Source organism: Delphinapterus leucas, chromosome 13 (assembly GCF_059928025.1).
Source record: "Delphinapterus leucas isolate spDelLeu-1000000601 "Yukka" chromosome 13, BTC_Dleu_Yukka2, whole genome shotgun sequence".
NCBI lineage: Eukaryota > Metazoa > Chordata > Mammalia > Artiodactyla > Monodontidae > Delphinapterus > Delphinapterus leucas.
The window spans coordinates 10,454,802-10,736,251 of NC_143141.1; the positions used below are offsets into that span (position 1 = coordinate 10,454,802).

Sequence of the window (281,450 nt, forward strand, 5' to 3'; positions counted from 1 at the left end):
TCAGCCCTGCAGCTCAGCAGCTCGAGCTGCTCCTCCCTGTGGCCACAGCAGCCGGAGCGGGGGAAACACCGGAAACCTGGGCCCCTCCCCGAAGTGAGAGCAGGCCAGGCAGGGGGGCAGGGTCTGCGGCAGAACCCGGGTGAGGGCCCCCTCCCCCCTGGCAAGCAGGACGAGAGAAGGACCAGAGTGGGGAGGAAGGCCCTGAGTTGGCATTTTCGGGTTTGTGTGGGGAGCTGAATTATTAAAGATGTGTGAGAGAAGAGGCCGGTTTTAAGAATGCGTGCGTAAGCGGGACTCTCTCACAGCAGGACACAGGATCGAAGGCAATTGCCATAATGGCTGCAAATATTTACTCGGCTTAACTGTGAATTTGTGCGCCAGCCAGTACTTAACACGGGGGTCCTGCCCAACACACCCCCATCAGGCTGCCCAGAGGGACGCACCCCCTGGAGACTGGCCAGTCCTGTGTGAGGGGCCCCCATGCCATAGGCTCCCCGGGGGTACGGGCTGTGAAGTGCCCTCCTAGCTTGGTCACATCTCACGGGCTGCTCAACCTCCCGGGTCTTCTGGACTCATCTGTGAAATGGGTTGATGACGCCCACCTCAGCGCATGTGAGCCCTCCCGATGCAGCGCCCAGGAGGTCAGCACTGGGTAAAGGCAAGTCCTGTCGGCCCGGGCCCCGGGGGTCAGGAGGTGGACGCCCGCCTGGGAGCAGATGCTTGAGGCTCCAGTCTTACCCTGGACCCTTGCTCAGTTAAAATACAGGATCAGCTTAAGTCTCAGAAGTGGGGTGCTCTAAATAGGAGCCCCAGAAATGCGAGATGGTTGGTGTGGGGCTGCCCGGAGGCTTGGCCTTGAGCCGGGAGCCAGAGCATTTACTATGTACTCACTGTACCAGACACTCCTGGGCTAAGTGCTGTGTCTTATTTAATCTTCGCAGCAGCCCAGAAAGGAGAGTTCTTTGTCTTCACTCCCTATTTTACAGATGAGGAAACTGAGGCTCAGAGAGGTGGAGTGACTTGCCCAAGGTCACACAGCTGGTAAATGGCAGAGCTAGGACTGGAGTCCATGTCCCTCCCGCCCTTTCTAGGAACCCCAGGGCTACGCTGGGACCTACCCATTCTCTGCTCTCTCCTCCTCCTCCGTGGTACCCCCTCTTCCTTCCACAGGCCACTAAGAGGTGCCCCAGCCCCAGCCAGCCGCCCACGTGCCTGAGGGCATATCTAAAGGCTGGTCTTCTGTTTACTGCTCTGCCAGGTGTGTTCTACCCAGCAGCCCCTGCACCCAAGATCCATGCTGGAAGGGGGCCTGCACGGACCAGGCTGTCCCAGGGGGCGCTCAACTGATCTCTAAGGACCCTCTCGGGACCTCCCTGGTGGTCCAATGGTTAGGACTCCTCGCTTCCACTGCAGGGGGTGCGGGTTCGATCCCTGGTTGGGGAACTAAGATCCCGCATGCAGTGCGGCGTGGCCAAATATTTTTTTTAATTAAAAAAATAAGGACCCTCTCGTCGTGGACTGAGGATGTCGCTCCAGGAACAGCACCTGGTCTCTTCCTCAATGAAGCCCACATGGATCGCAGCAGACATGTAGATGGTGAGCACGTGTGCACACACACACACACACATTCTCACACACATACACGTGCGTGCACCCACGCGGCGGAGACAGCGCATAGTGGTTTCCAGCCGCCCCACAGACACCTCAGCCACCTTCCAGCCGCCCACTGCACACCCCACCGTCCTGCTCAAAGCGCTGAGGCAGGGCCCTAGCCTCCCTGTCTGGGTCCCTCTTATTTCCCGAACACGGACACTGAGGCTAAGACAGCTGCGTGGAGTAGAGGACAGAGCACAGTCCTGGGAGTTCCCAGACCTAGACCTTGGCCAGTTCACATTGTCTTTCCAGGCCTGTTTCTCCATTTGTACCAGGAAAACTAGGCAGGTCCAAGAGTAAGGAAGGCCACAGGGGCTAGGGGAGGGGCGGAGTCTGCCGCTGTATTGATATCTGATGCATCTTCCCAGGCCCAGGGGAGATGGGGGAGGGGTGATTTTGAGATCCTCGTGGGGGGCGAGGATAAACTGCTCCCAGACCCTTGCCTCTGTCCCCACATCCCCCCTAGAGGGTGCAGGGCGCCCGGAGCTCCAGATCTGTCCAGCACAGGCTGGCAGCAGGTCTTCAAATATCCCCAACTAAGGCCAGGCCCCGACAGCCCAACCACAGCAGGTTCCCAGGTGTGTCTGGGGGGACAGGTCCGACGGGGTCCTGCAGGCATGGGGTGGGCAGAGGGCAAGGCCTCCCCAGCTCCTCTTCCCTCCCAGCTGTCCTCAAGCCCTGCTCTGTGCCAGGTGCAGTAGATGCTTCATAGACGTGCACTGGACGCATGGACAGATACCTCCCTCTGTCGACCTCAGGCACTCCTGGAAGGTGAGGGTGATGGTGATGCCCACCTTGCAGGATCAGCGTGAGGATGAGCTGAGGGCAAAGGCGTGGGCACCAGCACCTGGCCACTCCAGTCCCCTCTGCACCTGGGACGGCCCCTTGCTCAGGCCACAGCAGGTGCTCAAAGCCGCACAGACTGTGGCTGTACATGAAACGATGCCCCCTGCTTCCCGGTGTACCAGGAGGTGTGAGTGTTTATGTGCGGGCCTGCGTGTGCAGGCACGTTTCCTGAGAGAGCCAGCAGGGGGCCTGCCTGTCACCTCAGAGTCATTGAACTGGGATGCCTGAATGCAACGGGGCCGTTAGGATCCTGGGTGGCAGAGATGAAGTGGGCGTGGTTAGCGTAACGCATAGGCAGCAGTGTAGTCTGATTGGCAGGACGTCTGGCCTTGGCTGGTTGACCCAGGGTCCCCAAAACTGAACTGGAGGAGCAGCCTCCTAGATCTGCATCTAGCTCTAGATCCAGTGAACAGAGTCTGACTTGAAACCCAAAAAGACAGAGTGATCTCTGCAAATGCCATTTGATCAGGCACCTGGTATGGGCCGGGCGTGGTGGTGATGTGACAGGGCAAGTCCTTGGAGGAGCTGACATTCGAAGGGGGAGAAAAACCAAGAGTATGACCTGGGCTCACATCCTCCCGGGAAGAGCAGGGCGGGGCCAGAACTTATTCAAGGTTCAAGGGAAACCACCGAGGGGGGGGGGTTTGGCAAGACAGTGACTTATTGCAGTTTGCAAAGCTGCCTCTGACTGCTTACTGGGTGGAGCATGTCTGCAGGGGCCACCTCCAGGGAGAGACCTCTGGCAGGAGAGACGGAACTGAGAAGAGGCAGAGAGGAATGAGCAGCTAACCTCAGGTGCCTTCCCCACTTTTACAGGTGTGGCCAGAGGCTCCCAGAGGTGAACTGATCTGCAGGGGTTACTGGCTGATGGAGCAGAGCTGGCGGGGGACCTGCTCTCCCCAAACCGTCACACTCCAGCCCAATGCTCCCAGCCTCTCCATCCACCCCTGACCTGCCCCCGCGCTGGCTTCTCCCTCGCCTCTGGGGGGCAGCCCCTCTGTTTGGGGGTGGGGAGGGGACGTGGTGGCCTTGCCCTGTAAGCCTCCTCTCCGGCTGGGGGGCCCCCCGCTTGCAATCGCCCCGCTCTCAGCCAGACCCCGGGGCTGCCCATGGCTCGTGAGTTTCTACTAACCCTCTCACTGCTCTCTTTCTCTTTTCCTTTGCAGACTTGGAGATGGTGCGAGGCTTCCGTTAGCTTTTCCCTCCTGCTGGGCTGCGCTGGGTCAATACTCTGGACGACTGCTTCCTTGGTTTCTCCTTTCTTCCTTTCCCTGCCTCACTCCCTCATTCATTCACCCACTCTTGGCTGTGCTCTGTTCCAAGGCCTGTGTGGTGTCTGTCACTCCCCTCCCCAGTCCCAGGATTCCGGTCACTGCTCAGGACCGATCCTAAGCTTGTCCTTCTCTGGGAGGGACAGATCTAGGTCATCAGAGTGGGGGGCCCAGGCCTATGGACCCACCAACATGGCTGTACCCTGCTCTGCAGGGAGGCCCAGCCAGCACACCTGCCCTCCCCACCTCGTCCCTGGCCGCTGCCTGTCACTCCTATCACTGGAGCCCCCTTTCGACCTCCCAGCCCAGCCTCAGCCAGGCAGGGATATAGACCCCTCATATTTCCCTCCAAAGGGGGAAGAGGTCATAACGGTGTTGTCTTTAGTTTTGCAATGCAAGGGCATGAAAAACAAACATATTTTTAAAAACCTTAACTACTCTACCTTCGGCATTATTTCAAGAGAGAATGATGTGAAACATCAGAAGTTCACTGCCCATCTTTCTGAATTTCACCTTGGAGACCCATACCAGCCTACGGACTGGCAGTCAGGAGCCTGGTCTGTCCATCGTGGGAAGCATTCCTATCAGATCCTTATAGGCTCCGCCCACTCCACATCTGGCACAAACCCATGGCTCCTGTCCGAGCCCGGTCCCTTATCCACAGGAGGAGGACAGCTAAAGAAGATCTGCTTTGTGACACCCTATGATTCACCCTGCCCTCCTGAGGCCTCTGGAGGTGACCTGAGAAGGCAGCACTGCCACCCAGGCACACCCCGGCTCAGTGACTTCATGGGCAGCGGCGGGGAGGGGAGGCCTGTTGGGGAGAGGATCCCCAGCCAGCCCTGGGCTTAGCTCAGGGCATCAGGAGACGGGATGTGTCCTGGAAGAGAGGTGACAGCCAGGGAAGCCCAGATCCCTCTGTCCTTAAGCCCCAAAGGTGTGAAGATGCAGGGTGGATAGGGCAGGTTTGTGGCAGGAAATGCAGAGCTGGTGATTTAACATTAAAATAGTCCTGCATGGGGCTTCCCTGGTGGCGCAGTGGTTGAGAGTCCGCCTGCCGATGCAGGGGACACGGGTTCGTGCCCCGCGGAGCGGCTGGGCCCGTGAGCCATGGCCGCTGAGCCTGCGCGTCCGGAGCCTGTGCTCCGCAATGGGAGAGGCCACAACAGTGAGAGGCCCGCATAACGCAAAAAAAAAAAAAAAAAAAAGTCCTGCATGGTGGACATGCTCGTCTCTGCCCCCTGGTGGGCACATGGTGGAATGCCTATCAAGGGAGACTGGCAGGAAAGGAGCGAGGCAGTCAGTGGTGGCCAGGCCGGTGGGCACCAGGCTCGCCAGCCTGTCAGCGTCTGCCCGGGAGCTCCAACCACCTGGTCACCAGGGTTCTGCCTTTTCCCTGAGCCGCCCCAAGTGCAACACAAACGTTTCCTCCCATCCTGGAGCATCTGGAAGCTATTGTTTTCCCTCCCCACCACCCCAAATAACCCCCAATCTTCCTCTGCCCCAGAGGGCAGGGAATTGGCTCCCACAGCTGCAGGGCCAACCCCCCAGTACACACACCATGCGGACACAGGACCAGGACCATTGGGCCCCTGTGTCTGGGCGGGTGGCTCCCAAACTCCTTTCTAGGGTCCCCCTGCCCACCCTTCCAGTCAGTGCCCAGCGACCCCTTCCTCTGCATCCCCATCCACCCCCTCCTGCCTATTTTGATATGGACATTTGGAGGCAGGCAGTGGGGGAGGCCAGGTCGGCAGAGGCCGGTGCAGAGGTGGAGACCACAACAGCCCATTATATCCGTCTGGAGAACGCCAACCTCCCTGCTAACGCTGAGGAAGAGAGTCAAGGTGCTCAAGGTTGACTTTTAATGAACTTAACCTTGTTAGCAAGGCCCTGGGGAGAGGTTTGGGAGGCGTTCTGAATGCTGGAAGGGCACAGGGTCTCTCAGCACCCAGAAGGAGCATCTAAGGAGAAGCCAGGAAGAGGCAGGAATGGGCAGTGGCTGTAAAGGCAGGAGTCACAAATATTTTGGCTGGCCAAAAAGTTCATTCAGGTTTTTCTGCAAGATGTTACAGAAAAGCCCGAACGAACTTTTTGGCCAGCCCAATACATCCCAAGCTCTCAGGCCCCTGTGCCTTGGTAAAGGGGATGGGGAGAAATCACAGATTTTAGAGCTGGTTCTTGGCCTTGAAAATTTCCCTCTCCAGCTCTAATTTCACAGATAGGGAAACTGAGGCTCAGAAAGGGGGGAAACTCCAGCTCAGAGTCACACAGTAAATCCCCATTATCACCAGTGATGCCTCTAAAACCACAAGGGATAGCATTACCCTAGCCCTTTACAGACTCTGGTAGAATCCCCAAAATCACCCTCTATTGTATCTATTCAATGGATGAGGAAATTGAGGCTCAGAGAGACCAAATAACTTGCCCAAAGCCACATACCAACACAAGGTAAGCCAGTATAGGAGATCACCATGGTATCACAGTGGAGAAGGTAAACAGCCATGCCACAGGTGTACAGGTTTTCGTGTGCATATGACAGCAATCTTTTTTTTTTTTAAGATTTCTTTTTTTGATGTGGACCATTTTTAAAGTCTTTACTGAATTTGTTACAATATTGCTTCTGTTTTATGTTTTGGTTTTTTGGCTGTGAGGCATATGGCATCTTAGCTCCCTGACCAGGGATCGAACCAGCACCCCCTGCATTGGAAGGCAAAGTCTTAACCACTGGACTGCCAGGGAAGTCCCGACAACAGTCTTCTTTTTTTTTTAACAGTCTTCTTAATGACCTCATTATTCTTGTAACCATTTTACAGATGAGGGAGGAAACAGGCTCAGAGAGGTGAGAAGCAATTTGCTTCATGCAGAGCTTGGTTAAATATTTAAACAAGGAGGCCATTGGACTGAGGTGCCCCTAATGCCTTGGTAGCCTACGGAAGCAAGCCAAAACCTTAGCCAGAGTCAATGTACTCAAGCTCGAGAAAATAAAATTTAAGAACAACCAGTCACAAACAGCTAATTAGGCTTTCCCAAATAAGACAACCACGTATGCTATAGCCAATCAAATAATTTCCTTGTCTTGCTTCTGCATCTTCTTTATAAAACCACTCCCCTAGCTCCTGTTGGTGGAGTGCTCCCAACCGTCTTTGGTTTGGCACTGCCTGATTCAAATCAATGTATGCTCAGATAAACTACTGAAAATTTTAGTGTGCTTATGTTTACCTTTTTTTTTTTTTGCGGTACGTGGGCCTCTCACTGCTGTGGCCTCTCCCGCTGAGGACCACAGGCTCCAGACGCGCAGGCTCAGCGACCATGGCTCACGGGCCCAGCCGCTCTGTGGCATGTGGGATCTTCCCGGACCAGGGCACGAACCTGTGTCCCCTGCATCGGCAGGCGGACTCTCAACCACTGCGCCACCAGGGAAGCCCATTATGTTTACCTTTTAACAGCTCTGGTGTCAAAAGTGGGATATGAAGGTGACCTCCCTCCAGTGGTTCCCTGGAGCAACATGCAACCAGGCATAGCCACCTGTTGAGCCCTTTGCACTCACTGCTTTCTCAATGCACCTAAAGGTCATGGGTAAGTCCCTCTTGGATAACTGAGCTCCACAGTTTATGCATTATGAGCTCCCTCACTTTGAGCATTTCTCTTACCAGACTGGGTCCAGAGTTGCACTGGGTCCACCTTAAACATTATAAATGTTTCTCTGACTTAAACTGGAATGGGTCAAACTTAAACTGGACTAAGGCCTCAGAAAAGCAAAATTTTGTTTTAAGGAAAGGAGAGGAAGGAGAAAATGGGTCGCTCTGAGTCCAAAGAGTCTGGGACTCCCCTATCTGGGCTAACTATATGTATAAAAATTACAGGCCCAGAACCTGTGTCTGTCTGAACAAGTAGGTTAACCTAACTAAAGATAATCTTGAATCACAGTGGCTGCAGTGGGGAACTTTTAACTAGATAAGCTTATCCATTTACAAGATGCCCTAGAGATTAAAGGAGCCCCAAACTTCCCCCGAAAAATGGGATGCATTTTTGATTGGTACACAGAAGCTTCTGAGACTAAATGAATCAAAATTGTCTCTTTTAAAGAGTTCAGCACTGCCAGGAATATTTACTGTTTGTCCCAGCTAAAACCTGATGGTAAGATATTGGAAAGGATTTTTTTTCTTTAAGAGGAGCTCTATGGTCAGAAGTTGGCTCAATTGGAGACTGATATTCAGAGCCTGATAGGAACTTTTTTGAAGCCTTCTTTCCTAAGCTAAAATAGAACTATGGGACTTCCCTGGTGGCGCAATGGTTAAGAATCCACCTGCCAATGCAGGGGACATGGGTTCGAGCCCTGGTCCGGGAAGATCCCACATGCCGCGGAGCAACTAAGCCCGTGCACCACAACTACTGAGCCCGCGCGCCTAGAGCCTGTGCTCAGCAACAAGAGAAGCCACCGCAATGAGAAGCCCGTGCACCGCAACGAAGAGTAGCCCCCGCTCACTGCAACTAGAGAAAGCCTACGCACAGCAACGAAGACCCAACGCAGCCAAAAATAAAAATAAAATAAAATAATATAGAACTATGTATCCAGAGGGAAAGACAGTATTCTGAAGCCTCTGTGGAACCATGTGTTAAAACGTTCCAAAGATACACAGCTCTAAATCTAGAACATAGAAACCTTTTAATTTCCATCTTAGTTGGAAATCTCCCTGATATAAAGAAGCAAATTGGATGGGTGGGTCCAGCCCTTGATATCATTTAGGCTGCAACCCAGTTCTCTGAGGAACTGAAAACGACTGCTCTTGCCTTTCAAATTGCGTCTTTACAAGAACAGAAAAAGCAGCTATAGAAGCAATTCAAAGCCCACCTATTCTTTTTACCAGTCCCAAGGGAGAAGAGCACAGAATGCTGGTTTCCAATCCCAGGGAAGGATTCTAAACACTTCTGCCCACTGCAGCTTCTTCTACTGGCGTCTCCAAGGAAAACAACACAGTCGAGCACTGGATGGAACGCTTTACTTACATAGAGAAGAGACCAAGCAAGATAGATTCTGGTAATGGAGACCGGTTCCCCATGGCCAGCAGGACTCTCCTGGCAGCTGACACAGGGCGACTGATCTATGAGCACTCCTCTCATGCCACAATGGAAGAACCCTGTCCCCTCCTCTCAGAGGACAGATACAACAGTGGGTCGGCCAGCTACCACAGGATGCACACGCTTTAAGCAGAGACAAAGGAATACTCAGAAAGTTAAACAAGGAGGGATATTCCTATACAAGGTGAAAAGCCCAGCACAAGCTGTGTGAGCTCTTTATCTCCTGGTAAAAAAGTGTTCTGGGTCCAAGGCCCATTCTCATGCGGCTGAGTGAGGGGATCCAAAGACTGCATATATGAGACTGCCTTCCCAAACAATTTTCAAATAAGATAAAATACTGAAACACAAAACATGTTTATTAATAGACCCAAATATCTTTAGTCCCTCTGTAATAAGAAGCCAAAAGTAGATAAACCTATGTTCAGTAATTAATGTTTCAGTATTTTAGCTCACTATGAGGAAGAATATGCTTCTAGAAGTTATGAAATGTATTGATAAGTTTGCCAATGTACAGAATGCTGGTGTAACAGATAGTCCACAATGGCTCATTTCTTGGTTTCAATAGAAATTAAGGTTTCTAAGGGTTAAGAATTCTGATCAATATATGTAATCAAAACTACAAGAAGTAATAAGAAAAATGACTCTGTATACAATAAAAGTAGGATGTGTTTTGGTAAGAAAAGGTGTGGAATGTGGAAAGGCAATTTTAAGGGAAAATAGAGTTATTTTGTTTTAAAGCAGAATAACTGGTTGTTTTAGAATGAGAAATTGTGTAAAATTCCTAGAGATCTGATATGTCCTGGTGTAATGTAATCATAATTCTAGTTATTATCTTAAAATGTTGTATGTCACAGAAACAATAAAAATTCCTTGTTAACTGCATTATAATGAACTCTCATCCAATATTTAGCCATGGCCACTTTTAAGTCTTTTGACATTTATAGACAGTTACGGTTTTACTCTGATGCAATTGCAAAAGTGCTTCCTCTTTAAAGAGATTCATGGAAAGAATTCTTACAAGTACAGATTTCTGATAACTTTAAGATCATACCGCTGAACTGAACCAGAATTTTCAGAACTCTGATGGAGAAACTGATGGATTCACAAAACTACGGGCCCAAGGTCAAGTACTAATCAAGAATTAATTACATGGTGTTGGTGGGAGCATAAAGTGGTGTAGCCACTATGGAAAACAGTATGGAGGTTCCTCGCGTTGCCATACGATCCAGCAATCCCACTCCCGGGCATATATCTGAAGAAAACTCTAATTCAAAAAGATACATGCACCCCGATGTGTTCACAGCAGTACCATTTACAATAGCCAAGACATGGAAACAACCTAAATGTCCATTGACAGATGAATGGATAAAGAAGATTGGTGTGTATATATATATATGAAATAGAATACTACTGAGCCATAAAAAAGAATGAAATAATGCCATTTGCAGCAACGTAGATGGCCCTAGAGATTATCATACTAAGTGAAGTAAGTCAGACAGATAAAGACAAATACCATACGATATTACTTATAGGTGGAATCTAAAATATGACACAAATAAATTTATCTATGAAACAGAAACAGACTCACAGACATAGAGAACAGACTTGTGTTGCCAAGAGGGAGGTGGGGTGGAGGAGGGAGGGATTGGGAGTTTGGGATTAGTAGATGCAAACTATTATATATAGGATGGATGAACAACAAGGTCCTACTGTAGAGCACAGGGAACTGTATTCAGTATGCTGTCGTAAACCATAATGGAAAAGAAAAGGAAAGGAATTAATTACATGAGAATGAATGAACTGATGGGGATAATTATAAATTTTATGACTTTGAAACATTGCTGATTTTTCAATGGTTTGTTTTCAGATTTAAAGAACCCCCTTTCTCTTTTGATTTAAGTAATCTATATCACAGCAATTTGGTAAAGTATACTTTTGTAAACAGAAATGGTATATATTTATCTTCTTCTCTCTACCTGATCTCTGCAGGATTCAGAAACTCTTATTGAATATTCTTATTTTTTATGACAATGTAGGTATTTGCATAAGTTCAATAAGAATCTGTCCTCTTTGTAACAGGACAAAATTGGACAAGTCCTTGACTTGGCTTCTTAGACTAAAGAGGCTTTTAAAAATTTAATAAACTAGGGTTGAGCCAATAAAGCCCGAGGTATCACCAAGCTTTAAATGGAATATCATCTTTAAGACTAGGCATAGGGGCTTCTCTGGTGGCGCACAGGTTAAGAATCCACCTGCCTAGTGCAGGGGACACGGGTTTGAGTCCTGGTCCGGGAAGATCCCACATGCTGCGGAGCAACGAAGCCCGTGAGCCACAACTACTGAGCCTGTGCTCTAGAGCCCGCGAGCCACAACTACTGAGCCCACGTGCCACAACTACTGAGCCTGCAAGCCACAACTACTGAAGCCCGTGCGCCTAGAGCCCGTGCTCCACAACAAGAGGAGCCACCGCAATGAGAAGCCCGCGCACCGCAACGAAGAGTAGCCCCCGCTCACCGCAACTAGAGAAAGCCCACGTGCAGCAATGAAGACCCAACACAGCCAAAAATAAATAAATAAAATTTAAAAAAAAAGAATAGGCATAAAGTCACCTTTCTTGCTGCTCTTATGCAAATAATCAGGCCAAGTTTAATGAGACTAGGCTTATTTTGAAAAGAAATTCATCTTACTGTGATTAGAAGGGTAATTGTAGAGAGAAAAATTATGTTTCTGCAGAAAACTTTAACACCCCCTTGTGGAGGTCAGATTCATTGTCTTGAGGTTTTGTTATCTACTTGGAAACTACACTGGATCCTACATTCTTCTAGTTTCCTCCAATATCTGGCTACAACCCTCCAAACTAATGTTTCCAATTTTCTTCCACCCTTCTGACTTAGAATCTCTGAGAATAAAAACTGTCCTTTTCCCCAAGCCCTGCAAACTACAGCTGAACGACTTGATACGAACTTCAGAGAAATCACCACATCAGCTCACGGATGGATAAACTTTGGGCCTGTTGCTGTGTGGTCCACTGAGAAAGTTCACTAGAACATCCAGTGATATCACCAGAGACATTCAAACTACAAAAGCTGCTTCGAGCCCAACATCTAGGAACCCAACATCCAGAAATCTTCTCGACTGGCTGTCCTCTGGACTCAGAAACTGATCTATAACCTGTTCCAACCATTATCCTTTGTTTTTCCTTTGTTTCCATAGAAACACGTCTTATTAAATACGATTGCTTGTACCATATAGGCTTAATTTTGGAAACCCACTCAGCAACACCTCTTCCTGAAATGAGACTCAACTGTTTAACTGAACTGACCTGCTCTCAGTACTAAGAGACTGGTTCAGTGAGACGGAGACATCTACCCACTTGAACTCTAGACTGTGAGACTTCTTGGAGAAATTTCAAAGGCAAGGAACACAGGGTAACAAACTCTGCCACCCCAAAATATGGCTCTTTGGCTTATGGGTTATTTTGAGCTGATAAAATGGTTTCAGATAACAGAACTGCTTTAGATTATCTGCTGGTTGAACAAGGAGTCTGTGCCATAGCAATGACCTCCTGCTGTACCTGGATCAACAACTCTGGTAGAGTAGAAACTCAAATACAAAAAAGTAGCAAACAAGCCACTTGATTAAAAAAGGTTGATGCCTCTTCAGGTGCATTCTTTGATTTACTTGATACCAACTGGTTTGGTTCATGGGGACCCCGGCTAAGGAGCAAACTCAGTCTCTTGGTATTATCTTCCTGACATTCACCACCGTAGTCTCCCTGGGGGCCTATATTCTCTTAGGGGTCTTAAATACAAGTTTGAAGCCATCAGCAGTACATCAGATGGTCTCTCTATATATAAAAAATAGAATACCACTCAGCCATAAAAAAGAATGAAATAGTGCCTTTTGTGGCAACATAGATGGCCCTAGAGATGATGATACTAAGTGAAGCAAGTCAGAAACAGGAACAAGATGGACGAGATGAAAAGCAAAAACAATTCTCCCATGGCCCGACATCATAACCTATGAATTTCACAATGAGATAAGTCCCCTGAGGGTAATGGACAGTGGCAGTAATACCAAATTGTTGGTCAGTCTCTCATGCATGAGAGGATGACTAAAAGGGAGGAATTGTTAAAGTACTTAAGAGGCTGTTGGACTGAGGTGCCTCTAAGGCCTTGGCAGCTTATGTAAACAAACCAAAACCTAAGCCAGAGTCAACACACTTAAATCTGAGAAAATGCAACTTATGAACAACTAATCAGAGACAGGCTCTCCCAAACAAGACAACTGCTTAAGCTATGACCAGTCAATTTCCTTGCTTTGCTTTGCTTCTGCATCTTCTCTATAAAAACCTCCCCATTAGCTCCTGTCAGTGGAACACTCCTAACCACCTTTGGTTTGGTGCTACCCAATTCAAATAAACTCTTGAATTTTTTTTGCCCACACAGCAGGACTTGTGGGATCTCAGTTCCCTGACCAGGGTTTGAAACCCAGGCCACAGCAGTGAAAGCCCAGAATCCTAACCACTAGGCCACCAGGGAACTCCCTTGAAATGTTTAGTGTGTTTTTTACCTTTTACCCTTTAACAGCTATGAGTGGCAGAGTTAAGATTCTTTGCTGTTTAAAAATTGTTTTTAGGGCTTCCCTGGTGGCGGAGTGGTTGAGAGTCCGCCTGCCGATGCAGGGGGCACGGGTTCGTGCCCCGGTCCGGGAAGATCCCACGTGCCGCAGAGCGGCTGGCCCGTGAGCCATGGCCGCTGAGCCTGCGCGTCCGGAGCCTGTGCTCCGCAACAGGAGACGCCACAACAGTGAGAGGCCCGTGTACCTCAAAAAAAAGAAATTGTTTTTAAAATGTGGAAATAAAGCCCAAGAGCATTGCATGGTCCTCCGGGCCCTGCTGGGGCATTGTCCAGTGCCTGCCCAGGGCATCTGACTGGCCAGGGTAGCAAAACTAAGCAGTGCAATTGATTAGGGCCCAGACATCGTACAAGCTTGTAAAGCTGATAAGATGTGATGATTTCCTCTCCTCTGTGGCAGAGGGTGGTGGTTTCACGGCCCTGGATCTTTCCTAGTTTCATACCTGAGCAGCAGTACCTCTGTGTTCCTTTTATTTCCATCCTCTCTAAAACTCCCTGTGTTTCTTTCTCTTTTGCATCAGCTTTGTCACTCTGCTGGTTGCCTCATTAAGGACTTCAGTAGAACCTGACACATGCTGTCTATTTGTAGGAGAATGATATTTTTAACACATCGAGAATGATGCTTTGACAATTCAAGCCAGCTGTGCCCAACTTTGTCTGTAACCTTGGGTCTCTGCTCTCTCAGTCTGGAGCCCAAGCCCTCTCTCCTGGCCCCTCCCAGCCTCTGCCCCATTCCTGCCTTGTCCCTGGGAGCCCCGGGTCTGGGCACCTGCTGCAGGGTGCGGTGTGAGGCCCAGAAGACAGGGCTCTCCCCGCCTTGGTGTGGACTCCATGTCTCATGTCCAGGTATTAAATGTGATTTTTTTCCTGTTGAGTTTGGGCAGAGGTCCAAAGGCCAAGATCAGCTTTGCAGGTCACACTAGGGGACTGAGAAACTGACTCTGTGACTCACCCCTCCTCACCCAGAGAAGAGAAATGTTGGCGAGGCAAAGGAAGGGAATGTCTCTGGAAAGGCTGGCCGGTGTGCTGGGGTGTCACTCCTCCTCCTCCTACAGGGGGGCTTTGGTCCTCTGTCCAAGTGAGGGGCATCTGAGAAGCCTGTGGGGATCTGGGCACGTGTCCCTGGAGTCTGGGGGATGCAGGGCCAGGTCGGTCTGACGCACACCTGGAAGAGGTCAGGGTGATGGTCATGGCTACACTGGCCAGAAGTACCCAGGGTGATGGGAGAGACGTGGATACCCACATAGCAACAGTCATGGAGGCAGAGGGTGTGTTTCTGCAGGGCTCCCTTGGATGCTGTGGAAGAGAGCTGGGGGCCCATCCTCCTCCAAGAAAGACTGCCTGGAGAGGGGAAATCTCAACAGTTGGGTGTGAGAAACAACAACTGGGCGGTGGCATTGGCCTGGCCCCGGCACCCCGCAGGAGCAGAATGGAGAAAGAGCAGAGATGCTCAGAGATGCCCACTCCCTGCCCTATTGCTCCAGCCTTAAGCCTGAAACGAGCCAGGGGGAGGAGATTCCGGGGTGGATGAAGGTCTGGAGCTCTAAGGCTTCCTGAGTACCCACTAACACCAGAAAGATGACCACAGGATGTGCACAAAATTTCATCTGAATGGCTGGCAAGAGCGATTCCACAGAGCAAACTGAAAGGCTCAGAGGTGACAAAGAGCTGCGCTTCCTCCAGCTTGTTTCATATGTTGATGTCAAGTATTTGCACTTTATCATCAGCTGCCCACGTCCCACCTCCCCGCTTCCTGCCCCCAGGCAGCTCCTCCCACCCTGGCCATCCTGTGAATCCCAGAACTAGCATTCCCCAGAGCTGGAAGGGGCTCAGAGGGAGACCAGCAAGCCCAGGCCTTTGTGATTGTTGTCAGATGAGGGACCTGAGGTCCGGGAGGCAGACTGCACCCTTAGGTGACACAGACCTGCAGTATCCTCCTTCCCTTTCCAGAAAGACTGACACAGAGGGAGCAAGAGAAAGCACCCATGAACCTGCAGCGTTATCAGACGGGTAAGAAGGTTTAGAAAAGGTGCATAAAGCTACCAGCAGTAAAGATGCCCATGGATTGAAACTCCACTAAGCCAGGGCGCTCACTGACCCTTCCAGACGCCCTGCGGAGCTGGTGCCATTCCCTACACCCCTGCCGGGCTGGACAGGTGAGGAGGGGCTCAGTGTGGGCAGGAGAGATGCTCCAAATCACCAGCCAGCAGGAGCACATGGGAGTAGCTAGAAGGATCATGGCCAGAGGCTTTGAGATGCCAGGCACCTCCCTCTGCCCCTGGGCCCAGCCCCCAGGCATCTCTCTTCAAGGACCACCATCTTCAAAGTTCCATCCTCCCCCAAAATGACAGCCTGGAGAGAGGAATTCGCAGCAGCTGGGAGGCAGGGCTTAGAGGCATCGTGAGCAGAGAAGGCATTTCCCTTCTTTTGAAAAGCCCGGGGTGACCCTGGGCTCCCATTCCCAGCAGCAGCAGTGGTCCAAGTGCCCCCCGGAGGTCCCTGAGGTTGCCCCTCTGCCTTAGACTCACATTCCCATCTGAGCTCCCTCTGCAAACCTTCACTGTATCAGAATCCTGTCTTCTGATTCCTAGAGATTTATTATTGCTTTTGAGGGTTTTAAACCGTTATTATTCGACCGATTTTGAGATGAGTGATTATATGTTCAATTTTTAATTTTGATCCTTCTTAAAAGAGCATTCATTAATTTGACAAGTATTTGGGGCCTGTGCTAGGCAAGCACCAAGTTCTGTGCTAGGCACTCGGGACAGGGCAGGGAACAAGATGGGGGACCCGCCCCTGGAGAGGGGACAAAGGTCAGGTGCTCCAGCCCAGCCCCGCTCGCTTGGCCCTTTGTCCCTCAGTGGCCATGAGCTTCTTTGAGCAGCATAAGCAGCTTTCAGCTTTGGCTAAAAAGCCAACATGTCACATGTCTCCACTGCCTCATCTTTATGTTTTAGAGATTTAATTTGATTTCTCTTTAGGGAATCGTGATTTCTTTAGCTTCCTTCGCATCCCTCCAATAACAGGATAGAACAAAAGGACACACAAGACCCAAGCTGTTGAGGGTCTCTCCTTCCAGGGTCTGAAGCTCCTGACACCAGCCCTACCTGGGGCGTCCTGCCAAGGAAACTGCAGGGCCCCAGACGCAGGAGCCCCTCTCCCTGTGCCTGGTCTGCATGGTCCGCATGGCCCAGCCTGGGACGAGGTCCTGCTCAGCCCTTGAGCACCTGGCTCGGGGTGGGGCAGGCAGGGAGGCAGAGGGGCAGTGGGACCCAGCCTGCCTGGAGTCACTCCCACTCAGGGCTCCTCTGCAGGCCTGAGTCTGAGAGCACAGGCTCCAGGGAAGCCCCCCGCTGTGTCCCTGCTAGAAATTCCAGGTTGATGGGTTTTATAGATTTTGAAAGATGGCTATCACTGATTGAGCACTTTCTAGACACAGGCCTTTCTACATGCTTGCTCGTTTTATTTAATCCTTGCTACAGATGTCATATCTGTCTTTGCTGAGGGAGGAGAGGGGTCCCCAGTGAGGGAGGGAAGAGGGGAGAGGACCCCCGGCCCGAGAGCCGCCAGCCCCCTCCCAGCCTATGTTCGCTGTGCCTGAGTCAGTGCGCCCTGGAGAAGGAAGCCCCCTTCCCAACTGCTTTCCCTCCCCAGACCCACGGGTAGGGGAGCCCCGGCTTGGCACTCACTGTCTACCGGCCGCCGGGCAGGACTCTAAGGCTGGGCATCCCTTCCAGTCCTGCTCTCAGGACCGCTGTGCCCCGTCACCCCTGCCCCATTCAAGGTGGGCACAGTTTTAAACCCCAAGCCTGCCCCTTCCTGCCTCCTTGCCCCCAGTCCTGCCAGAGCAGTCCTCATCTCGAGTCAGGTTCCCAGAGACGAAGCGGAAGGAGAAGCTGATGGTGTTGCCCAGGTGTTTCTTGCAGCCGTGCTGGCACACCTGCAGCCTCAGGGTAGCCCCCTGGGCCGCGCCAAGGGCCTCGCCGCGCCCCGCCATCGCCAGGCCTGGCCCAGGGGCCCTTCTCCTGCCCTCGCTCTGCCCAACCAGCCACAGTACCGGCCCCCCAGCCTGCTCTGTGCCCCCTCTGCCTGCGTCTTCCCAGCCTGGCGCTCAGTCTTTCCTCTAGAACTCTCTCTCTCTCCCGCCTCTGGTCAGTCTCTCAGTCTCAGTACCAGTCCTGTGGGTCCCAGCCTGTCCCTCCGTGTCTCGGCCTCTCTGGCCTGTCCTTCTCTCCTCTGATCTCTGTCCCTGCCCTCTGCCCTCTCTCGGCCTTTCCCAGGGCCGCCTGCCCCTCAGCCCAGCCCAGAGCCCCCGGGGGCCGGTCGGTGCCCTGCCGGGGTCAGCCCTGCTCCTGCCCCAGGGCCGGCCCCTCCCCTGGCTCCTCGACCCGGTGCTCAATCTCCCCGGAGGCAGATGGGCTCCTGCAGCTTCCTGGGCTGGGAGGGCATGAGGGCGGGGGTGGGCACTGCTCCTGAGCTCCCAGCAGCAATGGGGGAGGTGCCACTGGTGTGATTTTCGGCTGAGGGTGTGATCTCATTGCAAAGGGGCCTCATCTAGGTCCTGGGGCTTCTGTGCAGCCAGAAAGGGAACAGCCCTGCCCAGGAGGCTCAGGGGCCAGGGACGCTAGACAGAGCTGGGGGATGAGTGGGGGCCTTGGCCTTTGGCTAGCTCTTCACCTCTGCCCTCTGCTCACTGACCCCAGCCCCAGCCCTGCGGGTGCCTCTGTGGAGTGGAGAAAAGGGAGATGGGAAGGGATCCCTGTGTTGAGGGGGATAAGGAAAAACCAAGGATGTGACTGGAGCAGGCATTGCTGAAGACCCACAGCCCACATTCTCGGAGCACCCGGTGCGCGCAGGCAGCTCGCTAAGGCCCTTCTGGGCATCAAAACAACCCCACGAGGTACGTGTGGTGGAGAACAGCACTGCAGCATTCTCCTCTGCTCTTTCACCTACAGAATTCAGATTTCGTTGGGGGTGGAAATGTGCACAGCTTGAAAAAAACCACCATCCCCCGCCTTCCTTGCAGTCAGGGTGGCTCAGCTCTAGCCCGTAAAATGTAAGCGTAAATCTTCCAGAGATTTCTGTGAGAGTGTTGCTTTCCTGATGTAGGCATCACCACTTCCTCCTTTCCCCTGATTTCTCCTTTCTCTTGTCGGGAGCAAAGCCATGATGGCTGGAACCAGAGCAACAACTTTGCAACTGTGAGGGAAGAAGCAAAAAACCCCTTAGACCTTGACTCTGATATCCCCAAGCTGCTAAACCAGTGCCAGCCGCTGCCTAGCCCAGATTTCTCAGATAGGAGATACATACCTCTGTCTAAATTAAGCTACTGTTGTTTGGGGTTTCTGTTGGCAGGCAAGTAAAAACATTCCTTCCAAAGTGAAAGACCAGCTGTTGTACCTTGCACTCCTAGCCAGTGAAAGGACGTACACAAGGGGCTTCTTGTGTACCACAGGTGCTGTGCTGCTCCAGACTGTTTCCAGGCACAAGCAAAGGCTGTGCAGCAGGTCCAGGCTGCGTAACAAGCAGCTCTCCCCTTGGGCCTGATGACCCAGCACATTCAATGGCGCACAGTGTGTCTGTGGAAAGTTAGGGTGCTCTGCAGGGCCCAGGGTGGGCCCCGGTAGGAGCCTCTGCTTTTGAGCAAAGCCATGCTTTCTTTGGCAAAAATCTCTTCTTCTTTTGACACTACTTCTGGCTCACTCCTGGGCCCTCGGGGAGATGGAAGGCCCGACTGTGGGACACCAGGTGACCCTGAGACCTGAGCTGCCCATCAGGAACTAAGTGTCCACCTCTCCCCCAGCTCTAAAGGGGCATGCACAGCACGTCACCATCACACACAGGTGCTATGTATAAGCTCAGGGTCGGGGGTCTAGAAGGCTCAGGTAGGTGTCTGCTCATAAATGGGGCTCAGACCCCCATGGTAACAGCTGCATCGCCACCTTCCCCTCAACCCATACCTGTGGCCTCATGGGGAGTCCCTAAGACCATCTGAGGAGGAAAAGCACGTGTATGTAATTTATAGACAGAGATGCAAGAAATGCTGGCACCAACTATAAGTTGTCTGGAAGGAGGGGTGGCCTGAGGTACAGATTGACATTGACTCAGGGGTGGGTACTAAGCATGCGTTCAGGGGTCAAGGGGGTGGAGGGAAGAAGATTGGAGGAGTGGTGACTAGGAGGTGTGAGGGTGTCACAGTCCTTTGTGGACGCTGTCCAAAGGGCAGCCAGGCCTGTGGAGGCACCGAGAGTCGGGTGGACAAGATGGCCTGTCCGTGCACGTCAGTCAGCCTGTATTCCTGGCCATGAACAAAGAGCCATGGGGGACGAAGATTACTCATGGGTCCACGAAATGAACTTCCCCTCACCGGGCTGATCTGGCTACAGCTGTTGTCGGGTGCCCAGCCTGCCAGCAGGGCGACAAGCCAGCCACCAGGTGGCAGGTCAGCTCCACGCTGGCAGGGACCATCATTTACTCTTTCTGGAATTGACATTCATTCTGAATACAGACCTCGCTTTCTGCCCACCTTGCTTCTGCCAACAACACCGCCCATCGCTGTGTCCCATGCATCATTGTTACTGACTCAAAGACTCATTTTACAGCAAAGAGTTGTGGCCAAAGGCCAGTGCTGACAAGATGCACGGGCCTCCCCCTATTCCCCATGCCCAGAAGCGGCTGGACTTACAGAACAGCGAAAGAGCCCACCGTACACTGGTTCCAGTGCCAGTGGTGAGGTGCAGGTGCTGTCCTGGACGTGCCACCATATATGCTCCTCCTCCAGCCAGAAGAATGGGTCCAGAACCAAGGGAAGCACCAGCCCCAACCACATACTTGCAGCATTTTTGCTTCTCATCTCCGATACTTTGGGCTCTGGATAAGAGGTTTTAGATCCCTAAAGAAGAATGCTGGGACTTCCCTGGCGGCCCAGTGGTTAAGACTCTGCACTCCCAATGCAGGTGGCGGGGGTTCGATCCCTGGTCAGGGAACTAAGATCACGCATGCCGCACAGCGCAGCCAGAAAAAAAAAGAAGGAGAAGAAGAAGAATGCTTCCCAAAAGGGGAGACACCAGTGCATCTGCTGAACTGGAAGCTGAGACTGTCACCTGGCCATCTGGGGCTCCCCACACCACTCAGGCCAACTGACATGAAAGGGCGTTGGCTGGGATGAATAATGCCAATTATCCAGGGGAGAAGGTGTTACCCCTACATGGGGTGGAGGATGGGAACTATGTCTCAGACCTAGTGAATTCACCATGCAACCTATTCATATTGCCAAATACAGGGATGAAAGTATGTGGGGGTGGGGTGGAGTTATAGGTAGGATGACCGAGGGCTCAGATCGCTCAAGAATGAGAGCTTGAATCACTCCACCATGGGTTGGTTCTTAGCTGAGGGCCCTGCGGTGGATTAAAATGGCCACAGATTTCATACTGCAATTCCATGGAAAGGTAGTCTATTTCCCCTCCGCTAGGCTAAGCCTATGATTGTTTCGACCAATAGCAAGCAGCAAAAGTGATGCTGTGTGAGTTCTAGAGCCTCGGCCTCAAGAACTCTCTGCCTAAAAAAAAAAAAAAAGAACTCTCTGCCTTACTTATTGGACCACCTCTTCCTGGAAGTCAGCCATCTTGTACCTGAGTCCACCATGCTGTGAGGATGCTCAGGCAGCCACGTGGAGTAAGACAGGCACTGAGGCACCAGACGTGTGGGTGGAACCTTTCTGAACCTCCCAGCCCAGCCCAGTCACCAGCTAAGCAAAGGCAAGTGAGTAATCACAACTGATGCCATGTGGAGTAGAAGTACCATCGGGAGGAAGGTAGGGGGGCCCGCCCAAATGCCTGACCCACAGAATTGGGTGAAAAAAATGGTGGTTGTTTTAAGCCACTACATTTGGGAGTATTTTGTTAGGTAACAAAAGGTAACTGAAGCATCTCTCCTTCACACTGGGGGGCTGAACTCTCCAGAGAAATCCTCTTCACAAATCATCTTCCCTCCAGGCTCTAACCATTCAACTTTCTACACTTTTGATAAGGGTAAAAGCTTCAAAAGCCATATACAGTTTTCAGATAAATCCTTGAAAATTTGCACCTGATCTGGCATCTCACTTTGAAACATGATGTTGAGTATATCTTGGTGCTTCAAACACATTAAAATTCTGTTAGGGACTTCCCTGCTGCTCCAGTGGTAAAGAATCTGCCTTCCAATGCAGGGGACGTGGGTTCGATCCCTGGTCAGGGAGCTAAGATCCCATGTGCCTCGGGGCAACTAAGCCCACGCGCCACAAGCGCCTCAAGGAGAGAGCTCGCGTGCCGCAAACTACAGAGCCCACGTGCCACAACTAGAGAGAGAAAACGTTCATGCCACACCTAGAGAGAAGCCCGATCGCCAAAACGAAAGATCACACATGCCTCAACGGAGGTCCCGCGTGCCGCAACTAAGACCCAAGACAGCCAGATAAATAAATATATAAATTTTTTTTAATTAAAAAAAATTCTGTTAGTATATAGTTATATATCCTTATGTATTATAGACAAGCTAATTTACCTTTTCATCCCCGTACCTTTCTACTACCACTCTTTTTTTTTTTTTAACATACTTATTGGAGTATAATTGCTTTACAATGGTGTGTTAGTTTCTGCTGTATAACAAAGTGAGTCAGCTATACGTATACATATATCCCCATATCCCCTCCCTCTTGCGTCTCCCTCCCACCCTCCCTATCCCACCCCCCTAGGTGGTCACAAAGCACTGAGCTGATCTCCCTGTGCTATGCAGCTGCTTCCCACTAGCTATCTATTTCACATTTGGTATCTACTACCACTCTTTTATCACGCGTGCTGGTGGTGGTGGCGACTTTATGATTTTACATGGGGGTGACAAACCCCAGGAGAAATGAGTATCTCCCGGAGATGGATGCGGTGGCTGAGAATCTGGGTCTGCACTTTGGGGGAAGGGGCAGGAATGTGTCCCTTGCGTGGGGAATGGTCACTGCCACGCAGGAGCATGTGGCTGCAGCTCCGGCGTCCCTACCGGAATGGGCTGGGACATGGGGTGTTTCCCATAGCGGCAGGCAGGGCCCTGGCCTTGTCACGTCCAGGCCTCCTTCTCTGGCCCTGTAGGGTTTCTGCAGACTTCCCAACAGCCGAGAGCAAATGCCTCTCTGCTTAAGCCAGCCAGCCTGGATTCAGGCGTCTGCCACGAAGACCCCAGGTTACTCTGTGGGTGGTATTATTATTCCAGGCTTACACTTAAAGGCACCCAGTCCCACTGTCCTCGTGCGAGCCAGACTTGAGAAGCGCGTCTGTCCGGTTGGTGGCTCGGCCGTGCCCCTGGAGAGGGGGCCTGACATTCTGATAGGAAGGACTTTCGGTGCCGGGGAGATAAGCAGAGCAGCTCAGAGTGCCAGTCCCTGGGTCACTGAGGATGGTCTCCCAGCGTTGGGGAGGGATGCACTTCTGGGGCCACACCAACGGCTCTGAGCGGCCCGGTCCCGGGACCACCCACCTTAAAGGCCATCGCTGCTGACTGGCTCCCGACCCCATGTTGGGGCTTTTACAGCCCAGGCGTGACCTCCAGGGTGCAGCAGCAGCAGCTGGCCTGGCCCCCTGTCCTCATGCCACCTGGTCCCTGAGTCCCACCCACTCCTTGCCGAGTTGCCGAGGCTCAGGCCACCCTCGTGTTCCACTGGGCCACGCTCCTTGGGTCCTGCTCTAAGATGTCCCAGAAGTCTGTGGTTCAGGCCGCCTCTGCTGAATGGAAACCACCCCTACCGCCAACAAGGGTGCAGTGTCCCAGCCACCTGCCCGCCTTCTGCAGGCGCCAGCCCAGGACACCCAGCTGGGCCAGGCTGAGCGCAGGGACAGAGCTACACTGAATGGCACGATTGTCCTCTGCACCCAGAGCCCCAGGAGGCTCCTGAAGGAGCAGAGGCACCTCGTCTGCACACGGCTGATCATTTCACGAGCACACGGAGCCCTTGGTGTAAGCAAGGTGTCCTCAAGGGATGTGATGGGACTGCAGAGCCGAGGCCCGGGAGCGATGCTCAGTGGAGAGAGGGGTGCACCGGGGTCCTGGCTCCTCTGCCTGGGAGGGTGGCTGCTGCCTCCGCAGACCCCGAGCCCCGCCTTCCCGCAGCTCCCGAGAGAAAAGTCAGGGAAAACACACATCAGAGTGGGCACCCTGCCCGCAGCATATGGAAGACGCTCCAGGTCAGAGACCTCGCTCAGCCCCTGACCCGTGGGACCCGCTAACTCGTGTGACCTTCTTGAGCGTCGGTCTGCTCTTTACTTTTAGTAAAACAGAGTGACCCTCCGTGCCAGCCTCACACAACTAAGGATTGCGTTTTGTGTGTTCCACGTGGCCTGGCAGGGTGCCTGGTAAACATGTCACCAGGGGAATGGGCAGGGCTGGGCAGAGCCCTTGGTGGTGTCCTGGGCCCTGCACCCCTTCCCCACCCCCACTGCTGCATGGCCATGACCAGCCATTCAGCAAAGGCTTCCACACGGCTCTAGAAGGAGCTGACGGGAATAGACGCTGCCATCTAGGAGCCCACTGAGCTAAAGGTGGGACCCGTGGGCGTGGTCCCCTCGGCCCCATTTCCTCTCGTTGCGACCCCAGACACACCCAGCCTGCCCCCCGGGCTTGCTCTTCCCCGTGTCCACGCACGCTCAGGTGTGCAAAAGGCTCAGCAAGGGGGGCACACCACACCCCAGCCCCATTCTGAAGACCACCGTGTGCCAGATGTTTCTGCTGGAAGTTGGAAGCTGGAGCCAGAGCTCAGCAGGAGAGAGGCCTGGGAGTGGGGTGGGTGCTGGATGCCGAGGACCGGAGAGGGAGAGACAGACACCGGGGTCACGGAGGGGCTGCAAGATCCACGGGGGGAAAAGGAGGAGCCTGAGCTGCTGCCAAGAAGACCCTGGAGATGCAGACCAGTAAGAATTTGAGCCTCGAATGAATGGAGAAGGATGTGATGTACATATATATGCAATGGAATACTACTCAGCCGTAAAAAAGAACGAAATAATGCCATTTGCAGCAACATGGATGGACCTGGAGATTATCGTACGAAGTGAAGTAAGTCAGACAAAGAAAAATACCATGTGATATCACTTATATGTGGAATCTAAAATACGACACAAATGAACTTATCTACAAAACAGAAAGAGAATCACAGACATAGAGAACAGACTTGCGGTTGCCGAGGGGCGAGGTGGGGTGGAGGAGGGAGGGATTGGGAGTTTGGGATTAGCAGATGGAAGCTAGTATATATAGAATGGATAAACAAGGTCCTACCGTAGAGCACAGGGAACTCCTGTGATAAAACATAATGGAAAGAATATGAAAAAGAATATATATATGTATAACTGAGTCACTTTGCTGTACAGCAGAAAGTAACACAACATGGTAAGTCAACTATACTTAATAAAATTGGCGGTGGTGGGATGAATTGGGCGATTGGGATTGACATGTATACACTGATGTGTATAAAACTGATGACTAACAAGAACCTGCTGTATAAAAATAAGTAAGTAAATAAATAAAATAAAATTCTTCAGATCGTAAATCTAAAAAAAATAAAAAGAATCTGGGCCTCCAGCGAGGCGAGGCTGGGCCCATCAGGGCAGACCCGAGCCCGTCGGGTGCACAAGGCCGGCCACACGAGGGCGCCACGGCTCACCTCTGCTCCCTGTTCCTACCCTAATGGAAAACAATTGCTTTTACTCTGCTGCAGAAAAACAGCCTTGTGAAGATGTGAGCTTCCCAGTTAAGCTGTTTGTATGAAATTGTAGTAACCTCACGTTTCTGCATCGTCCCAAGAAGCTGGAGAGAGAGAGCGCACATGGACCCCACATGTGTACTCACAGGCCCCAGGGCCTCCATGGAGGCTGCTCTGGGTAACGGAACGGTCAGAAAAGGGTGACGGAGCAGCACAGGTAGCAGGGGCTCAGGGAAGCAGAAGGGAGGGGACTGGAATCATGCTGGGAGCCCCTAGAGTGGGTGTGCAGGTAAAGGACAGGGGCCTGGCCTGCACACACTGCTGGCCCCACCCCATCAAGCCTGGGAGGCTGGGGCCATGAATATACCCATTCTCCAGGCAAGGGGACTGAGGCTCCCTGGAAAACACAGTGTCTGAGACAACGAACAAGACACAGCTGTCAGGATCCAAGTCTTCACCTTTTCCTTAGAGTCAAAGAGGCAGAGTCTCATGCACGCCTATGTGTGTGCACCCACATGTGCTTGGTGGGTGTGCACAGGTGTGAGTGGGTGGTATGTGCACACTTGGTGGGTGTGCACAAGTGTGAGTGTGTGGTAGGTGTGTGAGAGTATAGGGGTTGCATGAGGTCCCCCCTGCATCACAGACACCAAATGTCGCCGACAGCAAGTGCCGGCCATCCATTTCTGCCACAAACTCCCAGAACGCAGCATGAGGTAAAGAGCCAGCCCCAGCCCCTGGGCTGCACTGGGCAGGACCGAGGGGGCGCTGAAGCCCGGGTCTTCTCCTCCCCAGGCCCCTGCACGTGTTTGCACCCTGCAGGTGAGTATCAGCCCCCCTTTACACAGAGGACTTAGAAAGGAAGACTGTGTCACCCAAGGTCACCTGGCCGGCGAGGCTCTGAAGCCCCGCTCCATCCTCCCAGCTGGGAAAATTCCAGCATGGTCCTATCGATCTGTCCCCACCTCCCTGGGTCCCGCCTTGAGGTCAGCACCCTGCGGGAGCAGGCACCGATGAATGGGCACAGGCGTGAATGAATAGAAACATGTCCCCGCAGAGGCAGAGGTGGTGTGGCCCAGGCTGGGGTCCCAGGGTAGGTCTCTGCGCTCAGAACAGACCCCCCACCTTCTTCCCAGCCAGCCCAACCCCTACCTGAGCCCTGCGGGGCTGTGCTGGACAGGATCCACTTCACCAGGCAGCACCGCATCAGGGCCTGGCGGGTGAGCCTCGGCCGCTGCCACTTGACGCCGTCCTTGCTCAGCGGTGTGCGCCCGGGGTCCCCCAGGAGACTGCCGTCTGCCAGCTTCATCACCTCCTGCAGCAGGAACAGGCAGAGCGGCCCTGAGCCCTTGCTCCCCAAGGGGACCCCCCCGATCATCCCCAGGCCGTCCTTCACTCCACCCAGGGGCTTGCCTTTCAGGGATGCATGCCAGGAGTCCGCAGTCCCGCTGCTGCCCCCGCCCCTGGTCATCTCCTGTCCGGTTTCTTAGCAGCCCCACTCTCTCTCCAAGAGCCCTTGGTCACTGCGTGGCGAGGCCACCTTGCAGGCACAGACAGTGTCCGCTAGAAAAAGCTGTGCCAGTGATCCAAGCTGGAGGAGTGGGTTGAGAATGACGTTAAAGGCCACCGTGGGGCTCTGTGCGCGCTGTGCTCCCACACACACTCCCCACCAGCCACACCAGGCTGCTCTGTGAACACATCCCTTCCACACTTCCACACGGAAAAGGTGATCCCGCTAGCAAGTCACCTCCCCCATGAAGCCCCCCTGGCTTCTAAAGCTGAGGGAGTTGGGTCTGTCCCTGCACCGATAGTTCCACAACAGCACGGACTATGCAGTGGGAATTTGCTGGAAGAACTCCCGATTGAAGGCAGGGTCTATGGGCAGGGGTTCCCCCACTGGGCACCCTGGTCTTTTACATGATGGGGCCCCTGGAAGGAGGGAGGTGAGGGTCCAGACTTACTCATCAACACCCCCGACCCTGGCACGGGCCTGGCTGTCAGAGCCAGACAGTCCCTTAGAGATCACAGCCCAAACCCCTCACTGACTAAAGCCCAGAGAGGGGAGCAGATCTGCACAGGGTCACACAGCAAAGTTGGCCTCCTCACTTCACGCCAGAGCCCTCGATCTTTTTTCACCTTGAGGCAAACCGAGGCCGCGTCAAAGGCCCGAGGACCTCCCCAGGAGGGGGCACATGGATGCGACCCACTACCCTACTCTGTGCAACCATCTGAAGAGACGACTCAAACAGCTGATGGGGGAAGGACTTCCCTGGTGGTCCAGTGGTTAAGACTTCGCCTAGTGCAGAGGGTACAGGTGCAATCCCTGGTCCCCTGGTTGGGGAACGAAGATCCCTCATGCCGCACAGCCAAAAAGCCAAAACATAAAACAGAAGCAATATTGTAACAAACTCAAAAGACTTAAAAAAACCCAAAAAACAAAACTGACGGGTAGAATCTTGGAGGAGGGAGCTGTGGGTGGGATGTTAAGATGCTGGGCTGTGAGTGTGGCTGGGGAAAGGACAGCCCGGGGTCACAGTGGAGGCCCGGAGTGCTGAGATTTGTTTTCCTACATCAATATTTTGAGCACCCTCACCTGGCCTGCCAGTGGCAGCGCCGTCCTGAGATGGGGGGTGGGGTCCCTACAGACAGTGCCCAGGCTGGCAGCAGGATGGCCCTCTGGGCATCTGTTGAGTCTGGTTTGCTGCCCTTGTGCCATGCCTCCTGCTTGGGGCGGCAGTGCCATAGGTGTGGCCTGGCCCGTTGGGTCGCTGCCACAGGTAGCCCCAGGTTCATGGTACCCGGGATGCGCGGTCTGAGCTCCAGACGTGGGAGGAAGCAGCGCACCCCCGTGGGTACCAGTTCTGAGTGGGTGGGTTGACTGGCCAGGACAATGGCCAATGGGGTGACGGGTTGGTGATGTCCCTCCAGGGTTGTGGGGTTTCACGTGTGCTACATTTGTACAGTCCTGAAGAGTATATGGGTGTCCGAAATAAATCACAAACAGATGTACATTCGAGCAAGTTCTGCAGATGCAGAGACCCCAGCGCAGCCCCTGCCTCGGTTAGGTTCTCAGGTGCAAGAAGCAGAGAGATGGACCCAGGCTGATGGTAACTGGAAAGGAATCAGCAGTGGGGAGCCCAGGCCAGTCCTCCCCGGGAAGGACAGAGAGCCAGGCTCGGAAGACAGACCAGAGCAAGAAGCAAGCTGCTGGATAGCCAGACCTCAGCCATGGCCACCCATGGGACAGCAAGGGCACCTCTGCTGTCGCTGAATAACACGACCCTGGGGATAGCACTGCCATCCCAGGGGCACTGGGACCCCCCATTGGTGTGATGGCCCTGCTGCCCCTGGAACCTGGAGGCTGCTGGGGGAGTCTCGGTTGAGGCACTAGCTCCAGTTTCAAGGTCAAGAGCAGAGGGGGCAGATTGTCCCAGCCCAGGTCATATGCCTAATCCCTGGCTGCAAGGAGAGCTGGGAAAGCAAGCTTCTGGCCTTTTAGGTTCTTTCATGCCCTCTAGGGAGGCTTTCCTGAACTTGAGGAATAAGAAAAACCCTACAAATATTCCCTAAATTGTGGAGTTTGTGCGAATGCCCAGGTGAGGGGAGGCTGGTGCATTTCCTCCTGCAGGCTCTGGTTAGGAGGGAGAACCCTCCAGGTGCTGAGTTGGCTCACGACCCCATGAGGCCCGTCCACATTTGGGGCTGGGCGGTTGGCCTCCTGGTCAGCTTTCGGTGAAGTGGCCGTCCAGACAGGACAACATCCAAACCCCTTATCCTGACTTTCAGGACCGTCCCAGCCAGGTCCCAGCTGCCGGCTTTCCCTCCTGTAGTCATCACCCCCGCAAGCCACCTCCCCAAGACACACCCTCGGCGGCACCCACCACATTCCTCCTCTTCTCCAAGGCTCAGCCTGCCAATGGGGGTCGGTTAGTGGTGCCCGGAGCCGCAGTTAGGGTGGGCACTCACCATCCCAATGGGGCAGAAACAGGGGGTGAGCGGGGGTGGCCAGGGGCCCCAGGGTGCCAGGGATGCTGAGGGAGGCACCCTATACACACACACGCACGCACGCCCATACACACACACATGCACACACATGCACACACACGCACACGTGCACACAGGCACTGCCCAGGCTGTCAGAGAGAGAGACCTTCTCCATTATTAATGATCTGCTTCAGGAGAGAAACGGCCTCGATGAATAAAGTCTTTCTTTCGGTCCAGGAGGCGGGTAGGGGGAAGTTGGGCAGCTGGTGCTTCATTATTTCCTGAATTCTTTGCTGTAGGCTCTGCATATGGGCTTAGGAGAGAACATCAGAGGGAGAAACTGAGGTGGCCCTCAGCATCTCAGGCAGGAGCTGTCTGTAGGGACCCCACCCCCCATCTCAGGACGGCGCTGGCGCTGCTGGCAGGGGCCGCCCTGACAGAGCCTGCGGCTAGTCCTGGGCACTCTGTCTTACAGCCAGGCCTGAGCTGATGTGGGGAGACCCAGCTGGTGGCCCGGGGTTCTGTCCTCCTGGGACGGCTGGGAGGGCCCACAAGACGGGGCTGAGAGCCCCCCTCATGCATGTCTATCCTGGGCCTTAAGGTCACCTCGTTGTCATGACAACCCCAGGAGGTTGGCAACACCATGCCCATTTTAAAGATGAGGAAACTAAGTCTCAGAGAAGCTTGGGGGCATGCCAGGGCCACACTGCACTCATGGCCTCCTGGTTCCAAAGTTCAGGCAGTCTTGACCAGGCTGTGCTGCTTAGCTTCCCTGGGCCAGGCCCCCGACAGGCCTTGGAAGATGGCGAGGGGCTCCCAAGCCCCCCAACCATGTCAGAGTAATGGTTTACTAATGTCCCAGGCTAAGGAGTACCTCTCCTGGTGGAGAGGGTTGGACGAGGGTGGAGGAGCCCTGGGCCATGTCCTCCAGCTGGCTGAGGGCCAGGACCCCGCTGTGAGGCCCACAGGCAGGGCCTGAGATGGCCTCCCACTTGAAATGGGTGAGGGGGGTCCTGATAGCGAGGAGAGGAAGGGCCCACAGTGTCTGGGCATGAGCAGGGCCACACAATGCCAGGAGAGGCCGAGGCCCGTGTACTTGGCCCATCAGAAGGTGGGGGAGGGAGGAGGCCGGGGGAGTGACCACCGGCTCATCCTCATGACTAGCTGACACTCGTCTGTCTGAGGGAGGGTCTGCCGGGGCTGGCAGGGAATGTTAATGGCCACTCCGGACTCCCTCCTCCTGAATAGGGGGGCTCTCGGGCATCGAAGGAGGGAGCCCCGCAAGGTGACACCACCTCACTCCCTGATGCTTCTGTGCAGGGAGGTGACAGAGTTGACGAGGCCTGGGTTGGTGAGGAGACTGCAGCACAAATTAAATCCCCCGCCAGCCTGCTTTGAGGCCCCAGTGGCTTCTGCTGCATGTCAGTAAAACCCAGGGCCTGTGCGGACCTGCAAACCCCTCAGCCAATCCCACCTGACCCTGTGAGTCCATCTCGCCTTCACTGCCCGCCTCACCTGTTCCGCGCGTGCCCCCACATGCCCGGCTTGAGCACCTCACAGCTTTGCACCTGCTGCTCCTCTGCCACACACTCCCCCCGCCCCCGGCCCCTGCACACGCCTTCCCCCCCCCCCCCGTCCACTCCTCCCCCCTCCCTCTACCCACTCCTCCCCTCTCCCCTGTCCACTCCTCCCCCCTCCCCCTGCACACTCCTCCCCTCCCCCTACCCACTCCTCCCTCCTCCCCTGTCCACTCCTCCCACTCCCTCTATCCACTCCTCCCCCCTCCCCTATCCACTCCTCCCCCCTCCCCCTGCACACTGCTCCCCCCTCCCTCTATCCACTCCTCCCCCTCCCCATCCACTCCTCCCCCCTCCCCCTATCCACTCCTCCCCCCTCCCCCTATCCACTCCTCCCCCCTCCCCTGTCCACTCCTCCCCCCTCCCCCGTCCACTCCTCCCCCTCCCCCATCCACTCCTCCCCCCTCCCCTGTCCACTCCTCCCCCCTCCCCTGTCCACTCCTCCCCCCTCCCCCTGCACACTGCTCCTGTACATTGTCCCTGTCAGGCCTCAGTCAGACCAGGTGATGGGAGACCCCTCTCTCTAGGCTGCCATTTACCATCCATAACAACACCTGCTGTGCTTCCCAGCACACTGCTTTTGAACCTACCCTATTTATTTGTTTCCCGAGGTGCATTTCTTTCTCTTTCTCCTGGAATGTCAGCTCTGAGAGCTGGCCCTGGCCTGCTGTGTGCGCTGCTCTTCCGCATCACAGAGCCCGACACCCAAGAGACCCTCACGTCCAAAACTCAACAGTAAAAGAACAAAGCATCCAGTTAGAAAATGGGCAAAAGACAGCCACAGGCATTTCACCGAGGAAGACGTGCAGGTGGCAAATAAGCCCATGAAAAGTTGTTCCACATCATTAGCCATCAGGGAAATGCAACTAAAACCATAAGGAGATACCACTCGTACCATGGGAACGGCTAAAATCTCAAAAGGTCACATACTATATGATTCTATTTATACAGCACTTCAAAATAACATTTTAGAAGTGGAACCGATTAGCGGGCCAGGGGTTCAGGATGGGGGGAGACGTGGAAGGGGGGAGGTGGGTGTGGCTATAAAAGGGCAACACGAGGGGTCCTCGCGGTGGTGGAACTGTTCTGTGTCGTGACTGTGGTGGTGGAAACACAAACCGACGTGTGATCAAAGTAAACAGCACTAGCGCGCACACGCGGAGTGCATGTATTATAAAGCTGGGTGAAGGGTATTCAGGGGCTGCTCCATTTCTCACAACTGCAAGCGAGTCTACAATGATCTCAATAAAGTTTCCATTAAAAAAATACTCTCGTACATAAAAAAAAAGAATACTTAAAAAATACAAACAATCTTCAATAAATACCCTAAAATGCCCCGTGAAAGCCCCCTAATGCTCTCTCCATAATTTGCCTCAGACCTTCTCCCCGTCTGCTCTTACTTGATGCATTTCAACAGCGGATGGCACCATCCCTCCATCCTCCATGGGCCTCAGGGGATGGTCAGGGCTGGTGGCAGAGGCCAGTGAAGCCAGAAGATCTGGGTCCTGAGGTCGCACAGCGTCCCCAGCAGTACATCTGGCCGTGTAAGCATTGTGGGCCAGGTCCCAGAAATGGCCCTAGGCTGGCCCCGGGGCCCTGCAGTCTCCTCGGAGGCTCACAAGGTCCCCTCAGGGCAGGGGCTGCAGGTGGTCTGAGCCGTTTCCGGCCACTCACCCCAGACTTGCAGCTCCTGCCCGGCCAGTGGGATCCAAGGGCAGGTCTCAGCTTCCTTCCAAGTCCCCGGGTCTGTGGGGAGCACAGGAGGGACAGAAAGGGCACTGCACTGGCGATGCACCTACTTTCCTGCAGGTACTGAGCTGGGTGCTTTATTTAACGCTCACACCAATCTTTCGAGGTTCCGTACGCCCTCCTGCAAATTGCCCAGCTGAAGCCCAGATCCTGTAATAGGACTTTCTCACACCCTCTCACCAAGCTCACCATGTTACCCGTGGTGCGTGTTCTCTCTCAGTCAAGGGCAACAAGGAGTCAACCAACTAGTTCACCTTCAGGTGTGTCCTGCTGGGCTTTGGCTGGAGCGGGTGGAGCATCTGGGAGAATCTTGTGCCTGGTACAGGGGATGACCTAGACTCTGGGTGCCCGCAGCATCCCTCTAGCTCCAGCTCTGAGACTCAGCAGCCCACATAGTGGGGGAGGGGGGGAGGGGCTGGAATTTAATGCTGTTGTTTTGTTTTCATGGCGTTGTTATGGTTACCGCAGCGACTGCTACTAGCTCTCCTTTTATGATAATGATTTACAGATTCCCTTTTTTTTTTTTTTTTTTTTGCGGTACGCGGGCCTCTCACTGTTGTGGCCTCTCCCGTTGCGGAGCACAGGCTCCGGACGCGCAGGCTCAGCGGCCATGGCTCACGGGCCCAGCCGCTCCGCGGCATGTGGGATCTTCCCGGACCGGGGCACGAACCCACGTCCCCTGCATCGGCAGACGGACTCTCAACCACTGCGCCACCAGGGAAGCCCCTACAGATTCCCTTTTAAATGAACTTACTGAAATTTAAAATGTGAGTTAATTTAAAGGAAAAATAAGAAACAATAGCACAGGTTGTGGCAGATAAAACCAAATGGGTGAAGGCAGAGTACAGACAGCTAGGACATTTGGAGTCTGATCACGGACTGAGGTGTCCCGTTCAGTGACCACTCCCTGCATGTGACTACAGAACATTTGAAATGGGGTTAGTCCAAGGTGAGATGTGCCATCAGTGCAAATACACACTGGGTTTCAAATCCTTCTTAGTAGAATGTAAAATAGCTCATTAATAATTTTTATATTGATTACACGTTGAAATAATATTTACATTGGGTTAAATAAAATATATTATTAAAAATAATTTTTTTTTTTTACTTTCTTTAATGTGTCTGCCGGACCATTTAAAATGATACCTGTGCCTTGTAATGCATTTCTATTGGCCAGCACTGTTCTAGATGGTGGTCAGACCTGCCAGTTGGGGGGTTTGGGGCAGCCTCCCGCTGCCAGGGCACACCCTGACCCCAGCTCCCCAGGCTAGCGTCAGTCACCTTCAGAAAGGTGGTCTCGTGGAGTGTGGAGGAGAACTGGGGGACAATGAGGGGGGACTGCCCAAGTTGAGGGGACTACGGTGGGGGGCTTGAGCCAGGTGCAGGCAGTGGGATGGGTGGTAGAAATATCAGTGTGATGAGTATTTAGGATCTGCTGTAGGTGTAGGTAGTGATGGAGGGGTCAAGGTGACTCCTCAGTAACTGTGACATTGTCACCATGGAGATGGGTACCGGAAGCAGAACAAGCCCTCATGCCTTCCAGCTCCCCACACATGTGGTCCAGATTCTCCACGAGGACGCTCCATTCTCAACCATCATCTGAGAGTTTTCACCACCCCATAGAAAGAGACCAGATCATTTTAAACAAACCACTGGCACCTGGACCGGGACATCCCACCTGGTGGCTCCTCACCCCCAACAGGCCCCCAGAAAGGCCAGTAGTCCACAGAGTGGCTGATCCTGCTCACTGCCTCATGCCCAGCGTGCACAGCTCCGTCCTGTGGAAGCCCATCTGGTCAGGCCGTTAGGGGCACTCCAAGGCCAGACCACTGAGCAGCTGGCTCAGTTTCTGTGGTTCTCGTCAGCTGGGCTCCAGAGAACCCCCAAAGAGCATCTCAGAGAAGGCTCGGCAGAGGTGACCTGCGGGCACGTGGCAGCCTTTGGGGCGAGAACATCCAGGCTCCCTTCCTCAGAGGTAATGTTATTGAGTCAAGGCATATGCAAGAGGCACAGCTAACTTCTCCCAAATGTTTACAGGCATTTGTGCATGAGACACAGCATGAACAGTTTCGTAAGAGCCACCAGGACCCACTGGATGCTTGTTCAGAAGACACACTTAGCTGAGGAGGGGGAATTTCAAGCCGGTTGATGTTATTTCAGTCAGTACAGTGGGAAGAGGTCTGTGGTCAGCCAGACAGGGACTTGATTCCTAGACCCTCACCTCCTGGCTGGGCCACCTTGGACAGAGTACTTGACCACCCTGATCCTCAGTTTGCTCATCTGTAAAATGGGGATAATAACAGGGCTTCACGGGACTATGGAGAAGGTTAAACGAGGTGACATATACAATCCCCCCCCAAGCAGGAGTGATTAGCACTATTCTTCACCCTTCTGATGCTCAGCGCAAGGGGCAGGGCCAAGCCCAGGGCCCGGTGACATCAGCGGGGACACCCAACTCGCTCCGCTCAGCGGGCTGCACTTCAGAATCCCCTGGGAGACTTCCCCATCTCTGCCTGCCCGGGGGCTGCATTATTGATTCAGTGGGGCCCGTGCTGCTCTATTTTTATAAGGCTCCTCAGCCAATCTGAAAGTGCAGCTAAGGTTTAGAGGGCTTATCCCACCGGATAGGAAACTCTGGGCCTTGTCTGCGGGAAGAAGGAGTCTGGGGTTCGCAATCTCCCTCCTTCCCGGGGGGGGGCTGGGGCTGCCTCGAGGCCAGAGCCTGGGCCAGCGGGGACCTGCAGCCCTGCTGAGCTGCGGGGCTGCCTGGTGCTCTGACCCCATCCATGGGTGCTCCTTCAGGCAAGCTCACTGAGCGCCCACTCATCTTTGCGTGCTGTATTTCCAGCACTTGGGACAGATGGCAGGAAGTGGCAATGGGCGTTGTGTCGTGCGGGCCCCGAGGATTTGGGATAGGGAGGCTTCGGGGAGCCTCGATTCTCCTCCCACCCCTGAGCACCAACAGGTACGGGCCAGGCGGCCTGCCTCCTGAGCAGGGAGCTGAGATTGTCATGAGTCCCTGAAGAACACAGGCGTGCACACGCACGCACACACACACACACACACACACACACACACACACACACACACGCCTGGGTGCCGCCCCTCCCAGAGCACTGGAGCAGGGGAGGGGAAGACTGGGTTGTCCCTGCCCTGCCTCTAATGCTGCCACCTCGGCCAGGACACTAGCTCTTCACGTGCCTCTTGCTGCCCAGGCAATGAGGGTTTCTCATCAACCCAGGGGTGGACTCCGAGCTACTCACTGACAACATTCTCCCATTGGAGTGCCCTTCCCAGGCTCTACTCAGTAATCCCAAAATGATAACACTGACACTCTCACCATTTACGGAGCTCTTGCGATGCACCAGGGGCTGTGCTAAGCGGGCTGGTGTAGGATCTTATTTATCTAGGAGGTCGCTGATATTTCCTCCAGGAAAACGGGGAGACCACGGAACAGAGGAGCTAAATAACTTGTCTGGGGACACACAGCTAGGGCGCGAGGGGGCTGGGACTGAGCCCAGATCTACTGATGCAGAGCTGGGCTAACAGCTGTCGAGGTGCAGCTGTGTTATCTCCGCAACCACCTTCGCTCCTGGCCGGGCTCCTCATTTACAAATAGCGGAGGTGGGCCTCGTGACAGGCCAGGAGGCATATGTGTGGGGCGGGGCAATCTGCATCACAGCATCCTGGAGCTTTTGGTGGTGGCCCCCCCACCTCTACACCCAGGCCCCACTGCTCAGCACAGGGCCCGACCTCAAGTGGGGGTCTGGCAGAGGCTATGAACGCATCTGAGGCTCAGATGGGGAGACTGAGGCCCAGGGAGGGGATGGACCCTGCCCGAGCTCACGGAGTCACTTGGGCAGAGTTGGGGCTAGAATGTGGCTCTCTGGGCTCACTGCCCAGAGTGCCCATCTTGAGGGAGGATTTCTTTTTGGACTCACCCCACAGCATGCGGGATCTTAGTTCCCCAGCCAGAGATCGAACCCACGCCCCCTGCAATGGAAGCGTGGAGTCTTAACCACTGGACCACCAGGGAAGTCCCAAGAGAGGATCTTAAAACAGGGCCAGGCATAGCACCAGCAGTCGGGACTCAGATTTATCCTTTGCCCGCCCCGGAGGCATGAGCTGGAAGCAGGGGAGGACAGGGGCCGGCCGCAGAGCTGGAGATGAGGCCGGCTAAGGCCAGCAGCTACTCTGCCTAGCTGAGCACGGCACAGGCGCGGGCCAGCCTGATGGAGGGCAGGGCTGGGCAGAGACTTCAGGCAACAGATCAGAGCAGGGAGGCTGGGCCAACCGGGAGACGGGACAGGCCCCTCTCAGCTGTCCTGCCCAGCTCAGCTCAGCAATGCCCCTCCAACTCTGGTGCCTGCAGGTCCCCTTGGTTCTCTCCCTGTCACATGGCCGCTCTGTGGCGCTCTAGGATGTGGGCTGATCACAGCTGACAGATGCACCCGTTCCAGGGAAACATCAAGCTGGGGATGGGGAGATGGGGAGGGCGACACAGTGACTCACTCCACACTGCACCCTCCTTTCTGCTCTGTCTCCTTCTGGCCCGGGGCTGGAGGACCAGCAAAGGAAGACTTGCCAAGTTCTTTCCCTTCTCCTTTCTTTGCCTTGGAAACCAAGGTTGCCCCTCTTCCTCACAGAGGCCACATTCAGGGCTCTGCAGCACTCCTGGCCATCACCAGAGATGCCTTGGGGTGGGGCGGGAGAGTAGGTGGGCCCCAAGCCAGCCCGAGGTGGCAAAGCAGCTCCCTCTCTTGCAGAAGATTTTGATGAGAAAAGGGCTCCTGATTTCGAAACGCTGGGGTCCTTTCCTTTGCAGCTCTGGATCTGCAGCCCAGACAAGGGGCTGTGGCTGGCTCAAGGTCACATGGCTAATCGGGAGACATGGCCAGGGGTGGGATCTGACTTATGTGCACTCTCTAAAGGATTCGGAGGGTGCAACAGGCCACAACTCCATGGAGCCAGCCCCCACAGGGATGGGGCACCTCCTCAGCTGCCTGGTCACAGGCACGCCCCTCTCTCCCTGTAGCCTTCTCCCATGACCTCCCCATCCATCCCCCCAAGCCCTAGGCAACTGAGATTTACAGCAAGACAGAGCAGGGTTCAAATCCCAGCTGTAACACTTTATAGCTTGCAATCATGGGTGGGCCTCAGTTTCCTCATCTGTAAAGGGAGTGCAATACCAAGAGCGACCTCGGGGCTGCCTGGGGGTCCAGGGGAATAATGCAGGTGCAGAGCCTGCTGGAAAGACCATGGAGGGAGGAGTGGCCACCTCAGGGCTCCTGCCCTTCAGCCCTGACCTTGTCCCAGGCTCCACCTAGAGAAGAGTCAGAGCCACCACACTCCCCAGTACAGTTCAGGGCTCTGATTACTTTGGAAATAGGGGAGAAGATTAGGGCCCACCTCCCACAAATGCCCCACAAGAAGGCAGGAACCGGAGCAGGTAGCAGGTCCTGATGGACATGCCGGGTCATGAAGACATCACTCCCTGAAGACCCAGGAGCAGAGCCTGCAGTTCTCTTTGCTCCTTTCTCCTAAGAGTTCACAGAGCTCAAGTCCTGGTGGTGGGCTGGACGAGCCCCCACCCCCACCCCCTGTCCCCACCGCACTGGAGCCTCGTGTCTGTGAAAGGGGAAGTGGCAGTGCCTGCCCTCCCAGGACATTGTGAGGATCCACAAATGACAGTGACAGGCACTGAGGGTGGATGAGTCAGGCAACTCCCAGCCTGTGCTCTGAACTGTAGTCCCTGTTGCCACTAGAGGTGAAGGTGATTTTCATAATCCTTCTGCTGACCTTGGTGAGGGACCCAATGGTGGCTTCCCTCTGACCACTGTCCCTGCCTGGCCCAGCACCAGAAGGTGAGGGGCCCACTCCAGCCTCTGGCCAGCCCAGCTGCAGGAAGGCCCCCGGCAGGCACCGCGAGATCCGCTGGGGCCCGGCTGTGAGGGAAGGCGGAGGCCAGTGTGGGGTCACAATGGCCAAGGGAAGGGGCAGATGCACCTGTGGGACTTGAGCCACTCACTCCACCCATCCGGCAGGGACAGGGAGTGGCCTCCTGGCAGGTAGGGCCAGCAGAGGAAAGACAAGAGGAGGAGGATTGTCCCATGCCTGGTGGACAGGGTGGGCTGCGTGCACACCTGCGTGCAGCCTGACTCTGTGGAAATCCCCACCTCTGTGTGCACGCAGGCAGCACAGGCAGCTGTGGGCACAGTCACAGGGCGTGGCTGTGCATTGCACGCTCATACTGACGACCCTGGATTCGTGTGACCTGTGCCAGCTGTGGCACGTGTGTGCAGTGAGCACATGGCATGTGGGCGTGCGTGCAACAAGGTGCTAAGTTTCTCTACTTCTGCCCTGTCTGCCTGAAGGTTGTGGGAGAGACTTAAGGTGCCTGGAGAGAAAATACCTTCTCAACACGCCCTGTCGCCAGCCTCGAAGGGTTTCCTGTCAGCACTTCTGCCAATCCTCCTGGCACCCCTGAGCAAGGGAGCAGACAGAGCAGGGGTGGCCTGGGGCTCTGGGGTAGTACGGCCTGGAATCAGCAGCCACAAGACCCCATGGGTGACAGAGAGGCAGGAATCCATCTCTGGGGGGATGGGGTGGAGTTGGGGGAGACTGCCAGATGCCAGCCCAGTATCCATTCTTCCTTACCCATAAAACCTTGATTTTAGTCAAGATTTATTTTTGCCTTTCTTTCTACTTCCTGCTGCCTGTATGTGCTGGCTGGAGCTCCAGCAGCCATTTTGGACCTTAACGTAGCCTCAAGAATAGAAGCCAGTGAGACAGATGGAGCCTAGTCCCTGCTGACCGTAGGGCTTCCGTGCCAGCCTTCTATTACCTCCCTCCGGACTTCTGCATGAGAGATAAGTGCAAGCAACCTTGCTCAAACCACTGTTATCTGTTCTGTTACGATCAGCCAGATCTAATCCTGGTCTTTCTTCTTCCCTCCAAAGCAAGACTGTCCCAAACACGTGGGGAACTGGCCAGGCATCAGGACAGATGTTCTGAGTGTTAACTATTCTGGGGGTTAGCGTATTTTCCTTTCCCTCTTTATTCTTCATTTAATTATCCTTCATCCTTCCCAACACCTCGCTACCATCTCTTGAACTTTGTTCCAGGCATTTTCCTTGCACTCTCTGTCTCCAACCTCCCAAGAGCCCCACAGAGTGGGAACTAATCACAGTCGTCCTTGTCAGGGGTCTCCTAGCCCTTTAGGAAGTGGCTACTCATTAATTACTTGGATAATTAGACGATGCACTCACTGACCAGCCTTCGAGCGTAAGACACGGCCTCCCAGCACTCAGCCTTCCCCCAACGCAAAAGGCCATGGGCCCAGGCTCAGGGTCAGCACTCCCAGGGACTTAACTGAACCAGGTGGCTGACCCCAAGCTCCTCCTCCGTCCAGCTTCAGTTCCACAAATACCTAAAGCCCCCGCCGTCCAAACGGGGCCCCAGGAGTCTAGCCTCCCAGCCAGGACACCCCAACACTTACTTTCCCAAAAGCGACCCTACAGGAGACAGCAGGGGCTGGGGTCAAAGGTGGAGGCACAGCAAGGCTCCCTGGTCCGGGGCAACCCCCAGAAGCTCCCGCTCTCCACCCGCGCCGGCGCCTACCTTGGCCCGCTGCATCCTGGGCACCGGAGGAAACTGTTGCCGGCTTCCCCACTGCGCAGCCGAGGAGAACAGGACTGCTGGGCCCGGCGGGCAGCTGCCTCATGTTTGCTGGGACCCAGACGTAATTGTTACCGGCGGCTCCGCTCCCGCCCCCTGTCCACCCGCCCTCCCTGCGCGCTTCTACCCTAAGCTCCGCCCCTTCTGCTCTGTCTCCTCCCCCCCTCAACCTCCCACCGTGTGTGTCTCTCCCTCTCCCTCTCGCATCTTTTCCGTCTCTCTCCCAGCCTCTCCGTCCTATTCTCTGGGTATAAACCACTCCTAACCCTGCCCTCTCAGCCTGTCGCCGGGGGTCTCTCTCTCTCTCTCTGTGTCCCCCTCCCCCGCCCCGTCTGTCTGTAGCATACACTCTGCTCCCCAACCTTGGAGCGGGGAGAGGTGGGGGGTTGCCGAGAGCCCGGGCTGGGGGCAGGGAGCTCCGGCACAAGTTCCTGTCCCAGCACGGGGAGGCGTGGCAGTGGAGCGCGCAGAGGCCAGCCCTCCCCTCCTTGCTGCCCCCTCTCTCATCCTACTGGTTCCTATGGACACCAGGTGGAGTGACACCCCCCCCAATGACCTCGGGCCATTGCAGTCAAGGTGGGCTGTGGAGGGGGATCTCCCTGGTGTCCCTCCAGCCACCCTGCAGATGACCCCTGGGCACCCCTGGCGTCCGGAGCATCCTCCTGATGGGGACATCGCTCTGGGCACTGGGCCCTCAATGGCCCCACTGATGGGGGCTCACCACCCAGAGATGGTGATGGCTACCAGGGCCACGTCACGTGGGTCACAGGCAGGGGTCCTTCAACTAGTTTCATGGGTGCCCCACGCTTACTTATCTCCTTTCACCGCACGCGGGGGCCTTGCCGTAGGGGAGCCCTCTCCAAACCTGAGCTCCTTATACACTCCAGGGAGCCTGGCGTCTGTTCCCATTGTCTGTGTCTCAGGTTGGGACCACATCAGGGCAGCTGAGGGACCTGACCAGACCTCCTGGGGGTTGTGGTGGTGGAGGAAAGGGGTGAGGGCCCCTGAGCATCCTGGGGAGGGGGGACCCTGGCTGCCCCTCAGGAGGGCAGACTCCTGGGCATTTGCTCATCCCCCAGGGAAACCACCCAGGAGCCAGGTGCCTGAAACCTCAGCCAAGTTTCTCTTTTCTGCACCCTGAGGAAGGAGCCAGCCTGTGCCACTGGTTCCCCTGGAAACAGAGCCCTGAGACACCCCCTCTTCTGGGCACACAAGAGCACTTGCACGTCCTTCTCTTTTTTTGTTTTTGGGTGTTTTTTTTTCTTTGAGCCAGCCAATCAGCTCCAACTTTCAGATTGTGGGAGGAAGAAAATAGTCTGGAGCTGTTTGCCCATGGAGGGAGGACGACTATTTCTAGACAGGAGGCAGCCCGTGTGTCTGGCCCCGCTGGACTTCCAGGACCGCCTGGGCCTCGTGCCAGGCAGGAACTCAGCAGACCCTGGTCCCCCTTCCGCCGCCCATGGCTGTGGCCTGGAAGAGGTGAGGGCGGCTGCAGGGTCAGGCTCAGAGGCCGAGCTCCTTGAGAGCCTGGGGGCCTTTTCACCTGGTGACCTTGGCTCTGAACAAGCAGGGGTTCCCTGAACACGTTGAGTCCTCACCGTGGCCTTGGCAGGGAAGTGTCATTATCTCTGCAGATGACGAAAGTGAGACCCAGAAAAGTTAAAGGATTTGCCCAAGGTCATAGGCTAGAAAGTGGCAAAGCTGGTGCAAAAAGCCTGTTCCTTTCACCCCTAAGTGAACACACGGCTAAGACCCGCCAAACCTCCCACGCTCCAAACATCAACTTGGACACTTGCCAGTGTGCTGTCCGGGACAGGCCTGACCTTAGTTATGGCCTGGTGCTCGGAGGTGGAACCAGAGAAGGCCCCTCCCCCCAGGTTTGGCGTCAGGACTGAACTTCCGCTACCCAGAGATGCTTTCTTCTGAATTAACAAGCTAATGAGCTTCCAGCTACAAGAAAACAGGGCAGCCGCCCTCCCCCGCCAGGCCCCCATGCCCTTGGGCCTGGGGTACCTCCCACTTCAGCTGCCACCAAGGGGGTGCACCTCATAAAACACACATGGGGGGGTGCCCCACCGTGATCTGTGACCCCCATCCTCCCTCCTCCCCCAGCGCCCTCGGGGGCTTTTCTAGAGCGCTTCCAGCTGGTCCCACACAGGCCTGTGGGGAATGCAGGGATGAGAAAGGGCAGGAGAGCGTGGAGGTCAAGGACACCCCAGAGCAGGGCTCCCCACGTGGGCCTCAGCAGTCCCGACAGTGGTGTGGGCACGTGGGCAGCGGCTAACTCTCCCTGAGAATGTCTGGGAGTTTCCGGAGATTCTTTGGCAGTGCATCAGACCCGAAAAAGATCAAGGAAGGCTTCAGGATGACCTTGCCTTGTCGGCCACGAACTCCAGCCTGATAGGCTTCAGCTGTGGTTTTCCTCACTGCAGAGTGGCGAGCCCGGGGATGCAGGAGTGTGGAAGGGGGAAGGAGGGGCTCATTTCAAGCCTGGAGGAAGGCTGAGTAGCTTGCATTTGAGAAGAGGCAGTGGCAAGCCATCTGAGCTGGCTCAGGGCCTCACTCTAATCCCATCTTGGTGAGGGGCTCACACCACCCCTACCCACAAGCCTTGGGGGTCTTCCGGACCTTCCTCAATTGTTACACACAATCCTCTCCACTCCAGGCCCAGGTTCAAACCCCTCCTCCTCAGTACCCCAAACCTGGCCCCATGGAGTCCCCAGTCTGTATGTTTCTTCCGGATCCTTTCGGGCCCTGGTTCTGCCTTCCCCTGGCTGAGGGGCACAGAGAGGCAGACACACAGACAGAGACAGACAGAAAGATGTTCAATACAGTTTCAGGGTTTGGGCCCTTGCTCCACCAAGAGCCCCTGCCTGTGAGGAAGGCCCCCTCTGAGTAGAGGTGGGTCTCACCAGGCATGTGGAAACCCCTCCCCACAGGAGCTCAAGAAACGTCTGTTGCCCCAAAACAGTGCTTCCCTGGACACCACAGCACTCCGGTGTCACCATGAGCTGGCACAGCTGTGGAACTGGAAAGCCACCGAATGCAGCCTTATTTGGGTCTTCCACTGGCCCTGGAAACCTCTTCCGCTGCCCGCCGCCCAGCGGCTGGATGGAAACCTAGCAGACCCGGGATGCCGCTTGGTAGGGAGATACGGCGGTTCACTACACCTCACACAACAGTCTCAGCTGGGGTCCGGGCCCTGCTCAAGGCCAGCCCTCCTGCTGCACAGCCCAGGCCTCCGCCCAGCTCAGGTGGGCTGGGGCCTCCCACTGGAGCTGTCCTGAACGTCACTCTGGGTTTGGCAGAGGTTGGAAACTATACCTCTCCCTCCTGCGGGCACCTCCATGTGTCCTCAGAGCCTGGCCACCACTGGGCACCTCTGCAGCTTCCCCCTGACCAGGGTACTTCACGTAGGTCTCAGGGGTGCCAAGGAGCCCCCCCGCCCCAGGCAGCTCCATCTCTGCACAGCTGAGGCTTGTCCACACCTCCAGGCAGCCTCCAGCTGACCCTCCCTCCCACGAGGCTCTTGTCTGGGCCAGCAGCCTTCTTCCTGGCTCTGCCGGCAAAGCAGCCAGCCTGTCTCTTGTGCTTTAGACCTCGCAGGTGGGGCTGGGACTCATCTGCTGGATTTCTCAAACTGCAGGGGACACCTGGAAGGCTCTGAAGGCTTTCTTTAAAGCCCCTTCCTTCTGGCTTGATGCGAAGGGAGGGTCCCCCACCCATCCCCTTGGGCTCATCTCACCTCCCCCAAATCTCTCCCCCAGCCTCAAAGCCTGACTCCTGGGTACCGTCAGTATGGTGAGGGCTCGGGCTGCTGAAATTGTGCATTGCTGCTGGGCAGAAGTGAGGGGCCGGGTGGGCTCATCTCTGTGCACACCCTGCCTTCCCCTCCCCTGGTGCTGCAGTGCTGTTTGTAAGATGGGTAACTGCTAACTGCTCCGGGGGTGGCACAGCCGTGAAGTGCAAGGAAGGATTAGGGGCCATGGAGAAGAGGCTTCATTCCAGCATTCCTGGGGTGTGGCCCAGGCTGGCCACCAGACTCCTGGTTCAGTCCCTGCATTCAGGTCTGGAGAGACAGGGCACTAGGAGCTCAGAGCACAGGCCCTGGGTCCAGGAGGGTAAGAGGGACACTGGCCTTGACCACCCAGAGAATTCAGGTATCCCTTGAATTATAAAGTGCCACCATTACCAGTTGATTCTTCGGGGTAAGTTGTGCCCTTTCTACTCAGCCCGCATCCAGTCCTGTGCCTTAGTTTTCTCAACCATAAATAGGTAAATAACAGTGTCTATCTCGTAGCTAATACATGTGTGTGCTCAGCACACTTCCCGATTTATACTCAGAGCTCAATAAATGAAACTCTGTTTGTCCCCTCAGGGAGCCTAAGCAGGCCCCTAACCGTATGGCCCTTCCTTTGCACACCTGGAGCCAGACAGAACTACACTGGCCAGCCACCTGGGACCTGACACCCTGGCCCATGTAGCATTTCTCTGGCAGAATCTGCCACTCATTGCTTATGGCCTTTGCTCTGGGATGGCCAGGCTGGCAGAACTCCCAGGGCCTCCAATCTGTCATCCCTCCTGCTACAGGGACAGCAAGGACACTTGGATCACATCTCCTGGGAGACGGAGCCTCCCTCCCACACACCCACAGGGAACGCGGCTGACAGCGTGCCCAGGAGGAAACCTCCAGAGCCACCAGGGTCAGGGCATCTGAATCAAGGCCTGGCGGGGCTTCAACTTATGGGACCTTGAATCAGCCACAGAGCTTCTCAGAGCTTCATCTGCTCAACCGTGAAACAAGGATGACGATCCCCACCTGCTTCAGGGAATGTCATAAGAACAGATGAGACTGTGACCTCGAAGGGGCTTTGTTTCACACATAACGTAGGATGGGCATTGTAGGATCCCAGCATTTTAAAACTGGGAAAATATGTAATATATTTCTCTCTGTGGCTATTTCTGTCTGTCACCTGCTGAGTGCCACCCCACCTCCAGGTTACCAGAGCCCACAGTGATGCTCTGAACTGAGGTCCTTTGAAAAGTCCGTGTGCAATGCCCTAGGCCAACGTTTCTGGATACTAAATTCAATGAGTGGCAGCCTTTCCCAATTCACAGGGGGAACCTCAGTTAATTTTTTAGGACTATTAACTTCTGATCATGCTGGACTAGGTAATTTGGACTAAATTCCCAACTGAGGACAACGAAAAGCTGCTCAAAAAATATATTTTTTAAAGTTTGATTCAGGGGTATCAGGGAGCAAACAAGGCAGTAAAAAAATCACAGGGCCAAGTTCTGGGAAAAGAAGGAAACGCAGAGATGTGTGCTGGCAGCTGGGGTTACGTTCTCCCTAGGGGGTCTGCTGAGCCCAGAAGATACTGCAAAGGTGCTGAGCAGAGCTGTTAACAGCCTCTGGGACTAAGGAGGTCAAAACTAGGCCCACCAAGAGCAGGGGGTACCCGGCAAATCTTTCATGCTTTGGGTTGGGACCCCAGAGGGTTTCACCCCCAGAATATGAATGAACTAGAAATAGACAAGTGCTCCAAGGGACTGCAAATCATCTCAGTCCCTGAAAGTAAAGTAAAACAACCTGGTTTGCAGGATCCCAAGGCATCTGCCCGAGGTAAACATAATCCTCATGGAGCAAGATAATTTCATTCTGTACCTCAAATTATTTCTACAGGTTTTCATATAAAATGTGTGGCACTTGGGCTTCCCTGGTGGCGCAGTGGTTGAGAGTCCGCCTGCCGATGCAGGGGACACAGGTTCATGCCCCGGTCTGGGAGGATCCCGCATGCTGTGAAGCGGCTGGACCCGTGAGCCATGGCCGCTGAGCCTGCGCATCCAGAGCCTGTGCCCCGCAACGGGAGAGGCCACAGCAGTGAGAGGCCCACAAACCGCAAAAAAAAAAAAAAGAAAAAAGAAAAAAAAACAAAGTGTGGCACTCAATTTTTGCCGAGTATGTGAGGAGACAAGACAATACTAACAAAAACCAAGAGAAACAACAGACACTGGAAACAGACTCACAGAGGCTCCATATTAGGGAGTTATTGAACTTTAAAATAACCATATTTGTTTGCTCAGATACATAAAAGGTAAGATAGGCAATTTTGATAGAGAACTAGAAATGATTTTTTAATCATTTTCTAGTTCTATTTTTATCCCATCAATCTCATTCTTAAAATGCAGGGTGCTACAGTTCCCCACACAGGGCAACATGAAAAGCAAGCCAAGAATCCTCTGGGAAAAGCCCAGAAGAGGCGATTGTGCTACATTCAAGGATGCTGGTCTGAGAGTGTGCGTGCAATAGTGACAATACATTGTGTAGGCACCATCCCAATTTCTAGTAGCAAATTTGTTGCTGGTTTGTAAGATGCAACTAAACATAGACACCCTCTGAAACTCAGCAGACTCTAATCTTGAAGGGCTTTGCTCCTTTGAACAGGGACCCATCTCCCTCTTCGCTTGTATCTGCCCAGACCCAGCTCTGCCGCCGGCCCAGAGCAGTCATGGCAAAAAAAAAAAAAAAAAAAAAGCAGCATTTGAGTATTTGTTTTGTGCCAGGCCCCTGCCAAGGGATTTCCACACACTGTCACATTAGTCACAACCCTAGGAGGCGGCTATGACTATTTTCCCCATTTTATAGGTGGAAAAACTGAGGTCTAGGGGACCCATGGATCATGTTCAAGGTGCCCTGGTTACCAAACGTTACAGCCAGGTGTGAACTCAAGTCTGCCTGCTCTCAGTGTGGGCCCCACTCCCCACCTGCTGATTACTGGGGTGACCCCTGGATGCCTGTGGTCAGAGGAGGCCTTGGATTCTCCTCTCCACAAACACTCACTAAGCACCAACCACACCCAGGGCCCTAGCCTGGGAGAGCTGAAGGATCCAAGGCCAAGACTTAGTCAAGTGAGAACACTTTAATGGATCCGAGGTCCTGTCCACCTCTTCTCTCCCCTCCTCCTCCCCATTTCTGGAACTCAGGGTCCAGCATGCAGGGAGGGCACAGGGATGGACTAGGGGTGATGCCCAGTCAGGGGCATAGGATAAAAGAGGTAAGGGCCACAGTGCAAAATCCTCTTGTGGCCACCAGATCTCTCCTGGAAAGCTGGGTGGTGACTGTCAAAGAGGCTACCTTCTGGGGAGCTGAGGGGGAGCCCCTGCTCCAGCCCACATCCCAGGTCCCTTCTTAGGGAGTCAGTGCTCCCTAAGCCGAGGGACAGCAGTGTGACTTCCAGCCCAAGATGCAGACGGGGCCTCAGCCTTCACACGGGCCTCCCACACCCCCTGGGGGCCAGACATCCAGGCCGGGGTCTGTGGAGGGTCCCACGCCCTGAGCAGCGGAGGGCTCAGGGGCCACGAGGCAGAGCCTGCAGCCGGCCCAGGCCCAGGCCATGGTGGCCCCTGGCCTGCTTGGTGGCTTTACCTGATTAGTGTGGCTGGGCAGGAGGGGTCCCTGTGGCCGACAGGTAGTAAGGGGACAGGTAAAGAGGGGACAAAGGGGGGGAAGGGGCTTCCCTGGGGGGAGGAAGTGAGGGCTGGGGAGGGGACAGAGTGAAGTGGGGCAAGTGGGGGGTCAGAGGAGAGGAGGAAAAGGGGCAAGGAGCTTGGAGAGGTGTGGGAGGCATGGGCAGGGGGAGGGGCAGATGGGACAGAGTGGGGCTGGGCAGGGCCTCTGTCCTGCCCAAGGGGCTGAAGAGGAGGTTCCACTAGGTGGAGAACAGGCTCTTCCTGGAGCTAACATATTGCAGCAAGGAGGATGAGGGAGACACACCTGGAGGAACCTGTTTGCTCTGAGATTCAACAGAAGGTAAGTGTGTTTTTGAGCATGAATGAAGGGGTCGTGAGCAGAAAGGGGTACAAAGGGAGTAGCAAGATGGGCTCAGGTAACTGGAATTGGGGGACAATCCAGGCCTGGATGCCAGCCTGGGCTCTGGTGGCAAAAGCGACAGAAATCCTCTAGTCCAGGCAAAGTCAGCAGGGAAGGCAGGCAGCCCCATGCATCACCTTGCGTCCATATCCCTGTTGTGGATTAAGAACAGGGGAGGGGGAGGGGAGGGAGAGGGGAGGGAGGGGAGGGGAGGGGAGGGGAGGGGAGGGAGGGGAGGGGAGAGGGAGGGGAGGGGGAGGGGAGGGGAGGGGAGGGGAGGGGGAGGGGGAGGGGAGGGGGAGGGGGAGGGGAGGGGGAGGGGGAGGGGAGGGGGAGGGGAGGGGAGGGGGAGGGGGAGGGGGAGGGGAGGGGAGGGGGAGGGGAGGGGGAGGGGGAGGGGGAGGGGAGAGGAGGGGGAGGGGAGGGGGAGGGGAGGGGAGGGGAGGGGGAGGGGAGGGGAGGGGGAGGGGAGGGGGACGGGGAGGGGAGGGGGAGGGGAGGGGGAGGGGAGGGGGAGGGGGGAGGGGAGGGGAGGGGAGGGGAGGGGGAGGGGAGGGGGAGGGGAGGGGGAGGGGGGAGGGGAGGGGAGGGGAGGGAGGGGAGGGGAGGGAGGGGAGGGGAGGGGAGGGGAGGGAGGGGAGGGGAGGGGAGGGGAGGGGAGGGAGGGGAGGGGAGGGGAGGGGAGGGAGGGGAGGGGAGGGAGGGGAGGGGAGGGGAGGGGGTGGAGGAGCTGAGCTCAGGCCTATCAGTCCCAGCCAAGTCCCAGAACCTTCCTGCCCTCCTGGGCCCTGGAGACCCCAGAACCCAAACCCTTCCCTTCCCTTCTCAGCCCCACCCTTGGCACCAAGGAATAAAGCGGGGGAAACTCACTCACTGCGGTCCTAGAGCTTCAGGGAGGTGACACGGGGGATGTGGAAGGGCTGAGTGTCCTCAGAGCTGCTGGCACTGCAGCATCACAGGGAGTGAGTGAGTGAGGCCCCCAGGCCCAGGCCCTCAGCCCCGACACAGGAACAAGCCCAGAGCCTGGAATTTCCTGCCTCAGAAGCTCTTCAGGGGTAGCAAGGGTGCCCAAAAGTTAGGTCTGGTGGATGTGTTGCAGCAAGAAGGATTCAGGGTAGACACATGGAAGAACTTTCTGGCCCTGGAGCTCCTCAGACTGTGTGACTTCAGGGTTAGGCGTAAGCCTCCCCTGCCTGGAGGTCTCAAGATGGCGTGCAGCAGGGGCCGGGCCCAGCAGCCGGAAGGGCTCCTGCCTGGGCCCCTGCTGCACCCCACAGACCTGGCAGCCTCCTCACCTGAGGCGTTTCCGGATGGGATGGAAGTATCTGGAGGTCTTGACAGCGAAGATGACACTGGGGATCAGGAAGAAGGCGCACCAGCCCAGGCAGAACCAGAAGGCGTTCTGGAACAGAGGAGGTGAGGTCAACGCACTGTGTCTGGGCACCCCCAGTCCCCCCGCTGACTCAGTGTGGGGCACGGGGACGCATTCTCAGAGCTGAGGGAAAGGGCGGGGGTGTAGGCCCAGGGCAGGGCCCCGCTCACGCTGTCCCTCCCGTGGGGGCCTCCACGTCCACGAGCCCTGATGGGCTGGGGGGCACTCACCCAGGGGTCAGCCACCATGTCACACAGGATCACACGGCCATTGTCCAGGGCTGTGGAGAGGGGCTGGCAGGTGGTGATGCGCTGAGTCACCTGTGGTGTCAACGTGAGGCAGGTACATGCAGACACACCCAGACCCACAGGTGCTCAGAGGGAGGTTGACAGGGACACAGACAGGCCCAGGGACACAGTGGGGAGCCACTGCACAGCTGTACACAGACACACGGATGTGGCAACACAGAGAAGGGAGGACACACTGCCATCAGCTCATCGCTCACCTCCTCCCTTTCCCACCCTGTTCACCAGCCTGGGTTAAGCCCTTACTGTGTGCCCAGAGCTGTTCTCTAAGTCACACTCTCACTGGGAGGCAACACGTGTGCACACACACACAATGCACTGCACACACGTACATACCTGCACAGACACATACTCGCACACACATGTACAGACACACTCAGGGTTAAGCGAGACCCCTGCCTGTCCAGTGTGGGTGGTAGATAGCCCGGTCCACGCTCAGGCCTCAGAGAAGGGCTATGGCAGAGTTTGGGGGATGGGCAGAACCCAGCCAGCCAGATGCCAGGTTTGGGAGTTTGGGTTCAATCCTGAAGGCCTAGGGCACCCCCAGGGGCTCTCAGGGGGCAGAGGAAGTCGAACAGCTGGTACGGCTGGAAGCTTGCCTGAGGCCAGGAGGGTCTGAGCCCACACTCACCTCCTCTCTCACCCAGGCCACGTACTGGGAGAAGTAGCCCATCTCCCGGGTCAGGAAACACTCACTTTCCTGCAGGGAAGAGAGGAGCCCTGGGCTGGTCGGAGTCCCAGGGCCAGCACCCCTGCCCCCCATGCCTGGCACCATCAGGACAGGTCAAGCTGGCTTTCCTGGGAGCCACGGTGAGGGGGCAGGGCTGGAGAATCCTGGGGTGGGAACCCTGCGAGCCTTAACCCTTCAACTCACCTCTGACTCTGAAGCCACCCCCCAGCCCTGCCCCATCCTCCCACTCACATTCTTCAGGATACGGGTGGCCCAGGTAGGCAGCTCTCCTTTCAGGTGAGTGACTCTGTCCAGGACATCTGAGGTCTCCGGCTGGGGGAGAGGAGAGGGGCTCGGTCAGGGAACAGCCACTCATTCACTCATCCATTCATTAACTCAACGTACGACACACAACATACTCACCTTGGGGTGGGCCGTGTTAGGCCCTAAGGACAGAGGACACATATGGCGGTCCTCAAGGATCTTCCCACCCCACCCTCAACTTCCAGTGTGCCTGGGTAGAGCAGGTGAGGTCCCAAGCCAGCTGGGCCCACACGTTCTTGCTCCCTCTGCTGCCCACCTGCTCCCCCCCACCCCATCCATCCCCAGCAGCCACCTGGAGAAGTGGGGCAGAGGATGCCAGGGCATGGACACTGAGGTTGAGCTTAGCCTGTGAAAAAGAGATCAGGGCTGGTCAGGGGAAGGAACTGGTAGGAGGGAGGGTTCCCAGCATCCCTCTCCTCCTCCTTGCCCCCTCCCTGCATCTCCTCTCCAGGTCCTGGACTCCCTGAGCCTCCAGACTTACCACAAGCCTCTGCTGGAGGAGGAGCTTCTCCTGATGGAGCTTTCTGAGCCCCTGGGCCTCCTTCTGCAGCTGCTGCCCCAGCACAGTATTGCCCTGAGGGGAGACATATCAGAATGGCACTCTGCCCGGGCCGAGACAGGCTTTGACGACACATCCTTCACCAAACCGTTCGACCAGACATACTGGACGGATGTGGAAAGTGCTGGAATCAGAGGTTGGCCTCAGAGGCAGAAAACTGAGGGCTCCTTAAGTTCCTTGGCCAGATCTTGGTTTGGGGGCCTGAGCCCAAGTTCCAGGTCCGGCCCTAGCTTGCTCTGCGCATCGTGGTGGGTAGGAGAGGGGTGTCTATGAGATGCCTTGAAGAGAACTTTTTAAACTCTCTATATTTATAAATACAAAGTGCTACTTTTCCCAGTACATTTTAAGCTTCTAGAGGCAACTGTCATGATATCTGATCCATCAGGCTGTCCTCACAGCATCTGTCCCAGCAGATTCCACAAGCGGTGTGCGCCTAGCAATGCTTGCCCAGCTGTGCGATGTCAGACCACATCTGACGTCATCTGATCTGAGGTGGGTGATAATCCACTTTAGAGATGAAGACGCCGAGGCCCAGAGATGAGGAATGATTTGCCCAAGGCCACACAGCCAGTTGGTGGTAGAGCTAGAGCCAGAACTGATGCTACAGAACCCTTCATCCCAGCCGGGGGTCCAGAGTCTCAGCCCTCGGTGACAGGGGCCCTCAGTCCCCTCCCCAATCCAGGCACTCCCACCCCGTCCCCCCTCCCAGGCCTCTGGCTCCAGCCTGCCAAGTGGGGTCTCTGTTCCCTTCTCACTTGGGTCTGGGCCAGTCCCTCCAGCTCCTGGGCCAGCTTCTCCACGCTGATGTTCACCACAGGCTTCTGAATCTGGAGACGGACAGGAGAGGCCAAGAGGGGATGAACCCCGGCTCCCCCAGCCCCAGAATTCCCAGTCTTTGCAAAAGCACCCACACCAGCTAAGTCTATTGTGACACATCAGTCACAGTGGGTTTGACCTGAAATTGTGAAACATATGAGATACTTTCCATTAGGAAAGAAAAAAAAATGAGGCACCCTCTGGTGTAACCCAACGGAGAGGTGACTTCCCACCAGCATTCGCCACAGCAGTGGGTTCAGGACCACGGACAGCAACACACGCTGTTGGGTGGAGGCACATTCATTCTCGCCCAGCCCAGGTGCTGGCAGCTGGGACACATGGTCTGGAGACACCCCCAGCAGAAGAGGCCCCATGGACATGTGGAGGGGTCCAGGAACGGTGGAGGGCCAAGACAAGGTGAGACAGCTCCCCGACCCCCAGCTCCTCTGCGGGCCCCTCTGCTCTGCCGTGGTCTGGCCTGAGGTGCCCACTGCTGACCTCAACAAGGAAGCCTGGGTAGTGGATGCTCTCGAGCCCACTGCTCTGCAGGGCCTCCAGGTCCTGGCGGGCGGCTGGGCTCAGCAGGTCCAGATTCTTCACGTCCACTTTGAGTTTCTGCAACTCCTGCTGCAGCTTGGCAGTGTACTGGGAGGGAGGGAGCAGGGTGGAGCCGTGCTCTGTGGGTGAGCCAGGACCCCACAGCTGCTATCCTAGGTGAGGGGTCAGCAGGCCCTCAGGGCCCTCCTTCTGGATATCCAGGGCCCCTACCCTGGACACTCCCAGCCCCAGACAGGCTCCCAGCAGGCCTCTGCTCCCCACCCATCCCCAACTCCACCTTACCCCCACCGAGACCCAGCTCTCCTCCAGCGCCTATCTGGCTACTGGACAGCAGCACAGACCTTCCCAGGCCACGCAGAAGAAAAAGAGCTTCCCCGGCCCATCTTTATCACGTCACCTTGTGTTAAGGTCTTCACAGCACCTGTGTGCTATTTACTTATCTGGGTACTAGTTTACTGCCATCAGCTCCATGAGGATGGCACCTCATCTTCCCACTCTGTACCAAACCCTCAGCGTCTAGAGCAGAGGCTCATACATGGTGGGTGCCGTACAAATTTGTTGAATGTGTAAAAATGAGTGAATGAATGAATGAGTGAATAGACACAATCACATTTCTAAGACAGAGCACAGTTTAAAAAGGGACTCGAGCCTGGAGGGGTGGGATAGGGAGGGTGGGAGGGAGGGAGACGCAAGAGGGAAGAGATATGGGAACATATGTATATGTATAACTGATTCACTTTGTTATAAAGCAGAAACTAACACACCATTGTAAAGTAATTATACCCCAGTAAAGATGTTTAAAAAATAAATAAATAATAAATAAATAAATAAAAATAAAAAGGGACTCGAGGGCTTCCCTGGTGGCGCAGTGGTCGAGAGTCTGCCTGCCGATGCAGGGGACACGGGTTCGTGCCCCGGTCCGGGAAGATCCCACATGGCGCGGAGCAGCTGGCCTGTGAGCCATGGCCGCTGAGCCTGCGCGTCCGGAGTCTGTGCTCCGCAACGGGAGAGGCCACAACAGTGAGAGGCCCGCGTACCGCAAAAAAAAAAAAAAAAAAGGGACTCGACATTTTCCAACCATTGCTGGGAGAGATTTAAAGGGCATGAAATTCAGCCCCAGTGTTTCACAGGTGAGAGGCTAAAGACAGGGCGGAGCCTCAGAGTACGGAGCCCAGCTCAGCTCACCTCTCGCCATCCCTCACACTGCCTCTCAGAGGCAGGGGTCTTGGAGCAGCATTTCAGGCACCAGTAACACACAGGTAAAGGAGATGTCTCGAGGCGGGCAGAGTCCTCGTGGTGCCCGGGAAAGCACACCTTGTCTTAATTATCTCTGCATCATCAGCCCACTATTATCTCCTTCGAGGACAAGTTCTCCTAAGGTCACATTTGGTTTGTTGCCAGATGGCCCCCAAGGACTGCCCAGTCCCTCTGGACCTGAAGCCCTATCTGTCCAGACTCTTCTGTGACCTGGACCCCTCCCTTCCCTGGACCAGGGCTGAGAGCCCTCCCCTTTCAGCCAGCAGAGCACAGGGCCTCCTCTGCTCAGGCCCCCTGCTGCAGCCCTCTGTGGCCAGCCTTCACCCTGTGGCCTTGCACCAGAACAGTGCCGGCTCAGTGGACCTCTCCTCTGATTAGAGACGCTGAAAGAGGAGACGGCTATGGCATTAAGGAAACTGCCCCAGGTTATAGTTTAAGGCGTGAAGTTGGGACTGAAATCTGGACCACTTGGCTATGCTAGCCTGCGGACTAGGTGCAGGTGGTGGGTTCAAGAGGAGGTGGAAGGTTTCTGGAGACAAGGCAGAATCAGGAGTTAGCAGTTTAGGAGGGGTGGGGGGAGAAGCAGGTGGGAGAAATGTGGTTTTCCCAGGATATGCTTGGGAAGGGCTCCTGGGGGACCCTGGGAGCCAAGGCAGCTCTCCTCCCACCTCATTTGGGCGTGAAGAGAGGAAAGGAGGGGGTGTTTTACAGCTTCTGTGCACCCTTAGGAGAACCACGCTCTCAAAGTACGTCTCCTCTCATGAAGGAGCACTTCCTTTTCTTTGTTCTAGAACTGTCTCTTGCCAGTGTGAGTAAATCTCTCCAGTTCTACATAGCAAGTTCTGGCAAAGTCCAATGGTTAGGGAACAGGCTGTGGGGAGCCCCCCTCCAGTGGTACCCAACTTCATCACCATCGTTTTCACTGTCACACTCCCTCGCCAACCTCCCTGCTCCCACTGCAGCATCCAAACCGATGCCTGTCCTCAGTCAGGACACACACCCTAGTCCTCTCACTCACTGTCACCACCCTGTCCGGCCTCAACCTCACCTGTGTTCAGCTTTTCCGGGAGCGCAGTGCTCAGAGCTGGTCAGAGCCTCCAGGCATTCACGCGCTCACCCATACGCTCTGGAAGCTGCCCTGGGCTGTAGCCCTGGGCCAGGTCCTGAGCTTGCACCCGGGTCCTCTGCCCCTGAGGCGCCTCAACTGTTCTTGTAGACTTCTCGGGTTCAAGGAGATGGTCCCTCCAGCAAGGCAAGACCGGAAGAGGGGGGGTCTGCAGGAAGGGTCCCCAGTGTGTTCCAGAAGGTTCTCTCACCTGGCTGATATCCAGGTGCTTCTCCAGGTCATAGGAGTCATTGAGCTGCAGGACCGTCCAGAGTGCAGCCCCTTGCTTGCACTGCCTGCAGAGGAACGACAGGCATCAGAGATGAGAGGAGGGCGGGCAGGTGGGGGCTGACGTCATCCTAATGGGATGCCCGCCTCAGCCCCTCCTCACACCCCGGCCCCCAGCCCAGTCTCCCCGCTCACTTATAGGCCAGGAAGACGCTGAGGTTCTTCTTCAGGCCAAGAAGTTGGGACAAGTTCATGGATGACGGCAAGCTCCCCGGAGTGTCTGCAAACTGGGGATGGGACACAGAGGAACGGGCCTGGAGTGGGGAGTGGGGGGGCAAGGCCACCCAGCTTCCCAGGGCCTAGTCCCACGCTGCCCTGGCACAGCAGAGACCATAACCCTGGGACTCCAGCCCACACCTGCCTCTAACTCAGATCACTCCAGGGCCCTAAATCCTGGCAGGGACCCTCCCCGTGACTCTCCAGGAGGGTGGCTGGCCTGTCTTCAGCAGAGGACCCAGGCCAGCATCTTGGCTCACCTGCTCAGTGCAACAGGGAACAAGGATCCCCAATTCCAAGACTCAGTGTTAGGAGGGCAGAGGGCCTCAGGTCTGGGGGCCATCCTTCGAGGTCCCTGCCTGGGGCCTGGGCAGCCTTCCGGGGACTCACTGGCTCTTTTCTCTCACTGGTGGTTTTCCATCTCTTTCCTTGGCCGTCTCCATCATTCCTCCTGTCTCTCTCTCCCTTCTAACCCCTCGGGCTCCTACTTCCTTCTAAACCTCCTGCTCTGCCCACAGCTCTCTCCTCGTCCCTCTGGGCCCCAGAGCGGGGCAGGCCCACCTCATAGAGCTCCCCGCTCTCCCAGCTCCGGCACACCAGGGTCTGCACGTTGCCGCCCAGCAGGAAGGTGGCGAAGACAAGGAGGATGAGGGGCGCGGCGAAGAGGAAGCTGAAGCCTACACCCCTGGGGAAGGCGGAGGGACAGGCTTGAGACAGGAGGGAGGATGCCCTGGACCGTGCGCTCCATCCCCATCTCCATCCCGGGGCCAGCATGGTCAGTGAGTCAGCCCCGGGGCAGGAGAGAGGACTCAGAACTGCTCACCGGCCCCACCTCATCCTCCCCCATCCCCACTCTACCGCTGCTGCCCTGGCTGGCCCTGGCAGCCTAGAGGAGAGCACAGCTGTTCTGCTCAAAGAGCCAGGGCTGCTGGCCTCTGGGCCGAGGACACATGGAGGTGACCAGCTCCAGAGCTCAGCCTCAACGGGGCCACCTGGCATGGCCAGCCATGACCCACCAGCAGAGGCAGCAACCTACAGCATCTGAGTAGGACCTGTGCCACTGACCAAGGCTTCTTTGTGAGACAGGCGTGGCCCCATGCCAGGATTTGAGGCTTGGAGAGTGAAACATGGGCTGGATTTCACTCACCCCTTTGGCCAGGCACCTTTATACAGTGACCCTCCTGCACAACTGAATGTGGCAGCCCTGGCCTTAGAGACGATCTAGTTCAGGGCTGGCAAACAGATTCTACCTCTGGTGCCATCTCCTAATGGTAGTGCTGCCTGGACACTGGGTTAAGCAGGATTCTGAGGCTGTATCTGGGCTCAGAGAGAAAAGGTGCCCATTAATTATTAAAGTTGCCACTGGTGTGGGAAGGAGAAGTGCTTCTTATTTGCATTCCTGCTCTAGGCCAACCCTTTTATACAAACTGAGGCCCAGGTGGGTTATAATTTGCCCAGGGCCACCCAGCAAGTCAGCCCAGAGCCAGACCACAGCTCAGTCTCTTGATCCCCAGGACTCGCTCCTGCAGCTACACAAAAGCTGTCCATGGGCATGAGAGGAATGTACCAGCCCAGGGGCAGGGGGAGAGACCCTCCCCCTCTCCCCAGCCCTTCTTACACCATGAGGAAGCGGGCTCCAGCCTTGCCCTTGGCTTCCGAGTGGCTGGGGTCTTCCCTGTTACAGAGCCCCCAGATGCCCAGGCTGAGGCCCAGCAGGTTACAGACCACCACAAGCAGGACCACAGAGCACAGCAGGCAGCCCACCATCCACCTGCCACAGAGAAGGTGGGGCGTCACGGAAAGGGCAGTAGTGGGCACAGGAGGGGCTGGTGGAGGACCTAGTGGCTGGGTGGGGCCACTACCCCAAAGCTGAGGCTTTAGAAGTGTGACTTCCTATAGGGTCCCCAGGCTCAGATCCCCAGGGCACACAGCCAAGGTGGGCACACGGAGGCCCAACGAGAGAGGGATCTTGGCTTAAATGGAGGTGGAGACTTAGTATAAGGAGGGTTGATGAGGGCTGGAAATTGGTTCCAGGGTGGCTGAGAAGCTGAGCTGCCCATTCCACCCATGCCCACGGGTTCCCAGGCACCTGTATTTCTCATATCTCTGCACCTCCTTCAGGTAGGGGCGGCTGCACTGTTCCATCTCCTCCAGTGCTCGGCTCCAGCGAGAAGCCGCCTCCCAGCCTGGGAATGCTTCGACCAGTGTCCTTAGCTCTCTAGGCTGCTGGGCCACCACCTTCTTCAGCTCTGCCCAAAGCAGCAGGGGCTTATGGGATGGGGAAGACCCCCAGGGGCCCAGGGAGGAGATGGATGGACAGGAAGAACATCTGGGATGCACAGAGATGGTTCACTCTCTGTCCAGGTCCAGCCAAGTGGACAGCCTTCACCTTCCCCACCCCACTACCCCACTCCTCTCTCAACAAGCCTCGTAGGTAGGGGTGTGTTGAGGGGCATCCTAGGCAGACAGCTTGGCCCCTGGGCGGGGCCTCACCTCTGATCACGTCGGCCGTCTGCAAGGTAGCCAGAGCCGGGAGGGCGTTGAAGGTACTGTTCTCCTGCCGGAAGCAAATGCAGCTGTGCCTCCTGCTGTCCACCCGGGTGTCCTAGCTTGGGGGACCCCTGCATGCCAGGTCCAGTGGGAGAGCAACCCCCCTCGGTGCTCCCAGACCAGGAAATCAGGAAACAGGCTTCCCTTTGCTCTCTTAGTCAGTGCCTTCTTCTCCTCTCCCTCAGCCTGGCCTGACTCAATTCCCCCAAACATTGCTCCTTTCTGTCCCCGCCCCTCTTGCTTAGACTGTTGCAGTAGACTCCTAGCCATCCTCTCATCTCTCCCAGACACTCTGCACAGGACCAACAGGGCGATTTCCCTGAAGTCCAGCTCCAGTCTATTCTTCCAGCCTCAGGCCTTATTTCCCTCCTCCTGGAACACTCTGCTCTAGTTACCCAGCACGACTGACTCACCGTTTCCCCAACCCCAGCATTTTCCAGGCCCTGGGTCATAGGTGCTGACTCATGCTGCACCTTTTCCCACAGCCCGTCTCCACCCAGGAGAGCCTGCCTGTCGTCTGGGGCTCAGCTTGTGTGCTCGCTCCTTGGCCATCCCCAGACCCCACCCCCTGAGGGTCCTAGCTCTTCCTTCTGAGCTCCAGGCCTGCCTCCCCCACCAGACCCCGTGCACACAAGGACCAGCATCGCGAGCCTCTAGCCCAGGGCGCCACGTGGTAGGCGAGGCCCTGATGTGACCCAAGTCTTAGGTTCAACTGGGTTCCCACCCCAAAAGAGAAAAACTGAGGCCCCTCACATTTGAGTCCCCAGCCAGGTTGCGAAGAAGTTGGGTAGACTGGGACAGGCACTCACCTCCTGGACCATGCTGGAGAAGTTGGCCTCTGGGACACCTTTCAGCCGATGCAGGGCATCATCCACAGAGGGCACCTGAAATGGTTTGAGGGGCTTGTTATGACAAAGTCCACAGAGAGGCCCGGGAGGGGTCCTTGGGGAAGGATGAGGGCAGAGGCCTCTGAATACTGTGTCCTCGTGTGCAAGATGGGGACCACCACAGCCTCGAAGGCCCTGGGTGGCAGTGAGAACTCAAGAAGCAAAGTCACACGAGGCTCACGGCACAGCGCGTGGCCCAGGGAAGCTCTCACTCCCCTGCCAGGATGACCATCGTTAACTCTGGGTGTGTGGAGAGGGCAGGGGCAGCCCAGGGAAAGGGATCAGGAGTCCGCTTCAGGAAACAGCCGGAACAGAGGCTGCCCAGGGATTCCTGGGGCAGCGGGCAGAGCAGCCCCTTTCACCCCAAGGGGCCTCAGGCCTGGGCCTGCACCTGGTTGAAGTCAGCTCCCAGCTCCAAGGCGTGGGCTCTGTCCAGGGCCTCTGCACAGCCCTGGCAGCTGGGCTCCTGCAGCAGGGCCAGGAGGCGCTCCCGGTGCCCCTGGACAGCCGGCGCCAGGGCCTGCTGCCCCTCCTGAAGTTCCACGGAGGTGGCGTTCAGGGCTCGGAGGTGGTCCACGGAGACCTGCAGGGCTGCGAGACCCACATTTGGACTGAGTGGTCTCCACTGCTACAGCATCCTTGGAGACCTTGCAGGAGGCAGAACATCTTTCCCTCCCAAACCCAGGGGACTGGTGGTCCTTAATCTCTGTGGTTATAATGGAAACTGCCCTGGGGCACGTTAAGCCAGGAGCGGGCAAAGGTGCCACAAGGGATCCTAGGATAAAGCCGTGAGAAAGTCAGGGGCGGGACCGCGGACAGTGTAAGAAATGCAGGGCTGGGCGAGGGTGGGGCCTGCCCCCCAGCGACACTCACCCTGGCCCAGGCTGAGCACAGAGGCCAGGACCTCATACACGGTGCTCTGGAGCTGTGTGTGGATCGTGTTCCCAATGCTCCCGTGGACACCTGGAGAGCACAGGGCAGTCTGCAGGGCTGGACCCCAGGAGACTAGGGGCCTCCCCACCCAACCATCCTCCTCCCCTGGGTTCCGGAGGGTGGTCTTGCGGCAGAGTGGCCGCCGTGCTCCCCAGCTGGACCCTATCCCCGCCTCTGCGAGGGTGTTCCCAGGTGGAGCCCGGGATGAGGGATGAGAGGCCTCCCCAAGGCAGGCCTGAGCTGGAATCCTCACCATCCAGTTCCTCCAAGACTTGCTCCTGAGGAAGGGAAAACTGCTGTGCCACGGCCTGCAGCTCCTAGGCAGACACAGGGCCATGAGGCTGCTCCTTCCTGTCACTGGACACCCCGGCTCCCGTCCCTTCCCCAGCCCTTATTCCCCCACTACCCGCCACAACTGGGCGTCTGTCCTGAGAATACCATGGGTGCCATCATGGATTACAGGGACTCTCCAGCAGGGGGCAGTCAGGTGCGTGCTGGAAGGGGCACCCTCTCTAATGCGCAGGCTACGCACGAATTTGCAGGACCTACCCTGCTCTGTCCCGCCCATGGCTGGCGCTCATGGGGGCACGTGCGGGGTTACTTGGCGCTCACCTGGGGGACATCGGAGACCAGGCCCCGGAGGCTGAGCAGAGTCTCCGGCAGGGCCTTGGCACTGGGGCCCATCTGCTCATGCGTGCGCTGGTTGGTGACAAAGGCAGTGACCACGCCGATCCTGCAGGGATTGGGGAAGAGCAAGGGGCTGGCTGGATGCCTGTGGACACCTTGGGCCTCAGCCCACGCCTCCCGCCTGACCTGGGCGCCCCTCACAGCAGTACGAGGGTGGTCAGCAGCAGGAAGGCCATGAGGGTGCCTCGCTCGCAGGCCATCGTCTTGTGCTCCATCTTCACTCGGCCACCACAGGGCCGGCGGCAGCGGCAGCAACAAAAGCAGAGCCCAGCGGCGGGTACGACCAGGAGGTAGAGGCCGGTGATCACGGCACACACCACGTAGCCTGCCTCATACCGCACCACCTGGGCAGGGCAGCAAGGCATGAGGGGCTGTCCTGACCCTGCCATCCCAGCCCTCTCCCGCCTGACTCCGGAGGGAAACCCGAGGGGAGGGAGGCACACTCGGGGGCGGGGCGGCAGGGGCACTATGCACACATCTCGCATCTCCTTTAACTCTTGTGAGGGGCACCGTGTTACCATCCTACAAACAAAGGACACTGAAGTCCAGGGAGGCTAGGACTCCCTGCAAACCCCACAGCCGCTGAAGGGCAGAGCCGTGGTTAGAAATCAGGTCCGCGGACTGCAGTGCTCACGGAAAAGGGGAAGGGATGCCAGAAACCCCACCCTGGGGCACACCCAGCAAGTGGGCTGAGCCGACGAGGCCCTTCTCCTTCTCCGGTCCCTCGTGCTCACCGCTGAACGCCCTACCCCGGCAGCGCCCCCCGGCCGCTCACCTCATCCGCCTTCACGGAGGATGGCTCATTCAGCAAGGCCTTTATCAGCTCTAGGAAAAGAGTCAAGCTGGGTCTGGGGGCAGCGACTGCCCTGCCCCTGTGTCCACCCCCGCTGCCAGGCAAAGGTGGGCTCTCCGAAGGGGGTCCTCCCACCACCTCGGCACCCTTGGAGAAGGCAGTGTCACCACAGCCCGGAGCCCTCGTGCCTCAGCCGGGCTACAGGAGGCTGTGTCTGCAGGGAGGCCTGGCTCCCCCCTCCTCCTGCGCCCCCCAGGTAGGCCCTGCAGCGGGAAAGCCGGCAGCCCGGTTAAAAGCAGAGAAGGGGCCTGGCCTAGCAGCAGCCCTTCTCCTAAGAGGCAGGCGACGGGCTGGGAGCTGTCCTGCTGCCCATCCTGGTCCTCACAGCCAGCACGGCGCCACCAGACCCAGAGAAAAAGCTCAACCCGCTCCTGGAGAACTTTGACTGTAACTTCCTCTACCTTAGGACAGAGAAACCGCGGCTCAGAGAGGAAAAGGGGCTTGTCCAAGGTCACACAGGAAGGTGATGCCCTGGGTGCCCGGGCCTTCTGGGGAGGAAGATGGGGCTGGGGAGTGCTGGGGACCCTGCCCTCCAAGTGCCTGCCGACGGTGGGTGCGCCCCTCGGTGGAGAGGAGATTAGGGTGCAGAGTGGGGACCCAATACCCGCCGAGGCCCACCCGGGGGAGGGACGCACTCACCGGTGGGGAAGGGGTTGAGCTGCACCATGGAGAGGAAGCGGCGCACGGTGCCGTAGAGGGGGTCCAGGGGCCCCGGCGCGCGGACGCGAGGGGCCAGCCAGCGGGTCTTGGCCGCCGGGGCGAACGCCAGGCGCTCCGCCGGGCCGAGGGCCCCGCAGTCCGCCGCGCCCGCCCGCCGCAGGGCCAGGGCCAGCCCCAGGCCCAGGCCCAGCAGGGCCGCCAGGAGGCCGGGCGCACGCACCATTGGGTCGGCCGGTGGGCTACGGGCCGGGCGGACGGGGCTCAGGCGGCCGAGAGTGCGGGCCGCGCACGGGGCTGGCCGTGCATCCTTCACCAGCCTCCGTCCCGCTGCTCTCGAAACCGGCCCGACAGGTTTGGGCTACCTGGGCACCCGCCGGAGCGCGGCCGGGGCAGGGGCGGAGGCCTGGGCTGGGGGTGGGGTTTGTGGGGTGGGGGGCAGGGCCTGGTCCGGACCCGCTCCCAGCGGCCTGGGGTGGGAGCCTGGCCGCCCTCTCCCTTCCCCAGATGCTTCTGGAAGGGCTGCCTCCGGAGCTGGGTGGGGAAGGCACCTCAGTACCTCTGGGTTATCTAGGATGGCCCAATTTCAACTATTACATCCTGCGCCCAGACGCAGCCGCCAAATCTGGGGCCTGGGAAAACAACCACCCCGTGAAAGTCTGGCCCAGAGTGCGGCCAGACTCCTCTGGGGCCTGCTCTGTTTCCTAGGGTCATGCCTGCGCCCATGCCAGGTCATTCTGGAGCACAGAGGCCACAGGGCTTCGTCCAGAGCGGCTCTCTGAGGGGCCACTGAGACGGGCACAATCCTTTGGGAGAGTGAATCCCAGCAAAGCTGTGCCCAGCAATGTCCCATCCAGTCATCAGCTGAAAGAACTATCAGGAATATACCCAGAGATGAAGTGAGAGAGTGGCCTGGACATACAGACACTACCAAATATGAAATTGATAGCTAGTGGGAAGCAGCCGCATAGCACAGGGAGATCAGCTCAGTGCTTTGTGACCACCTAGAAGGGTGGGATAGGGAGGGTGGGATAGGGAGGGTGGGAGGGAGACGCAAGAGGGAGGAGAGATGGGGAGATATGTACATGTATAGCTGATGCACTTTGTTATAAAGCAGAAACTAACACACCATTGTAAAGCAATTCTACTCCAATAAAGGTGTTAAAAAAAAACAACAAAAAAGAATATGCCCAGAGATGTGTCTGCACAGGCCTCTGTTCTGTCAGTGGCTGTAAGCCCAGGACCCAGAGGGTGCCTGTAGCTGAGCAGTCGGGGAAAATATTGCTAAATGGATGGACGATGATCCTGGCAGCATTATTCATGATACCGGAAGCAGCCCCGATGGCACTACCGTGAAAAAATTGGTGAAATGACCACCTCACACACTGGGCTGTCATTAAAGAAAATGATGTGGAAATGGCTCTTTTGCCCTGAACGATGCTCGCAGAGCACTAACAAGTGTGAACAGCTGATGACAAATGGCTGAATACACGGAGTGAAGGCATAAAACAATGATCATCTCCGGGTGGAATCACGGGCAATTTTTAATTCTCTTCTGCTCATCTGTGCTTCCTAATGTGTGTGCAACAAGCATGCGTTACTTGTGTTCAAAGAAGTATTAGAAGTTTGTGAGTTTCCACAGCAGCCCCCATGGGAGCCCTGGAGGGAGAGGCTGGGCCTGTCCCTGCGTCCCCCCGGCTCAGCCCTGGTCTGCGGGGTGTGTGAGGGGCACAGGGGTCTTTGGCTGCTCACGGGAGTCTGCAGTAGGGAAGTGATTTAAGTGTAAGTTACGGCTGGGCCTGCGGCACAGTGCCCACACTTCCCACTGCTGCCCCCACAGTTTGCTCAGAGCCGGGGGTAAGAGTACACAGTTGTGGAAGGAAGAGTCCAGTTAATAACGGGGTGCAGACAGGAATCGGAACCTCATCAAAGGGTGACTCAGAGATGAGGGTCACGGCTGCAGTGGGAATGGGCTGGGGGTGCCCTAGTTCCTCAGGTCCAGGGCAGGGGGTGCAGTCCAGGGCCAGCACTGACCCCTGGAGCCCAACCTCAGTCGCGGGGGAAGGCCCCTGACCCCTCCACCCTCTGACTGTGCTGAAAAGCTAAACGCAGGCCGTACCCACCCCTCACCCTTCCCATCTGACTCACCTGAGCTCAGCAGCTGTACTGGGGGGTGTCTTGGCCTCCCGGAAGCTGCCATCAGGAAGGCCTGGTCTCCCCACAGCCTGCCTGCCCCTCTTCGCTCTCCTCCTCCAATGTGAGCTGTCAGAAGGAATGACTCCCCTGGCCATCACTTTCTATCAATAACTTGAGTCCCGCCACCAGCAGCATGGAAATAGCCCTTTCCCAAATTGATATAATCCACCTTTGTGATTTAGTAAATGCCATTTAGGCTTTTTTGTATTTTCTGACTTGGGTGCACCCAAGAGAGTGTAGGAGAGTTGAGGTCCCAGCCTCCTGGGGAGGATTAGAAACCCTTGGAGCTTTGGGAAATAAGCAGCCCAGGCCCCCAGGTCCTGTCTCCCCGCCAGACTCTTCTCAACTGTTGTAATTAAGGCAATCAGCTGCTACTGCTCTTGTTTTCCTGTGTCTCTAATAAAATCACTGCACTTTGAAGATAAGCGTTCACCCAAGAAAAAAACAAAACATACCAAGCCTCTTTTTTAGCATAGGGCCAGGAGGGCTGATAAAGATACTGAATCTGCCTATTTGATAGGTGGACAAAGTGAGGCATCGAAGAAGGGATTTTCCCGAGGCAGTGGCCAAGCCAAGAGTCTCCTTCCTGAGCCAGATCCTGATGGAACAATCTATCGTCAAACTGGTTGGTCAGCCTGAGTCTCCTCCCCTCCCCCAGCCCTAACTGGGAGAGCAGGTGGGGCTCAGGGGTCAGCCCTGGGTGCTGGGCAGAGGAGGAGGTGAAATTGCTGCTAGAATTGAATTCCTTGGAGGAACAGACCGAGCAGACTGTGTGGGGCTGGGCCCCTTGGCAGCAGGGATACCCCTGCAGCAGCCTCTAAGGGCATGGGGCTAGCAGGCAGCAGGGCTGGAGGGCTTCCAGATGTTGGGAAGGGGGTCCAAAGGAGGTTCTATCCTGTGCACTCCTTTTAGTCACGCCTTTCTGGGCACACCTGCACCTCCCTTCCTCCCGCTGCTCCTGGGCCCCCGCTACCATCCATGGAAATTCTTTTTTTTTTTTGCTGTACGTGGGCCTCTCACTGCTGTGGCCTCTCCCGTTGCGGAGCACAGGCTCCGGACGCGCAGGCTCAGCGGCCATGGCTCACGGGCCCAGCTGCTCCGTGGCACGTGGGATCTTCCCGGACCGGGGCACGAACCCGCATCCCCTGCATCGGCAGGCGGACTCTCAACCACTGCGCCACCAGGGAAGCCCCATGGAAATTCTCTGGTTGATCTAGTATAAGCTGGCCCTTGTTACCTTGGGAACACTTCCCAGGGCCACTTTCCCACTCTTGACTTCAAACATCATCAGAAGTTTGATGGTCTCCAAACCCCACAGCCCTGAGGCCAGGGAGGGGGGAGTGGAGGTGGAGACCTGGGGGAACCCAGACCCACGAGAGCATCCCTGGCTTCTCGTCCCTCATACCTGCATCCAGCCACTCAGCAGTGTCCTTCCAGTGCCCCCTCCTGGGCATTTCTTCAGAATGGACCATCGAAAGTGGGTATCAGGCTACGTGACTCCTTGGCGTCAAACCCTCCAATGGCTCTTGCACCAGCCTCGGGATAGAAGTGAATTTCTTAACATGGCTCACCAGGCCCTTGGCCACTGGTCCCACCTCAGTCCCCCTGGCAATTTCCCGAGTGCTCTGCCCTCCCTGTGACATTCCCCTCTGTCCTGTTCCTGCCACAGGATCCCCTCTTCTTCACTCTTGTTCCCATCTTGCACCCCACTTCTGTTAATCCCCTAAGACTTGGCTTGGTGGTCATTTCTAGGAGGCTCCCCGGACCGCTCCCCCAGGCTGAGTTGGGGGCCCCTTCAGGCTGCTTCCCTATCACTTGTTCACCAGTCTGTCTCCCCCACATAAACAAGCTGTATTTATTCATTAGGGTTTAAAAAAAAATTTTCTTTTTGACTGTGCAATGCGGCATGTGGGATCTTAGTTCCCCTACCAGGGATGGAACCTGGGCCCCTGCACTGAAAGTGCAGTCTTAACCACTGGACCACCAGGGAAGTACCAACAGGTTGTATTTTATTCACCTTCACCATCTCCTCAGCCCCATGCACAGTCCCCGGCACACTGACTCTTCTCCATAAATGTTTCCCTAGGCTTGAGGAAAGCAGATTTCAAAACCTTTAAAGATAAGATTTTCTTGCAGCCAGAGAGTCTGAAAGTGAATGTGATTCAAGAATAGATGGGGGGCTTCCCTGGTGGCGCAGTGGTTGAGAGTCCGCCTGCCGATGCAGGGGACACGGGTTCGTGCCCCGGTCCGGGAAGATCCCACATGCCGTGGAGCAGCTGAGCCCGTGAGCCATGGCCGCTGAGCCTGCGTGTCCGGAGCCTGTGCTCCGCAACGGGAGAGGCCACAACAGTGAGAGGCCCGCGTACCGCAAAAACAACAACAACAAAAAGAATAGATGGGAGAGGGGAATTCCCTGGCGGTCCAGTGGTTAGGACTCTGCGCTTCCACTGCAGGGGTCACGGGTTCAATCCCTGGTTGGGGAACTAAGATCCCACATGCTGTGTGGTGTGGCAAAAAAAAAAGAATATGTGGGAGAATTTCCCCAAACCGAAATTCCCTGTGGTGGTAAGTGAAGCTGGCGAGGAAGGGGTGGGGTGGGTGGGGAACAGGAATAGGCTCTTTGGGGAGGGGTGTGTCCATGGGAACGTCTTCATGAGCCTTGCCCAGCAGTGAGGATGGGACGCAGCCCAGAGGGAGGCCACAGGAAGTACGTGGGGCTTTCAGCAAAGTGCTCCAGCATCTCAGTGATCATTGCTGCAGGCCGGGTGCAGGTTCCAACATGGCCAGCTAGCTGTGGCCGGAAGGCGGCAGGTGTGTCGGGACCTCAGGCAGGCAGCTTTGTCAGAAGCAGTCAGAGTCAGGAGGGCAGGGGCCCAGGCAGACAGAGATGGCCACGCTCCGGTTTGCCATGGCAGGATGAGCTTCTAGAAGAGGCAGCCCAGCAGTGAACAGATTCTCCAGGCAGACTTGCTGTAGGAAGGTTCTCAGTCAGCTGAAGACTTCAGTCTTTGCAGCCCAGGGCCCCTGGGTGGGCTCTGCACCCTCAGCATGGCCAGGGGAGTCCCCTTGAGACCTGAGGGTCACCATGTCCTCAAAACTTGATCTCTGTGTCAGTTGGGAGGACAGCATCTTCTGGCCTGAGCCAGACTTCCTGGGCTGCCCTCTCTCTCCAAGGTCAGGGCCCAGGCCTCATCTGACACTGACATCAGCTCCCTCCTCACCCTGTGGCACTTGCGGCCATGGCCTCTTGGGGAGAAGACAGACAGAGGCCTGGTTTGCAGAACCTCGGGGCCATTTTGGGAGTCGTGTGGTCCAGGAGCACCGCAGGAGCCGGCTGCGCCTCCCCTAGAGCCTGACTTAGAAGGGAAAGAGGCACAGGTTGGAGAAGGGCCGCTGGCCCTATTCTCCAGTGCAGCCTCCTCCCATCACCACAGTAGGTGCCAGGGAAGGTTGTTGATGGTCCCTCTTTGGAGGTGCCATGCGTCCATTGCTTCCCATTGGGTGCTTGTGACAGCACCACTGACCAGACCCTCAGGAGCTCTGTCTGACCCCTGAGTCTCCTCTTGGGCACATTCAGGTGCCCAGGAGGTCCAGACCAAAAGTCTTAAAGAGCAAGGTCTTATATTGTAGCTAGGAAAAAATGGCTCCACCCTCTGTCCCCTTAAGACAGCTCTGCGAGGACACAGGCCATAGAAGCAGAGGCTCCCCGGGAGTGGAGACCTGGAAGAGGGGGGTTAAGCCCAAAAGATAAGCCCACCCAACCATGACCAGCAGATGGGTTACATTGTGGAGAGTTGAAAAGTGATATCTAAAGTCCACAGGGTAGTTTCAGGTGGCGTGTTGCCTGCTCTGAATCAGAACCTGTCTCCTGTTCAACATCGACTACGCGAAACCAGGAGGAATGGTGTGTGGTCCTGATAACAGAGTGAGGGTTCGAAAGAATCTCAATCCACTGGACTGGGGGGTTCAAACCCGCAGCATGAAATGCAGCCAGGAGAACTATTCACGGGCAATTCACAGATTCCTAGATTCATAACTGTTTGTGGAAACAAAAAGACCATAATGGGCCAGCTGACCACAAGGTAGCACAAGGTAGCACATTATTGAGGTAGCACCTCAATAATGAGGTCAGACAGCTAAGATGCCTTTGTAATGCTAGCCAGCCTGAGAGGTCAAAGGTCCCCCCCCCTGCGGAGGCCAGGGACATTGTCCTGTGCGGCTCAGCCCTGCTCTGGAAGTTAAACTCCCTCTCGTGACAGCCACGACTAGGTAGGTGAGGCAGGGCCAGAGCACCAAGCCAGGAGCGGCCACCTGTGCCCAGGAGAGGACCGCCCCCAGAGGTCAGGAGGAAGGACAGGAGAGCCAGGGAAAAGACCCCATTGGCTTCCCGTCTTCCATGCTGGAAGCAGCCACGAGACCTGCCCTGCCTGTGCCCCCAGCCCCGCCCCGAACTGTCTCCTTCCTCCTCTGCCCCACTGCAGACCGGGCCACGAACCTGGTCACAGCCACTGGGGACATGGACGGGCACACGCAGCCCTGCTGGGGCTCCACGCCAGCAGCATTTCCCCTTTTCCGTGCTGCTGGTGTGTCCTCCAGGCTGACGATGGTGCTGAACGCGTCAGGGTCCCCCTAGACCGTGGCTGAGGACATAGGAAGCCCCCTGATACCCAAGAGGTCCCAGGCACTCCTGCACCCCTGCACCCCTGCAGCAGGCCCCTGAGAAGTATGTCTGCAGTGACCACCCTCTAGGAGGCAGGACGCTCTCTGCAGGAGGGAACTGGGTAGTTGCTTTTCCGGGCTCAGCACCTTCCACACGCTGGGGAGAGAGGAGGACCACCTCCAGATGCAGATGACGTCCAAAATAGTTGGCAAAGGAGCAGTCCCTTCAAAAGGCAGTGGAGGCCTTCCCTGGTGGCGCAGTGGTTAAGAGTCCACCTGCCAATGCAGGGGACACGGGCTCGTGCCCCGGTCCGGGAAGATCCCACGTGCCGCGGAGCGGCTGGGCCCGTGAGCCATGGCCGCTGAGCCTGCGCGTCCGAAGCCTGTGCTCTGCAACAGGAGAGGCCACAACAGTGAGAGGCCCGCGTACCGCAAAAAAAAAAAAAAAAAAGGCAGTGGAGCAGTGAAGGGTAGCATCGGCTTCCAAACGGAGAGGAGAGGGCAGCAGTGCCTCCAGCTGGGGGCCCCACTTCCTGGCTGGCTGTCAGCCTCGGGCAGATCCTAGCAGCTGCTCTCTGCTCCCATACGTGGGCCCCTACATCCCTTAGCCGGCGATGGTGCCTCCGATCCTTCCCATACTGACTTCCCCATCAATCATATTTCTCTTGCCTCTTCCAGCTCATCTCTCTGGCCAACTCTTCTTCCCAGTCTGTTATTAGGGACTCGCACCTGGATGCTCCAGAACTGGCTTTTTCCATCTCAAAGCCAGAAGATTAGTAACCTTAATCACACCTGCAAAATCCCATCACAGCAGTGCCTAGAATAGTGTTTGTTGAATAACCAAGGGACAGGAATCTTCAGGGGATATCTCTAGACTTCTGCGTATGATAGGTTACTTTATTGCAAAGTTTCTCATTTGTCTCTAATTTGCTAATATGATCTCTGAGTCTCCCAAAAGGAAGTCTTCTATGCCAGCCGTTTCTGTTAAGATTAGATTCAACTGACTACTCAGAAAATCCAAAATAACAATGGGTAAACCAAAACAGGAATGTGGTCTCGCATAAAGCGAGACTGGAGGTTGGTCATCCAGGGCTGGCCCCGCAGTTCCGCGAAGCAACAGCACCCAGGCTCCTCCTCTCTTTTGTTTACTCAGGCACTTTCCAACCTCGTGATTGCCTCCTGGAACAAAATGAGGGTTGGAGGTCCAGTCATCACATTGACATTCCAGCCTGGGGAACAGCTGGGAGGGGCTGATATCCCTCCTGGCTAAGGCAACTTCCTTTAAAGCAGCCTCTACCCCCCCCCACGACCCACCCCCCACCATGTCACTCCCAGACCTCGAATTTACATTTCATTGACCAGCGCTTGATCAGAAGGCCACACAGAGCTACAGGGAGGCTGGGAACTTGCTCTTTGGGCTGGGTGCTCTGTGCCTGGAATAAAGCCAGGGTTCTGTGGCTCAGGAAGAAGTGGGGTGTGGACACTGGGTAGATCCAGCTTTCACGGCTACCCTGGGTGCTCCAAGCATATTTGACTACAGATGCCTTTGTTTTCAGAGCACAGTTCAGAAAGTGTGTTTTCCTTTAACCCGCAGAATAATGTGTTACGTCTAGCTGCCCAATACGTTTGGGTTCTACTCTCCTAGTCCCCGAGCAGTGGAAGTATTTTAAGACCGAATTATACAGTACTGAAGAAAACGTAAACATTCATCCCTAAATTGTATCAGAACAGGACCCTGTGCTTGCAAACCCAAGCCACATCATTCGTGTCTTTCCCTTCCCCTTTCACTCGTGTTTGACTCTGCTGGGACTCAAATGTAGTACAGCATGCATGGCGGGTACAACAGCTCCAGGCAAAGCCTTCAAGGCGCAGGGGAGCTGCAGGTCTTGCATTGGGGCCCATCCTGCCAGCTGCAGCCCAGGGACTGGACCCCTGAGCAGGGACTGCTGCCTGGAGGTCCCCAGCTCCTCCTCTCCTCTCCTGTCCCGGTCATACGGCTCAACTCCTGCCCTGCACCATCCGCCCCCACTCCCTTTCAAGGTCACTTCTCTGTTGGAGGCCTTGGAGCAAAGGAGGACTATATCTCAGGGCCCCTGTTCACCTTGCAGCAGTCATCACCTGGCATCTGGGGAGCCGGCCTTTTTTCTTCATCCCTGACTCACCACTAAAACAATTATGTAAAGATCTCTGACTAAGAGCTAGGGGGTAAAGGAAGGTGACTGCCGCAGACGAAGGAAAAAATCCTCAAACTGAAATGTCAGTCATCGTGTTCCTAGCAACCCGCTCAGCTCTCGCCAGGGGAAGTTTCTCTGGGGCTCTGTCTGTCCTCAGGCCCTTCCTCCACTGTGCTGTCTTAAGTCTTCCTCCTGTCTCAGGTCCTGGTATTGAAAACCCCAACTTGTAATCTGAGGGTACTGTCGTCAAAGGATTCTGTTCGAGCTGGGATATGAGCGCCCTCCGTGTACACAGCAGGTGACACTTCAAGGACACGTCTGTCACACTCAGGGAGGTCGGCTCTGGGTTCCGGCCTCTCACTTCAGACTCATTAACCTCTTAGGACCACAGTTTCCGCAAATGCAAAAGGGAGGTTTGGTCTTGCCTGATTGCTGAGGTTGGCCCCTCATCCCCACACAGTGACGGCTGACTTCCACTGATTGCAGCAGGGCGAGTTCTGGCCCAGACAGCATCGTTCCCACAGATGAGGCAGGCCGGGGACGAGAGGCAAGGGTGCCCGTTTCCAGGATTGAGACAGAGCCGGGGTCTTTCTGGCCCAGAGGGAGGGAGGGTGCAAACCCAAGAGATGGAGAACATCAGGGCATCGATGGAGGGGCAGCTGGGGTGAACGCTGATGCCCCGCGAGGTGACCCGTGGGATGAATGACTGCAAGCTGGGAAGGGGACTGCTCGAGGATGGCCAGGCCAGGAGCACACTTTGGTGATGAGGGCACTGCACCCCAAAGCAGACTGGGCCCTTCGAAAGGAGGCGGGACAAAGCAGGGATGTGGGTGTCAGCAGGATAGCTCAACGAGAGGAAGAGCTAAGGGAATACACTGGGACCAAGGATCTAGACTAAACTGGGGACCCGGCAGGATGTATGGAGTCCAGACACACACATCAGAGTCAGTGTAAGGCAATGAGGTGGCAAACCTTCGGTGGACAGAAGTTTGGCATCGAGAGGTAGCAGCACGGGAATTCCTTGGTGGTCCAGTGTTTAGGACTCCGCGCTTTCACGGCCAAGGGCGTGGATTCAATCTGGTCAGGGAACTAAGATCCTGCAAGTCAGCCTGCGAGGCCAAAAACAAACAAAAAAGAGGTAGCAGCGGGCTAAGGACAGCAGGAACCAGATACGCAGGTGGGACCCAGGTGAGTGCAGATTCCAAGACACCAGCAGGTGAGCGTAAGTATCAGCAAGCAACAGGCAGCCAGGGCAGGAAAGCTGGCCCAGGGTGGTGGGAAGAAGGAGGCCCCAGCTCTGGAGCCTGCTGGGAGCCCTCCAGGGTCAGCTCAAGGACTCAGGTCCCTCCAAACTCAAGTTCTCATAAGGAGACTTGGGCCAAACATGGCTCCTCTTGGGTAGATGTAAGGCACCCAGGAACACCTGGAAACTTTCAGGGAGAAATGGCCTTTGCTTCAGGTCGGGGAAGTGGGCATAGAGGGAATCCCTTCCCCTGATTCTCTGGCAGATGAAAATCCTTGCGATTCAGCAGCACCTGTGGAGCCTCTGCACCTCCCGTCTGCCTGTCCTGGGAATGGCCCACAGGGGACCCCATCTGGTCATGACACCCCCCTACGTGAAATACTTCAGGGCTACTCGTGCCCCTAATAATGTTCCGTCCCCAGCGCTGGTCAGATGCTGCAGCAAAGACAGTGTCCGCCTTCACCAGCCCCAGCCCCGGTTCAGCCTCCTCTCCCGGAGGCCGAGGCAGACTGCGTTTCCCAGCCTCCCTTGTAGTTGGGTTGAGGCCATGTGATTGGTTAACCCTGACGAACGGGCTGTGAGCAGAAGTAGAGGGAGTTATTCTGTGGCCAAAGCACAGCAGGGCAGGTATGAGGTCCCACAACTCTCTCCCTCTGTGTTGGGCCCCTGCAGCCGCACATAAAGATGAGGATGTTACAGGACGGTGGCACCTCATCAGCCTGGATCCCGGGGCCTTGGCAGAGCTGCCAAACCCAACACCCTCTGCCCCTGTCCCAGACTACACTGGCCCCCCAACCCTGGGCCACCAGAGTGAAAAATAAATCCTCGTTGGATTAGGCACTGAGGTCTGGCGTTCATCTGTTACTGAAGCATAACCTAGACGATCCTAACTAAATACATTCCCTCCACCCACACCCCGTGGATCAGGCGCTCTCCATCAACCATTAACTCCAGAGACTTCTGCCATACCCCTCCAACCCCAGACAGCCACGCTGAAGTTGCTCTGCCCCCAGCCTGCTGGTGTTTCATGCTTCTATTTCTCTGCTGTTGAACAGGCTGTGTCCCGACCCAAGTGCCCTCCTGAAGTTCCTGGCGGCTAAGCCTCTGACTGCATCGCCCAATGGGGCTGAGGCCCGAGCACCTGTCTTGCACCTCTGCTCTGAGAGTGTAACTGTTTCTGCTCCTGTCTCCACTTGACTCAAGTTTCTGAGAAATGAGTCTACAGCACTGCAAGAATTCAGAGCAGGCTCACCAGGACGCTGGACTGGGTTTCCATGTGAAGGCCTCGCTTGGACCAGAACCACCCAAGGGCATGTTTCCAGGCAAGGGGCCTTGGGTCTCACCTCAGCACACAGTCAGAAGGAACCCCAACTCAAAGGCACGGGGCCCTCCTTCTTCCTGGCCAAGAAGCCGGGGTCAGAGGTATCTCCCCACAGCAGGTCGTGTTCTGCTCCCCCATCCTTCGGCCTCCAGTCATCTCCATGGCAACGACTTTACAGACCTGACTCTGTGGGAGACACGGGGTGATGAACCATGTGTCAGCTGTTGGTTCTGTGGGGCGGCAGGAGCACAAAGCAGCAGCCCCAGCTGAGCAAACGTGTGTATTGAAAAGGAAAAGAACTATTAAAAACCTGTGTGTGTGTGTGTGTGTGTGTGTGTGTGTGTGTGTGTGTGTAAAAAGCTAAAACAAAGAGCTAGAATTTGGAGTCCTTAAAAGAAACCCTGGGGGCTTCGCTGGTGGCGCAGTGGTTGAGAGTCCGCCTGCCGATGCAGGGGACACGGGTTCGTGCCCCGGTCCGGGAGGATCCCACATGCTGCTGAGCCTGCGCGTCCGGAGCCTGTGCTCCGCAATGGGAGAAGCCACAGCAGTGAGAGGCCCTCGTACCGCAAAAAAAAAAAAAAAAAAAAAAAAAAAAAAAAAGGAACTCTGGGTGAAGGTGTGCTTCTAAAATCTAAAACCATAAGCCTCGAATGTGACTTGAAGTCAGCCCCAGAGAAAGCGCATCTTTCGAAAACAGTGAGTCCAACAGAGAACAGGACATCCCACGTAATGAGGCAAACTATCATTAGAGAGCTAAAAATAATTTCAGGTGTGTTTTGCCAAGAATTCAAAAGGCCTTTCAGTCCACCAACCTCCACTGAGTACCCATTGTGTATCCACCACCGTGCTGGGAGCTGGGAGCACAAGGCGATGGAGGAATATTTCTACAACTCTGTCTCCTGAAGATATAAAAGGAGCGGTCTAAATTAGCAGGACCCATGGCAGGGATCAGGGCACAGAGATGTGCTCAGTAATGACAAGAAAAGAGGATCATTTTCTTGTTGTGGTTTCTCCATAGACAAGGCTTCTAAAGAGACCAATCACCTCATTCCTCTTTGAAGCAGACAGGCTGAAAATCCTGTTGGCAAGTCCACAGGATGTACTAAGAATGACATGCACTGAAGTGGTGAAGCCACCCCAGAGTTTGGAAGGGATGAAAAGCAAAGACCTGTCATGGAAACGTCAAGCAAAACTTGTCTCCTATTGTTTTGCTCAGCAACGAGACCAGGAGAGTCCCAGGTCCACTCGCCTTGACTGTGGCCCTGGAGCCCGCTGCTGGGGCCAGGCCCAGTTCCCCTCTTCCCTGCACTGGGACATCACAGGACTCTTTTCATCTGTTTCTTCACCTGAAAGTTTGGTTTATGAACAGTCCCTCCCTCCGGAAGCAGAAATGATATAATATATATTCAGCACTTACACAGCTCCTGCTGCCTGGCAAACGCTCAATAAATGTTGGTAATTTTCAATATAATGAGCCTGGAGCTCATTAATAAATTGAAAATCTCAGGGGCATGGCTCTGTGAAGGTAAATCATTTTCCAGACTCCTCCTCAGGCTGGAAAAAGATGAGTCATTTTCAGCGGAGGCTGGTAAATTAAATAGGCAATTGAGGTGAGTAATGTCATCTGCCCAAAAGTGGATGACGATGATAATGATGACAAAAAGGAAACCAGTTCTCCTTAGCGGCTCTGGACACCACAGGCGTCTCCAGAGACCTGACTGGTCCCCGCCCCTGACTGGTCCCCGCCCCTGACTGATTGGTACAACACTGCCACCTGGTGAAGCCAAAGGGAACTACAGGGCAGTTCTTAAAAGGACAATAAGCCGCTTAAAAGAAGCTGAGCTCCTGGACAGCAGTGCCAGGGGATCCAGCACACTGCAGAGATCTCAGTTCCCCCTTTCGCCTAATCTTAAATTAATGTGATCTACTCAGTTAATTCTGAGTCTTTGCCAGGCAGTTAATATTTCCTTTCCTTCCTTCAAGGGTAAGCTGGGACGAAGTGAGAGAGTGGCTAGCGGGAAGCAGCCGCATAGCACAGGGAGATCAGCTCAGTGCTTTGTGTCCACCTAGAGGGGTGGGATAGGGAGGGTGGGAGGGAGACGCAAGAGGGAGGGGATATGGGGATATATGTACATGTATAGCCGATTCACTTTGTTATACAGCAGAAACTAACACACCAGTGTAAAGCAATTCTACTCCAATAAAGACGTTAAAAACCTTTTTCCTTCCTTCCCTTTTTATCTCTTTTTAAACGTGGAGATGTGGATCATACACACATACTCACATACGTTTATTTACATTTTAGAAAAATGTCGCGTACCATGCATACATAAACCTTAACTGTACAGTTTTGACAAACAGATACACACTTGTAGAATCCACATCCAATCAAGATAAGAAGGAACATTTTCGTCACCCTAGAAAGTTCCCTGTGCCCCTTCCCACGCAGTGCTCCCGCAGGAAGCAGTGACTCTTCTACCTTCCGTCACTATAGATCAGTTTTGTCTTTTCTAGACTTCCATATAAATGGAATCGTATTGCATGTACTGTATGCTCTGATTTCTTTCACTCACATGATGTTTTTTAAATCCGTCCATACATCAGTAGCTCATTCTTTTTATTGTTGAGCAGTAGTCCATTGTGTGAATATGCTGTCCTTTAGTTTGCTATTACACTGCTGGTGGACATTTGGGCTGTTTCCAGTTTTGGCTACTAAGAACAGCACTACTAGGAACAATCTTGTGTAAGTGCTTTTGTGAACAAATGTTTTCATTTCTCTTGGGTAAATATTGAGGAGTCAGAGTTCTGGGTCAATGGGTAGGTATATGTTTAACTTTCTAAGAAACTGCTAAACCATTTTCCGAAGTGGTGGTAGCATTTTTACCTTCCCACCATCAGTGTATGAGTTTCCTTTTATTTCTAAAGTTTGGAGAAGTCCAATTCTATATGAGCAGGGAAACAAGGAGAATAAACGTTCATATAAACTATTATGTCAGCATACAGTGAGGCAGGTGTTCTTTCTAAAACTCCACACACAGATGGAAATGCTGGATTAAAACATCATAAGTGGGACTTCCCTGGTGGCGCAGAGATTGAGAATCTGCCTGCCAATTCAGGGGTCACGGGTTTGATCCCTGGTCTGGGAAGATCCCACATGTCGCGGAGCAACTAAGCCCATACACCACAGCTACTGAAGTCCACACGCCTAGAGCCCACGCTCCGAAACAAGAGAAGCCACTGCAATAAGCCCGCGCACCGCAATGAAGAGTAGCCCCCGCTCTCCGCAACTAGAGAAAGCCCGCACACAGCAACGAAGACCCAAAGCAGCCAAAAATAAATAAATAAAATAATAAAGCAGTATTTAAAAAAAAATCATAGGTCTGCTCATAGAAATGTAAGAACTACTTTCAGACGTCAAAACCAAAACAAAAAACAAAAAACAAACCCCTCGGGCCTTCCCTGGTGGTGTAGTAGGTAATGCAGGGGGCCTGGGTTCAACCCCTGGTCAGGGAACTAGATCCCACATGCCACAACTAAGGAGCCCATGTGCTGCAACTAAGGAGCCGGCGAGCCTCAACTGAGACCTGGTGCAACCAAAATAAATAAATAAATATTTAAAAAAATCATTTCTCATTAAAAGGAACCAAAGGCAAAGTAATCAAACTTAGCATTAGGAACAATAGACAAATTGGCATCTTGAGTTTCTTGATGTGATTTGAGGATTACACAACAGCTATATAGCTTTCTTGCCAGAAATGCTTAATCTGGATCTAATCATGAGAAAACAATCAGAAAATACAGATTGTGGGACATTCCACAAAACAACTGGCCTGGACTCCTCAAAATGTTAATGCCATGAAAGACAAAAAGAGGTTAAAAGACCATTCTAAACTGAAGCAGACTACAGAGGCAGGACCAAAAAAATGCAATGTGTCATCATTGATTGGAAACAGACGGTGGAGCTGTAAATGACATTTTGGGATAACCGTGGACAAAGTAAAACTGACCAAGGACTTCCCTGGTGGAACAGTGGTTAAGACTCCACACTCCCAATGCAGGGGCCCGGGTTTGATCCCTGGTCGGGAAACCAGATCCTGCATGCTGCAACTAAAGATCCCATGTGCGCAACTAAGACCTGGCACAGCAAAATAAATAAATAAATAAATATTTTAAGAAAAAACCTGACTATATGTTAGATAATATTATTGCATAAATGTTAGATTTGGGGGGTTGAATAATGGTATTGTGGTTACGTCGGAGGATATACTTGCTCACACGCTGATACATATTCTTATAAAATATATGACATCAGGGCTGAAACTGGATGTCAGCAATCTAGTTTCAAATAGGTTGGCAAAGGAAAAACATACACAACCAAAAATAACTAAATAAAAATTTTAAAAAAGATCAGGAAGATTTAAGCTCACAACTCATGACTATGAAAAACGAAACCAGAATAAAAGTAGAACAATATCTTTAAAGTGCTGAGGGAGGGAATTCCCTGGCGGTCCAGTGGTTAGGATTCAGTGCTTTCACTGATGGGACCCAGGTTCAATCCCTGGTCTGGGAACTAAGGTCCCGCAAGCCAAAAAAAAAAAAATGCTGAGAGAAAAATAACAGTCAGCCTTTAACTCTATACCCAGTGAAAATATACATCAAGAACTGGGGCAAAAATAAAGACATCAATCAACAAAAAACTGACAATTTACAACAGATCCTCACGAGAGTAACCTCTAAAAGATATCCTTCAGGAAGAAAGATGATTCCAGAAGGAAGGTCTTCTGGAATGCAAGAAGGAATAGAGATAAATCTGTGGGCAAATCTAAATGAACACTGACTTTATAAAACAGTGACAATGTCAGTACTTATAACACTAATATTTAAGATGGGAGGGTGAGTGTGGTATATCAGTTGCAAAGACTGACCCAATTCTTCACCCCTCCATGTCCACAGCCTTTGTAATGTGACTTTCTTTTTATTTTTTAAAATATCTATTTATTTTATTTTCCTTTTTAAAATTTATTTATTTTTGGCTGTGTCGGGTCTTAGTTGCGGCACACGTGATCTCCGTTGAGGCATGCGGGATCTTTTTTTTCCTTACGGCAAACGGTCTGCTCGGGTTTCTCTCCAGTTGCCGTGCTTGGGCTCCAGGGCGCGTGGGCTCTGTAGTTTGGGGCACGCGGGCTCTCTCGTTGAGGTGCTTGCGGCATGCGGGCTTAGCTGCCCTGAGGCATGTGGGATCTTAGTTCTCCGACCAGGGATCGAACCTTCGTCCCATGCATTGGAAGGTGGATTCTTTACCACTGGACCACCAGGGGAGTCCCTGGCGACTTTAATACAGAGATAGAATCTATTTCCCTACCTCTTGAATCCAGGCTGGCCTTGTGACTTGCTTTGGCCCAGGAATGTGATGAAAGAGATAGTGTGCTAATTTCTAGCCTTGCATGCTTCCACTCTCTTGGACCCCTGTCACCAGGAGAGCATGCCTGAGCTAGCCTGCTGGAATGGCAGAAGGAGGGCAGTGCCATCCCATCCAAGGCCATCCTCGGCCAGCCAGCCTGTCTGTATACACATGACCGAGCCCAGCTGAGATCAGATCTGTAGCACCATCCAGCTGACCCAGAGATTCATGGAGAATAAGACATAGTTATTGCTTTAAACCACTAAATTTTAGAATGGTTTGCTACGCAACAATAGCTAGCTGATATAGGAGTGATTGAAGTTAAAGGATTCTTAGGTCCCTAATTTCTTTGTAGGAATGAAATTGATTAACTTTAGAGTTTCAGTTAAACATGCTTTAAGCTAACTCAGCTTGTTAAAATATTAACAATAACCACTAAAAAGAATAGAAACAGGGTATATATGTTTCAAACTCATAAAGTGAAAAAAAGAAATTTAATAAAATTTATTAATTAATCCAAAAGAAAACAGAAAAGTGGAGGGAGGCAAAAAAAAAAAAAAAAAGCACAAGACTAAATGGTAAAAATATATTAGTGTGATGGCCAATTTTATGGATCAATTTGACTGGGCCTGCGGATGCCCAGATAGCTGGTTAAACATGGTGTCTGTGATGGTGTTTCCAGAAGAGATTAGCATTTGAATTGGTGGACTGAGTAAAGAAGAGTACCCTCCCCAGTGTGGGTGGGCATCATGCAACGTGCTGAGGGCATGAATAGAACAAAAAGCCAGAGGACAGGTGAGCTGGCTCTCCCTGCCTGAGTGCTGAGCTGGGACATAGGTCTTCTCCTGCCCTCAGCACTCCTGGCTCTCAGGTCTTCAGGCTGGGAATGGAATCGACAGCATTGTTCTCTGGCTCTCAGGCCTTCTAACTCTATACCAGCTTTTCTGGGTCCCCAGCTTGCAAACAACAGGTCATGGGACTTCTCAGTCTCCATAAATGCAGGAGCCAATTCCTTATAATAAATATCATTATTTATCCAATTGGAGATATAGATAGATATCTATATCTATATCATCTATACCTATATCTATCTCCTATTGGTTCTGTGTCTCTGGAGAACCCTGACTAATACAGAGTTTAGTACCAAGAGTGGTTCTAGGAAATCAAAACTTTAAGGATGAGTTTTCTGAATTGGTCCTAGGGGTTCTGGAATTGGCTCTCTAATCCGATTAGATTTAAAGACCCTCATGACGCTATTTCCAGTAGTAAAGAGAGCACCGACAGTCTATGATGTGATCTGGCCACAGAGATATGCAAAATATCTGCCTTGGATACTCTTAATCATTTCAACCATTTGTAAAAAGGCAAGAAGCTGGGAGGAACACTTTTAGAAAACTAACTGTTGTGTGTCTGACATTAAGCTTTTGATTGCCAAGACATCCATTTCAAAGACATCCATCTCAAATAAACGCATTGCCAGTTGTATGACACACCTAATAGTAAAGCAACTAGATAAGAAACCGGGCTGCCCCACCCATGATGTATGTTCCCCTTTTAGAAAGCCCTAGGCAACCTAGGTAACTGACTACTCCAGTGACCCTGCTTTTCTCTTCCCCTGCACTAATTCCTGCTCTTATGTTTTAAATTCACAAATAAAGAATAAAACTGTGAAACACTCAGACCCCAATAAAGGCAGAGTCCCAGGTCCACACTCTCTCTCTTTCTACCCCTGACCATGCTGTATAGCCCTTGGGCCTGCCAGGTACCCTCTACGACCTGTGAGTAATAAATCTTTTTTTCAAAGTACTCTGATGGTTGTTGCTGAAGTGCATCTTGCAGTCATAACAAGAAACACAAGGGCTGGTCCAGCCACAACATTGGCTCCGGGCTCATTACAAGTAGTATGGGCCTAGGTGAGTAACTCGGGCGCTTCTAGCCAATAGCATCATTACAGGCTGAGACTGACAACACAAAAACAAACAAATAGAATAAAGTTGGCTGGTTACTCCTGATGTTGTTGGGCCAAGTGGTAAAAGAAAAGGATAAACTCAGAGATTTACATTCCCTTCTCAAGTGCATATGGAACATTCTCCACAATAAATCACATTTTAGGTCACGAAACAAGTCTTAAAATTTTTAAGAAGATTGAAATCACATTAAGTGTCTTTTTTGACCACAGTGGAATGAAACTAGAAATGAATAGCAAAAGGAAAACTGGAAAATTCACACATATGTGGAAATTAAACAACACACTCTTGAACAACAAATGGGTCAAAGAAGAAATCACAAGGAACTTAAAAAATATCTTGATAAAAAAAAAAAATTCTTGGGGCTTCCCTGGTGGCGCAGTGGTTGAGAGTCCACCTGCCGATGCAGGGAACACGGGTTCGTGCCCCGGTCCGGGAGGATCCCACATGCCATGGAGCGGCTGGGCCCGTGAGCCATGGCCGCTGAACCTGTGCGTCCGGAGCCTGTGCTCCGCAACAGGAGAGGCCACAACAGTGAGAGGCCCGCGTACGGCAAAAAATTAAAAAAATAAAAAATATTGAGACAAATGAAAATGAGAACACAACATACTAAAACTTACGGTTTGCAGCAAAAGCAGTACCAAAAGGGAAGTTTATAGTAGTAGATACCTACACTAAAAAAGAACTCAAATCAACAACCTAACTTTATACCTCAAGGAAGCAGTAAAAGAAGAACAAACTAGGGACTTCCCTGGCGGTCCTGTGGTTAAGACTTCACCTTCCAATGCAGGGGGTGTGGGTTCAATCCCTGGTTGGAGAGCTAAGATCCCACATGCCTTGCGGCCAAATAAAAAACCAAAAACGAAATCAGAAAAAACACCAAAACATAAAACAGAAGCAATATTGTAACAAATTCAATAAAGACTTTAAAAATGGTCCACATCAGAAAAATCTTTAAAAAAAAAGAACTGGGGCTTCCCTGGTGGCGCAGTGGTTGAGAGTCCGCCTGCCAATGCAGGGGACATGGGTTCGTGCCCTGGTCTGGGAAGATCCCACATGCTGCGGAGCGGCTAGGCCTGTGAGCCATGGCCGCTGAGCCTGCGCGTCCGGAGCCTGTGCTCCACAACGGGAGAGGCCACAACAGTGAGAGGCCCGCGTACCACAAAAAAAAAAAAAAAAAAAAAAAGAACTAAGACTAAAGTTAGCAGAAGGAAGAAACTAATAAAGATTAGAGCAGAAATAAATAAAATAGAGAATAAACAATAGAAAAAAATCAACGAAACTAATAGTTGGGTTATTTTAGTTGGGTCAATGAGATTAAAGGAGGAAAGAGAAGGAAAAAACCATACTATAAACACACACACACACAAGTTTGGTGGTTAAACAGGTATCATATTTATCAAACTCATTGGACACTTTAAATGGGTGAATTTATTTATCTAAAAGTATACTTTAATAAAGTTGATTTTATAAAATGCCCAAAAGCCAGGGTTTTTTTTGGAGTAGTAAAACTGACAAACCTCTGGAAACACAATCAAGAGAAAAGAAGAGGATACAAATAAGCAATTCCAGGAATGAAAAAGAGAATATAACTACAGATAAAACAGGGATTTTAAATAAAATAAAAATATTTAACAACTTAATGGCAAAAAAGAAAACTTTTAGAAAAGACTAACTTAAAAAAATTCAAGAAGAGATAGAAAATCTGAATATCCCCTAAAACCAGTCAAAACACCCACTATACAACAATAATCCCAGTTTAACAGGTGAATGTAACTAAACATTCAAGGAGCACAAACTCTTCCAAGGGTAGGGAAAATCATTAAGTTGTGTAAATCCCAGGAATGCAAGTGTTCTTTAACATTAGAAAATTTATCAATGTAATTTACCACATTAACAGATTACAGAAAACCACACAATCATCTCAAAAGATGCAGATTTTACTACTGTTCATTATAAAAATCTTTTTTAAATAAAAGATTAAAAGACACATGTTATATTCATTATCATTTTATTGGGCTACACCATCATAAAGCTCACATGATGGCAGGTCATATAAACAGCTATACCAATACCTAATAGTCATACAGCACTTGATAGCTTACAAATCACTCTGCACCCATTATCTACCTAATCTAGCCACTCTCAAGGAGGTATGACATTTTAAAATATATATAAATGAGGATTTAAAAGGATGACGTGATTTGTCCCAAATCCCAATTATTTTCCTTCTTTATTTTGTTGGTTCTCTGTGATATCCACACATAGATAATACATAATAGGAAAAAACCACACAATTCTGAATCTAATTCTCCAGTGGTCCTCACATGTTCTTGGAGCAAAGATACAAATAAAAATGCTTAACCTCATAGTTTATATTCTTAGTCATACCTATTCTTCCTTCTTGAATTTGTAAACTACAATTAAATGCTGGTATTTCCTCAACTTAAAAACTATAGTTCCCTCAAAGCTAGATGATGCTTGCAGCCTGATAGTTTCTACCTTCCAACTAGGGAATGTATCTTTGGGGAACAAGTGAGCATTCCTCTTGGTCCTTACTTGGTTACAAATGCCTGGTGTAAGCTACAAACCTTTGATGCAACTTGACCTGCCATTTCAGTGTCAGATGGAGGATGTCATGGGAAAGATGGAGTGGTGATTTCCCCTATTTCTCTAAGTATAGCTAAAACCCCTGCATGTTCTATAGAAAACAACATAAGATTCTGAAAGGTGGAGAGAATACAGACAGGCTGGGGACCTCTGGACCTGAAGAACAACGCAGGGCTCCTTGGGTTTTCTTTTTGCTTCATTTGTCCCAGACTGGGTTCTGAAGAAGCAGGAAATCCAGAAACAACAACAAGCACAGAGCAAAAAAAAAAGCCCAAGAAAAGTCTGCTCTTTCTAGCCAAAGGACTAGGAAAAAAGAGCAGCTTAGCAAGACAGAAAACTTTTAGACAAGAACCACCCTACTCCGGCCAGAGACCATGGAAAAACACTGTGCTCTTATCCACAACCAACAAAGGCCAAGTGGGGAGCCTACATATCCACCCTCACAGGCTGTAATGAGGCTCCTCAATGCCCCATCCGCACCCTGAGTGGTGTCAGAGAAGGTCAAGTGGGGGACAGGATTGTCAAAGCCAACCCCTCCCCCATCCCACCTCAGCAGTGTCATCGGGGACCCTCTGGGGAGACTAGGCTTCCAACCCTACCCAGAGACAAGACGTCTCTCCCCTTCCTTGCTGGTGTGGTGTCAGTGGAGGCCACGTGGGGAGCTGGAACTCCTCCGCACCCCCAGCCCAGCAGTACTGAGGATCCCTGTCCCACGTATCAACAGAGGCCAATGATGGACCAGGACTTCCAACACCAACTTATAGTCATAAGGCAGTGTCCCCCCAACCCTTTCCACCAGAGCAGTGTCAGAGGAAGGCTGCCCAGACGGAAGCTCCAAAGAGAGTCAGGGCCTCATAATACTCAAAATGTCCAGATTTCAATGGAAAATCACTCACCACACAAAGAACCAGGAAAATCTCAACCTGAGTGAGATGATCCACAGATGCCAACACTGACATGGCACAGATGTGAGAATTACCTGACAAGGATTTTAAAACAGTCATTATAACAATGCCTCGGTGAGCAATTACAAACACACCTGACACAAATTTAAAAAATAGATGTCTCAGCAGAGAAACAGAATAGAGAATCAAATGAAAGTGAAAAACACAATAACTGACATAAAACCCAATAATGGGCTCAAATAGTAGAATGGAAGGGACAGAGGAAACAGTGAACTTGAAGACAGAACAACAGAAAATACCCAATCTGAACAACAAAGAGAAAATTGCTATGGACTGAACTGTGTCCCGTGAATTTATATGTTGAAGCCCTAACCCCCAATATGACTGTATTTAGAGATGGGGCTTTTAGAAGGTAATTAGGTTAAATGAGGTTATAAGTATGGGGTCTTAATGTGATAAGACTGGTAGACTTCTAAGAAGAGGGGGAAAGAATTCTCTCTCTCCATACCCATGCACTGAGGGAAGGCCGTGAAAACACAGCAAGGTGGCCACCTGCAAGCCAGGAAGAGACCTCCTACCAGAAACCAAATCTGCTGGCCCCTTGAAACCAAATCATCTTAGCCTTCCCAGCTCCAGAGCTGTGAGAATTAAATCTCTGTTTGAGCCACCCAGCCTATGGTACAGGCACACCTCAGAGATATTATGCGTTCAGTTCCAGAAAGCCACAATAAAGTGAATATCGCAACAGTGGGTCACATACTGTTTTTTGGTTTCCCAGTGCATATAAAAGTTATCTTTATACTGTAGTCTATCGAGTGTGCAATGGTATTATGTCTAAAAAACAAGTACGTACCTCGATTTTAAAATACTTTATTGCAGGCTTCCCTGGTGGCACAGTGGTTGAGAGTCCGCCTGCCGATGCAGGGGACACGGGTTTGTGCCCCGGTCTGGGAAGATCCCACATGCCGCGGAGCGGCTGGGTCCGTGAGCCATGGCCGCTGAGCCTGCGCGTCTGGAGCCTGTGCTCCGCAATGGGAGAGGCCTCAACAGTGAGAGGCCCGCGTACCGCAAAAAAAAAAAAAAACTTTATTGCTAAAAGATGCTAACTTTCAGCGAATCATACTAGTAACATCAAAGACCACTGTTCACAGATCATCATAACACATATAATAATAATGAAAAAGTTTGAAATATTGAGAGAATTACCAAAATATGACAGAGACACGAACTGAGAAAATGCTGTTGGAAAAATGGCACCAATAGAGTTGCTCAACACCAGGTTGCCACAAACCTTACATTTGGAAAACAAAAAACAAAAAAACAATCCCACAATACCTGCAAAGCGCAAATAAAATGAAACACAATAAAACAAGGTCTGCCTGTATTTTGGTTTGGAACCCAAACAGATTAAGACAGGTTTTGGTACCTAGAAGAGGGATGCTGCTCTAACAAATACCTAAGAATGTGGAAGTAGCTTTGGAACTGGGTTATGGAAAGAGGCTGGAAGAGTTCTGAGGTGCCTCCTAGAAATATGGGTGTTAAAGGCCATTCTGGTGAGGTCTCAGACATCAGAAATGAGGAACACATCATTGGAAACGGGAAGAAAGGCAATCCTTGTTGTAAAGTGGCAAAGAACTTCACTGCATTGTGTTCCAGTGTTCTGTGGAATGTAGAACGTGTGAGCAATGAAACTGGATGTTCAACATAGGAGATTTCCAAGCAAAGTATTGAAGGCACGGCTTGGGTCCTCCTTACTGATTAGAGCAAAATTCGAGAGGAGAGGGACTTCCCTGGTGGCGCAGTGGTTAAGAATCTGCCTGCCAGTGCAGGGGACACTGGTTTGAGCTCTGGTCCAGGAAGATCCCACATACCGCAGAACAACTAAGCCCGTGTGCCACAACTCCTGAGCCCATGTGCCACAACTACTGAAGCCCACGCATCTAGAGCCCACGCTCAGCAACAAGAGAAGCCACCACAATGAGTAGCCCACGCACCGCAACGAAGAATAGCCCCCACTCGCCACAACTAGAGAAAGCCTGTGTGCAACAACGAAGACCCAACCCAGCCAAGAAAAAAAATATTCGAGAGGAGAGAGATGAATGAAAAAGGAATTAACCCAAAAGGAACTAGAACTTGGAGGTTTGGTAAATTCTATCCATGTTGCAAAACACGAGAAAACTTGTTCTGAAGAGAACTCTAAGGGCGAGGCTGAGCAACCATTTGATAAAGAGATCATGGGTGTGACTTGTAGATTTAATCAGCCATCTCAGCAGAAGCCAGGGACAGAAATGGGACTATGCCAGCAGAAACACAGCCAGCTGGGACTAAAGGGGATAGAAAAACCAGACAAATGAAGGAAGGCTGTTGGACTTCTTAGATCCTATAGGGCCAGACAATAGAGCTTATTCAGCTGCAAACGTGCGCCGTGCTTCAAGAAAGGGAAGAATGACTCTGAAGTCGACTCAGAGATCTTGAGGCTGCCTCCTCAGTTTCAAAGGGTGGGGACATCACCTTGGTTTCAACAGGCCAGACAGCCTCCAGCCACAGTTTGGAGGCAGGGCTGCCCAGCAGAGCTTGGCAGCAGGATGGCTGCACGAGCAGGTCTGGAAGGTGGGACACAAAGCCAGAGAGGTTTATCCTCACCTGAAGATCTCATGGAGCTTGCTTTGCTAGGTTTTGGGCTTGCTTGGGATCCATCACCCCTTCCTTCTTTCCTATTTCTCCTTTTTGGAGTGAGAATGTCTATCTTATGCTGCCCCACAATCGAATTTTGGAAGCACATCACCTACCTGGTGTCACAGGTTCACAGCTGGACATGAATTTTGCCTCAGGATGAATGATACTTCAAGTCTCACCCATATCTCATTTATGTGATATTTAGGTGAGACTTTGAACTTGACTTTAGAGTTGATGCTGCAATAAGTTAAGACTTTAGGGGTTGTTGGGAGGGAGTGGATATATTTTTGCATGTGAGAACATGAATTTGGGGGGCCAGGGACTGAAATGCTATGGACTGAATTGTATCCCACCAAAATTCATATGTTGAAGTGCTAACTTCCAATGAGACTGTATTTGGAGATAGGGTTTTTCAGAGTAAATTAAGGCTACATGAGGTCATAAGGCTGGATTCCTAATCGGACAGGACTGGTGGTTTTACAAAAGGAAGAGAGCAAGCGCTTTCTTTCTCTCCTTCCATGCTCAGGCACCAAGAAAAGGCCATATGAGGACACAGCAAGAAGGCAGCCATCTGCAAGCCAGGAAGAGAGCCCTCATCAGAGACCAAGGCCAACACCTTGATCTTGGACTTCCAGCCTCCAAAACTGTGAGAAATTAATTTCCGTTGTTTGAGTCACCCAAGCTATGGCACTTTGCTATGGCAACCCATGCAGACTAAGATAAAAACGTACCCAAAAGTAAGTAAACAGAGTCTCAGGAACCTGTGAGACTACAGATCTAACATTTGTTAGAAGGGGTGGGGGTGGAGGCTGAAGATGTATTCAAAGAAATGGGGCTGAGAATCCCCCAAATCTGGCAAAAGACACACACCTACAGCCTCAAGAAGCACAGAAAGCAGGATAAACTGAAAGAAATGCACACTAAGACATCACAGTCGAACTTGTAACCACTAAAAACACAGTACTCAAAATGTTTGCAAAAATAATCTTCAAAGTTTCAGTGAAAAAAAAAAAAACAAATATAAAGATACCACCTGCCTCTATTTAAGAGTAAAATGATGAAAGGTGTTTCTAGTGTTTTCAAGTTGTTTACCACCTACTTTGCCGCGTCAGTTCAGGTCTACAGGTAAATTAAACGATGGTATGAAAAAGCCTAGGGTACAAACTACATACAACTGAGGCAAATTTTTATAAATATGCACATTCTCAGGTAACTCACCTTAAAACAGACTGAAAGCATCAGAGGTCCCTTCTGTAATCTCCCTTTCTAGGCTGTCAGCCTTGACCCTTGGAGTTGTGATTCTTAGTAGGTAACTTCTCAATGAACATTGTCTAAAAGACCAAGAGTGCAGAAGTGGACTTGCCAGGCCAATATTCCTTGGCTTCAAGATGGAAACTTTGTGACTAACTAACAAGCCTGACTGATATTTTTCCTGGTTCTTGGTACTCATTTGAGTAGTTATCTCAATCAACATTTGAGTTCATCCCCCAGCTCTTTTTGTCTATGCTTTCTATCCACCTCCTAAGTGCTCTGGTATTTAAGACCAAGGACAATGTCCCTTCCACCACCACTCTCAACCCTGTACAGGTTCATTGTGAATTGCCAACCTCTTATTTCCACCCTTGCAATTTGCCTAAAAGGACAATTTATCCCTTCAAAACTTCATCTCCTTAGCATTATGAGACCACCTACCCCAGCCAAGATGGCCTCTTTCCATCATGGCACACCCTATTTCTCTCACAAGGATTTGGTAGCTTACATACACATTAGGGTGTTGGAAATAATTTCCCTCTCTCCCCAGGGAAATACACAACTTCCTCTGTTACTTAAAAAAATGTAAAGCCCTTCTTTCACACTCTAAATAAGCTATGTCCCATATCAACAATGACTTCTCAATTAGATCTTTTTTTTGTAACACAGTCTTAAATTCCTTTGTAGCCCTCATAGCATGTATAGTAAATTGTTCAATAAATATGTTCTGAACATACTACATGTACAGGACCTTTATCCAGTATGAATTCTCTTTTGCTGGCCAAAGGCTGAATGCTCACTAAAGGCTTTTCCATATTCCTTGGTTTTCCCTCCAGAATGAGTTTTCTGATGTTGAGAAAGGGATGAACTCTGGCTGAAAGCTTTTCCACATTCCTTACACTTATAAGGTTTTTCTCCGGTGTGAGTTTTCTGATGCTTTGTAAGAGATGAGCTCTGGCTGAAAGCTTTTCCACAATCCTTACACTTGTAAGGTTTCTCTCCAGTGTGTGTTCTCTGATGACGAATAAGGGCTGAGCGGTCACTGAAGGCTTTGGCACAATCATTGCATTTGTAGGGTTTCTCCCCAGTGTGAGTTCTCTGGTGTTGAGTCAGGGCTGAACAGTAGCCAAAGGCTTTCCCACATTCATTACACTCATAAGGCCTCTCCCCAGTATGAGTTCTCTGGTGCTGAATAAGGCCTGAACGATCACTAAAAGCTTTCCTACATTCATTACACTTATAGGGTTTTTCTCCAGTGTGAATGACCTGATGCTGGGTAAGGAATGTGCTTTGGCTGAAGGCCTTTCCACATTCATTACACTCATAAGGTTTCTCTCCAGTATGAATTCGCTGATGTTGAGTGAGGTATGAACTCTGATTAAAGGCCTTCCCACACGCATTGCATTCATAGGGTTTCTCCCCAGTATGGATTATATGATGCCGAATAAGGGCTGAGCGGTGACTGAAGGCTTTCCCACATTCGTGACATTTGTAAGGTTTCTCTCCCGTATGAATTCTCTGGTGTAGAGTAAGGTGTATGCTCTGACTAAAGGCTTTACCACATTCATTACATTCGTAGGGTTTTTCTCCTGTGTGAATTCTCTGATGTAAGACAAAAGCTGAGTAGTAACTAAAGGCCTTTTCACACTCATTACACTTCCAAGGCTTCTTTTCTGCACAAATTTTCTCATGTTTCGTTAGATTTGAATTTTGTTTCAAGTTCTTTTTAAATGAATCACAATTGTGTCGTCGTTCTCCTTGCTGCTGAACAAGGAATGTCCTCCGACTAAAATTTCTTCCAAATCCATCACACTGGTAACTTCTCTCCCCAGAAGGTTTCTTCTGAGGGACAACCTCTTGTATTAAATGTTTCTCATGGTTTTCCTGCTGACTCTCTAAAGAATCCTCACATTCACTGGAACTTTCCTTTGGAAATCTCTCTATTAACACCCCAGTGTTAACAGGGGCTAATTCTTCTTCAGAAATGTCCTGCTCTGGAGTTAGCTCCTTGCATTCCAGTCCTGTATCCCAGTGTGAAAGAAACAAAAATACAATGTATCATTTCCTACACTGAGAGAAAAATAATTGCTGTGGTAGGAAAATAATGAAACAAACAAAAAATGCTTACAGGGGACAGAGGAACTTGTAAGTTCTCAAAAATAGCCCTGAAACCTTGAGAGAGCATGAGAAAAGAAAGATGACTGGGCAAAGCAGTGCTCAACATTCCTGTATCCAGCAGGGGAGGAAATGAGAAAGAATAACAGAACAAGACTAAACACAGGTGATGGGGGAAATAGCAGATAAGAAACAGGGTCTGGTGGAGACTGGACTGGGATCAGAAAATGATGGTCTCCCATGGATTGCCCACTGTCACCACCTCACCAGAGCATCATGCCCTGAGAATGTCCATCAATAGCTGATCTTACCACCAATCTCTTCTTGTTCCAATATGTCCCAATCACTGCTGGCAGACTAACCTTTTAAAAGCATACCTCTTACACAAAAATCTCTGTTGGTTCCACTGTCTCAAGGTGAGACACAAATCCTAGAAGCTAGCATTCAAGGTAGTTCAGATCTACAAATTCAATTAGTAATTAAAAAGCAACTGATCATCTCTGATCGCACCACACCGAACAAATTGGAAACAGCAAAACAGAACCAACCTTTACAAAAAAATAAGTAGTGTGTGGGGAGGGGAAGGTCAAATCCCCACATGCTCAGATTGGTCCCCAACCTGTCAGGACACCTGTCCCCAAATTCCAGGCTTCTTAGGAAGAGTTTGGGGGGAAAACCTGCACTGCTAGAAATTTTTAAATATTCTAGACTTAAATGGTCATTACTATCCATTCCAACCGTGACTCTACATGAAACAAATCAATACGATATAACCTTCTCAATGACGTATCATAATCAAGGAAGTGGCTAGGATTGTAAGGATAAATAGGTAGAAGCAGCTTAAAGGCAAATGGACTTTTAGCTAAGGGGAGTGGAAGAACTGAAGCCCCAGACGTTTACAGAAAACACATGGTTAGCGGAGGATAGTCAGAGACTTGCCTATCTCGTGTTAAGCGTTCGAGTTGAACAAAGAAGATGAAATGAGTAGGCAGGTAGGTCTTGAAGGCAGGTAGAGGAATAGAGAACTGGCAGAGTAAACAACTCACTGTGGGAAATCTGGCAGTATTATGCTGCCTAATTAGACAAGGATAAGAAAGTATAATTAAAAGCTAAAGAAAGTATAATTAGCTGGTAGTCTATTGCAGTATCCAGTTTGACAAAAGTGATAGGCTCAAATCCATGACATCTTTCAAAAGAAAAGTTAGCAGGACTTAATCATTAGCTATCATTTGCTTAGCACATAGCCATGTACTGTTCTAAGCATTCCCTTGGATTATTTCATTTGATCCTCACAACAACCCTATGAGTTAAGTGCTATCATTACCCGCATTTTACAGTTGGGGAATTTGAGTCACAGAAAGAATAATCAATCTGTTAAAGCTCACAGAGCTAGTAAGTAGTTCAGATTGGCTTTGAACCCAGGAAGAGTGGTTCCAAAGTCTGCACTCTTAACCACTATGCTATGCTACCTCCACTTAGAGAAGAAGGCAAGGGACGACTCAGAGATCAATTTATAGTCATTGTTCTGAGACAAAAAGTCACGTTATCCTGCAGAGATAAAATAACATATATGAAAAAACCTGGGGCTTCCCTGGTGGCGCAGTGGTTGGGAGTCCGCCTGCTGATGCAGGGTACACGGGTTCGTGCCCCGGTCCGGGAGGATCCCACATGTCGCAGAGCGGCTGGGCCTGTGAGCCATGGCCGCTGAGCCTGCACATCCGGAGTCTGTGCTCCACAACGGGAGAGGCTACAACAGTGAGAGGCCCGCGTAACGCAAAAAAATACAAATAAATAAATAAATAAATAAACTAAAAAATCTGGTTTAGAGCCTTGCACCCAAACAAATTATTAACAAACATTAAAATGTTGACTTCAAAAAAAAAAATGTTGACTTCATTTCACCTTATTTGGGAAAAAGAATTGGTTTGAAAGGGTGGAAAGTACTGACTTTCTAAAAAATAAAATTATGACTCTACAACAGGTCAGCATACACAGAGCTGGAGTATGGCCCAGGAGAAAGGCACTTCACTTCAAGCTTTCCATGGGTCTAGCGAAATCTGGAAAGGCTCCTCCACAAGCATTGCAAAGATGCTTTTCCCACTGACCATCTGGGTTTTACGTTCACTGTTTCCAAAAATCACTCACCTGGACTAGTTGCTTTTGAGACTTCTCTCTCCAGCTCCTCCCCACACTCTAACTGAGAGATTACATCAGGCTTGGAAATTGGAAGCCCTGTTTGTGGGGAAAGAAAAAGGAGTCTGGTAAAGAGCTCAGTGTTAGATCCTTGGTCGTTAGAAAAGACAGTCAGTATAAGAGAGAGAAAGGTCGGTTCTGGATTTCTCCCTCAACAGCGCTCAGAAGAAGGTAGGAAGATTGATATGGGGTCTATTTGAGTTCAGAATAATTGAATCACTTGTTTTTACCTCTCCCTATTAAAAGAATAAGCACCCATCTCTTAAGAGGTGTTTTTATTAGAACTTTGTCTCAACATCCTTGGTCAGGGAGTAGGGAAGAAGGACGCTACCGCCTAGGCAATTACGATATAAAGCTGTCCACTTCTGACTCCAGAAGGTTTAAACTTATATCCAGAAACAAAAAGAAGAAATTGCCTGCATCAGACCTTACAAAGGGATTAAGAATCTTTGAATCTAAGAACGTCAGAGCTCCTAGGAACTGAGGAAGCAAAGGTACCACACTGGGTAAATTCCCACACTGGGTGGGGGCCGGGGTGATGCTTACCCAGCAAGACCAGATTCCTATGCTTCTCAGGCACATCTCCTTGAGGAGTGTTCAGCTGCCCCCACTGGGTGAGAGCCTCAGCCATATCCCTGATCATCGACTCCTGAAAAACCGAACACATCAAGTGCTCACCAAGGGACATCCTTCCAGAAGCCTCTGGGAAGGACTCAAGCAGACGGCATAAGAGGAGAAAGACAGGAAGGACAGGAAGGTTAGACAAAACGACCTCTACCATCCCTTCCAATACTAAGATTCTCTGGTGTATCTGGAGTCACAGACTCGCTCCTTACCTCCACGCATCAGAATTGCATGTAACCTGCAAGTGGGAAAGAACACCTGCAGGGTAAAATCTGAAGGTACCAAGTTACTAGTTTACGTGGTGAAAAGTTAAATTATAGAACTACAGAAATCCTTACTATTTAGATATGGGAAAGTGGAGAAAATATAATTATGAATTAAGTATTTTCTTTATGGTATGTTTTTAAAATACAAGAGATTCAAGAAATATGAATTATTTTTCTCTCTCGTTTTCCTTTGAGAATAAAATCAGTCCAATATGTTTTCTAAAAATTAAGGTGTTTGCTACACATGTCACAGTATATAGATCTGTAAAACAGTATTTCAAGGGCTTCCTGGGTGGCGCAGTGGTTGAGAGTCCGCCTGCCAATGCAGGGGACACGGGTTCGTGGCCCGGTCCGGGAAGATCCCACATGTCGCGGAGCGGCTGGGCCCGTGAGCCATGGCCACTGAACCTGCGTGTCCAGAGCCTGTGCTCCTCAGCGGGAGAGGCCACAGCAGTGAGAGGCCCGCGTACCGCAAAAACAAACAAACAAACCAGATTTCAAGCCCAAATTATCAGAGTTCCGAAAGTGTTCTTGCCATTCCTCCCCAGTCAGTCTGACCACTCTCTCCCCACCTCCACCATCTCCTCTCTACCCCATCATACACTGCTTCTCCTGCATTCTCTGTGTTCCAGCTGCCGGCTGCCCTTTGGCTGCCTGAAATGTACGTCATACTCCCTCCCTTCTGCCCCTTTACACACACTGCTTTCTGTCCCTGAATGTTCCCCCCTTTCCCCATCCTTTCAGCTATTTTAATCCTACTCACACTTCGGATCTCAGCTCAGGGGTTACCTCCTCAGGGAAGCCTTCCCTGATTCTCTGGGTGGTAGCACCATGTTCCTTCCCTCCTCTTGGGTTATGCACACAGCAAGGGGACTTTGTGATTAACGTCTGTCTGTCCCATTAGAAGCTGACCTCGAAGAGAGCAGAGGCCAGGTTTAATTTTTCCCAGTGAAGCAGCCCTAGTCTTTGGCACAGAGCAGGAACACGGTGAATATTTGTCAAAGAATTAAAAGAAGGTGAAACACTTGAACAAGAATTAATAGAAACAAGAATTAAGTTTAAATGGGGTGTTCTATAAAAGTGTGCCTGGGAACAGAGGTGGGAGGGGAACAGAAGTGTATCAAACATTGAAAACATTACAGGAGTGTTTACTTTACCTTACCTTGACCTAGATGACAGGCACAAAGTTTAGACCGTCTACTAAAATGTAGGGAGAGTGTGCAGGGTGGGTAATGCTCCTTTGAATCTAGAGCTGAATCTGTTTACTGCTGATAAAACAAATGTCTAATAATTTTTCTAACTCTATTAAAAATTTTTTCTATACAACTTCAACGTAATGGAGTCACATTGAAACAGACCAGTCCCTGGGATGCTAGCAAATGAACGAGTCATGGCTTTCTTTGAAACACCGCTTTTGCCCATGCCCCTGAATATATATGTATATACATATATACATGTTATATGTATACACACACACGTATATATGTGTACATATCCTCCAAAACCAACTGGTAAAATAATTCACATAATGACACAAAGTTAAGAGAACTTACTTTGAAAATCCCTTGCTCAAAATAATTTAAATCTTCTTCTAACACTTGAACTATGAAATAACTTCCCTTTTTATTTAAGTTACGGTCCCTTAAGGCCACATGCCTCAGGAGTGCTCAACACAAGCCATGTAATTTGTACAGTCTCTTTTCTTTACAAACAACGCAGCAGTAACAGACCACCTAGCAGTTCCTTTCAGACTTTAGTTCTGAGAAAACCTCAGCAATCAAACTCATTTAAGGAGCTGCTGCTCAGCGTGAGTATGTGGGGGGCTTGAGGGCACAGGTAGACCACATCTACTGCCCAGCAGATGCTACTGACTCTCTCTCCTCTTCCCTCTGAAAGAGATCTACCAGTTCAGATCAGAATCAGTACTGGTGTTTCTTCCTAGCGTTCTGCATGCACTGTTAGCACCTGGATGCTGTGAGGCAGGTCTGAGCTTGACAGGCAGTCCCGATGCCTTTACCACGGGGTCTGCCATTCTCCCAGTATCCTAGACCAGATCCTACAGAAGTATCTTGACTAATCTTCTCTCTCCAATCATTCACGGCATGTTTCGTCTTGCTGGGCCTCTAAAAACTTTCACGGGGCCTCCTCTGCCTTTGGAATAAGATCCTGTGTGGATTTTTCCTGTGGTCTGGCTACAACACGCCTACACTTCCCTCATCACACTCCAGCTCAGTCCACAGTGACGCACATTCTCCCTGAAGACCTCGGACTCTCTCATCACTTGGAGACTTTTCTCAAAGCTGTTCTCTCTCTTGGAATATTCCTATATTCTATTTTCCAACTACCTACTCTCTCTTGTCTTCCAAAATGCAGCTTTTATCCCAGCATTTTACCCCCAAATACTCTAGGGGATGGAAAACCTCTTCTAAGGCCTTTTATGACTTGTCTGTACTAGTAATTTCTCTATTAAAAAAATATATATATATATTTCTTCTTGCTGTTTAACTATTTTACTTATCTGTATCTTATTTCCTCAGTAAACTTCACAAGGCAGAGGCAACTGGCTTTTATTCCTTTGCATCTCGCCAGGAAGCCAATTACAGCACTGAAGAGCTTGTAAGTGTGCATCTAGCACTAAGTGGATAGAGAAGTGATGCCAGGAGGGAAAGTTCTGTCCATGTGAGGAGCATTTACTATCAGGTTCACTGCTCATTATTTTATTAGGATGAAGCCAGTGGTCTAGGAACCACGGCTGAGCAAGTCCATAACAATGCTAGAAACCATATTCATGTTCTGAGAACAGAAAAAAGAAGAAGAAATTTAAACCCACCTGGTATGCAGGGGTCAGCAGCACAGAGGTCAGGCCATTTTCTTTTGGGTTTCCAGCATGGGGAAGGTCTGAATTCTCAGAAAGTGACCCTAGAAGTGGAAATGGGAGCCCCAGTGATTACTCTTGCTTGCAGTACACTCACAGAAACTGCCACACACAACTACTTGTCACCTGAGAAGAGTCAACACAGGGAACCAAGGGACAATCCCACAACATCTCTTATACAAGACAGCCATGACCATGGCTGCCTCAGGTTCCTCCTATGCTCCTCTACCCTTAAACTCCAGTAGAACTCTGCTACGAGATCCTGGACACTTAAATACATATTTCCATTTCTCATCTGCTGAGTATCGTCAAAATAATCTCAAATAATCTCGGTGTGTCAATCCGTGCCTCAATGAGTCACTCCTGTTCTATTCCAGGCTCACCGGATGAAAGACTAGTTAAATTCTTTTTGAACATTGGCTTTTCAGATACAAAACTGGCTTTCTCAGAAGAGCAATGGGCCTGTGGGGAAAAAAATCCAAGCACTCTAAATAAATCCTGTGACTTCTCGAATCCTCACTTTCCCCATCTGCCAAATGGGTCTATTTGATAGTCTCCTTCCTCCATAACCGCCTTACGAGGTTCCTGTGAGAACAAAAGAAAGTCATTATCAAAAGCCAAATTGTCAGATATGGTGATTTGGGGGGGGTGGCAAAAGAGGTATACATCATCCTAAAGACCAGCAGGGCAATGTAGGTAGCGGGCTCCCCTTAAACCCCAACATGAGACCAGCTGGTAGGAATGGTCTCTCTCCCAGAGAAGATGTGATGCTTGTCCTTCCAGAGCTTGCCCCAGCCAGAGGGCAGCCTTTCTCCTTTTTTCTCTCCAGCAGGCGGCATCCTTCTGAAATTCTCACCTCTGTCCTTAGGCTCCATGGCGACTTCCTCCCCTCCGGCGCCAAGTGACGACCGTGGGAAAATGGCGCGACGAACGCACTAGGGGCCGGGGGTCCACAGCTCTAGTCCACCCCGAGGCCCGGGAACACGCGCACGACCCTACAGCTGGGCAGCCCGGTGTCCTCCACCCGGAGGCCCTCCACCGCTCTCCTTCCGGCCACTCAGACTCCGAAGGACACGCGCTCAGCCCTGTTGGAGCCCAAGCTCGACCTCGCGAACAACGCTGTGGAGGCCCGGCTCGCGACAAAGGTATCTAGGAGCCGGCCGGGCCGAGTCGCGCCAGCCCGAACTCGCTAATGAACTACAACTCCCAGAATCCTCCGCAGGGCGCGGCGGCGCGTCACCGGAGGACGCTTCCCAGAGGACCCCGCGGGACCACCTTTGCCCCCGGCCGTGCATCTCTGCGATGGCGCGCGGCCGTGCCGGGTGTTTAGGAGCGCTCGGCCTCTCGGAGAGCTCTTTCCTGGACGCTCCAGGGGCCGCCCCTTCCTCAGTGTGTACTCTGGGCTCCAGCCCCGGAGGACGTGTTCGGCCGCGCCAAACCCCGCCGCGAGAGGGAAATTCACTCCCAGGCAACTGTAACTGGCAGAGGGCGGCGCCCCGCTACCCACCCAGGATTCCTCCCTGGCTGCTCTGCTCCCTCGGAGGGAAGGCGCCCGCGTTCCAAGGATGTTCACCCCACCACGTCGCTTCCCCTGTACTGCGCCTCCACGACCCACTGTCGGGGGGCAGAGATTACCTCAAGTAACCAGGGATGTTTATTCCATGCAGCACCTCGAAATACTGAAAAGCAGAATCTCGGTCCCGGAAAGCACCTCAGTCCGGTCCCCAAGAAGCTATTAGTTAATAGTTGATACCGCTGACCTTAAGGTGCCTGGAACATGAAAGTCTTTCAAACTCCCAAGGAGCTCTAGGAAACGTCAGCTGGGAGTGGGGTTATCTTCAGGCTGGTGCATGTTCTCACCTTCCTTCCCACAATAAAGTGGCCAATTTTCTATCCAGCTCAAGTTCCCAAGAAAGAAAATCAAAGTACCTAACTGTCCCTGCTTGGGTATAAACCACAACGTCTGTTTGTCCTTTCTCTAATAGAATCCCCAACTTGTAGCTAGGCTTAAGGCTGCCTGGAGTAAAAATGACATTCCTCATCATCCCTGCCTCTTGCGGGGGGGATGAGAGCAAAGTGATTCTTTTTTTTTTTTTTTTTTTTTGCAGTACGCGGGCGTCTCAGTGTTGTGGCCTCTCCTGTTGCGGAGCACAGGCTCCAGACGCACAGGCTCAGCAGCCATGGCTCACGGGCCCAGCCGCTCGGCGGCATGTGGTATCTTCCCGGACCGGGGCACGAACCCGTGTTCCCTGCATCGGCAGGTGGACTCTCAACCACTGCGCCACCAGGGAAGCCCCCTCACTGTTTTATATTTACAGTTTTGGAGTGTCCATTGCCAGCACCCATTCATGCTTTGCCATTCTAATAGAGCTTCCTCCTCCCTCCAGAATCATAATAAATGGATTCTAATATCCTGCTCAGAAAGAGATAAAATACATGATCACATGAAGTATCTTTTAACTTTCCCTAACTAGCAACCTTGGATACTTCCTCCTCCATATCCTCATTGGGTTGTTAGAGGTTCATCAAGTAACATCTTTTCCCCACTTGAGTTCTGATCGAACTCAGAACAAAGGAGGCAGGCACATAGAGATCAGAACAGCTGTTTTGAGAGCTGTTGAAAAATGTGTCTGAGGGACAGTGACAACAGGTTTCCCCAGCCTGGACCCCACCCAGATATGTGTCCTACTGGAAGCGGAAGACTGCTTTCTGCAGGTACACAGTGCTTGCCACGTGGCCAGGAGCAGGCATCCCTCTAACGTCTCCAATGATCAAAGTAATCCCTTACCTTTTACCTCTAACAGCCCCTGATGATTTTGCAAAACTGTGCTATACAATACAATAGCAGTTGCCCAGAGTGGCTACTGAGCACCTGAAATGGGGCTAGTCCGAATTTGAGATGTGCTGTAAGAATAAAGTACTTGAAGACTTAGTTTTTAAAAAATGTAGTATCTATCTCAATGCTTTTTATATTGACTCTATTTTGAAGTTTTTAAAATATTTGAATGAAATTCAAATATTGATTGAAATGAAATATTAAAATTAGCTTTTGCTGTTTCATTTTAATATTTAAAATATGGCATTATATTCCTGTTGGGCAGCACTGATCTAAAATGCCTGGACTCGGGTATAGGGCTTAGAGTCTCTTCAAGTTGATTTCATATTTAATGGTCCTGGAGGGGAAAGGTACTGCAGTTTTCCAGGGCCAGATTTGGGTTCTTGTCTCTCACATTGGTGCCATATGATCTTCACACTTCTACTATCAATATAAGCTGATACATACATTTCCTCTGTACATTCAGGCTCTTGTTAATGCATAGTCAAGGAAGACTTTCACCAGGATCCCCATCACCTCAACATGGGTACTTCAACTCCTTTCTGCCTTTTTACCGCAGAAGTCCCACCTCGATAAGACAGACCACTTAGGAACTTGACATCCACAGCCAGCTTTCTCTTGGACTTACTAAGGAATCATGATTCTGGCTTTATCAGTATGTTATCTAGGGACTTCCCCGGTGGTCCAGTGGCTAAGATTTTGCGCTCCCAATGCAGGGGGCCCGGGTTCAATCTCTGGTCGGGACACTAGATCCCACACGCATGCCGCAACTGAGAGTTCGCATGTCGCAACAAAGATCCCGTGTGCCGCAACGAAGACCCGGTGCAGCCAAAATTTAAAAAAAAAAAAAAAGTTATCTACTGACCGGCACCCAGTAGCCTTGCTCCCCAGCTCCTCCTCACCTCTGTCTTATTTATGTGAGACTTGAGGGTTAATTTATTCTTAGAAGCACAGGCCTGGGGGTGAGATGAATTTCTGGGATTAGTAGTCCCACCAATTCTCTGTCCCAGGCTTCAGTGCACCGGTTTTCTCTATTTACCATATTGTCTTCATCTCAAAGTTCCCTAGCATTGCTTATCCTTTTCTTTAAAGTGTTGATTCATGGTGTGCTTCTATTAATTTGTGTGGTAAGTGTTTAATTCTCTTAAACTTAGATAGGGCTTATTTAAGCATCAGAGAGATTATTTCATTTTTTTGAAACCCCTTTTAAAGTATTTTGCCTTGTATCTTAAAGAATGTTGGCATAGGGACTTCCCTGGTGGTCCAGTGGGTAAGACTCTGTGCTCCCAATGCAGGGGCCCAGGTTCGATCCTTGGTCAGGGAACGAGATCCCAAGTGCTGCGGCCAAAAAACAAAAAAAAAGATAGATAAAAAAAAGAATGCTGGCATACTTCCAGTTTGTCCAATTTCTGATTCGAAGATTTCACCCTACTAATGGCCATTCAGTGAAGCTAAAACCTCAAAATTTAAGAGCTCCACTACTCCATACCTTATTGAGAGGTAAAATGGCCCTTTCCTCAGAATTTTTAGGAGATGGAACAGTACTCCATCTTTTAAAAATGCTCTGCAGATCACCAAATTTTAGAAAGGAACAAAGGGAGAACTGCTGACTTTATGTCCCCACTCTGTTTCGATTACCACTTTACTCAAAAGTCCATTCTAGTCTCATCTTGCTGACAATGGCAGAGTATCTTAGGGGAATACCTGACATTCAATTTACTTTTAACAAGGCAATAAATTAAAGATTCAGAACTCTCAGAGACAGTCATCAGCCAAAAGTCTGTCAGTAGTTTCTTTTATTTTGTACTTGACATTATTAAATAATGATATTATCCACTTCAGTAGATTCTGCACTCTGTTTTTCCTCAAGTTACTTTGAGAGTCCACATGTGAAAAGTCTTCCTGCCGCTTATCTGCTTTAAGAAAGGTGGATCAATAGGGTTGTGGGTAGATTAGGGAAGGGTCTGTTTGGAATTCCAGCTTCTTGAATCAGACTTTTACTCCCAGGGAGAAATGCATGTTGGTCCACTGGGATTCATGCAGGGCGAGGTAAGTTCCAGACAGCCTTTCAGAATCAAGTCCTCTTCTGGGCTTCACCTTAAGCAAATAGAAAGGGAATGCAGAGCCTAGAGTCAAAGCTGCCTGGTGCCTGACTGTCAATAAAATAAAAATATAGGACTGGGTCCAGGGAATAGCAGGGTTTTGGGAGTCGAGATTTCAAGTTTAGCAATGTGGGATCACCTCATGGCAGACCTTAAATATTCAGAGACGTTTTCATTAAACAGGGAGCTATTTTAGGTCTTGAGTAAGGCAATGATGGGCAGGAAGGGATCATTTGGAAAGACCGGCCTAACAGTAATATGAAAAATGTAACTTGTGACAGAGGCTGTTTATATTAACCAAATGTTGAGGTGCCTGTTGACTTTCCTAGTATCTTGGTGCTGGGATCTGGTTTATGAGATATAAACAGAAGGGATGGCCCTGAAAAATATCCCAGCATACCCCCCAGCTTTCTCTTCCATGATGACCTTGGAGGCAACATGTTCTAAATGATGAGGATGAAGGAAGACAGACTCATATCTGAGTTTATGTGAGAAATGAATCTTTATTTGGGGTTCACTTATTGCCCCATAGCTCAACATCTCTCTCCTCAATAATGAAGAGGAAAGAATTCGAATCAAGGAGTGTCTACTGCAGTAATGGGAGCCTGAGATGACAAAGGTACAGGCTAGACTGTGAAATTCAGAGAAAGGATGTGAATCTAAGAGGTGTTTTAAATAGAACTTGGTAAGTCAAAGAGTCATTAATTCAGATAACTATTTATTGAGCACCTATTATTTGCAAGGCACTGTGTGAGATACAAAGACATATAAGTCACAACTCCGAGTGCTTACAACCTGGTTGAGGAAATAATACATGTACATAAATTATAAAACAAACCTTATAGCATTATGGTAAAGAGAACAGACTTTGAAGGGAGACCTGTATTCAAGACCTGGCTTCACCTTTTACTAGCTGTCATATTGGGCAAGTTATTTAACTCCTCTAAACTTCAGTTTGCTCAGCTGTAATATGTGGGTAGTAACAGTACCTACTTCAGAGGGTTAGTGAGAGGAGCAAATAATCTACTCCTTGCAAAACTCTCAGCTGAGTGCTTGCCCCATAATAAGCACTCAATAAGTGCTAGCTACTAGTAGTAGTATTAAGAGATCTAGAAGCTGGGACACAACAGAACAAGGTCAGTGCCCAAAAAGTCTCCAAGAGAGAGGGACTAACGGCTATAAAGAACTGTTCTGGAAACAACAGTATTGCTCTGACATTAGTGTGCCTTCCCCTCCTGCTGTGGCCTCCAGTTATTTAAAGTGTAGTGATACCTGGGGCCTAGGACGAGAGGTGTGTCTGAGGATGGCCTCCTAACGTTTGTCCCTATCGTCTGACGAACCTCTGCAAAATGTTGACTCTAAAGAGTCACATCCTAATTTCTGGCATCCCACATCAGCTCTATAACACAGTGGGTAGAGAATGTTCCTTCAAACACTGTGGTAACAGAGGCAGGTAAGGAGAGTAGTAGCCAGAATAGGTGCAATGACTGGGAGATGGATTTAAGTTGGGGAAGACCTATCTTGAGTTTGCATGGAGGTCCTTTAACTAAAGCTTTTGCTCAACTCAGTCTATTCCCTGTTTGGCATAACGCCTTTGATGTTGAATAACTGATGATTTGGAACTGAAAACCTTCCCACACACGCTGCATTCAAAGGGCTTCTCTCCTGTATGAACCCTCTGGTGTCGCGTAAGCCGGCACCTCTGGCTAAAGGCTTTTCCACATTCGCTGCATTCATATGGCTTGTCTCCGGTGTGAATCTTCTGATGTTGAGTAAGGGAGGAGCGGTCAAAGAAAGCTTTCCCGCACTCGCTGCACTGATAGCGAGGCTCTCCAGCGTGGGCTTTCTGATGTCTATTCAGTGATGAGACACCATAGAAGGCTTTCCCACACTCGTTACATTCATACGGCTTCCTGCCCGTATGGATTAGCTGATGTCGAGTAAGAATACTTTTCTGGCTAAAGGCTTTCCCACACTGATTACATTCATAAGGACTTTCTCCAGTATGAATTCTCTGGTGTCGAGTAAGGGACGAGCGGTCAAAGAAGGCTTTTCCACACTCATTGCATTTAAAGGGCTTCTCTCCAGTATGAATTCGCTGATGTACAGTTAGGGATGAACGGTCGAAAAAGGCTTTCCCACAGGCATTGCACTCGTAGGGGCTCTCCCCAGTGTGCGACATCAGATGTCTACTGAGACTGCTCCTGTGACTGAAGGCTTTCCCGCACTCAGGACAGTCATAGGGCTTCTCACCAGTGTGAGTCCTCTGATGGCGAATAAGGGAGGAGTGGTCAAAAAAGGTCTTCCCACAGTCACTGCATTCCTGGTCTCTCTCTTTAGTGAGAATTTTCTTGGGAGGGGTTGCCCCATGCTGCAACCTTTCCTCCTGAGAAAGGGATTTCTTGCAGGCCTCCAGTGCAGGGCTTTCCTTCTCTGTTCCCAAACCACCATCCACTACATGAACTTCAAATTTAGGAGGTGAAGGACCTTTCATTCCAAGCTTTCCCCTCAATGTTCTTTCTGATTTTTCTTCTTCTGAAGCACCTTGAATCTCAGGCTTAGTCTCCCAGTCTGGAATGGACAGAAAACACAGATGCATGTTTCTTTCTTGGGCTAGGAAATGTTACAGCAGAGAGGAGAGATGCTATGATAAATCTGAAAAGTCATGTACAGTCACCGCATTGCTTGCTCCCAGAAAGTGTTACACTCTAGGGAGAAACCAAGACTTGGGACTGAAACGGGGAATAGAACTGATAGTGGAAATCTCAGAAAAGAGGAGAATTTCCATTGGGAGCATGGCTAGGTTAATTAGGAGAGCTGGCTAAGTGGAGGGGATGGTGAGGAATAGGAATATCAAAGTGTGAATGGGTAATGTGACAGGTCTGAGAAAGTAAACATTTGGTGAATAATAGTGCACAGAACTTTAAGGTGTAGAGAAAAAGAAAAAAAAAAGCACTGGTGGGGGACAGAGAATAAATAATAAAGGACAAGATTTGAATTTGAGAAAAAGGTGATACCCAATACCCCCTCCCACATACACCTAAATAACAACCACAAAACAAAACAAAACAAAACTCTGCCCTGCCCAGTTCGTACTCAATTACCTTGTGAGACATTCTCTGCACATTCTTTCCCCTCAGATCCATGAAGCTCCACTATCCAAGGCTCATCCCCTCTCTTCAACTGAAAAATCACATCAGGTCCAGGAACTGGAAGTCCTGCTCATGGAGAAAGAAACAAGCCAGGTGGTCATGTGTGATTAAATACACAATGATTCCAAAGCTAATCCCAACCTCTACGTCTTTCAAAGAGCAAATGCAAAAGGCAGAAAGTGCACACCAGGAATACAGACTATGAAGTCATATAAGGAATTCAGGAAACTCTGAATGGAGGTCAAGACTGAGGTTCTAAAAAGGAACAAATAGCATTTGGTCAGAGAGTTGATAGACTCCACTTGAATTAATGTGTTTATTCTTCCCCACGAAGTGAATGGGATGATCCTAGCTTTAGCACTGGTAGGATGGGGAGAAAAGTCCTTAACTCAGAGAAGATGAGAATGAAGAAAGGTCACAGTGAATAAGAATGTGTGATGTGGGGGCTTCTCTGGTGGCGCAGTGGTTAAGAATCTGCCTGCCAATGCAGAAGACACAGGTTCGAGCCTTGGTCTGGGAAGATCCCACATGCCGCGGAGCAACTAAGCCCATGCGCCACAACTACTGAGCCTGCGCTCTAGAGCCTTCGAGCCACAGCTGCTGAAGCCCGCACACCTAGAGCCCATGCTCCGCAACAAAGAGAAGCCACCGCAATGAGAAGCCCGCGCACCACAACAAAGAGTAGCCCCCGCTCGCTGCAACTAGAGAAAGCCCATGTGCAGCAATGAAGACCCCACGCAGCCAAAAATAAATACATTTATTTTTTAAAAAAAGAATATGTAATGTGTATTATATAGGTGCCCATTTTTGTTTGTTTATTTACCCTTTACTATTGTGATTTTATTTAAACAAGTGGATCATGTTCATTGTAGGAAATCTAGAGGCATGTACAAGTAATAAGAAAAATCACCTTTCGTACTTTGTATTCATTTCTTTCTTTCTATTCACTTTGACACTGAAAGATACCTATAGATACATTTTGTTAAAAACTGGATAATGACAATTATATCTCAATTTTTGAGAACAATAAAAAACTACTGGAGAGCGATTTTGGAAAATAACTAAGACTACCCCAACTAAAATCATTCCTATTTGATTTATTTTGACATCTACAAGTAGATAATTTCTAAATCCATAACGATTCACTATATATAATATATGTCACTCCAGGCACTTTTACATTGAAAACATCATTTTGGGCAGAAGACTCTCAATTAAAAAAACAAACAAACAAGGAAAAACCCCCAATAACTGGATAATGAAATAATGTTAAATTTTAAACTTGATTTTTTCACATAATAAAAAATTTAAAATATTACTTTAATTAGCACAGCTCTACCTCACCATTTTTTTTTTTTTTTTTCCGGTACGCGGGCCTCTCACTGTTGTGGCCTCTCCCATTGTGGAGCACAGGCTCCGGACACGCAGGCCCAGCGGCCATGGCTCACAGGCCCAGCCGCTCCACGGCATGTGGGATCTTCCCGGACTAGGGCACGAACCCGTGTCCCCTGCATCGGCAGGCAGACTCTCAACCACTGCGCCACCAGGGAAGCCCCTCTACCTCACCATTTTAATGGCTACATGGTATTACATTGTATGGAATAACATCATTTATTTAATTAATCTCTTGCTGACAGACATTCCAGACTGTTTTCAGTGTTTTGCTAAAACAAACAATGGTATGATGAATATCTGTGTACACCACAGGCTGCTAATCTTATTATTTCCTTAGGACAAATTTCTAGAAGTGAATCTGTCCATCTTTGGTTACATTTAAAAAACAAATCCCCTCCTAGAAATAGTCTTGAGGTCTAAACTTCCCCTGCATTGGGACCCCTGACTTGGGCAAGAGAGGTACTTTCTTCTTGGGCCCAAGGATCATCGATCTGGTTGTATGCTGACTCTCTGCTGAGAACGGCCACATCCATCACCTGCCCATGGCTTCCTGTCTCTGTCCTTAGATTTCTATTTTTCCTACCAAAGTGACAAAGGCTCAGCAGTCTCCCTTAATGCTCCCTAAACATTCTCTTCTGTTTCCAGATTTGTCCTGTTTAAGCTACTCCAGGGTGTTGTGCTTGCTTTTTTGACCTGCCTTGAATGAAATCTGCGATGTGACTCCTTTTACTGCCTCCTGCTGCTGTTTTTAAGTCTATTCTAAATCTGTACACACTCAGCCTCTTATCCTGGAAGCTCCTGAGAGGTTCTCCTTACAGGAGCCCAACTTTACTCTCACGAATACCTCACATCAGCAGTAGCTCTTAATTTTCCTTTTGTCACACAAGTCTCTATCATTGCAAAGTGCCTTCTGCAGGCATCTCTCTAAGATGTCCTTAAGACAAATATACAAAATCAAACACATTTCTAGTGACCTACTCTGAGCTACAACCTTCTAATCTCACCCCTACATGCCCTCTTTTATTTTTTGGCATGCGCGTGTGGCATGCAAGATCTTAGGTCCTGACCAGGGATCAAACCCACACCTCCTGCAGTGGAAGCACAGAGTCTTAACCACTGGACTGCTAGGGAAGTCCCCCTCTTTTTTTTTTAATTGAAGGATAGCTGATTTACAATGTTGTGTTAATTTCTGCTGTACAGCCAAGTGACTCAGCTATACATACATATATATATATATATATATATATATATATATATATATACACACACATATATATTCTTTTTCATCAATAGATTCTTTTCCATTATGGTTTATCGCAGGACATTAAATATTGTTCCCTGTGCTAAACAGTAGGACCCTGTTGTCCATCTGCCCTTTTTTTTTTAAATGGAAACACTTCTTTCCCCCTCCTCTGTTTCTCTGAGGAGAAATTTTCCCTCAAAGAGAATGCCCCTTGCACTCCCCCTTAGTACTCTGGATGGAGCTGAGTAAGTTACTGCTGAGCTGAGGGAAGACCTGGGCGTAGGTAACTCGGCCTCTTCTGCTGGCCCCAACCCTCTGGAGAGCAGTTCCCTGCAGCAGGCTCTCACATGCCCTGCTCCTCCTGGCCCTGGCCCTGGCCCTCCGTGTTGCAGGGCCAGGCTTCTCAGCAAGGGCCCCTTGGTTGTCCAGTCTGCTTACAGCTCAGGGAGCAAGCCTGTCCCAGGCTGGGGTTCAGGATTAAGAAACCCACTCTTGCTGTACACCTAAGCCACATCCCTCTGCTCTTCGATCTTGTCTCTCAGGGGTTCTGACTTGGGTGGGAGGAGAAGAGGTGTCAATTTATTAGCCTCTCGAGCCCACATCAACACAGTACAGAGTCTACTCCTGGTGGGAAACTCTCCTTACCCAACGAGACAATGCTCTTATAGTTCTCCAGCATCACCTCCTTGTAGAGGGCTCTCTGAGTAGGGACCAGACACCTCCACTCTTCATCTGTGAAAACCACCGCCACGTCCTCGAATGTCACTGGGTCCTGGAAACACAATTACGTTCTCCTTATTCATAACCCTTCTCTTTACATGGCCAGAAAAAACTATCATCATGATGACAGCCTGGAGGATGCAGAGGGAGTGGAAAGAAAATGGTTCTGACAAAGTAAGGCTTTGAAGCATTTGGGGAAAGTGCTATACTCCCCCGAGGCATGAAGTTCTTGGTCACAACCCCACACTCCCTTCCTAGCCGAGCCTCTGAATATCAGGGGCTCTTTTTTCAGACTTACAGAAAACGTGCAAGAATATAACAAAGAATTCCCATGTACCCTTTACCCAGCTTCCCCAAATTAACATTTTCCACACTGGCTTTATCTTTCTGTCTCTCTCAGTACACGCACATTCACCTATCTTCTTCCTGAACTTCTTTAGAGTAACTTGCAAACATGATGTCTCTTTACTCATAAATGTTTCAATGTGTATTTTGTAAGAACAAGGATATCCTCTTGTATAATCACAGCATGATTGTAAAAATCAGGATAGCAGTGATATTATATAATTATCTAATCTACAACCTTAGTCAAATTTCACCAATTGTCTGTGTGTGTGTGTGTGTGTGTGTGTTTTAAAAAATCCTTCAAATAATGGTGTAGATTAGATCATCTTTAAGCTCTCTCTCATTTCACTCTGCTGTCCTGTGATTCTGTAAGGTTGCATCTTTACCCCCAATCCTGAAACCCAGATGAGTCTCCACAGTGTCTGCAGAAGCTCTAAGCCAGAGCATGGAATTCAAGACTCTGCCCTTGGGCAGGAAGGGGGTAAACCACATGTCTCTACCCACACAAAACTCTCTTCAGGACTCTTTCAACTTCACTGAGGTGCTTTACAGTATGTGTCACGTTCTCCGCCTAACCCAACAACTCCCTGGGATATGGGGACCTACTTTCAGTCCATACATAGTGGATGTACTAAAGGGAAGTCAGAACTAGAAACAGCCTGCTGTTCCCCAAACCTTCCAATCAGACCCGTACCATTGGTTTTTGGGCAAAATTGCTTAGGGTGAAGGCCACAGGGGCTGCGTGCCTGGTGACAGGCTAGTGGGCACATGTTCAAGGCAAGGAAGCATCACTGAAAGATATCACAAATCAAATGGGAAGGACACACTCCCTAAGGAGTCCTTCCTCCACCTGGTTGGGTTTGATCAAAGAAGCTCCAAGATAGAGAAAGAAACGTGGTTACATTCTGGAGCCTGATAGAGTATTTCAGAAACACAAAAGTCCAACTCACCTGGAATCTGGTAGTCGGAGACACAGTAGCCATTCCCTCCCGAGTGCTCTCTTTGCAGAGAAGAGCCGAGTCCTAATGAGGCAGAGGTGTGGGATGAGAAAGAGGGTAGAAGAGCAGTCTTGTTTTGTAGTTTTGTGACCCATGAAGCAAGAAATCTCCACACACCAGTGAGTTATGTACTCACCTTCATTCTCAATACCCTACAAAAAGGGAAGGCAAAGTAAAGCAAGGCCAAGAGCAAGCCCACCCCATCCCAGAACTAGAGCGAAAGGCCATGGATATTGCTATGCAGAACACAATGTGGTGCTTGTTTTACCATAATCTTAGAGGCAAAGTTCTGTTCCTGGCAGTCAAGAACATCTTAAGGCTCATACCGTCTTTACAAATTCACATTCAACATTGCTCAGAATGATTACTGGACAAAAAGCATAAGAGATTTTATGAATGGCTATATGGACAAGTTCTGTCAGGGAAATACCCATAGCCTCTTCAAAGGAAAAATGCCCCATTCACAGCAATACCCGATGCTAAAGGAGCAGCCCTTGGGCAGCCACAGTTTGTCCCGCGTGACCCTGCCTCTCACTCCTGGAGCCACACTGATTAGGCCACAGGTGGGCAATGCACAGGCTGACCAGTGGACGGACGGACGGTCTGGCTTGAAAAGATGACATCCATCCTCAGGATCGTGAACTAAGAAATGCTGGGACAACGAGGGGGTGATGAGCTGAAAGGATACCATGAGGGACAGAAGTAGCCACGAGGGTCAAGGAGCCAAAGGTACCAGGAAGCAGAACCCATGAGCATGTGGGAGGCACGAGGTAGAGAATAGGCTGTAACAGACTAAACACAGGCGGGCACATTGGTGGTGAAGCACTGAAGCAAAGACCCAAGAATTCCTGGCCTTGAAGGCCCTAATTCACCTAGCACCACCCCAGGCAGCAATTTGCATGCAGACCAGCCTTATTTATTCTCAGATTTCCATAAGACTGTAACCCTCTCAGGCTTTGTGTGACTCTTTATGACCAAACTTTACTTGCATTAACTGAGTCCATCTCAGTTTCTCACAATCAAGAGTCTAATTGAGACATAGTCAAATCAAGCATTTTGGGGATTCACGAGTGGGGTGTGGGGAGAGTGTGGTCCTGAGAAGGAGAAGGAAAGGGTGGGTATGTGGCTCAATGACTACTGTCCTGCAGCCAAGGGAATGTATTCATTGATCCTTGTTATTCCTTCATCCATCTATCCAACCAACATTTATTCAGCACCAACTATTTATGCAAAAGAAGTATGACACTGTCCTTGTCTTTCAAAAGCTTATGGACTACTACGCAGGACAAACAAGTAATCAAGTTAACATTTCACTGCAGGATGAATAGATGCTCTAAAGAGATGTGCCCAGCTAACTACGAGACAGCACATCAGAGGCTCGCCTAACCCAGACGCGAGGCAGGGAGGAACACTGCCGGTTTCTTGGCAGAAGTGGGACCTAAGGTAAGTTTTGATTTGGGGGAGGCATTAGAACATTCTAGGCACACACAAAAAATCAAGTTTTCCAAAAATAAGGAGGCAGGTCTTTACAGGGAAAGGATTAAAAACTGTAATGAGTTTAGAATGGCAATGTTTAGGTTGGGGCAGTGCTGGGGGGGAAGATGGGGTTGAAGAAGTAGGCAGAGACCAGCTAGATCAAGGAGAGCTCTGCGTGGTCCTACTCCCACTGGCACGGGGATCACAGGATTTAAGCATGGAAGGGTCACCACCAGATCTGTGTTTTAGAAAGATCTTTGCAATTTGTATCAAGGGCCTTAAAATACATATCTTTGACCCAGCAATTTTCTCCTCGGAGTTTTTCCTAAGGAAATAAGTAAGAACACATGCAAAGTTTTTTATTAATCGTCACTAACACTAACCTTTACTGAGTGCCATGTGAGGCAACCTCCTAAGCACTCTACATGTGTCATCTCATTTAATCCTTACAATACAGCAAAAATTTGAAATAGCCTAAGTTTCTAACATAGGAGATTTGAGGGCTTCCCTGGTGGCACAGTGGTTAAGAATCCCCCTGCTAATGCAGGGGACACGGGTTCGAGCCCTGGTTCGGGAAGATCCCACATGCCGCAGAGCAACTAAGCCCATGTGCCACAACTACTGAGCCTGTGCTCTAGAGCCCATGAGCCACAACTACTGAAGCCCATGTGCCTAGAGCCCATGCTCCGCAACAAGAGAAGCCACCACAATGAGAAGCCCACGCACCGCAACGAAGAGTAGCCCCCGCTCACTGCAGCTAGAAAAAGCCCGCGCACAGCAATGAAGACCCAATGCAGCCAAAAATAAATAAATAAATAAATTTATTAAAAAGATAAAATAAAAAATAAAATAGGAGATTTGATTAAATAATTTATGGTCCAGACCATACATACAATGGAATACCACTGATATTATCATATTAATATGGTAATGTTATCATATTTTAAATGTTACTTTATATGATAATTAATATCATATTAATAATAACTAGCATTTATTGAACTTATGCTACCGACCAGGCACTGTACTAGTACTCTTTATAAGAATAGTTTAATTCCATCCTTATGAATCAATAAGGTACGACTGTTTCACAGATTAGGAAATTTAGGCTTTGTAAGAGGCTGAGGCAGAATTTGAACCCCAGTCTGGCTAGCAGTTTTTAACCTCTATGCTGTAATGATTTATTTTCATGAAAAGATAGCCACACAGATAACAGACCAATAGACTAGAAAATACCAAAACATATCAAAGCAGGTAGGAAAGCTTGACACATGACAGAAGTGGCATCACAAATCACTGGGGGAACGATCACTAGTAATAAACTGCAAACAACTTACATGTTCATCAATAGGATAAACTGTGATTTTATATGTGTATGTGTGTGTGAATATTATACCTTGATTAAGATGAATGAACTAGAACCTCATGTTAGTAATACAAATTCCAGAAATATAATTACTGAGCAAAAATAAAGTTATAGAATGACTTACTATGTAATAGTTATATAAAATTTAAGAACAGGTAAATGGTATCTACAAAAATCTATATGGGACAATAAGCAACAGATTGTGAGTATCTCTGGGAAAGAAGGGAAATAGGATTGGGGAGGGATACCTAGGAGACTTCAACTTTGTAATGTTTTGTTAAAAAAATCTAAAGGGAAAACAAAAACAAAGAAATTCACACAACATTAAGTGAAGAATGCACACTTTTAAAATTACATAATTGAGCATGCACACACGTACAGAAAAAAGACTGGAAGAATATATATTAAAATGTAAATGGAATTTGAGTGGTGGCATTACAAGTGATTTTTATTTCTTACAATTCCTTATATTCTGATTTTTTTTTTTTTACAAGAGTTATGTGTTTACTTTGGTGTACAGGAAAAATAACAGGAAGGAAGGAAAGGAGGTGTGCAGAAAGTTATAGCAGACCTGAGACTGCCATTCTTGGGAACGTCTACTTGCAATGTTGGCCCTTGGCTGGGGTCTGGGTACTTCAATTTTAAGAGGGTTTCCTAAGAGGTAGGGTGGGCCATTATGCCTAAACTATTTGTGCAAACAATATGGTTTCTGCTGAACACCTGCTGTCTTGCTAGAGGGCCTGGAATTTTGGTATATGTTAGGCAGGAGGTGCCTACGTGGCTAGCCCTCACTAAAAAGCTTGGGCTCTGAGTCTAAAGAACTTATTTGGGCTGACACATCACACACATGTTGCCGCATTTTCATTGTCGGAGGAGGAAGTGCTCTGTGTGACCCCTCATGGGGAGGGAGAGAGCATGAGGAAGACTTCCCATGGGTTCCCCCAGACTCTGCCTATCTGTCCCCCTTATGATCTGGCTGTGTATCCTTGCGAGATCACTGTCCTCATCTTAGCCATGAGTATAACTATGGGCTGAGTCCTGAGTCCTGCTAACAAATCCCTGAATGAGGGGTGATCTTGGGCACCCCCGACACAGGCGGCCATACCACTCTGGGTAGCTGTGGCAGAATGGGAGCAGAGGAGGTGAGGAGACCGGTGAGGAGACTATTACAATTAACTAAGCAAGAAATGATGAAGAACTGGACAGCAGATGTAGAGAGAAGGGGAATTACTGTTGAGATATTAAGAATAGACCATAGATTAGAAGTGGAGGCTGAAGGTGATGGGAGAGGCAAGGATGACTCCAGGTCACGGATCTGAGCAATGTGTGAATAATGGCACCATTCATAGAGATGAGTGACAGAAAAGGAGTTTTGGAGGGAAAGCTAAGAAGTACAGTTTTGGGCATTTAGAATTTGAGCTGTTTCCACATCTCTGGATAGGAAAAGAATCAGATGACTCTGGCTCCCACTGACCAAGTTGTAAAAATTATTATTGCCAAATGAAATCACTTGAATTTTGAAAAACTGTGAGTTTCAGTCAAAATAGAAAGGTTAATATAAAGTATTTTTAAAAATGGTTACAATACAAAGAAGGCAATGTTCAAGCCTTTAGTTGTATATAATAGTACTTTGTTTTTTTCTATTATTTGTAAGACTATTCACAAAGTATAGACGTATCCTTGAGATATATAGTTGTATTCATTCACATAAGCATGAAAAAAGAAACCTAGGAAAAGGGGATAAACAAAGTAATCCCAGAAATAGGAATTCCGTACCCCAAACAGGAAGGACTAACCAGCAATGGGACCAGGTAGAAAGAACATGGACTCCTCACAATGAACCAACCTCAGATTCTAAAGAGGCAAAGTAACTGCAGACTTAATCCTTCTTCCCTTAGGAGATGAGCCCTCCAGCTGGTCTTATTAATTATAAGATACTAATAAGGTAAGTTACGTTTTCAAAAATGCCAAAAGACTAGATCAATATATACTTAATAGACAACGGGTTAACACCGGCCAAGCAAACTTTAAAAGAATATTGCCTTGAGTGAACAACAGTTTGCAAAAACTAAAACCTATGTGAAAGGCAAAAACTTAAAACAAAACTTACTGGAAAAAGAAGTTTGGTGTAACTATAAAAAAGAACCTCAACCTGAGGAGAGACTGGGGTTTGAATCTTGCTAGGAGGCCAAGAGGATACCTGTACAAATGGAAACAAATATACGACATCAGTTGGCAACCAGAGCCTCCAACTTGTGTTGTCTGAGGCAATATGTATTCTTATACTTGTCGGTCTGTCAAGATTCCTCCATCCCCAGGAGGGTCTCAAAATATTACCCTTGGGTCCTATGGAGATGTCAAAATTAGCATTTAGAGATACAGGAGAGTATAGGAGTAAAGGCTCTGGCAGACCGCTTGAAATCAAAGTCCAGCTCTGCCTCTTCCTACCTGTGTGACCTCAGGTAAGTTTCTTAAACTCTCAGTTTGCCCAGCTGTAAAATTGGGATAGTGAAAGCACACATCTCATAAAGTTATTGTGATCCTTAAATAGGATAATACGTGTGAGGCATTTAGAATAATATGCTAAGTAAGTGTCAGGAGTCCTAGGAAGGTAGAAATAAAGAAAATATTAATTACACTGTGTCGCTGCTGTTTTAGAGTAGGTTTAAGTGTAAGTGTAGCCACAATATTGGGATCAAAGTATTTGTACATGTTGTCTAAAGCATCAGAACTTTTTGAACAAATCAGCTGAACTACATCTGAAATTGTGGTTGAAACTGCTCAATGTTTAAGTGCTTAAAGACAATTTTCAAAGTTTCATTTATTAGGTTATAACTTTAATACACTGAGCATTAACCAAATTACAAACAAAGGTGAGCATAAACGCTCCCCAGCCATTAAACGACCAGCTAATGTTCCCAAGGTGCTCATCGTCTGTGGGCTCCCTGCCAGGCCAACTTCATTCCCCGTCAGGTCTAGACTCCACCAGCAGTCACTTCGGTAAGCTCTCAGTGGTACTCAGGACTCCTCAAATCCACCACATTCACATGGAATCACTGCCAGCAAAGGGTCACCTCTGTTTTTCCTCTCCCTATTTCTGGATCTCAGAGTATTTCTGGAGAAAATGCTTTTCAAATTCTTATTCTATACCTTCAAAGAGTGCTCGCCTAGAAAGCTTTTACCATTCCCATCTTAGCTACACAGCTATCCCAAACCTCCATGGTTACCCTTCAATTTCAGCAGAACACTGTCTTTCACCACACTGAAGCTTCGCAAGAGTGAGTTCTGAGCAAGGTAGGACTGTGGTAGAAAGCATTCCACAGGCCTGGATTACTGACTGTGAAGGCTTGGGCAAGTTACTTAAGCTAACGGTTGACCCCCCATCCCCTGTTTTTTAATACCTATTTCACAGGGCAGTTATAATAGTAAATGAGACAATTAATGTAAAGCATTTATCTTACAGTCTGTTCAATAAATGAAAGTTTCTTTCCTTTCTACTGCCCAACACCAGCCCATTCACAACCAATATTTCCAAGTACCTGTTATGTGCTAGGCAGCCTGGGTGTGAGGCCAGCAAAATGGAAATGTCTCTTCTCCAGGACTTTACCTTAGCGTCCTACATCTGTGTCCTACTTTCTTTTCCACCATTGTTTCCTCTCAGAATCTGCTTCCTGCATGACCCACTCTTCCTTTCTCCAGCATCTCCCATCGCTTCAGGAGCTTCTTCACATATCTGCAAACAGATATAATCCTCCTCGATGTGAAATTATCTTCACTGAATCCCATGGCCTCCCTCTGGCAAAACAGTTCTCATTTAGATTTTCCTTTCATGATCAAACTTCTTCTACATACCTACTGATGCCACATCATCACCACCTACTCTTCTCAAAGCCATTTTTTTGCTCCTGCCACCCCTCACACACCTGAAACCGCATGCTTGAAAACTGCCAATGCATTTCTGAGCTCTAATTCCGATAGTCCTTTTCTCCTTATTTCTCTGCAGCTTTTTGACTGTTTTGACAAGTTTCTGATGCTGCCCAAGGCTCAGACTGCGTACAGCGTTCTTCCCGCTATCCCGCAGAAAGTCCATGCACACCTGGTGCTCCATTTCCGCCTCTACAGAAATGCTTCCCGAGTCTAGTCCCAACCCCTCTTCCAAACTCATCCTGCATTTCCAAATGACTAAGAATTTTCAATTAGGCATTTTGTTGGCATCTTAAAACCACCTTCCCCTATGCAATTCCCCACATGACCTCCTCTCCCTGTCCTTACATTTCTAGCAGATGTTCTATTATTCTCCCAGGTGCCCCAAATTCAAACTCTTACCTAGCTATCTTTCCTCCCAAATCTAGTTAGTCACCAGATCCTTCTGAGTCTTCTTTTGCAATGTCATTTGTATCCTTACCCACCACCGACACCATCATCATTCAGGTCCACAACAGCTTGCTTCAGGACTACTACCACTACCAAGCGTTCCTAACTGGTTCCCTGCACTAGTCCCTTCCCCTCTCTAGTCCTGGATGGAACCTCTAGAATAACTGTACCAAAATAGTTTTAGTCCTGTCAGTCCCCGATCCGTCCCATACAATCCACCCTGCTGACCGTGTCTCGTCCTGATACTCTATGCTCTGACCCCACTGTGCTTCTCCCCACCCTTGTCTCCCACTGTTCCTCGATACTTCACTCTTATACATAGCATTTCCTTCTCAAATCTGCCTAATGCTTCGCTACTTCTTTCCTATTTTTTTCACATCAAATTCTACCTCCTCCACGAAGGTCCCCTGATCTAGTGCGGAGGCCTATGGTAGGGAGCTAAACGAGACAATCTGATGCGATTTCTGGGAAAGACGGAGGAACTGGAGTGGGCGGCACCCTAGATTTAGTGTCAATTCCACCCACGTTTATTAAGCACCTATTATGGTAAGAAGGTACGGGAGGTGCAGAGGAAGTCTCCAAACTTCCCACGGAACACACGCACACACGGGGGCTGGGGGGACAACTTTCCGTCCGCACCTGTCCGAGCCGGGACGTCGACACACACACGCACACGCACACACTCACGCACACACGCACACACTCAGACGTTCTGCAGGTTGGCTCCGCCCGCGTCACCTGTTCTACTCCCACAGCACCTCCCCCAAGTTCTCAGTGTCCCCTTCTCTCGGCCGCTGCGCTCACTCGGCTCCGCCAAGACACACATCCACAGCCCTCACCTCCGGCACAGACTGCTCGCGACCCAGGAAGACGGCGCCTTTTCAGGTCGGGAAAGCAGTGCGCCGGCGCAGGGGGTTCTGACGTCCGCGCTCCCCACCAATGCTCGGCTTTGGCAGACTCCATTTCCCAGAAGTCTCAGCGGTTGGCGAGCTTTAATTTGATGTCTAAAGATCTGCGCAAGCGTACCCTTCTAATGAAGGGGTGGGCGGTGCCGAACCGGATCCGACGCGGCAGTGCGGCAGCCTGAGCGCAGAGAGGGAACCGTCGTGGATGCTAGGGACGCTTGTGGTCAGCCTGGAAGTGCTGCCTATGTGTGCTGTCACGTCCCTCCAGCCCTCCGATGAGAGGGCCGTCCTAAGGAAATGTGCCTCTTTTAGCTTTGGGGGCCGGTCCCTACTGAGAACGACTTCGAGTCTTCTGGCCCTCGGAAGGGGCTTGTTTCCGCTTCAGCTTGTTCACTTTTAAGGAATTTGGTTGTAAAATTTGGGCAGGAGTGACGCAGAGTTTGGTTCTGAGGATGCGGCTGGGTATGTGCACATTTTTGTGCAGAAAAGAGGAGAGCCCAGGAGTAAGGCAGGTAGCCCGACTCCCGACATTTTGAGTGCACACCAGCCTGTCTTCCTTGGTGCTACTGGAAGGACCCTCGTTGGAGTCTCGCAGGGCTTCTCAACCTTGACTGCACGCCGGAATCACCGAAGAGCTTTGATACATTGATTCCTGGGGCCCACTATGAGGAGTGAGAGTTTGAAAAGATCTGCAGGTGATCCTAATGTGTAGCTGAAGCGAAGAATCACTGCTCTATAGCTTCAGGGAAGACTTGAGATTATACAAAGAATGTGATGGAGTTCTACAGTCAGGAACAAGTCTACACTTGCACTCAAAAAACCTAAATTGCCTGCCGTAGGCAAGGCATTGTTACAAACACAAATAAGACACAGTTACTGCCCCAAAGGAACTCGTGTTCCAGTGGACAAATCAGAATGTGAAATTGTTACAACACAAAGCAGTGTGTTCTACAATTATGTCACTATAGGGAGACACTATTGGGAGTACAACTGAGGAAGCAATTAACTATGGCCGAGAAAGTTGGAAAAAGCTTCCTATAACTGGTATACTTGAAGAAGAGTAATTAGAAAAAATGCAGAGAGAATAGCATCTGCAAAGGTATAGGCTAGAGGATAAAAGTGCAAAGAATTAGCAGCAAGATGAGTGGCTGATGGGTAAGGTTTAGGGGCTGATAACCATGACTTGGAGCCAGATGGAGGACGATTTTGTGCTATAGTAAGGGGTTTGGACCTTCCAAGAGGATTAGGACTTGGAAAAGTTACAATGTCCAAGACATATTTTCTTGCTGTTCCCTTCTGTGGGTGTTTTTTTTGTTTGTTTTTTGTTTTTTGCAGTACGTGGGCGTCTCAGTGTTGTGGCCTCTCCCGTTGCGGAACACAGGCTCTGGACGCGCAGGCCCAGCGGCCACGGCTCACGGGCCCAACCGCTTCGCGGCATGTGGGATCTTCCCGGACTGGGGCACGAACCCGTGTCCCTTGCATCGGCAGGCGGACTCTCAACCACTGCGCCACCAGGGAAGCCCAGGTGGTTTTTATTATTCGTTTAGCCTTCTGCTGAGAGTGGAAATTTGTGGGTCCTGGGTGAGTTTCTTAGAGTTCCCAACCCTTGGGCAGGCCTTAGGGTTTCATCGCTACCTTAACTCCCCGGGTTGCTGTCAGAGTGGGAGCTTAAGTACTCCAGGGTTTAGCAGGGTAAGAGTTGGGTTTACTGCTCACTCACCTCTCAGGGCTGTAGCTCACACTTCCTTATTTTTTTAAATTGAGGTATAGTTGATTTACAATATTATATTAGTCTCAGGTGTACAACATAGTGATTCACAATTTTAAAAGATTATACTCCATTTATAGTTATTATAAAATATTGGCTATATTCCCTGTGCTGTACAATATATCCTTGTTGCTTATTTATTTTTTACATAGTAGTTTGTACCTCTTAATCCCCGATCCCTATCTTGCCCCTCTCCACTTCCCTCTCCCCACTGGTAACCACTAGTTTGTTCTCTATATCTGTGAGTCTGTTTCCGTTTTGTTATATTCACTAGTTTGTTGTATTTTTTAGATTCTGCATATAAGTGATATCGTAAAGTGTTTGTCTTTCTCTGTCTGACTTATTTCACTAAGCATAATACCCTCTAAGTCCATCCATGTTGTTGCAGGTGGCAAAGTCTCATTCTTTTTTATGGCTGAGTAGTATTCCAGTGTGTGTGTGTGTGTGTGTGTGTGTGTGTGTGTGTGTACACACACACAAGTCCACTGTCCTCCTTGGCAGCAGATGCCCATTGAAGGAGACCCAGCCCAACCTACCCCCATTCTTTGCTGGAATATTTTATACCACATCTTATTCATCTGTTGCTGGACAAAGGTTGCTTCCATATCTTGGCTATTGTAAAGCTGCTGTGAACATTGGGATGAGTGTATCTTTTTGTTTTCGTTCTTTCTTTTTTTTAACTTTGCAAATTCCTTACTTTCATGCCTGTGTGTTTAGAGAGATGATTTATAAGTTTTCAGCATTTTTAGTTAGTTTTTTTTCAATTAGGGTTGTTCAGGGAACCCAATCTGCCATGCTGCTGGAAAGATTAAGGGAATTTTAGCCAGTTTTCTTAGAAGAGTTAGGAAGGGCATATGGATGCTGAACAGCCAAGAAACAACGTTGTTTAGAATAAAACAAGGCCTGCCAGCTGGAGGCTCTGCCAAATTGCAAGATGTTACGGCTATCTGCTGCTGTGTAACAAATCACTTCAAACTCAGTGGCTTAAAACAACGTTTATTATGCCAATAACTTCTGTGGGTCAGGGACTTGGACAGGGCACAGCAAGGGTGGCTTGTCACTGCTTCACACTGACTCCATTGGGAGGACTCAAGTGTCTTCATCACTTGTGTGTCTGGTACATGGACTGGCATCCATGGCTGGGCTCACCAGGACTGTGGACCAAAGTCCCTACACGTAGCCTCTCTTTGTACTCGGACCTCCGCACAGCGTGGTGGTCTCAGGGTGGTCAGACTTCTTACATGGCAACTCAGGGCTCCAAGAGAGAGAGTCCCAGTGAACAAGACAGAAGCTGCATGGCCTTTTATGACCTAGCCTCGAAGATCAATTGTCACTTCTGCTTTACACTGTTGGCTGAAGCAGTCACAAGCTTGCCGAGATTCAAGGGTAGGGCGTTACAGCCCACCTCTCAAAGGGAGGCATGTCAAAGAAACGATGGTCGTTTAAAAAAAATCTGCAACATAGGATTTTAGCCTTCCCCTTTCATGGGTGTTTCTCTATGAGACAGGTGGGGCGGGGGTGGAGTGTGGCCTTGCAGTGCCCCTATTTTCAGCGGACAGTTGTGCTGTGTCTCGTTGTTTTGCTCAGCTGTGTTGCTGTCTCCTGAACTGCTGCAGTTTGCTTCTAACAGCTCCTCCCAGGCCCCCTCTTGCAATTCTAAGACCCCTCTTCTTGGACACCCTTTGACCTTATTTCTCTGAGCGTCTCTTCTCTTTGCTGCTACTACCTGGTACTCTGTATCCAGATCTACATCTCTCCAAACTCTCTGTCAAAAGAAAACATCATTCTTTTATATCATGTGGCCTTTTAAGAGGCGTTATCTTAGCAGAAGAGCATGGGCCCTTAGTGATAAGTGTTTTCAGTTTTACCACTCAGTCTATGGGGTAGAGGATGGTTTGTCCCCTAGCAAAGGGATTTGGCTAGTTAGCAGTAATATTCTTTATTTTCTACTACCACCTCTCTTTTCCTGGGGTGCATGTGTATCATCAGAAGCTGGGTAGATGAGGTGGAAGAGAAATATTCAGGCACGATTTTACACTATACCTGAAAAGCATTGTTTCTTCTGATGCCTAGGTCTGATTCCAGGTCAGATTGGTAATCTACTTCTATACCTTTGTTTGTTTAATATATTTTTTTCAAAATAGATACCATTGGATTTTTTGTCCACCCTAAATGACTGTATATGCCTGAGCCCTAATTGTGAACAGGTTCCTGTTTTTACCGTGGGACTCCTTACCCAGGTAAGTCACATGGCGGTGCTCTAACATCCCACATTAGTTAAGGAGGCTCTGTCTGCTAGAGCACACGTTGGACCTGCAGAAATCTCTGTGCTTCAATTCTGCCTTTCAAAAGCACCAGCCAGTCTTTCACATTTTTGTTTCTTTTAATTAGTTCTTAAAATTCCTTTGGCTTTTTAAACTAGAGTAAGCCATCTCCTTCAGGCTTAAGTGAGTTAGGGAGATGCTCTTGCTATCTGATTTTCCTCTGGATAAAATATTATGAGTATTGTTCTTAAAATCTGATATTTCCCATTATTTTTCTGTGGTAATAGAATTTTAGCCAGGCACAAGAATAAAGACTACATTTCCTGGTAGCTAGGTGTGGTCATGTGTTCTGGTAAATAGGATGTAAGTGGATGTGTTGTACAGCATCTTCTGACAACCTTCCATAAAGGAGAGCTGGACTCAGAACAAAAAGGAATGAACTACTGATACACATGACAACATGGCTGGATCTCAAGGACTTTATTCTGAGTGAAAGAAGCCACTCTCAGAAGGTTACATACTGTATAATCTTGTTTATAAGGTATTCTGGAAAACTACAGCACAGAATAGAGCAGTGGTCACAAAGGGTTGGGATGGGAGAAGGGTTTGAGTACAAAGGAGCAGCAAAAGGGAATGTCAGGGGTAATGGGGAAACCTATCAGGCTGCTGGGGACCAGGGCTCCCCTGACTGCACTTGGCATCAAATGGCACACCAGAGCACTCGGAGTCGGGGAAGAGACATCACTGTTAAGCTATTGATTAACTCTCCAGGGTAACAAATGAGCATTGTAACAAGGGCCTCTAGCTCAAGTCTGTCCCAAAGGACGGAATTTAAGAGTGGGAAATGTCAGGCACTGTAGCAGGCCAATGCCTAAAGGAAAAGGTATCAGGGGCGGGCAGAGCCCCTCAAGTTCATCTGAAGCAGTTCCATTTCTAGTTATGTCAGCCACCAATGAGATGACGCTCTTTTCTCATGTGTCCATACCCTCCCCTTTTTGGGTCCAGAGCACAGAAGAGAACAGAAACTCCTGTGCCAGCCATGGTTCCCAGGCAGCACCCCCTTTCCACACCTCCTCGGCTTGGGAGAAAGAGGGCTTACTTGCTGGGCAGTTGCTGTTCCACCCTGGCCATCTGTGCCACCAGAAGTGCTGGCAGAAAAGTGAAACAGATTGAAAGAACAAGAAAGGAGAATGGGGACTTCCCTGGTGGTGCAGTGCTTAAGAATCCGCCTGCCAATGCAGGGGACGTGGGTTCTAGCCCTGGTCCGGGAAGATCCCACATACCGCGGAGCAACTAAGCCCATGTGCCAAAACTACTGAGCCTGTGCTCTAGAACCCGTGAGCCACAACCACTGAGCCCACGTGCCACAACTACTGAAGCCTGCGCACTCTAGGGCCCGTGCTCTGCAACAAAGAGAAGCCACTGCAATGAGAAGCCCATGCACCACAACAAAGAGTAGCCCCCCTCGCCACAACTAGAGAAAGCCCATGCGCACAGCAATGAAGACCCAACGCAGCCAAAAATAAATTTATTAAAAAAAAAAAAGGAGAGTGGACTTTTTACCCTGATTTAATAGGTTATTCTTCCTTGAACCCCTAATTAGGGTCTATAAATCAACCTCTCAGTCCTCACAAATCCCCTCTCTGATTGAGGAGTGCCCCCAGAGAACCACTGTTTTAATATCCAGACCGTTTCTCCATTTCATTTAGGTCCTAGATGATACGCGTTTCTAGAAGAGGAGGGAGTCCAAAGCCCCCCCTTCTTTGAGTTCACCCTTCGCTGAATCCAAAACCGGGGGGCAGTGGGAGAAAGACAGGCACGTTAACAGCCTGTAGAATGCAGTTAGTAGCCTGCAATTGATCTCAGGTGGCCTCGGCCTGCAGCGGCTTGAAGCAGGGTTTCGGTTTGTAGCCAGAGATTGAAGTCAGGCCGTGGCAGTGAGAGTGCTGAATCCTAGCCTCAGACCACCAGGGACCAGTGGCCAGTGACAAGGCCCTGGCCCATCAGCTGTGTAGAAATGAATTTCCACATAGAGTAAGAAAGTAGTGAAACAAAGTATTTATTAGGAGGAAAAAGGGTACGTGTGGATAGGCACACAGGTGGGCTCAGAGAGGGTCCTGCCCCTGTGATAGTTTGAATCACTTTTATGGGGCATTTCTTCCACGTTTCCTTTGGCCGATCATCTTGCTTTGCCTGGTTCTGAGTTCGTATTTGGTATATCTCAGGGTCCTCTCATATGTGCGCATGCACCTCTTAGCCAAGATGGATTCTAGCGAAGAGGCCTATGGGTAGGTTGACATCACCTACTATGTGGTGGCGGCCCCTCCCTTTTTGACCTTCAAGGAGCCTTTCTGCGCATGTGTAGTCAGGAAGGTCTCCTCGACCTCGAGATGAGAAATAAGCGGTCTCTTACCTGGGCAGCGCTTAGCTTCTCCTCCTTCCTGCTATTTTGGCCCCTTCCAGCCTGGGACCCATCTATCTCCTGCCTCACCATGGGCCATCAGATCTCCTGGGCACTTTATAAGAAATACACATGTCTGGAGAGCCTCCTAGAAATTCTTATTTGGCAGATTAAGGGTAGGGCCCAGGCTTTTTAACAAATCTCCAGTGACTTCTGTTCAGCAGCCCCAAGCCAGGCTCTCCGGCCCAGGTACTAAAGGCACTCCCAATATGGGGGTTGCTTCCGGTTCCCTGCCCGTGGCTGGGAGCAGGGTGAAACCTCCATCCACGTAGCTGATGCCCACTTCCCCCGTCCGCAGCTGCGGGAGCACAGCACCCAAGATTCCCCAGTTGCCAGGGCGCAGGCGCTGCTGGGTCCCGCCCTGCAGCCGCGCCCCCTCGCGTGGCGGCCGGTCTGCGCAGGCTCAGGACGGCTCCCGGGAGGCGGGGCTGGGGCTGGAACCCGGGCGTCCCTTGGGTCTTTGTGGGTTTAGCTACTCCTGGCGCGCAGGACTGACCTGGGCACCGGGCCCCGAGCCCGTGACACAGTGGGGAGTGTCCCTTCTTCTGCCCGCCTGCGAGGGGCTGAGGAGGCCTGGAGCTGGGCGCAGAGTTGCGGGGCCGGTCGTTTCCCTGTGAGGCTCTCCCCAGAATCCCTGCTGCCTCCGGGCAGTGGAGGAGCGGGCACCGAGGTCACAGGTGTGGCTGGGGCCGTTTTTCCTGGTGCTCTGCGTGAGAGCTGGGTTCCAGAGCCTGGTCCCTAGGAGGAGAGTGGCGGAGCGGAGCCCGTGGGCGGAGGCCGGGCGCGTGAGGGGTCTGGGAGTGGGAGCGGGAGAAGAGCATCGCCCCCGCAGCCATGCTGCGCGCCGCTGGGAAGTGGACCCGGGTTTGATAGCCCTGCTCTGGGCGCTGCGGGTTGGCTGGGCGTCGCTGCCGGAGTAGGAATGCCTGGTGTCACCCAGCTTGCTCCCCGCTCCCTGAACCCCGGGAGGACCGCAGGGACCCGGCCGGAGGACAGAGATTTGGACCTAGTGAAAGGACATCGTCCCTTAGCACCAGCTATGGACTCCACAGCATCAGGTTTGGCTCTCGAGGGTGCCGCGGGCCAGACCCCTCCTGGGGGGGTTAGTGCTGGGTCGAGGAGGAGGGCCCTAGGAAAGGGGCCGGGGAATCCCACTGGAGAGGCAGAGCCTGCAACCGCCTTCCCTGTGGCGGTGCCTTCCAGGCTAATGAGCGTGAAGTCCCAGCATCCAGAGACCATGGAGGGCATGGCCATGGGAGACTTATCCCAAAGGCCAGAGGACAGAGGGGAGAGCAGGAGGGGATCTCTTCCTGCTGTGGCAGGGAGACGGCAATAAACCTGTGAGGGAGTGGCCCTTGGCCAGGGATCAGAGGACAGTGGGGCCATTTGGAGCCTTGCCACCCACTTCCTTTATTACTTCCTTAAGTAATAATGTTCTTCCGGAGCAGCTGGGTACAAGGTCAGCAGTGTACACGGTGGGCACCTCCTGTGACCACCGTCTGCCCCAGTGTTGGGGAGAGCGCAATCCAGGTGACCCAGGAGATTTTAAGCCATTCCTTTCTTAGTTTAGAATCTCCCGCCCTTCACCAAGTGGGCATTTTATTTTTGCTGCGTTGGGTCTTCGTTGCTGCACGCGGGCTTTCTCTAGTTGCGGCGAGCAGGGGCTACTCTTTGTTGTGGTGCACGGGCTTCTCACTGCGGTGGCTTTTCGTTGCGGAGCACGGGCTCTAGGTGCGTGGTCTCAGTAGTTGTGGCTCACAGGCTCAGTAGTTGTGGCGCACAGGCTTAGTTGCTCTGCGGCATGTGGGATCTTCCCAGACCAGGGCTCAAACCCGTGTCCCCTGCATTGCCAGGTGGGTTCTTAACCACTGCGCCACCAGGGAAGTCCCGGGTGGGCATTTTAGTTCTTCAGTGCACATGCTCAGGGTCATAAAACTGGCCAATGACAGAACTGGGCTAAATCTCTGGGACTCTCACCCCCTCTTTTTTCCTATATGCTTTGTGGTCTGTAGACCAGCAGCACAGGCTTCCCCTGCAAGCTCTCTAGAAATGCAGACTCTCACGCCCTACCCCACATCCCCTGACCCAGTCTGTTTAGCAAGATCCTCAGGAATGCATATGCACATTAAAGTTTGAAAAGTGCTGACCTGTGCTATACCACGCTGCCTGCCTACCTCCCTGCGTTTGTTGGTGGTGGCCGTAGCCACTTCTCTGGCATGGTTGGGGTTAGTTTTTTGTTTGAAGACTTTAAAAAGAGTATGATACAAAGGCCTATAATAGAGGGGCTCTCAAAATACACTCTAGAGACCTAACGGTGCTTAAGAACATAGAGGACAGCTTCTCAGGAAGAGCTGGCCTCTGCATTGCTTCCCAGGGATAAGGGGAGAGGTGTAACTTCTTCCCCAAAGTCCTATATCCCTATGTGGCCTCATCCTAGGCCTTGTTTTGTATTGTTAACCTGTCTTATATCCTCAGGTTACATTAAAATTCCTTGAAGTTCTTATTCACGTTTATATTTTCAAAAGGCCTAGTAAATGACCTGCATTATTGGAGGCCCAGTAAATAACTCTCCGATAGAGTGGCCAGACTGTGGTCACACTTCAGCTACCTACAGCTTGCTGTGGCCTATGGACAGGTGGGGACCTCACGCAGCTGTGTACAAGGGCAGCCTCTAGCCCGTCCGTCAGCTCCCTTTGGCCCAGCCTTGTCCCCAGAACCATGGAAGCGACACACTGACTTGGGGAGTCTGGGAGCTGTAAATCTCATGAGGGTTAGCCTTCCTTATGGCTCCTTTTACCTTCCTAGTTCTCCCTTCTCAGGACCCTGCTCTTCCTCCAGAGAGATGCCCAGGAGAAAAGGGAACAGCCAGCTTATTCCTGAAAGCCAGGCCCCAGGTGAGTTGGGCTTCTCTTGATTTTTCCTCAATTGCCTGAACTATGGCTAGTTTTGCCTCCTTTTCTCTGGAGCTTCCTGGTTTGCCAAAGGGAACTGACCCCAATTCCTGCTCTGCAGGAGGCCGAGCCCATCAAGGCTTTTGCTGGCCTCCTTGCCCCTTGTCCAGGGCCCTCTCCTCTCTGCTCAGTGTGCACTCACTCAGATCCTTTGGTTTATTTCTGTAACGGGCACTGTGGTGAGTACCAAGTAATGTGAGAGCACCCTGGCCCTGAAGGAGATGTCACAGCCACGGAGGGGAGGACTCTCGCACCCGGGATGCAGCCCCAATCACAGTAAGGATGTGTGTGGTTTGATGGCAGATGGAATGGCATAGACAGGCCTTTCCATCAGAGTTTGGGAAAAGGAGAACCAGCCTGTGCTGGAGAGGTTGGGGAAGGTGCATGGAGAAGTGGGGACAAGGAGGTTCTGAGGGTTCGGACAGGTGAGGAGGTCATTTGAGGCTGGGCCCCCGTGCACATGTTATCTTCCCGGGTTAGTGTGGAAACACACTTAACTTCCCTGCTTCTGGCTGCGTGACCTTGGATGAATCACCTAAACTCTCAATGCCCTGGTTTTGCCAACTGTAAAATGAGGATGATAATCATGTGGATGATAACGATGAAAATAATAAAAGCTATTATTTGCTGAAAACCAAATAGGTATCAGGAACTATTCTACACAATTTATTTATAGTAATTAATTTCATCTTTAAAACAGTCCCATTTTGAAGAATGGCAACTGAGGCACAGAGAGGTAACCTGAGGAAACCAAGGCACAGAGAGAGAAAGTAACGTGGTCCTGGTTATCTAGCTAATGAAGGGGGGGGAGCCAGTTTCAGATCTGGGTTGTCTGGCTTCAGACTCAACCACTCAGTAACACATCCACCTCATGTAGCTCTTGGAGTCTTCTGGCACATGGAGTTGCCTAGTCCTTGTCAGCTTCAGTTGCGATGGGGATGCCGGGGTTAATGGTGACTGACTGTAGAGGTGGATTCAGGTTTGGCTGTAGGAGGCTGGATGTGGAGGGAGAACCAAGTGGAGGGCCGTGAACGCCAGCCTGCATCGTTTCCTAGCATCCAAGATGGTGGTTTAGTGGGATTCTGGCTTGATAATAGACATTCATAATTAGTTTTCTAGTCAGTAGGGGAAACCCTCACCAATAAGGAATCGTCTCAAGTAATTAGTAGAGTAATAAAGAGCTTAAACCTCTTTGGCCTTGATGTACAGCATTCAGAGGTATATCAGAGAGCTTCATCTAGTTATGCTGTGGTAGCCACAGCCCCCAGCTCTCACTGGCTCACGGTAACGAAGTGTGTTTCTTCTATACGTTACCTGTCATTAGGGGGCTCGCCGTGACTCTGCTCCATCCATACCCTCTTTACTCTGGGATTCAGGCTGAAGGATCTGCCCTCCTCTGGGGTGTGCCGTTCTCGTGGCTGGGGGAAGGTGCAGTGTGAGGCTCAGGAGACGGCTCTCCAGGCTTCTGCTGAGAACTGGCATGTGCTGCTTCTGCTCACAACCCATTGGCCAGAGCAGGTCACGTGGCCATGCCTAATGTCCGTGAGGTGGGAAGTATAAGCCTCTCATAGTAAGGGGCCCAGAGGGAGGGGCAGTAAACATTCTGAACAAACAATTACACTGTCTGTTCTCTTGCTCACAGATGTTCACTTCCCTCCCTCCTGCACACAAAATCTCTCCCCAGGGGAGATATAATCCAAAAGCCCCATCCAGTCAGAGCATCAGGACTGAAGTCCTGGATGGTGTGATATTTTGGACATCAGGTCTGGATATTTCTCCTCTGGATATGGAGATCTATGAAAAAAGAATCCATATATCCCACATACAGTGGAACAATGGGGCGGGATAACCACAGTAAACACCCCTGTTCAGAAAGGGGAACCATGGGAGGAGCCCAGCAGTCCCTGGTCTGTAACAGTTAGGAAATTCCACCGGGCAGAGTATGCATATGGCTGATTTGCTTTGTTGTGCAACAGCAACTAACCCAGAACTGTGAAGCCGTTATACTCCAATAAAGATCTCTTAAAAGAAAAAATTCCACTGGGCAGACTTGGTGAGGACCTTGGCCTCGGGAGTGGGGAAGTCTTTTGGTTATATGCAGTGGCTCTGCTCCCTGGGTACAGCTCCCCAGTCCAGTGTTCTCCCTGGCTCTTAGCTCTGCCCTCCAGAAGTTCCTTCCTTTTGCAGTATCCCCCTTGGTCACATATGAAGATGATGTTGGAGAATAAACTCTTTTGAGGGCTAAGCAGCTTTTTCATTCTGCCTGGGTAGGTTGATGGCCCAAGGATTGTTTCAAATCATGAACATTCAGTGTAACTCTCAAAAACTCGACCAGCTTTTTGTGTTACTTCCTTCCATTAGCTCCCTGTGTCAATAGCTTTTTCCCACAGTTCTTGTTGAAATATGCCCCTCTCTTTAGACTTAATTGTGGAGCTTTTGGGGTTTCCTTGGGAAAACCATACTTTTAGTCACTCTGAACAGATTGGTCCCACTGAAAGGATTTACTGGGAGCCATCTGAAATTAATAAGAGGTTTAAACAAAAGGTTTGACAATCACACCCATGATTTGGTCCTTGCCATTAGGCTGAGTTTTAATCAGCCTTTGTCATGCAAAAGTCATATTTATTTTGTCTTTGACCAGCTGGAAATGAGAATTGGTTAAATCTCCAACCCTGCAAGTCCTGGAGTTTCTGGACACTTTCTTTGGCCTTCCATTTTTATTTTGCAAATCAGCAAACTCTTGAGCTCATTTTTTTTTGTTTTCCTGTAATACTGTCAAATGACAGTGCCAATGACAACCAACTCATACTACTGATATTATGTTTCCCTCCTCTTTTCATAACATCACAAGCTCATGCTTGCATTGTTCGTCTTTCAAGTTACAGCAGCAACAGCTTTACCCCACAGCTCACCACCAAATTACATGGGTTGCCATCTTGCCAATAAGTTTCCTCACTGCCTGGCCCTGAAGACAGTGTCACGTATTTTCGGCTTTTTGTCATGGCAGAACCCTACTTGGAGTACCAGCTTTTTTAATGAGTCAATTTAGGCTAGTTATGCTGTGATAACAACAGCAAACCCTGAGAGACTTACACCAGCAATGGTTTATTTCTTGTCCACATTACACACAAGCTGTGGTTTTGCCCCACATCTTCACTCTGGGATCGTTTGCTGTTCTCAAAGCAGAGGAAAAAGAAGCAATTGCAGAACCTCCACTGACCCTGAAGGCTTTTGCTCATTAAGAAGCTCCTGTCACTTCCTTCACATTCCATCTGTGAAAGCAGAGTATTTGGCCACACGTGAGACAGTGGGTTAGGACCATCAATTTTGTAGGGAGGGCCAATGAATATTTTGAACAAATAATATAATAATATAATTATAATAAATAATATAATAATCGATCACAAGAGGTTACTAAAGTAGTGAGTTTTCCACATTTGATTATTCTGGACTGCCTTTAACTTAATATAAAATTGTTACTTTGCCTTATTCTATGGAAACCTTAGTATCTAAATGGGATTTGACTTTTAAACGTTTTTGGGGGAAAGTAACAGTACTACCTTCACTTATCTGCTTTATAGTTCATAGTTTATGGATTATTGTACAATGTAAGTCAAATGAGAGTGTTGCTGTTATAGAGAGTGACAGGATAGTTCTGGTTGGGACCCACAGAATGGTTGTACCTTGTGGGGACCTGAGATCCAGGGTCTCACTCTCAACTTTGCACATTCGGGAACTGAAAAATGATTAGGCTTTGGGGGAGAGGATTTATGTTAATCAAACTCGCAGAAGTCTTAACTGATTCACTATAAGGCCACTTGATATACTTTCAGTGAACTGCGTGCTGGCAGGCTGTTTTGGGGATAAGTTATTCTAAGCCCCAAATGATTTTATTTGGCCTTAGCAACAGTTGTCATTGAAATCCTAGGTCACAAGTTTCAAAAATACTTAATTAGAAAACTACTGAAACCATTGCATTTCAGAATGCAGAGTATATGAGTTTGTTACTTCTAATTGATTCTATTTAAATGTCACTAAATTGAGAGTGAAACCTTTGGAAAACTGAGGAAATGGATTGTATTTCTCTCTCCCATATAAGCAGAGTGTCTCTGTAGGCCTGATTCTCCTGAGACCCCGATTACATTTCTAAGCAGCTTGATGTTGACATATGTGGGCACTGGGTGGGATGCCAAGTAGTAAGGATGACACAATCCCTGGAGCAGCTTAAAATATTTTTGAGATGATAAAACCCAGAACAGGGGCATTGCGATCGCTAGGAACTCTCGGAATCCCTTCCCGTACATCCTGAGGTTCTACTCAGACACCAGTCTACTCTCCTCCCCAGGGTCATGAGTGTGCTCCCGAGGGTGCAAGAGTGTCTTCTGTGTTTCAGGACCTGATGACATTTGAGGATGTGGCTGTGGAATTCACCCGGTGGGAGTGGGGGCAGCTGGACCCTACTCAGAAGGACGTGTACCGGGAAGTGATGCTAGAGAATTTCAAGAACCTGGCCTCCCTGGGTGAGCTCAGCTCCTCCAAAGCCCAAAGCCTGCCCATCATGCCATCTTTATTTCCTTGGTGTTTAAAAGCTAGGGGTGTCTGGGCCTGTTGGCTGATTTTTGCCCTGGGATTCTGGAATTAGACATTTACATTCTCTTTGGCGCCCAGAGATACAGTATTTCTATTCCTTGTTCCTAGGAAAAGTCCCACTCCATATGAACTCAGAATAAGAAGTTTCATGACTCTGCTCCTGATACTTCACAATGCTTATTCTTTGGAGGCTGTCTACAAGCCTTGACCTCTGACATACACAGTCATGATCCTTTTCCTTTTCACCAGGGTTTCCAATGTCCAAACCGTATGTGATCTGCCAGTTGGAGGAAGGGGAAGAGCCCTGTATTTTGGAGAGAGAAATCTCAACAGGTGCCCCCGCAGGTGAGTGAGTTGGACCAAAGCAGATAATAAGGCCCAAGCGAGAGTGGGAAGTTCCCCTGAGCCCTTGGTCAGGGGGCTTTTCTTTGAAAAGGTGAGGTCACTTGCCAGGAACCCTCAACACCAGTATTTTGAATACTTGTAGGCTTTTGTAATGTTTTTCTGGTGGGAAAAGAAGAGATGTTCATTTTCTTCTCTAGTGTTTATATTTCCCTTGTTACCTATCTCTGCCCACCCTTCAGGGTTCTTGGGGCTGTGCATCGTCACTAGATGTCACACGGTCAGTATTAGATGGAATCTAAGGATCAACAGATGTAAGTGCCCAGCAATCCTGTATCAGCAGGGCTAAGAGAGTTAGCAAGGGACCAGAATGAACAGTTAAGTAGCCCAGAAATTAAAGGCGTTACTGGCAAGGACATCCTGATCAGGAAGATCAAAGTGAGGACACTTCAAGCTTGGTTAAGCTAAGCTGCAACAGAGGTGATTCCAGGAACAAAGACTACTCCTTACTAGCTGTTGATGGAACCTCTTTGAAACTGTTTATTCCTAGGTGATTTGAGAGTACCCCGTAGGCTCCACCCCTTGGGGTAGAATTCTGGACACAAAGCTCTCCTGACTCCCGTGTGTAGCCCAAGCATACTGGAGATGACAGTCTGTGTCAGTGTCCATCTCTGAGGCAGAATCAGCCTCAGGCCAGAGCTAACGCTCCTGAAAGCAGGGCTCAAATCCTGACAGCACAGGCTGGGCCTCGTCATGGGAACCTAGAAGAGAGGAGAGAGAGGGAAAATGCTGATCTCCTCTGTATTTTGTACTCTCTTGATCTTGTTTCCTTCCAGAATGCGGGCAAGGGTCTGACGTCTGGATCTAGTCTCATCATCAATATGTCTGTTTACAATGTTCTGCAAACATGGCTGTGTTTCAGAATCTCTCGGGGAGCTTGATAAACATTCCTATCCCCAGGAGCCACACAAGACCTACTGGCTCAGAATCTGGCCTCTGGGAGCCCTGGTTAGGCATTGCCAGTCATTTTACTCTTCAGAAGGGTCACTGTTATTGTATTAGCTTTCTGTTGTTGCTGAAACAAACTGTCACAAACTTAGCGGCTTTAAGCAACATGTTTATTATCTCACAGTTCATAGGTCAGAATCAAGCATGGGTCTCACAGTGTTACAACCAAGGTATCAGCAGGGCCGAGTTCCTTTCTGGAGTGTCTAGGGAAGAATCTGTTTCCTGTCCCTTTGGGTTGTTGGCAGTACCAATTCCTTGTAGTTGTAAAACTGAGCTCCTCGTTGTCTTACTGGCTGTAAGCTGAGGGGCGTTCCTAGCTTCTAGAGACTGCTACATTCCTTGGCCCCTGGGGCCCTTCCTCCACCTTCAAAGCCAGAAATGGTGGATTGAGTCCTTCTCACACCACATCTCTCTGACTCAGCCAGGAAATGTTCTCTGATTTTGGGAACTCTTGTGATTAGATTGGGCCCACCTGAATGATTCAGGATAATCTCCCCATCTCAAGGTCTGTGCCCTTAATCACATGTGCAAAGTCCCTTTTGCCATGTAAAGTAACATATGTTCCTGGGATTAGAGCATGGAAATCTTTGGGGGATAATTATTCTGCCCACCACAATTACATACAGTAATATAATACATGGTATATGTATATTATATAATACATAATAACGTGTGGTGTGGACTGAGGGAAGATTTTGTGGAGGGCATCTTCCTAACCCTCCTCTCATCTTTACAATCTTTGGACTTATCTTATGTCCTGGAGTCCAAACACTGTTCTCTCAGGTTTTCCTAATCTCCAGTCACCTGTGTATCTTATTCTTGACACCTCCAAAACTTTGTTCAGACATATACCATTCTTGGAAGAAACTGTACACCTCTTTTAGATATTATTTTATTTATTAAAATTTTTTTAAAAATTTTATTTTCGGCTGCATTGGGTCTTTGTTGCTGTGTGCGGGCTTTCTCTACTTGTGGTGAGCGGGGGCTACTCTTTGTTGTGGTGTACAGGCTTCTCATTGCGGTGGCCTCTCTTGTTGTGGAGCATGGGCTCTAGGCATGTGGGCTTCAGTGGTTGTAGCACGTGGGCTCAGTAGTTGTGGCTCGTGGGCTCTAGGACACAGGCTCAGTAGTTGTGGCGCACAGGCTTATTTGCTCCATGGCATGTGGGATCTTCCCGGACCAGGGATCTAACCCGTGTCTGCTGCATTGGCAGGCGGATTCTTAACCACTGTGCCACCAGAGAAGTCCCTAGATATTATTTTAAAGGTTAATTATCTTACATCTATTATAGGACTTTACTTCCTCTTGGCACATAGAACAGGTAATAACAGACTGTCTTTTTTTTTTTCCCCAGACTGGGAGAGAAGGCATCAAGCCAAGGAATCAATGCTAAGTCAGGGAATTTCCAAAGAAGAATTATTCCAGATAGCATCAGTGGAAAAAGACATTAGAGATGAACTCTGGTCCTCCAAACTGAAAGCAACTTGTGGTTGTGATGACCAGTTAGAGATGCATCCAAAAAAGCAGGAGAGACATCTGACAGAAATGTCACTCACTCACAAATATACTACCACCCTTAGGACAGATCATGAGTGGAGTGAATTTGGGACAAGTTTGGGTTTAAGATCAGTCCCTGTTAACCAACACAGTGTGCTCATGGGAGAAGGATACTATAAATGTGATACAGATTTCAGAGAGACTTCAGGGAGAAATAACTCTCAGAGAACCCATCCAGGGAAGAGATCTTGTAAATGCAATGAATGTGGGAAGTTTTTCCATTTCCAGTCAGAACTTAGGCGCCATCAGAGATGTCACACTGGAGAAAAGCCCTATGAGTGCAGTGAATGTGGAAGAGCCTTTGGTCATATTTCATCCCTTATTAAACATCAGAGAACTCATACTGGAGAAAAGCCCTATGAATGCAGCGCATGTGGGAGAGCCTTTAGCCAGAGTTCATCTCTTGTTCTACATTATAGATTTCATACTGGAGAGAAACCCTACAAATGTAATGAATGTGGAAGGGCCTTTGGTCATACTTCATCCCTTATTAAACACCAGAGAACTCACACTGGAGAAAAGCCCTATGAATGCAGAGAATGTGGGAGAACCTTCAGCCAGAGTTCCTCTCTCATTGTACATTACAGATTTCATACAGGAGAGAAACCCTACAAATGTAATAGATGTGGGAGAGCCTTCAGCCAGAGTTCCTCTCTCACTCAACATTATAGATTTCACACCGGAGAGAAACCCTACAAATGTAACGAATGTGGAAGAGCCTTTGCTCACACTGCATCCCTTATTAAACATCAGAAAAGTCATGCTGGGGAAAAAACCCTATGAATTCAGACAATGTGGGAAGGCTTTCAGCTGGAGTACACACACCACTAAACCTCAGAGAATATACATATATGTGTGTGTGTGTGTATGTATATATATATATATATATATATATATATTTTATATGAGTGTAATGTATGTGGGAAGGCTTCTGGTCGGAGGACCTGTCTTGTTAAACATCAGACAGGACATACTAAACTGAAGCTCTGCTAATATCAAGAGAGGGAGTGGGCTTTTGTCACAACTCCTCCCTTATCAAACACCAGAGAATTCAAACTAGTAAACTATGTGAACATAATGGATTTGGAAAGGCTTTAGTTAGTGGACACACATTATTCAACATCAGACAATTTATACTGGGGAGAAGCCTTATCTGTGTAATGAGTATAGCACAGCCTTCAGTCACATATTATTCCAAAAAAAACACAAACAAACCAGATAACCATACTGGAGAGAAACTCCTCAAGTACAGTAAAAGCTGTCAGTAATACTTCTCTTCTTGCCTTACTAAGCAGCAGGAATACATACTAAAGAGAATCGCTGAGAAAGCAGTAAATGTGGGAAGGCCTTCAATCACAGCACATCCCTTATTAAGCATCAGAGAATTCGTTCTTGAGAAAAACCCTGTGGACATGGTGAACGTGGGAGAGCCTTCAGCCAAACCTCTTCCCCTTATAAACATCAGCAAGCTCACCCCACTGGTTAGAAACCCTGGGGATGTAAAGCATGTGGGAAAGGCTTTGGTGGATGTTCTGCCCTTTTTGCCCATCAGAGAATTCGTACTAGAGTGACTCTCTGAATTTAGTGAAACTGGGAAAGCCCACTAGCCAGAAGCCAGAACTACACATATTGTATAGTTCCCTTTATATGAACTCCACTAGTAATAATGTGTGTTCTCTAACTAAAGCCTTTCCAAATCCAAAACCCTCAGCATACATTAAGGCTTTACCCAAAAGGGAAACCCTGGGAGCTTAATGAATGTGAGGAAAGTTGATTCATAAATCTAGAGCTGAAAGGAAGCTAAGAGACCACCTAGTCTGGTGATTTCCTACCTGCTGGGGGTTGTTTTTATAACCACTTGTGTTGTCTCCCCATCCTGTTACTGATGGGAGAGGGGGTGCTGTGTGGGTGAAGAGAGTGAAGGCTGAGGAAGGTGGAGGCAACAGTGACCTAGCCCAGCCATATTTTACAGCTAAGGAATCTGAGGTTCAGAGAGTGCCATGCCCTGGTCTATACACCTAACTGCTGGACTTCTTTCCTTCTGGTTTACAGCTATAGTTTGGGGATTGAGAGAGTGAAGGCCTTCTCTACACAAAAGCTCCATGCACTTGTTTCTCTGTAATGTTACTTTTATGAGGCAGTAGAGTACTCTTATTATAGTTTTTGCGAGCAAAAAGCAATTTTAATAGATCTTTATGCTACTAGATTTGGGATTTTTGAAATAAAAAAATTTTAAACATCAATTAAAATATGGGTATTTTAAAAATCAAAACCTCAAAAACATTATCCTAAGTGAGAGTAGCCAGATGCCAGGGACCACATATTGTATGGTTCCCTTTATATGAAATGGCCAGAAAAGGCAAATCTTCAGAGACAAAGTAGATCAGTGATTGCCTGGGGCTGGGAGTGGCAACTGGGAGTGACTGCAAATATTTCAAGGAATCTCACTGGGGTGGTGGGGCTGTCCTAAAACTGGATTATGGCGATGGCTGAACAACTTGGTAAATTACTAAAATTCACTGAAATGTGCAAATAAAATTAAATTTTATGGTATGTAAATTATACCTCAACTGTTTTTCAAAAATCAAATATACAGACATACCAACTATTGCTAAACCAATTTTCCTATCTCGTCTGTTACTTCAAGCCATCTGTGTGTCTTTGCTATCACTTTCTATTTTCTGTAATGGTTTTTCCTAAGCTTACTGGGTCTCAAGTTCATATCATGTTGTCTCTGCAACCTATGTGGAGAAGCCAAGACCAAGAGCTGTCATAGGCCAGAGGAGTCTTGGCTAAAGGAATTAGCTTGCACTAAGGACAGTCGTTCAAACATTTAAAGTCCAGATGAGTTAGCTGAGCCCAGAATTCAGGGAACCAGCTCAAAGTGGGGCCATGCAGACAAGCAGGATCTAGGGGTACAAGAGGTTGGCAGAGGGGAGTAGGCAGGTAGAAGGCACAGGAGGCATCTGGACAGCTAAGATCATGATGCCAGCCTAGGAGCCTGAAAATCATGGGAAATTCTTCCCAGAGATTCAAAGTTCACAAGCAGAAATAGCAAATATTTTATATTAGTAACAGCTTAGTTTGCTCTATCACACATTCTTTCCCTCCAGTGCCCTTCTCTAACCCCGCCCAGGTCACTTTATATACCTGGATACCTGCAACAATTTTGTAGCTGGTCTTTGCCTAACATCTGTCCCTTCCTCTTTTGTATCTTGGCCACGTTAAACATTCTCATCAGTGTGCACCCATTCGCACCCCTGAAAGCCTTTGTACTGCCTACAGGATAAATGCTCACCTCTCAGTTTAGCATTTATTGCCCTCTTCAGTCTGCCCTAATCTCCTGCTGCTCCTGACAAGAACCTCTATTTCAGAAAAACTAGCTTGCCTGCCATATATATTTAAGACATGCCTCTGCACCTCCCAGCCTGCCATATATATTTAAGACATGCCTCTGCACTTCCCAGCCTGCCATATATATTTAAGACATGCCTCTGCACTTCCCAGCCTGGGCCGTTCCACCAGCCTGGAATGCCCCCTCCACTGTCTAAAGCCTAATAATCAGTCAGAACCCTGTTCAAAGGTCCACTCCTTGGGGAATAATTCTCTTGAACACTGATGAGAAGTCAGGTCTTATTCATTTGCAATTGTAAAAGCATTTGTTGTATCCATAAGTATTTACAAATGAACATATAGATAGGGATAGTTCTTATCACTGTCTTGATCTAGTTAAGTCACGGGTTGTTTATCATCTTGCCACTTTCTTGTCTCCTGAACCAGATTATCAGCTGCTCCAGGTCATTTCTCATACTTCCTCTCAGAAGTGAGCACCCAGTAAGTCCTCACTAACCACGTATTAATTTGAAAAACAACTTGTATTGCCCAAGTTTTCTCAGTGCTCTGACTGCACAGTTTCTACTAGATGAAAATCTTTCCTTCTAGAACACTACCAATCAAATATTTTCTTAGAAAAATACTACATTGTTCCTGTAAGTATTTTTCAATTTCAAATATAGATTAGCATTGTGCCATCTTTTGGGGTTGTTGTATGCGTATATGAAAATTCACTGCTATTTTATTTTGTAGCACTACAATGACTTCTCATTCCAGCTACCCAGAGGTGGGCCAAACTTCACAGGTTAAGGAAACAGTCACCCACAAGACTGCTCTCACTTCAGACACCAGCCATGAATTGGGGGTCCCTAGGTCACCCTTCTGACCATCTGGCTACAAATTTGGGAGTTCCCACTACTCTTTCAGACTTGGTAATTCTATATAACTACTCTCAGAACTCAAAAAAGTGCTGTATTTATTACGATAATTTTATTATAGCAAAAGGATACAAATCAAAACCAGCCTAAGGAAGAGACACATAGGGTAAGGTTTGGGAACAGCACAAATGTGAGGCTTCCGCAGGAACACATTACCCATTTGGCATATTGATGTGTAACAACAATACATAGAGTGCTTCCAGGCCAGGAAACTCACCTGAGCTTCGCTGCCCAGAATTTTATTGGGGTTTCATTACGTTGGTGTGATCAATTGACCACACAGTTGAATTCCATCTCCAGTGCCCTCCACCCCCAGGTTGGGCTGATACCATGTGGCTCAAAACCCCAACCCTCTAATCACTTGGTTGATCTGTCAGGCATGGCCAGTCCCCATCTTGAGTCATCTCATTTGAGTAAACTAGCGGCCAACCACGAGTCACTTCATTAGCATAAAGTATCAGATATGGTCCTTGGGGGGGGTCACTATGAATAACAGAGATATCCTATCACTCAGGAAGTTCCAAGGATTTAGAGGTTACCTCCTAACACACATTCAAATCAATGTAAAAATGCTTCTTCAATTATTATTCAAATAAGTCATAAACATAAAGACTGTACTTTAAACATTCCTTATCAAATAATTGCAATATACCACTTCTGCTTGCAGACCACTGGCAAGAACTTAGACATAGGACTATGGCTGACGGCAAGGGAGGCTGGAAATGGAAGTCTTTGTCCTGGGCAGCAATGGGGCCAATGAAAATTGGGGGATTCTATTACGAAGGAAGAAGAGGAGGATGGATATTGACAAATGACCAGGAATCTGTGCCTGAAGACCCCAATACTTCAAAGCCATTTGGGAATGAGATCATATCCATGATCCTCTCTGGGTCTCAGTCTTCTCCTCTGTAAGATGAAGGGCTTTGCACTTGTGGAAATAAATGAGAAGAAACAGGCTGTTTATTCAGAGCTTGCCATAGCAAAGGATCAGCCACTATCACCTGCACCTGGCAGAGACCCAAAGGCATGAAGGGATTAAGAAAGCTTTACGATGAGAAGAAAAAAAGTGAAAGCTTCAGGTATGCCCTGACTGGAATTTGTCAGCATGGGAAAACTGGAGGGGGGCTAAGTCGGAGCAGGATATCTTATGTGATTGGTTTGGGCAGTATATTTGGTTTTCTATGGTTGGTTCTAAGTTGGAAGTGAGGGCAAAGAATAGGGGGGAAGTAGCAGTCATTTGGCTGTTCTGAGCTGATTGCTGCAGAGGCTGTGGTCTGGCTTCCAGGCTGGTTGCTGCAAAGGTGTGGGGCAGAGTTCTATTGTCATATAAGGTGTATCCATTGTCCACTGGTGTATTTAGTCCCTCAGTTCTCCCTTTTGGCCACTTTCTTGCTTGAGAGAGGCTGACCAATTCAGAGATGCTAGAGAGCCAGATCTTTACGGAGGACTGTTTGGTTGTCTCCATAGTAAACTTATCATGAGATCTTTTTGATCTTTTTGTTGTTGTATCATCATGGCAATCAGATCTGATGAGAGAGAAGCTGTGCAGAAGCATTGAGCCAAGTAGGGTTTTCTTTAAGGTGATGTACTGCCTGTTCTACCATGCCTGTTTCATTGAGCCAACTATAGCAATGGCATAGATGCCCCCATGATCAGTCAGTAAGAAGTTTAGTGCAAAGCAATCGCCCATAACTACTTGAGCCAATGAGCTGAGACAAATCTACAGATCTTCAATCTAGGGAAGAGGTGATGTCATAACTTGTGGCAGTTAGTGAGTGATAGGTCTCTTACAGTCTTTTTGTCTCCCACCATTGGAAATACTGCTCTGATTGTTCACATAAACAATGAGTCAGCAATTCCCCAAGGCAAAGTGCATGAATAATTAAGGGTGGCTGCATTTTGGAGCTCTTGCCTGGGTTGGAATTTCCAGCACTGGTGATGTATAAAGTTAGGATTTCTATATACAGACAGTTTGGGAATGCTATTCCTAAAGTGCATGAATTTTTAGTCTGAGGAAAACGAGACCTGTTGACCTTGTTACAAAGTTAGTACAATCCAGTAAGGGCACGCAGAGATCCAGGAAAAAAGTTGTTCGTGACATGAGATTGGAGCCAAAGCCTCACATTAGCTCTGCTATATATTTGGATCCCTTTACTGTCTTCCAGCTGATAAGTAACTGGCCTACTACCCTAATGAAGGTTGTTGAATTCGAATTCAGAATTACCTGGATTCTGATCAACAGATTGTGATAACTGGCTCTTTCTCTGGGACACTAGCAAAGTCACAGGTTGCTTTGTTTAAGGTCATTTGTCCCTGTAGGTGCTAATGGAAAAACCACTGGCTTTAATTCTCTATAGTCTCATTTGGTGAGACCAGAACCGTTCATATATATTTATCATGATGGTCTGCCAATGGATGGCATATCCGGCAGTTGGTGAGATTTAGAGTAGTGGCTGCTATTTAGGATAATCTAAGAATGGCATTAGAATGAGTACGCTCTGGGGACTTCCCTGGCGGTCCAGTGGTTAAGACTTTGCCTTCCAGCGCAGGGGGTGTGGGTTCAATCCCTGGTTGGGAAGCTAAGATCCCACATGCCAAAAGACCAAAACAGAAGCAATATTGTAACAAATTCAATAAAAAACTTTAAAAAAAAAAGAATGAGTACGCTCTGACCTAACAATTATAATGAAGAGGGAAGAAAAGAGAAAACGGGTCGTTATGGGTGGATGACAACCAGGAATCAATAGAAATGAGAAGAGTAACTATAAGCGAGCAGATGAAAAACAAAACAAGACTATTTTTGAAGTATAGTTGATACAGTATTGTGTTAGGCAAAACAGGGCTTTGACACAGGTCTTGGTCTGACATCTTGGGCAGAAGCTATCTGTCATCTGAAGTCATCTGTTTATTCCAAAGGTCTTTGGTCAGCTGTATACTTCTGAAGACCAGCTGCTTCTAGAGCATCTGGGAGAATCCTCAGTTTGAAGTCCTCTACTGGAATAGGCTTCCAGTTGTGTCAATTCGGAAATTCTTCTTTAGTTGTAAAATATGTATTGAAGAATGGACCCCCTGGAGTTTCACTGCTGTATTTGTTAACAGTACCCGATAAGGTTCTATACAATAAGGTTCAAGAACAATTTTTCTCTGATGTCTCAGACAAAAATCTCATGGTTGAAGATCACCAAGAGGCTATTTAGGAAGATGCTGTGGGAAGATGTCCTTAACCTGCTGATGTTAGGACTGGGTAGAGTACATGAATCCCTTGTAATATTTTGCCATGTCTGCATGCAGCAGGGTAGAGTCTACTATTGGAAGTGGAATCTCTAAATAAATGGGTTCAGTTCTTAGATAACTGATGTATCCCCAAGGGAGTGAACCATACGGCCATAAGGGCTTCTGGGAGTACCCTTGGCCAGGGAGCTAAAAGGTTTCTGACATTTTTGCTAATTTTAAGTTAAGGATGTCATTGATTCCTGTAAAGTGTGTGCTTTGATCACCTGATATAAAAAATGGGATGTGATAGGTTGGATACACAAAATCAAGCAGCTTTTAGTAAGGACTATAGCTTTTCATAGCAGCTAAATGCTTCAGTCCATCATAAAAATAGACATATTAAAAACTAAAACACATTCCCATTTCATGAAGGGTAAGAGCTGGATAAAATCCATCTGAAGGTGTCCAAGGATCTTGGAGGCTTTGGTTCCAGGCCATGTCCCACCTTTAGTTTTGTCAAGATTATGATTATAGGTGACACGTGACCTAAAAATAACCTGTTAAAAAGTTTTCTTTTTAAAGTTTATTTACCAGTGTTAATTTAAGATTGTAACCAATTTGTATCATGATGTGCAGTTTCATGGAAAAATTTAGCTATCATCTGAGATCATCCGGCACCACCAAGTGGCCATCTTGGGAGCACCAGTGATGATCTGAGTGAAGGTTACATTTTTTAACATTCTTCTTTTTCAGAGTCAGGGGCTAAACACTGATAGTCTATAGTGGCCTCTTTGAACTCCTCCAGAGATTTATCCTTTGAGGGTTTAGTTAGGAACCTCACCTGGGTTAAGGCTGCTTGTTTGGCCTAATGATCTGCTAGTGCATTTCCTTTCACTTCCATATTATCTCTTTTATATGAGCCTCAGCCCTTATAATAGCCACCTCTCTAGGAAACAGGAGTGAATCCATAAGTTCTTGTTGTCTGTTTTTGATGGGGATTCTGGGAGAGGTTAGGAAACCTTCTTTGTTTCAAAGCATCTCAAAGTCGTGTTCTGATCTCAAGCATATCTCCTATCTGTGCGTGTGCTTACCCTCTGGTCTTTGGCCAGTCGACTAATTGTATAGAGTAAGTGCAATAAGTTCTGCCATCTGGGCTGACTGTAACTCAGGTAGAGGGCTACATTCTAAAGAGAACTTAAATTAGTGACACCATATCCTTCTTGATAACCTCTGGTTTCATATTTGAGATATGCTTCATCAACAAAAAAATATTAGCTCAGAATTCTTAATTGGAGTCTCTAGTAAATCTGAGCAAGGTACAGAAAGTTTCCTAACTAAGGTAAGACAATCATGAGGTTCTCCTCCTGTTAGCGGCAGGAGTGTGGCAGGGTTCAGGGTGCTGCAGTAGTGAACAGAAATGTGAGAAGGAGAGAGTAACAGAATATAACATAATAAGATGTTAATTAGCAGGCTGACAGTGTAAACTCCCTCTTTTCACAGATGACATGATCTGATATGTAGAAAATCCTAAGAAATACACTAAAAACCTATTGGAATAAATGAATTCAGCAAAGTTTCTGGATACAATCAGATCAATATACAAAAATCAATAATATTTCCATACATGATCCATAAAAGAAACAAACCGATAAACTGGACTTCATCAAAACTGAAACCTTTTGCTTGGTGAAAGAGCCTATTAAGAGGATGAAAAGACAGGCTACAGGCTGGGAGAAAATATTTGCAGACAACTTATTTCGAAATGTACTCCCATCTAGAATATACAAAGAACTCTCAAAACTCAATAGTAAAAGAAACCAAGCAATCCAACTAGAGAGTGAGCAAACACTTCACCAAAGAGGACATACAGATGGCAAACAAGCACGTGAAAAGACATTCAAACATCATTACCTATTAGGGAAATGTAAATTAAAACCATGATGATTTATCACTACTCAGCTATTAGAACAGCTTAAAAAAGTGTTTTTTAAGTGACAATTCTAAATGCTAGTGAGGATCAGAGGAAGTAGACTTCACACATTGCTGGTGGAAATATAAAATGGTACGGCCACTATGAAAGAGTTTGGCCGTTCTTAGAAAACAAAACATACCTTTACCATGCAATCTCACTTCTTGGCATTCATTCCAGAGAAATGAAAGCTTATGCCCACACAAAAACATGTACATGATGGGTATATACCTCTAAGTATTGAAAGCAGGGACCTGAAAATCTATTTGTACCCCATGTTCATAGCAGTATTATTCACAATAGCAAAAAGGTAGAAGCAACCCAACTGTCCATTGGCAGATGGATAGATAAACAAAATACAGTATATACATACAATGGAATATTATTCAGCCTTTAAAAAGGAAGGAAATTCTGACACATGCTACACAAGGATGAACCTTGAAGACATTATGTTAAGTGAAATAAGCCAATCACAAAAGGACAAACACTGTATGATTCTACTTATAGGAGATAGTTAATCAAATTCATAGAGACAGAAAATAGAACGGTGGTTGCCAGAGACTGGCGAGAGAAAGGAATAGGGAGTTTCTGTTTTGCAAGATGAAAAGAGTTCTGGAGATGGATGGTAGTGATGGTTGCCAACAATATGAATGGACTCAATGCTCTGAACTGTACACTTAAAAATAGTTAAGATGGTAAATTTTATGTTACGTGTATTTTAGCACAATTTGAAATTTTTTAAATGTCAAAAAATGCACATGAATATTCACAGCAGCTTTGTTTGGAACAGCCAAAAATTGGAGAAAAACTGCCTATCCTACAATGATGAATGGTGGAACAAAAGGAAGAAACTATTGATGCATTCAACAACTTGGATGTACATCAATGGTATTATGCTAAGTGAAAAAAGCCAATCTCTCTATTCCATTTTTATAACATTCTCAAAATGACAGCATTTTAGATATAGAGAACATACTAGTGGTTGCCAAGGGTTAGGGATGGTTGGGGAAGACAGAAGAGGGAGAATGTGACTCTAAAGAGAAAGCACAAGGGATCTTTGTGATGATAGTTCTGTATCGTGATTGTGGTGGTTATAGAAATCTACACGTGATAAAAATTGTATAGAACTACACACCACCCCCAAGAATGCATGTAAACTGATAAAATCCAAATGAACTCTGTGAATTGTATCAATGTGTACAATGGTTTTGATACTGTATTATAGTTATACAGTTGACCCTTGAACAACATGGGTTTGGACTGCATGAGTCTGCTTATATGCAAATTTTTTTTCCATAAATACTGCTGTACTACATGATATGTGATTGGTTAAATCCATGGATGCAACACTACGAATTCAGAGGGCCAACTATGGGACCTGATCACCCATGGATTTTGGTATCTGTGGAAGGTCCTGGAGCCAATCCTCTGTGGATACTGAGAGATGACTGTATAAGATGTCACGATTGGAAAAACTGGGTGAGGGGTGCATGGGACCTTTCTGTCCTATTTTTGCAGCTCCCTATAAGTCTGTAATTATTTCAAAATGAAAAGTTAGAAAAAACAAACAGACCAGAACTTGACTGCTTGGCCATGGGCCAGCAAGTTCCCTTGTGACCTGAGCTGTCCATCATGAAGTGGGTGCCATCTGACCCACCAAGCCATAAAGCTGGGCACACAGCAGCACGCCATCATCAAATGGAAGTGGTATATATGAAGCTGGGCTCAAGCAGATCCTGGAGGCACAAGAAATTGTATGATTTCCTCATGACCATGGCCTCTACTCTTGCGACATTATCTTCTCTCTCCAACCCCTACCTACAGCTTCACGGTAACCTCCCTCTGACCAGTTGCCTGAAGAGGAAAACTCTTGGGTTCTGCATGGTATGCAAGCATCACCTAAAAGGACACAGCTGCACAACATCTCACTTTGGGAAGGCTCTGCGGGACAGTGATGAAGGGAAATCCTCTCAGTGGGCAGAACTTTGAGCAGTGCACCTCGTTCATTTTGCCTGATCAGAAGCACAGAGCTATACTTTTTCATGCGCTGTGGCTAATGGCTTGGCTGCATGGTCAGGTACTTGAAAGGAGTATGATTAGAAAATTCAAGGAAGTATGACAAGGAGTCTGGGGAGAGGTGTGTCGACAGACTTCTCTAATTTGGCACAGAATGTTAAGATAATTATGTTCCATATGAATGCTTACCAAAGGGTGCCCTCCACAGAGGAGGATTTTAATGAGGTGGACAGAATAACCAACCTGTGAATGTCAGTCAGCCTCCTTCCACAGAAATGGACTCAAGAACAAAGCACTAGGGATGGAGGTTACGTTTGCGCTCAGCAACATGGACTTCCACTCACCAGGGCCAGTCGGGCTCCAGCCACTGCTTAGTGCCCAATATTCCAACAGCAGAGACCAACACTGAGCCCCCAATATGACACTACTTCCCGAGGATTAGCCAGCTATCTGGTTGCAGATTGATTACATCGGGCCAGTTCTATCATGGAAGGAACAGCACCTTGTTCTGACTGGAACAGACACTCTGGATATGGATTTGTCTTCACTGCCCGCAATGCTTCTCCCAAAACAACTATCCAGAGCTTTGCTGGAGTTGGGTATGAATAGCTTTTTCATTCTCCTATTTATTTCCCCCCCTCGGACCTTCACTGAGACCCTCTCCGTGCTCCTCTGTACCTCTTACTTCTGGTTGCGAAGAGTCCGCAGCATCAGCTCCGTTCCGAGGGAGGAGGATATCACCGGCTCGCGGTCCCGCCGCCCTGTAGATCCCGACGGTGCCGCCGGGTCCCTGGAGAGAACACCGTGAGCCAGCCCCGGCCACACCGGCAGCCAGCCCAAGCCCCGCCCCTGGGTCCTAACGCGAGGTCCCCCGCGGGGGCTGTCCGAGGCTGCGCCGTACTCATCCTACTTTGCTTCCCGTCCAGACAACCCCTCACTCGGGCCTGCGTTGCGGGGCGGCCCCCTGGCCTCGGAAATTCAGTCTCGGGCCGAGGTCCGCGGCCGTTGGACGAGGAGCGGTCGCGGCAGGCGGTGGGAAGGCTGCCCGGACGGAGGCGCTCGTGGGTCTCCACCATGGCGGCGACGGTGCGCGCTGCGGGAATTCTCCCTGTGCTGTGTGGCGCGCCGGCGGGTGAGAGCCAGGACGCTGGGAGCAGGGGCTCTGAGCGGGGCGGGAGTGGGGGTTCGCCCAGGGCCTGCAGACACTCGGGTGGAAAGAAGCCGCAGCCCCGGCCTCGCACGCCCGGCTCTTGTCCCGCTGGGACCTGCTGTGTGACCTTGCGCGCGTCCGCATCCTCTCTGGGTCGCAGGGCCCGGGTCTGTAAATTGAGGGTGGACTGGACGCGGTACAGAGTCTCTTCCAGTTCACCAGGCCGCTCGTGCATGCTCGGTTAAAAGGGGCAGGGTAGTGGCAGGCGAGCATCGCCTTCCCCGCGGGCGTGATTCACAGGTTCATTTGGTGATGCTGATGTGGGGTTCGAGGTGGATGGCGGCCAGCGAAGCTCGAAAGGGAAATCGGCTGTCCTCCAGCTTGAGTCGGATAGGATTAGTGTCAGTTATTTTAGATTCCGGGCTGATCAGTGCCCTTTATTAAAAAGAAGGATGTTTGGAATGTTAGTAGCTTTGCTCTTATTGTCCTCCCCAACCCCTAGTTGGTTGTTTGCAGCCCGAGGAAAGGCAATATGCTACTCTCCAGCTTGATGTTTATCTCTAGGAACAACTTCGTAATTAATTTGACCTCTATTCGCTCTATTTTATTGTAAACCCACAATCCAGCATTCGTAATTCCGAAATCCAAAGATCTGTAAAAATCGAAAAGTTCTTTTTAGTAACTCATTTTGTTGGGAAACTTGACCTGCAATCGTTTGTAGGAAAATCTGACCTGAGCATTTTTTTACTTTTGTTTATGTTGTGACCACCTCCTCCTTTTCCAAAGCCCCGATCAAATAGCACTTAACATGTGTAGTTTTCTTTCATGAGCTCTTATGTGTAGCAGGGACTGTCTTAAACTCTTTATGCTTTTTTCCTTGCTTCATCTTCACAATGCCTTTATGAGATAGATGCCTTTATTATTCCCATTTTACAGATGAAGGAGTTAAGGCACACAGAGGTTGAGAAACTTGTTCAGAGTTAGACTGGGAGGATGTCAGGTTTTTGCACCCACACCACCTGGCTCCAGAGCCTCTTTCTTTCCTTCTTTGTGTTTTTTTTTTTTCTTTTTCTAGTGTATAAACTTTTTTTGGTAGTGGCTTTATTGGGATGTAATTTACATACCACAGGATTCATCTTCTTAAAATATACAGTTCAGTGGTTTTTAGTGTATTTACAGAGCTCTGCAACCATCACCACAGTCAATTTTAGAACATTTTCATCACCCCAAAAAGAAACCCTGTACTCTTTTAGCTAGCATCCCCCCAGACCTCCATTGCCCCCAGCCCTGGGCAACCACTAATCTACTTTTTTCTCTATAGTTTGCATGTTCTAGATATTTCATATAAATGGAATCAAGTAATATGTGATCTCTTGTGACTGGCTTCTTTCACTTAGCATAATGTTTTCCAGATTTGTCCATGTTGTAGCATAAATCAGTACTTAATTCCTTTTTATGGCTGAATAATCTGTTGTGTGTATATACCACATTTTGTTTATCTGTTGAGCATTTGGGTAGTTTGTACCTTTTGGCTATTATGCCTAATGTGGCTGTAAATGTTTGTGTGCAGTGTTTTTGTATGTACATATATTTTCATTTCTCATGTGTATACACCTTGGAGTGGAATTGCTGGATCAAATGGCGACTCCATGTTTCACTTTTTGAGGAACTGCTAGACTGTTGTCTACAGTAGCAGCACCTTTTTACATTCCCACCAGCATGAGGATTTTAATTTCTCCACATCCTTGTCAACACTTGTTCTTTTCTGTCTTTTTGACTGTAGTCATCCTAGTGGGTGTGAAGTGGTATCAATTTGTGGTTTTGATTTGCATTTCCCTGATGGCTAATGAACGTCTTTTTTTGTGCTTCTTGGCCATTTCTATATGTTCTTTGGAGAAATGTCTGTTCTAATCTATATCCATTTTTAAACTGGGCTGTCTTTTTATTAGTGAATTGTAAGAGTTCTTTATATTTTCTAGATACAAGTCCCTTGTCAGATAAGTGATTTGTAAAATTTTCTCCCCATCTGTGTGTTGTCTTTTCATTTTCTTGATAGTGTCCTTTGAAACACAAAAGTTTTAAATTTGGATAATGTCTGATTTACCTGTTTTTGGTTTTTGTTGCTTATGCTTTTAGTGTCATATCTAAGAAACCATTGCAAAATCCAAGGTCATAATTATTTACCCTTATGTTTTATTCTAAATGTTTTATAGTTTTTGCTCTTACCTTTAGGTCTTTGATCCATTTTGAGTTAAGTTTTATGTATGGTATAAGTAGGGCTCCAACTTCATTCTTTTTGCATGTGGATACTCAGTTGTCCCAGCATCATTTGTTGGAAAGATTATTCTTTCTCCACTGGTTTTTCTTGGCGCCCTTTTCAATACTTAGTGTCCAGTGAATGCTGTCAGAGCCTGTTCTGAAGTACTGTACTGTGTGAAGTGGTACACCGTATGGTTACAGCCTGGCGCTGCAGGGGCTCCTGGTGAAAGAGGGGAGCAGAGTGCTGTGGGCATTGGGGAGCCTTCACCGAGAGGTGGTGTTTCAGGCAAACCAGGAGAACCTGTCAGAGACACAGTAAAGGATTCAAGAGCTGAGTGTGTTCCATACTGACTGCGAGTCTGGTGTGGCCAGAGGGGGATGGAGAGGAGAGTGGTGGAGATGAGGCTGACGTGGAAGGTTGGGGCCAAGTCGCAGCCCTGTAGGTGATGCTGAGGAGTTTTGACTTTGTTCTGCAGACAGTAGGGAGCCAAAGAATGATATATCAGGGCTGTGTGGCGACTAGACTTGTAGTTTTAGAAAGGCCTGCCTGTTACCAAAGGGAAAAGGGGAGGGGGGTAAATTAGGAGTTTGAAATAAGCAAAAAAAAAAGAGAGAGAGAGAAGAGCCTGCTTGACGGCAGATGGTGAATTAGAGGGAGACTGGAGACCTGTTAGGAGACTGTCAACAGGAGACTGTCCTTACCACGTGGCTGAGGGATGGAGCTTGAACAAAGAGGGGCAGTGAGACTGTAGGAGGGTGTGTAGCTGAGAGGTGGATTGATTTTTGAGGAGAATCTCTAGGGCTTGGTAACAGGTCAGATGTGAGAGTGAAGGAGCCGATGTGATGTGATTTCATTTACTTGGGCAAGTGGTCATGGAGCCCAGAAATTACTCATTTACTTGTCTTGGTTCTTTTATTCTATAGATAATACTATTCTTTAGGTGTTAAAAAATGTTCCTTTTCATGTAGAAATGGATCTTAATTTTTTTTTTTAATTTATAGGTCATCTATGGTCCAGGCAGCTTTACCTAAACAGCTTTCCAACAGCTTCCATTTTGGCATTGAAGACTGTTCCCAGCAATGGTGAGATTTATTTATCTAACTACCTTTTCTTATAAGAGCTAGTGTTAAGAGTACTTTATGTAGTTTTTTTAAAATGTAGAGGAATGAAGTACATTCTTTGTAATAGAAATGGATAAGGTCTAAAGAGTATTTTTCAAATTTTTAATGATTACAGCTGTTATAATTCAAGGCTTTAAAAAATAATAGCCATGATTTATTGAGTAATGACTGTGTCAGGTTAATAGTATGTTATCTTGGTTAATCCTCACCCCAGTTTTTATGAGGAGTTGTTATTCCCATTTTACAGATGCTGAAGTGAGTCTCTGAGAGGCTAAGTGACTTGCTTTAAGGTCACACAGCCAGTAATGGCAGGACTGGGTCCTGAGCTGTCTTGGATACTGTGATGTGTTCTGGAAACACAGTGTTTGTAGAAGGGGTGGGGAGAGTGCTGACTGGTGGAATGACCGCACAGTTCTCGGCTCCTCCACTTTCTGCCTGTGCGACGATGAACTAATGACACCCCTTGGACCCTCAGTTTCCTCTTCTATAAAATGAGGATGGTAGTTCCTACTTTAAAGATTGTTATCTTGAAACATTGTACTTCGGAAGAGTACTAAAAGGTTTATATCTTAAAACCACTTCCCTTTTCTAGGCCTTCTCATCTTCCAGTGACACTTTAACTTCCATCTGGTTATATTTCTAAACAGATGTGTATATACTTGTTCTTTTCTCTGTTAATGTCGTTATGCTAATTGAAGATTTCATTAGGCACCGTCCCTGCTTTTCCTGAGCATAGCTGTAAGCGCAGTTTTGGTCGAATCTGTAGGCAGTTACGTATATGTTCTTCACAGCCGAGCTAGGTAGTACGGTTGACCCTGTACAACCAGAACGGGTTTGAACTGCACGGGTCCAATTATATGTGGCTTTTTTTCAAGAAATAAGTACTACAGTACCATGCAGTTTGAGGTTGGTTGAATCCAAGGATGTGGAATCGCAGATAGGGAAGGACAACTATATGTTATACGTGGATTTTTAACTGGCGGGGGGGTCAGTGCCCATCACCCTTACGCTGTTTAAGGGTCAGCTGTATTCTCTTATTATGTTTCCTTTCTCCTACAACATTTTCTTTTCCCTAGAGTTAGTAATTGCCTTGTTTTTAAAAAATTGCTTTGTATTCTTTGTACCTATTGCAGTATTTTCCTAAAGGCTGCAACAGTTTGGTCAGAAATAGCAATAAGGGCTTCCCTGGTGGCGCAGTGGTTGAGAGTCCGCCTGCCGATGCAGGGGACACGGGTTTGTGCCCCGGTCCGGGAAGATCCTACATGCCGCGGAGTGGCTGGGCCCGTGAGCCATGGCCGCTGAGCCTGCACGTCCGGAGCCTGTGCTCCGCAAGGGGAGAGGGGCCACAACAGTGAGAGGCCCGCATACCGCAAAAAAAAAAAAAGAAAAAAGAAAAAAAAAAAAAGAAATAGCAATAATTTTTCTAAAATCCCTGAAACACATCACTAATTAACCAGTTTGATTTAATAGAAGAGATTTAAATTAGAAGGAAGAAATTCTTCATGGTGAAAACAGTTAAACACTGAAGTGCAACCTTCAAGGGCAGACTCTGTCTTTGAAGAAGTCCACCCAGGGGAGCTTCCTGGGCTTAGCCCTCTGTGGACTCCATGCTATTCCTGAGATGAAGACTTCATGGTCTGAAATTAATAAGCATTCAGGGGATCAGAGCAGAATTGTTAATTGATCGTTGGTGGATGATAATCTGTAATTGGACTTCAAATGTGATTTAGCATGAGCTGCTGCCACCTCCTGTTTTAAAAAGCACAATGCAATTTGAGCAAACTCAGTTGCAGCAACAGTACATTGAAAGAGATTATTTCTGAATTCTGAAGTTGATTTCTTTTTACTTTTGACAGTTGGACCTTTGTAAGCTAACTACATTATTATTTGTGAATAGTATTTTGGTCTTTAGAAAAAGATTAAAGAATTCTAAATTTGATGGTAGTGATTTTTACACTCTTAAAGTATGTCAAGGATTGTAGTTCTAAACTACAAGAATAAATTCATGTGCACTTGATATTTTGTTGAAGCTTGAGAAGGTTACAAGAAAAACTAAAATGTGTCCAACATAATGGGATTTAGAATGATTATTGAAGATCTGAATTTATTTAAAATGAAAAGCCAGTATTTTCTATTTACTTTTAATTGAGTAATTTACAAAGTAAGCTAATAGGTCCAGAGAGACCTCACTATGTCATCTGAGCCAGCCTCCAGAAGTTTTATTTTTTAAAGAAAGACTGTCCTCAAAATATGATTCTTAGGGCTTCCCTGGTGGCACAGTGGTTGAGAGTCCGCCTGCCGATGCAGGGGACACGGGTTCGTGCCCTGGTCCGGGAAGATCCCACATGCCGCGGAGCGGCTAGGCCCGTGAGCCATGGCCGCTGGGCCTGTGCGTCCGGAGCCTGTGCTCCACAACGGGAGAGGACACAACAGTGAGAGGCCATGTACCCCAAAAAAAAAAAAAAGATTCTTAAAAGTTCAGGATTTTAGTGACTTATTTTTATTAGTAACAGTTAATTTTTTGGTGCTGGCAGTGTTTCTCCATAGGTGTGGAGCATCTAACAAAGTTTTATTCCATCTACCTGCAGGCTCTTTGTCATCTCCAGGAACCAGAGACAACCGTCATTTTATCAGCTTGACCCGTGCGCTACAGACACAGTGCTGTATTTCTTCTCCCAGTAACTTGATGGGCCAACAGTATAGATTCTATAGTTTCTTCACTAAATGTACGTAGACTGGCCACAAACTTCCCATTTCATGAAACAGGAAAATAAAAGGTGGATTTTTATCTTAATTTTTCCTCTTTTTCTTTTTCCTCCTTAAATGAATTAACACTTCAGAGATTAATGTATGATGTGCAGGCACGCCTCACTTTATTGCACTTCACTGTATTGTGCTTGGTGGATATTGCGTTTTTGACATATTTAAGGTCTGTGGCAACCTGTGTTGAACAAGTCTATCTGCACCATTTTTTCCAACAGCATTTGTGTGTCGTCTCTGTGTCCTATTTTGGTAATTCTTGCAATATCTCAGACTTTTTAGTTATTATTATATTTGATATGGTGATATGTGATCAGCGGTCTTTGATGTTGCTACTAAGACTGGCTGAAGATTAACATTTTTTAGCAGTAGAGTATTTTTTATTTTATTTTTTTTGAATATTTTTTAAATTAAAGTATATATATTGTTGTTTTAGACGTAATGCTATTGCATGCTTAAGACTTCAGTACAGTATAAACATAACTTTTATAGGCACTGGGAAACCAAAAAATTTGTGTGACTCACTTTATTGTGACATTTGCTTCGTCACAGTGGTCTGGAACCAAACCCACAATATCTCCAAGGTACGCCTGTGCTATTCAAATAAAAATGTTCTTCCATGTACCTCCTAGAATTATCTTACATGCTACCAGTTGTACTATACACACTTTTGGGAGTACTAGTTTACTTTAATCCCCTCATTTGGGGCACCTGAGGTCTAAAGGACCTGTGGAATCCCTGGAATTCCAGGATGGAATTGTGGCCCAAATCCCTGCTGATTTAGATTCACACCAAGAATATACTCAAAATCTGTTTTCAGTTGCACTTTAGTTGAGGACATAGGACTAATCAGGAAAAGTCAATTTTAAGTAGATGTTGTTTTACTGTTACTCCTATCTGAGATAGTATTTGAGAGTCCAGTCTGAACTGAAATTAGCTTGTAAGAAATGGAGATTGAATCCACAATTCAGCATTAGGCACATTAAAAGAAATTAGGATTATAAAGCCAATTCATTTTAGACTACTTGGTAAATACAGAATCAAAAAGCAAAAAATCACTTGTAATCCTACTACCCTGAAATCCTGGATTTGCCGCTTTTTTCATACAGCAGCACACTATACATTTTCCCATGACAGTACATGGGCTTCTCCAGTGCAGTGTCATAACTGTAGAATATTTCATTGTGTGCGTACAGATCACTTTAATTTGGATTAAATTAAATAATGACCTACTAGGTCATTTGTGTAGCTATGCAGAAAAGAGGACCAGATGATGGGGAATTGCAAGTAACACAGTCTTCCTTGTATCAGAGGATTTTGTTGTAAAGAGAAAAGAGAGGTGGGTAGAGTTGGAGCCATGAGGCTCTTGGTGCCCCCAGCCCCAGCGTTTTCTGAGAGCTGACTTTGTGCTTTGATGGTGGTGGTTGTGGGGTGTTGGGCGGGTATATATCAGACTTACAGCCCCAGTGTTTTCTAAGAGCTGACTTTGTGCTTTGATGGTGGTGGTTGGGGGGTGTTGGGCGGGTGTATATCAGACTTACAGGCCTTTTTAAAAATAGTCTTTTCCCTGCCCTGAAAGGCCTTTTCTCTAACTCTTCTTGTTCTAGAGGTGCCCCTTGCCCTCTGAGACCACTCACACCTGCCTCTGACTCTCCATTAGCCTCCCTTCTTCCTCAGTCATAGGACTCTGTACCCTTATGAGTTTATTGCTCCCAAGTCAGGGCGGGGTGGGGGTGAACTCAGTTGAAACCAGCATGGGGCTAGTTTTTGCTGTTTTAATAGGAAATAGTCTTTGACTTTCTAAATCTCTTCCAAGAAATAAAAAAAAACATAACTTTTTCAAAACTCATTAAGATTTCCTAAAAATGTTTAACATTGTATTTGTAAATCTATCCCTCTGCCATAGAGGGTCCACCATTAAATGGTGGAGTCTTTTAAATCTTCGTCTTAATATTGTTTCTTTTAAAATTGAATCCCTTTTAGTCTTAATGAGTGATTTGCTTATTCTGATTCTAAGAGAAACTGTAATTGATTGACCTCCTTATGCCTCCATTAAAAGTGCTCTGACTGTGAACTTTCAAGTTTTTGATGGCATTTATAGATACCATCATTTTTAAGCAATTAGGAAAGAAAATCAGTCTGTAGTGAGAGTTTAGTTTGAGGTTGGTAATTTTATTTCAAACCTGTGGTTCTTTTAAAAGAATCAGTGTCAGCCTAAAGTTTGAAGTTAACCCTTTGCTTTGATCAGGGATACACAAAGCAGCATGTGATGTGGCAGCTTACTTACTTTTGTGAGCTTCAGTTATGCAGATCATCTGTAATAATACATCTGTATTTTTAAAAACAGGGTACTGTATAGCTATAAAGCATTAAAAAATATTATAAATCCAAAGCATCTTTCCCTTTTCATGTTACCTACCCAAAGGATCAAGGTGTAAGGCCTTTCAGGAGGCTAGCAGGTAGAACTTTCATTTTTATTATTTTTAAAAATTTTTATTGGAGTATAGTTGCTTTACAATGTTGTGTTAGTTTCTACTGTACAGCAGAATGAATCGCCTCTATGTATAATATATATCCCCTCTTTTTGGGATTTCCTTCCTATATAGGTCCCCACAGAGCATTGATAGAGTTCCCTGAGCTGTACAGTAGGTTCTCATTAGTTATCTGTTTTATGCATAGTATCAATAGTGTGTATATAGTGTATATATGTCAATCCCAATCTCCCAATTCATCCCACCCACCCCCTCTTACCCCCTTGGTATGGTAGAACTTTTAAAGCTTAAGGACTCAGAAGAGGAGAATGAAGATACTCATTTGAGTTCTAGAATATGTTTAGTATTTCAGGCATGTAGATAGATGTATCTTAGATTTTTGACTAGTACAACATTTGTATGGCTCTGATTCTTTATTAAATTGGTAATGGAACAATCTGTGGTCATAAAATCAATTGGTGATACTGTGAAAGGTAGAAGTCCTTGTGAAGACAATTCAAATCTAATAAACAACATAGCTAGCTAAACAACATAGACCAATAAAATTCAGAAGCGGTCAAAAGTAAAGAATCTGAATATTCCACAAGTACAAAGGGGAAAATACTGCTTGCAATTTATGATAGAGAAAGATCTGGGGACCCTGGAAATTCACAAATGGAAATAAATCAGCAGTGTCAGGGTCTATATATTAAAGAAAAAGACAACAACAGTGATTTAAGAAATACACACATACACATGCAGGTATTAACCATCAGACCTCTACATACTCATTCTTTTGCAAGTATTGGTTAGGCTATAGTCAGAGTTGAAGGTGAATTTGGGCATCTCATTTTGAAGGATATACAGAGATGTTTAGGGCATTTACAGAATAGAGCAAACAATCCAAATTATTAAGATTTTTGGGTTCAAATTGCAGTGTTGGTACTTTGGGCTAAGAGATCTGTATTTTGGAAGTCTAGTTACTGATTATCTCAATAGTTATAATGGAGGCAAGAGGGCAGGGAAGAGACCGGTCACACAGTTGTTAAAATGTCTGGGAGACAAATCTACTGGAAAGTAACAGGGATTGAAATATGGTTGTCTTTTGTGGGGGAAGGCCATATTCTGTAAAAGGAGTAGAATCGCTTCCTCTTGGGCTTTCCAAATGTAACCATGTGATGTGTACAAAGAATGTTTCAATTTTGCTTTCATTGCCGTAATGATATGTGACCCGACTTCTTCCAGCTCTTTGTATTCAACAGGAATAAATCAATAGACCGTAGATCATTTCTTGAAGAAATTTTTTAAAACCTATTTCTTTATAGTGACAGCAGATGAGCTGTGGAAAGGTGCCTTAGCAGAGTCTGGTGCCGGAACAAGAAAAGGAAGAGGCAAAAGAACTAAGAAAAAGAAAAGAAAAGATTTGAACAGGGGTCAGATCATCGGTGAAGGTAAACTTATTTATAAAAACAGCTAATGTGCTTTCTAAGATTTTTTCTCCAAAATTTTATAGATATTTTACAAACTAGAAGCATAAAACATTTCTCATGAAGGGTATTAGGTTCTGTGATTTTAGGGTCCAGCCAAATGACTTATTGCCCCATGATTCAGGGAAAGGAAAATCCCATAGAAAGGGATTCATTCATTTAGTTATTCATTCAACAAGCCTTAAATGCCCTTGTGTGGCATCTGCTGCAAAAGTCCCTATCCTCAACGAACTTACGATTCAGAGGTAGAAGGTGGAATAACTGGAGAACTGGCTTAACTTTCTCTCTGAAGGGCCAGGTAGTAAATACTTTTTTAGCCTTATGGGCCACATGGTCTCTGTTCCAACTATTCAACTCTGCTGTTGTAGCACAAGAACAGTCACAGACAATACATAACCAAATGGGCATACCTGTGTTCCAATAAAACTTTATTTACAAAAATAAGTGGTGGGCTAGGGCTTCCCTGGTGGGGCAGTGGTTAAGAATCCGCCTGCCAATGCAGGGAACACAGGTTTGAGCCCTGGTCTGGGAAGATCCCACATGCTGCGGAGCAGCTAAGCCCGTGCGCCACAACTACTGAGCCTGCGCTCTAGAGCCTGCGAGCCATAACTACTGCAGCCTGCGCGCCTAGAGCCCGTGCTCCGCGACAAGAGTAGGCACTGGAATAAGGAGCCCACGCACCGCAACGAAGAGTAGCCCCTGCTCGCCACAACTAGAGGAAGCCCGCACGCAGCAACAAAGACCTAACACAGCCAAAAATAAATAAATAAATAAATAAATTTATTAAAAATAAAAAAAAGTGGTGGAGTAGATTTGGATTGTGGGCCTTACTTTGCCAACTTCTGGAACACATGATTGTTTATACTTGTGTTTTTTAAAGAATAAAAATAGTATACTTGAATCAACATTCTTTACTGTGGTTGCTGACAAATTATCTTTGATAGTAATAGCCTTTTGGATGTAAAGAAAACACCTTTCACTGCACTTGTAGCTGTTGCATGTCTACTTGGATGTTTTTCTCCATGACTTACCTTATATCTTATTTATTTATTTATTTTTTTAACATTTTAAACAATCATATATGTATACTTTCTCAATAAAAAAAATTTCTCAATAAAAAAAAATAGAGAAACCTAAAGTCCCCCTTGATGCCTTTTTTATCTCCCCCAATCCCAGTTGCCTCCCCTAAGGGAACCACTGATTTCATTTTGATGTGTTTCCTTCTGACATTTTCTAATGCTTTTATATATATAAATACCCTAAAAAGAGTATATATTTTCTTTTAAAAATAATTAGATTATGTCATATGGTACATATTGTCTTATTTGCTTTTTTTGACTCAATAATAGGTCTTGGAAATGGTTCTATATCAGAACCTATAGTGCTAACTTATTCTTTGAATTTAGTATAGAGTATTTCATAGGTTGGATATGCCGTAGTTCATTTTACTGTTCCAATATTGCTGGACATTTAGATTGTTTCTGTTTTTTGCCTTTACAAATAACACTTCAGTGGACATCCTTGTCCAAGCCCACATATGCCTCATACCTGCATGGGAGTGTTTTTCTAGGCAATACCAGTAAGTAGAATTACTAGCTGTTAACGGTAGGTATGTTTAAAATTTTAATGAACAATTCCAAGTGGCCTGTAGAGTGATTATGTTAGCTTAAGCTCCCACCAGCGGTATCTTTATCTGTATACACATTGCCTGGCATTTTAATACTCAAGAAATGAATGCTTTTAAAAAATCCTTATTTATGTATGTTTTTAAACCTTCAGGGCGTTATGGCTTCCTATGGCCTGGTCTGAATGTCCCTCTTATGAGAAATGGAGCTGTGCAGACCATTGCCCAAAGAAGCAAGGAAGAGCAGGAGAAGGTAGAGGCGGATATGGTCCGGCAGAGAGAAGAGTGGGACTGGAAGAGGAAGATGAAGGTTAAACGGGAGCGAGGATGGAGCGGAAACACATGGGGAGGCGTCAGTCTTGGCCCCCCTGACCCTGGTCCCAATGGAGGTAGCAGAGTCCTGGTTTTGCTTACATTGTGACAGAGAAAGCACTCCTATTTCTGGAATTCTTTGATACGATTTTATTTACTCGTCTCTTTAGATTGCCTTCTTCCTAAAATGGATCTGAGCATCATTGAAATAACTTCACATTATTACCCAAATGTATTTTATGGAGCACTAGAGGCCTATAAGCCAAGAAGTATTCCACAAATAGGGGGCAAAGCACTGGGTTCTGGTGTGTTTATTGTGTGGCTTCTCAGAGCATTTGAACTTCGTGGTGTGCATATGGCTCTATATAAGTCATCTGTGAGATGCAGTTTCCCAAATGCTATTGGTCATTGGGTGTGGAGCAGCATGGCTTGGGAGTGCTATTTTGATAACAGAAGAAACCAAATAGTTGTCATTAAGCCGCATTAAAGTACACATGAAATAAAAGTTGATAATATTTATCAGAGTAAATTAGAAAACAAAGTCATCTCCCCGCTGCTTCCTGAGTACGTAAAGAAGTAAAAATCATCTGAAATATTCATTCTTGTCAATGAATAGGAGATGAAGAAATAGACAAGGGTTGCGCTGCTTTCTGTAGTTTGGCTCAAAGAGGAGACGGGAAGTTGAGGTGGAGAGCCTCAGGCCAGCATGCTTAGGACTGAGCAGAATGCTTCCACTGGGAGAATGAAGATATATATGGGAGGGAGAGAAAAAACCCATGAACTTAAGTCCCTAGGGAGGGCCCAGATTTAGAGTGTAGATAAATGGACGAACTTGTGATGGAAGAAAGGGCAGGGGACAGAGCCAGGTAAGCTGTGTTGTTGGTAGTGGAAGGAGGGGGTGGGGCCTGTGTGAATGCTGTTTCTCTGGAGCCTTCAGTTAGTCTGTGAGGAGGAGATGGGCATGGATGAGCATGGCCACCAGAATATTTTGATGAAAAGGTAGGGTATCTGGGACGGGCCTCAGAATTATCCAGTGGAGTGGGACTTGGACAGAGTTTAGAGGAAAGAAGATTGGCTGTGAGTTGATAACCGTTGAAGCTAGCTAATGGTACATAAGCTCACGTTTTACTGTTTTGGGGGGTGTTTTTTTGCCTATGAATGTAAATTTTCTATAGTAAAAAGTCATTAAAAATAAAAGAACACAGAGAGTGTTTGAAATGGCTGCTGTGGTGAGAGGAGAGAGACCTAACTAAAAGGATGTAAAAGGCCAGCAGGCAGCAGGGAGGACTTGACTGAGTTGGAGACCATGAGTCTTTAGTGGCCCAAGTGTGTCCCATGCTTTGACTTCTCTACAGCAGCACCTGGCAGGTCAGGTGTGCCCAGACAGCTGCATTGATTCCATCCTGGATAGTGTGGTGGAGAGGGGAAGAGGTGAGGGAGTTGAGGATATTCACAAGACCTGGTGGAAGTGTTGGACTGTGGTGTCTTGACTGAGTGGGAGAGACTGGAAGACCAGAGGGGTGATGGGGAAGGGGAACAGTGGTCAAGAGTCTGGAGGTGCTGGGAAGCCCCAAGGACCATCACCTTTCAGTCACTGAGTGAGAGCTGGAGAGGTGGGAGGATGCAGTCAGGGAGATAGTGGTTGAGTTTATGAATTTAGTGGTAGAACAGTTTCTGGTGATGATGGAGGACCAGGGTGTTGCTTTGATAGTGGCACCAAAATATCTGAGATTCTTTCTTAGTTAAAAGTCAGTGATGGGGCTTCCCTGGTGGCGCAGTGGTTGAGAGTCCGCCTGCCGATGCAGGGGACACGGGTTCGTGCCCCGCTCCGGGAAGATCCCACATGCCGCGAAGCGGCTGGGCCCGTGAGCCATGGCCGCTGAGCCTGCGCATCCGGAGCCTGTGCTCTGCAACGGGAGAGGCCACAGCAGTGAGAGGCCCGCATACCACAAAACAAAGAAAAAAACAAAAAAAACTTTCATACACTAATTATATAGACACACTTATCTGTATACCTGTTTCTTTTCTCCCTACAGAAACATATGATGATTTCGATACCAGAGTACTTGAGGTGGGCATGCTGAATTAAATACCCAGTTAAGCCTTCGGAGAAGTTGGGATGGATGGAGTGGGGTGGGTGGAGAGGGTAAGAGGAACAGTGAGGAAAAGCCTTTGATGCATGACTTTTTCTGAGCTACAGAGCTGCTTTGGGTAAGGAAATAATGAAACTTTAATTTCAGTTACTTGATCATATTGGCTTTTCTGACTGCTGCCCTTTTGGGGGGCCACCCATTAAGGTCTCAAGACAAAGCAACTTCAGTGGTATTGTTGGTAACAGAATTTGGAGATTGCATTTAAATTTCCTCCTTCTTAAAGCAAAGGTTGCAGTAGCAATTTCTCCTTGAATTTGGTGTATCTGACGCTCAGTTCAGTGGGCAGAGATTGAGGGGAGCCATGGGGAAGGGTAGAAAGCTTGGAGTTACTGTGTATGTCCAGCTCTTGGTGGGGAAATGATCTGCTGGGCTGCTTGTAGGCCCTTGAAACTGAAGCCTGTATCAGGTAAATTGCAATCACTCTTTCCAGGGTGTTTCCTAAAATAGTCAGCTTCCCTTTGAGCTAGTGCTGCACCCTTAGTGTTAAATGCCATATGCAATAATCATGTATTGAGTTTGTGATTGAATGTGTATATCGTTTCTTCAGTATCAGTTGCATTACAGAGTTTAAGATATATTTACAAGTATTTTAAGTCTTTGGGTCCTAGCTTACACCCTTTTGAAATTAATTCCTTTGAAGAACTCTTGTCTGTCTGGGTGATTTCCTGTAGAATTATCCACAGGAGTGGGCTTGAGCCCCCTTTTCTTACCTTATGGGAAAGGGGCTGCCATGTAAGCAGTTTAGTTAACGTTCCATAGTTCTTGGTAAATTTATAAATATGCCCCAAAAATGCAGATTTTCTTGTAGTTCATAATAAGCAGGTATTTCCAAATTTTCTATTTTCAGTTGAGCCTAACCCATAGAGATCCAGTCCTGTGCTAATTATTTCTATACACTGCATTTTATCATTTCTAAGATGCACATTTTTTCATATTTTAACATCTGTGATATTGGGATGTGACTGATTGATTGATTGATTTTTGGCTGCTCCCCACAGCTGGTTATATCTTAGTCCCCCGACCGGGGATGGAACCCAGGCCCCAGCAGTGAGAGCGCCAAGTCCTAACCACTGGACCTCCAGGGAATTCGAAGGATGTGCTTTTATAATCAGTTAGTTACAAACTATGTCAGAGTTTAATCGGCAACTTTTTATCTTTCTTGTGGTGCGTTCATTAAAATAGGGTGCATTGAGTTTTACAGTTTCAAATCCTTTAAAAGGTTTCTCAGTCAGACTTTCTAACAAGCCTGTGAAATAAGAAGAGAAAGCCTTACTTCCGTTTTACTCCTGAAGAAACAGTCCAGATGGAGGTTTCCCATTGGAGAAAGTGTGCTGTTGGTGCTCGTGGGATTGAGGGATGATGTGTGTATTCACCACGTGTGCCTGTGTGTGTGTGAGGAGGTCACTCCAGTTCCCTACTTCAGAATTTTCTTAAGGTGTAACATTTGTGAAACATTTTCTTTTAGGTGAGGAGTGTTTTCAACATGACAGCAAAAGAGGGAAGAAAGAGATCAGTCCGTGTCCTGGTCGCTGTGGGGAATGGCAGAGGAGCTGCAGGTGAATGGGGCTGTGATCATATACGGAGAGCTGGTGGTGGAGGGACAGCTGTGGCCTGGGCTCAGCCGTGGAGTCAGTGGGTTCAGGCTTTTTTGACTAATTAAATCTTTCAGCGGCTTGGGCTCACAAACCTTGTGGTAAACCCATATAATCCCTTAGAGTCAAAAGAAGGATCTTCCTACATCTGCCTTTTTCCATGAAGACAATTAATATTTTAAAAGGCTTAAGACACTATTGTTTATGTATAATAGTGAAAAACAAGGGGGGTGGACACTAAATGTTCCACAGTAGGGACACAGTTACAAGAAGAGTATAGCTATACATTGTAATAGTCTATAGCCATTAAAGAATTATGGAAAATTACTTACAGAATAATGGTAAGTCAAATGAACAGACAAACAAAAACCCACTTCATATAGAACTGTATAATATAATCCCAGTTTTTTAAAAGTATGTTTATATGCAAAGAAAAGACTGGAAGGATGTACACTGAAAAGATTAAAAATGTTTAATTAGTATGTTTGCCAATCATTTAAATTTCTTCTTGATACTTTTCTCTAAAGTTTCCATAGTGAACATCTGTTTTTGAAATGTATACATGAATACATTTCAAAAGGGAAAGAAAAGTGGAAAGAAAAATGGAAAACTGCCTATTTAAATCCATACTGACACTTTCAAAACAATTAATACCTGTAGATAGTATGTTGCCAAAGGAAACCACTCTTAACAGTTACTTTTATATCTTTTCAGAAATTCTTTGTTCATATATCACCATATATCTTTTTTAAAAAAATTATACAAAGGGTCATATTATATCCATAATTTTATAGCTTGTTTTTCTTGCTTAGTATTATACCCAGAGATTTATATATTAGCATAAATGGATTCCCCCTCATTTTTTTGTATTGATTGCATCGTGTTCCAGTGTATGGATAGCGTAATTTTTGTAACCTTTTTCCTATTGCTGAATATTTATGTTGTTTATACTTTTTTTTTTTTTTTTTTTTTTTACTATTTTTAAAAACAGTGAGCTTCTTGTACATGTCATATGTTGTACTTTTGCAAGCATATCGATGGGGGAAATTTCTTGCAGTGAAATTGCCTCTAAGTTACATGCATTTGAAATGTTGATGAGTGTTGCCGGATTGCCCTCCCAAAAGGCTGCATCCGTTTATGTTTATCTGCACCGTCACACCCTTGCCAGGCCTGGATAGAGTCAGACTTTACCGGCTGTAAGTAAGTGACGATATGAAACATAACGCTTAGTTTTGATCTGTATTTCTTTAGTTATGAGAGTTAGGACAGCATTTGGCATGTCTGTTGGCCACTATAATTTCCTTTTTGAGATCTGTTAGTTCATGTGTCTCACCCGCTTTCTGTCGGGTGATTATTCTCCTCAATGATTTTCCTCTTTGTATGTTAAGGACATTAGCCCTTTATCTATCATATATTTTGACTTAGTTTTAAATTTTTTCCACATGAAAGTTTTTAAATCACAGAAGCTTTATACCTTTCTATAGCAAGTAAGTTCACCCATATATTCCTCAAGGACTCATATGGTTTAATTTTTTTTAAACTAGTAATTGTAATCCACAGCCCCTTTTGCCCCAGCTTCTCAGATGTCTTGCATATCTCGTGGAACAGTACTGTCTTATGTTACTTTTCTGTGTATAATTTAAAAACAAAATACATTCTTCAAAATAAATAATGGTGATAGCAAATAATGCAAACATTTTCTTAACTTGCGGTAAACCTCATTTCACAGGATTAAGCATTTACAAACTCAGGAATCATTGATTTTTATTCCTGTGTATGTCTAGCAGTGTATGTTTTTTTCCCAGCTGTTCTGGTTATTTTAATCTGTTTTCAGAATTTGTGAAAACCATTTACCTTATTAATTTAGCATGGTTAGGGGTTTTTTGGGTTTTTCATTTGTTTTTTTATTCAGTGTAGTTTTATCTAGAAATTTATAAAAGGTAATGTTATGCATCTAACCTTGAATTTCACAGGTACGTTCAAATGTAATGTTTCCAAAATGCCCCAAAACAAAGAAGCAAATCTCTGTAGCCTCGTGCTCTGTCATTTGTTTTGGATAGCGGGTTTTCTGTGGGCAGAAGAAAGATGAACTACTGTGAAATGTTGTAGGAACTGAAACCTGAAATGTGGTAAAAGGCATTATGTGCCAAATTTATGCCCCTTTTCATATTTATGCTTTTTCTTTTAAAGGTTTTGCCATTGGGAAAGCCACTGAACGGGCAGATGCTTTCAGAAAAGTATGTACATTTTCCCTTTGTTAACAGTAAAAGACCAATAAGCTGTGTGCTAGACATTGTGGGAACCACAAAAAAATACTTACTGTCAAAGGTTACTTACCTCAGAAAAAGCAATTTCAGAAGTGCCTGTATTCTTGCATCATTTCTATCAGACTTGTAATTGCTTACCAAAATTACGAGACAACAGGGAATGTTTGAACACTGTCAGAGATATTAAGGAATTGTTTTGGGTTTGTTTTCTGGTGTGATAGTGATGTTATACTTACGTTTTTTTTTTTTTTTAATTAAATCCTTAGCTTTTAGAAGTATATACTGAAATTTTTGTGTAAATTTGACATTTTCCATAATAAAATATTTTATAAAAGGTATTTTTTGAAATCCCTGAAGAAATGTAAATTCTAACAGTAGATTTAAGAAAAACATTTTCCTTCTTTCTTTCAGGCAAAGAACAAGGCAGTTCACAATTTGCATTATATAGAACGATATGAAGACCATACAAGTGAGTTTTAATCTTTTCTTTTAAACTTTGCAGGATTATATTTGTTTTATTTATGTGTGGCTGTATATCTCTGTGGGTGTTTCTGTGTTTCCCTGCTTGTTACTGCATTCTTACACATAAATATATAAAATGTAGAAACAAACTTTCTCTCCTGAGAAGATTAGTAATGAGTGAAATCGGAGTTTGTTACTCATCCTTGGCCAACATGTGGTGGCTGCTCAGGGTAGTATTGGTTGCTTTGTGATATTTGCAAGGGCATTAAATCTATATCCCTAACCCTTCTTATATTTATGTTTTTACCCTCCAGTATACCATGATATTTCTTTAAGATTTAAAAGGACGCATATCAAGATGAAGAAACAAACCAGAGGTAACTAAAAAAACTCATAATTTGTTGAAGATAAAGCAGAGAAACTGTACCAATTTCATCCTGCCCTCTATTTTTGCTCACCTTTACCTGAACTCATTTTGAAAACACCAAAATGTAAAGGCCCAAGTTAGATTTAAGAAGATTGAGGCTTTTGGGGAAATAAAAAGCAGTCATTCTACCCAGGCTTTCATGATTAAAACACTTCCAGGGGTGACTGTAGGTGGGAAGAGCACTTAATGAATAAGAAACAATAACTGGGGCTTCTCTGGTGACACAGTGGTTGAGACTCCACCTGCCGATGCAGGGGACACGGGTTCGTGCCCCGGTCCAGGAAGATCCCACATGCCGCGGAGCGGCTGGGCCCGTGAGCCATGGCCGCTGAGCCTGCGCGTCCAGAGCCTGTGCTCCGCAACGGGAGAGGCCACAACACTGAGAGGCCCGTGTCTGAAAAAAAAAAAAAAAAGTAACTGAGTGAGTGAATAGTTGGGTTTGTAGTGGGAACATTGGCTACTCCTAGACAATTCATTGATGCTACTAGCTGGTTCTTTTTTTTTTTTAATTTTTTAAACTTATTTATTTATGGCTGTGTTGGGTCTTTGTTGCTGTGCGTGGGCTTTCTCTAGTTGCAGCGAGCTGGGGGCTACTCTTGGTTGTGGTGGCTTCTCTTGTTGCGGAGCACGGGCTCTAGGCGCGTGGGCTTCAGTAGTTGTGGCGCACGGGCTTAGTTGCTCTGTGGCATGTGGGATCTTCCCAGACCGGGGATTGAACCCATTTCCCCTGCATTGGCAGGTGGATTCTTTTTTTTTAAAATAAATTTGTTTATTTTGGCTGCGTTTGGTCTTAGTTGCTGCACACAGGCTTTCTTTAGTTGCGGGGAGCAGGGGCTACTCTTCGTTGCGGTGTGCGGGCTTCTCATTGCAGTGGCTTCTGTTGTTGCAGAGCACGGGCTCTAGGCGCACGGGCTTCAGTAGTAGTGGCACGCAGGCTCAGTAGTTGTGGCTCACAGGCTTAGTTGCTCCACAGCATGTGGGATCTTCCCGGACCAGGGATCGAACCCGCGTACCCTGCATTGGCAGGCGGATTCTCAACAACTGTGCCACCAGGGAAGTCCCAGATGGTTCTTTTCTTACAGCTTGTTCAGTTCCACTCATTTATTCTCATCACCAAGTATTGACTGAACATCTTCTGTGAACCAGGTGCTACACTGAGCTCTGAGGTTTCAGAGATGGACCTTCTTCCTGTCTTGGAAAGAGCAAGCAGGCAGAGCTCAGGGTCGTGGAGCTATGCCAGTCATGCCCAATGGTCTCGAGGTGTAGAATTCTTGAACATTCTGATTTGTGTTTCACCTGTGGTTCTACAGTAAAAATGATCTCGTATAACTAGGTATACTTACAAGGTCTGGATCAGAAGATAAAATATTAAACAGTATTTAAATTTTTCATGTCAAAGCTTCTCATACAACTTTGCTAGAGCTATGGCATGGAAATAAACCAAGAGAAATAAAAATCAAATACAGTACCTATTTATTAGTGTACCAGAACTTGCCTTCTGCTTTAAAGTCATAATTAATCATTCATATGCCAGATAAAAACCATTTATCTTATTATTAGAAAAAGTATTGAGTTGAACACTTAGACATTAAGGTTTAGACCTGTGCTAAGGTGTGTCCCATGTGGTAGTTGCGGCCTGTGTGGCTATGGAGCATGTGAAATGTGGCTTCTGAGAGACCCTGGAAGTGTCAAATACCACCAGATTTCAAAGACTTAGTATAAAAGAATAAGAAATATCTCAAAAATATTGCTATATTGATTACATGTTCAGATGATAATGTTTTAGACATATTGGGTTAATAAAATACATTACTAAAATCAGTTTTACCTGTTTTTAAAAAAACTTTAAAAAACATATCTGTGAGAGAATTTAAAATCATATATATGGCTTACATTTGTGGCTTGTGTCGTGTTTTTGTTAGACGTGTTACTTTGGATACATCTTTATCTGAATGATTTTGGAAAGACTGCTACCATTTTAATTGCAGAAGTTACCTTTTTTATCTTCCCTGTCTTCTAATCAAAGCTGTAGTTTTCAGTCCTGCCTTTAAGGCATGTGCTGAGGTCCATGCCTGGTTAATCAGAATGTTAAGAGTCTAAATTTGGGCTTTTTCTCTGCATCATTCCCACCTGCATTTGCCAGGGGCTGATCTAGGCTCTGGGGATACAGCAGGAAGCAAACAATATCCTGGCTCTCATGGAACTCGCATTCTGCTGAGGGGAAACATCGGATAACAAGTTCGGCTGAGTGCTTGAAAGCAGCCATCAGGGTCTGGTTTGCAGGGGAGGGCATGGGGAGGGAGGAAGGAGGCCACCTTCACTAGTGTGGTCAGGGAAGGTCTCTTTGAGGAGGACGTATCTGAGTGAGACATTGAAGGTAAGAAGGGGTCGAGCAGGGAGAGCAGGCTGAGGGAAACACTGAGTGCAAAGTCCTTGCGGCGGGAAGGCCAGCACACGGAGAGTGGTGTCTCTAGATGAAGTCGGTGAGGTGTCAGTCACAGAGGGCTTTGAAGGCCATGGAGTTTTTTGTTACAGTCGACCCCTGAACAGCGTGGGTTTGAACTGCTCGGGTCCGCTTATACTTGGCTTTTTTTCTAAATACTAGAGTGCGTCACAGTCCGTGGCTGGTTGAATCCATGGATGTGGAACCTTGGATATGGAGAAACTGAGGACATGGAGGGCCGACTATACGTTAGACTCAGATTTTCCAGTATGTGGAGGGTCGGCTCCCCTGACCTCCACACTGTTCAAGGGTCAGCTGTACTTATTTTAATTCAAGGGACAGTGGGAAGTGAAGGGCTTTAAATAGGGAGTGATGTGTTTGCTTTGTGTATTTAAAGCTCTCCCTAGGGAAGGGATTACAGGTAGACAAGAGTAGGCGAATGGCTGGAGGGGAAACTACCCAAGATTTAGAGGCCAGCAAGGAGGTGAGAAGGATGGGCCAGTAGCTAGGAGGAAGTCTGGGAGAGGGTGTGTTACCTGAAGCTAAAAGGGTTTTTCCAGGAGGAAGTGGATGTCTCTGCTCAGTGCAGCTGAGCATTCAAGGAGGTTGAGAACAGATGTGTCCCTCGAGTCTTAGTTAACATGGACATGGGGCACCAAGAACCTTCAGGCATCTCTGTTAATCTTAACAGCCCTGGTTTTTTTTGCCCATATGTTTAAGAAACTTATACATTATTTCTTTAATCCTTATAACATCTCATTTAAATAAGTGTCATTGTGGAAGTTAAGTAAGTTGTGAAGTGTCACCCAGCTGGGAAGTGGTGAAGCCGGAATGTGAACCAGCATCCCCTAAACCCAGACTGGAAGCTGTGCGAAGCCAGCAGGTGATGCCGCCTGCACCGTGGGCAGTGGGCAGGTGTTTGACTTGTTCTTCCTCTTTCTAGGTTACGGCCTCCGCTGCCACCGGGCCATCATCACCATCTGCCGGCTCATTGGCATCAAGGACATGTATGCCAAGGTCTCTGGCTCCGTCAACATGCTTAACCTCACCCGGGGCCTCTTCCACGGGCTCTCCCGCCAGGTAACTTCCCTGGGCTCTGAAACAGCAGGGCTAGTTTGTATGCCATTTGTGTGCTCTGAGACCACCATCTCGTGGGCTGTCCTGGAGTTGCTCTCGGGCCACCTGAGGACTAGGCATTCTTTGTTGTCTGTGGCTGCATCAGGTTAGTTAATCCAGCTGACGAGTTAGTTCATGAGAATTATCCTGTAAAAAAATACTCTATGGGTGTTTTGAAGTTTTAAAATTAAGTATTTTTAAAAGTCAGTAATTACACTGCTTTATTATGGAAAGAATACCCGCTTGTTCTAAAGCTTCAACAACATAAAGATGTAAAGTAAAAAGAGAAAGTCTCTTTCCTAATTTCGTCCGTTCCTTTGGAACTGGGGTGAAGCCCCTCGGGCACCTCTACTCGAGAGTGGTCTTCAACTGAAGCACAGTCAGTTTTCATGTCACCTGTATCGGTAGTTCAGAGGGACATCTGAGTCAGTAGGAATATGAACATTAGTAGTTCAGGTTATTTCTCCACATAGATGGGAGCTCTGGGCCCCTGCCCAGCTCACCCCCTCAGCCTCGGTAGGCTCACAATCACTCCAGTGGTAGGGAGGAAGGGCTGTCGCTGCACGGGGCCCCCCCTTCTGGGCTGCCTGCTGCCTCTCTGCCAGCTCGGTGGGGATGGCTTGTGCCTTGAAAGGATGGGTGGACCTTAGCAGAGCTGGGTGAGCAGAAAGACAGCCAGGTTCAAGAGACATTTGCTGACCTCCACTTGCTGAGGACTTTGACAGGCTTCCTGACAGAGTGTGATGGCTGTTTCTGAATAAAGCCATCCATGGAATAATTGTAGCTGTCTCTGTTTAAAATAGGAAAATTAATTGAAAGAAAAAGCTTTGCTTAAAAAACCTTTTCTGAACAGCTGTGTTCGTGTGTGTGTGTGTGTGTGTGTGTGTGTTACTACTGTCTAAAACGTGTGTGTGTGTGTGTGTGTTACTACTATGTAAAACATCCTTCAAAAGCACTTCTAAATTTACACTTACTGTTAAGAGGTTTAATTGTTTGATGTAGCTAAGATATTTGTTTTAGATAGGTCGTATTTGTGGTCAAGTAGACCTGTTCTAAAATGCCATCAGCTGTAAAAAGTTGCATTGTGCTACTCAAAGAAAAAAAATGACACCAGTGTAAGCAACATGCCACTGATTATAAGACACTCCAATTTAAATTATTTTATGTTGGTTTTTTTTTATGAATCAGCTCTTCTCTTTTCTAATTTCAAACGTATATAGAATTAGAATAGTACAAGGTGTGCATAAAGTCTGGAAACATGAGATTGTACATTTCTCATGGTATTTTAGGTATTTTAATTACTATCAATAAACCATCTATTGAGTTTATTCGCCTTTTTCCGACTTTTATGGCTACCTTCTGTTATGAATCCCGATGGCTCTCTTATACAGCATCAACAGTTAGCAGCTCATGGCCAGTTTTGTTTCTGTAAACCACCCCCAACCAGCCCTAGTCATTTTGACCCAAATCTCAGATATCAATTTATTTCACTCATAAATATTTTATCATGTATCTCTAAAAGATAAGGATTAAAAAGGACACAACAATAGTAATATCATACGTAAAAAATTAACAGTAACGAGATATCAGACATCTAGTCAGTGTTCATAGAAATGTATCCATTTGTCAGATTAAAAAATTTTTTTTAATTAATTAATTTATTTTTGGCTGCTTTGGGCCTTCGTTGCTGTGCACGGGTTTTCTCTAGTTGCAGCGAGCGGGGGCGACTCTTTCACTGCAGTGCGCAGGCTTCTCATTGCGGTGGCTTCTCTTGTTGCGGAGCACGGGCTCTAGGCGCGCGGCTTTCAGTAGTTGTGGCACGTGGGCAGGCTCAGTAGTTGTGGTGCACAGGCTTAGTTGCTCCACGGCATGTGGGATCGTTCGGGACCAGGGTTCGAACCCGTGACCCCTGCATTGGCAGGCGGATTCTTTTTTTTTTCTTTGCGGTATGCGGGCCTCTCACTGTTGTGGCCTCTCCCGCTGCGGAGCACAGGCTCCGGACGCGCAGGCTCAGCGGCCATGGCTCACGGGCCCAGCCGCTCCGCGGCATGTGGAATCTTCCTGGACCGGGGCACGAACCCGTGTCCCCTGCATCGGCAGGCGGACTCTCAACCACTGCACCACCAGGGAAGCCCTAAAAAAATTTTTTTAATACAATTTGTTAGAATTGGATTGCAGAAAAGGTCCATACATTTTAAATCTTTGCTGTCTTTTAAATCACTTTTAATCTGTAAGTTTCCCTCTTTTTTTTCCTTGCGTTTTTTTATTGTTGAAGAAATCAGGTTGTGTGTCCCAGTCTGGTGCTAAATATCTGAGGATCCTTAACATCTCTCCCTGCATGTCCTATAAATTGGTAGCTAGAGCTGGGACACAATGAGGTTCAGGTTCAGTTTTGGGCACAGTATGGCACATGATCAGGAGGGTTAGTAAGGCAAGAGACCAGAGGGCAAGGCCCTTCCTTTATCCCACTTGGGGGTGGGGAGATGAGGCTGACATGATTCCGCCCACAGCAGGTCACCATAGTTTAGCCACAGCAAGTCCCTGCTTTTTAAGTTACAGACTTAAGTTTATTGTGTTTTTTTTTTTAAAGTAAAATCTCGTTTTTTGTTTTTTTGCGGTATGCGGTCCTCTCACTGTTGTGGCCTCTCCCGTTGTGGAGCACAGGCTCCAGACGTGCAGGCCCAGCAGCCATGGCTCACGGGCCCAGCTGCTCTGCGGCATGTGGGATCTTCCCGGACTGGGGCATGAACCCGTGTCCCCTGCATCGGCAGGCAGACTCTCAACCACTGCGCCACCAGGGAAGCCCTAAGATCTTGTTTTTAATCACTTTTAAATAATTCAGTAAACAGCTAAACTTGATATTATATTACCTGGGCCATGTTTCCTGCTGTAATAATCACCCTCAGTTAATGAATTTTAAAGAGTTGCTACATTTTAATCAACCAAACAGTTTTGGCCATGCAAGATAAGTATCAGGGCTGGACCATGTTAGACCAACCTCATAGACCTAACCTCGTGTTCTCAATTTGGTCGTGTCCAGGAAACCCATCAACAGCTGGCTGATAAGAAGAGTCTCCATGTTGTGGAATTCCGGGAGGAATGTGGCCCTCTGCCTATCGTTGTTGCCTCCCCCAAGGGGGCCTTGAGAAAGGATCCGGAGCCGGAAGATGATGTTCCAAACATCAAACTGGACTGGGAAGAAGTGAAGGCTGCCCAGGGTATGAAGCGCTCTGTGTGGTCAAGTTTAAAGAGAGGCGCCACCTAGGCCTCCCTCTGGCCTGGCTCAGCCTGGCATCTCTTGCTTCTGGCACCTGGGAGAGACTCAACCCCTCACACTTTGTTGATTTTTTTTTTTTTTGCGGCACGCGGGCCTCTCACTGCTGTGGCCTTTCCCGTTGAGGAGCACAGGCTCCGGATGCGCAGGCTCAGTGGCCATGGCTCACGGGCCCAGCCTCTCAGTGGCATGTGGGATCTTCCCGGACCAGGGCACGAACCCGTGTCCTGTGCATTGGCAGGCAGACTCTTAACCACTGTGCCACCAGGGAAGCCCTCAACCCCTCACACTTTGGATTGTCACTTTTTTTTTTTTTTAAAGGAAAGGCCAACCTTACATTTCTTTATTTACAAATAACAAATAATTATAGATTTAATTTATTGAGCACGTCATATATACCAATTACTGTGATAGGAACTTTACATACATATCTTAGTTAAAAACTACTTTAAATATTCATTTAAACTAGCAAATTAGGGAGGCAGGGCTTCTAGTCTGACCTAATAAAAAATAATATGCAGGGCTTCCCTGGTGGCGCAGTGGTTGAGAGTCTGCCTGCTGATGCAGGGGACATGGGTTCGTGCCCCGGTCCGGGAAGATCCCACATGCCGCGGAGCGGCTGGGCCCGTGAGCCATGGCCGCTGAGCCTGCGCGTCCGGAGCCTGTGCTCCGCAACGGGAGAGGCCACAGCGGTGAGAGGCCTGCGTACCGCAAAAAAAAACCAAAAAAAAACTAAAGAAGAAAAAAAAAATAGCCTATTTTATTTACCCATGTTTTTGCTCTTTCAGTCGTTCTTCTTTCCTGATATTCCGAGAGTCCTTTTGTCATTTTGAGTGGGGAAAAGCCAAGGTCCCCTCCTGTGTGTCTCCTTAACTCTCACAGTACTACCACACTCCCAGCACTTCTGACAGCAGATGTGGGGGGTTTCCCCTCACCAAGCAGTCCTCTGCAATACCAGCTACTTGTCCTACAATTTAACTCAATTCTGACACTGTCTACCTGGAGGTAACATCAAATTCCACTGGTTAAAGGCTCAGTCCCTCAAGACTGCCCCCACCCCACTTCACACCAGTTGCAAGTCTGGTTGTCACCTGTGCTTCTGACTCATCAGCTGTAAATCAGAGGTTCCCATGACTCCCTCATTGTGTTTGATAATTTGCTAGAGTGGCTTACAGAATTTAGGAATACAGTTTATTTATCGCCTACCAGTTTATTATAAAAGGATATGATAAAGGATACAGATGAACTTCCAGATGGAAGAGAGACAGAATTTTAAAATTTTCATGAAGTCTAATTTGTCTGTTTTTCTTTTGTTGCCTGTATCTTTGGTGTTCTGTACAAGTAATTGCTAAATCCAGTGTCGTGAAGCTTTTGTCCTATGTTTTCTTCTAAGAGTTTTATAGTTTTGGGTCTTACATTTAGGCCTTTGATTTCTTTTGAGTTTGTTTTTGTGTATGGTGTTAGAGATCAACTTCATTCTTTTGCATGTGGATATCCAGTTTTCCCAGCAACATTTGTTGAAAACACGGTCCTTTCCCCATTGAATGGTCTTGGCACCTTTGTCAAAAATCATTCAACCATATATACAGAGGTTTATTTCTGGGCTCTCTATTCTATCCCATTGGTTAACATGTCTGTCTTTATGCCGGTACCACACTGTTTTGGTGACTATACCTTTGTTGGATATTTTGAAATCAGGAAGTATGAGTCTTTCTGTTTTGTTCTTCTTTTTCAAGATTGTTTTGGCTGGTCAGGTGTCCCTTGAAATTCCATATGAATTTTAGGATGGGTATTTCTGTTTCTGCAAAAAATATCTTTGGGATATTGATAGGGATTGCATTGACTGTAGATCACTTTGGGTAGTATTGACATCTTAACAATATTAAGTCTTCCATTCCATGAACGTGGGTATGTGTTCACTTATTTACATCTTCTTTAATTTCTTTTAGCAATGTTTTATAGTTTTCATTGTACTTTCACTTCCTTGGTTAAATTAATTCCTAAGTATTTTATTCTTTTTGATGCCATTTTAAATGAAATTGCTTTTGCAATTTCCATTTGATAAGGGATATTGGTCTGTAGTTTTCTTGTAGTGTCTTTGGCTTTTCTATCAGGGTAATGGTAGTCTCATAGAATGAGTTAGGAAGTAGTCCCCCCTCTTCAATTTTTGGGGGAAAGTTTGAGAAAGATTAATATTAATTCATCTTTAAATGTTTGATAGAATTCAACAGTGAAGCCACCAGGTCTAGGGGTTTTCTTTGTCACAAGATTTTTGATTACCTACTTAATCTCCTCAGTAGTTATAGGTCTATTCATATTTTCTATTTCTTCGTGATTTAGTTTTGGTAGGTTTTGTGTTTTTATGAATTTGTTCATTTCATCTAGCTGACCCAATTTATGGGTGTACAATTGTCCAGTATACTCTCTTATAATCCTTTTTATTTCTATAGAATCAGTATTAACAACCTTAGTTTTATTTCTAATTTTTTAATAATTTGAGTCTTCTCTCTTTTTGTTCTTAGTCCATCGAGCTAAAGGTTTGTCAATTCTGTTGATCTGTTCAAAGAACCAACTCTTGCTTTCATTGATGTTTTTCAATTATTTTTCTATTCTCTATTTTGTTATCTCTGCTCTAATCTTTATTATTTCCTTCTTTCTGCAAGTTTTGGGTTTCGCTTATTCTAGTTCCTTAATTTATAAATTAGGTTGTCAATTTGAAATCTTTCTTGGTTTTCAGTGTAAGCATTTATAGCTGTGAAATTCACCCTTTGCACTGCTTTGTTGTGTCCCATAAGTTTTGGTATGTTGTATTTTCTTTTTTATTTATCTCTAAGTATTTCTAATTCACTTTGTGATTACTTTTTTGATTTATTGATTGTTTAAAGTGTGTTGTTTGATATCTACAAATTTGTGAATTTCCAAGTTTTCCTTTTGTTATTGATTTCTGACTTCTTGTGGTTGGATAAGTTACTTTTTATAATAGTTATCTTTTAAAATCTGTATGACAGTTTCTGGCCTAACATATGATGTAGTCAAATTTTCTGATGAGATCTGCTGGTAGTTTTAATGAGGATCCCTTGTATGTGATGATTTACTTCTTGCCTCTTTGAAGATTGTCTCTTTGTGCTTGTCCTTTGAAAATTTGATTATAATGTGTCTTGGTGTGGATCCCTTTGAGTTTATCTTACTTGGAATTTATATTTTAGATGTTTATATTCATGTCTTTCATCAAATTTGAGAAGTTTTCAGCCATTACTTCTTCAAGTGTTTTATTCTCCCCTTTTCTCTTTTTTCTGAGACTCCCACAATTTGCGTGTTGATCTGTTTGATGCTGTCCCACAGGTCCCTTAGCACTGTTCATTTTTCTTCAATCTTTTTCTTTCTGTTCCTCAGATTGATAATTTCTTTAAGTTAATTGACTCTTTCTTTTGCCTGCTCAAACCTGCCTTTTAATCCGTTTAATAGAAATTTCCATTTCAGTTATTAAAATATAGCTACAGAACTTTTTTGTTTGCTTCGTTCTAGGTGTTCGATATCTTTATTGGTGTTTCCATTTTGTTCGTACATTGTGTTTTTTGGTTTTGTCCCCATCTTCCTTTAGTTCTTTGAGTGTCTTTAAGACAGTTGTTTTAATGTCTTTGTCTGTTAGATCTGCCATTAGGTCTTTCTCAGGGACAGATTCAAAAGTAGACATTTTAATCTAATAATGTGGTAACTCCAGAAATCAGATTCTCCTCCTTCCCCAGGGTTTGATGTTTTTAAATGTTTTAAATTTATGTATGTATGTATTTATATTGTTGTAGGTTGCCTCTATGTCAAGAATATGCCAAGATGTAAACTTAAGGTCTTCTCAGGTCTTTTCTGAGTCTGTGCCTTTCCCTGGGTATGAATGGTCACTTTATAATGTTCCTTGTATATGCAGCTCCTTTTGAACCTCCTACTCTTTAATGTGTGACCCCCAAAAGGTGAAAAAGAGAAAAATAAAGAGAAGGGGAAAAGGGCATCATCCCTTTAAATCCCCTTAAAGTCACTTCAGCTGGAGGTGGAGGGACTTCGAACAGTTGTGGGAGGTGCAACAAAATTAGCCACCAGCCTTTTTGTCTACACCTCTCTGATCAGAGGCAACAATCAGTGATCAGAGCAGAGATCCCTGGTATTTGGGGGACAGGGTCCTTTTTGCTCACCCTGGCTTCAGCAAGCTGTGTGCAGGCTGCTCCAAGGACACTTGCACAGCTGCCTGCCAGGTGGCTTAAAGCAGGGGTGGGGAGCTGCTACTGTGCTGAGTGATGAAGCTGACCAAAATTAGCCACAATTTACCATCCATGCATTTCCCTGAAAGTCAGAAACCTTCAATAGACTCCACAATTCCAAAACAGTTACATCAGATTCTGCCAGCACAGTTGTTATTTAGATGGGGAGACAGATTCCTGGTGCCTGCTACAACCAAAGGGTTCTGAGAACCCTTTCTTGTTGCCCTTGTTCTCTGTTCCTATTGTTGTCTTCCACCCCTATCTGCTTTGTGTGTGTATTGTTATAATTGAGCATTTTATATGATTTCATTTTCTCTCTCAGCATGTCATTATACTTTTTTTTTTTAGTGGCTGCCCTAGAGTTTCCGACATAAACTTACAACTAATCCAAGTCCACTTTCAAATAACACTGTACCACTTCATGGGTAGTGCAAGTACCTTATAATAATAAAGTATTTCTAATTCCTCCCTCTCGTCCCTTAATGTCATTCTTTTCACTTATATATAATTTATAACCAATGATACACTGTGACTATTTTTATTTTGAACTGTTATATGTTAGATAACTAAGAAAAAATTTTTATTTTTCCTTCACTTCTTCCTTCTTTAATGCTCTTCCTTTCTTTATGCAGACCCGAGTTTCTGGCCTATATCATTTTCCATCTTTCTGAACAGCTTCTTTTAACATTTCTTGCAAGGCAAGTCTACTTGACAAGTTCCCTAATTGTTGTTTGTCTGAGAAAGTCTTTATTTCTCCCTTGCTTTTGAAAGATAATTTTACAGGATACAAAATTCAAGTTTGGTGAGATTTTTTTCCCCTCAATACTTTAAACATTTCATTCCACTCGCTTCTTACTTGCATGGTTTCTGAGGAGAAGATGGATGTAATTCTTATCTTTGCTTTTCTATGGGTGAGATATTTTTTCCCTTGGCTTCTCTCAAGGCTTTTCTTTACCTTTGATTTTCTGAGATTTCAGAGGGTACTTTTTTTTTTGGCCATGTGGCTTGTGGGATGTTAGTTCTGTAACTAGGGGTTGAACCCGGGCCATAGCAGTGAAAGCCCGGAATCCTAATCACTAGGCCATCATGGAACTCTCTGATTTTCTGCAATTTCAGACTTACACATATATTGTCAAATGATTTTTGAAAGACTCCAAGGTAATTCAAGGAGGAAAAGAATAGTCTTTTCAACATTTAGTGCCTGGAACCCTTGGATATTCATATGGAAAAAAAAAAGCTTGACCTTACTTTAGGCTACACACAAAAGTTAGCTCGAAATGGACCATAGACCTAAATATAAAAGTTAAATCAATAAAATTTCTAGAAGATAATCTTGAAGACCTCAGGGTAGGCAATAACTGATGTCTTAGAAACACAAAAACATAAATCATAAAAATGATACATTGGTAGACCAGTCTTCATAAAAATAAATGTTCTGCTTCTCAAAAGACAGAAAAAGAAAACAAAAAGACAAGCCACAGATTGGGAGCAAATATTCACAACACATATAACTGACAAAGGACTTGTATCCAACTTGGGTCATGTATCCCTCTGACAATACGTACACTTGCTTCTCATTATTTGTTCTGTACTGTGAATTTGCCAACTTGCTAATATTCATTTTACCCCTGAAGTGGATCCTTATGGTACTTCTGGGTCATTTGTGGACATGTGCAGAGTACTTGGGAATTTGAGTTGCCTGATGTGCACATTCTGGCTGAGGTTGAACAAGGCGGTGCTCTGCTTTCATGTTTCAGCCCTTGTCCTGTAGCCAAGTATCCTTTTCACGGTCTATTTAGCGCCATGTGTTTTGCATTTTTGTGCTCTTTGTTGGTGATTTTACTTTTTAAAATGGTGCACAGTTAGTGCAGCACACTTAGTGCTGACTAGTGTCCCTAAGCTCAAAAAGGCTGTAATGTGCCTTATGGAGAAAATACCTGTGTTAGGTAAGCTTCATTCAGGAATGAATTACAGTGCTGTTAGTCATGAGTTCAGTGTTCATGAATCAACCAAATACATTAAATAAGGTGTCTTTAAACAGAAACACAGATAAAACAAGGTGATGTATTTGCCAACTGGTGAAAATGTAGTGACCATAGGCTTATAGAACCTAATGCTCTATTTATCCTAGGAGCAGTAGTTCAGTATTTACCAAGCCAGTGTTTGTGGTGACTTTATAGAACCTAGTTATTGTGAATAATGATAATCAAATGTATATCTGCTATGTATATGTGAAGCATTGCTCTGTTGCATTCAAGATTTCAGAGCTGTTATTTATTTGATGATTGGAGGGAAATTATTTTTAACCCAAATTGTATACCCTGCTAAAAACTATTAATCAAGTGCAAAGGTAGAATAAAATATTTTCAAACACAAGCAGTCTAAAAGCAATCACCTCAGTCCCCATTGAACTATTTCCTAGGAAGTAACTAAAGCATGTGCTCCCCCAAATGAAGGAGTGAGCCAAACAAGGAGCAAGGGTTGTATGGACCACAGGAAACCAGAGAGCAACGTGGCAGGGAGATGAGGGAACATGCAGAGTGATGATGAGGGGACAGCTGGGCACAAGGTCCCAACAGGGCAACCAATTCAGATTGCAAAGCTCTGGGAGAGACTTATTAACGTCAAAAAAACACTGAGGGAATATCCAACACATCTCACAACTTGAGAGATTTAGAAAACTGCTACAGTATTTTGGTTGAATTAATGATAATAGAAAAAAATAAATCCCTCCCCTTTAAAAACAAACAAAACAAAAAACCACAGATATTAACCCTATGAGAAATAAAATTATTTTAAGGAAAAGAAAAGTAGTCATGTTACCGACACTTCGGATTCAGGCCCCAACAAAGGTCCTTCTCTCCGGCATCACTTGTGCCAATAGAACGAGAGGGAGTTCGATTCAGAAGCGAAGGGAAGTTTTATTCACTGATAAAAGAATGGAGAGGTGTGAGCGGCCTCAGAGTACACGCTTTTCCCGAAAGGCTACGGGCCGGGCTGCTCAATCAGATTCTCTTCCATGGAAGGCCGGGTGGGCGCCTGCAGGTCCAGCGCAGGCGCATTGCTCGCTGCACTTAACACTGAAGGGTGGGGCAACGTCTCTGCACACCGCCCGCCGCCGCCATCTTGGGTTGAGTGTCTTGGGCACCGTCTGCACACGGCCCACCGAGCTGAGGTGTCAGGCGCAGCCCCTGGCTGTGGGAACTCTGTCTGAAGTGCCGGGTGCGAAGCCACTGCTCGAGGCACCCTTTGACCAAGTGACACCAGACTGAGCACAAAGGAAAAGAGATTAGACTTTATTATTCAGATTCTGTTTTTATATACTAGGAATTGTTAATGAGCTTTGCCAGTGACGCTAGTGCCCACCCTCTGGGCAAGTGACAGGAGAGCCGTCTTGTATGTCGCTTTGCTGCCCTTGTCCCGGGCACCTCTCCCTGCCTCCTGCCAACTCCGGACCCCGGCGTCTTCTGCAGCCGCGTCTGTTCCTGTTCACAGCTGTTCTGGGAAATGACTTCTCTGGGCCCAGGAGACCGGAGCTCGCGGAGTCCAGCTGGGGCTCCTTACTGCTCCTCAGGGTTGAGAGAAAGGTTTCGGGGCCGGGAAGGATGGGATCCTGGTGGCCAAACACCGTTAAATCCTTCCTTGCAGATTTTCAGGGTCTCCTGCTAAAATGCAACATCCTCGGGAGCCGTAGTCCCTTTAAGCCCCGAAGGTGAACGGGGGCAGCTGAGAACCTGTACGGAGCTGGGGGAGCGGGGGAAGCAGGTGCTCGAGGGGACCGGGGAAGGTGGGGAATGCGATGCTTCTTCGGGGATGGCTCCTTCCCTGCCTGGGCGCCCGCTCAGCCTCCCTGCTTCAGGGCTCTGAAGCCCTCAGCGGGGCGTCATCCAGAGGCTGCGCCGTGGAAACGGTGATCACACCTGCCTGGTAGGATCGCCGTGAGGTGACGGCACAGAACACGTGGGGAGCTCTTAGCTTCCGTCCCACTGGGGGTGCACGCCAGCCACTGGGGGCCCTCGTGTGGATCCCAGGAGGGAGCAGAGCTGAGCGGGTGGGGGGGGCAGGATGGGGCCCTATGGTGACCACGTGGCAGCTTCCTCTCCCCCTAACCCTCCCCCACCTCCCTGCCTGGTGAGGCCAGAGTCCCCTGCGCCTTCCATTTCCGCTGAGGGCTGTGCCGGGCCACGGAGGACACCCTGTCGGGAGACCCCCGAAAGGGTCCAGGATCTTTCCCCTGCTAGAATCAGAGGCCAGAAATACACCTGACTTAGGAGAGTGGGACGAAGGGCGGGCAGCCCTATCAGAGCATCTGGTGGAAGAGGCCAGCTCTCCAGGCACGCTGTCTCGGCGTGCATTCCAGGCATTGTTTGCCCAAGGCAGGGCACAGGCCGAGACTGGAGGCCCCTGCCCCACTTTTAGAAGTGAGGGCTTGGCAAAAATATGCTGTCTGTCCACCTGCACTTGCCCTGCCTGACACCCCTTCCCGACCTGGGCGATAGGAATGAGTCCCAGGAGGGGCCCTTGGGACCAAAGAACTCCTTCCTCCTGGGAGCTGTTGAGAGCCCCTCGGTCCTTCTAGCCTCACTGTTGTCATGTTGGGGGGTGGGTAGGGCGAGCATCTGCAGAGAAGCAACCAGTCAGGCCATCTGCCTGGGAGGTGGGGGTGGGCGAGGTGCTCGTAGGGTTAAAGAGCAGAGGCTGGTGGTGTGGAGAGCAGGACACCGGGAGCAGGCTGGGTGTGGGGACGCGTCGGCATCGTCACAGACGTTCGTGGTACAGTGTTCGAAGAGTGGGCTGGGTGATGTGTGCATGACTCTCAGGGACGGCCGTGCCCCTCCCGAGCCGCTGGTGGATGCTATCCTGTGATTCGCAAGGTCGTCATCCGTTCTTACCCCAGAAACTGCAGTCTGCAGGGCAGCTGGTGGGCCCCAGAGCCCGGGCACTGGACCTCCACACTCACAGGGATGGCTCTTTTTGACCTCCTGCCCTGTGGTCAGTGCAGGTTGCTAATTTAGCCCCTCTCTCTGTTCTGCCTCAGTGCAAGTGGCAGAAAGCGGTGGGATATGTTAAAAGAGGAAGACACAACGCCCTCAAGTTCCTGTCAGTGGACACTTCGGTTGATTCTGTGTCTTGGCGACTGTAAATAATGCTGCAGTGAACATGAGGGTACAGGTGTCTCTCTGGAATAGTGATTACCTTATGCTAAGTGAAGTAAGTCAGAGAAAGACAGTGTATGATCTCACATATGGAATCTAAAACAAACAAACAAACAAAAACTACCTCATAGAAACAGATCAGTTTTGTGGTTGCCAAAGTGGGGCTAGGGCGTTGGAGAATTGGGTGAAAATGGTCAAAGGTACAAACTTCCAGTTAGAGATAAATAAGTCCCGGGCATGTTTGTATAGCATGATGACAATAGGTGACAACACTCTTCTGTATATTTGAAAGTAGCTAAGAGAGTAAATCTTGAAAGTTCTCATCCCAAGGAGAAAAGATTGTGTCAGCTATGTGAGGTGATGGATGTTAATTAAACCAGTTGTAGCATTTCACAGTATATATATACATAGATCAAATCATCATGTTGTACACCTTAAACTTCTACAATGTTACATGACAATTGTATCTTAATAAAACTGGAGGGAAAAAGAGGAGGGTGGCAGGGGCAGGAAGACAAGGGGGGCAGCATTCAGAGGAGGGTGCCCAGGAGCCCTGAGGCTGCGTGCCTGCTCCAGCGCTAACTTACTGGGTGCTCAGGTGAGTCTCTTGGCCTCTCCAGCCTCCTGTTCTTCATCTGGAATGTCCCCGACCCCTCCCAGCACTGCCCCCAGGAGGGAGGAGTGAAGCTTGTTAGGTCTGGCTGCTCATGCCTGGGCAACTAAGGGACTGAAGGGTCTGGTCAGATGACCATGACCATGACAGTGACCTGCACTTGGCGGTCAGAGGGCTCTGGCAGAAATGGCTTCCTTCCCAAGGGACTGAAAGTTGGTTTACTCTGTTAATCAAAATTTGGGGAATGAAGACTTAATGGAAATAAAGAGGCATTTATTTGGGGTTTTTAGGACTGCAGCCCAGGAGAGCCAGATTCAAGAAGCACTTGAATTGTGTTCTGCTGGACTACAAAATGGAGAGCGCTTATAAAGGCAAAACCCACAAGGCCGCAGTTAGTTACGAGTTGTTGATCAAGAATTATAATTGGAGCCTGCAGGAGGTAAGGATCAGCTGGAGTCTGAAGTGATTGTATAGTTAGAAGGGGGAACAACCTTGAGACCACAGATGTTGTTTTAAAAACAACTGGTGTCCTTGGTTTGATATAGTTAAGAAAATGTTGAAGTTCTCAGTGGTGCAGGGACGTGTCTGAGACAAGATTCTCAATGGCCACCTGCCCTGTTTTGTATTCCTGAGCTGTGATTACTTCCGTATGATTTCAGTCTGTCATCAACTAGGTGGGGCTTTTTTTTTTTTTTAACATCTTTATTGGGGTATAATTGCTTTACAATGGTGTGTTAGTTTCTGCTTTATAACAAAGTGAATCAGTTATACACATGTTCCCATATCTCTTCCCTCTTGCGTCTCCCTCCCTCCCACCCTCCCTATCCCACCCCTCCAGGCGGTCACAAAGCACCGAGCTGATCTCCCTGTGCCATGTGGCTGCATGCCACCAGCTATCCACTTCACGTTTGGCAGTGTATATGTGTCTATGCCACTCTCTCTAGGTGGGGCTATTTTAAAGTATGTCATGGCTGATTAAATGTTCAGTTCTGTGGGGAAAAGCAGAAGTGTCAGTCCGAGTTTCTGACAATGTCAGGAACATGGTTAATTAATAAACACAAGGCCAATAACCGTCATCTGCCCAGGTTAGAGACTTAGGATCATTCTAGACCTTTCCCTGCTTCATTCCCATGATGGTGAGCCCAGCTGACACTTCCTCAGCCTTCTTTGGTCCTAGGTGCTTACCTGAACCAAGTTCTTGAATCCTCCCAACAACCTGTGAGGCGGGATGAATATTCCCCTTCTGCAGGCAAGGGCCCTGAGGCTGAGAGGTCACACACGTGTGCAGGCTCAGGGTCCGTGTCCTCAGCCGCTGCCTTCCATGGGATCTCTGTTCACCAAAACCTGGTCAGGTCTATCCCACCTCCCCAGCGCAGCCTGTCCGCCGCTCTTCCCCCACCACCCCTGCTACTGCCCACACCCATAGCATCTCTCACCTGGAGAGCTGCCCCTGCCAACAGGTACTCGCCTTCAGGGCCACGTCAGACTCTCCCAACCTCTGGAGGCCTCCCCTCCCCCACCGCACCTGGCTGGATCATTGTCCCGGCTCTGCCTAGGGAAGACTCCCTGCCTGCAGGTGTTCTCATCTCAGACACACTTCCTTGGCGGCTTGGGCTTCGGCCTGCGTTTCCCTGAAAATCCCTGTGTGTAGTCTGGAACCTTCTGTATCGTCTGTCAGCGTTGTGGGTTTGAAGGACTTGCTTGGCAGGTCTGTGCCCCCCGGTCCTATGAGATGTGGCACATGACAGGTAACACTGGGGGCCGTGGAGCCAGACCCTTGGAGCTCGAGTCACACCTACTTGCTCTGTGACCTTGGGTAAATCATTTAAGCTCCCTTCGCCTCAGAGTCCTCATCTAAACAGTGTCCGCCACATAGGGCTGTCATGAGGATTGAGTGAGTGAGTAAAGTGCTTTAAGCAGCACTGAGCAGCCAGTGGTGTTGGCAAGGCTTCTCCCATCATGCCCCTGGGCGCCTGCCTCCCACCAGGCTCTCCTTGACTACAAATTAGCTGAAGGACGTCTTGGGAGCTGAACTCCCTGCGTGTATCAAACCTCTCTGGGTACCGTCTCTAGAGCCTGGCACTGTGATTGTCCCAGATTACCTGTGAGAGAAGAGAGAGGGCACAGCTAGGAGCCCCAGCATCTGCCTCCAGCACCCCAGTTCTTGGAGGCTACCAAACAAAGCCCATGAGAACAAAGCCCATGAGTCATGCAGAGAGCGGGGAAAATCACTTTCAATCTTTTTCTCAAGTCGTGTTATTCTAAATGCCCTGGGCGGATGCCCATGTGTGTAGGAACACTCGGCCAGGCCAGAGGCACTTTGCCCCTCAGAGGCCCCATTGTGACCCCGGGAACAATCATCCCTTGTGTGGGCTTGAAGGCTGCACTGGCCCACGGCCCACGGGCCACGGCTGGCAGTGCAAAGCCTGTGTCTCTTTAAGGTCAGCATGGAGAGGCCTTAAATCCCGCACGTGGGCTGCTGCAGGGGCTCTGATGAGAGGTGCTTTTTAGAGTTCGGTTTGGGCATGTCGGTGAAGCCCAGCTCCTCTACGCTTTGTCCTCTCCAGGAGAAGGGCAGATCCGGTGGGACCCACTGGGAGCGCAGCAAGGGGTAGGGGCTCGGTTCCTGGAGGGGGACTACGTGTGATGAAGCCCCTCCCAGGCCGCCTGCCCTGCCCAGGGAAGGCCCTTAGGATGTGTCCCCAGAGCCCCCATAGAGCAAGGGGGCCACAGGCACTGAAGTCACAGGTAGAAGCATCCCGAATATCCTGGTGGGATTTGATCCACGGCTGCCTCTCCTTCTTTCCGTCCAGAGATGCACACCCTCACCCAAGTTTGTAGTCACCATGGTTGGTTCTGTGCTGCAAGCTTTGCCTCTTGGTCACGTACAGACATTGACTTCTTACTCCTTTCTCAGGCCCGTGGAGGGACATAGCTCTTTGTTCTGTGAACTTAGAGACACCCAGTTATTCACCTTCTTCACAAAGCGTCAGCTGGCCTGGGGGCCCTTTGGCTTTGTCGGGGCTGCAGCGTGGAGCTCGGCAGCTGCCTGGACGGGCCTGGCCATGACTTTGCAGCTCAGGGCAGCCCACCCCTTTCAGGAAGACAACGGTGTCCAGGACCTGGACTCGGCCGTGTGGCCGCCTGCAAGCCCTGCTAGCGGTCCGGATCTGTCCCACATGCCCGGCTTCATCCCCCTCTGACGTCCTCTGCCCACTGGTATCAGGTCTACTACAAGGTCTTGTCTCACTGTCACTTCCTGGGAAGCAGCCAGAGAGCAGACCCTCATGGGGACAGGTCTGGACACCTGAGGACAGTGAGTGAACGCAGGGCTTCAGGGACGGAAGAAGTTGGCCCCAGGCCCAGCTCCAGTTCTCCCCCGCTGAGTGAGTCTGTCTCCTTACCTGTACAAGGACAGTCATAGCTGTCTACTGTGCCCACTGGGAGGATGACAGGAGGCTCTCTGTATGGAAGGTGCTTCCACAGTGTCTGACCCAAGGCAGGAGCTCCAAACATGGCAGCCAAGATGGTCACACGGTGCAAATTTGGGTGTTGGTGTGACCTGCCCTTTGGTCCAAGTCAGGGCCACCAAGCAGGCAACCTCTAAGGCATGTCCCACCTGCCCTTGGGGTGGCAGCCAGATGTGCCCCATAGGAGGTTCCCTCTTGCCCAAGGCCCAGAGGCAGAGCTGAGGCATGCCAGCCACGAGAAGCTTTGGGGGGCAGACACCATCCCACACCTGGAGGGACCAATGGTCCCAGCACACAGTAGGTGCTCAGTTGATGCCCAGTCTCTGTGATCTGAGGACCTTTCTGCTGTTGCCCAGCAGGCTTCTTAAATGCCCCCTTCTCCAGGCCACATGGGTTCCTGGGAGCACTGCCCTTAGCAAGGAGGCCTGCCCACTGGCCAGAAGTTGTACCTGCAAACACTTCCTAAATAGCTGGATGCAGATGGAGCTGAGCAGTGAGATGCACCAGCCGGGAGACTGGACCAGGGTCTGCTGGGGGTGGGGAGAGGCGGGGTGGTCTGGGTGAAGGAAAACAGGACCAGGAGAGGGCATTTTTTGAGGCTGCCCACCCTTATTACACCCAATGCAAGAGGAGGCAAATCGAATGCCCAGTGAAACTGCAAATTATAAAAATGACTCAGGATAGAAGGAATGAGAAGGTCATGTCAGAGAATCTTCTGCAAAGCTTGGGATTAATGAGGATTAATGTCTAATTCGAATTAGACAATTCCCAACTGAAAAAGGGAAAATAGAGAAAGAGCACATCAAATTTCCTTTAAAGAGGATAATTGGAAAAACATTGAGAAACCCTTGGGAAATTCGACTAAGCCTCTGGTTTCTTTTTTTTTTGATGGGGTCAAATATGAGCTTCTGTTAGCATCTTGGTGCATGATGAAAAAATTGTAGACTTCCCTCAGTCAACACCTGGTAGCAAATTTTGTTAAACACGTGACCAACTTCCTATCATTTCTTAACCTGAATTTTTCAGGATATAGCCCCAATCACCTTTTGCTCCTAATAATGTAAAATTTTACCTTAAATTTAAGTGGACTCAGTGAAAGTGGCCTTTTCTGGTACAATTACCCTGGGATAACAGCTCCTGAAGATACCACTGAGATCCAGTTTAGTCACAGGGTCCCCATGTTGGAAGGGGAGTAACACGTCAACTAGTCAGACCTCGGCTTGAGGCTTCAGTCTTTGCTCTGCGTGCCCGCTAGCCAGCAGTCGTCCAGCCTCTGCATCTACACCTCCATGCTGGAACGTGACCAGCTTTTGAGACACCTGTTCTGGTGTCCCAACCATTACCTTCCTTTAATGAAGGGTTAAAGGAGCATTTCGTAACGGGAGCGGAGTTTTCAGGATTCCTTACTGAGTGCCCTCCTTCCTAATCATACTTTCTCCTCCCGACCCAGACATCTCATACCTGAAAGGTAGCACTGCCACTTGTCATACTACTTCCTTTCACACTGTGGCCCGGTCCCCTTTCTCTACAACAGTGTGGTCCAAGGAAATTCTAAAAACAGTTTCTTATCCACGTTCCTAATGGGAATAGAACATGGAAGATACTGCCCAGAAAATTTCTGATCAGCTTCATATAGAGTGAGAAGAAACTTCTGCCCCTGTTTTCTTTTGGCTTAAGGATTTTCTAATTTAGCACGGACCCACCCCTCTGTTTTGTAGGAAAAAGAAGGGGTCACCCAGGCTGGTACTTGGTTAGTTTCCAGAGATGGTGAAGCCCTCTGACCTCCCTGGTTCCTGGGGAGGATGGGATACCCACGGTGGGCTCTCTGAGATGCAGTGGCTGGGCACACTGTCACCTGAACTGCCCTTTGATGCTGCCTCTAGAGATTTGGTCTAAACCAAGGATTCCTCGGAAAGCTGACGTGATTGTGTTCTCTATACTGGAGAATTAAAAAAAAAAAAAAACAGAAAAAAAACGAAAAACACCCCCATGAAAGTATTGAACATAAAGGTACTTTATAAAGTATTTCAAAGGTTTATCACATCCCGCTGTGGACACCTGCAAATATTTGTTGGGTGAATTTTATTCCCCATGACAGGTAGAATATTCTTGAAGACAGAGAAACTTGCTGCAAGATGGACACTCAAAAGAGCTGGAGGAAAATTCCAGTAGACGGTTCTCACGATCCAGTCCAGGAGTCAGCAGTCCAGTTTTGTGGTCTCTCAGATCACATTCCTCACTTCCCACTCCCACTGCCCCCTTTCAAATAGTAAACGATCTTGGAAAGACAGCTCAGTAGTTGGAGGATAAATGTAGCAAGCCTCCTACTCTGACATGAAGGTATATGGGAGAGTAAACCTCTTTCTTTATCCACTATCAAGAACATTTCTGCATTCTAAAGTGTTATGCTGGAAGGCAGGCCGATCAGTTAATACCCTCTTGGTTTTCAGCTAAAGTTCTGCTGCTGCTTTAGGAAGACTTCCATCTGATTAAAGAAAACACTGCATGGACCACGTACAGCAGAGTGACTACGAATGAAAACACCTGAAAGCAAGATAAGTGACAGTTACTGGCCGTGCATGGGGAGAGGGAAAGGCATGGGCTGTGCACACTGGGGTCGCCACGTGCATGGCTTGCGGTCGACAGCCCTTACGTCTGTGGACTGCCACTGCTTCCCATCACACACGCAGATATGCTTTCCTGCAGAGCCTAGGTGCGACCCAGAACGCTCTCAGCACAGACTCCAGGTGACCTAATGATATACTGAACTTGGTGTGCAAGGTCAACTATTTGCCGTCACACATCATCATATTGGTGCCATCCAACTGGAAACGAGGGCCCTCAGAGACCCTTCAAGTGATGATTGAAGGGCTCTTCATGGACAACTTCCTTCCTGCACACCGATAAGACCAGAGTCCACCAGCTGTGATCCCAGCGGCCTTGGCTAAGAGAGTCTGAACACATGGGTTTGCCGCCTGGACATCTTCAGACCCCGACCAGAATTTTATTCTAAGATTCTGAATTGCACAAGCATGGGCCAGGGAGCCAGGCCACAGGAAGCGAGGGACTGGGATGGAGAGGAGGGATTTTGAGCTTTTGGCAAAAGGAGGGAGCTTACTGAGAAAGCTACTACTGGGAACAGAGGCTGGGGAATGTGGCCAAAGGTCCCTTTGTGCCCTGTCAAGCCTCTGACCTGCCGTTGTGCACCTGGGCACCATCTGTCCTATCGCCCTGCTCTGGGTGGCCGGCCTGAGGGCTGCCTGCTCCCAAGCAAACATCTGCGCCTGGCTTGTGACCTTGGGTGCAGGGCCAGGAGTTTCTAACCCAGGCATAACCTGGCTTGTGACCTTGGGTGCAGGGCCAGGAGTTTCTAACCCAGGCATAACATCAGGGCGGCTACACTCCCGTGACTGTTGAAAATTCCCCTAAAACCAGCCGTAACTGTGCCTGCTCTTCCGCTGCCTCCACACCTGGGCGAACCCTCACCCTCACTGCCGGAGGCGGTAAGTAACCTGAGTTATTTAATAACCAAGGTAAGAAAATGTATCTGGGAATCAAATACCCTGTCTGAAGGGAGCAGTCACACACGAGTGAGAAGCCCCTCGAAGACCCCCCTGCGCATCAGGAGGGAGCAGTGTATTGTGTTGGGGACTCCGAGCCCAATGGAGACCCTTGGCAGGAGCACCTCAGAAGTCCCCACAGGAACAGGAAACACTTTCAAGGGGGGTCAAGAAATGGCACACGGGACATGGAGAGCCAGGGCCACGAATGGACATGAACTTAGGCCCTTAAAAACCCCTGTCCCTGAACAGCTGCCATTATTGCCCACCACAGTTAAGATCCAGAAACCTCTAGATTTCTCCAGAAATTTCCAGCTACTCTCAGGCAACTCTCACCAATCCCAGGGATCCCTCTGGTGCAGATTCTCTGCTGCCAGCCGAGGAGAGAGGGAGAAGCTCAGCTTTTGAGGCAGGTGAGGAGTCCCAGAGGGGTGAGAGGAGGCCAGATGCTCCCAAAGGCCAGGGGTGTGCGGGAGGTCACATGCCCGGACTGCCGCAGCCCCGCCCCACCCTGAGACCATGGGAGGGGCATGTGGGTGTTGGGCAGGGTCTGGGGTTAAATCCTGAGCGTGTCAGCATGATTCCGTCTCCCATGTGCACGGACACAACCCGGGGGGCTCCAGCCCAGCGTTTCCGCCTGCTGGCAACATGTAGATTCCTGATTGCAGCCCTGCTGACTTTGCCTGGGCCTCCTCATGGTTCTCCAGCTCAGCTCCCAGAGACGTGGGGACATGATCCGTCGTGGCAGGGATAAATAGATGTTGGTACAGTCCTCAGTGGAGCACTAAACAGCAAAGAGAACGAACCTCTGCATCCCCACCCAGCAGTGTGGAGGAGCCTCACAAACCGGAGGCGAAGAGAGAGAAGCCAGACGCGGGAGAAGGCACGTCACGCTCATGAGAATGCAAAGCAGGGGAAGTGGAACCTGAGCTGGAAACCAGGCCAGCGCTTATCCTCAGTTCAGGGGCCCAGTGACCGCAGCAGGACAAGAAGGGGCTGCTTATCATGTTGTTTCTTAACCTGGATGCTTTGTTACACGGAGGACTTGTGAACTGTGAGTCATGGGTGCATTATGGAAATTCATCAGGTTGTACACGTGCTTCCAGGTCACCTCCCTGGATGCCTGTTTATGCTGCATTTTGATGGAAAGTAAAAGGGAGAAGTCAGAATAGGGTAGAGCCTGGTAGAGCCCAGTGGTTCCCAACTAGATATCTGCCCAGTGGGCAGGTCATTAACTCCCCGCTCCTGCGTTGTTCCAGTCAAGGGCTGGCCCACTACCCACATTCCATCTACATTTCACTGCCCTCTTCTGCAGTAATTTTACAGAAACGGTCGTCAAATGCCCGGTTGATGTCTGTTCAGAGACAAGGCTTCTGGGCTTGGGATGGGGGAGGTATGTATGGGTTCTCTTGTGAGGGGGTGATGAAATAGTCATTTGAAGGTGACGGAGGAGGCAGATGACCAGTCTCCCAAGAGAGGGAAGAACACCCAAGGTGCTGCCTGGCTGTGCTCCTGGTTAGGAGCCAGCCACCTTGGGAGATGAGCCCACATGGGGGAGGGTCCCACATGGTGGGACATTTGAGGGGATGCCAGGAACCAGGAGGTGGCCATGCTTATGGAACTGGAGAGCGGCTGGGAGCTGAGGGGAGTGTGTGGCTTCCCCAGGGAAGGGGGTGGGCCCCTGGGGACCAGCAGACAGGCTTTGAGGAGCTTTCCCCCAGACCCCTCCCTCTGGGGACAGGAAGGGCACCCTCACTAACCCCCTTCCCGGAGCCCAACTGCGCCCACCCTGTGGGTTTTCTCTCAGCCTCTGCTCTACCCTTCCCAAAGAGAGGCGGGGGTGGAACAGATTTGGCACCTGGGGCGGACACCTTGTGGTGTGTCATCACATTTGACCTTGGGATTTGCTCAATTCATAGGTCGATCGCTAGAAACCTGAGTGCTATTTCTGAAACTTTTTCTTAGTTTTTAAACAATATCCATGGTTAGAAATACATCTGATATCATGCGTTAGCACACTGGTGCAAGGACACACGCGCACAACTCTGGGAAAGAGTTTCATGAAGCAGTACCTTCTCGTATTCCCTGTCACTCTGATCCATTCCATCAACAAGAAAATCAGGTCATGACCTCACAGACCGCCATGGATCTGGTCCCCCAGTTGGAGGTTGTTCCTTTTAAAGCTCAGACCTACATGCAGTGTGCTCCCCAGACACACAGTTTCAACCCCATCTCACCTCCTAATGGGGTGAAGGAGATTACAGCCCTGTTCCACCCATTGCTCATCATGAGGCCTTGGATGGAAGCGGTTTAAGAGCTGTCTCATTCTCCAGGGAAACAACAGGAATTACTGTCCCATTTTATAGATGAGCAAACCGAGGCTCAGAGGGCACAAAGGGACTTGCACAAGGAATGGGCGAGTGTGAACTCCAGGCTTCCTCCTGCACAGGTTCTCAGAGCTGTCAGGCAGGAGACACCGTCGTCAAGAGACGAAGGCCTAATCCCAGCAGCAACCATCCATGGCTGGGGGTCTGGACATGCTGCGCGCGGCAGGGCCTCCCCACAGCCGCAGAGCCAGGGCCTGGGAGACACTGGCCACTCGACTTCCCATCTGTGGTCTTAGCACTGCCCCTGCCCTGACGGTGTGCTTCCCTGGAAGACACTCGTGGAGAGCCAGGAACCCAAGTGGCCAGGTGTTCTGCTCACACTGGTGCTAAGAGTGTGGGTGAAAGAGCACCTGGCCTGGACACCAGGCCTTTCCAATTCCTGGTGACCCTGGGGCAGGTTGTGCATGCTCTCAAGGCCCTAGTTCTCCATCTGTGAAATGGGTGTAACGGCACCTCCCTCCTAGCGGTGCCGTGAGGGGTAAACAAGATTGTTCACAAGGGCTCAAGACAGTGCCAGGCCCCACGGTCATGTCTCCTCCCACAACTGCCTCAAAGCCCAACCAGGCTTGGACCCCTGGGCAGTGCAGGCCTGACTGATGGCTGAGGGAGTCTGGGGCACATCATTTCCCTTTTCTGACGCTTTGTTTCTTCAGAAATGAGGAGAAGGTTTATTTTATTCAAAATTTAGTGAACTAAAAAAAATGCGGGAGGGCCCGGGCAGCCTTCCACTCAGAACCTTTTCAGTGGGAGCTGTAAACAGGGCAAATTGACTGGGGACTCACCACAGCAGCGATGTTTTCATGGTAATATTTGTAGGTGAAGCCCACTTGCAGCTGGATGGCGGCCAAAGCTTCCAGGACAGAGGCACCAAAGTAAAACAGGGAGGCGATACAGTGGTAGGCTGCATCCTGCAGGGTGAGAAAAGGCCACTAGACAGGTGGGGCACCCGGATATGGAGAAGTGGGGCAGCTGTGGTCCCAGCAGGGCCCGTCCACCCCTCAGATGACGGGGGACCCACCCCAGGACCAGGTCCCCCTTTGACACCCCCAACCCTGCCCCCTCCTCAGAGACATTGATTAACCAGAGCTGCCGAGCTGAGTTATCTCACTGGTTTGGGGCCAGAGTAAGGACTTTGATGGAGGAAGGATACTGCTTTCCCTTGAGGTGGGATCTAGTAAGGGGTGGGGAGGTGGCCCTTTGGGATTGGTAGAAATTGGTTCTGGACCTGAGAAGTGTCAGCTGCAGTCAGCCCCCAGTTCGGGTGTGGCCTTGGTGGCCAATACAGAGTGAGAGGTTCAGGCCATTTTCACTGTTGTGTTGTTGTTAGCTTTTTCTTGGGGGGAGCCGGGGATTGGGGCTCCAGGTATGTTTTAAAAGCAAAAAGGCACTAGAACAGGTTTTTGAGTAGTTATGATTTGGAGGTGGTTTCTAAGGTCTAGGTTGGAGGCCCTTTGAGACTAAGAGGCCTGGCTAACAGCCCCACCCCCTTCCAGGGGAGGTAAGGGCAGGTGGCCCACGTGTAAGTTTACCCCCTTCAGGGGCCTCAAAGCAGAATTCATGTGCAAGAGCGATCACAGGCCTTCCCTCTTCCTGGGCCAAGTCCCTCTCTGGTGACCCTGCTCTAGAAGGTGGTGACTGAGAGCTGGGCAGTGAGTGTGGCCTCACGCTGGGCAGCCAGGACCAGCCCCCAGCACCCTGTCGCCCCCCGCCCCCGGAATGGAAGTCAGCCCTTCTGGGTGGGAGATGCCAGCTGGCCCCTGGCAGGTGCAGGAGGTACAGGGAGGGTTGTTGGGCTGCCGGTTTGCATGAAAAGGGCGTTCACCCGGGAGAAAGCAGAGCAGACCCACAGAGGATCAGGCAGTGACAGTGACAGTCCGCTTCTGCCTTTCGCCTCTGCCCGGCCTCCTGCGGCGGGGAGCCCTGGGCTGCTATGGGCAGCTCGGATCTGAGGGCCTGCCCGGCTCAGCCTTGGTGCATGGGTGGGAGACGTGTACAGGGCACCTCACCCAGCACTGGCAAAGCCAACCTGCCAGGGGCGACGCTCCAATGCCGCACCCCACCCCCACCCCCACCTCAAACATCGCAGGACTGGGACTCACCAGGGTGATCCAGGAAGTCCTGCTGCCGTGGGCACCAATTAGATACAGGAAGAGCAGTAGAGTGGTGGCTATGAAGCAAGACACAGACGTGAACATGACCCAGCCCTGGATCAGTGGGATGGGCACGTGGGACGAGGCAATCAGGATCCACACCAGCCCCCCAAAGACCTGCAGAGGGAGGGAGAGAAGGGGTGAGGGTCAGACCAGGAGAGCCCACACCCAGGTAGGACCAGACCCAGAGGTCACGCTGGGGAACCGGGGGCGCTCTATAAATGGTAACTCAGTTAATCCTCACAACATCCCTGTGAGTGTGGTACTGACCCATTTGTGAGATGGGGAAACAGAGGCATCTTTGAATTAAAAATTTGTTATCCCCCCAAAAAAAAAAAAAATTTGTTATCCCTAGAAAGGACTTAGGCCATCCAGTGTTTTTTAGTAGAAGGGCAAACTCTGAGATTATATCCTTCCTAGTATTTTTTATAGACAAATATCCTTTTTGTTTTATTTTGGCCACGCTGCACAGCTTGTGGCCCAAGGCTTGAACCCGGGGCCATGGCAGGGAGAGCACTGAGTCCTAACCACTGCACCACCAGGAAACTCCCCCAAATATTCTTTCTTTTATAAAATGGTAGTGGCCAGCTGATTCTTTTGGTCTTTACTTGGCAAAACAAATTAGCCATACTATATCATTAGCATTTAAGAAAAAAACTTGACCTTTAAATCCCCAAGTCCCAGAAGTTCTCTGACTTTTGGAGATGGGGTTGGAGTGGGGAGGGCCCAGGTCAGCCTGGTCTCCTCAGAGGTGGGAGAAGCATTCCTCCCCCTGTCATTATCCAGAAGACATCCCACTTGGTGTCCTCAGGGCCAGGGAGCCCCATGTTTTCAAGAGAAACATAAGGACAGACTTGGGGTTCATAATCTCAATGGTATAGTCCGGCTCCCCCTGTGGACAAGGTACAACCCAAGCTGGAATTTCCTGTACTTGTCTTCCATTCTCCTTGTCCCTCTCCATCCCAGTGAAGTCACCTCAGCCTCCTCCACCGACCCCACCCAGAGAAGGACTGGGCTGGGACACGGGTGGAGATAGTCACAGGGTCCAAGGTACTGCAGAGCTTAGCGCCATCCTCCTGAGGGTCTGGGGGCTGAGGACGGGCTGCCCTCCTAGCCCTGCATTCCCTGGGGTGTAAATGCATGTGGTACCCTGACCTTGTCTCCCTGCACCTGCTGCCCACTTGCTGGGTAAGAGATAGCACTTCCCTAGGTGTTCTCTGAGCCTCTTAGCTGAGAAGCTTCAGGAGACCATCACATTTGGGTAGAAAAATCAGTGCAGTGAAGAATCTGGAGTTATCGAAACCAAGTTGGGTCTGATGAATCATATGTGGGCATCTCTGATCAGAAAATTCCTCTACTGATGACTGAGAGGCAGTGGGACACACTTTCCAACTTAGAATAAGTGGAGCAAAATCGATTAAATAAAAATCCTCAGACTGCTGTAGAGTAAGATGTGTGTATAGATTCATCCATAGTTGCCTTTAAGATCAAACAGATTGCTGGGACATTTTCATAAGGGACGCTTAACAGAAGGATGTGATCGTGCCGATGGCTGAGACAGACTTGGATTTAGAAGGCACGAGAGTGTGGCATGGAGAAGAGGGTGGAACTGGCTTGCCCATCTTGGGAGCAGAGGGCTGCTGGCACACGGCGTGAGGGGGCCTCTCCACGGAATCCGCTGGAGGATGCTGTAGCATGTGGTTCCACCTCTCGGGCCCTGGCTTCCTCCACTGTAAATGGCACTTGGCAGCTCACTCCGCACGTTGCCGGCTGGTGCGAACCGCCTGAAACTGTGGGCGTGAGTGTGAAGCTTCTGGCCCTGTGCCCCCTCGCCACCCAACAGCAGAGGGAAGTCTGCTCACCCAGGATGCCGGCAGCCCAGTGCAGACAGACGTAGAGTCAGCCAGTGACAGCGCAGGACGATTGGGCAAGGCAGTCCCGACTGGGACACGGCCCCAACTGAGTCTTGAAGGGAGAAGTGGACTTAGGCCAGAAGGTCAGGACGAGGCTTTCCAGGGGAGGAAAGGGTACATGCCAAGCCCAAAGGATGCTGCAGCAGCAGTGAGGGCTCGGGAAGGCCGTGAGTTGGCACGAGGTTGGGGAACAAGGAGTGGCAGGGAGTGCGGCTTGAGGAAGGGTGACCTTCACACAGGACTGATCGTTGGGCCACCTCAAAGGCGTGCCAGGCCCTGCTCAGTGGAAAGCCGAGATTCAACATGAATCACGGGGCAAAGCCAGTGCCTGCCTCACTCCACCTACAAAGTTTGCAGAGAGCAAACAGAGCAAGTACAGCACCCACACCTAGGAGATAAGGCATCCCAGGCAGGGAGCAGTCCACTGCGCCCTGGCCTCAGAACCCTACTGGCCAAATATTTGTCAAGAGCAAAGGGGTAGGTGAGGGTTCAAGCACTTCCCTTCCTAAAGAGAACCCGAAGGGGCTCCCAGCTCTCAGGAAGCACGCTGAGAGGCAATCGTTTTGACACATCAGTTACACAGGTGGAGGCATGGCCCCAGTTTCCGTTCATCTCTGTCAACAGGCCAGATTCCCACCACCCTCACCTGCGCCCAGGTCACCGTCTTGCATAACATCTCTTAGCTGAGTGGCCCGAGAGTCACCAGACTTGAGCTCGCTCTCTGGGTCCCAGATCCCCACGCTAGAAAACGGGGGTGGGGCCTGGACTAGGGCTCAGTGGTCCTCAGCCCTCACTCTGCACCGGAATCGCCTGGGTCACCTCGAAAACCCCAGTGCCCAGGTCTCATGCCAAGGAGAGAAGCAGAGTGATAGGACAAGAAGCAAACATCCCAGGCTCTTTGCCAAAGACTTTGGAGTATGTTTCCATAACACAAGCGGTCCATGGATGGAGTTTTGGTAACTCCTGTCAAACAAGGAGAAATGGTTCCTGTCTCCAGCGTCCAGCAATGCCGGCCAAGATGCCTCTCCAGTTCCTCACTGGCTCTGATACAAAGTTTCCTTTCCTCTCCTTAAGCCTCCATCCCTGTCTTGCTCTGAACGTGAGAGTCGCTCGTCCTTGGGTGTCCTCTAGACATGGGGACACAGCCTCAGTATCCATGAATGGGGTGGAGCTGGGGATCTGAGGCCTCTACCCACCCTGGTGTTCCAGGCCTGAAAACCGCCCATCTTTCATTCAGTGTGCTTGTGGAGGCTGAGCAGAGGTGAAGTTCTGTAAGAACCAAGGATATTGTACAAATCCAGACAAAAAATTTCCAAAGACTTAAAAAAGTTTTAATCTGTGGTCTACCCCATCAAATGATTTTTGTGAAAACAATTTCCTCAGGAGATGGTCTTGGGGAAGGTCTCACGTGAACTCAAGAGTAGGTTCTTTCTTTTCTTTTCTGAATTAATCCAGAGGAGGCAGGCAAGGGTGGTTAAGGGTGTAGACTTCAGAATTACTGAATCTGAATCAGCTCTGCCACATTTTGCTGGGTCACTGGTTGTCTCTGGGCAAGTTACTTCCTCTCTGGTCCCTATCTGAAAAATAGTGATAGCAGGAGTGCCCACCCAATGGGACCGGGGTGAAATGAGTTTATATCTACAGGTGCCTGGCACACGGCGAGTGCTCTAAGTACTTGCTGTTATAACTGACGTACGATGGGCGAAGCCTCTCCTGTAACCACGTGAAAACCCCAGTAGGTCAAGATCTCAACTTGCACAATTATCCCCCCCAGACCTTGTGGGGACACAGAATTTTAAAATAACTTCAGAAGCATCAAAAAGAGAAAAACCTACAATCTCCCAGAAATCAAAAGCTGAGGAAAATGTGTCTGCCTCTGCCAAAGGGAACACAAAGGACATAAAAATATGCGAAAGCCTTCCTTCCAACAATGAGCTCTGGTTACAAAAGTGGGAAAAGGACTCCTCCGGCACATTCTTGAGATTGGTAGGGTGTCTCCATTGCTTGTGCAGGGCTGAGAGCTCTGGGTCCACAATTGTCCAGTGTTTTTGCAGCAGGACTTGGATCATTGAGTTCAAGGCAGAAGGATCGCTCAAATTCTCTGAATATTTTTCTGGGGCTCATTTTACTCTGTCAGGGTTGCCACAAGCAGGCAGTCTTCCCATAACAAGGCAAGACGTGACCCAAGGAGGACGTCCACGTGGGGCTGTTCACACACACACCCGGTAGTAAGTCCCTCGGGGCCCAGTGTCAGAATTCCCAAGCTCCGAGGGCACAGTGTGGTCTTGAAGGGCACATGTATGTGAATAGGAGCTTGTGCCCTGAACTCTTGAGAAGGAAACTGGCCACAGAACACAGGTGGCGCACCCAACCCTGAGCAGTCCTGCTACTTTGGTCAGGTGGGCAAAAATCACCTCCCCAGGAGGGAGAAGAGAGATGGACACACCAATGAGACTTGTCCCGGCTGCCGAGAGCTCCGAGCCCTTAGGTCCTCTCCCAGGGCCACCAGGAAGAGCAACTCCAGTTTGTGTTTCTGGAAGTGTCTCTATCCACTGAACTCTTTTGGCAGTCAGGGGTCATTGCAATGCTGGGAGGGCCTATGCAGGTGACTTGGCCAGTAGAGTAACGGTGTTCCAGGAGAAGCAGCAGTCCCAGCTCTGAGCCTTGTTTGACTAAAACAATCAGTCATTCCGTGAGGTAGAGCAGAGGGCGTTTTCTTGTGCGTGTGTGTCTGGAGGCTGAGCTACTGCAGGGAAGGGAATAGGCACCAAGTCAAGAGGACTTAAGCACCAGGCAGCAGGAGAGTATAGAGAGAGGGAGATCAGAGCACTGAAACCTTCCCCAAGACCCACGAAAAGGGGTCTGAGGGGGAGGCTGGGGGCTCTTCCTGTTCTGAAAAGCAGAGACAGCAGGAAGCAAACACTAGTTGTCATGTGAGCCCCACCACCCTTGTATGGAGGAACTGGGCTCCCAGCAAGTCAAAGGAAAGCCTTCCTTCACCTGCTCACTTACTCAGCCACCCATTCATTCATTCATTCACTTATGCATTTAACAGATGCTGAGAGGAAATGGCAGCACTGGGGGCAGGTACGTCCAGGGAGACAGACTTTATTCAAAGACACACTAGTAAATGGAGCCCATCTCTCCCATCCTGGCCTCTCTCCTCCAGTCTTGCTGCCAAGCCCCACTCAAGCAACTCTGGGGCCACCAAGGGCAAAGGCAGGTCCTGGTGAGTGTCGGGGCCCCAGTGAGGGTGACCAGCTAATCACCTCTGCCCAGGAGAGGGAAAGAGCCCAGATATTTGCACAGCGTCCTCTCCTTGGACCTCATGGAGGTATCTGGGGCAGGTCAGAGATTCTCTCTGTGGGGACCCTCTCCCCCTCTGCCAACTGAGGAGTCTGACCTCTGAGTCTACTCCCATGGTGAACACCAGGGGTGCTTCTGAGGCTTCGTGACTCAGTTTACCTATGCCAGGTGCTCTGCCCTCCTGGTCCCATTGTCAGCAGGCTCCTTCCTTCTGGGGAACCATCATTACATGACCCTCCCAATATAGACTTAGATAATGTCCCTTTAATCTGAGGGTGAGACCAGGACTCAGGGGACCTTGAGTCTGTTTGTGAAGAGGAGGATAGAGGTCTGGGATTCAAAAAGACAGGGTGTGGGTTCACGTCTGTAGTTGATATTAACAGGGTGAGTGTGGACTGGGAAGTGGCCTCCTGTCCAGGCCTGAGTCCCTCTTCCCTCAGGGGAGTACCCACCCCCACCCCCCATAGCACTGGTCATTAGCATGCGGGGGTACTTCTCCCCCTTCCCCCCGTCCCTCTCTTTCTGGCCCCTCCCCTCCCAGCCTGACTGTATTCTAATAGGAACCAAGGCTCCAGTGTGGAATTTCAGGTCAGCTGAGACTGGCTGTGTGGCCCTTTTTCTCACTGCACATGCACGTCAATGTGTGACGGCTGGTGACAAGGCTTTTCTTTTAGTTCCTACATGTATGTTCTAGGTCCTAGGACCTTGGTGTATTAAAATGATTCAGCACAAGGGTTGTTTTGCCCCAGCGTGAACCGAATGTTTTTCACATGGTGGGAGGGACAGAGAGCCTTGGCTAAGTGTGGCAGAGAATCAAGGCCACTACATTACCCTAGGAAGTAGTTATGCCACTAGAAGCTACCCATCCAGAAGCTACCAGGAACCACAGCTTCCCACCACAATGCAGAAGACAGGTCAGAGCCCCACGATGCAGAGAGTACCAGGGCCCTGCTTCATGCTCTGAGGAATAATCTGGAACCCGTGAGGAGTTGGCCCACACCTCCCCAAGGCATCAGTGCTTCAGGGACCAGGGCTGTCATTCACCTGCTGTCCTCACATTCATGAGCATCCGGAGAGAACACCTGCTGGGGCATCTCATCAGTGCCTGACCCTGGTGGCCTCTGGTCCAAAGCACCAAGTCCAGGGACCTATACTTGAGAGCCAAGAAGAAGCGCAGCTGGGCTTGTATCAGGGGTGGAAGCCAGGGCTCAGCACGGAATCCAGGGGGAGTCAGTCCCCAGCCCCCATCCAGGTCCAGACTGGCTGGCCCCATCCTGCCTGGAGGCAGGCCCCAGGTGGCCCAGTTCCCATGCCCAGCCCTTCCCTCAGATAAAGTGTCCTGAGTCCAGAGCACAGCCAAGCTCTTCCTTGGGTAAAGAAGATGTGGTACATATATACAATAGAATACTACACAGCCATTAAAAAGAACGAAATAATGCCATTTGCAGCAACATGGATGCAACTAGAGATTGTCATACTAAGTGAAGTAAGTCAGAAAGAGAAAGACAAATACCATGTGATGTCACTTACATGTGGAATCTAAAATAGGGCACAAATAAACCTATCTACAAAGCAGAAAAAGACTTACAGACTTAAAGAATAGACCTGTGGCTGCCAAGGGGGAGGAAGGGAGAGGGATGGACTGGGAACTTGGGGTTGGTAGATGCAAACCATTACATTTAGAATGGATAAACCACGAGGTCCTACCGTATAGCACAGGGAACTATATCCAATCTCCTGGGATGAACCGTAATGGAAAAGAATATTTTAAGAAAGAATGTCTGTATGTGTATAACTGAGTCACTTTGCTGTACAGCAGAGATTGGCCCAACGTAAATCAACTATCCTTCAATTAAAAACAAACAAAACAAAACACAAGCCATTCCTAAGGCTCTGCAGAACCAGCCTTGGCTGGCAGCACAGCACATGTCCCCAACGCGCCCTGGCAGCCAGCATGGAAGGAGTGGGTGCAACAGCCATCCTTTGTCCTGGCCTGACTTGAGTGTGAGCTGTGCCTTGCAGGGGCATCTGGAACCTGCCCACTCTCTTCTGAAAGCACTCGGACAGAGAGGGGGGCCCATCTGCGTCGAGTTGGGGGTGACCTATGGAAAGCGTAGAAGCAATCTTTTTCAAGGCAGCTTGGTTGTGACGACATATGCATGAGGATCCTGGAGCTGAGCTGCGTCATCACGCTTAGTGGTTTCCAGAGAACAGTTCAGTCACTGACTTCGGATCAAAGCAGGCCTCCCATTCTTGAAAACCTGGAAAGTCACTTCTCAGCTCCAAGGACAAAACCCTGAGAGACCTCTACCTATAATTCTTCCCCTCCCTTCAGAGAAGAGGAAAGGAGAAAACCCAGCAGCACCCTTACCTCCTTTTAAACAGCTCCAGGGAGGGGCCTGCAACACGAGGAGAGACACAGGGCCAGGAGTCAGTGGGCACAGCCAGGGAAGTGAGGCTCAGCCACCGTCCTGCACTGGCGGCAGGGCCGGCTCGTACTCTCTGGTGACTGTAGGAGAGGTCCCTGGCTGGGGCAGAATGAAAGTTTCCCCAGGAGCAGAGAGGGTGCTTCCGCCGAGCCCAGGAGAACCTCAGGGCACCTGGCTTCTTGCCCAAGCCTTTCACTGAGAGCTGTCTCCAGTATCCTGTCTCCCATTTAACGTTGAGGGGTAGACTGGCCTCCCGTCGACCACTCCAAACCTAGCTGGATGATGCGGGCCGTGCAGTGCTTATCAAATGCAGATTCTTGGGCCGGCCCAGGACCTAGTGACTCAGGAGCTCCAGGGTGTTTTTGACAATAAGGCCTAGGCAGCTGTGAGCTCCCCAGTGGCTCCGAGCTGTCCCTTCACTCCCTTGGGGGGAGAAGAGGGAACCAGGCCTTGCCCAGGGCTGCCAGGTGGGCAATGTGGTCCCTTCTGCTGTAGACGGAAGTTCATCGTGGATGTTTGGGTGAATGCAGGAACCTGCGAGAGCTCTGCTGTCACTGCAAGAAGTGCCACTGGAGATGGAGGTACCAGGCGAGCTGCCTCCCCTCTCTGAGCCTCAGTTTCCCCCCACCTCTTGAAAACTATGTTTCTGTGATTCTACATCTCTCATCTCCTAGGGGTCCTCATGCTGCCTTCCCAGTGTAGCCAGAATGTGGACCACCCGTCAGAAAAGTGCTTTGTCATCCTACCCTCCCCTGCCCTCCCAGTCCCAGGACTTTTCTGGTCACTCTCAAATAATAAAAAGTCCCCAGTCACTTTGGGTCCTAGAAGCAGTCTCATTTCAGTAACTACTATGTCCAGTTCACTGTAAGAATCGACACTGCCGGCTGATTCCAGGTGGCTTCCAACTCCCACCCCCGCCCCCCAAAGGGCACACCCTGAGGTGCGCACACTCTTTCCAAAGAAATGTTCTCTCAAGATCCAGCCATTCTATCAGCGGCTCCATCTCTAGCAGGCTGGGGAAGAGGCAGTTGGGTTAAAGATTATTACATAACCTGTTTTCAGGTATCCCCTTCACAAGTTTCGAAAGGGAGGCGTCTCTCCCGGCACTTGGGGAGACCAGAGCTGGCCAGAGCTGAGACAAAAAACATCCTATGTTAACATCCCATTTTCTGAACATGTCCCAAGTGTCCCGAAGCCCCTGGCTTAGAGGGAAGACGACGATGGGGAGACAGAGCCTTGGCTCCAAAAGGAAAAATGTCCTTGGGTGGCAGTGGGGGAACAGGCCAGAAGCAAAGCCCTAGGGGGAGTTGTTGTGGGAGGGGGGACACTGGGCGTTCCACCTGCACCTGAATGGGGGTACACCTGTGACCCCACCGCCTGCAACAGCGGCATGGCCTCTGCGGCTCTGGGGTGCTCACGGAGGCAGGGTCACACCACCTGGCTGGGCCTGCCTTCCCCTTCCTGTGAAGACCCTGCAGCTCTCGGAAGTCAGGAGCTCAGGGGTAGGGGTGCAGGGCCAGAGTTGAGCTGCCCTGCGCCAGCCCGAGCTACCAGCCTTCCCTGCTCTGTGGGCATGTCTTGGGAGCTGGGCAGAGCTCCACCCTCAGTCCTGGAGGCTGAAAGTTTGGCATCTGCACCTTCCAGGCTATTGGGAGGTCAGGCATGAGAATACAGACTGGGAGTAATCAACGACTCGCTGGACCACAGAGTTAAAAAATAATCAAGCATTTCACACCCTCTGGACTAGCAGAAAATTACAAAATCTGACTCTACCAAGTGTGGCAGGATGAGGAACAATGGAGACTTTCATAAGCCGCTGGTGGGGTCAGGAAGTTATACAATATGGGGACCCTCTTTACGAAAGCATGCAGAGTGAGTCAGAGTCTTGGAAGGGTCCTGAGCAAGTGGGAGCCCTGAGCTTAATTAGCTTCATCAGCTTCCTGGAAACTTCTCTTCTGGCTGTGTACGTTGTAACCCTTTTGGATATCAGTGTGCTAACGTCTGGGAAAACAAGGGTGTGCATTCCCTATGACCCAGCAAGTCAAATCTCTGTGTGTTCCCACAAGAAATTCCCAAAAGGAAAGAGGCAAATAAAAGGATGTTCTTTGGCGGTTCCATCTGCGCTATCAAAATGCCACACATTGGAAATTGCCCAAGTGTCCATCAATAGAAGACTGAATAAACAGTGTCAACATGTATAAAGCTCAGAACAAGGTTGCATGAAAAGCATGTTGCAGAAGGATGTGTACGGGGTGACAGTACTTTCAGAAAGTGAGAAAATATATAAAACCACACCGTGTGTAGTCATAGATAGTTAGGGGTGCAGTAAAGGTCTAACCTTGAACACACATTCAGCCCAGGGGTCGTCCTGAGGCTGGAGGGAGGAGAGGTAAGGTAAGATAATAGCAAAATACCCAGGGGGCTTAGATGTCATCTGAAAGCCCTATTTCCTTAATACTGAGAGTAAATAAGGCAAAATATTAAGATTTGACAAAGTTGAGTGTTAATTACGTGGATGCCTATTGAAGTATATATACTTTTCTGTCATTTTTGAAATAGTTCTTAATTTAAAAAGTTTGATTTGAAGTTGGTACAACAGAAAACTAACCATTTAAAATGGACCAGTTCGATGGCATTTAATACACTCACGATGTTGTACAACCATCACCGCTAACTCCAAAACCTTTTCATCACCCTGAAAGAAAAGCCCATACCCATTAAGCTGCTCCCAATTTCCCTCTCCTCTCAGCCCCTGGCAAACCACCAATTTGTGTTCTGTCTCTATAGACTTACCCATTCTGGACATTTCAGATAAATGCAGTCATACACTATGTAACCTTTTGTGCCTGGCTTCTTTTACTTAGAGCAGTGTTTCAGTGTTTATCAACCTGTATCAGTACTTCATTCCTTTCTACAGCTGAATAATATTCCGTTGCATGGAATATTACAGTTTGCTTATCCATTCACCCGTTGATGGGACATTTGGGCTGTTTCCACCTGTTGATTATTGTGACACACATATTCATGTACCTGTTCAGGTCAGGGCAAGAGGAGGAGGGTGTGCTAGAGTCTTTTGCATGAAGCCCGATTAACACACTTTAAAAAAAATTTATTTATTTATTTGACCATGCCGTGTGGCTTGCGGGATCTTAGTTCCCCGACCAGGGATTGAACCCGGGCCCCTGGCAGTGGAAGCACAGAGTCCTAACCACCGGACTGCCAGGGAATTCTCAACACACTTTCTTATGATTCTTGTTATAATGCTCCCCAAACAGCTACAAAGGCAGAGTAAAAAACTCATTAGGGCAACTCAAGAGATACGAGCAAGTCATTTTGTTGCTTAAAAATCTCTCTGCCCCATCTCACCTCTAGCCATCATCACTTACAGTCACCAAATTCTGCCTTTGTAAATACAGTAGCCTCTGAAGAAACCACCTATTACTCATTTTCAGGCTAAGTGCGACTGGAAGCGCAGAGATGAGCCATTTGGGGAAGGAATGTTCCAGTGACTGCAAGCCCCTTCCACTCTGGGCCTGGGTGTCCCTACCTATAAATGGTGTGGCTCAGCTTAGAGGTGTCCAGGGTTTCTCCTAGATGTCACTTCCTTGATATGGTGCCATCAAGCAAACTTAACCCCCGCTTCCCTTTCCCCCAACCCTCCATGGATGACAGAACCTGATCCCTTTGTTGTTCACACCCTCCCTGATCGTCAGGAGATAAGAAGCTGGGGTCCCGTTTTTAAACAGGCTTGGACGTTTTCTTTTCCAGCTGACTCTCCAGGCAGCCACTTCTGCGGTGGGGATGCAGGGAAAGGAGTCTCGGAGCCCGTGGAACGGCACCCACAGAAGAAATACCGCACCCGCTCCCCCCACCCCCTTAGGTGAGGCCCTGGGGCCCTGGGGAGTTTAGGCTGAAGGCGGGTCTGAAGCCTCCCGGCAGTGAGCACTTCACAGGAGCCCAGAGTAGGAAGCGCTTTCCTGCAGCCGTGCGAGGCTGTGCGGCTCCAGTGTAAGGAGGGACCAGCCGCGGTGCAGAGGTCTACAGACTGCTCAAAGTCAGCCAAGGCCGGGGACGCCTCTCACAGGTCCCTCTCCCCTCGCACACCCCACACTGGGCACCATGGCTGTGGCGGAGCAAACAACAGCGTGTTTTATTAGTTCCAGATCAAAGTTGTCGCAAATACCTTCACCAGAGACGTTCAAGAGAAAATAATCCGGATTCGGCTCCTCCTATGACACCAACCCAATCTCCACACTTCGCTTGGTAATCCTCAGGTTTCTTTTGATGATTTTTAAATTTTGAAGCAAAATCCTAACCCTGGAAAGAGCTGGGCCCCTCTACAGGGACGTCGCTCTCCAATAAGGGCTTCCTCTGCTCGGCCCATGGGAGACAGGTCGGGAGCGCAGCATCGAAACCGGCGCGCAAAGAGTGGACCGGGGCCGGCTTCGGGTATCTGACCCGTGTTGCGAGTTCGTTTTTTCCACCTAAGTCTTGGAGACGGTTTCCCCATGGCCGTTAGCTAGAAGGGGCCAAAGTATTACTGCGGGGTGGGCGTGCGGGAGAGTCTTTCCTCCCCGGGCCCGGCTACCGAGGCTCAGGGACCCTCGCTGCTTGCGGATCAGTCGGCGCGCTGTACGGATCCCCCAGGAGAGCGCGCGGCACGACCCATCCCATCCCGCCCTCCCAGGCGCGGGCGCGGGGCGCGCCAGCCACTCACAAACTCGAAGATGAAGAGCAGGTCCGGGAAGGTGGTGAAGACCGCGAAGCCGCTAGGCAGGCTGCTGCCGCCCGACGCCGCTGAGGGGGCCATGCTGGTGGGCTGGCGACGGCCTCGGAACAGGACGCGCGCAGCTCTGGCTGGCTCTGCGCTGAGCGCTCGCTTGCCCGGCGGAGCTCAGTGGCCAGGGCGCCCCCGCGCGCGGGTTAAGAGTAGGGGCGCCCCTGACGAAGAGGGAGGAGCCCCGGCCGCCGCCCGGCCCCCGCCCTAGACTGAGGGGCACCCCAAGGGACCTGCCCAGCGCCAAGGGCGCAGCCCTGAACCACCCCGAGGTTGGGGCGGGGGTTTGACTCCTGATGCCCAGGTCTGGGCGCCACCTCCGGGCGCCACCTCCCACCCGGAGCCAAAGCTACCACGATGAGGCGCTTCGCACACTTCGCACACTTTGCACTCTTTGCAGGTGATCGCCATTTCTTAAGAATGATCACCATCAACCACTATGCCCCCCAAACTCTCCACCGTGGCACCCCTCGGGTCACCACTGCTCGAACTGTTCTTAAGTTGGAGCTCTTTCATCTTTCTGCTGGGGTAGTTAATATGCATGACCTCTGGGTCCAGGCTCATCGTGAGACCAGTTCCCTGCCCTGCAGAGGCGGTGCTGAGACCAGCTCCGGCCACCCATTCCTTCTCCCTGCACCCTCAGAGCCCGGAGCCCGGAACGCTGCACCCCGGTCCGCATCACTCCGTGGTGGAGCTGCTGGGCGATGGATTAAGGACAGTCACCGCTGCCTTGGACCTTGGAGGGTGGAGGGGAGCCAGCATTGCTGAGGGACTACTAAGTGTCCAGCACTGCCATAGGCTCTTTGCACACATGACCTCATTTAATCCCACAGAGCCTTTCCAGTAGGTGTCACCCCACCTACAGGCTCAGAGTGGGGAAGGAACATGCCCAGGCCACATGGAGGGCAACTGGGCCTCTTGACTCTAGAAGGCAGACTGTCCCACTGCCTCCGTGCCCCCTGCATAAAATCCACACACTTGAAAACTATATCTGTGAGTCTGCTTCTTTTATGTTATATTCAATAGTTTGTTGTATTTTTTAAATTTCACATATAAGTGATATCAACAGTATTTGTCTTTCTCTGTCTGACTTACTTCATTTAGCACGTCTTCCAAGTCCATCCATGTTGCTGCAAATGGCAAAATTTTATTCTTTTATATGGCTGAGTAGTATTCCATTGTGTGTGTGTGTGTGTGTGTGTGTGTGTGTGTGTGTGTGTCTGTATCTCACATCTTCTTTATCCATTCTCTGTTGATGGACATTCATGTTGCTTCTATATCTTGGCAATTGTAAATAATGCTGCTATGAACATTGGGGTGCATGTATCTTTTCCAATGAGTGGTTTAGTTATACCCAAGAGTAGTGTCAGATGGTAGTTCTATTTTTAGTATTTTGAGAAACCTCCATACTGTTTTCCAAAGTGGCTGCACCAATTTACCTTCCCACCAACTGTGTATGGGCTTTCCCTTTTCTCCACATCCTCACCAACATGGATTGGAAGAATTAATATTGTTAAAATGGCCATACTACCCAAGGCAATCTAAAGATTCAGTGCAACCCCTATTAAAATACCAATGGCATTTTTTGCAGAACTAGAACAAATAATTTTAAATTTTGTATGGAAACACAATAGACCCTGAATAGCCAAAACAATCTTGAGAAAGAACAGAGCTGGAGCAATCATACTCCCTGACTTCAGACTATACTACAAAGCTACAGTCATCAAAACAGTATGGTACTGGCACAAAAACAGACACATAAATCAATGGAACAGAATAGAGAGCCCAGAAAGAAACTCACACACTTATGTTCAATTAATCTATGACAAAGGAAGAAAGAATATACAATGGAGAAAAGACAGTCTTTTCAATAAGTGGTGCAGGGAAAACTAGACAGCCACACATAAAAGAATGAAATTAGAACATTCTCTAACACCATATACAAAACTAAACTCAAAATGGATTAAAGACCTAAATGTAAGATAGGAAACCATAAAACTCCTAGAGGAAAACATAGCCAAAATATTCTTTGAAATAAATTGTAGCAATATTTTTTGGATCTGTCTCCTAAAGCAAAGGAAATAAAAGCAAAAATAAACAAATAGGACCTTAGTAATAAAACTTAAATCTTTTGCACAACAAAGACAACCATTGACAAATGAAAAGACAACCTACTGAATGAGAAAAATATTTGCAAATTATATGACCGATAGGAGTTAATATCCAACATATATAAACAGCTAATATAGCTAAAATAAATAAATAAATAAACCGATTTAAAAATGAGTAGAAGAACTGAATATACATTTTTCCAAAGAGGAAATGCCTACGGCCAAGAGACGTGAAAAGATGCTGATCACTAATCCAGGAAATGCAAATCAAAACCATGGTGATATGTCACCTCATACCTTTCAGAATGGCTGTCATCAAAAAGAACACATATAACAAATGTTGGCAAGGATGTGGATCCCTGCCTTTTTGAAGCTTACCCTAGGGAAAGGAGAGAGAGAGTTCAATCAAACACTGCATGATAAATGTGTAAAGGGTTTGGTGCTGGGAGGAGACTGCAGGGATCCTCAGGGGCACCCAGCAGCCCAGCCTGGCTTGGCCTAGGGCTGGAGGGAGCTTGTGGGAGGAAGTGACCCTTGAGTGAGTGTGCAGTGGTTAACTAGAGGGAGAAGGAGGCCTTCCCTACAGAGGAACAGCAGGCACAGGCCCTGGAGGATGGTCAGGCCCTGCTCCACATGCTGCAAGGGCTGCAGGATAAATAAGGGAATCCCTGATAGGGGTCAGAGCCACTGTGCTGGGGGAGAAGGGAGAAGAGCCATGGACGTCTAGGGCAGAAGGAAATAGGCACAGACGGTGGGTTCTGGGAGAAGAAGACAGGACAGATGCTGATAGGGGAGTCTGTGCAGGAAGAGGGAGGCAGGGTGCACCTGGAAGGGTCCTGGAGGCTGGAAAGTCTTTGATCTCTGTGGGGAGCAGGGTGTCTCCTGGGGCAGAGCTGGAAAGGCCAAGGGCAGGCTGGGCTCAGAGGAAAGGGGCAAAATCTAAAGAGTATTAAGCATACCTCAAGCTTAGTCATTTCCCCCTGTTCAGCCCTGAGAATAATCAGGTTCATGCTCTCTGCCCCAGAGAGGGGTGGGGACCCTGCCACTCTGCAGGAGAGCTCACTGCCTGCCCAGGGAGTTACACCTAGAGTTTGGCCCAAGTTGCCCAGGACATCAGGAGGCATCAGATGCACAGAGAGGGCTGGGCCAGTGGGTCCCCTGGATGCAGACTCACAACTCAAGCTGTGCAGGTTGGGGCTTGCAGGCTGCTCCCTGTTAAGCATGTCCTTTCCAGGTTTCACTTACAGCGCCTCTCAAATAGCCTTTGCCATGCAGCATGCTACTAAGACTCCGAAGAATTGCTGAGAAAACACTAGAATTTAGCAGGTGCATCCTGGAACAGCCTTGATCCTGGGCCTTTCACTCTCAAACTCAGGCTTCCTCCGAAGGCCTCCCCATGGGAACTGACCCCCTCTTGGATGACCAGGAACCCACCTTTTAGAGAAGCCACTTGCCTCCAGGTATTGAGAAACCTTTACCCTCCCACCTCCTGTGCCAGAGGGACCTTCCTTGTTATCTTTTCTCTGCATTTGTTTTCTTTTGGAAAAAATACACTTAAACTTAGAAAACATAGAAAGGAAAATTGTACTAATACTCCATGATTCTCCCAAATCAAGGCAACTATTCTCAGCTCTGCATGTTACCTTTTAGAAGTCATGAAGGGGCAGACTTGCTACCTCTCTGAGCTTCTGTTTCCACCTGGTGACTTGTCCGTTCATTCAACCTAAAATGTACCCTCAAAGTGCCACGCCCAAGCTGTCTGAGCACAAGTGACCAGGCTGGAGAGGGAGGTATATGTGGGAGCCTGGGTAGCGGAGGTGAGGCCATTGTACCTGGGAGCATTCCAGGTGGCAGCCATGACGGCCTTTGACAAGGCCATTGTGAGTTCTCCTCCAGGGAAGAGAGGGGATTCCAGCAGGTGCCCATGTTTCTTCAGTTCTTGGAAGGCTTGGTCAGTGCAAAGCACTTGGGACAGAGCCTAAAGAAACAGGGGTCCAGGGACCAGCCCATAGTTCTCTGAATCAGCGTAGGGACCCTCAATATCTGGGACAGCATGAATTCAGAAAATACAACAAAACTATAGAAAACCTCAACCAAGGGGAATTTGAAACTTGGTGCAGAAGAACGGCATGTCCTTATGAAGAGTAGTAGGAACTTGCTAATTCACCTTTCGGTGCTCAGTACTTACCACAGTGCCTGGTACATGTGAAGGGTGATGAGTGCTTGTTGAAGGACAGGGAGAGAGGGTGGGGGGAAGGAGGGACAGAAAGAGGGGGGGAAATTTTAAGCGTGCAGGCAGGTTTCTGGAAAGCCCAGGAACATTCAGCTTCCACAGGGGCTGTGTCCTACTGGCTTCCTGAACTTGCCAGGATGTGTGTCCTTTGGATGAATTGATTGCTATCACTGTAAACAGACCGGCTTTTCCAGATGTGGGGAACAGAAAGGAGGAAGAGCTCTTGGCTGCTCTAGGTCTTGGTCTATGACTCGGAGCAGCTAAGCCCTTGCAAGGAAGGGAGGGCGCCTGTCGCTGCTTCACCTGGATGACAGAGAAGGCTCCAGAGAGCTGCACCCAGAAGTGTGCAGGACACAGCCTGGCTGAACAGGGTGGACGGTGCCACAGCCCCTGGGGACGAGGCCTGGCCCTCATCTGACCAGCCCAGCTGTTTTGGGCAGCAGTCGTGACTGTGCAGAGCAGCCATTGCATCATGGGAGGTGCTTCAGACCCCAACTTAAACATCAGAAGGACCCGAATCCTGGCCTTACCAGGTTCTCTGAGACACGACATCCCCTCCCCACCTCTGGTCAGTCAATGGGAGGGAGCAACTCTGTGGGAAAGGACAGCCCATTCTCAGGAAGCCCTGTGACCACGTCCACTCCGAATAGGACAAGTCATCCAGACGCACGAGGGCTGTGTCCATTCTGTGGGAGGCCCTCTCAGAGCTGGAAAAGGCACAGTAGACATCCATGTGCTGACACAGGAACATGACCAGGAGAGCATAATTTGGAGGTGAAAAGAAGAAGCTGCAGACCAGTACGTAGAGACGTGAGGCTGAGGGTAGGAGAGAAATGACACTGTTTCTTGAATGGTGGACATGGAACATAGAACTTGTCGTTGGAGACCCCGTTCAGGAGGGCACATCTTGGCTCTGCTCGCTTGGGCTGCCTCAGGTCCTCTGGTTGTCAGTCCTCCTGCCTGGGTTTCCTTCCTGCAAGAAGGACCTGAGCGCTCAGGCATCTGGCTGTTCTGAACTGTGGCCTCTGGCTTTCTCTTCTGCATCTTGTGTTCCACGAAGACAGCCACGTACAGCCACAGCTGCACCCCTAATTTTATCACAGTCATGGCCCTCCCTCTGGTCCCATGTTGAATATACAATAGATACTTAGTGAGAGACCTTGGCGAGCCCTCAGCTTATAGAGTGTGAATGTGGAACTTGGGTTAAAAATCTCTCCTGAGAAGAAGAAGTAAATAGAAGTAGATAGAAATATACTCGCTGCAGCTTCAGATGAAGTGCTTGATTTCTTTGCCTTGGTTTGCTTGTCTACAAAATGGCAAGAGTAATCCCTCTCTCACAGGGATATTTGTGAATTAAATGAGGTAATATGTGTCAGGTGCCCTTTGCAGTGCCTGCCATGAGAATATGCTGCCGAATTCTGTTTGCTAGTATTTCGTTGAGGATTTTTCCATCGGTGCTCATAGGGGATATCAGTCTATGGTTTTCTTGTAGTGGCTTTGTCTGGCTTTGATGTCAGGGTACTACCGGCCTCATACAATGGGGCTTGAAGTGTTCCCTCCTCTTCAATGTTTTGTAAAATTTGAGAGGGATTCGTATTAGTCCTTCTTTAAATGTTTGGTGGAATTTACCAGTGAAGCCATCAGGTCCAGGGCTTTTCTTTGTTGGGATATTCTTCATTACTCATTCAAATTCCTTACTAGAAATAGATCTACTCAGATGTTCTGTTTCTTTGTTATTTAGTCTTGGTAGGTTTTGTGTTTCTAGGAATGTGTCCATTTCATGCAGATTATCTGATTTGTTGGTGTACAATTGTTCACGGTAGTCTCATGATCCTTTTTATATCTGTAGAGTTGGTAGTTATCTCCCCACTCCAGTTTCTGATTTTAGTAATCTGAGTCTTCTCTCTGTTTTTCTTAGCCTATCTGTCTAAATGTTCATCAATTTTGTTGATCTTTTTGAAGAAGCAACTTCTGGTTTCATTGATTTTGTCTATTGTTTTTCTATTCTCTATTTCATTTATCTCTGCTGTAATCTTTATCATTTCTTTCCTTCTTCTAACTTCGAGTTTAGTTTGTTCATTTTTTTTCTAGTTTCTTAAGTTGTGAAGTAAGGTTGTTTATTTGAGATATTTCTTATTTTGCAGTAGAAGAGTTATAGCTATAAATTTCCCCCTTAGTACTGCTTTCACTGCACTCATAATTTTTGGTATGTCGTGTTCTAGTCTTCTTTTATCTCTGAGTATTTTCTAATTTTCTTTCTGACTTCTTCTTGATTTATTGATTGTTTAAAAGTGTGCTGCTTAATGGAGAAAAGACAGCCTCTTCAATAAGAGGTGCTGGGGATACCGGACAGCTACACGTAAAAGAATGAAACTAGAACACTACCTAACGCTATACACAAAAATAAACTCCAAATGGATTAGAGACCTAAATGTAAGATCAAACACTATAAAACTCTTAGAGGAAAACATAGGAAAAACACTCTCTGACATAAACCACAGCAAGATCTTTTTGACCCACCTCCTAGACTAATGAAAATAAAAACAAAAATAAACAAATGGGACCTAAGGAAACTTAAAAGCTTTTGCACAGCAAAGGAAACCATAAACAAGATGAAAAGACAACCCACAGAATGGGAGAAAATATTTGCAAATGAAGCAACGGACAAAGGATTAATCTCCAAAATGTACAAACAGCTCATGGAGCTCAATATCAAAAAAACAAACAAACCAATTAAAAAATGGGCAGAAGATCTAAGTAGACATTTCACCAAAGAAGACATACAGATGGCCAAGAGGCACATGAAAAGATGCTCAACATCACTAACTATTCAAGAAATGCAAATCAAAACTACAATGAGGTATCACCTCACACCAGCCAGAATGGCCATCATCAAAACATCTACAAACAGTAAATGCTGGAGGGGGTGTAGAGAAAAGGGAACCCTTTTGCACTGTTGTTGAGAATGTAAATTGATACAGCCACTATGGAGAATAGTATGGAGGTTCCTTAAAAAACTAAAAATAGAACTACCATATGACCCAGCAATCCCACTACTGGGCATATACCCTGAGAAAACCATAATTCAACAAGAGTCACGTACCACAGTGTTCATTGCAGCTCTGTTTACAATAGCCAGGACACGGAAGCAACCTAAGTGTCCAACGATAGATGAATGGATAAAGAAGATGTGGCACATACGTACAATGGAATACTACTCAGCCATAAAAAGGAATGAAACTGGGTCATTTGTAGAGATGTGGATGGACCTGGAGTCTGTCATACAGCATGAAGTAAGCCAGAAAGAGAAAAACAAATATCGTATATAACGCATATATGTGGAATCTAGAAAAATGGTACAGATGAACCTATTTGCAGGGCAGGAATAGAGACATAGACATGGAGAATGGACATGTTGACATGGGGGGGAAGGGGAGGGTGGACGAACTGGGAGATTAGGTTTGACGTAAATACACTGCCATGTGTAAAATAGCTAGCTAGTGGGAACCTGCTGTATAGCACAGGGAGCTCACCTCAGTGCTCTGTGACGACCTAGATGGGTGAGATGGGGGGTGGATATAGGTATACACAGAGCTGATTCACTTCATTGTACCGCAGAAACTAACACAACATTGTAAAGCAATTTTACTCCAATAAAAAAAAAAAAGAAAAAAAGCGTGTTTTTTAATTTCCATGATTTTGTGGATTTTCCAGTTTTTCTCTTGTTGCTGATTTCTAACTTCATCCCATTGTGGTCAGAGAAGATGTTTTCTATAATATCTATCTCTTTAAATCCATTGACACTAAATTTATGGCCTAACATATGGTCTATCCTGGAAAATGTCCCATGTGCACTAGAGAAGAATGTATATTCTATTGTTCTTTGGTGGAGTGTTCTGTAGAGTAAGTCCCCTACATACGAACCTTCAAGTTGTGAGTTTTCAAAGATGTGAACATGCCCCTGTGTGCCAGCTGTTGTACGGTACTACTGTACTTTTCATGGTACTGTACTCTAAGATTAAAAATGTTTTCTTTAATTTTTGTGTTTGTTTTTTATGTATTATTTGTGTGAAAGGTATTATAAACCTACTACAGTACAGTACTATATAGCCAATTGTGTTAGTTGGGTACCTAGGCTAACTTTGTTGGACTTAAAAACAAATTGGAGGGCTTCCCTAGTGGCGCAGTGGTTGAGAGTCCGCCTGCCAATGCAGGGGACACGGGTTCGTGCCCCAGTCCGGGAAGATCCCACATGCCGCGGAGTGGCTGGGCCCGTGAGCCACAACTACTGAGCCTGCGCATCCGGAGCCTGTGCTCCGCAAATGGAGAGGCCACAACAGTGAGAGGCCCGCGTACCGCAGAAAACAAAACAAAACAAAACAACAACAAAAAAACCAAATTGGACTTATGAAAGTGTTCTCGAAACAGAACTCATTTGTATGTAGGGGATTTACCGTACATGTCTGTTAGATCTAGTTTGTTTATTGTGTCATTTAAGTTTTCTATTTCTTTTCTTTTCTTTTTTTAAAACATGTTTTGGCTGTGTTGGGTCTTCGTTGCTGAGCGCGGGCTTTCTCTAGTTGGGGCGAGCGGGGACTACTCTTCATTGCCGTGCGTGGGCTTCTCATCGCGGTGGCTTCTTTTGTTGCAGATCACGGGCTCTAGGAGCACAGGCTTCAGTAATTGTGGTGTGCAGGCTCAGTAGTTGTGGCGCACAGGCTTAGTTGCTCCTCAGCATGTGGGATCTTCCTGGACCAAGGCTCGAACCCGTGCCCCCTGCATTGGCAAGGGGATTCTTAACCACTGCACCTCCAGGGAAGTCCAACTTTTCTACTTCTTTATCTTCTCTTTGTTCTATCCACTATTGCGAGTGAGGTATTGAAATCTTCCCCGAGTCTTCCCCTGGAAGTGGCAGGCTTTCAACAGACCCCAGAGATGCAGAATAGTTACATCAGGCAGATTCTGCCAGTATAATTGTTGCCCAGGTGGAGAAACAGATTTCTGGTGTTTCCTACTCCAATATCTTCCAAGAATTCTCTGACAAATGTACTTTTTAAGTGGAAACTTGGTCATCACTGTAAATGGAAAAACAGTATCATTTGCCATATATAGAAAGGAACTCTGAAAATAGGTACCATGAACACCAAAAAGCAGGATTACATTCTAGAAGATTCTGTGGCCCACAAGGATCTCCACCAGTACCTGAGAAAGTGTGGAGCTATGATCCCAAAACAGCATGAGTGGATGAGACCCGCTGGTCCTCAGGGTGCAGCCTCATCTGTGGAGTGGGCTGAATTAACTCTCTATGCCACAGGGTAGCGACCCTGTCACTCCATGTCTTCAAAAACCTAGCATTGTCAAGCTCTTTAAATTTCACAAAACCAGTGGGTCTGAGATGGTATATAGGTGTTCTTTATATTTTCAAGTACTAGTCCTGTGTCAGCTTTATCCTTTGCAAATGTCTTTTCCCAGTCTATGACTTGTTTTCTGACTAACAGAAATTTTGTTTTTTGTTTTTGTCTTTTACTTATTTGCTGCGCCATGCGACACTCGGGATCTTAGTTCCCCAACCAGGAATCGAAGCCGCACCCCCTGCATTGGAAGCACGGAGTCTTAACCACTGGACCGCCAGGGAAGTCTCAAAGGTTGTTTGTTTTTAATGAAGTAGATACATTTTTTCAGCCTTCTCCCTTATGGTTTGTGTTTTCTGTGTCTTAAGAAATTCTTCCCTATCCCAAGATTATGGTTTTTCTTTTCTCATTTAGGACTTTAATCCACAAAGAAGTGACATCTGTGTATGGTGAAGGTAGAGAGCCAATTTCATCTTTTCATATGATGGACCACCGTCCCAGCAACATCCACTGAATTGTCTGGACCTCCCCCACTGTTCTTGCACCTGCTTTTAGATGCCTGTGATATTTTGGACACACACACAAGGACCTGGTAGCTGCGGCTGCCTCCTGGGAGGTAAGCTGGGTGCCTGGGGGAGACAGATGGAAAGAAACTTACTTTTCCCCATTCACCCTTTTGTACCTTTTGAGTTCTATTTGAACTAATCAATAAAATAAAAAAGAATGATTTATTTAAACAACTTAAAAGGCTGTGCTTTTCTCACCATAATTTGATGCTACTTGCAACCTGAAATCAGCTGGCTCAGAGACCCGATTCTCTCTGAGGGAGGGAGAGAGTGGCAAGGAGCACGTTTACACTCTGAATGGATGTAAGTATGGGGGCCCCTGGGGAACTGACAGGCCAAGAACTGACTTAACAAATCCCCTGAATCTTTCTTAGTTGTTGCTCTTCCTTCATCCCTTCCTTCCTTCCTTCTTGCGTTGGGTCTTCGTTGCTGTGCGCGGGCTTTCTCTAGCTGCGGCGAGCGGGGGCTACTCTTCGTTGCGGTGCGCAGGCTTCTCACTGCGGTGGCTTCTCTTGTTGCAGAGCACCGGCTCTAGGCACGCGGGCTTCAGTAGTTGTGGCGCACGGGCTCTAGGGCGCAGGCTCAGTAGTTGTGGTGCATGGGCTTAGTTGCTCAGCGGCATGTGGGATCCTCCCGGATCAGGGATCAAACCCATGTCCCCTGTATTGGCAGGTGGATTCTTAACCACTGCGCCACCAGGGAAGTCCTGGTTGTTGCTCTTCTTAACAGGCAAAGGACAGCTAGCTCCCTGGAATTTCCGAATAACTTGTGGATACGCCGCAGGGACTTCGTAAGCACTGCTAAAGTCAGTATTCATAAGTGATAAGTTTGGTACTAGAGTTTTCTGAGGCCTTGTTCAGTATTTCCCTAAGAAATCTGTCCGGCGAGGAGTGTTTAGCTAAGGTGCCCATTGCTAGGTCTGCACATACCCACACGGTGGTTATAATTTTTCTAATTTTGAGAAAGGTCACCATATCACAAATGTTACCCTGAGTTTCTCATGGGTTTCAGATGCTACTACACTTGTCTTCATTAATACAGCCTTAGAGTAATTTACTGCTTTCTCTTGTTGATTGCTTTGTTCCTGTGTCGACGCATCATTTCCACTTTGTTGTGGTCTTTGCGGGCACCAAGTTCTCTCTGCACCAGAAAGCAGGAACCACTCCGGTGGCTGGCCACCGAAAACCTTCCAACTCTTGGTTCAAAAGCCCACAAGCTGGGGCCACGAGGAAAGCTGTAGTCTTAGCTCCCGGTCTGGGTTCTGTCTGCCCAATGCATCCAGTAGGGAAAAATAACAACTGGGGTTTGTTTTTATCAGCTGTGGCCTGATGGACAGAGTTGATGGCGTGGAGAAGAGAGCCCAGCCCTTGAACGAGCAGTAGGAACTGCAGCTCTGGGCGGGGCAAGGGGGCAGGATGGGACCAGTGCATAAGCGGATGGTGGGAAGGAGGGCGTGTGGAGCCCTAGAAGGCAGCAGTGAGACTCAGGCCAGAAGGCGCCGCTCTCCTGCCAGAACCCCAGATTTGCGGACACTGTCGGGCAGCTTGACTTCCCTCTCATCATCCTTACACCAAAGCCCATGGAGGCTCCAAACGACTTCACCCTCTGTCCATTCTCTCCCTCTCCCCCACCGCCCTGGTCCAAGCCCGAGACCTTCCTCGCCACTGCCACTGTGCGGCCTCTGTGCTGGTCTGGAGGTGCTTTCTGCAGCCGTGCTCAGGGCACTTCAAGCCTGTACTTACAGGCTTCTAGTGGCCTCTCCTCCCCAGCGCTGCCCGGCTGCCCTGCCACCCACCCCGTCCCTCCTCTCCACTCCTCGAGCAGAGGAAACAGGTTCCCACGTCCAGACCTTTGTGCTCTCCCCACCTGATCACCTCTTCCTGGAGGACTCAGGCACCTGATCTCTTAGAGACCTTCCCTGAGAAACCCTCCTCCCTAGATCATTTATTCTGTCCCCTGATCATTTCTCATGGTACTTTCTTCAATTGAAAATCATCCACTGTTTCCTTGTTTAATGAACGCTTGCCCTCTGGGACACCTGCCTTGTTCTCCAAGCCTGGAATACCTCTGGCACCGAGAGGGTCCTCAATCACAGTTGTCGAGTGAGTAGATGAATCTCATCAGGTAACACGGTGAGATCCTTTGAGAAATGGGAACGAGGCCTAATTCAGGAAGCATTGCTGGTCCTTCACGTTTCTACACGTGAGAATTAGTCTGCAGTTGACAGGATGCTGGAGCTGCCGGAGCTGCCTCAGAGCAAGCGTCGGCAGCTGCACCCTGGGATGGGGACTGCGGGCTTGTGAGCGGGTCGGGAAGCAGCACGTTCTGAAGCGCCTAGAGTCTGGTTCATGATCTGCGCTGCCTACGTGAGGCTGCCCTACTTTCTAAGATCTCCGATCAGCATCTCGTTTTCTCTGTTGATGCACATGTCCTCTCCCTTGGAGATCAGCCCGAATTCCGTCCACGTGCACTCATTTTGCCCTTGAACTCACGTCTGATGTGAGGCTCACAGGTGATCAGAACCTTCCTTGCCTTGTCGGCATCTGTGCATTCACCTTCCGCCTCTCCTCCACTTGTTGCATCTCAACTCCAGGTACCCACTACCTGTGTAGTCCCACTATCTCTCCTTCCCCCGCTCCCAGGGCGGCTCCTTCCCAGGCCTCTCCCGACACTTTATTCACTCAGCATTTCTCCTATAGTAATTATTTTGTACCCATGGAACAGGTCTGGCAGTTTGCAAGGAAAGAACAGTCTTAGTAATCTTTCTATGCTTAGGGCCTAGAGCATACACGTTTGAAGAACAAGTAAGTGAGTGAATGACTAAGTGTGTGAATAAGTGAGGGAGTGAATGAATGATCTATCCTTCCTGGCTGTCATGGTGTCTGTCTGGTGGTTCTGACACAGGACGAGCAGGGGACAGACGTGGGCAGACAGCAAAGTTTGTCCTTTGAGGCTGACCCTAGAGGCAGCAGACCCCCCACCCCCGACCTCACCTTCTTCCTTGCTCGAGACCCAGATTTTGGTCAGGTGCTGGGTCCCTGGAAGCTCCGTGGCACCTTCCCAGGTCCAGTGTTTCCTAACTTTTCCTGAGCCAGAAAGGGTTTGGTCTGCTGGTGTTTTATAAGATTTAAAGACTCTTTTGATAGTGGACACAGCATATTGACATCGGGATAGATAAAAGCAGAATTTTTTGTTCCTTATGGCTCCAAATGGGAGAAGGCCTCCAGGCAGGGCCACACCAGGGGACACGCACCTGGGAGCAGTATAACAGGCAGCGGGAGCCGTGTGGATCGGCTTGGCTGTGGCCAGTGAGGTGAGCTAACTAGGGTTCACAGCCTCCCCGGGGGACTGGCTAATTTGAATGACTTGGAATTATAAGCCCTAAGCCTAGGGCCTGTGCCTGGTTGGCAGGTACCTGTGGCACCTGGTCCCGGGGCCTGATGTGTAGCGGTCCACAGTGGAGAGCCTGATAAGGGAAGTGGTTGGAGTGTGGACTTAATCGTCTTCTCAAGAAAAGGAACTGACAAGCCTCTAGCCACGGCCTCAAAAGCGGGTCTAGATGGTGTTCAAAACACAGCTCTATTACAATTGACCCCTTAATGTCTTGGCATCCGTTTTGAGCTTGATTATTTGGGGTATTACTAGTGGCCTGACTAGTAGAGGAGACTTTTAGAGCGCAGGGCATACATTGCTGTTAATGGTAGGAAAACAAGAAGAAATATTCATACAGGGAGCCCGTATAGGCTGGCCCATAACCAAGTTTCCTGGTTACGTGGCATTAGCTAAGAAAACAGATCTGAAGTGTTTTGGGGTCTTTAATAATATCTTGGTGGAACTGTAAAGTACGTCAAAAGTACGAGTGACATTTTTATGACGATAATGTCTTGGTATATTTCTTGGGCCGAGGGGGCAGGTCCAGCAGCTATGTTGTTGGAGGGTCTGAACTGATAGTTCAGTGAGACACATGGACAAGGAACAGTGGTACTTGCTGGTGACCAAGGGGGAGGAGGTGCTTGTGGTGAACATGGCTGCAAATGCGTGGACAGTAGTAACATCTACAAGATTTCACTCCAGGCGTGGGAATATAGAGGTGTACGTTTTGGCAGAGAGCGAGGAATATACAGGATCGTGGGCTAGGCAAACAGCAAGCTCAGGAAACAGAATAGAATCCCTAATATCAAGGGAAGAAAAGCCATAAATACCCTGAGTCCGGTTTGTCAGCCCCTTAGGAGCGGCCCCTGGCCTTCACTGTGGCAATGGTCTCATTGTCTGGAGCAAAGCCGTCTCTAACAATCAGGTCTTGGATGTGGATTGTGGGACTGGGATAGTCTTTCCAAGTGGAGATCCACTTGGGTTGGTGTGGGTTGTGTTTTTGTGGCTCTGTGGCTGAGCTCCTTGTAATTTGAAGCCTGGGAGCTTGATTTGTGAATATCTTTTTTGGGGGGCTGTGTTGGGTCTTTGTTGCTGTGCGCGGGCTTTCTCTAGTTGTGGTGAGCTGGGGCTACTCTTTGTTGCGGTGCGCAGGCTTCTCATTGTGGTGGCTTCTCTTGTTGCGGAGCACGGGCTCTAGGCACGCAGGCTTCAGTAGTTGTGGCATGCGGGCTCAGTAGTTGTGGCTTGCGGGCTCTAGAGCACAGGCTCAGTAGTTGTGGCGCAAGGACTTAGCTGCTCTGTGGCATCTTCCCGGACCAGGGATCGAACCCGTGTCCCCTGCATTGACGCAGGCGGATTCTTATCCACTGTGCCACCAGCAAAGTCCCTGTGAATATCTTTTAAATCAAGCGGTTTTGTGGGTGCACAGCCAGCAAAAGTGAGCCCAGCATCTCTGATATTGTTGTAACTGAACCAAAGCTCTGGAACCCAACTGGCACAATTCAAGCCCTGTTTAAGCGTGACCGAATCTAATGGTTTCCAAGGTTCCAAGCCTTTGCCCAGATGGGTGATGAGAGGGGTTTTGCCGCAGATAGGCTGGAAACATATGGCCTGATTTGGGCCCTTAAGAGAGTGTCAGGTTGCTTGTCAATGGAGATCCCCGTGGCTGAGGTAGGAGTTTAGCACAGCCCGGGGGCAGGCCCTCCAATCTGGCAATTGCCATGGGGCTCCTGGCTCAGGTGCTGGTTTGGTTGGTGACGGCCACGCCAGCCGGGTCTTTGGGCTTCAGAGAGAGTATCAGCCTAATAGGATAGAATGCGTGCGGGCCTTGGCATTTGCCATGGTTGGTTGAAACAGTGGCTCATTTGGAGGGTTCTGGCCTCTGAATTGCAAAGTGGTGAAAGCACCCAGATCAGTATTAACAAGACCAAGAGTTAAAAGCAGGGCGTGTAGTTGTAGCCGACAGGCTTTTCTGGTCTGCTGTCCATCTTCCCCTAGCATGTGTTATTACACATGAGGGATCGGCTGGTTTCATCATTGAGGGATACAGTGATTTTTATTTACTGAGTGGACCTTTTGTCTTTTTATCTCTCTTTCTGACAGACCACATTATCTGTGGGAACGGCTCTGAGGAAATAATTGTACTTTCCTGGAGAGGATCCTTGGGGAAGCCCGGATGAATTATGCACCCTTAGAACCCAGTCGTTAAGGAAGGAGTTTTGGATGGTGGAAATCTAGTTTCAAATGGGCCCCATACCAGATGGGCAGGTGCCTGGCCCATGAGACAATCTGTGGTCAATGCGTCCCGAGGGAATATATGCCCTCGATCTGGCCTCCAGCCCTAATGGGATGGGGGCAGGATTGAAAATCCATACAGATAAGGAGAGATGTGAGTAAAGGGCCTCATGTGTAATGAGTCTTCATATCTATGAAGCTGAGACATATCTCCCTTTAAATATAGGAAAGGGGAAGGGGAAGGTATTTTTAAGGTTGGTGTATAATTTATATATATAATATACATACATATGAACCTCCTTCTGTATCCAGGTTTCTTTCTTTTGGGGGGCTTCTAGCAGCCCAAGCTGTGGTTTTTAGTTTTTGTCTGTGATAACTGATAGTGTAGGCTTTCTAGGAGGTTAAGGAAAAGGAGTGGGGAAAGGGCCTCCCCCTCCCAGAGATGGGGGTTTGCATTTAGAAGAGCGGTAGCAGCCTCTCCTTGGGACAGCACAGTTGCGCCCTCAGTCTGAGGGATCGGTCCCTTTGCATGTTAATATTTGGGGGTGCTTAGTCAGGCCCAAGCACACGTGGCTCGGGCAGGGGCTGGGGGTGGGTGGGAGAACATGTAACTCACAATACCCCTGAGGGTCTGGGGAGCAGGGAGTGTGCAGGTGAGAGCAGTGAGCTATGCAGCCACACAGACACGGAGGCCGCCAGCGCCACCTGAGCAACACGGACAGTGAGACGGGGCCCATTTCTCTACCTCGGGCAGGGGGGTCCAACCAACGCATCTTTCCACGGGGATCACCCAAAACACACAGACAATCCAGAGTCCCGCCCCAAAGGACAATTAAATAAACGACTCCAGCCTTCCCTGGTGGCGCAGTGGTTGAGAGTCCGCCTGCCAAAGCAGGGGACACGGGTTCGTGCCCCAGTCCGGGAAGATCCCACATGCCACGGAGCGGCTAGGCCCGTGAGCCATGGCCGCTGAGCCTGCACATCCGGAGCCTGTGCTCCACAATGGGAGAGGCCACAACAGTGAGAGGCCCGCGTACCGCAAAAAGGAAAAAAAAAAAAGAAAAAGAAAAAAACGACACCGAAGACAGGATGAGGTCCTGGATAAATGCTGGAGACACATTGGAACAACCAACCCAGAAAAGTGCTGCTCTGGTGACCCACATCACTCCTGTGGCCCTAAAGTGGGCCACCTGAGGGGGTAGGCAGTCCCCAGAGCTTGGCCAGTTAGCACCCTTCATTTGAATGTTCCCATGCTGAGGACGCTTGGGTGAGGGGAGAGTAGCAAGCACACAGCAGCAGCAACAAGCCCGACATGCAAGCCCCAGTTCTGTCCCAAGCCCTCTCACCGTGGTCTAGAACCAATAAATAAACCAAGAGCCGTCTCCCGACAAAGCTCTCCAGAAGCCAACGGTCAGGGCCCCGCCATTCTGCTCACAGCACCAATTGTTTCCTAACACTTAAAGGTCCCTTTGATGGTGGCCCTGACACAAAGATCCTCAGATATATGAAAGGCAGACTCTGTTACTTACAGCTCCAAGCCAGAGCAAGCCTCCAGGCAAGGCCACACAGGGGCTCGTACCCGGGGACCAGGCAGCTGGAGCTGTAGAGGGCAGCTTGTGTGTAGCAAGCGGTTAGCTAGGCTTCTCGGGCTCCCTGTGGATTGGCTAGCTTGAGGAATTTCTCATCTCCTAGAGTGAAGCCCTGGGCTTTCACTCTCAGTCACGGTGACCCCACCATCTCATCTCCCCCACTGCAGAGACCCCCGCCCCAGCCTCTGATGTGCGGGGAGCTGGAGATGCACAGCGGCCGTGTACACACAGGGGTGGGGTTGCCAACCGGCTCCAGGGTGTACAGCCTGGCGAGAGACCCTGGAGTGTAATCTGGGTTTCCGTCACTCCACAGCTGGAACAGGACTGGCCATCGCCGGCCCGTGCTGGGCTGGGCCACTGGTCACTGGGTGCCTTTAAGTCTCTGTCCGTGGTGGAGGACTGGAGCCCACTGAGCCCACGGTGGGACCGACTGGAGCAGAGCTGGGCCCCCGCCCCTGCAGCTCTGCCGCCTCCAAGAGTGTTGTACCAAGTGCTCATGGGAAGGCCTGTTCCAACTCCTGGCCCCTGGTGTGGATAGTATGGTAGTTGTAGGGCAGGGACAACGGGGATCTCAGGAAGGGGCCCTCAGCGGGCGCTGTGAAGTCTGCTGGGTGTGGGTCACATAGCATGAGTTCAAGTCCACTTCTGTCACCTGGAGGCTGCATCAAGTCATCTCACGCCCCGAAGAAGCCTCAGTCTCCTCACTTGTGAAATAGACACACTTGTGGTACCTCCCCTTGGGGATGCTGAGGGATTAAACCAGCCTTTCCTACCTGGAGCCCATCCCACCGGCGGACTAATCAAAGACAGCGTCAGGCACTAGTGATGATGTAGACGCCTTCCCGTCTCTCCTCCTCTCTGTAAAACCCAGCCAGCCTGCATGCCCCCCACCCCGCCGGCCTTCCCTGTGTCCTGGCCCGGAGGGTCCCTTCCTCTTCACCCCCAATTCCTGCTCCTCCAGCAAGCTCTTCCATGAGCCTTCCAGACGGCAGGGACCTCGGGGCACAGGTTGGAGACATTGTCTGAGACACTGCTTTGACCGCAGTGCAGCCAAATGAGCAGTGTGGTGTTGAAGAGGATGTTTCCGGGTTGAAAGAAGACCTCATGCACCCCAACCTGCCAGGGAGGGGAGGCTGCTTCCCCCTCAAGGTGCCACACTGCTTTCTAGACAGGCAGCTGCCACAGAGACGGGGGGCCACAAGCCAAGCTAGAGGCGGTTTCATCACCCCTGCCTTGCAGAGATTCTGGGATCTGCCATGTGGAAACTCTAATGTGAACCTACAGTGACCTGGAGAGATGTTCAAATCTGCGACGTGGAAGGGAGCGTGTGCAGTAAGAGCCCATTTAGCTGCACACGTGTGCCGCAGATGTTAGCACAGAAATGTGAGCTTAGGCAACCGTGGACAGTAGATGCTGCGTTTCACAGGAGAGGCTGGACCCCACTGGGTAGAAGGAGGAGGGGGCCAAGTGCAACCTACTAGAAGCCAAGAGGCCTGGCTCTGAACTTGACTGAGGACATGGGGAATGTTAGGGGCCCGGTGCGCAGCTGCGTGAGAAGGAAAATGTTCTAGAACAGAGACCAGAGCGACTGCTCAGGGTGGGGCCATCTTCATGGGAGTGAGCACAGCACTGTGAGGTCACGTGTGCTAACGTCCATGCATTTACTCGACGGGGAAACTCGGACAGGGCCCAGGGAGGTCATCCCTGCAGCAAGGCCGCCACTTTAGGTCACACTTCGGGAAGCTTTGGCCTGGCAGCGAGGGAAATTCTCATGGGAACCCCCAGGCACGCTGTACCCTGGAGCTTTGGAAACAAAGCGATGAAAATCAGTTACAAGACTCCTAACAGCGGGCTCACGTCGCGGGGTAGAAGGCTGAGAGTTGGAAACGAGAAGGAGTTTGGCGGGCCTCAGGAGCTGATCCCCAAGGGGACGGAGGGGGTACCATCTGCTTCAAGTGCAGGGCTTTAAGGAGCCTGCTTGAAGAGGCTAACATGTGACCCCACGGTTTGGGGAACACAGGGACTGGTCTGGGATTCCAGCCTGAAAAATCCAGAGAGTGAGTGACCAGCTGGTGGTCTGCTCTCCTGCTGGAGCCCCCAAGGGTTGTGGCAAAGGATGCTGGGAAGGTTTACTGTGGACCAGAGAGCGAGGGAGGGGCCTTGCATGGGCTCGCATGGGAAAAGGGCCACATTGAGGGGCTGGAGGCAAGGCTGGCTGCCCAGGGCTCCTTAGTAAGCAGCCAGGGTGCACAGAGACAACCTCCCTCACTGCGGGTCTGTGGGTCACAGGTGCGCAGCAAAGCACTTGAAGGGGGTTGGGGATCTCCCTAGAAGTCATGAAAACACCTGTCTAAGAAAGAGGCAGCTCCCACCTCTGCCAGTGCCGGATCACACCACAGGATCCGTCTGGTAAATCTGGTACCAGGGAGCTTACTGCCTATGATTTCTGCCAGGAGTTTTATGGTTTCTGGTCTTACATTCAGGTCTTTGATCCATTTTGAGTTAGTTCTGTGTGTGTGGTGTTAGAGTGTGTTCTAATTTCATTCTTTTACATGTAGCTGTCCAGTTTCCCCAACACCAGTTATTGAAGAGACTGTCCTTTCCCCAGTGTGTATTCTTGCCTCCTTTGTTGTAAATTAATTGACCATAAATTTATGTTTATTTCTGGGCTCCATTCTGTTCCATTGATCTATGTGTCTGTTGCTAAAGGAAACAGAACAAATGAACAAAGAAAACAAAACAAAACCAAAAACCTCATAGATACAGAGAACAGATTGGTGGTTATATCAGAGGGCCAGGGGCTGTGGCTTGGACAAAAGGGTGAAGGGGTCCAGTTGTGTGGTGACGGATGGGAGCTACACTTTTGTGGTGGTCACTCTGTAGTGTATACAAATATCGAATGATTAGGTTGTACACCTGAAACCAACATACTGTTAATACTGCTTTTACATCAATTACAAAAATGAACAGCAGTGTGTACTTTACAATTCCAGCACATCTCTGTTCAGACCAGCCTCGCTTCAAGTGCTCAGTATATCGAGGAATGGTTTTGTTTTCAGGTCTTAAAAAATCTGGTCCAGTCTGGAACCAAAGCTGCCATCTTTTTTTTTTTTTTTTTTGCGTTACGCGGGCCTCTCACTGTTGTGGCCTCTCCCGTTGCGGAGCACAGGCTCTGGACACGCAGGCTCAGCGGCCATGGCTCACGGGCCCAGCCGCTCTGCGGCATGTGGGATCCTCCCGGACCGGGGCATGAACCCGTGTCCCTTGCATCGGCAGGCGGACTCTCAACCACTGCGCCACCAGGGAAGCCCCAAAGCTGCCATCTTTTATCCAGTTCGGAAGTCCAAACAGACTTGGGCTTGGAAACCAGCAGTAGAAGGGGCAGAAGGTGGCGGGGTGGAGGCCTGCTTTTCTCTCTTCTTCACTTCACCTGTTCTCCCACTGATAGGTAGTCTTTCTGCCCCTCCGCCCCACCCCTTTTCCTCTGCCCAGGACCGGGGGCAGGGGCCATTAGAGGACAAGGACAGAATCCTGGGTCGCTGTGTGTCCCTGAAGTTGTTCCTGTCGGGGTAGCACCCTGGGCTGCCTTCTGCCACCGTGGGCTCCTGTGCTGGGGAATAGCCACCCCTGGTTCCTTGACAGGGGCTCCTCCCTTGCGGGCTGCTTGCACTCAGCTCTGGGCTGCCTGCTGCCCTCCACTCCTGGATTCCCGGGGGGAGGTCACCTTGCCTCTCCAGGCCTCCCGGGCCCTTTGGCGATGCCTGTTCCTGAGACTGGCCCTGCGGCCCACCCACGGAGGGCAGTGCACTCTCTGTGTTCCTCTCCCCGCTCTGCTCTAGGGACAGCCCCAGCCCAGCTCTTTGCCCTTAGATCCTCCAGGCACAAATCTGCTGCCGCACCCTGGCACCTGCCTCCCCACCCCCCCCCCGGCGACCCAGCCAAGTCATCTGGCAGCTCCTTTGATGCCCCTTTGTTTGCTTTGCGGGTACTGTCCTCCCTTACCCCCTACCATCAAAGTGGGTAACGGACAATAATAGTGGTAGAAGATCCCTTTGATAAAACCTACGTGGCTGGACTTCCCATCTCTCCACGGAGACGCCAAGACCCCATTATCACCCTGTCACAATTACAAAGACCGTCAGGAAGGGCACGCCCGCACCAAATTATTAACTTTGGCAGTCCCCAAGGTGGAAGCGTTCCAAGTGAGTTTTATTTTCACTTTTTGCACCTTGAAACTTCCTAAAATATTGTAAAAATGTCTGCAATTTACTATTTCTATCATGAGGTTTTTTTTGAGAAAACCAATGAGACTAGGAATCAAATAAGAATATGAATATTCGGGCTTCCCTGGTGGCGCAGTGGTTGAGAGTCTGCCTGCCGATGCAGGGGCCACGGGTTCGTGCCCTGGTTCGGGAGGATCCCACATGCCGCGGAGCGGCTGGGCCCGTGAGCCATGGCCGCTGAGCCTGCGCGTCCGGAGCCTGTGCTCCGCAACGGGAGAGACCACAACAGTGAGAGACCCGCGTACCGCAAAAAAAAAAAAAAAAAAAAAGCAAAAAACTTTAAATTTTAGATCATTGCAGATTCCTATGCAGTTGTCAGAATAATACAGAGAGAGACCTTGGTACCCTCTGCCCAGTCTCCCTCAATAAGAACATGTTGCAAAACCATCGTACAGCATCACAACCAGGATGTGACGCTGGCACAGGCCACTGGTCCTGCTCAGAGATCCCCAGTGTTATTGTACTTACTTGTGTGTGTGTGTGTGTGTGTGTGTGTGTGTGTGTATTTAGTTCTATGCAGTTTTATCATGTGTAGATTTATGTATCCACCACCACAGTCAAGATATAGAACATGTCCACCATCACAAGGAACCCTCATGTGTCCTTTATAATCACATTCAATATTCACCTGCCCCACCCGCTCCTTAGCCCCAGGCCCACTGATCTGTTCTTTATTTCTATAACGTTGTCATTTTAAAAAAATTTATTTATTTTATTTATTTATTTTTGGCTGCATTGGGTCTTCTTTTCTGCGTGCAGTCTTTCTCTAGTTGCGGCGAGCGGGGCTACTCATTGTTGTGGTGCGCAGGCTTCTCATTGTGGTGGCTTCTCCCGTTGTGGAGCACGGGCTGTAGGTGTGAGGGCCTCAGTAGTTGTGGCATGTGGGTTCAGCAGTTGTGGCTCGTGGGCTCCAGAGCACAGGCTCAGTAGTCATGGTGCACGGGCCTAGTTGCTCTGCGGCACGTGGGATCTTCCCAGACCAGGGCTCAGGCCCATGTCCCCTGCATTGGCAGGTGGATTCCTAACCACTGCGCCACCAGGGAAGCCCTTAGCTCTTACATTTAAGTCTTTGATTCATTTTGAGTTAATTTTTGTATCTGGTGCAAAGTAGGAACTCAAGTTCATTCTTTTACACGTGGATATCCAGTTGTCAGCACTGTTTGTTGAAAAGACAATTCTTTCCCCATTGAATTGTCTTGGCACTCATGTCAAAAAACAATTGACCATAAATGTGAGGGTTTAATTCCGGATTTTCAACCCTATTCCTTTGATCTACATGTCTAACCTTTTGCCAGTACCACACTGTCCTGACTACTGTACTTTGTATCTTTTTAAAATTGGGAAATGTGAATCTTCCAACTTATTCTTTTTCAGAGTCGTTTTGACTATTCTGGGTCCTTTGCAGTTTTGCATGAATTTTGGGGTCAGCTTGTCAATTTCTACAAAAACTGCCACTGGGATTTTGATAGGGATTGCACTGAGTCTGTTGGTAAAATGGGGGAATATTGCTATCTTAAAAATATTAAGTCTTCCGATCCATAAACATGGGATAGCTTGCTATTTATTTAGGTCTTTTAAAATTTCTTTCAACAATGTTTTGTAGTTTTCAGTGTGTACAAGTCTTGCAGTTTATAAATTAAATTCATTCCTATTTTTTCTTTTTGATGTTATTTTACATGGAATTGTTTTCTCAATTTTATTTTTGGATTATTCATTGTTAGTGTACAGCCAGCAATCACTTTTAATGGGCCTTTGACTAACATTTGTTTTCAGCTGCAAACTTACTTAAGGAAAACTCTTCTAACATTTAAAACTTTATAAGTTTAATATACGTTTTCCTTTTTAAGTATTTCAATGGTCTGATGACAAAGTCATTTTGAGCCTTTTAATTTCAAATTCTGAATTTGAATATGATGAACCTTACATTCTCTTAAATGTTCCAGCACTGTTTACAAACTTAGATTTCAGCCTAAACCGCAAATCTAAAGCAATTACACACCAGAGTCTGAGAGTCCCCAGTCTCTAATACATTACTTGCAAAAAATTCCAGATATGAGACTCCTTCCTGACACCCAGACCCGAATACCCAAACATTTCTGAATTCATGCGGAGTCCTTCTGATCTGGGCATCCAGGTGCCTGCTGGCAAGGACAGTTCTTGTGCCAGTTACCTGAAGACCTTGGGGGCAAATGCACTCACTCAACTGAGAAATGATCTAAAAGTCTTGATCAGGAGCTGATTGTAGCCAGTCCAAACAAACAAGCTTACCCCCAAAGGTATGTACATAAATGCAAGCGCAAGTTTTTTTTTTTTGAAAATGTATTTTGATGTTTCATACGAATTCTACATTTAATATCTCCCCCAAACTTTTTTTTTTTGCGGTACGCGGGCCTCTCATTGTTGTGGCCTCTCTCGTTGCGGAGCACAGGCTCCAGACGCGCAGGCTCAGTAGCCATGGCTCACGGGCCCAGCCGCTCCGCGGCATGTGGGATCTTCGCAGACCGGGGCACAAACCCATGTCCCCTGCATTGGCAGGCGACTCAACCATTGCGCCACCAGGGAAGCCCGTCCCCCAAACTTTTAAATTTACCTTTATCATAATTGTTTATATACTTAAAGATAATGTAATGAATTTTTTCATTAAGCCCTATATAGTTATCTCAGTTTATTCCAATGTGCAGAAAGAGTTGTATTATTTTCTATGTGTTCCACGATGTGTAAAGGATTGGGAAGTAAAATGTAAGGAGGTTCTACTACGTGCCTGGTTGTCAATCTGCATTACCTTACTTAATTCTCACCTCTGACTGCTGACCTGTTGGCTGTCAATAAACATTTGTGAAGGAAGGAATGGCCTGTGCCCGCCACTTACATTTTGGTGTGAAATTATTTCTAGAGCATTACTTCACCTCTACGTGTGACATGAAAGGCAAAGGTTTCATTTAAAGTGCATGAGTAAGAGATGCCCGTGGGGCTGGCTGGTTTCAGTCACACAAGTGTTTCGACCCAGGGCTGCAGACTACCCTGGCCTGATTGGACACTGAAAACCCAGAAGGTCTGTTCATCTTGGGCAGATGCATCCACCTGCCTTGGGAACTGTGACTCCAGGCAGGGGGAACCAGCAGCTTCCTGTGGTAAGCCCACTGCTTTGCTCACTGCTTCGGCCCCAGAGCTGGGGTCATTCATGCCCTGCTTTTTTCCCCCTATCTTTCTTTTTTGTTTAAATTGAAGTATAGCTGATTTACAATATTATATTAGTTTCAGGTGTACAGCACAGTGATTCAACGTTTTCACAGATTATACTCCATTAAAAGTTTTTACAAGACAGTGGCTCTAATACCCTGTGCTGTACAATGTATCTTTGTCACTTATCTATTTCATACACAGCAGTTTGTACCTCTTAATCCCATACCCCTAATTTGTCCCTCCCGGCTTCCCTCTCCCACTAGCAACCACTGCTTTGTTTTCTATATCTGTGAGTCTGTTTTGCTATATTCATTCATTTGTTTTATTTTTTAGGTTCCACAACAACCCTTGGGGACTAAAATGTATGCTACTAAAAAAAAACCCAAGAGGTTAAAGAAGAAACCAAAGAGGAAATCAGGAAACACCTCAAGACAAATGAAAATGGAAACACAACTTTCCAAAATCTATGGGACGCTGCAAAACTAGTTCAAAGAGGGAAGTTTCTAGTGATACAGGTCTAACTCAAGAAAGAGGGAAAATCTCAAATAAATAACCTAACCTACCACACCCTGCTTTATCTTGCCCTTTCTGGAATGCATGGGAGATATTACTAGCCAGTTTCTCACAGAAGCCACTTGAGGTCAAGGGCAGAGCCCTTGTTTCCCTCAGCTTCCCCTCAGCTGGACAGGCCCTGGGGGCCTTCGCCGGTCAGGCCCAGGCCCGAACGCGGCAGTCCCGCTGGTCCTCTGCTTCGTGAACTGTGGCCCGGCTGGGTCCCCCACTTCCACCACCCATAAGCTCTCAGCCCAAACCGAGCGAGGACCCAAACCTCCATCCCAGGGAAATGGGCACCAGGCCACTGACTCAGCTGGGCCACCGCAGTCGTCCTGGAAACAAGGTCACGTGAAGCAGGGCTGTGCTGGGGGCAGGACTGGCCCTTCTGACATCGTTCCAGGTTGCCCGTTGGCCTGCCCCTTCCCCTCCCTCCTGAACAGAGGAAGACAGAGGCAGACGGGCTTTCCCACAACCCCTGCAGGTGTTCCCTGCAGCTTCCAGCCAATCCCTACAATACAGTCCTGGGCGACAGCTGCTCTGGCCTTTGCTTGTGGGCTGAGCCGAAGAGGAAAGGCTGTAGTGTCCACAGGTGTGAGTTCAGGCTCAGAGATCCCACTGTGGGCAGCACCCTACGCTGAGGGCATGTGTGTGCAGGTATGTGTGCAGGTGTGCACACACGTGTGAGCTATGCAGGCTGTAATTTCCAAAACCAAAATGGACTTTTTCCTACTTTGCACATTCTTTTACATGAAAGAATTTTACAGAAGCATAAAAATGAAATCATAGTCAGCTATAGTTCTAGTGGATCACCTCTGAATAAAAGAAAAAAATTACTTTCTACGAAATTGGGGCTCTTCTAAGAAACTCCAAGATTCCCAGCACTAGAGATAGCGGCTAAAGACAAACTCAGGCCAATGGTCCAAGACAGGATCCGTGGCCTGGTTTGGCCCTGAAGACGGCTGTCACTGGTGGTGGCCTCCATGACGCCTACCTCAGAGCCCCCAGCACCTTGCTTGGCCTCTTTCCCCTGGTTTCTCTTTTAAAGGGTCTGTGAGCCCCTCAAGGGCAGAGGCCATTTCTTACTCATCACAGCATCCAGTGCCCAGTGCCCAGCCTGGGATGCAGTAGGTGCCCCGAAATTGTCACGGAGTACCTGAGACGGGGTCCTAGGTTGGGGGGAACAGATGGTCCTGATTCTGTGCTTTGTCCCCTCCTCAGATCCCAACTCTTCTTACTCTGCTCCTTCACATTTCAAGTGACCTCCAGCCAGGACCAAGGCCTCCCGGCCTCCTTGGAGACGTGGGCTCTGAGTGGACTTGGGAGAGGCCCGTATTTGGAGCACCCCCCAACCCTGCTTCCGAGCTGGAGCCTCCTAGGAGCTCCAGCGTGGGTAGCATCTGGGGCCCTTGGAGATGTGGCCCTGGCGCCAGCCCCACCCCTCCGCCTGGAAGCCCCACCAGAAGACAGCGCTTCCCACTCACTTGCTGGGAGACAGCGAGGCTGTCACTTAAGATCTGTCACGTCTCCTCACAAGTAGACACCCCGATGGCCAAGGGAGAAGAGTCCATGTGAGGGCTTGGGTCTACAAGGCTCTATGAGAGTGTTGGCTATTATTCTAAATTACTGATCTAAATTACCAATTTATGACTAATATGAAAAGTGTAATCCTCCTTATATATGTATCATGATGTGGAATCCAAAGTAGTAGTGTTTTCTTCTTGGGGAATTCAAGGTTACAGATTTTTTTTGGCCACACCCTGTGGCTTGTGGGATCTTAGCTCGCCAACGAGGGATCGAACCTGGGCCCTCGACAGTGAAAGCACAGAGTCCTAACCACTGGACCACCAGGGAGTTCCCGAGAGTAGAGATTCTTAACGAGGACACAAGTCTCCAAAGATGCTCTGGTCAGCAGGGTGGCCAGTGCAGGCACAAGGGTCAGAACTCCCTGCTTAACCCGCACCTCCACCCCGAGGTCCTCATCCCTGTGGGAGAATCGTGGTAACTGCTAAGACCTGTGAGCCCAGGCGCTGTCGCAGTCACCCTCCCCCCTGGCTGCTGCTGGCTCCAGAAACACAGCTGCTTTGGACTCGACGCCCTTCCTTACACTGTTCCCCATCCCGATGGCCCTCTCCCACCTAAAGGCTGCATCCCACCTTTAGAACCCCAGCCTGCGACTCCAGGTGGGGGAAGGACTCCAGGTGTTTGATCGTGCTGGTAAACTTTCAGGAGGTCCCATTTTCTAGGAGGCCCTTTGTAAATCCTTCCCCGCTATTTCTGAGGCAGGAGATAGATGGGCCCCAGGCCGAACAGCTGGAGTTGGTCCCCTGTGGACAGAAACTCCAAAATAGCAGGAGGGAGGAAAAGCTGAGCCCCGCCCAGATACGAGATAGGAGACCACACATTTCTCATTCTCGAAGTCAAGGAGACCTTCCCGACTATAAAGCTACTTGGAGGTCAAAAGGGGAGCGATGTCGAGCTACCCATAGGCCTCTTCACTGGGATCCATCTTAGCTGAGAGATGTACGCACACACAGGGAGGACCCTGAGATAAACCGAATACAGACTCAGAACCAGGCAAGTCAAAATGATTGGCCGAAGGAAACCCGGAAGAGATGCCCCATATAAGTGATTTAAACTACCACGAGGGCGCAACTGTCTTTGAGTCAGCCTGTGTGTCTATCCACACGTACTGTACTCTTTTCTTCCTAATAAACACTTTACTTGTTTCACTACTTTCTGTCTCTCTGTGGAAATTCATTTCTACACAGCGGACGGGCCAGGGCCTTGTCACTGGCCACTGGTCCCTGGTGGTCTAGAGGCTAAGATTCAGTGCTCTCACTGCTGCGGCCTGACCTCAGTCTCTGGCGGGGAACAGAAACCCTGCTTCAAGCCGCTGCAGGCCGAGGCCACCTGAGATCACTTCCAGTTTGTGTCAGTGCCCCATCGCCCTAAGACGTGAGCCCTGTGGCCCCTGCCACACCCCACTCCTGAGTCCTTGAGAGCAGAGCCCTGCCCAGGGCCAGGCATACAGCAGACACTCAGCAAACATGGCAGGCGACAGAACAAAACCTGTGAGTTTTTGCTAACAGCAAACATCGAGGCTGCCCCTAGAAGGCATGCGCCCTGCCCCAAAGCTCTCAGCTGCTCCCACCCGTGTCTCCTGAGTCCACACCAAAGGAGCCTGGCTCGGAGGGGACCCCCCGGGTTTGACTTGGGCCTCATGACCTGCCCTCCCACTGCACAAAAGTGGCCTGGGGTCTCCCTCCTCGATTTTCTCCTCCACCCTCCCTGCCCCCCTCTCTAGGAGGAAGCAGTGGCCCCAGAGGGCCTTCCAGGGCATCTTTGCATCCACAGAGAAGCAGACCAAGGCACAGAGTGAAGGTACATGTCCAGGGTTGCAGGTGTCAGTACACACTGGGGGCCCCTCCTCGGACCCAGCTGCAGAATTTCAGCAATGGGTAGGGCCACATAACAGGGCTGGGGCCCAAAACACCTGCATAAAGGTATCTGTTCAGGAGCGCTGGAGGGAGCTGGGGAGCTGGGTGGGCGGGGTCAGGGATGCCCCTGGAAGCGTCTGGAAACCTGGGCATATACCTGATAGAAGTTGATTAAAGGAAAGGGTGGCTTTTAATGTCGTGCTGTAACCCTGGGATCCTCCATGCTCTGCCCTCCCTCCCTCAGTGGCCCCTGGGAGCAGCCTTAGCTCAGCTCCCACCCAGCATGTGTCCATCCCCGGCACAGACTCATCACCCCAGGTCCCAGGAGTTTGTGGGCGCTGGGTGAACATAGCCCAGCGAAAAGAGTGGAGTGGGTGGTGATGGCTGGGAGGGCATCAGACAGAAGTCCCTCCGCCCCCATTCCAGGCAGAGCAGACCTCTCCCCAGGCTTGGGCACAGCTATCCCCCCGCCACAGCAACGGTGGATGAACAGAGGGGACCTCCGTGTGACACCCGCCCCCTCTCCTTCAGCCCTGACCCAACATGCAAACTGTGCCAGAGCAGGTCCCTGGGCCTCCTTCCCCATGTGTGAGGCAGTGGGTAAAGCTCCGAGGGCAGAGAGCATCTCTGCTGTCTCCTGCGGCAGGGGCCGCCTTCCCTGGCAAAATCCCCAAAGACGCCCGCCTGCGTCGGATGCCCACTCCCCGCCACCTGGAAAGTCCGCTCTTTCCCGCATCGGAGCAGAGCCCGCGCGCCACCCAGTGGAGCACTCGGGTAACTGCACCGAGCTCCTTCAACCAGTTTCCCACGTCAATCTGGCTCCTGAATTATTTTCGCTTAAAAGGAGTCAACTGTGAAAGGAGAAATAGTTTCATGATCTTAATGGAGGTGGAGTCATTTCCTATTGTTGCTGAAGGAAGGGACCTAACCTCGCGGGCGCCCTCGTGGGTTCCTGCCAAGTCCGATTACACAAGTCAGTAATGATCCCACTTCACAGGTTCCCATCCTACAGCTGCCATGGCGTTGACAGGTGCCCCATAGCTGACCTGCACCTTGAGATAACTTGGCATGAGCACACCATAGCATAAGCACATCCTGGTATAGCTCCACAGAACCTTGACATAATACTCCCTGACACATCTAAATCCTGCATAGCTGCATCTTGACATAAATGCACCTTAATATTACCCCACCTCTGCGTAATTACAGCTTAACATTATCTGTTCCTGGACCTAACTTCACCTCGGCATAAGCCTACCTTGACACAGCTCATCTTGATGCAACTGCATCTAGATATTATAGCGTAGGGATCCCTTGCATCCCATTTTACAGATAGGAAATGTGAGGCCTGAAGCAGTGACACGCCTTGCCTCAGTTCACAAGGCTGGAAAGAGGCAGAAGCAGCCTCCTCTGCACAGCCTTCCCTGCGCCCTAAAAAGAGCAGCCGCAGCCCGAAGCCAGGGTCCTCCTAGTGCAGAGAGGAGGATCTCGCTCCCAGTAACACCCGAAGCTCACAGTTGCCCCTCCCAGCTCCCAAATCCCCGTGCTTCTCACGTCTGGCTCTGATGTTTTTGGAGGCATTGTCTTAACAGTTCCCTCGGAGGAGCTGCCTCTATACCCGGGCCCTCGGAGCTCTAGGGCGCACTTAATGCCTTTTTATCCACCCTACTGTGCGCTGGGTCCGGAACCAGTGTGGACTGGGAAGCAAGTCTGCCAGACGGGTAGCTCCAGCCGACTGCAGCAGGGCCACCTGTGCTGGACTGGGCCCTGGCGGCGGCACACTGGGCTCTTCCTCATTGTGGATGGGATTCTAGGGTGAAAGGAGCTGAACTGTCATGTGAAAGTCCAGGAAGAAAAGGGACAGGGCAGAGAACACCCGTTTGCCCCCGGGATGTCAGACCGTGGGCTGGAGGTGAGACCTGGAAGGGAGGGCTTGGGAGCCAGCTCTGCCATCAGTCCCTGCAGGCTGGCAATGGCCTTTGCAAGGCCGCATCTCTGTCATCAGTGCCGGCCAAGCAGTCAGAGCTGAGGTTAGGGGGCCCTGGCAGGGGACAGTAGGGAAGAGCAAAGACAATAAAAACATCCAAGACCCAAACCCCTGCCCTTGAAACGTCCTGGTTTGGTGGGGGGACACCACAGCATTTAGAGCAACGCAGTGGGACGGCAGCACACGCCCCAGGTACAGAGGCAGCCTGAGAAGGCAAAGATTAACTCCAGGGGACAAGAAATCCATCTTGCAAGATAAACAAGAGTTTTTTACGCACACAGGAAGCTCAGGGCCTTCAAGTTCCCAGGAAGAGGGAGTGGAATGTCCACCACATGCACAGACACAGCGGCAGTGCTGAGCTGGACCATCAGAGCTGGGTGAGCCTGGGGTGAGGGCCAGACAGCGATGCAGCTGGACTTGGGACAGGGGTCAGACCTGCATTTAGAGTCTGGGCGGTCACATTCCAAGGGGTTTGGACTTTCTTCTGAGGGCAGTGAAGGATTTGGAGCCAGGGAGGGACAGAATCTTATCCATGACTGGCTGCCTGGCTCTGGGGACCTAGGTCCTGGGATTCCCAGTGATGAGGACCTGGGAGGTAGTACGGAGAAGACAAATTTCAGATTCATTCAGGACGTAGAGTGTCTGGGGATAGCGCTGAGGGGAGGCCAGGCTTTGGGGGTGGAGGGGAAGGCAGGAAAGAATACAAGTCTCAGGCAGCTGTGCGTTCAGCCGCTGTATCGGCCAGCAGACCACGGTGGATTAAACAAACGGAGAGTCGGGCTTCCCTGGTGGCGCAGTGGTGGAGAGTCCGCCTGCCGATGCAGGGGACACGGGTTCGTGCCCCAGTCTGGGAAGATCCCACATGCCGCGGAGCGGCTGGGCCTGTGAGCCATGGCCGCTGAGCCTGCGTGTCCGGAGCCTGTGCTCCACAACGGGAGAGGCCACAACAGTGAGAGGCCCGTGTACCAAAAAAAAAACCAAAAAAAACAAACAGGGAGTCATCTTTCTCACATAATGAGAAAAAAGTTTGAGGAAAGAGGTGGCTATGTTTGTCCAACAGTCTTCAGTGTCTGGGCCGATGTCTTTGCCCTCTCCTTGTCAGTAGCCCGGCCATGGTCTTCTCGTTCACGGCGGAAAGGGGACATGGCTGAGCAGTGGGCATGGTGGTGACTGCCCAGCCCACCTCTTCACACTGATGGACACGCCCCCCTCCCTTCTGCAAACGACCTGATACCAATGATTGCCAATAATGGCTGATGTGGGAGACAAAGGCTCTGCCCTCTGGACTCAGGCAGGGCATCCCTGCAGGATGGCCAGCTCATCCACCAAGGCCTCGGCTGCAACCTCATTGCAGGCCACCTCCTCCCTCTGCCTGGTCCTGCGTCCCCCACCTGTCCCAGGTGCATGTCCCAAGAGCCCTCCCTGGTGAAGCTGCATGCACGCAGCTTCGGTCTCAGAGTCTGTCCCCGGGGAAACTCAATCTAAGACAACCAGTGATGTCTGACCCTTTTATCCAGAGGGAAAAATGTTTCCCCAGTCTTGTACCCCACCCTCCACTGGAGCAGACCTCTGCTTCTCTCTCAGTAGCAAGAATCGAGCCCCAGCTGCAAGGCAGCTTGGGTACATTGCTGCTGTTAGCAATAGCTGGATCCTGCCGGCAAAGGGGGAGCCTGACATGGGTGAGGGAACCCTGACTGTCACACGCGCTTAACTTAACAACTCGGCGCTAACATGAAAGTGAGAAGAAAGTGTGATTCAGGGATGCACAACCTTCCTGGGATGACGTTCTGCATGTTTTGATAAACTGGGCCATATTTTTCTGTTTCCTGTGCTTTGAGAACGTCTCCTTACAGGTAAGGGTCAAGACAAGGAAGAAAACTTGGAGAAACCCTGGGGCTTTGAGCTATGATTTGATACTGCGGCGCTCTGGGTGTGAGATCCAGATGTCTTCCTCTCTGTAAGGCAAGGATGCACTGCCTCTGAGGGGGCTGATACAGGGAGGGGGGCTGGTGCAGAGGCCTGGGGGGCGGGGCTGGGAGGGGAAGGATGGGCCAGAGATGACCCTCCTCGCTTGAACCCTGCAGGAGATGCAGCCAAAGGCGCTGGAGCAAGGGTGTAAGTGGGGGACTGGGGCCAATGGGACACTTTAAAGTGGGCAGAAACCAGTGTGCTTCCTGGACGCCCTGGTGGATAAGTTAGAATAAAAGAGGTGTCTAGGTGAGGTCTTTTTTTTTTTTAAAGTAGACAACGTATATTTGGGTCTTGCTTTCTGTTCTACTCCCACAATCCCTGCCTTTTATTTGGTGCATTTAAACCATGAACATTCACAATGATTATTGATATAGTTCCATCAATATACTGTATTTTTTTTTACATCTTTATTGGAGTATAATTGCTTTACAATGGTGTGTTAGTTTCTGCTTTATAACAAAGTGAATCAGTTATACATATACATATGTTCCCATATCTCTTCCCTCTTGCGTCTCCCTCCCTCCCACCCTCCCTATCCCACCCCTCTAGGTGGTCACAAAGCACCGAGCTGATCTCCCTGTGCTATGCGGCGGCTTCCCACTAGCTATCTATTTTATGTTTGGTAGTGTATATATGTCCATGCCACTCTCTCACTTTGTCACGGCTTACCCTTCCCCCTCCCCATATCCTCAAGTCCGTTCTCTAGTAGGTCTGTGTCTTTATTCCTGTCTTACCCCTAGGTTCTTCATGACATTTTTTTTCCTTAAATTCCATATATATGTGTTAGCATATGGTATTTGTCTTTCTCTTTCTGACTTACTTCACTCTGTATGACAGACTCTAGGTCCATCCACCTCATTACAAATAGCTCAATTTCGTTTCTTTTTATGGCTGAGTAATATTCCATTGTATATATGTGCCACATCTTCTTTATCCATTCATCCGATGATGGACACTTAGGTTGTTTCCATCTCCTGGCTATTGTAAGTAGAGCTGCAATGAACATTTTGGTTACATGACTCTTTTTGAATTATGGTTTTCTCAGGGTATATGCCCAGTAGTGGGATTGCTGGGTCATATGGTAGTTCTATTTTTAGTTTTTTAAGGAACCTCCATAGGTGGGGTCTTGACTCACCCCAGGTGCTTAATCACTACCTCTAACGTTTCTTCTCTGATAAGACACACACACAGAGGAGATAGAGGGTCTTACACGCCCGTTCCAGATTTGTGTGCAGAGATCAATCCCAACACAGTCAGGCTGAGTAGGTCGGTACAAGCTCCTGGGAGTAAAACCTCTGTGCAGGGGAGGTCCAGCGTCACCATGGAAATGTCACCCACAGCCTCCACCCCCCGGCCCACGAGTCACTGAGAGGTGATGGGCCAGCTGCTGTGTAATGACCAGGCTAGGACAGAGGCAGGGACATGCGGCCTTGGAGATGGTTGACCGAGGGACAGGAGTGCTGGGAATAAGATTCGTCATCTTCTGGTGTCCCAGGATGCACCGGGTCCCACCCGGGAGAATCTAGCAGCAGAACGTGGGGTGTGAGCTCTGCAGATGTCGGGGGACGTCGGCACTGCTCCCCCACTGCCCATCACGTTGATCAAGGGCTGCCTGAGGTCCTCCATGGTCAACGTCCAGCTATCACTGAGATGTGCTCCCTGGCAAATCCCTAACGGGAAGGTCAGTGACAGATTTGGGGGCAGGAGGGGGCAGGAGGGTGAGGGTAACACCCTGTCAACTAGGGATTTTCCATTCCTGCTGAGGTAGACCCCAGAGCTAAGTATGTTGTTTATTTTTCAAATTTTAATGTTGTTTAATATTGTTTAATGTTGTTTAATTTTTTCTTATCTCATTTAAAGATCACAGCCTAGTTATTGGTCAAAGCGGAACTTCGGCTGTCTGGACAAAGCTGCCAATCAAACCTGCTACCAACTTGTTCAGCCAGGGCCATAGAGTGCAGCTGGCAGGACCCTGCATCCCAATGCCCGTGGCCCCAGTGCCCAGCATGGGCTTGAGGCTCAGGACAAGGTTGTGGGATTGAGGGAGGAGATAGATGGGCCCCAGGCTGAGCTCCAAAATGGCAGGAGTGAGAGAGGAGCTGAGCCCCGCCCAGATAAGAGATAGAGACCACATATTCCTTGTTCTTGAGGTCAAGGAGACCTTCCCGACTATACGTGCTCAGGAGGTCCCAAAGGGAGTGATGTCAACCTAGCTATACTCCTCTTTGCTAGAATCCATCTTGGCTAAGAGATGCATGCGCACACATGGGAGGACCCTGAGATAAACCAAATATGGACACAGAACCAGGCAAAGCAAGATAATTGGCCAAAGGAAACCTGGAAGAAATGCCCCATGTAAGTGATTCAAACTACCCTGAGGGTGCAGCTCTCTCTCCCTGAGTCCACCCCTGTGTCTATCCACACGTACTCTTTTTCTTCCTAATAAACACTTTACTTGTTTTGCTACTTTCTCTCTTTGTGGGAATTCATTTCTGCAAAGCCAAAGGGCCAGGGGCCTTGTCACTGGCCATCGTGGTCTCGAGGCTAGGATTCAGTGTTCTCGCTGCCTCGGCCTGACTTCAATCTCTGGCTGGGGAACCAAAACCCTGCTTTAAGCTGCTGCAGGCTGAGGCCACCTGAGATCAGGGTGTCTTAGTCTGAGCTCCCCTGAAGCCCACCCCGAGGCAAGGATGTCGGTGCAGGATCCAGGGAGCCCCATGGGAAAGCAGGGGCTCCCTGGATCCTGCTGGGTGAGGGCTACCCAGCAAAACCCAGCCTGGCTCGGCCCAGGGGGTGCATCCTTCTGCTGGGGGCTCTGAGGAGTCTGGTAGGCTGCCTCGGGTCTTCCCCACAGAAGATGAGAGCTGGGGAGAGTCCTAGCGGGAGAGGACAGCCGTCCTGAAGGAAGGAAGATGGCCGGGAGCTGCAGCAGCCGCAGGTGAACCAGGGGGTGCCAGGGCTCGGGGCTGGGTCCACAGCATGTGCCCAGTGGGTGGGGGGCCTTGCAATGTGATGGGAGGACAGGACAGCACCCCATGAAGGAGAGCAGGGACATGAGGGAGAGGGCTGGGCAAGGGGTCTTCTCCTGCCCCCCCAGGCCTCTGCACCCCCCAGCCCTGGCCAGGGCATCCCTGACTTTGCTTAAGCTGCATGAGTTTGGTTTCTGGAACTTGCACCCAAACTTCTTACTGAAGTGGAAAGGACACTACAAACCGGAGCCCTGGAGACAGTCTCAGTGTCCCTGTGTAGCTGCCCTAGAAGCAAGGCCGGGTGGGCTGGGCCCACCCCTCCACGGGGTGTTTTCTGTGTAATTGCTGTTGGGACCTGTCACATGGTGGCCCGTTCCAGTGCGGACACCACGAAACCGACCAACTCCAGGCTTTTGACTGTACAAATGACTTCTATTTGGATGTGGTTACTCAGTAAATACTTAACAATGACCATCTCAGATAGCCACCAGACAAGAAAGTGAGAGATGAACGGTGGCTTTTCAAGCTATGGGGGCGATTAGGAAGTGAGCAGGGAATGAAGCCAGAGTTTTCTCTCCGGTGACTTCTCCTCCTGCCTCCCCCTCCCCTTCAGGAGCAGAAAAGAGTCAATACAAAATTGTAAGCCCTAGAATAGGCTAAGACAAGTCCCTTCCACATAATAATTTATTTCATTTCAAAATGGCATCAGGTCCACGCAGTTAAGGGGCTGAGTCCTGACTCAATGTTAGAGATTGAGGCCAAGCAGCTGGAACCCCAGCACAGGGACAGAAACGCCAGATGGCACAGCCTACTTTTGAAAAACATTTACTTGGGAATCCAGCACCTCGATTGTACACTTCTCTGTGCCTTTTCTTTGAGAATGGCCCTGAAGTGCAAATGCATTTGCATGTCCTGGCCCCTGGGAGCCCTTCACTGCAGGAGGCTGGCTGGGTGGTTCCAGGCCCCTCCCAGCTGGACCACTCAGGGATGCATGGGAAACAGTAGGAACCCTGGGATGGGTCCTTTCCGGCCTCATCGATGTCCCACGTGTGACAGGAGCCCAGAGGAGAATCCTGGCATGTAACGTCCTGCCGGCTTCCTTGATGGTCTTTTCTGAGGGACAGGGTGACTCCCAGTCCTTAGGGGGTGGGGTCTGGAGGCCTGACCCAGGCGTCCTGCAGCCCTGCAGTTCTCTGAGCAGAGCGGCCTGACTTACAGTTACAGAGAAGCGGGTTACACCCTTCCCTCCCTGACCCCTCCTCCCCTCCCCCAGGTCTTGCTGTGTAAAAATTTTCTAGAACCAATCGCTTATTTCCCCCACAAATCTACCCTCAAAGCTGATTTTACACAGATTTCCCTTGGCTCCCAAAGCTGGGGAGGAAAGGGGAGGGCATGTGAATGGGGGTCGGGCAGCGTGGGAGGGGGCAGTGGGTTTGGACCACTGCTGAGAAGCAGAGACAGGACCACGGGACAGGAACAAGGTCTGTGGGTCTTCAGATCTGAAAGCGTTGACAGCACCATTTCGATTTTAAGAAAATTATGAAGGTTCCCATAGACCTGCTGTGGGGAATCTCGTTGCTGAGGCAGAATCCCCAAACAGGCCTGATGATGGTAGACCTGGAATTTTCAGTAGTGAGGGCTTTCAGATGTTAGTTTTCTAGAAGAGCGAGGTTCATTGTCAGATAATTCCAAGAGACAGTTACTTTCCCAGGCAAAACAAAACAAAACAAAACAAAACAACAAAGCCCTCCTCCCAGCTTTTTCATATTCATCACAATGAATTAAAATGTCCGAACAGATCTGCCCAGCATGCGATTTCATCACTCGTTCTGAAAAGATGGTCTGTTGATCCAGTGATGTCATCGTTGAGCTTCTGTTTATCATGTGGATGGCCCATGTTGAAAACCTCTTTGGGGAGCTGATACTCCAGGCTTTAAAAGAGCATTTCCCATGTCGGCCCAGCTCCCTGCTTCTTCAGTAGTAATAGATGCTGAAGGCGTGGAGGATGTAGAGCAGGGAGGTGATAAAGGCAAATAACTGGAAGAGTCCGGGGAGTTACTTCCTTAGGGATGCCTGCTCCCAACCCACAGAGGCCCTTAGCTGCTGGGAGGCCCTTGTTCTGACCCTGCCTCATCCCCTCCCTGCCCCAGCCCTGCCTGGCTTAAGGGCGGCAACCACTGGCCAGCCTCTCCATCCTCCTTGAAACGCTCCATCCCCATGTTCCACTGTGACTGTGCAGCGTCCCTCTCATCTGCAGACGTGTGCTCCTCTACCTGGCCATAAAGTGGGTCCATCTCCATCCCTGCCCTGGACACTTTCCCCCTCTTCTCTCTCTCTCTGTGTCTCTCTCTCTTGCTGTCTGGTTCTGGGCACTCTCCCCCCACCCACCTTCAGCCACTGTCTGTGCTCTGATGACAAGTTTCACTCACTGGTCCAGAAATCAACTCTGTGCACCCACCTCTCAGCCCCTCAGAGCCTCAGAGGCCCCACGACCTCTCTGTGGTCCAAACTGAACTCCTGGGATTTCCTCACAAGCTCAGTCGGCCCCAGGACCCTCATCTCATCCAGCTACCCAAGCCACAAACCTGTGATCCCTCCCACCCCTCCCTCCCCAGGGGTCCCTCCCCAACCCGCCACGTCCAAAGCCATCCCCAGAGTCGCCCAACTGCACTGCCTGAAGATGTCCTGGCCCAGCAGACGACTCCAGCCTCACTTCAACCCCTGTCCAATCACACTCTGTTCCATTCATTCATTCATCCAACAAATGTCTTGTAAGCACCTGTTGTGCTTCAAGAGCAACTGTGGCAATAATGCTGCACAAAATCCAGAAATTCCTGTCCTCCTAGAGCTTACATTTCAGTGGCAGAAGCGGAAAATAAGCAAGATAAACCAGTAGAGTGGTACGGAAGGTGGGGCTAAGCGCGCAGGAGAAAACAAAGCAGGAAGGGGACAGGGAGGGGAACGGCCTCACCCAGAAGGAGATGGAGCTGCAGTGCTTGCCCTGGGGCCAAGGCCAAGGCGAGAGCAGGTCCAGGGGCAGCAAGGAGACTGATGTGGCTGGAACAGCAGAGCAAGGGCGAGCAGCCGGGCTGCGGGGTGCAGAGTGGTGCTGGGCCAGGAACGGGAGGAAGCAGACAGGCCGGAAAGGCAGCCAAAGTCCCCTGAGGCCGCCCTCGTGGGTCACCTCATCCTTCTTACAGTGGGGTCAGCACCCTGCGCCACACCCCTTCCTCCTGCTGCCTGATCCCTGTGGGAGTCCCCGACTGACACAGGACCTTTCCGGTCACAGCGACAGGTGGGGGTGGACTGGGACCCAGCCTGGGTATTAGACCTTCCTGGGAAGGTGTAAGGAAGGTTAGGCGGCTCCAGAGGTGAAATTCCCCAGCTGTGAGCCAGCTGCCACGTGAGGGCGCCATCCCACCGAGAGAGGAAGGAAGCTGCCTCGCGGGGACTGGAAAGGCCGGGCCCTGCTGGCCTAGAGTCTCCGGTCCCAGTGGACCTAAAGTCCAGGGGTCCTGCTCGTCCCATGACTCGCCTGGACCACCTTGCCTCGGATTCCATCAGCCAATATGTTACCCTGTGCATGTCTGTCATTGAAATAAAAGGACACGGGAACTTGAGCCATGCTGAGGAATTCCGGCTCCGTTCCAGCAGCCATGGGAGTCACTGAGGAATTTTCAATAAGAGATGTGTGTTTTGGAAAAGCATATTCTGAGGGTAGCGTAGTGGATGTAAGGGGGCAAGAAAACCAGAGACGAGAGATGACACCTGAACTTGGCCTTGGTACCCTGCGAGCTTGGGCACACCTGATTGCGTGCGCATGCGTGTGCGTGCACACACAGACACACACACACAGACACACAGACACACACACACACACACCCCTCCTCCTATCCTGCAAGGCTTCTTCTGCCTGAGGGCTCAGGAACATCTGTTCTGCGGGAGACAGAATTAAGCCTCATGCATTTCCCTCCATGGTGGCAGCTGTCATGTCCTTGTCCAGCACTCACCGAGGCTGCAGTGTTTATGTAGTAGTTTTTCAGGTCCCAGATCTCAGACACGATCGTGGCGTGTACTTGTAAGACGGCGGCACTCATGTACAGGATGCCAGTGGTCCCGTGGTACAGGCTGTCCTGGAAAGATGGAGCAGAGGCCATGGCCACAGTCACGCGGACACGCGAGCAGGTAACTCTTTCCTCTTTGACTACGTAGCTAGGAAGAGGGGGCAAAAGAGACTAGCTTGCTCACGAAACTCCTGCTTTTTTCTTTTGCAGTGTTTCTAATGAAATTTCTATGTGGTGAACAATAGTGGATTAATATACTGCAATAATAATACCAGTATGAACATCCATTTATTGAGTGCTTCCTCCCAGCCAAGCTCTAGGCTAAGCTTTTTCCCCATTTATCTCATTTAACCTCGTCAACTATGAGGTCGGTACTATTTATCGTTAGTGCCATTCTGAGGAAAGAGAAGTTCAAGGTTAAAGTCAGTGAATAAAAGCTGAGCCAGGATTTGAGCCCAGGCCACGTTAACACAAAGCCTGTGCTCCTAACCATTAGTGTTATGAAGACCTGCTGTGTGCTGGGCGCTGTCCTAACAATATACACATGCGTCATTTCATCCTCACAGCTAATTTCATAAGGCTGCTACTATTAACATCTCCACTTTACAGATGAGAAAACTGAGGCTTAGCTGACACATGGCAGAGTCAGGCTAATCTGACTCTAGATTTCAGTTTTTGAACCTCTATGCGAAACTCTCAGCAGAGTTTTCAGTACCACTAGGATGTCATAGTTATCAATTCTGGGAGAAATGTCATAACAGGTAAATCGGCATTTTGCAGCCCCTAAAGAATATTCATCAGTAGATGAAAGAAAGCATTAAGAGAAAAAGTTGTTGGGGTAAAGTTGTCACAGAGGGACCACCAGTCACTGTGTGTGATGTGACCTGAAGCCACGTATGAAGCGTTCTTGCCAGAAAGGTTTAACCCATCTTCAGTTTAGCCTATAGATGCTAACTTCCAGCTTACAGAAAATTCAGGGACTAGACGAGCAAATCAAATCACACCAGGAAGAAGCAAACAAACCCAAAATGTGGGACCTTCTACAGGACACCTGACCACCCAGTTTCTTCAGCAAGTCCCCGTCAGGGAGAATCATTCTAGATTAAAGGTACCCAAGAACCATCACTACCAAGTGCAAGTGGGCGTGGTGAGGACCCCGACTCAAACAGGCTAACTGCAAAAAGACGTTTCAGTTACAATGGGGGAAACCTGAATGTGACCTGCGTCTTTGATGATACCGAGGAATTATTGTTAACTTTATGTAAGTGTGATAATATAAGAAAATTTGTGTATTTTTTGGAGGTATACTGACGTGTCTGGAATGGAATGACATGATGTTTGGGGTTTGCTTTAAAATTCTTCAGGGGGAAAAATAAAGGCTAGGTGAAGCAAGTGTGATAAAATCTTGAAAATTCTGGAATCTGGGTTATGGTTACATGAGGGTCCATAAAATAATCCTCCCTACTTTTTGTATATGTTTTGACTTGTTCAATATAGAAAAAATTTCAGTGGTTATCGAGATGATGGGATGAAAAAAATTTAACAACATAATATTAAACGAAAGACTCTACATCCAAGATTATTGGTTCAGTGCGATTTATACATTTTGCATAAAATTTGCCGGGAATATGGAAGAATGAATTGTGATAGGTGATTGTGGTAGGGTCTTGAGATTGGGGTGAGTCTTTTTCTATAGCCTTTCCTCCAATGCTGCTCCAATGATTTTACCATAAATTAAATCTAGAGGGAAAACGCTTCCAGATGCGCTTGCTGCAGGAGCAGACAGGCCATGGATATTCCCTAATGAGGGAGGCAATAGGGGGAATACAGTGAAGGATGGACTCTGGCAGAGGAAAGCTTTCATTCCGACCTAATAGTAAACACATTCAAACAAAAAGTCGGGGTTCCCTAGGGCAGGGGTCCCCAGCCCCTGTTAGGAACCGGGCCTCACAGCAGGAGGTGAGGGGCGGGGGGAGTGAGCAAAGATTCATCCGCCGCTCCCCATTGCTCCCCACAGCTCCCCATCTCTCCCATTACCGCCTGAACCATTGCTCGAATCACCGCCTGAAGCACCTGCCCACCCCCACCCCGGTCCGTGGAAAAATTGACTTCCATAAAACCGGTCCCTGGTGCCAAAAAGGTTGGGGACCGCTGCCCTAGGGGCCCAGGCCAGGAAAGGTCTCTGGTTCTCCTTCCCGCCCAGAGGGCCTGTTGTCCTCACCACACCCAGGACATTGGCCTGGGAGGAGCCTGAGGGCCTGGGTCGCTCTCACTTGTTCTTACCAGGATTTTCCAGGACTCGAATCTTTTGTAAAATCCCAACACATAAGACAAGAGGAACATCAGGGAGATGAGGAATGAGGTGAGCGAGACGTACATCACCCATCCTTGTAGCATTGGGTTTGCTACCTGGGTGGCGGCCACCAGGATCCAGACCCAGCCCCCAAATATCTGTAAGAGAAAACCACAGAAGAAGGGGCTTTATTGGCTGGTGCGGGGCACGTTTCCCTTTGCAGGTCACCTCCCTCCTCCTCTGGCTCTGGTTAAACGCTCTTCAGGTGAAGTTAGGTGGGATTCAAGAGGGAAAAGGGGAAGGAAGGCTGGCCCCTGAGTCAGAGTAAATTTTGTTAGGAAATACACCTGGTTAACACAGGAGTTTCCAATGGAAGGACTTGGCTAAATTTGGGCTGTGGATGTGTCTTCTTGGCCCAAACAGTGTTGGCATATAGAGTTTTTGAAACATTTCTTCATAAGTTGCCAACATTTAAAACGGGATATTTCACACGAAAAATTCAGATTTCAGACATTTTCTTGAGAAATCCATAGTTCTGGCCACAGTGAACCCATTTCCCAGGCCAGAGTAGCCTGAAACCAGTTGTGACTGGCTCTTTAAAAAGGACCTGGAGTTCTCAGTGGATCACATCCCCAACCTTCCCAATCCCTATGCCATTGTGTGGCACATTCCCGGTTGCTCACTTGCACTGTGGAATAGTATTCTCCTTCTGGCTCCCTTCATCCACTGACAGTGTCTGTCTGGCCCTGTGGATATTTGGTTTGGAGCCTCCTGTGTATAGTATCTGACGCCCTGGAGTCAGTTAGCAGTTGGGCAATACAGTTCCATTTAAATCACCTCTCAACTCTGTCTAGCCACTTATTATCCCTTTGGCGGAAAAGCCAAAACTTTTTCCTGTTGCCTTGGGTTCTGCATTTGTTTGCTTTGGGGCTGGGCTTGCAGCCATGTTGGTGAGCCCAGGGAGGAACTAAATGTCCACCAGACAGCACATTCAGTTAGAAACCTGGAGGACAAGGGTTTACATGCACATGAGCACCAAGGAGTTTTGTTCTTGGTTTGTCTCCTCTCCTTCCTGGCCCTCCTTAGAATGTCCTGGCAAGTCTCCTGGGCTCCCCCTTGTTACATCTGTGCTTTTAAGCACCACATGGGCTGGCGATCCCAGGAACCCAGTGCAGGGCATCTGTCTCTCTGCAGCCTTCAGCCCTGCATGCCCGCTTGATGTCTCTACTTGGACATCTCTCTGCACTTGTATGACCCCTCAGAGCAAGTGCCTCATTACAATTTGCACCCTAGGCACCCCACTTGCCTCCCCCCACTCCTGGCCCTCCCCCTCAAGCTTTTCAAGTCTAACAGGTACAAAATCTGAACTCATTGCCATTCCCCAATTCCTTCAAAACCCTCATCAGCACCTCCTGAGAATGATCCTTCTGAGGAAGAGAGTTATGGGATTGGGAACGAGTGTACAGTGGCCTCCAAAGATAATGATAATGTTCTATTTCTTTCACTTCATAGAAGGCACATGGGAGTATATCTTTTATTAAGTAATACAATAATTCTGAAAAAGAAGAATTTGTTGGACTCTGAGATCACTGGGGATTCGGAGTGATGGGAAACAGGGAGCCAAGGATGTCTCTTGGGTTTGTGGTTTGGAGGATTCACACTACTAGATTTAAAAAAATTTTTCTCTAAAGTTACAGCACTCAAAATAGTTGTCAGTGCAGGTGACTCACATTTCTGTCCATCTCAGGAGAAAGCTCATCCCCTTCCCTAGTTCTATTGCCTTTTCACACAAATTTTATTTAAAATTTTTTTTACTTAAAACAATTTTTTTATTTTACTTTTTGGCTGTGTTGGGTCTTCTTTGCTGCTCACGGGCTTTTCTCTAGTTGTGGCGAGTGGGGGCTACTCTTCGTTGCGGTGCGCGGGCTTCTCTTTGCCGTGGCTTCTCTTGTGGCGGAACATGAGCTCTAGGTATGCGGGCTTCATTAGTTGTGGCACGTGGGCTCAGTAGTTGTGGCTTGCGCGCTTAGTTGCTCCACGGCAAGTGGGATCTTCCTGGACCAGGGTTAGAAGCTGTGTCCCCTGCATTGGCAGGTGGATTCTTAACCACTGCACCACCAGGGAAGTCGCTCACATAAATTTTAGAATCAGGTTGTCAATATCTACAATATGTATCTGATGATTTCGATTGTGTTAAATCTATAGATCAATTTGGGGAGACTTGAAATCTTTACTATGATGAGTCTTCCAGTCCATGAACATGGTATGCCTCTCCAATGATTAAGATGTTCTTTGACTTCTTTTATCAACGTTTTGTAGTTTTTAGCATACAGATACTGTACACATTTTCTTATAGTTACACGTAAGTATTTTATTTTGGGCGAGCTATTGTAAATAGTGTTGTTTTTTAAAATTTCCATTTCCCAGTTTTTCCTTGCTAGCAGATAGAAATATGATTGACTTTTTGTTTGTCAATATTGTATCCTGCAACTTGCTAAACTCACGTATTACTTTAAGGAGGGTTTTGGTTTTTGAGGGGGAGGATGTTATTTGGTAGGTTCCTTGGGATTTTCTATGTGTCTCAGTAGATTTTAATCTTTATGATTACTAATAATATTGATTCTATTTTCATATGTTTCATGTATTTCTTCTTCTGTGCAATTTTTTATTGTTGTTTTTTAATTGGTTACATATTTCTTACAGGTGTGTCTTTTTTTAATTGATTCATAGGAATTCTTCCTAATAGTGTGGATCTCATTAACTGTTATAAATATGGCAGATATATTCTGCCAGCATATGTCTCTCACATTTTTTTCTGTTTTGTTATACTTGTTCATTTGTTTTATTTTTTAGATTCCACATATAAATGAAATCATACAGTATTTGTCTTTCTCTGCCTTATTTCACTAAGGATAATACCCTCCAGGCCCACCCATGTTGTCACAAATGACAATATTTTATGGCTGAGTAATATTCCATTGTGTGTATATACCACATCTTCTTTATCCATTCATCCGTTGATGGACACTCAGGTTGCTTCCATATCTTGGCTGCTATAAATAGCACTGCTACAAACACTGAGGTGCATATATCTTCTTGATTAGTGTTTTTGCTTTCTTTGGATAAACACCCAGGGGTGGAATTGCTGGATCATATAGTAGTTCTATTTTTAATTATTTGAAGAACCTCCATATTGTTTTCCATAGTGGCTGCACCAAGTTATGTCTCACATTTTATGATGTCTTTTGGTGAACTGAGTTCTTGATTTTAAAGTAATTGAATATGTTAATCTTTTCTTTTATAGACTGTGCTTTTTCGGTCAAGTTTAAGATTGCCTTAAGAAATGAAGATATTCTTGCATCTCTGATATTCTTCTGGGATCACTTTCTTTCTTCCTGCAATACAATTGTTAGTAGCTTCTTTAGGAAAGGTCAGATGGCAGCAGTCAGTTTGTCAGAAAACTGTCCTTATTTCCCCCCGACAATTATTTCCTTAGAAGGTATTTTCTCACGGTGTTCTACATCTTTCCATAGTATTCCATTTTGCTCCAGCTTCATTGCTGCTGTGGAATCTGTCTTAGGTATATGGATGCTTTTAGAGTCTTCCTGCTGTCTCTGGTGTTCTGCAGTTTGTGCAATAATGGTACAGGGCGTTGAGGTGTTGCGTATCTTTTCATTAATTTTGCTTGGTATTTATTTTATATTCAATATCTGATGATTCCATTGTCTTTGTCTTGGTAGCCTGATTCTCTAGTTTGTGGCTTCTGTTAACTTTCATTCCTGTTCACTTTTTCCCTCCCATGTTTATTGAAGTTTGATTGTGATCACGACTGTGGGTGTAGCTCAGTTCTGAATGATGCTCTTGGAGAATTTCTGGATAAACAACTCCACTTACTTTTGTCCAGCTCGGCTGAAAGATATGCAGCTTTCAGGTCCTGCTTTTCTGGGACTAGAGTTCTCATCTTACAAATAAACAATAAGGTTCCCACTGCCATTGTCCTGGAGAGGAAAAGTACGTTTGAATTTATGGAGAATTCTCAGGTTCTTCTGAAGAGAAAGGCACCAGGAGGAGAAGCCAGAATAGACCAGAGAGTTGACAACAAGTCACAGCTTCCTAGGCTCTTGTAGGGCTGGGCAACACCCCCGGAAGCCTGGCCGCCTCTGAAAGCACCAGCTCTGGGAGCACATCTCCCCAGACCTCAACAAACAATCTCCGAGTGAATTTTGGAAGTCCTAGGCTGGGCCTGGGACTGCCAGTGAGTGAGCCAGGGCTGCCCTGTCCTGAGGAGGATGAGAGCCGCTGTCCCCAGGCTCTTGCCTGTTGATCCCAGTGACCGGGGAGCTGATGCTTCAGGGAGGTGCCAGGGCTTGGCTTGTGGGTACCTGCCAAGCACCTTCCCCACCAAGCCATGGGAAGTGCATAAAGATGCTGGCCCACCGCCAGTACCCGAACAATGCCGGCTATTAGCGGGAATAGCATTCGGGAGTCAGTGACTGCACAAGAACCTGTAAAATTTTAGTCTCACTTGAGACCTCCGAGGACAGAGAACGGTCTGTGCCATTCACCGCTGTATTCCTAGTTCCCAGCACAGGGCCTGGAACAAAGAAGGTGGGAAGGGTATCAAAGAGCATTCTTTCAACTGACTCAGTGATAAGCCCACCACCGCCTCACATTCACTAGGGGCTTTACAGTTTATAAAATGCACTCACTCAGACGGCCTCGTTTCTGTACAGCAATTCTCACTCCCTTGGGCTTTTCTAAGACCAGACAGCTGCCACTTGACACCTGCCGCCACTTACTGGCAGCTCACCTGTGCCAGGCCCCGGGGAACGGGCTAATGTGCCTCAGCCCCAGCCAGCCTGTCAGTGCTGGCAAAGGGGTCCCCGCCCAGCTCCTGCCATCAGAGGCCACCCTGGGCAGACACTGCTGCATGCACGCAGTCTACATGTCCCCACTTCATTCTCACCACAGTCTGTGAGGTGCTGCTGCCCTGGAGGGGACTGAAGTCTGAGGCCACGCAGGGCACAGGGTAGGGCACCTGTGCTGTCTTGCCTCACAATCAGATTTCACACCCTAAAGGTAGGGCCTCTGAGCATTTGGGAATCTACTCAAATTGCACGGCAATCTTCTTGGCGTAAAGGTTGCATAATCCATAACCAACATTACAAAGAGGAATGTTATTTACTTTTTATTTCCACACCCTCTACCTTCTGAACAGTTGAAGGGACCAGGGCCAAGGACAAACTCCAGGTGAACTGAAACCCAGTGGAGTTTGTTATCCTGTTTCTGTCTCAAGCAGCCTAGGTTGGATTCGTTACAAGGAAGGCAATTTCGAGTATGTGTCTTGACTTTTTTTTTTTAACTTATATTTAGCTTTCCAAATTTTCTTTGGCAACCTAAACTGCTGTCTCCTTTTAATCCTCATTTTATATTTCTCAAGAGCAGGAGATATTTTTAGATGTTTGGGGCTGGCCTTCAACTCGGAAGAATATTTTATTAGAGGCAGACATTTTGAGCAAGTGTATTTCAAATACAATTCTGGCAAATTCTTAAGCCTGTTCCTTAAGAACAAACACAGATTACTCATCTACGCATTTTCTTTTTTTTTTTTTTTTTTTTTTGCGGTACGCGGGCCTCTCACTGTTGTGGCCTCTCCCGTTGCGAAGCACAGGCTCCGGACACGCAGGCTCAGCGGCCATGGCTCACGGGCCCAGCCGCTCCACGGCACGTGGGATCTTCCCGGACCGGGGCACGAACCCGCGTCCCCTGCATCGGCAGGCGGACTCTCAACCACTGCGCCACCAGGGAAGCCCCATCTATGCATTTTCTAAAGGCTGAACCTAAACTGGAAAGGATCACTTAAGGGAGGATAGAGCTTAACAAGAAGTTTATTAATTACTCATTCTTCTCTAGAACATGGAGAATAGCTCCCTCACGTTTAGAGAGCTAGTTAAAGAACTAGAGGATGAGAACTGGGGTAACAGCACCCAGATGGGAGCGATAGCTGATTCCATGTCTAGGGTGAGAAGCTGGGCATGATACCTCATCACAGCAGATAGCAAAGGCTTCTGGGGTTAGGTCAGAAGGATTCAGAAGGCTCCTGCTGACCAAAGATGGGACAATTTGACCCCTAAATAAATATAATAACTACTATGGGATTGGACTATATCAACCAAGTCGCAAGTCATGAGTTGAAAATGATACTCTTTAAAAAGCCCTACTTTGGTCACTTTTGGAGGATGCTTATTATTTTGGAAGGCAGCTATGTTCACCACTATACCGCCAATAATTATTATTTTGAAAAATGCTTAACAAAGGAAAAGAATTAAGCCAAAAATATGGCATAAGGGTAAGGAGCTTTTAAAATACCTAGATTCCTGAGTCTTAACCCTCAGAGCAGCACCCTGAGTCTTGCTACTCCTGGAACCATCCGGGGACTTTGAGGAAGCCCCAAGGTCTGGATCCTGCCCCAGAGATTCTGATGGAACTGGTGAGGGAGGCTGCGCTGTTAAAAGATCCCCAGGTGATGCAGCCAGGACTGAGAACCCCCAAAGCCCCTCTCTGCTTCCAGGCTCATCCACTTCAGTTCATGAGACAGGAAGCATCAATGTTCCTGGATTCGAATCCTACCTCTGCCTATTGGGCAGGTTATTTAACTCATCCATGCGTCCATGTCCTGGTCCATCAAACAGAGGAGGTGGGGATGGCTTCTCTCTCCTGGTTTCTGTGAAAATTAGATGAATTTCTCTGGGACAGGGTGAGTGTTGAGTAACCATTTGTGGCCATGTTATTAGCTATAGTGAGATTGGAGGGAATCTTCCCTGAGAAAGACCCAGAAGTGGAAAACTCCAAGGCCAGCCTTCCTGAGGGATGGGAAGTTCACTTCTGTCAGAGCTGGAAGACTAACCAGTGGGGTGAGTGAGAGCATTTAGTGGGCACAGACCCTTTTACGGAGTTGATGAGAGCTTTGGTCACCTAGAAAAATGTACCGATGTATGTGCACGATTTTTGTCTACAAATCTTGGGACTCACAGACCCTCAAAGCCCACCTGCAGCCCCCAGGTTGAAGTCAATTGCCATTGCCATCGCCAGGTTAAATAACGGTGCTGTCAGCCAATCCACTATTTTGACAATATTGATCAAGACATTAAATGCAGATATGGTTTGACCCAGTAATTTCACTTTTTGGAATTTGGCCTCTAAATAATGCACATGCACAAAATGATGAATGTATAAGGTTGTTTATTAAAGCCTTGCTGCAGAAATAGAGACACAGATGTAGAGAACAAACGTATGGACACCAAGGGGGGAAAGTGATGTCAGGGGTGGTGGTGGTGGGATGAATTGGGAGATTGGGATTGGCATATGTATACACTAATATGTGTAAAACAGATAACTAATAAGAACCTGCTGTATAAAAAATAAATAAATAAGATAAAATTTAAAAATTCAACCCCCCTCCCCCCAAAAAAGCCTCGCTGGCTACAGAAAGGTAAAGAAACATCCCAAATGTTCATTCAGACGGGGCTAGTGAAAACAATTATGTCTGCACAATGGAATGTTCAGCAGCCTTCATAAAGAATGAAAACTCTGTATCCCGAAATGCAACAAGCTCTAAGAACTGCACAAGGCAGAGAGCAGCGTGCCCAGTATGCTATGATTTATATAGAAAAAGAAGAAAATGTATGTGTGTGCGCTTGTGTATTATGTGCATTTGTTTGTAGATGCACAGAATGTTTCTGGAATGAGACTCCATAAACCAATCAGTGCCCTGGCCTCCTGGGAGGAAAATTTCTTGGCTCAGGGACAGGGTTGGGAAGGTTTAAACTAATCCAAATCACCAACATATACACTGAAAAAGAAAGAAGAAAGACGCTGTGCTGGATGATGGATGCTCGTTTCAAAAGTCAAAAGATTTTGTAGCAACATGGATGGACCTAGAGATTGTCATACTGAGTGAAGTAGGTCAGAGAAAGACAAATACCATATGATACCGCTTATATGTGGAATCTAAAAAATTGGTACAAATGAAGTTATTTACAAAACAGAAATAGAGTCACAGATGTAGAAAACAAACTTATGGTTAGCAGGGGTGAAAGGGAGGAGAGGGATAAACTGGGAGATTGGGAGTGACATATACACACTATTATATATAAAATAGATAACTAATAAGGACAGCACAGGGAACTCTACTCAATACTCAGTAATGACCTATATGGGAAAAGAATCTAAAAAAATTTTAAAGAAGAGTGTATATAGGTATATGTATAACTGATTCACTTTGCTGTACACCTGAAACTAACACAATATTGTAAATCAACTATACTCCAATAAAAATTTTTAAAAGAAGATTTTGAATGGGAGAGACAAAAAGAGAATTGCCTTTCCTTTGGGGAGAATTGCCTTTTCTTTGATCTGTACACCTGGACAGAGCAGCAGAGAGCTGAGGGGCCTCCGAAGGGCCCATGCAGGGGCTGGGCTGCCACAGGGCAGTGAACTTCACACCCTGAGAGCTTCTGAAGACAGAGCTGCCCTAGGGATGACCCCATGTGAGGGGGGAAGGAGGAGCCAGAAGACACCTGGCTCAGGTCTGTACCTGGGCTCCTGGCTGCACCTGGCAGGTGTGGTCCAGGTGGGGCAGACCAGGTGCTGAGACCCGGGAAGAGATGCTGGCGATACTACAGGTGATACTACAGGTGGCAGGTTTTTCTGCATAGCTGGGCGGTATTTCAGCCTGGCTGGTCCATTCACCACCAGCACTGCATTCCTTTTCTTACCACTTGCCTTAATATCTTCATGAAGCGTTCACGGCCCCTCCTTCCCTTTCCTGGTACTCGGGTGAACGCAGACTGTACCACGAAGCCTCAGAAACTGCAGGCTGGGAGGAAAAGGCCTGACTCAAGACGGGGAGGCCCAGGAGGTCAGCAGTGCCAAGTGCACTGGGGGCTCTCACCCATTCTGATGACCTGGGAGGAACGGGCTCCGTGAAGGACAAGTTCTGGCCTTGTCCACGGTGGGAACCAGAACTCCCTGAGGGCTCCCTCTGATGCTGAGGTGTCTCGAGATGACGAAAATGATTGTCCCTCACATTCAGGTGTCCATGGCCCATGTTGTGTGAGTCCAGGGTCTTTTGGCCATTGCTTACCCCCCTCCCCTTTAAAAAAAACTGTGGTAAAATACACTGAACAAAATTTACCATTTAAACCATTTTTAAGTGTACAGTTCAGTGGTATTAAGTGCATTCATGTCGTTGTGTAACCATCTCCACCGTCCATCCATCTCCAGAATACTTTTCATCTGGCAAAGCTGACACCCTGCACCCATTCAACAATAACTTACTACTTCCCCCCTCCCCCAGCCCCTGGCAACCATCCTTCTTTCGTCCCTATAAATGTGACTCCTCTAAGTACCTCATATGTGTGGAATCACAGAGTATTTGTTCTTTTGTGTCTGACTTATTTCACTCAGCGTATCGTCCTCAAGTTTCATCCCTGTTGTCAGAATTTCCTTCCTTTTTAAGGCTGAATAATATTCCATTATACCATGTACCTATTTTGTTATCCATTCATCCATCGATGGACACGTGGGCTGCTTCCACCTTTTGGTTCTTGTGAGTAGTGCTACTGTGAACATGAACGTACAACTACCCGTTTGATGCACCTCCTTTAAACGGGAAAAATAAGAGGAGATGCATCCAGGGGCTGCACTTTGGACCCCATCGGGCAGTTCTGGTGCAAATGCCCGAGAGACACAGCTCCTTTGAACACAGCACCCTCTATTTGTGCCACTGTGGCCAGAGCACGCGTCCCTCGGGAGTTTGGTACCGTCCACTCAAAATGCCTTAACTCCAGGGCGATTTTAATGGCTTAAACGGCATGCCAGGAATTAGATCTGTTATTATTTTTCAACCCTAATATTTTAAATTGATTGTAAAAATAATGTTAACAGCAAAGGAATTTTTTAGTTTGTTTCTTCCCAGGCCTAGTGCCGGTGTATACATATTCTTTATAAAGTTGTAAATCACAGTGAATATACATTTTGTATTCAACTTTTCATATTTTTCTATTTTGCTAGGTGGCTCAAGGTAGTTCTGTAAAGTTGCCCTCAGCACTGGCAAATTTCGTTGTGAATCGTGAAGCATTGCTCCTGGGAAAATACAGAGCTAGGTTCCTGTGAGATTGTGGTCACAATATTTTCATCAACTGATCAACACATAACTTTGTTTTATGTGTGTTTCTGTTTAAAGACACCTTATTTTAATATATACTGTTGATCCATTAACATTGAGCTCTCAGCCAACAGCTCTATAAGTATAAGCTTATCTAACACGTATTTTCTACACAAGGCAAATCACTGCCTTGTCAAACTCAGGAACACTAGAAATAAGCTCAGCAGAGGACTTGGGGCTATTTTAAACAGCAAAATCACCAACCAAAAGCACAAAAATATGCATGACATGGCACTAAACAGACCTGGGAAAGGACCTTGTTTACAGTATGAGCTGTAAGAAGGCAGCTATCAACCTCAGGTTTGCCGTGTGTGTCTCAAATTTGCGACTTAAATGTTTTTCCACTCTGCAGGTGTCCTCAACTGACAGTGACAACGCTACAAGTATTGATTTGGGGGTTACACATACATTTTAGTAAGTGAATTTGCAAATGCAGGATCCGTGAGTAATGAGGCCTGACTATACTTTCAATGCCACCATTACATTCCATCAAGTTGATAAAACTTCATCTACTCAATGAGGCCCCAGGGCAAGGAGGTTGGATGTTTCTAGCTTTTCCCTGTTATAGATGATGCCACAGTAAATAACACTGCAGAGATAGCTGTCTTTTTAAAATTCTTTCTGTGGAGTAAATTGCCCAACTGGGCGTACTGGTGGGTGGCGTGGGGAGAGAGAGGATGTAGTGGGTGACTTTCCAACATGCGTTAGGTTCAATGCATCCCTTGGCTGGGACACATATGTGACCACCCTGGCCAGTGAGATGCAAGCCTTCTGGGGACTCCTGGGAAGGGCTACTTCCTGCCTCAGTGATGAGACAGTTCCACTCTTACTCTGGCCATGGCTGTGTCTGGTATTAGGCCTGGAGCGATGATGAAAAAGAGGAGAGAGAGAAGGAAAGATGGATCCACAGCTGCACTGTCAAAGAACCAGCCCAGGCAGAGCCTGCCTAACTTCGGGCTTCCCAGGACATGAGATTGTCTACTTCCCTTCTGCTGGAGCCGGTCTGAGCCAGCGACAGCTCTTGTCATAGCCCTGCTGAGGACGTGGGATGCGAGTCTGCACACATCACCCACACCTCTCACCCCCTCACTGGCTCCCCGTGACCCCCAGGCCACACTCGGCCACCACCCAGCAGGCTCTGCCTGTGCCAGTCTCCCTGAGGCCGCTGCAGTGACTCCAGCATGGGGCCTTCCAAATGCGGGCTGAGATCTGTTAGTGGGTGTTGAAGTCCATCTAGTCACCACCAGCATTAAGAGGTTAAGTAGACTAGCAGCAACGTGGATGGACCTAGAGATTATCATACTAAGTGAAGGAAGTCAGACAGAGAAAGACAAACACCATATGATGTCACTTATATGTGGAATCTCAAAAATGATACAAATGAACTTACTACAAAACAGAAGCAGACTCACAGACATAGAAAGCAAACCTATGGTTACTAAGGGGGAAAAGGGGGGAGGGATAAATTAGTAGGAGTTTGGGATTAACAGATACAACCTACTATATGTAAAATAGATAAAAAACAAGGACCTATTGTCTAGCACAGGAAACTATATTCAATACTTGTAATGACCTACAATGGAAAAGAATCTGAAAAAAAATATATACGTATAACTGAATCACTTCGCTGTATACCCGAGGCTAACACAACGTTGTAAATCAACTATACTTCAATAAAAAGTAGCTTGTTTTGAAAAAAAAGTTAAGTAGACTAGAAGAAAAAATACAGTGCATTGTCCATAGACAGGGAAATACTGTTTCCTGAATCTTTTGTTTCCGTTACACACACACACACACACACACACACGAAGTTGCCATGAAAATACATTTCTTCAGTGCATCACGGTCAGCTGTGGAAACCCCAGCTCTAGCTGCCTCTGTCCCTCTCCACAGTCCCTCCCTGCACTGTGCCAGCGGGCGGACACTCAAAGCCCTGGCAGCCGCTGGCTGCGGCCGGAGCCCCATCCTGCGTCCTGGGGGGCCACGCTGAGGCCTGTGTGGGAAGCGTGAGCCATTGACAGGGACGGAGAGGGGACGGCGGGTTGTCAGACACGCGGGGGAGTCCTGGAACGTCCCCTATCTGCGGTGATGGCACTTAGCATAAAGGCACAGGCGGCCTCCACAGCTCGGGGGGTGGGGCCCAGCCTCTTCCAGGCCGCACCCCGCCCCTCCGTGGGGTCAGGCACCCCTCAGCAGTCCTCCCCCGGCTGCAGGCCTCCCTGTGGGCAGCGCAGGGCCCCCAGTGCCCACGTGGGTCCTCTTTAGCACCCACGAGGCCACTCCCATCTCCACATCTGGGGCCCCCAGGCTGTGAGGATCTCTGGGCTGGCAGGTCACCTCCTCTGACCCGGGAGGAAACCGGTTCTGAGAGGCGGAGCGACTTCCCCGTGGGGGCGTGGCCGGCCCGGCCTGCCATCCCGGACCCCCAGGCCACCCAGGCCACTGCCAATGCGTGGAAGCGCTACGCTCCATAATTCAACCCAGGACCCTTCCATACACCAGCCGCTCCGTCCTGACTCCCCGAGTGAGAATTTTCTCTCTGTGGCTTTAAGGTGAGCAGGAAGTTGCTGGCCCAGGCCCCTTGGCCTCCGCGCGAGGACCCCTGTTTTATTCGGTCCACCCCAGGAACAATGGTGCGGGCCAGCGCTCCGCCCCCGGCAGAAGAAGTCATATCCGCACCCCTGGTACCCACAAGGGCTCGCAAGACTGGGCTGGCCGCGCGCCAGGAAATCAGCCCCTGCCCTGGGGTGTGAGCCTGGGAGGGGCAGGATGCCGCTGGGAGGGGCTGGTGAGTCAGCGGCCAGGCCACCTCTGCCTTCCTCCCCCCGCCCCCCCATCGGCTTCCTCCCCCCGACATCGGCTTCCTCCCCCAGGACCGCGCCCGCCCATTCAGACACCCACCCCCACTGGACCCGCTTCTCATGGAGTCAGCAGTCCAGGTTTACGATGTAACATAAACTAAGATGATAAAAACCTTCTTATTACTCTAAAGTCTAAAGGGCTTAAAAAAACAAACAAAAACCTAAGCATTTTAGGGGCAAATTTGTTTCCTTTTTAAAAAAAATTTGAGCACCTTAAAAAAGTTAGAAAGTACAGAAAAGATATAAAGAAGCAGGATAAATACATCCCGCTCCCCCCAGTGGTCCCCATTTCCCAGGCCTCCCCCCTGGTCTCTCCCTCCTTGGCTCCCACTATGTTTATTAACCTTGGCTCCCTTCACACGTCCCCAGGAAGTCCCCAGATGAGCCCTGGAATTGGGCTCAGGGGAGGGCCCCACCTTCTCCTTCCCTCAGGAACCGCAGACATCCTGTGACTCGTGGCCATGTTCCTGCCCTTCACCAGGCACCGAGGACCCACTCACTCTAGTTCCAGTTGACTTGCTCAGCTTGCCCTTCCCCTGCTTGTCTAAGACCAGACCCTCGAGGGCAGGGACCAGACCAATTGTCACCTCCTCCAGGAAGCCTCTCCTGACTACTCCTCCCCAGTCCCTGAGCTCCTGGATGCAGGACTCTGACCTGCGGTCTTTGCGTCGCCGATGTGGGGCACGGAGCCTGGCATGAAGCAGGTGTGCAGCACGTGCTATTGATCCACTCAAGAGGCAGGTGGCAGCTTGCTGGACTCTCCCCTCTTGGCAGCGCAGTCTCATCTTCCTGGGCCTGATTCCCACACAGGTGGCAGTACCTGACGCCTTCTGGGCCAGCCACTGGCCCAGCCACGGACTGGCATTTATGCCAGGAGCCGGGACCACACGGGGACAAACACCCATCTGTTTCATCCTCACGCATTTCCTACTCCATCACCTCCTGGGCCCTAGAAATTCTCTAGGTCGGGAGCATCTCCCCTGGGAGAGCAGCTGGGCTTCCCTGGAAAGATTTTCCAACCCCCTTCCTCCTCCCTCGGCATGTAGGAAGGACTGGGCAAGAACGTGCTGTCGGAGAGGACGGTGTTCAAATAAACACACACACTCCCACTCCCACCCACCATCACGTGGGCAGAGAGAGGGGCCAGGTGTCAGGGGGTGGAAACTGAAGCAGTAAGCAGTGAGCAGTGCAGGCGCGGAGAAGCAAAGCTCAGAGAATCCCCCCGAGGGAAGGGGCCGGGGGGCGACGTATTTGAAATAGGTCAAAGGACTCTGGAGCCCCAAACCCGTGATGTCTGGCCCCCGCTGGGTGGGGAGTCCATGGAGGCCAGGCTCTGGGGCCTACCTGGTACCTTCTGGGTTCAACCTGAGGCTGGAGGTTGGGGGCAACTGTGGGACATGGGCACCGGCCGACTCTGCTACAACAGGGCTGGGCTGAGATGGGGAAGGTCTGACCAGGTGGCGACAGCTGAGGGGCAGGCTGGCTGGCAGGTAGGGAAGGAAGCTGGCTGGGGAGAGGGGAGAGGGGTCAAGTCCAGGGAACCGGCCGTGGGGCTCCTCCACCCCGCCCTACTCTGGCCTGCTTCCCTACTCCGTCACTTGCCTGCCTGGACGAGACTCTAGCAGCCTCTCCTGCCTCCCACGGGGAAAGTTCCCCAGGTGGAGAGCCCTTGGAAGGGCGCTGGCAGAGGTGGAGCCTTCTTATCAGTGAGACTTCTTATCTGGGGCTCCCTCGGCCCAGCGGGACTCAGCCTGCTGGGCCCCTCCCTGGTTCCCTCTGCCCGGGGGCCCTGGTTACTCCCTTCAGGGCACCTGCCGGTTAAGAAAAGTCCTCCTGGCTGCTGACCTTCCAGCAGCAGCCTTGGTGGCCTGTCTTGTCTGAACTGAGAAAGGCCACCAGCTCAGGGAAGGTTGCTTATGGTTTGGCTGAATGGTCGGGGGAAGCACAGGACCAGACGTCCAGACACAGGCAGAGGGGAGTGTGCAGACGTGGGGATGTGGGCTGTTAGTTAGTTCTGAGGGTCTCAGCTCAAGCCCATCCTGCCGTGGTCTGCTCCGCCACGCGGCTGGGGCCCTGCAAGCCACGTTTCCCGGTTCCCTTTGAAGCTGGATTCTTGCTAAGTTCTGGCACTGGGAGAACTTGGAGGGGACAGGAAAAGGAGACTTTCCCAGGTCCTGTCACCGTCACGCCAGCAACAGTTGGCTCCAACCCCAAGGTCCCTGTGCCCCTCCTCTGGGGCAACCACTGCCTCACTGCAGCCCCACCGCACCCCCGCCAAAGCTGGGCTTCCTCTAGAGGCTGGAGGATGCACGGTGTCTGCTTTATGTACTCATCACCCTTTGGTGCTTCAGCACCTCCTTGCTGCTCCTTCAGCCTTGCAACAACCGCAGGAACAATTGCCTATGTCGAATGCCCTCTGTGGGCACAACGCCCCGCGTGTTCCGCTCCCTCCTGCGTTGAAAGACACCACTTACTGGTCTCCTTGGCTAGTCTCCATCTGCCCCCATTAAGCATCAAACTCCCTGAGATGGGGCCATGTCTGTCTTCTTCCTCGTTATATTCCTGTGGTAGGCACAGGGTAGGGGCTCAATAAATATTTGTTGAGTGAATACATGGGATTTAAGTGGGGCCGACTTCTTTCCTTACAGCTTGATTTTATATATTTGTTAACTTCTCAGACCTAGGAAGTCTTAGTCTGAACAAGCAAATATCTAATCCCTAATCCAAACTCTTTAAGAATGCCAAGCCCTCACCCCGAGGGAGCATGTCCTGACAACTTCTCTAGCTGCAGGAGCCTTTGACAAGTGAGGCTGTGCACCCCTGCTTTTTACCGTTTCCTATCTTGCGATGCTCTTCAATGTTCATGCATCACTCCTTTAAGACAGGGTCCAGGATTTACCATATCCCTCTTATTATTACCTTTTTATTCTTGTATCCCCCTGAAAGCAAAGCATGGGGCTAGAGCAATAGTAGAATCTCAGTAAATATTTCTTGGTTTACAACTGGGATTTGCTCACAAGAGACCCACGCTTTCTAGTAAGAGGTCCAGACGACCACCAACAATAACATAGCATGGGCTCACATTTCTAGAACAGTTGTTACTGAAACCCCAGAGCGGTCTTAGGAGATCTTTGCTGCTGCTGCCCCATTGTTGAGGCTCAGAGTGGTCAAGTAACCTGCCCAGGGTCTCACAGCCATTAGGCGGCAGAGCCAGGCTTACCCCTCCCAACTGACTCTATTTTACTGAACCTGAACAGCACAGGGGGAGGGGCGGGGGGCCTCCGAGGGTAAGGGCTGGGCCTGGGGCCAGGAAGCCAAAACGGGTCCAGGCAACTGGGGAGGTTGACATCCGACTCCTGTCCACACGGCGCCTCCCGTTCTTCTCAGGATACTTGCTCTTCCCAGCTGCCCACTTTAATTTACCTTCCCTTTGCCCCGTCCTCCCGCCCTGTCGCAGCTTTCCTGGGGCCTCCTTGGGCATCACTGCGTTGGGTTGGGTCTCAGTGGTGCCCTGGCCATGAAGGCTGTTGGCCCCTGGTCCTGCAGGGGCTGGGCAAGGTCAGGGGCGTGGCTGGGGACCAGGTGTGGAATGAAGGGAAAGACAGACGCCACAAAGATGAAGTAAAGCTGGGGCAAATTGAGTTTACTTTTACTGCTTCTCAGAAGTATGGAGAATTGAAAAGGGAGCAGAGGGAAACAAGAGAAAGGATTTTTCCTTTTGGAAAACTCAACTTCTAAAGAAGTGTTATAACAAAGGGGTGGTACCTGCCCTAAACGAGGCCCAAGATGAGCCCTAATTCCCTCTCTCAGCCCCGCACAGTTGACTGACGGTTCTGGGACTCAGTAAGCTCTCAAACAGGCTTTTACATATAAACAGAGTAGAAAAAGAAACAGGCTGAAATGAAGGGGAAGCTGGGGATCTGGATAAGATGTAAAGGTGAGCTTCCCCAGCGGGAAGGTTCTGGAATGAGCTTCTAGGGTGGTCAGAGTATTTCCTTCTGACCACTGTGTGGGGGCAAATTAAAAAGCTGAAAGCATCAAACACCAGAGTGTCCACATTGACTCTCCTTTCAACTGGCTGACTCTCTAGAAACCTTCTTAGCTGTTTCTTTGTCATTAGTCAAGTATCTAATTAATAAGTTAACTAGTGAAAAGGTTGAAAGTTAAAAGACTTCCTTGGACTCTTATTTACAGAGCTGCCCCTCAGCTGTCGTCACCAGGGCCAGCTGTGTGTCCACCTTTCATCTTGTAAAAACTCACAGCGGGCAGGTAATGGTCACGTGATCCCTGCCCCAGGCCGGCCACCCACACGCTGTTTGCTCTGAAGAGCCCGGCAGTGGGGCTGTGAGTCACCTGGTCCCCAGCCCGCGGGGCACTGGTACCAGCAGGCTCCCACACTCACTGAGGAAAGGAGGGAATAAACAATGTCTGCTCACTGAATGAAGGAGAAAATAAACGACATCTGTTCTCACCTTAAAATGCACTGATTCAAAGGCTCCTCACGCTTGGAGCTTACGTTTTGAAATTAACATTGTTTTCAGATGAGAAATCTGAATTCAACTGTAAACCAAACAAAATACAAACTTTAATGTTAAAATCTCCAAAGTCTTATCCGTTGCCGGTGGGAATGTAAAATGGCCCAGCCGCTCTGGAAAACAGTTTGTCTGTTTCTTAATAAGAGTGGAGCAGACACTTTATTATACATACAACCCAGCAATCACACTCACTCTGGCATTTCCCCAGAGACGTGAAAATTACATCCACCCAATAACCTATATGAGAAAAGAATCTAAAAAAGAATGAATAAATGTATATGCCATAACTACTGAAGCCGGCGCGCCTAGAGCCCATGCTCCACAACAAGAGAAGCCACCACAATGAGAAGCCCATGCGCCTCAACGAAGAGTAGCCCCCGCTCACCGCAACCAGAGAAAGCCCGCGTGCAGCAGCAAAGACCCAACGCAGCCAAAAATAAAAATAAATTTATAGAAAAAAGAATTATAGGGATGGAATTAATAGTCTCCAGGGGTGAGAGAGAGAGTGAAGGAAGACAAGATGGGGTGACTATAAAACAGAAGGAGGAGGGGAGATCTTCATGATGATGGAACGGTTCTGTGTCTTGGTGGTAGGGGTTACGTAAATCTACACGTGTGAGAAAATGGCATGGCAGTAGAGACATAGCTTAAGAATGTCGGCTCCCTGGTGTCATATTGTAAGAGAGAGTTATTACAAAAGGTGTGACTAACAGGAAGAGGCTGGGGGAAGGGTGTGGGAGGCCTCTCGGAACTATCTTTGCAACTCCCTATCAATCTATAACTATGACAAAGGTTTGAAAATGTGCATTTTAATGGTAAAAACTCTAAAATAAAGCCACTTAGGCAAAGATCGTTAACAGCAGGCTGTGGGGAGCAGAGCTGGTAGGGAACACGCAGAGCCCCTGGTGTCTGGGCCATCCTAGTCTGTCATCATCGTTGATACAAAAGAGCTGGAGGCTGTTGGCAGCGGGGGGCTGGCGTGAGGCCTCAGGGGAGCCCTCTGCTCTCCCTGTGTTTTGGGGCCCTCGTTTTATAAGAAGACCCTCTCTGTCTTAGGAAACAGTGGCTGGAGGAAGCTGTGCCTGCAGTCACCCCTGATGTACACCCTGGCCGCCCCCATCATGGACCACGTCTGAATCCAGGTTATAGATTTTGCTTTCTCTGCCCCTTTTTGCTGGCCTGAGCTCCCAGTTTGAGAATCTACTCTCTGGACTCATGGCCTTAGAAAAGCATACGCCTGTCCCTGATGCCTTAGGCCCCCCAGACTGAGAATCTGGGACCCCCCAAGACCTGGGGCTCTGTGGTCAGCCCCATGGGTGGCAGCAGGCAGCATACCCAGGCGGCCGGGGACAGAGGGGCTTCTGCTAGGCTTATCCTGCACTCTTCTCTCCAGCCCAGCACATGTCCTGCTCATGGGGATCAGAATCAACCAGCAGGGAGTTCCCCGGTGGTCCAGTGGTCAGGACTCTGCGCTTCCACTTAAGGGGGCACAGGTTCGATCCCTGGTTGGGGAACTAAGATCCCGCAGGCCGCGCAACGCGGTTAAAAAAAAAAAAAAAGAATTACCCACCAACTGGACATTCTCCCGTCCTCTCCCATTTACCTTCCCATCCGCACCCCAGATATGATGCACACTTGGTCCTATATTCCATGCTAGGAACGCTCATTTAAGGAGAAAGCAGGTGCAGAAGAGCATGTACCGAATAAACCCATTAAATATATACTCATATGTGTATAAATACGAATATATGCATATACATGGATTATAATTCTTTCTGTATTTTCTAAGTGTTCAGCAATGAACAAGGGTTACTTACGAATTAAAACTGAAGTTGTAATGAGGAAACATCCGACAAGGCCAAATGGAAGGACATTGTACAAAATAACTGATCGGTATTTTCAAAAGTCTCAAGACAAAGACGGAGGGAATCGGCCCAGATCAAAGTAGATGAAGGAGTTACGGCCACCAAATGACATGCAGAATTCTGAACTGGATCCTGGACCAGGAAAAGGACATTTGTGGGGAATTCGGCACAGTCTGAACGAGGTTCTTTAGAACAGTGGATAGCAGGGATCAGTGTTAATTCCCTGATTTTGACAGTTGTACTATGTAAGATGTGGCCCTTAAGGGATCAGTGTTAATTCCCTGATTTTGACAGTTGTGCTATGTAAGATGTGGCCCTTAAGGGATCAGTGTTAATTCCCTGATTTTGACAGTTGTGCTATGTAAGATGTGGCCCTTAAGGGATCAGTGTTAATTCCCTGATTTTGACAGTTGTGCTATGTAAGATGTGGCCCTTAAGGGATCAGTGTTAATTCCCTGATTTTGACAGTTGTGCCATGTAAGATGTGGCCCTTAAGGGATCAGTGTTAATTCCCTGATTTTGACAGTTGTGCCATGTAAGATGTGGCCCTTAAGGGATCAGTGTTAATTCCCTGATTTTGACAGTTGTGCTATGTAAGATGTGGCCCTTAAGGGAAGCTGAGTAGAGAGTATATGGGAACACTGTTCTGCTGTTACTAGCGTTGCTATAAATCTAAAACGATTTCAAAAGAAAAAGAAATGAACGATATGGAACCAGTGACATCATCCCACCCCCTGAGATCCTCAAGGCCCCAGAGCCCAGCATAACAAAGCACTTTTCTTCCCCGCCGGGGAATTCCAGTGCAGGAGCCCAGCGTCCTGGGGCTGCGGGCACCAGATGGCCCTTCTCACGACCACCGGTACCTTCCTGACTCCTGAAGCCCCATCCCTCCAGCCTACTGCCTGCCAGCCTCTCCTGGGGTCCAGGCCTTTCCCTCTCCTGCCCCCCAGCCTGGAAATCCAGCCTGTCCTTTGAGGTCCAACTGCAAAGTCGCCTCCTCAGTGACAGGCCCGGACCCCTCTCCGAGGTGACAAGGTCGGATGGCCTCTCCTTGCTGGTGTCACAGCGCAGGACCTTCGCCCCCTCAAGCACCGTCTGACTGTAGCGAGGAAGTGCTTGCGGGCCTCTGTCCAGCAGACAGGGAACCTGGGAGGGCATGGGTCCTGTCGCCGGTGGCTGGTGTGACCGACATAGAGCATGTGCTCCATAAAAAGGGGAGGAGTCGACCCCAACCCTGGCCATTCTTGTGGCTGTTCCGAGGCGAGGGGCACACCTGGTCCAGAGAACTCACAGGAGCGCTGAGATGCCATCAGTCTGGCGGGATGCCCTGACTTGTATCCCACTAGGGGCCAGGCCTGGCAGAAACCTGCTTCTTGGGTGGGGATTCAGCTGGAGCCACCCAAACGTCGGGCCCACCCTGGCTGGCTTCCCTTTCTTTCTTTCTTTTTTTTAAGGCAGTGCCACAGGGCATGCAGGATCTTAGTTCCCCAACCAGGGATCGAACCCGAGCCCCCTGCAGTGGAAGCGCGGAGTCCTAACCACTGGACCACCAGGGAACTCCCAGGCTTAGCTTTCTTGTTGCCATCAATGGGCTCCCTTTAGCGAGTTTGCCAAAAGATCACTCAATCAGGCCAGCCTTCCAGGCAGATGACAGGGTGACAGGGCCGTCAGTTCCAACTGGAAGTTGGAACCACTTTCTGTCTTTTTCTCCCTGCCCAGGGCCAGCACTGCCAAACTCAGAGTCGGTAAGAAAATATCACCCACAAACTAGATATTTCAGAAGGTGCTCGAAAACCAAAAGAAACTCCTCTGCCCTAAATTGTTCACCAGACTTGTGATCCCCGTCAGTGAAATGTACATGGTGACAGCCGGCTCGGAGTGGACTCAAATTCTGTTGAACACTCTGGACCCAGCAAGGATTGGGGCTCCACTTTAGCTGCAGGGACCCGGAGAGGAAAGCAGTGACAGGTCGTTGAGAGCACCCAGGGCATCTCACACAACTGTTCTATGGCAGATGTTATCATAAGCAACTTCCCACACAACTCCAAGTTCAAGGTTAGCTGACGTGACAATTAAGAAAATCTTGGAAGAGCTGCTCTCAGAAGGAAAGACAGAGTGCCCCCGTTGTGAACTTTAGAAAAGCACAAACAACAAGTAGTTGGAGAAAAGAAACCACATAACAAAAGTCCGTTCCCAACATCTTCCCGAGGACCCAGGATACTTTAGCAGTTCGCCCACACCTCCGATCACCAGGTCGCCTGCCCAGTTACCCTGGTGGGTTTCATTTGGGGAGCAGGTGACCCACCCATACTGCAGAAGCCCAGAGGTGCTCAGGGAAGGATTAGGGGACACCCACCCTGGAGCCCCATGGGGGAGACTGGAGGCCACGGAAGCTCTGGCCTTGGAGCCCCTTCCCCAGGGAGCTGCTTCCAGCTCCAGGCCGGCATCTCCCAGCCCCCACTTTATGCAGGTGGCCCCCACGGCCCCACTCACCAGCTCGGGCAAGAAGAAGGCGTAGGGGATGGTGAGGAACAGCGCAATCCCCGAGGGCACTTCGGGCTGGGTGTAGCTGGTGGGAGGTGGGTCGCGGGAGGCCATGCTCTCACCCACTGCCTGGCGCCCTGGCTCCACAGCCCGTGCCCGCAGCCCTTCAAATATCACCTCCTGCCCGACACACCCATCAGAGGACGTTGCCTGGAAGGAAAAAAAAAAAAAAACCATTCCTGCCCAGCAGGTCCTTCCACTGGCTCCAGCCAAGAGAATCCTCAGTGAAATGCGGTTCGTGCATCAGACAGGCTTTCGCCCGGGCTGGGGCAGAGTCGCTAAGGAAGGAGAGCCGGAGCCTCTTCCTAGACTTTTCCTCCTAAGGAAGTTTTGAATCCCAGGCATGCTACTCCAGGGGAGGCCAGCTATAGCCACCACCCCAACCGGGTGCCCAGAATACAGGCTGAGCCACTTGAATAACAAGGACCGTTTATTGAAGAGCTACTAGGAGCCAAGAAATCCGCAGTCAGCTCTGGTGCTCCCCACAGCCCGGCACGTGACCGGGTTGCCCCTTTTCCAAGTGAGGAGACCAAGAATTTGCCAGGTCAAGTCAAGGTCACAGCATGCCCTGCTCCCGCCTTCTCCACCTTGGGGGCCTCAAGCCAGAGGGTGAGGAGCCACCCTCACTTCCAGCTCCTGCCCCGTCCTGGGGACGTGGCACTTCCTTCTCTCTCTGCACCCTTGTCACCATCCTCCTCTCCTACTTTTCTCTCCCAGCGGAGAAGGCCTCCCTCTCTGGGAAGAATCCGCCCCAGTGGGCACCCCCTCCCTGCCCCAGCACCCCAGCCGGTGCTTCCAGGAGCCAGGCTTGGGGCCAAGCGGTTCCTTCCTGCCTTCCGCCTGCCTACTGGCCGAGCTCCAGGGCTGTGACCCAGCGACCAAGTGGCTCCTTTCCCTCTAAAGAAAGGGCCTGGAGATGTGGGCCCTTTGCCTGTCAATCTGAGAATCTGCCACCCTGCAGGAAGGCCTGGTGCCCCAAAGTCTGCTGGGGATGCTCGGGGTTTGGAGGTCCATTCTCCCTGCCCTCCGTGGCCTCAGCCCTGGAGTGGAGGGGATGTGGGAGGACTGCTCTGTGTGCTGGGGTCAGGAGATGTCCACCACAAGAGGCCAGTTCCTGAACAATCAGGGCCGGCCCTCCTGGGCACAGGTCAGGGTAGCAATCTGCTGGGCCTTTGCCTGGTTGGGAGAGAGCTGGGTGAGAGCCAGGGGACAGGGGAGTTTGGACAAATGAGCCCAAAGCAAAGTCACTGCAAAGAGAGGCAAAGGGCACATGGAGTAAACGTCAAGCCAGCCCGGTCATGCCCTTCTTCAGGCCTGGGGGGATCTAGCGGGGAAGTGAGGCCCTGATCCCACCTGCTTTCCAGCCCCACCTCATTTGCAGGATGAACCCAGCACAGCAGGCACTGCCCCAGGAATCCCACCTCTTGCCCCCTCTCCGGACTGTTGTAAATCAGCCATGGCCACTCTCTTGGGCTGTAGGATACCCTGGACTCAGCCACCGACAACATGGCACATAGTCTATGGGAACAGCTCAGGGAAAACAAGAAGGAAAATAACCTTTCTCGGACTACGAAGTAGAGTTAATACCAGAACCTGGACAGGGCCTGAGCCACTTCTACCTTCTGAGACAATTCATATGTTTAGAAGGGAAGATGTGACAAAACAAGGCTGTAAAAAATTTGGCATATTTTAAACATTTTACATTTAGCCAAGTCATGTTTTATTATATGCAATGAAGTATAGCACAATCTACTGAGGCTCTTCATAAGAAAGCTGTAGGATTCATAATGCATCACAGGCAATGGGATGCCGGGACGGACAGAAGTTTAGAGCTGTGAGAACATCTTCGCCTTCCAGTCCAGCTGATGCCTCGCTGGGGCTGTAGGTGTGAATGCACTGTGAGACAAGGTCAGAGCCTGGTGTGAGGCTGCGGGTCACATTTTCTCCTTTGTGTGTTGGGGCGAGTTAAATGAGATATAGTCTATTTGAAAACTTCCAGGACAGTTCTGGCTAACGGCAGACGCTTAACAAGTAGTTGTTCATCTAATTCTAATCCTGAAATCACTTCTCTTTGCTTCTCCTTTCCATAGTAAGACCAGCACCTCCTCTGTTAATATTTCCACCCTGATATTTTTAAAATTTTTATTTATTTTTGGCTGAGTTGGGTCTTCATTGCTGCACGCGGGCTTTCTCTAGTTGTGGCCAGCGGGGGCTACTCTTCATTGCAGTGTGCGGGCTTCTCACTGCAGTGGCTTCTCTTGTTGCAGAGCACGGGCTCTAGGCATGTGGGCTTCAGTAGTTGCAGCACTTGGGCTCAGTAGTTGTGGCTCGCAGGCTCTAGAGTGCAGGCTCAGTCATTGTGGCGCACGGGCTTAGCTGCTCCGTGGCATGTAGGATCTCCCCAGACCAGGGATCGAACCTGAGTCCCCTGCATTCGCAGGTGGATTCTTAACCACTGTGCCACCAGGGAAGTCCCTCCGTTTTGATTTTAAAAAATCATTTCAAAATTGTTTTTGTTGATGTATAATATGCTTACAGAAAAAAATGCACAAAACATACAGACCATGAAACCACCACCCAGAGCAAGAAATAGAACGTTGCCAGACGCCACCCAGTCATTTCGCCCTCCCTTCTCCCCAGATGTCTGCTCCCATGATGTCTAACCCTATCAGTCAGTTCTGCTTGATTCTGAATGAATTTCTGTGCGTCTGGCTTCTTTCGCCCAACATTATGCCTGGGAAACTCATCCACGTTGTTGTGTGCTGCTGTAGTTCCCTCACTGCTGCAGTTCCCTCACTGTTGCACAGTATCCCATTGTATAAATATTCTACACTTTACTCATTCTAGTGTTTATGAACATTTGGGTTATTTCAATTTGGGGTCTTAATTAGTAACACTGCTATGAAAATTCTAGAACATATCTTTCAGGGCATCTAGGTATGCATTTTTGTTGGGAATATCTCAGGAATGGAATTGTGGGTCATGTGGTGTGCGTTTTTAGATAATGTCAAGCTATTTTTCAAAGTGGTTAAACCATTTATACTCCCACCAACAATGTATGCAAATACTGTTGCTTATAATTGATGTTTGCATGCTTATTATAATACACTTGGTGTTTGCGTGATATATATGTTCCTACTCTTTTACTTCTAACTTACCTATATCACTATATTTATAATGGGGTGTGTGTGTGTGTGTGTGTGTGTGTGGTTATGACAGAGTTGGGCCTTTGTTTTTAATCCATTTTGCAATTTGCTGCTTTTTTTTTTTTTTTTTGTCTGTGCCACACAGCTTGTGGGATCTTAGTTCCCAGACCAGGGATTGAACCCTCGGCCATGGCAGTGAAAGTGCTGTGTCCTGACCACTGGACCACTAGAGAACTCCCAACAATTTGCTGCCTTTAATTGGTATTTTTAGACTATTTACATTTAATGTAATTATTGATATATTTGGATTTTGGTCTACCATCTCATTTTTTGTTTTTTATTTGTTTGCTCTTTGTTTCATTTCTTCGTTTCTTCTTTTGGATTTTAAAAACATTTTTAGTATTCCGTCTTACTTCATCTATTGAGTTTTTTTACCATGTCTCTTTGTATTACTTGTTTAGAAGTTGCTCTAGGATTTACAGTATACATATTTAACTTTCCAGTCAACTCAAGAGTACTTTGCCACTTCGGATGGAGTGAAGAACATGTAGGTCCCTTTACCCTCTTCTTTTCAGTTGTAGTTGTCATTCATGTTATAAATGCATACGTTGAAAACCCCATCAGACAATGTTATGTTTTTTGCTTTCAACCATCATACATATTTTAAAGAACTTACTTAAGAGAAAAAATTAATCTGTTTACCCAGATATTTACCATTTCTGTTGCTGTTCCTTCATTCTTGATGTTCCAAGCTTTCCTTTGGTATCATTTCCCTTCTGCCTGAAGAACTTCATTTAGCATTTCTTTCAGAGCAAGTCTGTTGACAATAGATTCCCTTAGTTTTCCTTCATCTGAGAATGTCTTAATTCCACCTTCGTTCCTATAAGGTATTGTTGCAGAATATAGAATTCTGGGTTGCCAGTTTTGTTTTTTCTTTCAGCACTTAAGAAATGTTTTGGCCTCTGGTTTTGATGAGAAATTCTCAGTAATTCAATCTGTTGTTTCCTCTGTTGAATGCATTGTTTTTCTTTGGTTGCTTTCAAGACTTTTTTTTCTTCGTGTTTAGTTTTATAGTTTGATTCTGATATGGCTGTGCATGGCTTTCCCTGAGTTTTTTTTTTGTTGTTGTTCACTAAGCTTCTTGAATCTGTAACTTTTGAGTCTTTCATCGAATTTTTAAAGTTTTCAGCCATTATTTCTTCAAAAAAACTTTTTTTTTCCTGTACTACACTATTTCTCCCCTCCTACTGAGACTCTGGTTACAAGAATGTTAGACCTTTTGGCATTGTCCCATGGGTTCTTAAGGATTTGTTTATTTTTTAAATCTATTTCCTTTCTATTGTTCAACTGGACAATTTGTATTGATCTATCTATACTGATTTATGTTGACCTATTGAAGTATCTTTAAATTTACTGACTTTTCTATCGTCTGCATACTGTTATTGAGTTCATCCAATTAATCTTTTTCATTTTGGTTATTGTATTTTTTGTTTCTAAAACTTCAATCTGGTTCTTTCTATATCATCTGTTTCTCTGATGAGACTATTCATTTCGAGGGGATTTGCCCTTACTTCTTAGAGCATGATTATAACAGCTGCTTTAATGTCTCAATTCCAACAACCATGTCATCTCAGACTTGTTGTCTCTTATTGTCCTTTCATCTTTCCCCTTTGAGACATTTTCCTGGGTCTTCAAACATCAGGTAATTGTGGATTTTACCTTGGACATTTTGAATATTATGTTATAGGATTATGGGTCTTCTTCAAATCCTATAGAAAATGTTGAATTTTTGTTTGCTTTAGCAGGTGACCAACCTGGTTAGATGCAGGCTGCAAGTAAGTTCCTGTCTACCTTCTCTGGTCTGAAACCACCTGAACAATGTCAGTTCAGTTTTTAAGGCTTTGCAGTGCTATTGAGATCTGTTTGGTGTGTGTGCTAGTCTTGGACCTAGGATCAGTCTGGGACCGTGCTGCTCAGTTCTAAAATCCTTTGGCATGCTGTTTAGGGGCAGCTAAGACACTCACACACTACTTTATGGGATCACTTTCTTTAGCGCCCTCCTCCCCATGATCCCCCCACACTTTCCAGTTCCCAGGTGATCCTGACCCCTCCACCCTCACCTTGGTCCCCTGGCTAAAAAGCCAGGGTTTTACTTTCCCTGCTGTACTGTGACAAAAAGCAACAAGATATATTTACACAGAGAAAGAGAAAGAAAGAAGGATTTCCCCCCATGCTCTTAGGACCACAGTTCCTTTGGTCAGAGAGAAGGGTGCCCTTCCTTAGAGTTTAGTCACCTGTCTGGCTGCCACTGCCGTTGTCACCCCTACTGTCACTAGATTGCCTGGGGGCAGGAAAGAATGGAAAAAACTCCACAAATAAACAGGGGTTTTCTACACTCTCTCTGCCCTATACGGGCTCTCTTTTCCCATTCCTAAGCCCAGAAATGGAGGGCTTTCTCGGAGATGTTTTTGGTCTGTATCCTGTACACAGTTCTAGGTTTCATGTTGTCTGAGCCCAGGCCTGAAGAATCTGGAGGGAAAAAATGGGAAACTCACCACCACTTTGGTAGTACTTTCAATTCTGGTTTCCTTCCCAAATAGTCCCACTTCTACTTATTTTTCAGAGTCCTCAGAAAGCTGTTCCATGCATCCTGTCCAGGGCTTTAGTTGCATTCAGTGGGGAGGAAAGGGTAGAATATCTATCTCTATTTGACCAGAACCAAAACTCTACCAGCCTGTTTTGATTCTCTGTATAGCACTTATCACTACCTCGTATTTTTGTTTATTGATTCATTTGCATATTGTTTGTCTCCCGCCCCTGCCCTCCCTCGGATGTTGGCTTCAGAGGAGCAGTAACTCTGTTTGTATTGAATATTGCCTGGCACACAGTAAGCACTCAATAAATGTTTTCGAATGACTGAATCTACCCTCTCCGTCAGAAAGACTTTGGAGACAACTGCTTCTCTCTTTTTTTTTGTCTCTTCTTCCTCAAACTCTCTCCCCACCAATAAATCGCCTTATACATTTTTCATAAAAGATTTATTGGTTGCCTGATAAGGGGCAGGCCAGGAGAAAGCCAGAGATGCTTGGAGAAGGGACAGCATATCCATTCTTCCCACTGCACGTGTTAGAAGAACCCATCCCAACTGGCTCTAACAACCAAGGGAATTTATTACCTCAGGTAAGTGAGAAGTTGGGGGAATGTTGGCTTCAGGTGAGGCTTGATCCAGGGACTCAAACAATGCTACCAAGGACCTAAGATCCCCTGTTTGGTCAGCCCTGCCTGCCTGTCGCTGTCACTACCGTTGGCTTTGTTCTTAACCTCACTCAGTGCTACCCCCATGTACACACAGCTCTAGGCTTTCACTTCCCAGTAGTAAAGTTGCTGCAATACACAGTGGCTCCAGATCTCACATCTCCTGCTACACTGGGCAGGGAAGGAGAGGGCTCTAGAATAAATCTGGGGTTTGCTCTCTATTGGCCCATTCTTAATCCAATCACTGTGACCAGGGGAGTGGCATATCCTGATCTTCTTGAGCCAATCATAGCCCCTCCTGGAGCTGTGATGAAAGGGATCAAAGGGTGTGGTGTAGTGGGGGGGGGCTCCTCCAGAAGGAGAAGGGGCGGTGGAGCTACCAGAAGTCTATGGATATTGGACAGCAAATGCACCAGATGTCCATGCACTTGCTTCCCCCTGTAGAAGGAGGAGCCCAGCCCTCCCCCTTCACCCTGCAGGGACACTCATGTCTCACTGGCTCTGGCCTGCTCATTCAGACACAGCTGGATTGCAGCTACTATCTCTACAAATCAATCTGACTCCCAAATGGGGGAGTTAGAATGCACACAACCACAGCCCCAGGCTTGGGAGGAGGCTGCGGTTAATGCTGTTTGTGGCCATTAGGAAGAACTGAGTCTGGTTCCCAGTGTCCTTGGGGTCTGGGCAGGCACAGAAGGCTTCAGGGTCAAAGGACAGCTGGCAGGAAAAAGGACGGACTCATGGGATAATGATTGGGTCATCCAGAGAGACCTCCCTGGAGAATGGCTCAGGAAACCTGGAGCCTTTTTTGTTATCTCCCCAAGTGGCCTCTTCGAAAGGGCAAAGTTCGGCAAAGTTAATCTTTGTTGGCAAAGTCAAATACAAATGAGCAGGTTAAGGTCCAGTCTGTCTCCAGAGCACGAGAAATGGACTACCCAAGGGCCATATTACCAAAGTCCCGAGTGCAAGCTGTTTTTCCATCCGTGATTTCTGGTTTCCATTTTATACTCTGCCTGCACGCCTGCACGCCCTCATTCAGTGTCAGTCACTGAGGCATAAATTCCGAGGCCTCCGTTTTCCTACCCATCATGGCACAGCCCTTCACTCACCATTCATTTATCACTCCTCCCATCCCTCCCCGTCCAAATCTATGTGATTACTCGATTACTGCCTTCAAGTATCAGAATTTCCGCCAGCAAGTCTGGCTCTTGAGGGATCCACATGTTATTAAATCCACATATTCCTGAGTTTCAGACAGCGAACGGTGGGAGTTCAGAGAGTGAGGGATTCATCCAAAAACTGAGTGGAAGCCAGCTGGTCCCCAACGTGGGATGGCGGCGTCTGGGGAGAGAGAGCGCAGTAAGGAGGACCACCTGTGCTGATCGCTTACTCGGTGCCCGCTTCAGGGCTCTTAACCCTGCAGACATGGGATGGCTGGAATTTAAATATCACAGCAACAACGGAAAGACACAGTGAGAGGCCCTTCCAGCAGTCTGTGCCCTTCTTCATGGTTCTCATGTGTGATTACGTCTACATCGTGCATTGTAAGTCAGGACAGGGATCTCATCAGGGCTGCTCCCACCGGGTCCTCCAAGCCGAATGCTGTGCCTGGAGCATAGTAGGTGCTCAGCAAATACATAATGAATGAATGAATGAACGAACGAATGGGCGATTATAAACCTCAGATGTACGGTGCCTTGAATCAGTAGGGCTCTGTCTCAGATTCTCTGTTTTGAGGAAGCAGAACACAAAGCAGCTAGGTTCCAGCCAGCTCTGGTCACCTCCACGCCCAGAGAAAACCTCCCAGCTTGGAATGCTTCACACCAGAGGAAGTGACCAAGTCCACAGCAAAGGATGTCCTGTAACACTGTAAACTGACAAAGCCCTGGGCTGGCAGATGACACTTCCAGCGCCCTCCCTGGTCCCTGGAGGTTTCCCAGATGCTGCTGGGTTGGCAAGTTAAACCTGCTCCGTTTGTATGTGGTATCATGCATTTCAACCACTCCCTTGTGAGTTGTTCTGGCCTCAATCTTAGACCATAAAACCACTGGCGACTGAGGTGGTACCTGCTCCGTAGTACACGCCCCGTCTCTTGCCATCCAGACTGGCCCCCCAGGCCAGGGAATTGCAACATTTTCCGCCTCCAGCAGATCTGATGGATGTGATGCTCGATCCATTGTATGAGGCTGGAGGTGGAGGGAGCGGGCCAATCCCCCTGTCCTCCACAATGGTTCTTTTTTCTTTTTTTTTAAGATTTTTTTTTTTTTTTTGATGTGGACCATTTTTAAAGTCTCTATTGAATTTGTTACAATATTGCTTCTGTTTTTTCCTTTGGTTTTCTGGCCGTGAGGCATGTGGGATCTTGGCTCCCCGAGCAGGGATCGAACCCGCACCCCCTGCACTGGAAGGTGGAGTCTTAACCACTGGACCGCCAGGGAAGGTCCCCCTGCTCCGACCTGTGATTCTGATGTGGGGACCCCCCCCTCACAGGGAGTCACCCCGTACTTGCTGCCATCTTGCTGCTCCCCCGCTTCAGTTCTCGGTTAAGTCGGTGTGTTGCCAAGTCACGGTCCTTGACATGCGGACCCCCAAGGACTCATTTCCAGGATGTTTTTGGCTCCTTGACAGCCTCTTCCTGTTTTGGAAGCTAAAAGGTGGCATTAAAAAGCCAGAGAGGTTTCATTGTTTTGAAAAAAAAAGCCTCCACTGACTGAGGAGGGAACTTCAGCCTCTCGATGGCAGAGACACGCTCACCCCTGCGGAACAGCCTCCTCCTTGCGGGCCAACTGCCTCCGTGCCTTCCTTTTGGGCCTGAGTATGACTGAAACTGTTTTCTCTCCTGTCTCGGTGTTTTGCTTATGTGTCAGAAACCCTGAAGTTCGCCGCATTCGTCAAGCACGACATATTTCAAATGAACACAGAAGACAGTCTGTGAAAACACCCTCTAAGGAAAGCTCCCTCGCTCCACACCGTGCATTCACTGAAAGGAATTCACCAGCAATATTTTCTTTCACTCAGAATGCCCCACCTCTGGCTTGATGCTAAGAATAAGCTAAATGATTAGAAAAAGTAAAAGGTGGCAGCTAGGAATTAAAGAGTCTACAGAAAAATGACCTTCGCAATGGGGAGTGACATGGTTTCATGTTCTCTCAAACCAGACAGCAGGGACCTAAGACGAGACAACTCTGACAGAACCGGGAAATCTCTGTACATACGCTTGCCACCTCCATTTACACAGGCGGGAACCCCTCTCCTGCAGCAGGAGCTGTGGAGGGCCATGGTCCCAGAGGGAGAGAGGCACCGCCCTGGGAAGGGGACAGGCAGCTCGTCAGGATGGTTTCCCACACGTCACTGAGGGCATGGGGTGGGGTCTGGGGGGGCGGTGGAGACGTAGTGAAATCTCTTCTCCGAGGCCATGTTCTCTCATGACATTTGTGGCTGGAAGCCCTTTCATACAATGTTAAGTTCGGAGATGAAGGCCCACGTTGAGTTTCGGTTAAGGGTTTAGCGGAAGCTGACTAAAGATGTAGCCCAGGAGTTTCATAATACAATGGATCTCTAAAAGTAAATGCCTCCTTTAAGGCAGCACGCTGTCCAAAAAAGTTCCTCAGTTGGTGCTCTGATAGTTTAGGTTAAACTCTAATTTGATCGTCTTTTTCTTCCAATAGCCTTCTCACGTCTTATTTTCACATGCAATTCTTAAATGTTTGCACTGATGACGGGAGTGTCTTAGGTTGTAGATGGTGTCTCTACGAGGTACATTAGCTGTGCCACTTACTCGCTCTGACTTTAGGAAAATTATCGAATCTGCCTGGCCTGTTTCTTCAGCTGTAGTAATACAGGAGAAAACCAGTGCTGGCCTCCTACAGTAGCTGTGAGCGCTAACCTAGTAAATGAGAACATGCGCAGCAGGCACTCAACAAACGCCCTCTGTACTGTTATCGCTCACAGTGAAGGCTTGGGACAGTTTCACTGGCAGTTACAGGTTTATTTGAAATG

General features: G+C 49.1%; 7 protein-coding genes and 2 long non-coding RNA genes across 27 annotated transcripts; 4 read left to right on the forward strand and 5 right to left on the reverse strand.

The window, feature by feature from the left end:
* Positions 1–46,206: 46,206 nt before the first annotated feature.
* PROM2 (prominin 2) lies at positions 46,207–62,486 on the reverse strand. Of its 7 annotated transcripts, none has more exons than XM_089922764.1 (24): positions 62,073–62,481; positions 61,356–61,405; positions 60,722–60,924; positions 60,506–60,626; positions 60,147–60,210; positions 59,834–59,923; positions 59,352–59,551; positions 58,883–58,957; positions 58,017–58,080; positions 57,613–57,772; positions 57,142–57,294; positions 56,085–56,208; positions 55,443–55,534; positions 55,231–55,315; positions 52,598–52,744; positions 52,039–52,110; positions 51,206–51,298; positions 51,017–51,070; positions 50,653–50,733; positions 50,362–50,430; positions 49,656–49,718; positions 49,349–49,455; positions 48,924–48,998; positions 46,207–48,205 (listed from the first exon to the last, which is right to left on the reverse strand). In XM_089922764.1, exons 1-23 carry the CDS (start codon positions 62,314–62,316, stop codon positions 48,935–48,937), a joined length of 2,475 nt encoding a protein of 824 aa, XP_089778890.1. In that variant the 5' UTR covers positions 62,317–62,481; the 3' UTR covers positions 46,207–48,205; positions 48,924–48,934. The 7 variants fall into 7 exon arrangements, with proteins under 7 accessions (XP_089778890.1, XP_089778889.1, XP_089778888.1 ...); XM_089922763.1 differs by having other exon boundaries at positions 48,928–48,998; positions 49,656–49,745; positions 62,073–62,479; XM_089922762.1 differs by having other exon boundaries at positions 49,656–49,745; positions 62,073–62,479.
* LOC149747678 (uncharacterized) lies at positions 48,985–53,683 on the forward strand. 2 transcript variants are annotated; one of them, XR_016395349.1, is made up of 3 exons: positions 48,985–49,469; positions 51,176–51,775; positions 52,275–53,683. It is a non-coding gene; the product is annotated as an uncharacterized LOC149747678 (long non-coding RNA). The 2 variants fall into 2 exon arrangements; XR_016395348.1 differs by lacking the exon at positions 52,275–53,683 and having other exon boundaries at positions 51,176–51,776.
* A 25,549-nt stretch (positions 62,487–88,035) lies between the features above and the next one.
* On the reverse strand, positions 88,036–97,768 carry ZNF892 (zinc finger protein 892). Its single transcript, XM_022599060.3, has 5 exons — positions 97,423–97,768; positions 96,522–96,610; positions 93,348–93,450; positions 92,754–92,840; positions 88,036–90,514 (listed from the first exon to the last, which is right to left on the reverse strand). Exons 1-5 carry the CDS (start codon positions 97,439–97,441, stop codon positions 89,247–89,249), a joined length of 1,566 nt encoding a protein of 521 aa, XP_022454768.1. The 5' UTR covers positions 97,442–97,768; the 3' UTR covers positions 88,036–89,246.
* Positions 97,769–102,209: 4,441 nt separating this feature from the next.
* On the reverse strand, positions 102,210–117,485 carry ZNF2 (zinc finger protein 2). Of its 5 annotated transcripts, none has more exons than XM_022599069.3 (5): positions 115,807–117,485; positions 109,310–109,381; positions 107,940–108,066; positions 104,609–104,722; positions 102,210–104,075 (listed from the first exon to the last, which is right to left on the reverse strand). In XM_022599069.3, the coding sequence occupies exons 2-5, from the start codon at positions 109,340–109,342 to the stop codon at positions 103,069–103,071; spliced, it is 1,281 nt and encodes a 426-aa protein (XP_022454777.1). In that variant the 5' UTR covers positions 109,343–109,381; positions 115,807–117,485; the 3' UTR covers positions 102,210–103,068. The 5 variants fall into 5 exon arrangements, with proteins under 5 accessions (XP_022454777.1, XP_022454775.1, XP_089778899.1 ...); XM_022599067.3 differs by having other exon boundaries at positions 115,739–117,485; XM_089922773.1 differs by having other exon boundaries at positions 109,310–109,509; positions 115,807–117,484.
* Positions 117,486–124,409: 6,924 nt separating this feature from the next.
* On the forward strand, positions 124,410–146,756 carry ZNF514 (zinc finger protein 514). 3 transcript variants are annotated; one of them, XR_016395346.1, is made up of 6 exons: positions 124,410–125,029; positions 126,777–126,865; positions 131,316–131,442; positions 131,762–131,857; positions 134,217–138,684; positions 139,358–146,756. XR_016395346.1 is itself a non-coding variant. In XM_022599047.3 (5 exons), exons 1-5 carry the CDS (start codon positions 124,894–124,896, stop codon positions 132,720–132,722), a joined length of 480 nt encoding a protein of 159 aa, XP_022454755.2. In that variant the 5' UTR covers positions 124,410–124,893; the 3' UTR covers positions 132,723–134,333. The 3 variants fall into 3 exon arrangements, 1 of the variants encoding a protein (XP_022454755.2); XR_016395347.1 differs by having other exon boundaries at positions 124,916–125,029; positions 126,791–126,865; XM_022599047.3 differs by lacking the exon at positions 139,358–146,756 and having other exon boundaries at positions 132,691–134,333.
* A 92-nt stretch (positions 146,757–146,848) lies between these two features.
* On the forward strand, positions 146,849–177,525 carry MRPS5 (mitochondrial ribosomal protein S5). Its single transcript, XM_022599048.2, has 12 exons — positions 146,849–147,020; positions 150,300–150,380; positions 153,008–153,145; positions 156,976–157,101; positions 158,917–159,150; positions 161,110–161,144; positions 162,692–162,782; positions 165,009–165,055; positions 165,497–165,554; positions 165,862–165,924; positions 169,361–169,497; positions 172,574–177,525. The coding sequence occupies exons 1-12, from the start codon at positions 146,963–146,965 to the stop codon at positions 172,796–172,798; spliced, it is 1,293 nt and encodes a 430-aa protein (XP_022454756.2). The 5' UTR covers positions 146,849–146,962; the 3' UTR covers positions 172,799–177,525.
* Positions 177,526–188,292: 10,767 nt separating this feature from the next.
* MAL (mal, T cell differentiation protein (MAL blood group)) lies at positions 188,293–207,001 on the reverse strand. 4 transcript variants are annotated; one of them, XM_089922779.1, is made up of 5 exons: positions 206,759–206,983; positions 194,343–194,510; positions 193,026–193,151; positions 190,877–190,988; positions 188,293–188,840 (listed from the first exon to the last, which is right to left on the reverse strand). In XM_089922779.1, the coding sequence occupies exons 1-5, from the start codon at positions 206,849–206,851 to the stop codon at positions 188,743–188,745; spliced, it is 597 nt and encodes a 198-aa protein (XP_089778905.1). In that variant the 5' UTR covers positions 206,852–206,983; the 3' UTR covers positions 188,293–188,742. The 4 variants fall into 4 exon arrangements, with proteins under 4 accessions (XP_089778905.1, XP_022454944.2, XP_089778908.1 ...); XM_022599236.3 differs by lacking the exon at positions 190,877–190,988 and having other exon boundaries at positions 206,759–206,974; XM_089922778.1 differs by lacking the exons at positions 188,293–188,840; positions 190,877–190,988 and adding an exon at positions 188,850–190,640 and having other exon boundaries at positions 206,759–206,990.
* On the forward strand, positions 206,870–219,325 carry LOC149747679 (uncharacterized). Its single transcript, XR_016395350.1, has 3 exons — positions 206,870–210,389; positions 216,725–216,807; positions 216,928–219,325. It is a non-coding gene; the product is annotated as an uncharacterized LOC149747679 (long non-coding RNA).
* Positions 219,326–243,326: 24,001 nt separating this feature from the next.
* MALL (mal, T cell differentiation protein like) lies at positions 243,327–271,167 on the reverse strand. 3 transcript variants are annotated; one of them, XM_089922776.1, is made up of 4 exons: positions 271,000–271,162; positions 249,008–249,175; positions 246,671–246,793; positions 243,327–244,697 (listed from the first exon to the last, which is right to left on the reverse strand). In XM_089922776.1, the coding sequence occupies exons 1-4, from the start codon at positions 271,102–271,104 to the stop codon at positions 244,635–244,637; spliced, it is 459 nt and encodes a 152-aa protein (XP_089778902.1). In that variant the 5' UTR covers positions 271,105–271,162; the 3' UTR covers positions 243,327–244,634. The 3 variants fall into 3 exon arrangements, with proteins under 3 accessions (XP_089778902.1, XP_089778901.1, XP_089778903.1); XM_089922775.1 differs by lacking the exon at positions 271,000–271,162 and adding an exon at positions 262,761–264,668; XM_089922777.1 differs by lacking the exon at positions 249,008–249,175 and having other exon boundaries at positions 271,000–271,167.
* Between the last annotated feature and the right edge of the window lie 10,283 nt (positions 271,168–281,450).

Bases quoted from the DNA above. Each gene is read 5' to 3' on its own strand.
- MAL (XM_089922778.1), bottom strand. From the start codon at position 206,851: ATGGCCCCCTCAGCGGCGTCGGGCGGCAGCAGCCTGCCTAGCGGCTTC. The intron at 194,511-206,758 runs GTGAGTGGCTGG...CTCCCTCTGCAG, and splicing joins TGCTCTTCATCTTCGAGTTT to GTCTTTGGGGGGCTGGTGTG. The intron at 190,641-193,025 runs GTGAGTCCCCAG...TTTGCTGTTTAG, and splicing joins ATGAAAACATCGCTGCTGTG to TGCTCCACTGAGGACTGTAC.
- MALL (XM_089922775.1), bottom strand. From the start codon at position 263,030: ATGCGTGAGGATGAAACAGATGGGTGTTTGTCCCCGTGTGGTCCCGGC. The intron at 249,176-262,760 runs GTCAGAGTCCTG...TTTCTCTTACAG, and splicing joins CGGCGACGCAAAGACCGCAG to ATATTTGGGGGCTGGGTCTG. The intron at 244,698-246,670 runs GTGAGTGCTGGA...GGACTCTTCCAG, and splicing joins ACATAAACACTGCAGCCTCG to TTATTTGCCTTTATCACCTC.
- PROM2 (XM_089922763.1), bottom strand. From the start codon at position 62,316: ATGGTGCGTGCGCCCGGCCTCCTGGCGGCCCTGCTGGGCCTGGGCCTG. The intron at 55,535-56,084 runs GTGGGCCTGCCC...TCCCATCCCCAG, and splicing joins AGAGCGGGGAGCTCTATGAG to TTTGCAGACACTCCGGGGAG. The intron at 51,071-51,205 runs GTAAGTCTGGAG...TCTTTTTCACAG, and splicing joins TCCTCCAGCAGAGGCTTGTG to GCTAAGCTCAACCTCAGTGT.
- ZNF892 (XM_022599060.3), bottom strand. The intron at 92,841-93,347 runs GTAAGCATCACC...CCCCACAAACAG, and splicing joins TAGGAATCTGGTCTTGCTGG to GGCTTCCAATTTCCAAGCCT. The intron at 90,515-92,753 runs GTGAGTGATTTT...ACTGGGATACAG, and splicing joins CTCAAAAGCAACTAGTCCAG to GACTGGAATGCAAGGAGCTA.
- MRPS5 (XM_022599048.2), top strand. From the start codon at position 146,963: ATGGCGGCGACGGTGCGCGCTGCGGGAATTCTCCCTGTGCTGTGTGGC. The intron at 153,146-156,975 runs GTACGTAGACTG...ATTTCTTTATAG, and splicing joins CTATAGTTTCTTCACTAAAT to TGACAGCAGATGAGCTGTGG. The intron at 162,783-165,008 runs GTGAATGGGGCT...TTTCTTTTAAAG, and splicing joins GAATGGCAGAGGAGCTGCAG to GTTTTGCCATTGGGAAAGCC.
- ZNF514 (XM_022599047.3), top strand. From the start codon at position 124,894: ATGCCTGGTGTCACCCAGCTTGCTCCCCGCTCCCTGAACCCCGGGAGG. The intron at 125,030-126,776 runs GTTTGGCTCTCG...TTACCTTCCTAG, and splicing joins TATGGACTCCACAGCATCAG to TTCTCCCTTCTCAGGACCCT. The intron at 131,858-132,690 runs GTGAGTGAGTTG...GTTTCCTTCCAG, and splicing joins CTCAACAGGTGCCCCCGCAG to AATGCGGGCAAGGGTCTGAC.
- ZNF2 (XM_022599069.3), bottom strand. From the start codon at position 109,342: ATGGCTACTGTGTCTCCGACTACCAGATTCCAG. The intron at 108,067-109,309 runs GTGAGTTGGACT...TTGTGTTTCCAG, and splicing joins CTCCGACTACCAGATTCCAG to GACCCAGTGACATTCGAGGA. The intron at 104,723-107,939 runs GTAAGGAGAGTT...CTCCATGAGCAG, and splicing joins TAAGAGCATTGTCTCGTTGG to GACTTCCAGTTCCTGGACCT.